Below are 218,021 nucleotides of genomic sequence, written 5' to 3'. Positions count from 1 at the left end.
ATTTATTCAGCAGACACTTCTCTCCAAAGCGACTTCCAACGGAGACTATGTAGTGTTATCAGTCCACACACCTTTTTCACCATGGTGACTTACACTGCTATATACACTACTTACACTGGGTCCATACATCAGTGGAACACTCACACTCTTTCTGTTACTCACACAACTTGAACAGCATGTCATTGTACTGTGGGAGGAAACCAGAGCACCTGGAGGAAACCCACAGAGACACAGGGAGAACACGCAAACTCCACACAGGCTGAGCAGGAATCGAACCCACATTCTCTCGCACCAGACAGCAGCGCTACTCGCTGTGTCACCGTGCCGCCCACTCGTTACTATACGAGGACCAGTGAAGACATTTATATCTTTACTGCTGTTCCTCAAATACAAGGCTTTAACGGAAGGTGTTGGGCTCCAGAGGTGCCCGAGGTTCAGAGCCAGTCCTTTGCTATTACATGATGTTCCTCACGGTGACCTGACTTCCCCCCATTAGTGTGGACAGCGGGCCTGTGGGGCCATGCTCTCGATGGGGTGATTCCATGGGTAACAGAGGTTAGCATGGATCGGCCTCCATCTACAGGGCGAAAACCGGAGCAGGCCGGAGCTGCTCTGTCCGCAGGGCAAGAAGAGAGGCGCTGCGCAACGGGGCCCGCGGTGCCTTCCCTTATTAAACGTCCAAGCAACATGACACTTAGAGAGGCACTTAAGTACACACCGAGTAATGCAGTGCAAATATTTGTTTTGCTCGCCATATCTTGGCGCTTTGTTAACAACGTGACTTCACCATCTTCGCAAGCGCGCTTCCCGCGACGCACCTATGCATTAGACTAATTATAGGACGGGCCGTACGCTTGTCGTCACCGCCGCAATTGCAGAGGCGAACCGCTCGGGAATGACGGGAAATTAAAAAGTACAAAACTCCTGCTTAACTTGCGCTGCCAAGCGCCATTCGTTTGGGGAATTGTTTTCCCAGTCCCTCCAGTCCTGGGGGTAAAATACGGTATCTGGTGAAAAACAAGAAGAAAGACCTGTCCCTTTAGGTGCTCTGTCCCCTTGTGACCCCCGTCACCGTTCAGGTGAGACTTCTCTTGTTGAAAAACAGACTCGATCGGCTCTTTTACTGGAAATTGTTCAAAGGTTACGTTTTTGGCCGATTCTTTTGCATCTGTTTTTCCGAGGGCAGAAAGGTTCTGCTTCGTAACCGATTTTTATGTAACGTACCACGAGAACACAGGACACGGGAGGAGAGCGACGGGGCGGAACAGACTCCAACGAGTCGATAAATCTGTCTTATCGGGGCGGCCGTCGGCTCGCTGCGATGCTCAGAATCGGCATCGCGAAGGGCTCTCGTGTATCAGGAGAGATGCGATGCGATCAGGTTTCTGAAACGTTGACCACTTTTTTTTTGGGGGGGGGGGAGGGGGGGTTGGAGAGACAAGTTAGAGAGCAAGAGAAATTCAGAGTTTATTTAGCTGCTGGTAAAGCACAGGTTCAATAAGGCAGTAATTATGGTAATTAATGGGATGAGGCATAAAGGACTCCATTCACACCCAGACCTGTGTCCCACGACCCAGGAATTCGAACCCCTCCAATCCCATGTGCTCCCTTTGATAACAGCGGATAGCCCCATCTGTCAACCCTCCTTGTCACATCTTCCCTTGAACTCCAAACGTGTCCAAAACACACAGAAGGCCGCGCGGAAGAATTCAGACGGCATCCCGAAGATGCTCTAAAAATAGCGCTCGTCCATCAGCGCCAGGGAACGCGCCGCAGCATCACGGTGGGACAAGCCTCGCTGCGTGTTATTTCCAAAAACACATCTCTCAAACTTTCTGGCCTTTTTGAAAATGGGGTGCGCAGAAGATGCCGCCAAGGCCGGTGTGCTTCCCCACAAAGAGGAAATCGAGATGAAGTTCACCGATTCCGAACTAAGGGTGACCTGATTCCCATACGGTCGCGGTTCACGTTGCTCTCTTTCTGCTTTCCGTGAATGAATGAATGAATGGGTGCCTTATTATTAATTTAAATTAAATTACATCTGCGTTAATTTTTACTGAAACCAGGGCACGGTGATCGAGCGCCAGGACATGCCCAGGTGCCGGGGCGGTGTTTCGGTAATCCTTTTTACCAGTTTGCTAAATTCCAGGGTTCTTACTGCAACAGGAGCGGCGAATGTGAGTTCGTATCATATACAGCTTAACAAATTGTAGGTCCCAAGACTGGTGTTTACAGCATCACTCGGCAACCCTGTACCAGGCAGCATGGTGGTTAAGGGTATAAAGGATTAACTTTGAAGTTGTTGGTTCAGGAGCCAGGAGGTCTGTTAATGAAACATTGTATGTATGGAATATTATCCATGTATATCAATGAGCGGCGCACCTTTGGACACACGCTAAGTAACATCCTAATTGGATGGCAATATATTAGCTTTCATTGCAGCTAATCTGGTTTTCAGGGTGTTCTATCACTAGCCAGCGGGTGGCGTAGTGGTTGCAGCTGCCTCCTTTCATTTGAAGGGCATAGGATCAAATCCCACCTGTTGTAGTTCCCCTTGAGCAAGGTACTTAACCTCAGTGACTTACATAAAAACAAAAAAAAAAAAAACAGCTGTATATATGGGTAAATAAGCAAGTGTAACAGCTTGCTTTGGAGACAAGTATCTGCTAAATGAATAAATGTAATTTAAAATTTGCAAGCGACAGAAGGCGTTCAGCTAGAGCACCGGGGCCTTTGATGATTTTTCTCTCATCAAGCCACTAAATCATTTACTCTGCGACGCACCCAAATTTTACCTTCTTAAGCCACAGGTGGAAGGTATTCGGAGATTTGTCATGCTGACCGTCAAACGTGACACTGTGCAAGTGATCGAAGAAGAGATGTTTGTTTAAGCGTGTCGGGCAAATTAAGGACCAGCCCAGTTGTCTGTAGATAAAATGCGTCTCGCGGACAAACCCGACAAACGGGAGCCGTCGGAACGACAAAGGACGGCCACGCTGACACACCTGGGCGCCTAGTTTTTTCGGGGAGGAACGTTCAAATTAGTTTCCACAGTTTCATAAAAGACTGGATGGGCTAAAACACGCATCAGCAGCTCGCGGGGAGGGAAACTCAAACATGTTGTCCTGGACCACGCCGGGGCCGACACTCTGAAGACTCCAAGGTGCTACCGATGAATAAATAAATAAATAAATAAATATACAAAACACACGAAAACCTCCTACAGCTGACCCATAGCGAAAAGGAGAGGGGGGAAAAATCACTTAAATGTGTGAAATGGCATCACTTTACAGGCCCCCATTCAAAGCATAATGCTGCTCTTCATTTGGAAGGAGCGACAGAGATTATGGACAATTTTTTGGCTAATAAGCCCCTCTGTTAAGGTTGGTGGCGCTCGCTGCCAAGAGCACTGTCTATAATCTGCAGTGATTGCCCAAGGGGTGGGTATTAATGCCTGCTTCTTGTCTAGAAAGCAATTAAATCAGGCATGAGAGACGGTTTCTCGGCTACTGGAACTCAAAAGCATGGCGAAAAAATGACCTGAGCCCAAATTACGGCCAGCCTTTTATCCGTAAAGAGGGAGCTGGGAAGTCAGCTGAGGGGGCACATTTGCTAATATACATATGCATGCCACGAAAAAAAAAGCTATTAGACAGAGCGCCGCGAACAGAGAGGTCTCTCAAACCGGGGCACTGCCTTTTCATTCAGTTTTTTTCCCCTCGCTCAGAACAAGTTCCTTTATTGCAGCTGTTAAATACAGCTGCTGGAATGGGGGGGGGACAAAGACAGTATTGTGGAGCCCCTTCGCTCCTGACGCACATCAGTCCGAATAACCCCCCACCCTATATCACGACAGTTCGCCCCCCCGCCGTAAGAGTTCTGCTTCTTATGCGTCTGCAGCGGCGTCACGTGGGTCCTCGCATCGCCTCTTGTTTGCCACAAGAAAGAGCTTATGAGGTCGCTTGGGATCCAGCTGCCAGGCCGAGGGTCGCGGAGGAACTGCGTGGCGATGCCGACATGCCGACAAAGAGACGACTCTCTCTGGTGCTATCGCCCATCTTTCCATTCCTTCTTTTTTCCCCTCCTTTTTTTAATCTAAGGCTCCATCTCGCAGCCTTGGGCATCTCCCTTTGAGTCCGCTGGTAGCACGAGATGACCGGGTCTTCACCCGATTCCATAAGCTACGGTCCCAAGACCAGTGATTCGATTTCAAGGGTCAAGCGGGAAAACAATGAACGTTTTAAAGCGGAGGAGTGGTGTCACATCAGCCTGAGGGAAAAGGGAGAGGCAGGTATGAAGGAGCAGAAGCGAAGCTGCCGGTGCACCTACATAGGTAGGTGTCCTCCCCAGCTCTTCGAGAGAAGACCTCAGGCACTAGTACCCTTCAGAAGATGGTATGTTCTGGCTGGCATAGGTTGTGACTCGTGTGTTGGGCGTGGTGCCACTCATCGTCATGAGGACGTCTTCTCTCCAGGCCATGTGAAGAACCGACTCCCTCCCATCGTCTGCGAGTCACAAGACTCGGGGTGTTGGGTTCCCGTTGGTAGAAGAGCCTTTCGGTTTTGACGCAACCAGCTATACACTCAGATTTACAACGCCAACCACCCCCATCCCATGTTCCTATTTATTTGTTTACCCATTCCTCAGTTAAACGTTGGCTTCATGAAGACCTCTCTTAACTCCCCATAATTTTGCCCATCAACAGACGCATTAGATTTACAGAGAAAAGTTTATATGACATGTATAGGTATTTTACATGAGGAGCCCCATTAAAAGCTCTTCTGCCGCGATGAAATTATTGTCCGCCGGGGTATACGTGCCCCCTCCTCCACTGCGGTAACTACCCGCCCTACTGTTCACCGTAACAGGTGGCCTCTCTTTGAGATTAATTTTACACCCGAACGGCCTCCACTATCGTGGACGTGAAACGGATGGGCGGTATTTCACGCGGGAGCGGTGCGACTGGGGAGGGGGGACACACACTCCTCCAGCCTGACGCATGAGTTTTACAGACCTGCCAAGAGACCCCCGCCCCCACTCCGCCCGCCGCATCTCGACGACGCATCTCGGCAACACCGACGGCAGATAAAAGTTTACTGCCCAAGGTAATATCTGGATTGCCGTTGCAGTTCGGTGCCGCTGGGAACAGAAAATGGCTTGTTACCCCACCCCTGGTAAACGCTGGTGTACATCCTTCTCTTGCCCGTTGTCCCCTGGTCGTTACGTGCTAATAAATTGATACGATAGAAATGGCCAACTATCAATTTATTTATTGGATAGCTCACGGTCAGAGTCTTATGAAGCAATTTATGAGGCAATCTGGGCATCTGACAGACACGGTACTTTGATCACAACCAGGGTTTTGTGGGACAATGTGATAATCAATCCCAAAAATGAGTCCACCGGTTAACTTGCTTAGCACACAGTTTTGTCCAGGGCCATAACCGTAACCGTGTTCGATCGCGGTTCAGATTTCCAAAGTTTCCCCTTAACAAGCTCACGTCAAACGTGTCATTTTGGGCAGCAGGCAATTGTGCTTTTTTATTATTGTTATTTTTCTTAGTATTATTATTATTTTACACTGTGTCAAACCGTGTCCATTTACTTTGACTCAAATTCGGGGCTTCTGGTGACGGCACATGACTGACGACTGATGGTCAACTGAGGGAGAGGCGACGCGGGTCTGCAAAGACGTCTCTAAAGCCAGACATTGTCCTGCAATCTGAAGCTGCTGGACGGTGCACCTTGTTGGAGCGTACGGCTCCGTGAGAAGAACACATAGATGAGGCCGGCGAGAGGAAGAAGATGAATTTGGAGCCGGTGGAGCAGCGGCACCTGAAAAGGCTTCAGGAGAGGTGTTTGTCCCGAATAGGCTGCAGACACTTTTCCCTGAAGGTCCTCGGGTTGCACTGCTGACGCATCCAGGTGAATCGCAAGACGAGCGCAGCAAATAAATAGTCCGGGATGCGATGAACTGCAGAAGATGACATTTTTGTGTAAATACCTACACGTCTCTTGCATTTTGCACCAAAGTCTTCTCACCCGATCAAGGAATCGTGCAAACCTTCTCGGTCGTCCTGTTTTCCACACCAAGCTCTTGCTTGATTCCCAGCAGCAAAGTACCGGCACCGGAAAGAATCCGTCTCCTGGTGTCGGTCGTCATGCGATCGCAAGCAAGCAAGGTTTCCTAAACCGGCTTATAAAACACAAGAGGATAGACGGGAGATAATCTCGAGCGTCAAATCATCACTTTCTTATAGACTTGGCCATTCATCCAGGTTTAAAGGCTATTTGCATGAAGACAAAGAGACATCCTGCTCCCATCTTGGCTGCGTAAGTACTGTGGGGGGGGGGGGGGGGGGGGAGGATATTTTGCTTGCAAATAAACCTGTTGTTCTATAGGGTGTGGTTGGATAATGTGTTGGCTAAACGAGAAGCCATTTGCTTCATACGCCTTTTCTAGCTCACTTCCCCCCCCCAGCCAGGAGCTCACGTCTCCCATCGAGGGTTTATAGATGGGTTCATCCGACTCTGCTTCACGTTGTTGGCCGTTTCAAAGTTCTAATTGCAGATGGGACATCCGGTTGCTCCTGCATTTGCCCCGTTCAGCTCATTCCGTAGCCTCTAAACTGATCTCACAGCCCCACGAACATCTACCCCAACACTGGAAACACAGGTTTTTTTTTTTTTTAGCCACTTTGGAGAGCAGAAACGCCTCTGATTGGTTTAGTACCACCAGAGGACCCAGAGCGGGGGTGGGGGTTTCCATTTAAGGTGGAAATATTTTCCCTCCAAAACCGGTCGTGCTGATCAACAAAACTCTTCCTGCGGCTGGGTCCATGTCCTCGGCAAATGGAAGTTGGGAGGAGACTCGGTTCTTCTGCACACCAGAGGGATGATCCGGCAGCTTCGCAGAGTAGAACATCCCTCAGGAGCCCAGCACTGTCTTTTCGAAGCCGTGCGGCAAACTCTATGGCCGGACCGCAACGACCGGACCGAACGTCTCTGTAAATATTCGGTGGCCGACAGTTCTCCCTCGCCAAACACGCCTGGGTCAGGAGAGGCCGCAACCTCCTGCATAACTACGCAGATCCTCCTTAAACCCCAGGCGGGTTTGGTGGGATCTTGTGGTGAGGGCTTCACCTCTGTGGGCCTGGGAATACCTCCAGCTCCCATCAGATGGCGACCCCACCACCCTCCCCCCCGCCTCCCCTCTAGTGGGGGGAGGAGGGCTCCTTCCCCATTTCAACGGCCGCCTCGCGCGCCACCGGGAATCCGCGCCGAAGCAGAGCGCATGGCTTCTTCGGCTGGAATGAGAAGCCGGGAAAGCGCGTGACGCGGGGTCTTCGGTGGGGACGGTGCGCGCACGGTGCGGAGGACGGGGATTTGCGCGCCGCTCCTCATGGAGGCTTGCAGGAAAGGCGTGTTGGAGGAGAGCCGCTTCATCGCTGGAGGGGGGAGGTGGGGGGGGGAGGATCGCACCCGGGCTCTTGGGAATCCGAGCGCTTTATTCAGCAGAAAAGCCCCTAGAACACGATACGCACCCGACGTGCGCGTCTTGGCACGAGGCGCGTCGCGCTCTTCTCCACGCACAGCACTTTTGTACGTGAAATTTGATTATGTTATTAGTCATTTCTGGAGGACTTCTTCGACCGTTCCGGGGGGGGGGGGGGGGGAGTAGCGTGTGTGTGTGTAATGTGTGAGTGTGTGAGTGGGGGGGTGTATGACACCATTTTTAAAATATTCAACCGCGGCGGAGGGGTCGCCACTTCTGGACACCGTCGTGCTGTTTTGCACGAGATCATGATTTGCATCGTTTTTAATACGCGCCGCTCCTCCAGAGATCCGAAGGCTCCGGACTGGGGTGACGGAAGAGGTGGGGGAGAGGGGGGGGTGGAGTGGCGGCGACCTCCAGCAGACACGGGAGCCACGTGCTGCCCGGCGGACACACACCGGCCGCGGGTTCGGCTGTTCTAACGCGTCTTTCACGTGTCGCCCACTTTCGAGGGACCGAGCGGACCGCGCGGAGACCAGCGGCTGAGGAGGAGGAGGATCGAGGCGCGCGCGGCGCCGAGAGAAACGCGCAGCGACGGAGCGGAGATTGTGCGGGACAAGGTGGGCCGAGGAGAGAGTTGTTGTTCTTCTTCTTCTTATTATTATTATTATTATTATTATTATTATTATTATTATTATGTAGAGAGCTCCGTGATTCCCGTCAGGACCCCGAGAGCTTCTTCTTCTTTTTTTACCTCCAGCATGCGCTCGGCCCACCTTGCCGGGGGAGGGCGACTCCAAGGCCGCTGCGTTCGCACTCGCTGCAGGCCCCCCGTAGCTCGAGCCGCACTTTTCTGGAAAGTTCTGATGAGAAATGACACGTGAGTTATTTTCAAAGAGCCGGTTTGCGCCTTTGCGCTGCAGTCATAACATGGTATTTTTTTTCCAAATAAACAAGCCTTTTCCGTCGATATTAATGGCTTAAAAGGCCCCCTTTGCGCGCAAATTTATGAGGGACGAATGAGACGTGCGGCACTTTGTAAAGTTTTTATACATACAGTGTCTGAATAATCGCGTTATGAAGGAAAACGAAAATAATATAGTGTCCGTTTCATTGGAAGTGACGCAGATTACGGTTGGTTTTTTTTTTACAATTGTCAGCAAAAGGTCGGTTTTATTTCTTTTTAGGGTGAGGGAAATCAAACACACGTGTTCAGTGCTAATTTTACTGTTAGATGTGGTTACGCTAAATGAGGAAATGTTACTATGACCTGAAATAGGGCCTCGACATGAAATATTGACGCCAAACCTGGCATTTTGTGCGCGCGGAGCTGCGCCGAAACACACACTTTGTAAAAACGTTCGTGTTTCACTCCACTTGTTCTTCTATTATTGTGAAATTGATCAAATCCGAGCTCCCGTGAATTATTAATATTGCACGAGCTCACAGTTTTTACATTTGTGGGTGAAACCAGTCCAGCTCTGCGTTCATCTCAACATCATCATCGTCGTTTCTGCCCTTTTGAAAAATAGAGACAAAAGTTTAATTACGTTACAATGTTGCAAAAAAAAAAAAAAATCGTCACTTTCGTATTTTGCTCCAAAATATTTAATACGTTTTTCGAACATGGTAAAGCACTGTGAAAATACTGGACTCCACGAGCCTGAATGAATTGGCAATTATTTGTCTTATGAAAGCACGTTCTGTTCTACGCAAAAACAAGAAAAATGTTGTTTGGAAATTAAGGACATTTTTAAACGGTATTTTACAATGTTTTTAAGACGTACAAATGCGGTTAGTACAATGTAATAACAGTAGTGTAATATATTATAATATAACAGATTTGAAAAACGGACAAAGGAGCAGCCAGTTGGAACTACTGTGCAGTTCTCGTGTGTTGTACTTTTAGAAAATAAAAATGTGTTTTAACACTGATGTAATACTGTAATTGTAATATTTTGTGCAGAGGCGTTAAACCTGTCTTTACGGGGTACGAACCACGTGTTTTATTTATTTATGTATTTGTTTTGTTTCTTGCAAAGGCGAACGAGTTTTGCCCGCGCAGTGTTTCCGTTGTACGTTTATCACGGTGAAAATCATGGGCAATTTTGCAGTGATTTCAGAACAGAACTCGCATATCCATGAAGAGCTGGGGCTCAGGAATGTTGAACCGGGGCGCCGCAAAAACTGAAACATGTTCAGAGGAACATAAACTTGTGTTGTTTATGTAATTAGTCTGTAATCATTATTTTTATGCATGTTTTGCTTACTGTAAATAATAATAAAATCGAAGCACTGGACGCACCGCGCAGCCCTCCAGCTGTGACTCATTTTTTTTTTTTTTCTTTAATTTTATTTTTTCGAGTTCTGGGGGTAGTGGGGTCTTGCGTGGGGGTCGGGGGGGGGGTCTCCAGACTGCGCCGCGCGACAGTCACATGATCTGCATGCGTGGACACTGTCTCTATTTTACACAGAGCAATAGCAGAAAAAAAACATATTTCTCTTGATATGTGCATCATTTATTAATGTATCATTTATAATTTATTTACCTCTCAATGTAAAAAAAAACGCAACCGACACGAACGTGTTAAACGCCCCGACGTGCAGTCTCGTGACCTGCGCCGCACCTTTTATTATAACATAAAATCAGTTGTTAAACCGTCCTACGGAATTTGTTTTGCAGCATTTTCAAAAGTGATATTTATTTATCACTACGTTGTCTTTTTATCCACTTTGTATGGACGTTTCCCGAAGTTTTGCGCTCGTGTTTTGTTCGGATTTTTGCGAGTTACATTCATTGTGGCTAAAATACAGCTACGTGTCAAAATCCACGGGAGGTTGAAGTTTTAAGTTCTGAGTGAATTTAAGGTCTTTCGGTTTGGGCATCGAAGTGTGAGCGGTACAGCACTGAGGACTTTTTAAAGGAATTCCCAAAACGACAGAAATTGTCTTTATTTTTTTTCCCCCTTTTTCCTATTCCTCAGGCTTTTTTGAAATAATAAATAGCAGATGTGAAGTTTAGATGCTGGTAAATTTATTCAAGATCATGAACCCGGGAGGGGACATTCAGCTTTATTGTGAATCCAAGCGACCCAAGTGGAGCTTTTCATCCCAACGCAATTCTGTTCCTGCAAAGCGCTTGAGAGGGAATAGAGGATTTTTACCGAGTCTTTACTCTGTTTTACACCCTTTTCGTTCGCATGAAAGAGCGCTGTTTTAAAGGAGACCATCGACTTTTCCTTGGACGAGGACCCGGTTGCGTCTCCTGCCCCACGTCCAGGGTCTCCAGGAGACCACCCGAGTCCACCTAGCGATGGACTCATTAATCTCAGCTCCGAACCCCCATCCCGTCCACATTTGCTACCATTTACCCCGAAAAAGCAACGCGCCTTTTAACCTCGAACTGCACAAAGTCTTTACCGTGTTTACACTGGCCTCTCCGGGTCTGAATGAGGACTCGACACGTGCGCATTTATTAAGATAATATTTGAACAGGCCGCAGATCTTTTGTCGGTAGATTATTATTTCTTCTGGAGTTACTGGACTCCATGCTCTGCTTCCCAAGTCAATGCAAATGGACTTGGGGTGTGTGTCTGTGTGTGTGTGTGTGTGGGGGGGGGGGCTATGACAGTATCAGCAGTAACAATAACAGCGGTGTTTACAGAAAACATGAAATGCATGTAAAATATGTGAGGTCCACGATGCGCGCTCGGAATAACGCGGTAAAGATTGATGATGATTGTGAGTTATTAAGAAAATATGAACATTCACTTTGCAGCGGGATGAAATACAGACGCGCTCAAGGACCTGCTGGTTTCCTCCACACTACAGGCCCATATTTTTGTAACACGGGGTTATATTCCTCCTGTGTTTTACCGTGCTGTGGCTCTGGGTCCGAGTCGTGTCTCCCGCTCATCCAGGCTGAACGCTCATAATATTACTAAATATATTTAGTGATTCGCAGGGATTTGCGCGCGGGTCGGGCTGTTTGATCAGCTCGCGTGATTCCGAGCCGAACAGGAACCGCCGCGTGGCTCTCGTCTCGTTGAGGGTATTGGCTTTTACTGTGTTTTTGTGGTAAATGGTCAAATCGCCATCGCTGTCCTTAAGAAAAGAGACACTGAAGGAAGGTGAACTTCCAGCCCACCGAGGCGACGGATTCGGTTCGGTTCGGTTCGCTCGCCTTTCGGAACCGCGCGCGCCTCTTATGTCAGCGCTGCTTTGTTCGCCGGTGCGCAAAACTGCGTCGCCCCTATTGAACCCGTTCCGATTTCCTCTTAAAGCTGTTGTTCCGCACGGGTCGCCAAACTCATCTGAGAAATGTGAGAAATAAAAAAAAATATTAATAATATTTTTAAAAAATCCAAGGTATGACAGGAAACCAAAGGAGCCCCTGCATACCATAAAATGTAATTATTTTCACTCTTTTGGCCGCATTGTCATGTAAATAAGTGTGAACCCCAACAGTTGCATCATGAATAATTGAAACAATTTGAAAAAGGTACAAAGACGGCCGTCTCGCGCCGCGGCCAACGTCCGGCAGCGGCGCGCGGCCCTTTGAAAGGGCTCGTGCGTCACGACACCAATTGTCGCCTCTTATTGTTCATCATTATTAAGGAGCATAATTTACTCGTGTTTGTGGCAAACAGTGCGGGTGGAGCTCAGGCCCACGTTTTACCGCGGTGTCCACACCGTGACACGGACTAAAACTGTGGGATTTTGGTGTCCAACCCGGAGCCGCACCTCCAGCTCGCCACGACCACACGGTACAGTCATTAATAAACTCAGTTAATTCGGATCCTTCCTTTCTCTCAATCTCTGCACTTCCCTCACCGCCACACCACGGCTCAAGTGAAATGTCCAAACGTCCAAATGTCCAAAAAGGAGAAGACAGCAGATCCGCACCCTGAGCAACAAAACACCCGCGTGGATCATTATAAATCATAAACCTATAAACCTTAAACCTTGTCCCATGTGCCCCGTGTCACCATGTCGGGGGTCCGCATTTACCGCATTTACCGCATGAAACACCGTGGACAGTGACAGGACCCGAGTTCTGTCCTCCGCCGCTGCACCATAAAAATGGGGTAAAAGGCACCACGAGACGCCTGAGAGCAGAATGAACAATTAAAGTCATTGCGTGGTTTCTGATCAATACTGTACACACCGGGTGTGTGACGTCACACTCGCATTAAAAATGAACGCAAATGAAACGAAGGAGCGTGTTCGCTGTTTATTATTGCATGACCCCATTCTTTACATATATGTTTACAGTGTTACATATATTCATTTTATTCCATTGTATTTTATATATATAAATTATAAGCACTGCTTTGTGTTATTTCTGAAAACCCTCTTTTTAATTATTTAATTTAATAAAAGTTTGCATTGTCAATGAGTTTTTCTTGTGCAATTTTAAAGAAGCATTTTTTTTTTTTTCATTATGTGGACCGTGAGCTTCTGCAGTGTGAAAATTGGTCGAACTCGATGAAATTGCTGAAAACAGGCTTTCAAGTTGGACGAACAACGTGCCGGAAACGCGAGCGCGAGGCGAAGGCGTTCCCACCAGATCGGGAGGCGCGCGAGCAAAGGTGGGGACGTCTTTCGTCCGTTTGCGTAAAAGTGTGTAAAATGATGTTCGAACTCCTCGGTGTCAGTGAGTCTGCGTGGGAGCGCGCACGAGAACAATAACGTGGTCATTCGGGGTCGGGATGGGGGTGGGTCGGAATGCCTGCACTTTCACTACATTCTCGTCATGTTCACTGACACTCGGCGTGTGTTCCGAGCGTCCGAAGCTTCTGGAAAAAGGACGCGGAATAAATACACTTTTGATGATGAGGGAAGGGGCACGTGGGGAACATGTCGATTCCCATTAGACTGGCCAGTCATTTTCAGTGTGTGTGTGTCTGAGGTAAGGGCAGGGTGTGTGTGTATGTGGGGGGGGGGGTGATCCCCCTCTAGGGCGTCTCACCTGCCCCCCTGTGGCCGCAGCTCAGCATTGGACGCTCATGTAAAACTGAAAGAAATAAAGCACAAAAAAAATTAAAAAATACTGCATTTTCATGTCCGTCTGCCCGGGAAGTCCAACACGGCCCAGTGGTTAAAGGCCCGCATTTTTCTTAACCAATAAAAGCGCACGACAGCTCGCGCGCGTGCGCGCGCCACGTCGGACCGTTCCTCGACGGGAGCGCGCGAGAGCCGACGGGAGCCCGGAGCGCGGGCGAGTTCCGAGGGGCTTCGTGAGAAGCAGGTGTGGCGGCGTCTCGAGTTACGTGGTTTCCATGGAAACGCGCTCGGCGTTCGTTCAGAGTGATTTACACAAAACGGTTTTTCCTGCGTAATTCCCAGCGGGGGCGAGAGCTCCGCTCCCGTTCCGAACGGGCCCCGGTGCGCGATTTATCATCATTTCTCTGTTATGATTCATAACTTTTTAAAAATGAAGCTGTGAAGGATGCAGTCGATGAAAAAAAGGAGAGAAATACAGGCAAAAGTTTTTTTTTTTTTTTTTTTTTTTTAATTAAATGTACAAGATGAACACATGATATTGAGGTCATATTGGGGGTGGAACAGCGAGTAGTGCTGCTGTCGCACAGTACCTAGGTGGTGCGAGAGGATATGGGCTCGATCCCTTTGCATGTTCTCCCCGTCTCTGCGTGGGTTTCCTCCCGGTGCTCTGGTTTCCTCCCACACTCCGAAGACATGCTGTTCATGACGTGTGTGTGAGTGATAGAGAGTGTGTGTTCCACTGATGTATGGATGAGTGACCCAATGTAAGTAGTGTATCTAGCAGTGTAAGTCACCATGGTGAATAAGGTGTGTGGGCTGATGACCCTACATACAGTTCATTGGAAGTCGCTTTGGAGAAAAGCGTCTGCTAAATAAATAAATGTAAATGTAATGATACTGGGGTGATGAACATGTTCTTCTGGTAAACGTTGCATCACTGGGGACTGAGCACTGTACCAAGTTTTAATACCTCATTTCACAGTATTTCACTAGGTGGGGCCTTCACGTATGAGATGTGAGTCGCTTTGGAGAAAAGCGTCCGCTAAATGAATAAATGGCAAAGATACAGTAACCCTAGTTATGTAGAGTTGTGTGTGTGTGTTACATCACATACCCTAACACATTTCTTTTGTGTCTTTATTGTATTAACTCAGGAAAGGTGACCCAGCACTTCTTCATAGTCTCCTCCTTTGCCTCCTGTAAAGACCTGCTATGTAACTACTGGGTAAACAACTGTAATCAATGTAATAATTTTACCGTTAACGCTGTAAGTCGCTGTGGAGAAAAGCATCAGCATAGAATATTAAGGTATTTACCCATTTATACAGCCAGGTTACTGGAGTAATTCAAGGTAAGTACTTCATCCAATGGTACTACAGCTGGAACTCAAACCTATAACTGTTGGGCCCAAAGGTAGAAGCTCTAACCACTACACTGCCAGCTGTCCCCTGATTCACAGCATCTTGAAACTTATATTTAAGACATTAAACACTGCAAAAGGAGCATCAGTTCAATCACCGATCATCTGCTCATCGATTGCGAAAACGTGCTTGTCGCTCAATAGCGCCGAAGGAGCCTCGGATGGAACCGGTTCTGGAAATGTTCGGAATGCGCTAGAACCGGCGCGTCTGGCGCCACACGGCACATATGTGTCACCGCAGTGTCAGGAACCCGCAGTAAACAGGCCCCCGAGGCTGAGCGGTCACCACAGAAGGCAGACGATCCACCTACTGCAGGACGGACACCTTCCGTACCACGCTTATACACCGATGCTAAAGTAATGTTCACATCAAGGGGGGCGTAAACAGTCCAATAAATTGTACCCACAAAGGGTGATCTTCTGAAGTCATATGCAAATCAGCTGGGGTGAGAATGCGGCGGTCGGTCGTCTGAAGGGATCCCAGCTCGTTTGTAAATTCTCCGACAAACAATTGATTTGCGAGATAATTAAGACATACTAATAAATAAGCAAATTGTTTACCGCGGTCGCCGCTTTCCCAATTATCTCTGGCTGATTTGTTACGTTCTAATTATATCAATCAAATTTACATTAGGAGGAGGGAAAAAGCCGAGTTGGAATGAGTCCGATTGTTCAAGTTGCCATGCGCTTGTCTTTCCGGAGGAAATGATTTCCCGCAGCTGTTAATTATTAGGAGAAACATGTAAACGGCGGCGGTTTATTAAAGGAATGACCAGACAGATGTGTTGTAAGCGAAAGACGTTTGGCTGTAACTCGCGGTGCGTTCGCCGTTCTTACTCTGGTAACTCTGCTAACTGTGGTAATGCTCAGTGCTCTTGCTTTGGTCTCCTGCTCGGACGTACAGGTCAAAATGTGCTTTTATGTTCGCTTGCCATCCGACCACACGCACCACACACACACACTCCGACACCTCGACCACTGTGGTTCATTTGGGGGTTGAAATCATGATTTTTAGAATTTCTTCATGAGCATCCTCTCTCATACCGATGGTGTAGCAGCGACATAAGTCGTCGCTGCAGCCTGGTGGTGGTGGTGGTGGGGTCATGGATGGGGTCACCTGACAAAGTACGACGTGGCCATACGGTCGGCCACGCTCACGTCGACCCTTACCGCAGTTACCACGCCAATTCGTCGTCCATAACAAACAAGCTGTACTTTAGGCACTGGAATGATGACAAGTTTCCCCATGTTCATCCGTTCATCGGTGCGCTGGCGATAACTAGTTGTAGAAAGCAGGGCCCTGGTGGTCCAGGGCCTATCCTGGCAGTGCAGACCCTGCATGGGGTGTCAGTCCATCGCAGGGCAATCACATACACTAAGAGCCGTTTAGAGTGACCGGTTCACCTGAAACACATCTTTGGCGTGTGGGAGGAAACCAGAGAACCCAGAGGAAACCCGTGTGAATGCAGGCCGAACATGCAAACGCCAAACAGACCGTGACCCGATTTGAACCCTGGTCCAGGAGCCACGAGGCCCCAGTGCTACCCGCTGTGCTGCCTCCCTGTGGTCATTACAGTGAGAATGACCGAGAGAAAGGAGAAGAAGAAGTTGCAGTTTAGAGACTCAGGTTTGCCCCCAATATCGCACCAAATGTTTTCTCGTGCACGCACACACACACAGAGACAATCTGTGCGCCCCACGCATGCAGCCTCTCCCTTGGTCGGTTGGTTAATGGTCCTCACCCCCTCCAGGCTCCCGGTGATGAGTACAGCTTCGGCTTCTCTGATAACTTTTCTTGGACCATTAGTTGGCCCTGACGACTTCCTATCCCAGCTCACATTCCCTTGATCCCCACCTCCGAGTAAAGTATGATTTTCAGATCCGAATATCATAATCCAGATGCGGCGGCGGCGGGGCCGATACCCACCCCCGCCAGGCCACAGCGTTCCCTCACCCGCTACGGCAGGACCGTGTTAACGAACGAACTGGAAGTGCGCACACTCTGAGCTCACCCGTGATCTCCGCCCGTCACTCACTCACTCACTCACTCACTCACTCACTCACTCACTCACACAGGTCAGGATAACTAACCGGTAAAAATAACTAGTCCCGCTGTCGGTGTGACGCATGTGACGGGATTGAGACGACGATGCAATGCAGCCAATGAAACAATTGAAACAATGTGTCCCTTTCTGCTTAACCAGCATCACCAGCCGCCAATAAAAAAGACAAATTAACATATTAGTAAAATGTGTGAATATTTAATCAAAGTTTCGAATATTCAATCAGCGTTATGAGTCCACGTTCGCTAAACCAGCTTGACGGAACGACACTTATGGACGTCTGGTAGAAGAACTTGAGGCTTTCCTCTCCTTCATAACTCTCCATGTAGTGAGCCATTTATAAAAAGGGCTGTCACATGATTGGCAGGTGATATTTTATGTAACCGTTACAAAACATAGGGGTTGTTTACTTTTGACGCCCAGGTGCGGTACAACGCTGCACCGCGTTACGTTTTAATGTCAGTAGAGTAGGACGTTGCGCTCGGAGCTCGTTAGGCCAATAGCCGTGGGAGGGGTCGGCGCCGCGTTTCCGGAAATCGCTCGACTGAGTCGGATGGGGGTCGAATTGGTGTGAATAACGCGCCGGAGGTCAGGCGGGTCGTTCGGATTTCTCAGCTCAGACAAACCGGGTACTGACATCAGCGATATGTCCACATTAGCCTAATTGAATAAATAATAAATAAGGCAAACGTATTATTTCAAAACGTTTCCACTTGCGAGGGGCCAAAAATGAAAAGTTTGCAGGTTCTCTGTGTTTTTGGCACCGATACGATGCGTGACCCCCTTACCCCCCATCCCTCGGAGATGCTGAATCCCTCAGAAACGGTCTCAAAGCGCATCTCTTTGAAAACGAATGTCCCATCTGCTCCTCAAATGTGCGTCACGTCATCTGCCGCCATCACGTTTTTTTATTTCCACTATGACTCAGTTTTGCAGACGTGTATTTTGAGCAACAACGGCGACGTCGCCCGAAGCGCAATAGTGGGGGTGCGTCCGAAACTCTTCGTCTGCCGCGAGACGCCCTTTCGTTTGAGTTTCTGTTCCAGAACAGGAACAATCACTAATGTCGCTGCAAAGGACCTTCTCGCTTAAGGGTCTCGCTTATTTTTTGTGGACGAGGGATGGAAATTTTGAAATTGGAGAAGAAGATCAGATGGAACTGGGGATGGAGAAAAAAACATCACGATTTTGCCAGTATCTGAAAAGTGTTAAGTCAGCCTGAGACAATCAGCCTGGACTCTTCAGCTCGATGGACTCTGGAAGCGGTCACGCGCCGGGCGTCTCCCAGACGTCCACAACAGAGCGTGGCCCTCAAACACGTGGGGCCCCTGGATCCTCAGGAGGCTGCAGGAAGCTGTATGGGATACATGACAGGTGGCTCAGATTCAGATATCAGTGGAGATACTGTAACTGTTATTCTCTGCCATCGAAAGTGGGCGCAAACACACACGCGCGCGCACACACACACACACACACACACTTTCTTGTTAGCGAACCTCCACACTCCAGATTGCATCCCAGCATCTTTGAAAGAGTCTGAGCTCAGACATTCCAGCCCTTGTGATGAAGAGCCTGCGTGTGACACTCCCTCCTGTAGGGGGCGCCTTGTCGAAGAGACGGAAGCCCTTCGCAACGCGGATTCGTTAAGGGTGCCGCCGAGAAGCACACGGGGACACCGGCGCCATCTGGCCCCACGCGCCACGGGCTGCTTGCCCCCCGACTCCAGGAGCTTCGCGAACCATTAGACGAGATCCTATTTGAGTGGCGCCGTTTTTATTTCCTCCCAAATGTGCGCTTATTGGTGTGTGGGGGTGAGGGGGTGGGGTGGGGTGGGGTGGGGTGGGGCCGGTCGGGAGAGGGTGTATGGGACGCGCCACCTCGGAACCGCTTTGTCATCCCTGGATGCGGCGATGCGGCCCACTCCGAAGCCGGGGGGATGAAACGCAGCCGAATCGGAGCGCGAGGAAAGACATTAATCAGCCCCCCCCCCCACACCAAACCCCCCACCCCCCCACTTCGTTTCTCTTTCTTTTCCTCTCATCTTCCGTCAGGCGGGAGAAGAAGCCCAGAAGGAACAGTTTTTATACATTTCTAATGCATTCTGAACGGCGTCCCACACTGGGCCCTGTTTAATCCCAGTACAAATGTTTTGACAGCAATAAAAATCATTTTAAAAAGATCAGCGGCAGGAAAGTCGACGGAGACCCTGAGCCTCTTGGCGCTTCTCTCTCTCTCTCTCTCACTCTCCTTCTCTCTCCCCCCCTCCACCCCTCTCTCTCTACCTCTCTTTCTATTCTCTCTTTCTCTCTCTCTCCCTCCCTCCATCTCCTCTCTCTCTCCCTCTCTCTCTCTCTCTCTGTAAGATGCCAGTGGGCATTTTTGAAGTGTTGGGGTCTACATGTATGTCCACTGCAATACCACCAGCTCCCAAACACACACACAGACACACACACGTTGACTCGTTGTGTTTTCACTGTTACTCTTCCACACGCTCATCAAACAGAACCCGAGTGAAACTCGAGTCGAGCGGCGCCTCCAGTCCAACTCCGACAGCAGAAAAGAACAGACCGCACTTTGACCACCCAAACCATCCGACTTCCAGTTTCCCCGTGAAGTTCAAGTTCGGTCCGCTCGGTGTGTGTCGGCGCCCCTCGGTACGACCCGCCCCCATTCCCAGAGGTCCCCCGTCCGGTGTGATCGCACCTCGACCGTACCTATCCTCGAGGTCACGTGGCGGCTAACGATCTGCGCTCCGGAGAGGAGGGCTGGGCCTCTGCGGCAGAGACCTCTGGACAGGCCCTGGACAGCTGTTCGCACCTGCAGCCTCACACATGAGTTGTAGAGGAACCAGGTGTTTGTTGGAACAGGGCTTCATCGGAGGGGTTAAGTATGGACCCGAACCTAGACCTTAAGTCTGGGCCTGAACCTGGACCCAGCTATAGAAAGTGACCGCTGAAAGTGACCACCTCATGGTGATTCTGGGTCCCGATCGGTCCACACAGCCTGTGCTGGAAGTACAGAGCCCCCAGAGTGTGTCACTGAGTGAGAGCACCTGTAGGAGTTACTAGGATGAACGAGATAAGTCGGGTCAAGCTGAATTCAACCCATGCTTTTTATGCTATGGAAGGTTACCGAGGCGGTTTGCGCAGGGAGAGCGAACGGGATTCGAACCCACGCTGCAGCGCCACCGTTAGCCCCCTCCCACCGGAATGGCTCGATGGGCAGAAACGGTTCGAAGACGGCAGCGGGGAGAGTTCGGTCAGCACTCGAACCCGCGCTGGACCTGCTCCTGGTCTGTCTCTCCGTTTTCTCCAAAACGGGGGAAGAGGAGGTGACAAAGGGGTGAATTACCGGGGGGGGTGTCTAGGTGGAATGGCGATGGGGGGGGCTGTTTAATCAGCACGCACTTAATTGGCTCCTGGACTCCCGGAGATTCTGCATTTCAATGAAACGGAGTGAGAGGCTCCATCGGCACCTTTTCTAATTAAAATGGTTATAAATCCCCAGCGCAGCGTCACACTGCATTAACTGAGCCTCTTTACGCGGGAAAAAGGGGGGAAAAAACCCGCTATAAAGAAGCGGAGTTTAACCCCTATGGGCCAGGTCTCTTTGTACGCGCACAAAGAGCCCCCCCCTTTATTTTTCTAAAACAAGATGGAGAGGGGCTGGGGGTGGAGACAGGGGGGCGAGCGCAACAATAGCTGGGCGTTCAATTAACAGACAACTACGGCTTAAGCCGTGGGGCTCGGAACCCCGCTGTCGCCGCGGCGACGGATGGACCCGCTGAAGAGTTACGCGGTGTCGGCGCGCGAGGGGCTGGCGAAGGGATGAGGTTCACGGAGGCGGCACGAAGGGGAGCCGTACGGGTGTTTGGGTGTGCGTATGGGGTCAGCGTGTGGGGCGGCGGTTAAGGTGCTGGCGCCGAAGGGATCGGGTCGTTGTCCCGTCTCCCGAAGAGAAAGGATGGGATTCAGAGCCGCCCTTGGGGAGAGGGACCGGTCTTTCACCCAGGGGTCCGATGTACCGCGGAGGTCCCGCAAGAGCTGGATGAGGGACGCGACCTGCGTGGACCAGATCCCATTCACCCCTGCGTGTACCTGGTTCACGGGCTCTTCGTTCAGGGTTGAAACCTACCATTGAACCCGGGGCCTCGAGAGCCCCAGTCTGCAGATGAGAGTCTGGCCCCTTCAGCGCGCCCTGACCGCAGGTGCATGACAGCCATGTGGTTGCGGGGTTCCAGAACCGTCCCAGAGACAGATAAACAAACAATAGGACGTCGGTTCTGTCCCAAGCAGCAAGTGGTGCTATTTGTGTCCATGAGAGGCTACAATTAGAGTTACAATCAAAGCGCCTGCTGTGCAAACAAGGGAAGCGCCGAGTGGCGGGAGGGAAGTCGCCGCAACGCCGCGTGGCTCCGTTCGGAGGGGACCGTAATGACGAGACCGTGAGCTCGGAGCGCACGCCCTGCCACTCGAGGCTTTTAATAAAGCGATCGGGTAATCGCAGCCCGGTCCGCTGCAAAGCATCATGGGCCACGCGGCGGTGCGCGCCAAAGAACACGGCGGCCCTTTGCGGTTCCGACCCATTTGCGTAACTCCCGGCGACGGGCGGCGGAGGTCGGCCCTGGAACACGTGATGATGACACATCCGCACACGGGGTCCACGTGGGAAGGAGCCGCTGCACGTCCCATGGGGCCACTAGGGGGCAGCGCAAGTCGAGAGGCTCCGGCCAGTGGAAGAAACAAGCAGACACAATAAGGAAACTGCTGTGGCATACAAGGCGAGGGTGTGTGTGTGTGTGTGTGTGTGTGTGTGTGTGTGTGTGTGTGTGTGTGTGTGTGTGGGGGGGGGGGCTTGAGCACAGCAAACAGGAACAGAGCAGGTAGGGGGGCTCCTTAGCCATCGTTTCCTCTCCAGAGGTGCCCATACATCATTCTCACGTATTCGGCCAATAGCGAACGGCGCTGAAATGATGACAACCAGGATTGATGGGGCTGGAGCTGCGTCAGGGTTGGGGGGGGGTGAGAAGATGGTCAAACCAGATGTCGAGCAGGAGGGAGGTCTGTACAAGGTCACAGTGATATCACCCTCATCCCATCCCTGTGATGCCAGACACGCCTCTTCCCCCCCTACACCCCGCGCAGTCGTGGAAGTGCTGTGTCGCTGCTATTCTGACCCACTCCAGCAGGTGGCGTAGCACTTAAGGAACTGGGACGGAAGTGAAGCCCAAGTCAGAGGGAGGCCCTGCCGTTGTACCCTTGAGAACACATCTGATACTCGAACCCACAACAGACAGTTTTGGAAGGTGCTGTCAGTGAAAGCAGTGTAACAACTGGAAAAGCTGGAAGGGCAACTCGAACACATGACCCCAGCTGGGAGGTGCCCCCTACCTCACTGCCGTGGCATCATCTGGGTTTTACTGCTCAAAATGCCTTTGGTGTCACTTCTCCTCTGGCTCCTCCTCCTACCTATGACTGCACGAGTCTTGAACCCAAAAACAACTTACGTCCAGCCAAAATAGGCGTCTCAGACAGCTCCATGTCCTCTTGCCAGTTAGGTCCCTTCTGGCCCCTGAGGAACACGTGGACCAAATGGCCCAGTGCCCAGGTCCAGCTGAGACTACAATTCCCAGAATCCCTCCCTGATTGTTACATCCCAATATGCAAGCAAATTTATTGGTCAAGTTCCTGTGAGTTAGTTTTACCCTGGTTGTAGTATTTTTCAAAGAGTAACCTGACACCTTGAAACACGCACAGATACATTAATTTATTTAGCTGACACTTTTTCCCTAAAGCAATGCTGGGTAACTTCACTGGAGCAATTTAGGGTTAGTAACTTGCTCGAGGATACTGCAGCTGGAGGTGGGATTCAAACCCACAACTTTTGGGTGCAAACACAGCAGCACTAACCACAATGCTACAGTGATGACCTGGGGTGATGTTGAGGCTGAGGACCACTTTCCATGATGGACAGAGTTTCTTCACAGTCCTTCTCCTTCCTCTAGAGAGTCCAGCCTCAGTTCCAGGATGGAACCGTAGTTCGTTCGTGCTGCTGGCATCACCTGTTGAAGCACCACTGCCCCGGAACACAACTGCAGAGAACTTCCGGCCGACTGGTAGAACATCTGGAGCAGCAACCTGCATACTCCCAAAGACCTGTTCCTTCTCGGAAAGTAGAGGCAACTCTGTTTCTTCTGGTAGAGTGTCCCGGTGGTTCAGCTCCGCTCCCGCATGTAGTCCAAGTTCACCCCACTCCCCAGGTATGCCCACATCCTACAGCTCCTCTCCATCAAGACTCATGGACCTTTAGAAATTCAGCATCACCTTCCAAGTGTTTCTCATTCATCATTTACAAGTTTTTATTAGCCACTTGTTTTTCTCAGGGTCATGGCAGTCTAGAGCCTATCCCAGCAACCCTGGTTGTAGGGGGACGCTGCAGATGAGGCATCGGTTCATTGCAGGTATAATAATATCACAGATTATATCACTCACTATATTTTATGCCATTAATTTATAGTATGTTTTGCTTCATTTTCCCACTTTTCCCCAGTTTTTTTTCCCCGTTTACGGTCCCAACGGTTGGGCAATGCCACCCGCCGCCACACAAACACACAGACACACACACACACACACACATACACACACACACTGTGTAGCCTCACATCAGGAGACAGATTGGCTGCGCTCTCCCCTGCGATGAAAGCAAACTTCCTCGTCTGATGTAATGTATGCGCAGGTCTGTCAGTTCATTGGCCGGTCACATGAAATGAGTGTAAAGGAACAGAGTCATAAATAAGCAAACTGTCTTGTGGAAACAGCGGAATGTGGAATGCATTATCCCCGTCCGTAAGTCGCGCAGCGAGGCCTTAAAACGAAGTTTCGCAGGCCTAGCGCACACGTGCCAGTCCGCCCCCTCCTGGCTACGTGTAAAACTGCAGCCCGACAACCCTGCCCAGGGGATGATGGGAATGACTAATAATGATGCCGTACAACAGGGCCTAATACACGCCCTGAATACCTTATGCACAATTTATTAATAATCATGTCTCTAGCCAGCAGGTGTTGCTCTCTGGGGTGAATTACAACGTTTCCGCCTCAACGAGTAGCGAAATGCAAGATAAAATATTCTAAAAAAAACCCAAAATAATGGGGGGAAGAAGTGTCAGTGAATTTTTAAATTCCTCCTCAAGGAATACCACGGTATCAGTACGTTATCGCGCATTTCCCTCTTATCAGCCGTGCTGGTGCCCAAAACGTGTGAAACTGGCAGGGAGCGTCACGTATTATAATGTCAGCGGCTTAGAGGGGCTTTTATCAGGATGTCCACTTGTGCTGCTGAATATGAACTGCACATGAACTGGAGCCCCGTGGACCGCAGCGGTGCAGCCGGAGGGGAACCTGTGGACCGAGCCAGGGCGACCGTCCCCCCGGGGCAAGGCAGAGCTTCACGAGAAGGTGCGGAACTGCGATGGAGAACATGTGCACTCCCTGCTTCGTGGTCCTGCCTCTCCGCCATGAGCCATGAGACGTGCAGCATCGGGATGCCCCTTGACGTGAGACGGGTCGTGACCCCTCTTTAGGTAAATAAAAGTGTGTGTGTGTGTGTGTGTGTGCGGCTCTCAGGTGTCCCACAGATTGCTCCTGGTGTCTGGGTCTCCCGAGGAATGTGTGTGGGGACGCCTGTGAGAGGACGCAAAGCATGAGACGCTACCGCAGGGTGACTAGATCTGGACTCCTTGCTCAAGGACACAGCCATGCGGTCCCACCCAGGGACCCAGATTCCCTGCGCTGCGTGTCTGGACAAGAGCGATTAGCGCCGCAATCGGGCCCTTAATTAGCTCGGCAGACGCTCTTCATCCGCAGCGAGTGGAAGAGCGTGGATTTGCGGACCTTTTGTTTGTCCGTTTAAAGCGCGCTCACCCAGAGGGGACCGGCGCCTCCAGCGGAACGTCGAACCCGAGTGCAGAACGGCGCTTCCTGGTGCAGCCGTGTGAAACGCGCAGGTGTGCCGGCGCGCTGATTACCTCCTCTGCGGCACCTCCTTGTATCTGTCCCATGGTATTACCGTGCCGCTGGTGATCCAAGGCTACAAAAGATCTGCATACTTTATTATTATTATTAATATCATTATTATTATTATTGTAGCACTTCTAACATGTTTTCACACTGAAACATTTGAAGGGTTTCCCAGGAGCCGAGGCTCTAAGCACCTTTTGCTCACACCTCAGGTCTTTAACCAGCACCTACCGCGGCTGCGAGCACCGATACGGCTCCTGTAGTTAGTGACCCTCGTACCCTTGTGTACCTGTCTGGGGGAGGTCAGTGGGGGGGGGGGGGGGTCTGAGTAGGCCCCTGCGATTGAGACAACACGCACGACCGTCGACCTCTGGAATTCGGGTTGCGCCGCTCCACCGTGCGCCCTGCCGTGGATTTTCAGGTGGCGGAAGCGCTCGAAGAGGGGGGGCGACCTCGGGTGCGAAGAGAGACAGCACCTGGGCCATGTATAATTCATTACACCGCCGCCCCCCCGCCACTGTGTCTCCTGGCTGAGTCATTTACAGAGACCATCCTGACAGAGCGATCTGCTTTTAGCGCTGCCTTTACCCACACACACACACACACACACACACGCTCGCACGGATAAGCTATAAACAGACATCTGTTAGGCATTTGTACAAAGAAATAATGCCTAATAATAAATAATGTGCACATTCGAAACTCATTTGCTTTCGCCCGGCGCAGCCTCGCCGAGGCTTCTGGGAGCAAAGGGTTTCGCAAATGACACGGCGGCGCATAAATAAGGGCCGTGGGGGAGGAGGAGGGGACGCCGTGAGTGACTCAAATTGAAATGGAAGATGATGTTTATTGGGCCGCTTATTTGTTCCAATGCGCCGGGCCTGTTGTCTCCTCCTGCGCGGGGCCGACGGGAGGGAGGCTCCCCAAACTGCCGCGCTGCCTCCTGCGACGGAGGTGCGATCACGCGTTTATCCGGGCGTTCTGCTGGGGGGGGGGGTCACCGGACTCCTGCTCTGGCACGTAGAGAGGCGGTGCGCCACCCGGTGGAGGCTTTCTGTAAGTCGCCAAACAAAGAGAAGATAACCATCGGCGCACCTGAGCGACCGCAGGCGTGTCACCCTTTCTTCTCTCTGGCGCTCGGCTCATTTCCGGCGACTCGGCCCCGCGGCCCCCACTTCGAATCGTTCTCGACACAATGCCCAGCCTCCGACAACAGCTCTACAGGAACTTTGTTTCTCCGCACGTAACGGCCGCAGCGTCCGGCTCCAGACGAAAACACCCCGACAGGACCGATGACAACAATCAACGGCTGTCACGGCACGGCCGCCGCGGCACACCTGCGGGGACATGTCGAGTTTACACACCTGTGCAAATCATAGCGAAAACCCAGCGGGGACAAGGGGTCACAAAAACACAGCCATCCCACTTGTGACAAACCCACACTTGCGGAGGAGGCGCTCGGAGCGCGACCTTGACGTTTCCCTGAAAAAGGCACGAGCAGATCAGACCTCGCTGTTTGTCAGGGGTCCCGGGTGCGAAGCAGGAGCAGGTGGGCGTGCGGGGATGCGTCTGGTCCGGCTTAACGGCATCGATTTAAATATTTTGAGAGGGCGAGCATTACGCCGAGTCAATTTGTTTACGTTCACGCTTCGCGACAAGGAGAACGCACACAAAGATGCCGTCTGAAACTGGTGGGGGCGGTTGCGGAGAGCGAGGGTGCGAGTGTGTTTTGCATCAAGACTTTGGCCCTGAGCACACGACCAACCGATCCCAGGCATTACCAGTTACCGCAGAGAGCAGCGAGGGCTCGGTCCAGCAGACCGCAGGAGTCGTGAACCAATCCCCCGCCGGTCACACAGCCCTGCGGCCTCGAGATCCCAACCCGGGAATTGAACCGTGCACCTTTGAGGCTGGTGACTGACACTGAAGTGAGCCCTCGAGATGGTCCTTCGTAGGACTGGCATTGTGTGTGTGTGTGTGTGAACGAAACGGCAGCCCCCGCGGGTTCCCTTAAGCTCCCTCATTGAAAGCGGAGCCACATCATCACCCAGTGGCTCTTGTCCTCACTAAAGGACGTTTGAATTTCTTTCCTGTCACTTTCGTAGTTCAGCCCATCATCCAGCTATTATATGGCAAATATTTCACTGGAGCTCAGTGTCTCCCTTGAAGGTACAACAGGAGTTTCTGCTTAACACTTCCACTTAAGGGGCTCTGTTTACAGCTGCTTGGAGGCACTGAAATGTTTCCAAACTCAGTTGCAGTACAAACAACCACACACACACACACACACACACACACACACACACACACACACACACACACACACACATCTACCGAAACCACTTGTCCCAGGCAGGGTCACAGCAAGCCAGAGCCTATCCAGCACCACAGGATGCAAGGCTGGACGGGAGGGGACACACCCAGGACAGGATGCCAGTCCAGCACAGGGTACCCCAAGTGGGACTCGAACCACAGACCCAGCCAAACCCACTGCACCATCACACCCCTCTTTGCAAACAACCAAATCACATTCATCGGACACTTTTCTCCAAATCAACTTACAGTTATTTACACACCTGGGAAATTTTACCGGTGCAATGTAAGGTAAGTACATTGTTTAAGTGTACTACAGCTGGAGGTGGGATTCAAACCTGCAGCCTTTAAGGACAGAGGGAGGAACCCCAACCACTATACCACCAGCTCTCCCAGTCACAGCAGTCACTAATTCACAATTATTCTCCAGTCTGATGCTTTTCTCCAAGGTGATTTACAGTGTGAGGTTTGTTCACTAAGCTACTTACACACTGATTTACCGTATTACACAGTAGGGTGATTCTACTGTGTCAGTTCAAGTGCCTTGATCGAGGGTCCTACAGAAGCAGGTGGGATTCGAACCCAAGTCCTTTGAGAAACACAACACCACCTACTGTCCCTGATTATTCCTAATGTGTCCACTTTTCCAGGCAGTCTGAGAATCACGGTAACAGGGTTTGGTAAAAGAGTGTAAAACACCAGACTAGCAGACGGCAGGGCGACACCTAGAGGGGCGGGGAACAGCACCGGTCGTGAATAAGCCCGTGACGAGCAGAAGAACCCGCCGGACCTCGATGGCTTCCTGAACATGTTACACACCCTCCTCCTTTACCTCAACCTTTACTGTGCCAAGTTTGCAGGTACACTGATTTACCCATTGATACAGCACGGTAATTCATACAGTTTCAGCTCCCGGTAAGTACCTTGATCAAGGGTACCACAGCATGAGGAGGGATTCAAACCCATGACAGGTGGTAGCTGTAACCACCGCGCCACCTGCTGTCCCTCTTTGTTACTCCCCGTCTCACTTCCGTCCCCGCTAACCTCCATGTGACCGTTTCTTCCCTGCAGTTGCTGTCCCTGTCCCTGTCCCTGGCTCATCACCCCCTCACATCTCTGTCCTCCTTCCCCTCCCTTCTTACCCCCCCCACCACGTCCTCAGCGGCGCGTGGTTCTCTTTACTCGGTAGCTGATTAGTTGCAGGTGGAGGGCCATGTGATTCCTATTTGCGTGGGACTTAAAGTGGCAAAATGAGAACCAAATGCGGCGGCGGAGGCCGCGGCCAAGGCAGGCAGCGCGCCCGAGGAGCAGCTCCTACCGCCACAGGAAGAACAGTTTAAAAAATCCACTTCGGATTTATTGGTTGGAAACGAAATAATCGCTTGAGCGGCAAATTGCTCGAACTGGGGACGCTCTTCTTAAAGGAGCCACGCGGGGAGAGCGCCACTTCTTTATTCTTGACGGCGGACACGCGGGGAGAACGCGCGAGGACGAGCGGGCCGCGCGGAAATGCCAAGGTCGTGTTTGGTAAGGGGTCTCGCTGGGGCGCGGGACTGAAGGAGCGTCGCCGGTCGGGCGGGACACGGTGGCCACAGGTGCGCCCAGGTGTGGAACAGCCCCAAACACCAGTAACCATGGCAACGTAGAGGACACCATATGAGCCCACAAGAGATCTCCACAGCTAAACGGGTCTTGCTGTCCAAGAGCAGAAGGGTTGGACGCTCTAGAGCATCTCCTACAAGGCGGGGCAGCCGGCGTCCGAACCCGACAGTTCGCAGCAGCTCGCGTGGCCCGGGAAAGTTTCCGGAACGATCTATTCCTTAGGATCTCAGCCGGAAAGGATAACCGAGTCCCCCCGTCTGACTGGTCGGCGCGGTCCCCGCGGTCCTCGACTAATTTCATAATGCCTAATTATGCGGTAATGGGCTGTGGACACAGGCGGCCGTGGGACGTGAGACCAGGTTCGGGATATGGCGCGAGGAAGGACTTCATCTGCCTTTGAGCCCCGCTGGCACGGCCCGCAGCCCGGGCATCGAAGCAGAGCAGCGCGCTAAACCCAGCGACTAAATATTTACAAATGCTTTTTTGTTTTTTTTTTTTTTCTCCTCCGTCTCTGTGTGGGTTTTGAACACAAACGTCCCTGGCAGAGCTTGAATAGGAGCACGGATGAAAGTCTCCATAATGAAAATAAATAGCAGCCCTTGTTTCTGCACTTCAAAAAAAGAGGGAAGAAGCAATCACAAAAGGAAGACTTTTCCTTTATTCCTCCCCGCGCAGCCCCCGCCTCTCTCACACACACACACACACACACACACACACACACACACACACACACCCCAACACTCCATGTACCTCCAAAACCCGGTGTCCAAAAGCCCCCTAACGGTGCGAGGCCCCCCCCCACGCTAACGCTGCCGGAACTGAAGGGGGGGGGACGGACGGATCAATCGAACCCTCGCATCTCTCCCTCCCTGAGAAGAAAAAGCTGCGCAGCTATAACTCAGGAAGAAAGTAGAAGGGGAAGATGAAGAAGAAGGAAAGCATCCTTTTGAAAGTCTATCCAGGCCCGAACGAGGAGCCCACAAAGGCACCCCTTGATCGGATTGGGGGGGGAGGACGGAGGAACAAAGGGGCGATTGTGCGAAAACCCCCCCGGCTTTCATGTGGATGTGCGCTGTCAGCGAGCGCCGGCCTCCAGTGTGTGTGTTCCGCTAACGCTAACGCTAATGCTAACGCTAACGCACACGGCTGCGACCTGGCGGCTGTGGAATATGCGCAAACGGGGTCAACCCCCCAGATGTGAAAACAAACAGGGTGCCCCCCCCAGCCCGCAAGCGCACCCGACACCTGTCAACAGGTTGGAGAAACGGTCGCGGCGCTCGAAACGTGCCGTAGGCCTAGCGCTCGTACGCGAAGGCCTGCGTCTCTCAGCGTGAGAAGTGCATTCCGGGACGAGGGCGCTCTCGAACCCGGCGCGTTTCTGGCCGGCGCCGCGGCTGAAGTGCGAACGATCCACGAGGGATGAGGGATGGATTTCGAGTCGGCATTACGCTCGCTGCTGTTTGAAGAGACGCTTCCTGTTTATCACAGTTTAATGCGCTTTTCTGTCATGTGCCCCGACGGGCCGGCCAAACAGCTGCCGTGCCGCGATCCATCAGAATTTTTCAGCCGCGCCAAGAGAGGGAGCGGCAGGGAGGCAGGAAGCCGCGTGGGAACGGCGAGGGTGGATTTCGGGGAAGAGGGAAAGGTGGACGCGTCGAGTCAGGAGGGCCAACGGGGTGCGGCACTGAGACGGGTGGCTGTTTAGATTTACGTTTATTTATTTAGCAGACGCTTTTCTCCAAAACGACTGCCAATGAACTCTATGTAGTGTTATCAGGTCACATACCTTATTCACCACGGTGACTTACACTGCTAGATACACTACTTACATCAGGTCACTCATCCATACATCAGTGGAACACACATTCTCTATCACTCACACACACATTTCACGAACAGCATGTCTTCGGAGTGTGGGAGGAAACCAGAGTACCCAGAGAGAACATGGAAACTGCACACAGCCTGAATGGGGATCGAGCCCACATCCTCTTGCACCAACCAGGCGCTGTGAAACAGCAACGCTACTCACTGGTAATTACAGCCGAAACAGTCGAGTCAACAGTACACACGCAACAAATACACACCTTACATAAGACATAAACAATGAAACACAACTAAGACAATGAAATGCAGCAAAACAACAAATAAACTCTTTCCTAGAACATTTATCGACAGTTTTAAGTAAAACACAGTAATACTCAGTAACACACCGAATAAGCACCTCATCACGATATTTATCCATCGTGCGCAGCATCCGTCAATAGTCACAATACAATAACTGCCACACATCAAAACTCAAGAAAAATCTAACAACTGCCCATCGTATAAAACATGTTTCAATAGTTACAACAAAAGACATCTGAGTTTGTTTCTTTTTAAGGACTTTTTTTTAACAGACTTTACCACAGTCACCACAACAGACATTTCTCAATAAAAATCATCAAATACCAAAAGTAACAATGGAGTCTCCTCGCGACATCCAGAAAATGATCATCCGCAACATTCGATAAATGAAACATGAAACCCAAACAAACATTACTTGTAATTTTAGTTAGCTATATATTAGCTTTATTGTTATTATTATTATTAATATTATTGTTATATATGGTATATACTTAGTTACATATTATATATACTACCTAATATATATAAATAGGGGGTGCGGTGGCGCAGTGGGTTGGACCGGGTCCTGCTCTCCGGTGGGTCTGGGGTTCGAGTCCCGCTAGGGGTGCCTTGCGACGGACTGGCGTCCCGTCCTGGGTGTGTCCCCTCCCCCTCCGGCCTTACGCCCTGTGTTGCCGGGTAGGTTCCGGTTCCCCGTGACCCCGTAAGGGACAAGCGGTTCAGAAAATGTGGTGTGTGTGTGTGTGTGTGTGTGTGTGTGTGTAACACACACACACACGTCCATGCACACTGTTGCAGTGTTCCGGAGCTTAACCTGGCAACACAGTGTACAAGGCTGGAGGGGGAGGGGACACACCCAGGATGGGGCGCCAGTCCATTGGAGGGCACCCCAAGTGGGACTTGAACCCCAGACCCACCAGGGAACAGGCCCTGGCCAAACCTGATGCACCACCGCACCCCCCCCAGTATATACAATATACAGTATAGTTATAGATTATGTATTTACGTATATTAGGGTGGCACAGTGGCACAGCAAGTAGCTCTGCTGTCTCATGGTCCCTGGTTGGTGCGAGAGGCTGTGGGTTCAATCCCCGCTCAGTCTATGTGGAGTTTGCATGTTCTCCCCATGTCCGCTTGGGTTTCCTCCTGCAGTCCAAAGACATGCTGTTCAGGTTCACCCAGAGTGTGTGAGTGACACAGAGAGAGTGTGTTCCACTGATGTATGGATGAGTGACTCAGTGCAAGTAGTGTATCTAGCAGTGTAAATCACCTTGGTGAATAAGGTGTGTGGGTTGATAACACTACATAGAATTCATGGGAAGTGGCTTCAGAGAAAAGTGTCTGCTGAATAAGTAAATGTAAATGTAGTCATAGTAGAACAGATATAGGTCAATGACATCTTGCAAGGGGTAACTGGGAATGCAGAATGGAGAGCTGGTGGTATGAGGGTGGGCGTTCCGAAAGATGGCTGGGTGAGCGAGGGGGCGGAGCCTAGGAATGAGCGAGTTTGAGTGACAGGGTGAGACATAGGGGTTTGCCAAACCGTCTCCTCTCTGCGGTTTGAAATGAGGTTAGCTGGAGTCCCTGTCATCGTGTGCCAGCGGGTAGGGCAGTACCGCAACCCCCACCCTCGTGATGCCTCCCCTCCCGGTAGCATGCTGCCTTGCTGTGGCTTTCCTGGTATTTCGAGGATACATATTCCGGGTCCGCTGGTGCGGGGGGTATTGCGATTGTGGTGCCAACCCCGGACTGCGTCCAGGAGCCCGAGGAACTGCCCCCGGGGTGAAATTCTTCAGCAGAGGGCAGTGACATCAAGGTGCGAAAGGGGCCGACACCACTAAGGGAGATGCTAGTGGAAGCTGCCGGAATGAGGGCATGACCATGGGCGTCCTTCCAACGGCACGACTACAGCCCCAGGGTCCTGAGCCCATGTGTCAACGGGAGACGGAGGCATCCGTGTCCGTGTGGAGGCCCTGCGTGGCTGCAGGGGGCGGTGGTAGCGGTACCACCAGGGGTGGTACTTTGCAGGCCGGAGGTTGGATCTTCACGTGGAACCCCGGTGCCGCCTCAACAGACCCTTTGGGTTCGTCCGCGCTCCGCTTGCCACCCAACGGAGTCCTGGGAGTCCCGTAGAACTTCCATTTCTGAAATAAAGGTAAATGTGCAGTAAACCGGGAACGATGGGAAGAGGCTGAAGACGACGCCCTGCTGCAACCCTGCGATCACCACCCCCCGCGAGCGATCCACCCGTCTTCATTCGGCCCAGTGCGGTGACAGTGATGGAGAGGCAAATATATCACGCTCCCTCCCGGCAACGCCACCTTCCCCACCCCTGCTTCTAACCACGGTACACCTGAAGCCACCCCCTTCCCCTTTCTTCCAAATGGACATTTCACCGAAGACTTGAGAGCACTTAGCGCGGACATTTTCCGGAAAATAACCACACAGTCTCATGTGAGGTCCAGCAAATGTCTCCTCTTCTTTTTCTTGGCGTGCTTTGGATCGCCAAGCTACAATTAAATTTGTCGTTTAAACCCCGTTTGTGCATTCTCGATTGTTCAAAACCCACAAGTCAACGTTGCGTGAAAGGCAGCGTCCCCGCCGGCCAACCTGCATCCTGCACAAAGCTGGCAGCTTGTTAAAGCGGAGCTTCCGGAAACATCCCTTGGAGACGGCGAGCCGCTGCACGTATTTGTCTATAATTCGGCGCGTGGAACCATCACCGAGTTCTCAGTTACCTCCAAGGGTCCAGCTCCTGGAGAGGCAGAACAAACATACCTGGGCCAGCAGGTGGCGTGGTGGTTAGAGCTGCTCCCTTCCACTCAACAGTCCCATTTTTGGCTTTCAGCTCCTGCTGCAGAACCTTCATTAAGGTACCCACCCTGAACTGGTACGGTAAAAATTACACTGCTGTATCAGTGGGTAAATCAGTGTAAGTAGCTCATAGTACAACCTGAAATTGTAGATCATGCAGGAGAGAAGCGACGAATGAATAAACGGTGAACAACAGGGAATGGATGCGGCTCCTTTCTGGGGGGCGTCGGGGGCAGAAGTACGGGGGGGTCTCACAGAGCAGGATTCTGGGAATTTCTGAGGTCCATCTGTTGCAGTGAGTCGTACGCAGTGAGACAAGGTGGTTTGTGGTGGGTGTGGTGGTACTGGTGGGGGGGGCTGGCCCAAACTATTCAGCCAATTTCCTCGCACTTTTTCACGACGGTGAGACATGGAATTATACGGAGAGCGACTGTCAGTTCTGGGGAATCCCACCCGACTCTCGGTCGCTCGTCCAGTTCGGAGAATTCCCGCAGCGGAGGTCAGATTATCAGCATTTCTTCTGAAAAAAAAATACCAGTCACATCCCAGATGAAAAATACCGTATGATTTCGGACTCATTTCGTACCGTCATGTTTTTTTCGTTCGTCGTCTCTGTCCCGGCCTACGCAGCCTTTCCCAGCGGCCTTTGCGCCTTTTTCGGACACTTTTCCATTTTTTTGTCTCCACGGTGTGCGTGACACACACAGGAAGCGTTTCCAAGATCGCTGCCCGCGTCTTTCACTGCAGAGCATCCAAACACCGTGCTGTCGGGTGGGTGGGATGGTCGTGTGACGTCACACACAAAGTGTTTGCCTGTAGACGGCCTGTGTTTCGTTGCAGGGTTAACACTTTGTTTACACTAGTGTTCGCTGTTTCCATGACGATGCAGAGGTCGATAAGTCAGATTCAGCTGGAAAACAACGAGACTGACACCACGGAGGGGGAAAAAACCGTGGGTGTGAGACATCAAGTGTGTGGATCCGTCCCAGATCATCTCGTACATTGCCATTAGGGGTTACGGTTAGGGGTTAGGGTTAGGGTTAGCGTTGTGATTATGGTTATGCTTATGGTTATACTTAGGCTTATGGCAAGAGTTAGGCTTATGGTTAGCATTACAGTTCTGGTTACGGTAAGGGTTGGGGTTGGGATTATACTTACGGTTATACTTGGGCTTATGGTTATGGTTAGGGGTTAGGGTTAGGGTTATGGTTACAATTAGGGTTAGGGTTATGAATTGGAAAGCCTCTTGTATGAAAACGGTTATAAGTTTTCATAAGCCGCTGTAGCGGGCGTTCATTACGCTGGACCGTGTTGTATAAGGAATGAGCGTGTAGTGGAAAGTGTTGGCACCAGACCTAGGCTTTGCATCATGGGTAATAGAGAGATAAGCTGAGGCCACAATGGTCGTGGAAGAAAAGGGGGAGAAGAGCAGATGTGCCTCCACTCTTACTCCCCCCCCAGCCTCCTCAGTCCCTGTGTGTGTGCGTGTGTGTGTGCGGCCACGACTGAGCCCTCGTTGTGCCTGAATGTGTGTTACCGTGATGTGAAAGTCTTGGGAATCGGCGGTTGTATTTTACCCAAACTACTGTTGTAAAAATACTCTGCTGTATAAATACTTTTGATGCTTTTAGAACAGGAAATATGTGTCTTTAAATGAATATTTTCTCAGACACTTTTGATGTTAAGCTCCTTACACAGATTTAACAATTTATACAGCAGGGTCATTTTTACTGTATCAGTTGAGGGTAAGTTCCTTGATCAAGGGGGCTGCAGCGGGAGGTGGGATTTGAACCTTGGAGTCCAGAGGCTGCAGCTCTAACTACTGCGCCAGCTGCTGCCAGGCGGTCGTCCGGACACCGGAACACCAGCACACGCAGACGGGACTCGGGATGCCGATGGTCGCTGGGACAGGTGGGACCGGTCAGTGTCCCGGTCAGCAGCCCCCCACCCCATCCTCCGCTACTCTGCAGCTCTGTGAGTCGATCCCTCTGTTGGTCACGATTTATGATCAGTTTTCCTTGATATTTCATGGCAATTTGGGCCGGTCCGACCGAGCCGGTCACGGTGGGGGCTGCGGTCCACAGCCGTCTGTCTGGAGGAATGAAATCACAGCCCTCCGGTGGAAACGGGAGGGGTGGGAAGGGGGTGAGGGTAGGGGTGGAGGGGGGAGGGCGTCCCTGCTGTTTATCTCACTGCTTCACACACCTGAACCCTGAGAACTGCTTTTCTTTCATGAATGCACAGATAACTCATACAGGGTGTCGCTGTGGCATGGAGGGTAGCGCTGGTGCCTCGCAGCTGCTGGGCTGTGGATTCAAGTCCAGTGCAATCTGTGTGGAGTGCGCGTGTTCTCCCTGTGTTTATGAGTTTCCTCCAGGTGCTCTGGTTTCCTCACACAGTTCAAAGACGTGTTTCAGGTGGATTGGTGACTCTAAATTCCCGTGTGTGTGTGATTGCCTTGTAATGGACTGGGGTTACTGTCTCACACCCTGTGTTTCCCGGATAGGCTCTGGATCACCATGACCCTGCACTGGACAGGTATTTATTGATGAAGGATGGATGTTGATTTGCTTATGGATCATAATGATAACAGTTGATGAGCGGTACTGTGTGTACGGACATGTTTTCACTCCCTCCGTACCTCGGTTTTCCAACCCATTCTAAGAAGGGTAAAACGCGTGAAAAACATGGTTGTTTTCCGCTTTTTACAGTGATCTGCGGTTATTGTTCATTACGGATCCTAAACTGGCACACGAATAACCTCCAGTTGTGTTTCGACGGGTCATTTAGATTTCGGACTCCTTTCCTCCACGTTCTTTTAGTAAAATGCATAACTTCCCCGAGCCCAGGGCGGGGTTGGAGAGGGGGGGGCACTCTTTGTGTGTTTTGAAGATCATGAACATAATTGGGGTTATTTTAAGCTCGGTGTTTATGCCGCCGCGGAGAGTGCGGTGAGAAAGAACGCGGCGCAGGAGGGGGACAAAGGTGGGCAATGTTTCCCTGCACAACACGGGACCCCTGTGGCCCCCAAGGGCTCGGGTTCAATGGGGAACCCTGTTCAGCGAGCAGGATAATGTGTAATTAAATGTGATTACTGGAGCAGCATTCTCCCCATGCGCGCGTGTGCGCGCGCACACACACACACACACACACACACACACACACACACACACACACACACGATATAATCATGCAGCGTGCCCCTTCAATGTGTCCCCATCCTTCTTCCCCCACTAGCCGCCCCACCCCCCAACCCTCGAACCAGGCTTCCTGTGCCTCCCCTGAGCTTCGGCCCCTTAGCTTCTGCCCCCGATGGGAACCACCCCCCCCCCCAGATCCACCCCCCTACAAAGGCTTCCTTTCATGCCCCGGTGCATTCCACCCACCCTGTTCTACCCCTGCCCTTTGCGGTGACCCCTGGGTTTCCCGTGCGGTGAAGGGTGACCCCCCCCCCCCCCCCGTGCAATTTAACCCCCCGCGACCCCACCCGAGTCGGCTCATCCTGGCCGGAACATCCCGTCCACGTCTCCTCGCTTCTTTCCCTTCCCCCCGGTCTGCTCACAATCTGCCCTCCACACCTTACTGCCCCACCCCTGGGCACGCGGTGCCCTCTGAAGCCCCCTCCTCGGGGATTAGGGGCAGAGAGCGGGGACCCTCCGGCCAATGAGGGCCAGCACCAACACAATGGACGGGCCTTTCCTGTCCTCCCCCATCGGCCGCGCCGACGCACCAAACCCCCATCCTCGGAGATCACAGACCTGCAAGGGCACTTGGGGTTATAACCCCTGCACCCACCCCCACCGCCACAACGCAGGCACTTCTGAGACCCCCCCTCTACAGACACAGCGCCCCGCTCTCCGCTTCCCTTCGCCTTCCTTCCCGTGCTCGGTTCCCCCGAGGGCTGCAACACCGTTTTACCTCGTTCCGGCAGCGGAGTGCAGCGACACAGCAGCAGACACACACACACCGGTGCCCATATTCTCCAACACTCGTAAATCCTTGAAACTGCACTTCAACAGGAAGACTTAGCATTGTTCCGATGTAATCGCGGCGGCCCAGTGTCTGGGAGCGCGAGCCCCCGGCCTAATTAAAAAAGGAATAATTGAACTGATGTTCACCAGGCGCTCGGAAGAGCCGCTTAATTCCGGGGACGTTAAAGGAGGATGTGATCGTTTCTCCTGAACGGGCGAATTAATAAAGGGCCTCATTTGTCCTTTAAGCTGGAGGTTCCCTCTTTGGCGTCTGCACGTTGCACGAAGGTGGACAAGACAGCATGTTAGTGGAGCAGTTTTATCCCAAGGGAAAACCGCGGTAAATTCCAGCGTTGGCACTAAGAGCGATGCAGATCCGAGAGAACGTGCTGCGGGTTGCGAGGATGGAAGGGTGGGACCGCGTATCATTCAGCCGTCGCTCCGGTCATCGATTGCCCTCAAGCTCGTCTTTGTCGACGGTACCAAATTACCGCCCAACAACAAACTGTAACTAACTAATAACTCATAACTGAGTAATAATAATCGTTATTATCACATTCAGCCTGTCAGCTGATGCTTTTCTCCAAATCAGCTTAGAGTGTTAAACTACATGCAATTATCTACCCCTTTACACAGCTGGATAACTTTTCACAAGCAATTGAGGGTAAGTACCTTACTCAAGGGTACTACAGCTGGAGGGGGATTCAAACCTACAACCTTCGGGTCCAAAGGCGGCAGCTCGAACTGCTGCGCTTCCCACTGCCCTAACCTGTCACCTTTGCCCAAGACAGCTTGTGAAGGGTTTGTATGGAAAAAAAACACTGATGTCTGTGCAGCAGGGTGTTCATAGTCAGTTTCACAAGAGGGGGATTTACATTTATTCACTCAGCTGACATGTCTCTCCAAAGCAACTTACAATATTAGTTTACCCACAATTATTTACCCAGCTGGGTAATTTTTAGTGGAACACAGTTAGGGTAAGTACCTTGCTCAAGAGCACTACGGCTGGAGGTGGGGCTTGAACCTGCAACCATTTGGGTCCAAAGGTAACAGCTCTAACCTACAGTACTACTACGCTGCCGGTTGTCCCTCACTGCTGTCCAACACACTTTTCTCCTAAGCGGCGTACATCTCGTAGAAAATACATGTTCATTTCATTAGGAGAAAGAGTCACTTAGATGCAGACCTGTGACTCTTAAGTGCAGTTAGTCTGTTTCTCCCCCTTATGAACCTTGTTCATCATACCAGTAGTTGTGTAAAAGCTTTATTTGAACTAAGGACCTTCTGATTGTAAAGTGATGGGCCTGATCACCATTCTACAGTGTAACTGATGCTTTTTCAGAACAGCCAACGCTCTATAAATAAAACAATCCTGTCCTAGATAATAAATATGAACTCATACATATGTGTCAACGTGTCAACGTGTCGCCGGCTGTCAAGTCGCGGTCCTGCAATTCCCCTCCAGGCCAGCGGGGGCAGCAGAGCAGCGCGGCTCAGCTGATTGGCTCGGACTCCGCGCGGTGGTTCGTCTTGCGTCCTGTCGACGTGTGGCTGCTCGCGCAGCTCTTCTTCCGCACTTCTTGGATACGTTCTCGGTGAAGCGCGACGGCGACCGGGCCGCGGAGAAAGGCGCTGTCCAGGTTGAATTTGAATTTTGTTTAGGGTGTGTCGTGTGCAGCGGTTCCCGATGGCGACACAGGGCCGTTTTCGGAGCGCTTTTCCTTGAGAATTTAATTAAAAAAAAAAAACAACACAGTACAGAGTAGTGTCAGCACCGCCGGTCTAGTTTCCGCACGTATGATGACGACCCGAGCGAGGGCTTCTCCCGAAATCATGATTTTCGTTGCAGGTCAGAGCGCTCGACAGAAATATTAGTTCACTGTGTTGACGGTGACTTTTGCTGCCACCCAGGTATCCAAAATTAATTAATTAGCTAATTCAGAGGCCGCACCGGAAGTGGGTCCGAGTACTTCCTGTTGAGGTTCTATGACAGAAGAGCTGTAGCCATGACGGTGTCCAACTGGGGGCTCATCATGAACGTGGTGAACAGCATTGTGGGGGTGAGCGTGCTCACCATGCCTTTCTGCTTCAAGCAGGTGAGTGTGACCGGACAGGTTCGCACACCCCCACCCCCATAGCACCCGCTTTGCGGTGCCCTTAACCATTGCGCCACCTGTCGGCCCCCCGCAGTGCGGCATCGTGCTGGGAACCCTGCTGCTCTTCTTCTGCTCGTGGATGACGCACCAGTCCTGCATGTTCCTCGTCCACTCGGCCAGCAGCACCAAGCGCAGAACCTACGCCGGTCTCGGTGAGGCCCTTTCCTCCATCTTTAACGTACCCAGCGCGACTGTGTTTGCACCACGTTTTCAACTCATCCGTCCCGGGAGGCGAGTCAAGGCTGCGAGGCACGAAGCGGCTTTTCTCATCAACCCGAGTTCCTCGTCACCATCTGAGCTGCACGTTACAATCCATATCCACTAATGGACATTAATATTGTAAACTAAGCTGCTAATTCACCAAATACAGTCAGATTTTGTGCTGGTACCACAGTATCTGTTCTAAAATAAGATAGTGTTTGTTAATGTGTCACCTGTTACACTTGTTTATGTTCAGTGCTGCTGCTATTACCGCTTCTTTTCTCATTATACAGAGAGATGCTCATACACATTGCTGTGAATAATTGTATTGAGTGTGGTACTTTTCACGTAAATGTTCCGCAGTGTGTAATTTTCTTTAAATTAAATATTTATATAATTTGCTAAATATTATCCGAATGCTCCCAGCGTCTCAAATTCCTTGTGCCGAAGTATATGTGTTGCGAGGCCACGTGCCGGGAGGGGTGTTATGCGGAAACCTACAATAGCGTTGCGTAAGGGATATGCAAATATTTCTTGCGCTTTCTGTGTGTATTTTTGTAGCGGCCCATGTGTTTATTTCCATGTGTTAAAGTACTTGTCCATTCGCAGCTTTTCACGCGTACGGGAAAGCAGGGAAAACGCTTGTGGAGACGAGGTGAGTTGTTTCCTAAACCTGTAATAAATCCCACGTGGAGCTGCAGATGGCATTGCGGTTAAGGTCTCTGCCTGCAGGAGCAGGGTTCGAATCCCTCCTCCTGTTCTAGTCCCCTTGATGAATGTTTTTACCCTGAACTAACGCAGTGAAAATGACCCCGCTGTATCAGTGGGTAAATCACTGTAAGTAGCTGACGTCACAAACGCAGCATTGAGAGCCAATACATATTAAATTCAACACATGTTAAATTATGCCAGATATGTCGTTGTGTGATGAAATGGGATGTGATCACGGTGTTGTGTGGAAACCACCTGTTCTCAGCATGATCGGGCTGATGCTGGGGACCTGCATCGCCTTCTACGTCGTCATCGCCGACCTGGGATCCAATTTCTTTGCGCAGCTTCTTGGCCTCCAGGTAGGTGCTCTAGCTGTGAATAATTAGACTTAATTTAACCCCGGAAACAAATGTTTTCTTATTTTTCAGTCATTATGTCTCCTTGACACCCCCTCAATCTCCCCAGGTGACGGGCAGTTTCCGCATCCTGCTGCTCATCGCGGTGTCCCTGTTCATCGTGCTCCCACTGAGTCTGCAGAGGAACATGATGTCGTCCATCCAGTCCTTCTCCGCCATGGCCCTCATGTTCTACACTCTCTTCATGTTCGTGGTGAGCTGCGCTGCTCCTTTTGCTGTGGCACTGTAGTTGCATGACCCACGGGAGAGGGGGCAGCAGGGCCAGCAGTTACACATGCAGCATCAGTGGACATCTGTGTAAGGTAAACTGTAAATGGTGCTTTGGTTAGAGCCATCACATCGCAATCAGGAGGACCTGGGTTTCAATCCCTGCCCTCACTGTGTTACCCTTGAGCAATGCGCTTACCTTGAATTGATACAGTAAAAATTACCCAGCTGTATAAATGGGGAATTAATAGATAACACTGTTTATGAACTGTGAGAAGAGGTTTTTAGTAGTAGATGTGACTGCAGTCCTACTGACTCTCCCACCCCTTAAGGGAGTACCCACACACACACACACACACACACACACACACACACACACACACACACACACAAACATGTACACACGCGCTCACAAAGGCACACGAAGTGTTGCACACACCTGTGCGTGCTGGTGTGCAGTATGAAGCCGCCAGATTGACATCTGATCGTGTGATTGGAGCTCCTTGTTTTCACTGTGCTCTGACCTTCCTGCTACCATGTAGGAGCAGTGAAGAGTCTTCAAAACCGCATGGCTCCACCTGTTAACGCTGCCCTGTCTGGTATTGCTATGGCAATGCCCCAGCGTGTATTCTCCTGGTCCGGTGCTGCCCAGGCTAAACCTGCCAGCTGCGATTTGGGCGGAACCCATGATGTGGGTCACACCCTTTGCCTTGGGTCTCTCGCTCTCCTCCGGGCCCATGCGCGTTTAGGCCTTTTAGAGCTACGTCAATTTATTTCACCTCTTCAGCTATTTGAACAAGTGTTGTCGCTAAAGATTGCAGCAGTACGTCCCTCCTTACCTGGGATTTGAGGCAGCAGCCTACCGGTTCAGTGTTCAGATTTTCAATCTCTACCACATGTTGATTGTAACGTCTGCAGAATCAACAGTCCGCTACGTCTGCTGGTCCCACTTCAGGTGCTCAAGCATTGAAAGCCCTTTTGTGACGTTCGTGAGTCAGGAGTTGGTAGGAGCAGCGAAGGGATTGGTGTCAGGTTAATGTGTTGCGTGTTTGCCGGCGCTATGAAACACGGGTAGAATGGATTGCGACACCAACACCGACGGCACCGGTCCCACATTGGCCCACTAACTCCTGGTCATGGCTGAAATCTTGCAACCAGCGGATTGATTTTCACTGATTTGAGATCTGCACGGCCTGCATCGCTCACACTTGACTGCCGGCCTTCCTCCGGGAGCCCCCGATCCTGGCCCGGACCCCTCATCCGGGCGGCTCCGGCCACTAACCCTCTTCGTGATGTGTTTCCACTCCTCTCCCTCTTCCCCTCCCCCCCAACCCACGCGCTCCTGCTGCGCTGCTGCCCCCCCTCTAGATAGTGTTGTCCTCTCTGCGTAACGGCTTTGTCAGTGGCTCGTGGGTGGAACACGCACACCTGTGGCGACTCTCGGGGGTCATTCAGTGCCTGCCCATTATCGCCACCACCTTCTGCTGCCATCCGTAAGTAAAACACAGGAGTGCCAGGTACGGCGTCAGCCGCCTGCTTCAACCCCCTCCTTCCACCGTGTCCGATCATGACCTCATGCTGTCGATTCCATCTGTGTGTGCGTGTGTGTGCGCGTGGGCTGCGTTGCCATTTGCATGGTGGGCCGAGGCTTGGAGCATCTCATCACCCCATCCTCCCGCGTGCATTGCGCCCCCAACCCACTTACACCCCCTTGGGTTGTGGGTTAGGGGTGAATCCGGAGGGTGGGGTGGTGGGAGGGAGGAAGGGAGAATCGGGTGGTTTCCTGCAGGAAATGCCATGTTAATTGAAACCACTGTGCACTGATCCAGTGATCACTCTCCTTCCCATGTCCTCCCATCTATACATGCCTCATTCTTTCTGCCATCTTTAAACCTCCGTACATCTGGTGTTCCTCTGGTTTCCCCGTGCCGGTACGTTGTTTGTTTGGTGTCGGGACTAAGCAGCCCCTAGGGGATACCGCACAAGGCCGGAAGTCTTTGGCACAAGGTCAAAGTCTCCTTGGTGCCTTTTCCACTCGCATCTCTCTTGGTTGGATTTGGCTTTTACGGGCTGCAGAGGGTTATTGTGGTGACAGTGGTACCCACTGCTTGTCAGTCAATCAGTAAGACAGGGTTCGATGTCCATACACCAGCTTGTGCAGGTTTAAACCATACTCACCAGAGTGGGCAGGGCTCTGGATTTATTAGCGTGGCTTTTTTCTGGGTCTTCTGTCTCCCCCTCCGGCCTGGCTTGGCCCCATGTCCACAGGGGCCTGTGCTGGTCTCCTGGGCTTGACCTGTGACCTTCCCACTCTCCCTCCCTTCCTCCCTCAAGCGCAGATGGTGCTGTCCTCTTTCAAACATGGCCTCCTCAGTGAGCAGTGGCTGCAGCGGGTCAGTTACGTGTGCTGGGACGGCGTCTTTCGCTGCATCCCTATCTGTGGCATGGCGTTCGCCTGTCAGTCGTAAGTACTGCATTCTTTCGTCTTCCTGCACCCGATTGGTGGCTCTGACAGTGGGTGTGTGGGAGGGGGCGGGGTGTGGCTGGATTCCGGCTGCGCTGCTGCAGCCCTCTCGCTAAGCTGATGAGCTTTCTTAGCCCTTCTGAAGCCCCGCCTCCCTCTTTGGGTTTCCCTTTGCTGGAGTCTCTCCCCTGTGGGTGTGGCTTGTCCATTCATTCCTTCTTCTGTTTCTTTTTTTAATATAAGCGCAGAGGTGTTGGCTGCTGAGCCGACCCATGTGGCTGTCCCACTTTCTCTGTCTATATCACCCCCTACTGGTGTGCTGTGATATTACAGGAGGTAGTCTAACAACCCCAGATACTATTACAGATGCTCCTCTACTCACGATGGGGTTACGTTTCAATAAACCCATCGTGAATGGAAAAAGAATAGAGTAGCTCACCTACTGAACATCCTAGCCTACTTTACCTTAATCGTGCTCAGAGCACTTACCATAGTCTACAGCAAATTTAAGCAGGAGACACACCTGGGTGTTTCATAGACATGATGGGATGCGAAAACACAAAATAAACGCTTTCAACACAGTTTCGGTTTACACTTGGGGTTGTTTACACTCGTTGGCGTGATTGCTACAGAGACTGCAGATCGCTGCCATCGCCCAGCATCTGGAGCGTATCATATCGCAAGCGTGGGAACAGATTGAAATTCAAAATTCGAAGTACGGATTCTACCGAATGCGTATCGCTGTCGTACCATCGTTACTTGGAAAAATCGTGAGTCGAACCATCGTAAGTAGAGGAGCATCTGTATGTGTGTGTGTTATTACTAATAGAAACAAGATCTGTCCCCAAAATAAAATGTCCTATTTTTCCCCTTTGCTAACTGGTTCAGTTTGAGCTTTTCACCTTATGCCCTCCCTCCCCCCTCAGTCTTTATTGACTCAGCCCCCGAACCCCAATACCAAGAGCGCAAGCAAAAGCCAGTAACGCGGAATCACTGCTTGTTGCCATGCTGTATCCTTCCTCCTCGGCAGAACCCAGCAGCCCGTTGGAGATGCAAACCACTGCTGTGGTTCAGGAGCACTAACTGTGGCTGGGTGGGGGTGGGGTGGATGGTGCCTCTTGACTAGGTTGACGCGTGACGGGCCTTTGACAGGTGTCGAGGGACCTAGTCGACCGACACCTTTCTGACTGATTACCAAGAGAAAGTTTATGTAGGTAGGCACACTGAGCTGTTGCAAAGCACTTACAGTATTTGTACGTTTCCCTTTGTATTTTATTTTACTCTTTGTGGTCTATAGTATTTTAAGTAATTGCCCCAGATTTTTGTTTTAAGTTTTACACAAGCGGGAGTTGACACCAAAGACAAGCTAGGAGCATGAGGTTGATGGAAGGAGAGAGAGCAAAAGGGGGAAAATTGGACTTGACGCACAGAGTGGGTGAATTGGAGTTTGTGTGACGGTGGGCAACGCCAGGGGTAGAAAGGTCCCCGCTTAGCCCACTGGAGGATGGCAGGGGAAATGACAGTGGGGATCTGCTTCTTCCTTCCAACATCTTCCCTTCTCTGTGACTGTCCACCTCCCTCTCCTTCATCCCGCTGTTCCTGCGTGCACCTCCAGTCCACCTTGGCCTGTGCTTGTGAGAGTCTCTTCATCGGTATGGAGTCCTTTTTTTGTGTGTGTGTGTGTGTGTGTGTGTCTCCTTTTTCGTTCTCCAGTGTAGCGATGTCTGGTTGAATTGTGGACTTTGACCCAATGTGATACTGGCTGGCATGTTGGAGGGTGGGCGGCGCTCTCACGCAATCTAGAATACTCTGGCTCCTCTGCTTATGTACTTTCACAGAGTTAGGTTTGCCTCTCACAAAAGGAGTATATAATACATTTTAAATAATTAAAATTTAATCATTTTAGAATGTGTTTTGTTTCATTACAATATTTTCTTAACTTTGAGCTACATTAAAATAATGCTAAATTAAAATATCTTGATTCCTTTTCACTGATTAATTCTGTAAACGATTTTCGTCTGGCTAGTGATTGCAAACACTTACCAGGCACAAGCTGTAGTCAAAGTGCAAGTGAGGTTGGTTACTGTGGTATCGCACCCATGTTCTTTTATTGCTGCTGTTTAGTGCCATCTGTTGGCTGGCAGAGTAAACGCAGGTTGAGTTTGTTACGCAGGGAGGATAAATTTTTAGAAAATAAGTGAAGTGCAGTAATAATAATACATAGAAATATAAAAAGTAGTGCTTCTGTGGAAAATAAACTGGTAAATGTTTATATCTCTGGAAATAGATTAGTGGTTATGGAACGTAAGAATGATGGGACCGTTACCATCGAGAGCTGCCATGTGCCGCAGAGTACAGTAAAGCAGGGCTGTGGGTTGTTTTTTCTGTGTGTATCTGTCAGGTGGTGGTGCGACTTGTGAGGAGGGTGTCGTCAACATGTGCTCAGTTCCAGTAAACACAGCTAAAATACTAACAAAGTGCAGACAGTCGGTGTTGCCGAGAGGTAAAAATCACAGCCATCGAGTGGCGCACGACTCGTAAGGCTCTCCGGCGGTCAGCGATGGAGGTGGGTGGCGCGCTCGGTATTCAGATGTGGTCCGGGAGCGAGTGCCGAGGGTTCGAACCCGCGTGCTGCGGACTGCGACCGGGGGAATTCTCTCAAAGCCGTTTCATTCCGTTCGGAATCCAGGGCCAGGAGCTCAATGGCTCCGCGTTGAATAAGCGCATTCAGGAACATTCTGGCAATTGTGCGAAGGCTGGTGGAAATAAGAGGGGCCGTTTTTGGGTTTTCCTCCGTTCTGTGGAGACGGGACAAAAACGGGCTGCCAAAGAACTTGACAAGGTTTTAAAATGCGCCTCGCGCTCGCCCCAGATATATGGCGGTTGTAAATTCCTCGGCCGGCGACTCACACTTTTGCGGATTACCTCGGTGACAGATGATGATTTCTGTCACTTTTTGTTTCCAAAAAATGGAATCATTTTATTATCGCCCAGCTCCCCTGACCTCCGCCCACTTGTGCTTTCCTTCTCGTCCCAAGAAAATTCACATTCGCCCCGACAAAGATTTTTCTTTTTCTGCGCACATATCTCATGGGAAAAAAATGTGGTTCTTAACCCTGCTGTAACTCTTGATGCTGCGAATAAAATGAGAATTGGCTGTTTTTACGAGGATCGCCTCTGGTGTCGCGGAGCTTTGTCGGGGGGTAGGGGAGGGGGGTCATTGTTCGTCCACATCAACCAGACATCAACTGAAAAGGCTAAGAACTAAATTAATTTTTTCTCAGTCTTTCGAGTTGTAGCTCAGTGCTTTTTTTTTTGTGTCCTGTTGTGCTGTTTGTTTTGTATTTCTCATTTTACAGTATAGATGAGGCAGTTTTTGCAGGATTTCTAAGTCTTTCCTAGTTGTTTTAGGGTTCGTGTGTGTGTGTGTGTGTGTGTGTGTGTGTGTGTGTGTGTGTGTGTGTGGGGTACTCACTGCTCCATTGTTGTCTGGCTCACAGGCAGGTCTTGCCCACCTACGACAGCCTAGATGAGCCCTCGGTCAAGAGGATGAGCACCATCTTCACATCCTCCCTCAATGTGGTCACCACCTTCTACATCACGGTCAGTAAGAGGTCCCACCTTTAATGTAGGGTTTTAATCTCTGCAGCACAGGAGTTATAGGTCTCCTGAACAATGAGCGATGCCGCCCACCCGCTCAACCTGAGGCTTTAAGGAGGTCTGAAAACTGCCAGCTGCCTTCGGGATGCGAACACAACGCTGTGTGGCGAACGTTCGCTTTTATTTTCGTTCGCCTTTATTCACCGAACAGGTGCTCCTCTCCGCAGTGGCGTACAGCTCAAAGAAAACAAAAGTGCATTTCACCAAACGGAGGTGGAGGTTTCATTTGCATAGTAGAAAAATAAGCAGAGGTGAAGATTATTTATATAAATAGTATAAAAATTAGCTTTTTTAAAATACAAATAGTGGAAAAAATAAGCAGCAGCTGATCTCAGCATTCCCCATCAATTCTATATGGCTGCTGCTCATTTTTATACTGTTTTTATACTATTTATATTACAAGTGAAGTGAAATAAATTTATGGGGGAGGTAGGAGATCTGCGGAAAAGTGAGTCTGAAAGGATGTGTTTTGAAACCCTTTATTGCAAAAGGGTGGTCGTTGCCATGACTTTCTTTGGATTAAAATGTGTTGGAGTTGAGGCGACTGCTGATCAATCGAGGTGCGATTTTCACACGCGTGGGTTCTGTACCCCCTCACGTGAACATGCAGACGTGCAGCATTAAATGACGTTTGGCTGCAGGCCTCGCTGAGCCCCCCACCGCCTGTTGCGTCCCCGGGTCTGAAACAGACCTGCTTTCGGCGCTTTCTGGAGCGGCAGGACCACAGCGGATCTGTCAGTTGCAGGATGCATCATTTTGAACGTAGCATTGGTAATTACCCAGCTGTACAAGAGGGCAAAATGCTGAGTTCGTATAGGTTTCTATGGTTGCACAAGTAACTAAAGCGATCCATATTTATAACTAACGGCAGTGATTTATACCTGAATTGCAGTCTTTGTCTTCCTGGCTGTAGGTGCAGCGGGATGGGAAGGCAACACCTGTCGGTGCTCCCTGCCCTCGTCCGTTGCGAACGAGGGATTGCAGGGCTGACGTTAGCTCACCGGTTATTCGCTCGCTGCCGTCACTAATGCTTCGTGCTGCTGTGTGAGGCACGAGAGCAAATAATCACAGGCTACGGGACGATTGTCTCGGGAGGCCCACGGATTGGCGGCATAAGGAGCAAGTCATTTTTTCCCCCTGGCTTCTGAAAAGGGAGCTGGAGCAGAGAACGCACGTGTGTGTGCATGCATGTGCTTTTTTTTTGGCTTTGTAGGAACATGCTCACAGAAGTAGTTTTATTAAATTTTGTTTACCAGATTTAAACAGATTTATGAGAAATTTCATGTTTGCTGCAAATAGCCTCACTTGAGTCCTCCAGGAGGACGACCACACATTATGCTGTGTGTCAGTCTGCCTCATTTTGGGAGGGGGAATGTAGTTTAGAGGCAGCTCCTTGCAATCGATACCTAACACACACTAGAGGGAATGACTGGGGCTGCATACAGTGGTGTCCCTCTCTGTCTTGCCCACCTAGTTGGAGTGTCCCTGCAGCTGTCCCTGCGCTATCGAATGTACTTGTGTCTCCAGTCCCTCCAGCAAGCAGCCCCCCCATGGAGCAGTAGGATGACAACATGTAGCCATATCTTAGATTTGCATCCATTCATTCATTGGATTTTTTTCTGCGAAGTGATTTATAATAAAATATTTAGTTTTACCCATTTGCACAGCAAGGTAATTTCGAGAAATGTGGGGCAGGAGGTGAGTTTTGAACCTGGAACCAGCGCCTCCAACCAGTTCGCTCCCCGTGCTGTGTAAATTCAGGAGGAATGCTGGGAGTCCGGGCGAGGGTTTGAATACCCACAAAAGCTCGGAGCTGTCAAACCCGGGAGGCCTTTCGTGCCGAACGCTGTTTGGAACCTGACTCTTAGGTCCTTTTGTGACGCATTGGTCGTGGTGACGTTCCAAGATCCCCCGTTACTTCTAGTGTAGCCAGCGGCCTCTACATTGTTGCGCCCGTTGAATCAATAAAATCCATAAAAGCTCCATTAATTCCGTTCAGTAGCTGTTTTCCCCCCCATCTCCTCCCTCCCTCCTGCTGTCCTTAAAGCCGCCGCACACGTCGGTCTGAAAGATCAAGGCTGAAGTGGGTCGCGAAGCCGAGGGACCTTGAGAAGCGGCGCCGTGTTTTCCGCATGCGACGCTTCCATTTATAACATCGCCTCACCGCGCTTTTTGTTTTGCCCGCTCAGCACAAGTTTGTTCCGACCACCTGAAAGGGGAAGAAAAATAAATTGTGCGGCGGCGTTGGACCGGTTTCTCCCTTTCGATCGAGGCCTCGGCTGTCGGGCGGAGGAATGGCTGCTTTTCGGGGGCAGCCTCCTGTTTTGGGTCCCGAACTGCCGACTCGACGGTCCCTCGCAGCGTGACGCAGCGGCTGCTCCGGGGTTTGATGAATGGAGTTAATAACTGCAGCAGAGCAGGAAGTCTCTCTTTCGTTCTCCCTCGCTCACCCCCCCACCTCTCTCTCCATGTGAACGTCCTCCACCCCCGAACTCAGGTCGGGTTCTTTGGGTACGTGAGCTTCACGCAGACCATCGAAGGCAACGTGCTGATGAACTTCCCCTCTAACTTGGTGACCGAGATGATCCGGGTGGGCTTCATGATGTCGGTGGCAGTGGGCTTCCCCATGATGATCCTGCCCTGCCGCCAAGCCATCAACACGATGCTCTTTGAGCAGCAGGTGAGCCCCTCCGTGTCGCATCCTAGCGCTACTGCGACCTGACACGTGCGCGGTGTTTATTTGATTTTCAGAAGCGGGTGAGGTGTCCCTTCATTAAGCAGAACCTCATTATCTTTCCATCGCCAATTTTCTGTTTTCTCAGTCCTCACTAAAATGCTGACTTGCAAAAAGTTTAGATTTATTTTTTTTATATTTCTCCCTGATGTGCTTTAATATTTCCCAGCAGGTGCAATAAAGTGATAATGCACCCCTCCTGATACACAGACACACACACACTCTCACTCCCACACTTTTTTCAGTGTAAAAATAGGCCATCGCGATTTGGATTTGTCCCACTTTCGGGGAGAGGCTTCCATTGGCTCGCGCTCCCCAAATTCCCCCGGCTCTCTTCTCCTGTGGTCCTTGTGCTAGTGTGTTGACCGTGCTTGTGCTTTGGACCTTGGAGCGAAACGCGGTGATGGCGTTCTTTACCCCCCCGTCTTTCTCCAGCTTCTCTCTTTTTTTCCTTCGCAATCCCCCTGTTTTTAAATCTTGTTTTTGTTTTTTTTCTTCTCATAGCAAAAGGACGGCACGTTTGCTGCCGGGGGCTACATGCCGCCCCTGCGCTTCAAAATGATCACCCTCTCCATTGTGTTTGGCACCATGCTGGGCGGCATCCTCATCCCCAACGGTGAGTCACAGTAGGGAGAGAAGCGCCGCAGCAATCGGCGAACAAAGAGCCCGTCCCACAGGCCCGGCTTTTCGGCGAGATCGGCGCCCCCTGCCGGTCCGCGATTGGCTGATGTCTTCCTGCTCGGACAACATGCTACGTTTTAGGCAGCGTGGATTCAGTAATCGCTTCCCGTTACACAGGTTAAATAATTTCACTCCTTGTTACTGCAATCCCTGCTTCTTTGCAGAGGTGCGGTTGTGCTGAGAGACAACACTCAGGTTTTCGTGCGTACTGAACAGTGGAGACAGGACCACTGGGGTTGGCCTCAAAGGAGTATTTTTTGGGAAATGAGACATAAATAAGTACGGCGCGTAAAGGAAAAGGCCTTTTCTGCGTTGACGCTGTTCCCCTTCAGTCCCGGCGTTAATTAAGAACTTGCCGGAAGAACGAGAGGCGCTAATAAAGGTGTGCGTTTCAGGGAGGCATGTTTTATTCATTGCGCGTCGTGTTTGTCCGTCGCCGCGGTTCTGTGTGCCGGGTCCAATTAGGCTAATAGAGCGGGGAAGGGAAGATTAACAGCGGCCAGCAGGCCGAGTTTCATCTCCCCCCAATGGCTGTGCTCCTCGCCAGACATCCCATTCGACAGATTCTCCTGCTCGCCAGCAGACGCTGCAGGGCATAAATTTGAGAGATACCATACGAGACGGCTCTGAGGATGAAAGATGGCTGTCCGACGCAGCGAAGGGCGGTGGGGGTGCGAGCGTGCGTGCGTGCGTGCGTGCATGTGCGCGCACGTTAGGGAATTGTTGGATGGAAAACAAACCCACACCCACCTGACCTGACCTGAAATAAAAACCTAAACCCGACAGGAACCCTTCTGTGTGTAAGAGGGCTGAATCAGAGTGAAACGTTTTCACCCCTAGTGTAATAACCCATGAATTATAGTTTACGTGTGGGAAACACACATTCCTGTAGCATGAGGAAAGATACAACATTGTACACTTTGTGGCTCATCTTGTCCCACCTCTCTACTGCATCAAGTAAAACCTGTGTGAAACTACCACTGCAGCACCCTGTTGTAGCGTGTTTCCATCCAGCGGCACCTTCCTCTCTTTGAGCCTGTTAATAGTGGTGGTATTATTATTAATAATAATAATAATAATAATAATAATAACTTCACAAGCTTTCCCACACGCATGTGTAGGAGGAATGTTTCTCTTTGTGTCACGATCCAGTGCATGTTTCTGTTCTCTCGTGCGTGTGTGTGAGCGAGTGAACACGTGTGACGCAGCGATGCTGTGTCTGTTGGGTCGTCCCCGGTGCACTGATGGTCACTTTGCCTGGCTTTTCAAGTGGAGACCATCCTGGGGTTGACTGGGGCCACCATGGGCAGCCTCATCTGCTTCATCTGTCCTGCCCTCATCTACAGAAAGATCCAGAAGAACAGCCTATCTGCGCAGGTACGGCACCCCCTCGTCCTTCCTTCCCTCGGCTTCCCGTCCTGCTGCACTTCTTTGTTTCGCTGAAACGCAGATCAGAGCTACGCTGTGGTGTCAGAAATCGGCCGCTTGGTGAGATCTGAGGCCGTTGGCCGAGTGCTGTTTAAAGCTCAGCGATCCTGTTGTACCGGAAGTGCAGGTGCGGTGTGGATGACCCACATGGGGGTGCCGGTACGTTTTGAGGTCCTTTGACTTGGTTAAGGGTCATGGCTTTGCAGCATTTCGCTCCTCTGGGAATTTATTTGGCACAGAGCTCGTCTCCCGCCGTGGAAACTGCAGACGGAGCCCCACCCGACGTTCCAGCAGCAGACGGAGATGGGCGCCCCGCTAGCCACTGTGGGGAGTTAAACCGGCAGATGGCGCCATGCTGAGCTCTGTGTTTGGAGAGGGAGTTGTGGGGGGGGGGTGGCGGCGCACAAGGCGCGTTTCGTTTTTCACAAGCCACTCGCTCTTATCCCGTTCGCCCGCTGGGCACCCTGGCAGGGAGAGGGGTACCCAGTTACGCTCATCGGTCGCGCTGCTGGAGGCCAAGGTAACTCGGGGGGGGGGGGGATTTGGAGAAGGAGCAGAGGATGTAATTACAGTGGATACTGGAGGGAGGGTGAATGGTCAGATGGGGCCTGTGACTGGCAACGTGATGGGATGCAGGACACGGTACTGTGACACATTTATTTCCACTCTGTCCCATACCAGCCAGCTTAGGGTGGGGATTCGGGACCCCCTGGGGCGGCTGTCCGTGGGGGGAGTGAGCTCATGGAGAACGCGGTAGGGGTGTCTTTCTGTCCTCCGAGGGCCTGCTGTGCACTTTCCATGAGTTTAGCTCTGCTTTTTTCCTCACTTGTGGATTCCTGAGAAATGCTCTTCTCGTGTGTGATGATGAAAACGGTTTGAAATGCTCTTCCCAGACGGGCCGACGGGATCGAGAGTGGGGTGGCAGGGGAGAGAGGGTGTTGTCCGATGTCTGAAGACAGGAAGCTCATACTTTACCTTCTTGCAGGCATTCACCTCCATGCTCAGGACCCAGATTGGACCGCTCGCAGACTTTACCCTGTCCACGTTTATATTTGCCCGTTTTAATAAGGAGGTGGGGGTGGCATTTGGAGAGGTATTATCTCTGAGTTGATGTAGTCAGAAACCCCCTCTCGCCCCAAAGCTTCGTGGGAAGATGGCCACATGTTTCCAGTGCCCTCGGAGGAAGTTGTGGGATTGGGCGGTTCGGGAGGGGGCACATGAAAGACTCGCCCTCCTCCGGGTTGTTTATCAGCGGTCCCCATGTGTGCGTTGCCTCGCTCCCCGCCCGGCGTGGCTGCTCTTTGTGAAATGGCCGTGGGCTCTTTGAAGTCACGCCTCAGCTACCACAGGGGAGGAACAGGGCAGCAGGGAGAGAGCGGGGGGGAGTGCTGGGGTGTCCCATTGAGGTTTGCCCACCTCTGGGAGGGGCAGTGAAGTCCCATTTTCTACCATATGAGTTTGTCTTCCCATCCACCACATATCACCCCTTCCTTCTCCACCAGTCTCGGTTCCTTCCCTCTCCCCAAACCCCCAGCCCCGGTCTTGCATGCTGCGTCGTCGTTCTCTGCATCCGAGCCCCCGGTACTAGATGCTGGTTGACTGGGTCAAAAGAAAAGTATGCCAGGAGGTGGTGTACTGGTTAGTGCATCACATTGCAGTTGCAGGATCGAGGCTCAAATCCCTGTTCCCGTTGTAGAACCCTTGATCAAGGTATTTACCTTGAATTGATCTAGTAAGAATTTCCCAGCTGCATTAATGGGTAGCTGTCTAGGTAGCTTAGTGTGCAGACCTCATAGGGAAAAAAGAGTCGCTGGGGAAAGAAAATCTGATAGGTAATAGCAATTTCAAAAAAGGACCGTGCACAACTTATAAACACAACTGCAGCTCTGGAAGTCTGACCATATTTCGATTTGTTTATAAATGTAACTACTACATCACAAGCCACGAATTATTAATAATAGACATCCGTTCTTGATTTATTCACTGATTAGTTTTTTTTTTTTTTTTAAAAAAGCAAGCTGAAGGTATAACGGATTAAAAAAAAAATCACTTTTATTCGTTCTGTTTTTTTCTAACCACTCATCCAGTGTAAGGTCTCAGTGTTCTTGGAATGAGGGTACGAGATATGCTGTGCCATGGTTGGAAAGCCAGCCCGTTGCTGGACTTATTAACTCAAAGCAATGTTAAAACCAACTACTTTAAAATTATTAAAAAAAATTTTGAATTGTCTTCACGGCCTCCTATTCAGTGTGTTGTTTTGCTTTATACACACAAGGCAGTACTGTGTTCCTCATGCTCATGACGTGCCACCGGAGACTAAAACAGCGGAGTACATAGAATGAGTAGGAAGACAGTGGAAGATGGCACTGGGAGGGCAAATTAAAAAGTGTTTCACCATAAAAACTGACTGCGTCTCTCTTTTGTGGCTGAAAACATGACAAAACTGGCCACAAGGGACGAAAAAAATAGCTCAATATTAGACACATACCTACATTTATTGTCTGGGTACTTAATGTAACAGTCTGAGATATAGCTATAACAAGTATTAAAAAAAATAAAAATTAAAATAAATTTAAATTAGTTAAAACTAATTTAAAATTACTGAAAATAAAAGTAAATAAAATACTCAATCAGTGTAGATTGAGTGCTGAACATATTTATAGGAAACATTCACTATGGATAACTGGGTCACGGAGGTCTTGTGCAAAACCAAGTTGATTTAATCCAATCTCATCCCTGCTGTGTCTGGGTGTGTTTTCATGTGCGCTAACAGGGTTTTGCCGTGAACGCAGGCGACGTTTGCTCTATAATGCGTTTTTGAAAATAGCAAGTGGGAGGGAAAAAAATGCAGTTAAAGGTAGCTAAACTAAAAATGTTTCTTTGAAAATTTGTTACTCGAACGTAACACGAGGGCCCAGTCTCTTAATATCCGCAAAGGCTCAGTGCTGCCTCCGATGGTCAGGATTTCAATTGCGGGAGATGTCAGGCAGTCTGGCAGCAGCCCATTCCTCCCTGCAGGATGAAGACTCCTTTGTACATTTGCTTTCGCTGTTTTCAGTACAGTAAACTGATAAAATATTACAGTATCTGCTCTTAACAATGTGGGTGTTGATTGAATCAACACAGGTTGGGATGTATAGCAGCTCCTTTCACGCTGTCTGTGTCCCTGTTCCCTCTGCAGCTGGTGCTGTGGGTCGGCCTGGGCATCCTGCTCATCAGCACCTTCACCACGCTGTCTATATCGGCCGGCCAGACCCTGAGGCGGCCGCCACCACCTGCCTTCGGTGCTCAGAACACCTTGGACAAGGTCGCCATAGAAAAGCAAGAACCCGCCAAGATCTCCGGTATTCCAGCAGCTTTTCCACTTTTTCCCCCATTCCATCGTGGTCAGTTGGCTGGTGTCGGGATGATGCGCCTGGTAGAACTTTGCAGAAGCTCCCCATCCACAGTTAGAGAGGGAGGCGGATGGCACGCTTTCAGCCAGGAGAAGAGAGCTTTGCGATCCAGATAATCGCCACTACCCCCCCCGTTGGCTGCGGCCGGCCGATGTCCTTCAGACCCGCTCAAGCACCGGTCTCGGATGGGCCGGGAGCAGCCAGAGCGGCTGCCAGCACCCTCCGCAAGGGAGGGAGAACACCGTATTTTAGAGCTCGGATTTGTCTTACTGGAGATGGGGGACATAAATCATTGTGTGCACGCGCGCGCGTGCGTGTGTGTTTGTACTTTAACAAACCTGGCTCAAGGACAATCCCCCCTGCTTTGCCCTGTCTCCCCTGAATGGCGTCGGCCATCTATCACCAAAAACACCCCGACTCCCACACCTGCTTCCTATTTATGCTGCTGCGGTGGAAGTAGCTGTGAGGAAACGTGTGTCGTGGCAAGTGTGTGTATATAGGCGTGAGAATGTGGGATGACATAAACGTGTGTTTCTGTGTGCGCACAGGTGTGTGTGAAGTGGGAATGAGTGATGGCATCCCCAAGTGACTGTGACACAAAGTGAAAGGCGGTGTGTGGGTGTCAAGTGTCTGTGCCTCTAGGTTCAGGTGGGGTGGGGGGGATTCCTTGAGCAGTGAGCACGCACGCACACACACACACACACACACACACACACACACACACACACACACACACACACACAGAGTAACAACACTGTGGCTGCCTTGGCAGACCACCCACTCCCCTCATCCCCGCCCCCTTCACGTGCCTCCCCTAATGGGAACCAGCTGAGGATCAGGCCCCTGGCAGCCGCCAGAAATATATAAATAAACAGCGTGGCGAGAATCAAGACGCAATCTGTTACCTGTCAGCGCAAAGCTAATTAAACGTTGTTTCGAATTAAGCGATAATTAGGGCAACAAAAGCGCGAGTCGCTGAAGCTTTTATAAACATGGCGCTGTCGCCGCCGGTGATAAAAGTTGACAGCGCTCCTGGTGGAGGTTCAAGAGGCGGCCCCCCGTGCCAGCTCCGCTCTCCAGTCTTTCCATGCTGGAATGTCAGTGTGGCGGGATCTGCGGGGGGCATCACACAATGTCAGGGTTTGTGACGTGCCTGAGGCAGTTGGCAAATGCCATCTTTTTTTTTTTTTAAATGCCTGTTTATTTAAAAATATGTCCATTATTGTCCAGTGTGGGGTCGTGGTGGTTCAGAGTCTATACTGGAAGCATGGGGTGTGAGGGAGGGTGGAGAGGACGGGACAGCAGTCCGTCACAGAGCGATCACATATTCATTAACCAACACACACACACAGTCACTAGTTCAGCTGAAATGCATGTCTTTGGACTGTGGGAGGAAACCAGAGCACCTGGAGGAAACCTGGGGCAAACATGCAAACTGTACGCGCACTGAGCTGGAGTCAGTCCCTCATCTTCCCCTAAGCCAACCATCGGGGAACGTGGAGATGTGCGTGCTCCAGTTTGGGGTCTCGTGGGGCTGAGGTCTGTGTTGAGGTTCTGTAGTTAATTCAGTGAAGAACATACAGGGAGCGTGTGTTGCTTTAACTCAGGCAAACACACCATAAATCTACATTGTCACGTGGAGACGTGTGTGTGTGTGTGTGTGTGTGTGTGTGTGTGTGTGTGTCTTTGGCAGAGTGTTACGCAGAGTATTGATTAGTGACGGAAGATATGGTTTTGTGTGAACGGTTCAGCTTGGATCAGCGCAACCCGGCATGTGTCCTGTCCTTGGGCTCACCAGGAGACTGCTGCCATCTAGAGGCCGAGCGTTTCTTTCGCCAAGTTCGGAACCACCACAGCACGGACTCGCTCATCTTGTGCTTCGTTAACTGCAGCTTTAATAACGGAATTCACAGTTGGGTGTCGGCTCACAGCCGCTCCTTCTGCTGCTCGTCAAAGTTCGTAACTGCACCGAAGGACCCTGCCTCGCATTTATGCATTTGGCAGGTGCTTTTCTCCAAAGCCATATCCAAAAGCTCCTCAACGACACATGAAGCTTTAAACGTAAACGCAAAATTGTTGACGCAGCACTTGTCCATCTGACACCATCATGGTGCTGGTTCACATCCCTCTAGTGCCCCCTATGGAAATGACATTCAAATTGCAAATACATAGATAATCATAACACATGGTGTTGGACTAATTTATGAAGCTATCAGGAGTGAAGTGACTTTGAAAAAGAAAGGTATGACACCCTTCTTGATTGCTGGAAGGAATTCAGCAGCTCTGAGGGAGAGAGGGGCACTCGTTCCACCACAGTGGATTCAAAATCCATGAATAATCAGATGAGATTGTTTCTTCTCCTGTGTATGTTCCCCCATCCCCCCAGTTGAGAACCCAGTAGTGGCAGAGCCAGCGGACCGCCAGGAGATACCAGATATCCCCGGGGAGGCGGGTCGGCCCCCACAGGGGGATCCTCCGGAACCACCCCAGATCATAGGGCCGGTGGAGATCCCCGGTCAGAAGAAGGGCGAGGAAGTACAGCTGGACCGACCTGACGCAGGTATTTGGTTGTGTTTGCACTCTGGACATCTTAACCAGAACAAATGTGACAACGGCAGAAAACTTTTTCTTTACTCTGGAGAATTAATGAGCTATGATGCGATTGGGACTGCCCCACCCCTCCCTGATTTGACAGGTGTAGCTGTGCCTGATGGGGAAGCCCACCGCCATGAGCCCCCCATCCCTCATGACAAAGTGGTTGTGGATGAGACAAAGGATAAGGAGGAGCTGGAACAGGAGGGGAAGCAGCCCGCAGCGAACTTGGGAGACTCTGAGCAGGGGGTGGGGCTGGCAAAAGAGGCGGGGCCAAAAGAAGGCCATGCTGAGGAGGCCCTCCTGCTGCCAGAGGCTAAGAGGGAACCTGTTGGGATACAAAGACAAGGCGACGGTGCCAACGCTGTTGAGAAGCCCGTGCACAATGTGCCGCCATACAAGGACCTTGAAAAAGTGCCAGCAGAGAAAGAGGTGCATGCTGGGAAGGGAGCTGCGCATGAAGGAGGCAAAGCAGAAGGAGAAGGAGCTCCGCTAGCAGATTCTGAGAAACGTGAGTGTGTATGTGCGCGCGCACAGCTTTAATTCTTCATCCCACAAAAGCTCCAGATCACAGGTGCGGTAAGTGGTGCCCATCGACCAGCGGTCAGGTCTTTAGCCGGGCGCTTACAGCTCAGTGTTGGGTTTGTTTCAGGAGATCCGCCTGCAGCCCCAGAACCCGAAGCTGAGCAGCGAGGACCGGTGGAGCACAAAGAGGAAAGGAGTCTGGACGCAAAGGAGGCTGATGTAGAGGACAAGATGGAGGGTGAGCTGGGAGGCTGGTAGCAGGAAAGGCTTTTGTGCCTAGGGTTCGACACTGAGGAGGAGGAGAGGGGTTGAGCAGATGATGTGGTTTGATCTAAGAGCTGGTGGAGGCTGCGGTGTTGCTGTGATCTCATTCCTGTCTGCTCTGGTCTCTGCAGAATTCGTGGCACTTTGTCATGGCACCCGGCACTCTAGCGTTTCTCTTTTCTCTCTCTCTCTCTCTCTCTCTCCCTCCCTCCCTCCCTCTCTCTGCCTGCTTTGCTCGGGACCCGCGCCACAGTGATTAAAAAGCTGGTCGCAGGTACGAACCTCTCTGTCCTGCTTTCTCGCTCACTGCTTTGATTAGCCTGGACTAGAGTTGAGCCCTAGTGGGATGAGCACTTTTCTCCGGCCTTATTTGTTTACATTACTAGTCGTTTGTCACTGTTGTTTTACCGGAAGTACTGCTGTGAAATAAAGTACCCAAAAGAGCGCACCCCACTGGTGCCCAAACTGAGCCTCGGAAACCCCACTGAAGTCCTGTATACTCAGCCCTCATGTAACAGGGTCTCATAGAATGAAAACCGCAGTAGCTTATGAAAAAATATACCATTTCTAATTATTTAATTCCCAACCAACCACCCCCTGAGGTACCTGCAGTGACAGCATTCCATGAGTTCAAAAGCTCTGTTAAATCAGTAAAAGGGGGCATTTTAAAACCAGGTAAAACATGCTGTTCTCAACATCTCCTGCAGAAAAGGAGCCTTTTAGTATCAATGTATTTTTCACTCACAAGAAAGCTGAGCGCTCACCAGTGAAGCACTTCGCGAAATGAGAACCAGTCAGTTAAAACCACAAGCTGTGCGGGAAAAAGTCAGATGTAAACAAAATGAAAAGATAACAAGAGACTTTTAAAAAAAAAACGGCGCTTTCCTCTCATAAGGGATTTCGCCATCAGACAAAAACTCCTTAGCCATTTCTTCAACTCATGCTGGCAGTCAACCCCCCACGACCCTTCCCGCACTGCACAAGTGCTTCTTTTTTAGGTGAAATGATTCATCCGAGATCCGATACCCTCATGAGAAATGATGGTGATTTCACGGAATGAATCAACCCTGTTACTAGAGGAATGGCTGTAAATAGACTCGGATGTTTCTAACATCACCCAACACTGGTTTGGACCTCCACTGAGCCAGGCTCCTGTGGAAAGGAGGTGGTCAGGTGATGGTAGAACATCTCTTGTGGGTTTGCAGGGCTGCAGTTTGCACCCCCCCCCCCCTTATCTTTTCCCAACCTTTGGCATGCAGTGCATCCCTCACATCTGCCTTTTGTGGACCCCGCAGAGGGCCAGCTGGACCATGCAGTGCTCCTGCAGGTGATCAAGGAGCAGCAGCAGCAGCAAAAGAGGCTGCTGGATCAGCAGGAGAAGCTCCTTGCTGTCATCCAGGAGCAGCACAAAGAGATCCACCAGAAGCAGGAGGGAGGAGACGAGCTGCCAAAGGAGATCCACCAGAAGCAGGAGGGAGGAGACGAGCTGCCGAAGGAGATCCACCAGAAGCAAGAGGGAGGAGATGAGCAGCACAAGGAGATCCACCAGAAGCAAGAGGGAGGAGACGAGCAGCACAAGGAGGAGATCTACCAGAAGGAGGAAGCGAAGGAGGAGCCACAGCGGCCAGCAGGTAATTCCGTCTTCCGCAGAGACACACACGCTCACCCCAGAGGTGGTCACACCACCCTCACTATCTTTGACTCTGGTCCCTCAGACAACCAGCCTGCAGCTGTCGCAAAGAAGGTCGTGCAGGAGGAGCACCTACACTCCATGGAGAAGGATGGGCAGCCCAGGGCCAAAGAGGTGCCTCCAGAAGTGGGGGGCCAGGAGCAACTAGCACAACTGGCCAATGAGCCTGACGTTCCTGAGAAGCCCATGAAGGATGGTGCCCCCCAGCCTAGAAGGGTGGAGGTCACCCTAGTCCCAGAGCTTCAGGGAGAGGGTCCCCACCATCGGGACCCTGTTAGGCTGGATCCAAACAAGGCAGAGGTGGCTGGAGGGAAAAGAGCAGAGGTAGGAGCACGAGGGATCCCCCGGGTGCAGAAGAGCAAGGCTAAAGAAGGGGCATTGGGCCAGGGACCCCTAGCAGACAGGGGGGAGAAGGAGGCGATGGAGCAGGAGAAGCTGGAAAGGCAGCGCAAGGAGCAGGAAGAAGAGATGAAGAGGCTGGAGGCATCCAAAAGAGAGCGTGCGGCGCAGGAGGCAGGAAAGGGGGCGGTGCCTCCCCAGGCAGTGGTCGACGCCCCAGACGGCGGCAGGCAGGGGCCCCAAGAGGGAGTCCTGGATAAGGAAGGAAAGCCGCTGAAGAAGAGCGGGAGGGACCTGAAGCAGAACGACCAGCTAAAGGCAGAAGAATTTCCCGAGGAAGGAGCCGCAGCGAACCCCCCTCCCCGCCACCTGGGGGCACCCTCCGATGAGCATGGCGACCCGGAGCCCGAACAGCTGGACCTGAAGAGGAGACGACGGGACGTGGGCACCCAGGGTGGGGGCGTCCCAGGGCTGGAGCCACTGCTGGAAATGGGGGGGCAGGATCTCCACGCTGCACTTGAGGGACAGCTCCTGGGGGGGGTGCTCGTCCACACCCGGCAGATCAAAGAGGCTCAGCAGTCAGAGAGAGAGAGATAATCCACAGAGGAGTGTGTCTCCCCCTCCTCAGCAACTTCTCATGTTCCGGAACTTCCATCGGTTGCACCCCCACCCAAGAGCCCCAGAAGGGGGGGGGTTCCTCCTCCTTCTCCCTGTCCCCCAGCTCAAATCTCTGTGGCTTTCAGAGACCCATCAAAGCCCCAGTGACCACTGAGCCATGATGGCACCCTCGTCAGTGTGGCACTGACATCTCTACTTGGAGGAGGACCCCATGGTCACGTCACCTTTGCTCTACCATGGAGATACCACACCACTGAGCTGTACCCCCCTGCACCGTGGTACTCTTTCAGACTCTTCATGGTCATCCTGCTCCCTGTAGAGTAAACTGACTTGTCAATGGACAGCTGATGAGCGGCACGTTTACCAGGTTCAGACCCTCCTTTGTACCGGAGTCTTGAAAGCCCTGCTTATTCACCTTTCCCCCAGAGCCGTGAGCCGCAGGCTTATCCTAATGAAGGCCACCTTCACCCTCAGGTTTCGTCGAGTCTGAAGGGTCACGGTCAGTGGGAAACCAGCCATCACCGGTTTCGGTTTCAACCAAACTGCTCATCGGGTGTTTGCGATTGCGATTTCTTTTTTTTTTCTTTTTTTTTTTGCTGTTAACGCCCAGGACCACAAGCTTCGGGAAACAAGCAATGTGTGTGATGTTTGTGGAAGCCGTAGGAAAACTGTGATACCTCCGTGCTCCTAGTTTAGTACTGTACTTTTTTTTTTTTTTTAAACTTGTCCAATGAGACACAAATGCACGGGGCCCCCGCTACCAGTGCAATCCAAGACCCTCTCGAGTGTGAGGTGTTGATCTCTAGACCTCCTGCAATGCTACATTCCACGTTCAATTATGAATGCTCTCCTTCCCACGTGTGCCTTATTCCACTTTTCTTACCCAGATTCCATGGATTTTCCGCTGCTTTGTGCCTGTTGAACTGTAGTAACATCATGGTAAACGTCTCATTTTAGTTTGGGTGTTACACCATGGTAGAAGGTAGGAAACCTGCTCCTGTCGACCTGGATGTACGTTCCCCTTAAATACAATACAGTAATATTGTCTGACATTTTTAATTTCTTTTTATTTTTTTTCCTTTTTTTTGTCACGTTCTATATCCGTTCTTGTGCAAGATGTGTGGTAAATGGTCTGTCTGTTGCTAGTAGTAGCAGGTTTACCATGCAACTGTGTTCACTGATACCAAATGAGCCTCTGCTTCACCACGAAAGACCAAATACAAACGCCGGAGCGTCACTGTCACAAAGCAATAGGTGAGCAGCTCCATACTCTTTGCTCAAGTGTCTTAAATGCTGCAAAACTGAAAATAATTTAAAAATAAAAGTCACAAATGCCGTTGACACTGTGGTTTTTCAGATATTTTCATACCTGTGGCTCCTGCTTATTTGATTAACTACACACTGAATTTTGTTCATCAGAAGTGTGAGAAGTACTAAAAATTTCTTTAAATACTGAAGGTTTATATTTATGTAGCAGGTGCTCTTCTCCACACTGATGTACTGAGTAACCAAAAGTACAACAGAGCAGCACCTTTGGATGAAGAGAAGTGGCTCTTAATGTGTTTTGACACTTTTCCTGAGGGACTCAGCCGTTCTGAGAGACAGGGGGAGCTCATTCCAGCACAGAGCCAAAAGTAAGAACCTGTGAATGGCTGACTATGGACCTCATGAGTGTAGCGCATTGTGAAGCATCAATAGAAATGGACAATAAAAGGCTGCAGTGAATTTTTTTTTTTTTGGGGGGTGCGGTGGCGCAGCGGGTTGGACCGGGTCCTGCTCTCCGGTGGGTCTGGGGTTCGAGTCCCGCTTGGGGTGCCTTGCGATGGACTGGCGTCCCGTCCTGGGTGTGTCCCCTCCCCCTCCGGCCTTACGCCCTGAGTTGCTGGGTTAGGCTCCGGTTCCCCGTGACCCCGTATGGGACAAGTGGTTCTGAAAGTGTGTGTGTGTGTGTGTGTGTGTGTGTGTGTGTGTTTTTTTTTCTAACCGTCCTGCATTTTGGAAGCCATCGTCACCGTAGTTCTAACAAGCCATTTGTATGAGAAACTCATCCCACCCGGCAGAGACGTGCGCTTTTATAGAGAAACTGGACTTTATAAATAAGAGTAACGGGGCCAGTTAACTACGTGCCTGACCGGCACCGCGGTCCAAAATCGTTACTGAGCTGTTTCGCAGCCTTTCCATCATTTCCATGTCGCTAACGAGGCACCGAGGTTGTCAGACGGGAGCTGCTAATGAGAACGCGCCGCTGAACGGCGACCTCAACCATGTGCGGTGCATTATATGCATGATCAGTTGAGCGGCAGCAGCGCAGCACGGTCCCGGCGCACGTTAATTAACCAAAGATTCATGTCTCCCTTTCAAGCCCCACAGCCCATCCGTCACTGCGCCTGTCCTCCTTGCGCCTGCTCTTCGTCCGCACAAAAAAACCAGCTGCCCTCTGCTTTGAATTACAGAAGAGGTGTCTTCCAAACCAGGGAACGTTTCCAACACACACACACGACTTCACCCGTTATTTTCACTTGGTAAATGAAACAAGATTGCACGCAGCTTTTTTTTTTTTTTTTTTTTTTATGAAAAGCACCCTAAAGATGTAACAACTATGCAGGATTTATTACACATCTGGACACAGGAGTAAAACTTGTGCATGAAGATCATGTCTGCATGAGTCGTAATCAATTCGTCCACCTTTGGGCAGCAATGCTGGTGCCGATCCTTCACGCGCCCCGGATCTCCGCTCGCGGCGCTTCCTGTCAGCTCTGGAAACAAAGGAAGTGCCTTCTGTCAAAAGTCCAGGCTGTCCTGTCATGTGGGGTTGGGGGGGGAGAATCAGAGTAACTCTTCCACCCAAATGGACTTTGGCTGAAATGGAGAACTACGTCACCGTCTTCTTCGCCTGCAGGGGGGGAGAGAGGAGGGAGTCCCACGTTTGTGGTCCAGAAACGCATCACGTGTATTCATTTAGCAGATGCTTTTCTCCAAAGCGACGTACATCTCATAGAAAATACAATGTGTTTATTACATTGGCAGAAAGACACTTATATGCAGACACGTGATCAAGTGGGTTCTTTCCACCGTATGAACCAATGTTCCTCACACGGGTAGCTGCATAAAGGTTTATCCGATCCGTTACGCCAAGAAAGCGTGCCGCGCACAGTGGGTCGCTGCAGCGGTCGACCCGTGTTCAGGTTACCACGTTGCTTATGGGCTCAGCTCCAATTCCACGTACCGACGACCCCGTGACCTTTCCGAGCTCTTTAGCCTGGTGCAGACCCAACGCTAAAGTCACCCGGACTAAGGCGTGGGCCGAGTGCAGGGTGCAGCGGTACGAAGGGGTCGACGCCTACGGCCCCCGACCCCCGAGGTTCCGGAGCCTCACCGCAGAGCGGAAACAGGCCTTGAGCGCCTCAAACTCTTTGGCGCACAGGTCCTTCCTCAGCTCCTTCCCGCTCCCCGCCGCCGCCGTTGCGCACACGCACTTCCCGTACTCTGCCGCCTGCGATAAATCAACACAGCAATCAATTCTGCCTGCTGGACGCGCTTCCGGTGAGCGCGCAAACCCCGCAGGTTGCAGGTTCCAGTCCCGCTTCCTGTTTAAAGTGCCCTCGAGTCCTTCGCTGTGAAATGAAGGAGCAGAAACAGTCAGCATTAAAAAAATATTGTAATTCACCTTTTATTAGGGTGAGCTAAGCAACCATTGAATAGTAGTAATAATAGTAGTTATTAATAAATCATAATATTAATTATATACTAAGCAAGCAGTACTGAGAGTCAGTAAAAAGAGGTAAATAACAGGTTATAAACACGAGATGCTGAGAGTTGTTGTAAACACAGGACCTGACTGTAGGCTACAGGTAAACAAACGGGTAAATGCTATTACGTACCGAAGGAGCGCGCAGGTGGCACACACAGCTAAGAAACGGGTTAGAAACGCGGGCAACAAGTGGTGCAAATACTAAATATTAATGAAATAAACATGAAGGAACTGTGAGTACTCTCCTGTACCTCTCCGGCGCAGGCCGCCAGCAGCTCTGGAAAGCGCCTCATCCGTTCCCGGCTTCGAGTCCACGCGTTTGTCCCTGACATCTTCACAAAGAACTAGCGAAGCGAGTAACTTTAACTGAGATAAAAGTCCCGTCGAATGTTAATACTCTGATAAACGCCCTCTTGACATGATTCTGATCAAGCGGTTTCTTCATCCTCCTTCCTCTCTCATGGGCGCCGCCATGATGGTTCCTAAAAAGCAAACCCGCCTCCAAAAAACAAAAATGCATCTTTCATTGGCTGAGGACCACGTCCGTAAAGCAACCGGAACTACTTTTCTGCTTTTTCATAGGCTGCTCTAAATGCTGACGTACTCTGACAGCCAGTAATCTCGAAGGATTCTGAACGTCCTCTCCTCTGGTTGGCTAACTTTTTGACACGCCCCCCACCCCCCCCACCCTCACTCTTGGAACATCAGCCGGTGCGGACGGGCGACGTGATGGCGACGCTCATGGAGCGCCTGGCTTTCCTTCAAAAAGTAGGTGCAGCGAGTGCTTGTCGCGTTAGTTTTCATACGGAGCGCGCAGTTTTCTGAGTAAAAACGCTCGTGCTCCACGAGAATTCTGTAGGCGCCGTTACGGATTCAGTCCGATGACCTTCCATGCTGATATTAATTAGTCTAGTGGTTGGTTGGAGCTCGTCTCCTTAACTTGGAGACTTTTTTTATGAACATGTGGGAAAAAACAACGTTTAAATAGCTTCTTCCCGACACAAATCTTTCGTTAGAGGTTGCTGCGGCTCCAACAGGTGGATATAGACCTGTCTTGACGCCCAGTGCAGTGGGCCACTCCTGCTTAACTTGATTCCTTTTCGTGTTCCGATCGATCACATCGATTCGATAGCGATTGATCGTTGTGCTTGTTTGACCCCCCCAGGTGCCCACTTTGATGAAGGCGACGTCAGACGACGACACCCCCTGCCCCGGTTACCTGTTCGAGGAAATCGGAAGTATCCTTCACCGTAGACGCTGTACTTTTTGAGTTATGAACACTAAAGTTATGAATATACCGAGATACGAACAGCCCCTCCCTCCAGTTTTATTAATTTGTTTTTCATTGCGCTTCCTTTGCTTGTCCATTTCCTATGATTTCTCTTTACGCCTCAGTTTAAAAACCCCGAAAATGCGCAGGTGTGTGGGACCGATGTCAGTGGTCAATAACAGGATGAGGAACGTTGCGGGTGGGATGGTGGATCGTCATCGAGTAGGAGTTCGCTGGGAGAATATTTTGTATAATTCCCGGTCGTTTAGAATTTGCTTTATGTTTTGGCGGCCTGGTGGCACAGCGAATAGTGCTGCTGTCTCAGCACCTGGGTGGTGCGAGAGGATGTGGGTTTGATCCCCACTCAGTCTGTGTGGAATGTGCATGTTGTTTTGCATGGGTTTCAGCTGGATGCTCTGGTTTCCTCCCACACTCCAAAGACATGCTGTTCAGGTTCCCCCATAGTGTGTGAGTGACAGAGAGAATATGTGTGTGTGTGTGTTCCACTGACGTATTTATGAGTGACCCAGTGTAAGTAGTGTATCTAGCAGTGTAAGTCACCGCGGTGAATAAGGTGTATGGGCCGGTAACACTCCATAGAGTTCACGGGAAGTTGCTTCGGAGAAAAGCGTCTGGTAAATAAATGTAAGTTAATATTCTATTTAAACGCATTGAAAAGTTTTTCTCTTTATTATAATTAATTCCAAGACACTTTGCAGAACATAGCCAGTGAATAAACTGAGGGACATCTGCGTTATTCACCTTTTATTGATCCTGACTTAAGGGCTGGAGGCGACTTTGGAGTTGCGAACAAAATGAGTTCCGAACAAACTTCGCTTCCCAGACACCAGAACTGTTGCGCGTATACATCATTACTTACAACGTACTACGGTAAACTGGGTGTAAACAGGGGTCGCGCTCTTCGTTCTACGACGCGACAGTGCAGGGGCGCACCTCCAGGGGGCGCCGCTCGGCTTTCTTGCGACCCCAGCGGTGACTCATGGCCCTGAGCGACGCGACAGAGATCTCCCATGAGTCAGCGGGCTGCTGCCAGTGTCTGCTGGAGTACCTGCTGGAGCGGCTGCAGTCGGACTCGTGCCACGTCAAGCTGAAGGTGAGCGAGGCTCCCGGCCGCGGGTGCGATCCTGGGGTGGGGGGTCTTCTGGGAAAGCGTCCCTGCCGTGCGCCCCCTGCAGCCGCTCCTCCGTCGTTTCAGGCGCTCAAGCTCCTGCAGCACCTGTGCGGCGTCGGCTCGCCTCCCTTCGTCACGGAGCTGCGGCGAAACGCCACCTTCATCCAGGAAGTGACAGGTGGGGGTGGGCGGCGGGGGGAGCGGCCGCATGTATAGCGGTTAAAGGCACTGGCTGGAAGGACGAGGTTGCTGGTTCAAGTCCCTGTAGGAGGCTCCCATGAGCAAAGCCCTTGAGCGGTGTAATGTCCGGCTGTATGAACCGGCAAAATGTGGGAACGTCAGTGAAATAAAATGTCAGAATATTGTAATTAAAATATCGCAAATCCAGCGTTACCACGGGTTCGATTCCCACTTTTCCTGTCTTGCTTCCCGCAGTCTTCAGCGGCCCCCCGGACCCTGTCCATGGCACCGCGTTGCACCAGAGGGTGCGAGCGGCTGCCCAGGTCAGTCTGTGTTTGTGTGTGCGTGTATGTTTCAGATGACTAGCTCAGCTTCCTGTGTGGTGCGTGTTTGTGTTGTTTATGTTCGTCATGTGGATCTGTGTCATTGTGTGTGTAGGAACACACGCACGCGCACCTCAGCGTGTCCTCTATCCCCCCAGGAACTGGCCAGTCAGCTGTTCACAGATACCATGTCGCCACTGCCACCGCTGTCCCCATGTGAGGTCGCTGTGCCCACCGTGGGTGAGCAAGCATCTCTCTCTCTCTCCCTCTCGCATGATTGGCTGCCGGTCACCTGACATGACGATACCCCTTGATGTGACGCCCTAACCCCAGGAGGAGGAGTGCGTGGCGTGACGTGTGACGTGTGACGCTCACACTGTTCGTTCTCCTCCACCTCCCAGGCATGGGCTCCGGGTCGGCCGCCCGCTCCGGGATGCAGGGCTTCGGCTACAGCCCCGGGAAGCAGGCCTCAGGTGCGCGGGTGCGAGGGACCCCGCCTTAGTTCTGCTTCTGTTTCACTTCGTGCTCCTGCACCCTCTGATCTGATGTGTCTGTCTAAAGAGAAGTGCCACATTTGCGTGCTGGTGTCATGAGACTTTGGGATCAATCCATCACTTCCCGTTTTCTCATAGGTGGAGGAATTCTGCACCGGATCCAGAAGGCCGCCGAGGTGGTGGCGAGCGCCGTGCTGCCCCCGACGGAGCACCCGGGCATACGTCTCCATGACAACCGGTACCGGGCGGTGACGGCGCCCTCGGTGGCGGTCGAAGTGGCGGTGCCGGCCTGCTCCTACAGCCTGCCGTCCCACGGGCTGAAAGGTGAGCAGGGGGAGGAGCCTTTGGGGATGCCTTGTCTGATTGGCTCAGGTGCAGAACAGGTGCATTAGTGTTATGAACAGGTGTTTCAGTGGTATGATTGCGGTATGACTGCGGTGGAAAGCTCTTGCGTGTCACTGAGAACGGTGAGCCGGGTGCCGTCCTGATCTCGTCCCGACCCGCCCGCAGCAGCTCACAGGTGCCCAGGCGTGGCGGGCGGCGGCTGGGAGGACAGCGACAGCGGCCACAGCTCCCGCGACTCCTCCCAGGAGAACGGCGACATCAGCCGGGCGTCGGTCGCCGGCAGCAGCAGGTCCGGGACGGGCAGCCGGGAGAGCGGCGACCTGTCGGAGCGGTGAGGGGGCGCGGCACAGCCCCGCTGGGTGCCCCGCTGCGGCTCGGGTGCGGACAACCTCTGACCTCGCTGCTTGTCCGCAGGGTGGAGGCCGTGCACCCGGGGGACTGCGGTCAGGAGGTGGCGGTCGTCGGCAGCCTCACCGAGGGCTCCAGAGTCTTCCTGAGCAGGGAGGAGACGCAGCGCTTCCTCAAAGAGTCGGTCCCGTTCTGCCGTCCATCGGCGTAGATGAGCTCGGCCGCTGTGCTCCCGATGCCATTTTCCCATCGTGCACTTGTTCTCTCCTCCAGGTGTGCCATACTGAACTGCGAGGTGGTGGTGGAGCTGCTGTGTGGTAAACTACATGAGCCCACACATACGGTGCAGATGGTGCGTTTCTTCTCCTTCCCTGTGGCTGTAAACAGAGCTGCTGTGCTGTAGCCCTACAGAGTTCATTTTCTCATGAGCAAACTGAATAATAATAATAATTATTATTATTATTCAATTATTATGAATCCGAGTAGCTGCACTACCATGTGTGACATGCTCTTTGTCCTCCGATCACTAGAGGGCGCTCTGTGCAATAGCATCCCTGATGTCCTCGGACCTGCTGTCTCTGGACCAGATCTATGCCAGTACCCACAAGCGCCTGGCTCAGCTGAGCGAGGGGACGCCGGGTCCCGTGGCCGACAAGGCCACAAAGGTGAGTTTGGCCAGGGATACGAGGCCAGTCCGTTAAGGGCTCCGCTCGAGAGCGACCGCTCGTTTTGACCACGTGTGGTATTACAGGGGCCGCTGCTTTTTAAAACCACAGTTACTTGTTTCGTGTGTCACATTATGTTGGATGCTGTTGTCTGAACGTGAAGTACGATCGTGATTTTTCCACAAGCGCCATTTCGCTCAACGGCCTCGCGGTCATCGCCGTCAGCAGAGTCACGTTCGCAACCGGCGCTGGAGCTCGAGCGCCGCAAACGGATGAGTTTCCCGGGATGTAAACGCACCTGTGATGAACTTAAGTGGGGAGCTGGGGGTGTTCCGGTGACGTTTCTCCATCGGATTATTTAAGCAAACGTGACGTTTGCCGAGAACAGTCGCCGTCAGTCAGAAAATTTACAGAAATTAACTAATTCAACGTGACGAATGTTGCGGAAATGACACCGTTCCTGACCTTTGGCCTACCTGTCATTTCAGATCCTCCGGCAGTTTGAGGCTCTGATGGGCGGGGCCAAACGGCAACCGCCCTCCTGTCACACGGCGCCTGGTCCTTCAGCTCGGGACTCACTCCCCACGCTCCCCGCAGCCTTTCTGCTGCCTGTGGCACCAACGGAAGGATCCGGTAACGAGAAGGGGGCACCGCGCTCAGACCCGCAGCTCTCGCTGACCCTCGGCCCCGCCTCCACCTCGACGCGGGGGCAGGATGGTGGGGATGTGGGCGGCGAAGGTGGGAGAAGAGCCATCGCAGACCCCTGTCGGGGGTCACAACAGCCTGACAGACGGATGGAGCCTCAGCCAGAGGCAGGACCAGCACCAGACCCCCCGGGGGGGAAGCTCTCCCTCTTCAGTGGTATGGACTTGGTGACGAGGGGCAAGCCTGCGCGTCCCCCAGTGGCAACCAGGGGGGGCGCAGAGACTGACAGCTCCAGGCCTGGCAGACAGCAGGTCTCCGCCTTCTCCTTCGTGAGCCTCTGAGTGGCCCGGAGCGCCTGTGTCACACTGCTGGACACGACACGCGGGTAGATCAGGGTCTCCGTTTTTTTTTTCTTTTATTTTTCCTGCCTTTTTGCACCGCAGGGAGGACTGGGATGGGAGACGGCATGCAGACACATCTGTCTGCAAAGGCTTACTCACCTGCAGCTCTTTATGTATTTTTCCATGTGGAGTCGGTCGAACCCGGGATCCTCCGCCTTACGGTGCCATCGCTGCCGTCCCTATAAAAAGCTTTGATTTTTATCAGGGAATAATTGAGGCCCGTTGCGTGAAACCATCAAGGTTTGAGGGGTTGGCAGGGCTTTGCTCACGGTTGGCTGATCAGCCTGACGCTGCTGCTCAGATTCTGACCCGTTGGGGTCAGAGGTCGCGAGGACAACGAGGACCACAGCAGCTGTGCTGATTGGTCCAAACCGTGAGCCGAGAGGTGGGAGACAGATCTACGTCACCGTGACGGACAATCCAGCCGAGCTGCATCGAGCTCTACGCGTTACGCCCCGATTCAGGGTGTTTGTGTCATACGTCGCCGTGGCAATGTCGAGACTTCCACCAAACCGAGCCCAGTTTCCGTTTTACAGACGCCGCTCTGAGTTGTGCACTTTTCATTTATTACATCTGTCTTCCACTTTTTTCTGGTCTCATGGTGTGTGTTACAGGTGTGCTTTGGTTGCCTGAGGACAGTCACTAATGCATTTTCTCTTCACTGTTACCTTGTCAACAGAAGATAATCAGCAGCAGTCACTTTTTGTGCAATTTTTTTTTATTTTTTTTTATAAATAAGGTATTAAATTACTTGCACAGGCAGCGAGTGGCAGGTGGAGCGAAGCAAAGGGGTGGAAAGTGACCTCTCAGGTACTGAATAAACACTCAGGAGGAATCCCACTGTGCAATAACACTATGCATGTCTCCAATAGGATGGACAGTGTTATATTTCAGTAATCAATATATGGCTTTAAGAGTGCAAACTGTGTGTCTGGTGCGTGTAAAAATAACACTGAACCGAATAGGACGGTTAATGGAGGGATAAAAATGCACTTGAATTATCAATTCATTTACCTGCTGTCTTTAAGGTGATTTACGGTGTGATGTTTTGAACACTAAAGTACACCGATTTACCCATTTGTACAGCTGGGAAACTTTTACTGTCACTTCAGTGTGAGTGATCATGGGACCAGACCAGGAGTCACAAGAAAGAAAAGATCCAAAATTTACAAACCAACAGTTTTATTTTCAAATGTAAGATGAATTTAAAAAAAAAAAAAAATCCCAGAATTCAATGTAGGCTAAAAGGTCATGTACAATTCTAAATACAAAACATGGTAATCAAATCCTGTCTTTATTCATTAACCCCCTCCCAAGTATAGAGAACACAGTGTCAGGGTAAGACAGCAGAGAGGCAGCACTGACCAGGGGGTGGAGCCTATGTGAGCACCATGTGAAAGGGGAGTGGTCACACGCAGAGCACTCGACTCTCGGCACTGGGGATTGGCTGGGCTCCATGGGGTGGCGAGGGATTGGTCAGTGCTTGGGGGCCAGCGACTGGCCGGTCAAAGGTGGGGGTCAGACCAAACAGCACACGGTCCCGGTCCCTGAAGCTGTACTACACGGTCATGGTCAACAAGACACACGCAAGAGCAGGGTTCAAGTCACGGAAGGATACTGGGAAAAGGAAGGACGTGGAGTCAAGACCCTAACTTCTCCAACTGTGCGCTGTGTTCATCTCGGTCCGCAGCAGGTCAACAAATACACCGCCCTGGATGTTGGTTTGGCCCTCCCAGCAGTCAGGGACTTGGTGGTCAACAGCCTTGTGTAAACATGGCGGACAGTGCAGAGCCCCCACCCCCCCGAGCATGACACTCGGACTCGTAACAACGATCCTAACCCCCACACCACATTTACCCCTCAAAGGGCATCAACATCTAGAGCGGTGAGACCGGTGGGACGGAGCTCTGTGTTCCAGGACCAAAGAATCGGCAGCTGACTGCAACGTGAACTCAGAATATTTTGCCTTCACACCGGGGTCAACCATACAGGGTGACCTGTGACCCTTTTTCTGTGACACGTTCTGGGCAGCCAATCGAACGATGGCGCGTCTCACTGTCCACACCGCTCCTCGTTAGAGCCAGCAAAGCGACTCCCGGCGTGACCCCCGCTGACTCCGCACTGCTATATTTAGACAGGAGCTTTAACACATGAAGCGCTGTGGTCAGGCAGTGGGGGGTGATATACCACCACTACCTCTTAGGTCTCTCTGCAGTTTCAGGACAACTCAAGAGGTTCCTGCTCTGCTCTGACAGGTCCCCCTCCACATTATTGCTATTTATATCAATCCCTCTTAGGGTCCTCCACGCCAAGGGAAGGGACTTGCACGGTCCCCTCCCCGAAGGGGTTGGACGTGGTTCCTGGGATGAAGTGGGAGGGGACCTGCGAATCCCAGCTCCAAACATGGAAGTTCTTTCTCCAAAAGAGGCTCAGTGTGCAGAGTTACAGGTGAGACTGACTGGGGCAGCTAGAGCGGAGTCACGTCCAGAGGGTGGACCAACCACACGACCTGCAGGACGTTCACAGCTTCCCAGTGAAGCTGATCGAGCGCGGTGTCGTAGTTTGTGCTGAAATGGGGCCCTGCTGTTAGACGTCTACAATAAGCTGGCGAGCGCGACGCCGACGGCTTTGGCAAGAAGTCTCGCAAGAGAAAGAGTAAGAGCCGCCCCTTGCGGGGGGTGGGGGTGGGGGTGGGGGCAAAGGAGCCGTCCGTTTGACCTCTGTCATCGCTCACGCGCAGGATTGACTCGAACCACAACACAACTGGTGGCCAGCTGTGCTGCCCAAGTCCACGTGTGCCTCCTACACCTCGACTCTAACCTCTGCAGTGAACACTGAACAGGGAGCAATCATTTTTATTAAAATTTTGTCATTATTGCAAATAATGGTTATATTTACTTTATTAGGATTAGCACCCAAGCCAAGATAACGTGCCTGTGAAACTGCAGTCCCCAACGAACGAACGGATGAGACGAGACAAGAAAACAAGGATGAGCCGGTAAATACTGGAAACAGGCTAAAGGTGCAGAATTGGAGACAGGAAGTTATGTGGCGCACAGGAAGTTGAGTTGAGCGAGTCTGAGGTACTCGGACATGCTCCTCTCTGAGCCGCTGGGTCGGAGCAGGGATCGAGGGTCATGTGGCGCCTGGCTGGCCCCGGGTCTGCAGGCTGTTGAAGTGCGCCTCCCGCAGGATGCGGTTGATGTGGTGGTAGGGTCCCGGGTTCACGAACGACTCCTCGGCGATGTGGGCGGAGCCAGCTGGACTGCAGGGTCCCTGTGTGGAGCAGTGTCCCCCGCTGTCTGTGGACTGGATGCTGCCACCGCTGGCACCGCTGCTGCCGCCGGCTGACTGCTCGGGGCTGCTGACCCCGCTGTCGCTGCTGGACGACTGCTCACAGGAAGAGAGAACAGAAACAGGGGCTTATAGGAGTGGCCCCCAGAGACGGTTAAGAAAAATCCACATTTTTAACTACTGACCAACAGGACATGACATTACATTTAGAAGACACTTTTCTCCAAAATAATTTCCAATAAACTCTATTTAGTATGATCAGCCCACAGACCTTATTCACCGTGGTGACTTACACTGCTAGATACACTGGGTCACTCATCCACACACACACACACACACACACACACACACACACGCTATGGGGGAACCTGAACAGCACATCTTTGGACTGTGGGAGGAAACCCACACAGGTAGAACACGCAAACTCCACACAGACTGAGTGGGGATCAAACCCACGCTCTCTCGCACCACCCAGGCGCTGTCAGACAGCCGCGCTACTCGCTGTGCCACCGTGATGTCATTAACGACCAGAACATTAGATGGTAACAGAAAAGTAACACACAACTTTCAAATGGATTCTTTGAGTGTTTGATTCGATAACCATTCCTGACTAAAGGTCATGCAAATGCAATTTATGTTTTTTTTTTTTTTATGTCCACAACCTCAACACACTAGTACTGCGTTTCCAATATTTTATTATCAAGAAGAAAATATGAGATGTTGGCCACATACGGTGCACTGAGGGGGGATTTTGGTCAACAGGGACGTCCTGCCCTCTCACCTCAGAGTCCCAGACATCACGACCAAACTCAGGGAAGATCGAGTGACCTCCTCCTGATCTCTTGGCCTGAGGAACAGTCTGGCTGTCTTCACTGCCACTGTTGCGCTTGCGTTTCCTAATAATAATAATAATAATAATAATAATTTTATTAATATTAAGAGCCCTTTTTCTATTTATACATAAGTGCAGAAATAAAACAGCAAAAGCACAACCAATGGCCATGAGACAACAATTATGCAAGTTAACCAATGGAAACTACGAAAAAAAAAAGCATACAAATGTACACAGGCACTCAGGGGTCTTTCGAACCCAGATCACTCATTTTAGTGCTCGGTGCTGGGCGGGACTCTCACCTGCTGTCTGTTAACATCTAAAAGGGCTGTCTTCCAGGTGCAGGGGGAAGATGAACACACCTCGCGTCTGAACCTGGTCCAGATCCGGTCCAAAACGTGCGGGAGGCTTCGAAGGCGCCGGGTGATCACGGTCTACTGGCGATCGGCCCTTTCCTCAGACTGGACTCCACGGACCCACATCACTGTTGAAGAGCCTTCAGATGGACAGAAAGGAGGACAAAGAGAAGAAGTTTACTGCTCCGTGTCCCATTTACTGTTTGTCCGTTCACCTCCCACATTTACATCACTTCACGTAGCCAACGCTTTTCTCCAGGAGGCTTGCAGTGTTAACGTACCCACAGTGATTCACCCATTTTTACAACTGGCACTGGTAAGTACCTTGCTCACGGGTACTACAGAGGAGGTGGGATTCGAACCTGCGACCTTTGGGTCCAAGGCAACAGCTCGAGCCCCACCCGAACACTGTGACTACTCCTACTGCTCCCACAGAGCCGGACACGTCCCCAGGCCCACAGCTGCTCTAGACTACAGGCAGGGTTCCACGGAGCAGGATGTTGGAAACGAGGTCAATTCATGTTAAAAGCACACGAACATGCAGGAAGAAGGCACGCGGTGCGAAGCGGAAGTGCCGGAACGAGAAGACCTCCCCGCGCGCGGCCGACGGAGACACACGCGAGCAAGACGGACAGACAGAGACAGAGAGCGACAGAGAGCGAGAGAGAGAGAGAGAGAGAGTGAGTCAGTGAAAGAAGAAGAAAAAAAGACACGTTTGTGCCACAGCACCTGGACGCAGGAGGAGAATGAAAACCGCGGACCCGGAACGAACGTGCTGCACACAAAAAAATGGTCTCGCGCCCCTCGCCGAACACAGTCTGAGTCTCTCACACTTCCCGGCGCGGCGCCTCACAAACCCATGGCGGCTAATCCGTCATAAAACGGCGAGTCACGCGCAAAATCATTTAGTCCGTAATCTTAAAGGCCTTCTCTGTTAACAGGAACCGAAAAAAAGACTTGTATCTGGCGAGAGGTGCTCCTGCCGGCTCCCACACCACGACGTGCCCAGTCTGTCGCCCCTCACCGTCTCCTCTTCCCAGCTGCTGCTGTTTACATGACGTCGCACATGCGCAGTGAGGACGGGCGACGGCGGGCCGAACAGGCGCGAGCTGGCCACCTACTCCGCAGCCGTCTTGTCTCTACAGGGAAAATTACTAGGCGCATGCGCCATAAAGGCTGCCGCTTACGGTCCGCACAGGCGTAACTCAGCCACCTATTACGCGTCCACATGAAAATGTTAGTACGCTTGCGCAGCGGTGTTAGGACCCACATTGCACATGCGCTGTAAGGATGGGCACCTAGACTGCACAGGCGTGAGCCGGCCACCTATTCTGTATACACCTGTACCTCATAGTAGAAACGACATTGTGTTTTTTAACAAACCAACAAAGAAAATCCTATATATATATTCATAGCACAGTTCTTTTATAAACGGGGAGTTGTTAAATTGTCCCTTGCGTAACGGTTGAGAATCAAAATAATCAGGCGCAATTTAAGCCTCCGTAGGGTCCTTAAATTAATGCGTGTTTGTTTTCTAATACCACTTCTGTGTAGGCAGTGTACCTGTAAGTGGGCTAAATTCGCTCAGTTAGTTTTACATCACTTCTCTAAACCGTGAACCTTATGTGACGAGCGAGTAATTTTATTAAAGCTTTACTAGCATGCTGCCAAGCACGTGCACGGTTAGCTGGTCTAGCAGCTTAAAAGTCTGATCATGATGAGCGTCTTCTCGAATATAAACAAGTCAAAGGTTAAACTGCTAAATGTGCTGTATTTCCTACAGTGTGATCAGGAGAGAAAAAAAAGTATGGTTTCAGGTGGGTAGCAGGCTTGAAATGTTTAACATTTTTGAATTTTAAATTGTAAACTTTTAAAATAAGTGTTTTTGTCACACATAAAATTCATCATGTACCTGTTTTATTCGTGACCTACAACTTTGATATTCTGATGGTGGGTTTAATTCCTAAACTTAACTAAATTCTTCCTGAATGTACGTTCAGTTTTTTTAAATAACTTTTTTTAAGTTTGCTTAATGCATGCTGTTTTACTGTTACAATGGAGATGTGAAAGTTTCTAGGACATATAGTGTTTTGAGAAAGGATAGATGGGGAATTTTGAATTTTAAAAAACAAACACAAAAATGGTATTATTTGTTTTCCATCGCTTCTGATACACTTAGTCAAGTGATAATAATATGAATCTTTGCTTTCAAGAAAGTTATTTGGCAGAAGGGGGGCACGGTGGCGCAGTGAGTGGGTCGGACTGGGTCCTGCTCTCCGGTGGGTCTGGGGTTCGAGTCCCGCTTGGGGTGCCTTGCGATGGACTGGCGTCCCGTCCTGGGTGTGTCCCCTCTCCCTCCAGCCTTACGCCCTTTTTTGCCGGGTAGGCTCCGGCTCCTTGCGATCCCCTATGGGACAAGGGGTTCGGATGGTGGGTGTGTATTTGGCAGAATGCAATACAGGACAAACAAGATGGCAGCTCAGTGCTTTATGTTTGTTTTCACTGTGTTTGTAAAGCAGACAAGGAGTCAGGGACTGGCCAGAGGGAGCTGTGTCCATTTTGTGGCAGGCCTTTCAAGAGGCTAAAAACTCACCTTCCTCACTGCAAAATGGCACCTGTTGCCAAGGCGACAAAAAGCTCGGTGGCCCCTTCGGAGTCACGCAGCCCTGTCCTTGAACACGCTGCTTCGGAGAGGAGGACGACAGCAGTGATGCCGGAGGGGTTTTCAAATACAGACTTGACAGGAACGGTGACTTCCCCTGCCGTGAAGAAAAAGAGCACACGTCTCTCGGTGAAGACTGTGGTACCAAAGGTAAGCCCAAACAAAAACATCACACCGAAAAATCTCCCAAAATTTGACCTTTCTAGTGGTCCACCTAAGGTCAAACCCAAGGTACAGGAGCAGGAGATGATGAAAACGGAAGAGTCAGATAAAAGCAGTCGACCTGGAGGTGGCAGGGAGGTGGTGTCTGCACAAAAGGGAAGGGGGTCAGCGTCCCTAAAAACGGACATCCACAGTGGGACCGCGGACAAGGTGAGAAGCCGCGAAAGTACAAAGAAAGGGCAGCGCAAGCGGAAGGCTCCGGATACGGAGATGCAGCAGACGTGCATGCCGTTTGGTCCTTTGAACGAGGATGGTGCTGTGACGCAGAAGTTGTTACTTGGGTCACTGTCATCAAATGGTAAGGCAGAAGGAGCTGGGAGGGAACTCCGTGCTCAAGAAATGGCCAACAGCAGGTCAGCTCCCGCTGAATGCCACATTTGGGGCCATAAGGGGACCAAGACGGATGTGTGGGATCATATTAAAAACGGTTTAACTGGCAAGAGCTGCAGACGTCTTCTCACGGCTGATCTGAGCGAAGCTGCCCTCGGGGTTGGACCCGCTTTCCAAGAAGTGGAACCTCAAAGTTCCCCGATTCTGGTCAACCAGGCCGGGCTTTTGTCCAAGCAAAGACCCGAGAACTTGTTTCCTAGAGCCAACGATGGCTCTGCCCCCTGCCACAACCCCGCAGGTGCGCTGTGGGAGCCGTGCGGGCGAGGGAGCCGTGTTGCTGGCCTGGAGTGGACACCGGAGTTGGCTACCTCCTACCGCGGTATAGGCTTCTCCATGCTTCCCTTGTGGTGCCCCACCGAGCACGTGCAGAGAAAGCCTCCGCCAGTGCAGCCAATTGCACGACAGGTTCAAGGTACAGCATGTGGAATTGTGGCTCGTTAGATTTCTAGATTGGGCGTTGGCCCACATTTGAGATGACACAGGCAGAACACCTTCCCCGATCCACCGATTCGGGCCTCGCTTGACCTGCAAAGAGTTTGGTCAACGCCACGGCTGAGACCAAACAACACACCCACCTGCACTCCAGTGACCCGGCCAGTGCTTGCGTTCAGGTGTTTGTCAGTGCTGCGAGGTGTTCTGTGATGCAAGATGGCTCAAATTATTCCTCTAACTTCAGGTGCCAGACAAGACTGTTCAGTGGCTACAATCCTAACCTCACCTGCCATTGAAAAATCCCCACTGCTTTTCAGTTTTTCAGTACCCATGGTAATCTTGCTTTGTGGAATACCTCCCACCATTGAAAGGCACTCTGCTTTTACAAACACAGTACCTTTTTTTTTGCTGGAATTTCCTTACGTTTGTGGCCCGGTGTAGTATTTCAGCAGTTGTTTTCCTCAACTCTGTGCACATTGTGAGTCATTTAAAAACAGCTGGCCGGGCTGCTTTATGCTAACAGAGCGACTTACCGACTTTTACCGCACATTCTGTAGTTTTGTGTTAAGACACTAATAAACTGCTCTTGTTCTGCAGTGCTCAGGTTTATTCTAACAAACTCACAGGTCCAGTTTTGCTCTGCTACACGTAGCTTGATGCTAACAGACTGTGTGTGCGTGTGTGTAGGTAGTGTGACTGAGCGAGCTCTCTTGGAGCTCAGGCTTGCGGAGCTGCCAACGTGGCTGATGTCACGACCCCTACCTACCCCCCGACAGGGCGTGGCATTGCTCCGGAAAGGTGAGTTTGTCCCCTCGATAATGATGATCGTCTGTCATTGTCACTTTGACTGTTTAGTTGGGCAGCACCTGTCAGTTTGGTTCAGTTTGTGGTTGCACTGAGGGTTTTACCTTGTTAAATTTGAAAAAAATTTAAAAGTAATCTTCTTCTACTGTATCAGCCACCATGTATTAAGTACCCTGGTCTTATTGTGCCTTTGGGTTGTGATGTTTCACTGTCAGACTTGTAACCTTGCTGGGTGTGGTGCGGCTCTTCTCCTAGCAGGATGGCAGTGGTACCACAGTAAGTACGTCGATGTCCGGAGAGGGGCCATCGGCGGGGTGGCCATGCTGCTGGCTGGCTGCTGCGTCCTGAGTTACCTGTGGAGTTACCCCGACTTCAGTGAGTACGGCTTGACTAGTGACCAACTTTTTACTTTTGACACGTTTTTTCAAACGCTGCTCAGGTTTGGAAATTAACGTTTGATTCTCCTTTCTTTTGGTAGAACATGAGCGCTGGAGAAAGTACCACTGAAGAGCTGGATCTCGCAGGAGCTGCTCGCCGACCGGGGAAGGAATCCCTCTGGGTTTGGACTTCGTGGTGGGAGGGCATCTTGATCATGTGCCTGCTAGTGTCATTCCATTTATTTAATCTTTACATGCATTGTTTGTTTATTAAATAGAAAATATGAAATGTCAGATCATTGGACTAAGAAAATGGTATTCCACAATTTGAGTTTACCCCGAAAATTCTCAGTAAAATAAAAGATGATTGGACCTGTATTTCTGTGCACCTTTCTTTTCTATTTGAAGTGTTTTACTGCACTTGAATTCTGATTCCTGCTGCTAAGCTCATGATGTGAAATGCAACAGGGCCAACTTGACTGTAAATATGAAAGAAAGAAATTAGAAGTTTACATTTCGACAGATCCCTCCAGCCCATTTGAACCACATCACAATGAATAATTTGCTATCAGCATCACCAGGGACCCTTCACATTTTTTGAGTTATTTAATTGATGAAGTACCTTATGAACTGAATATGCACCTGCTGTCTGGGGAACAAATATATGGAATAATTATCTTTGGGAATGAAGTGTTTTTTGAGTGTTAAGTAACATACTGGAGGGAAGTGGGAGGTGTTAAAAACAGAAAGTGCTCACATTCTCTGGCAAATTCATTGTTAAAATTTCTGCAGCGGGAGGGACAGCAGTCCAACAGCAGTAGAGCAGATCTGTAAAGGGTCACTGTTGTTTAACCATTGATTTGTTGAATAAGCTTTAGCTGCAGCAACCATGTGAATGACTTCAGAAGCAATGGTGTGTGTGTGTGTGTGTTCTGGCCACAGGATGGATAAAAGCAGCGTGGGGAGTGAAAGCCCAGGCGTTAATATTTCATACTGCTTTTGTGTTTACACACGACCTGTTCCGTAGCCTCGTGGGTAAACAGTCGGCTCCTGTCACCCTGGGAGAACTGGCTCAGTCACACCCCAGGCTGTAAAACTGAAACCCGGATTTGGACTCAGAGGGACAGTACTGTCCGTCACTTCACATATCATATTTACCGTTTTCATGCACTCGACGAACGGGTTCAAACACTGCTGGTGTCAGAAATATTCTCACTTTGTCTCGATCCTGCGCAGGAGCTGTGTCAGGCACCCCTTCGTCCATCACCTTCCATGATCCAGCATCCTTTCGGGTAGCATGACAGCATCACAGGAAAGGGCACCGACCATGTAGCGATGCAGTCCAGACTGGGCTCTGTCCTGAAATCCAAAAAGATTAATAACAGAAAAAAAAATATTAACAGTACTGACAACAGAGTGTGTGTTTCTTTCTTTACTAATACACTTGCTGGTTGTTTTTTTAAAGGGGGGTCGAAATTTGCGGATCTATAAATAAAGTTTATTAAGATAATTTAAAAATGGTCAGTGATGCTTGAAAAAGGTTCCCCGGTTTTCTCATTATTTCAAATCTGCATTAGCAATATTAGAATTTACTGTGCATATGCAGACCGCGCTCGAGACGCGCTCAGGCTGCATAAGCCTTCAGAACCCGGAAGTGGCTCATCCTGGATCCTGGTTGCGAGGCGGGGCAGTGGGAGGGGTCAGGAGTGACGTTGTGGGGCGGTGGGAGGAGTCACTGGGCTAGTAAGGAGCGGCGGGAGGGGCTGTGGGCGTGGTTATGCGGGAAAGTGGGCGTGGTTACCGGGAGGTGTGGCCGAGGGAGGCGCTGTGGGAGGGGCCGGGAGGGGCGATGCAGGGGGGCGGGGCGGCTGTGGGAGGTGGATGAGGAGCGCAGAGGAGGAGAGGAGAGATTAGGGCGCCTCGACACAGCGGTCCCTGGAAGCAGAAGAAGACACAATGGGCTCCTCCGACTCCAAGCTGAACTTCAGGAAAGCCGTGATCCAGCTCACCACCAGGACACAGGTTCGTCTCCCGTCATTTGCACAACTTTATTAATAGTAGTGATAATAATGATCACCTTTTAGCAGCAGCGCTGTGACTACATGCGTTGTGAGAGATAAGCACCAGATGGCTGAGCTCCACCAGCCAGGGGGGTAATGGAGGATGTTTTTTTAAAAAAAATAAATAAATAAAAATAGTATTTAAACCGCCATTTTTACTGTATCATTTGGTCATTCAAATACATTCAGTAATGCACCGTTTCCATGGCAATGGATGGTAACGATAATAAAATAACTGTCCGCAGTCAGACGTGATAACATGTCCACTGATGAATTCACGCACATCTCCGGTCCTTATTTAATTAGAACATGCGTTCAAATCGGAGCGTTTCTTGTAAGATTTGTGTTATTGTAAATTATGAGGTTGTTCCTGGCAGTGGCAGTTGTCAGTCTATATTAATATTTGCCTCGATAATAAACGCATTATTAATTTATAGTAATACATCGATGCTCTTTTGAATTCCTAGCTGGATTCGTAGTGTCAGTATCGCCTGTTTTTACGATTGATTATTAATTTTATTTGAAAAGGTTATATAATTAAACCTGGACAGCAGGTGAAGTCATTTTAAGGTGGATCAGAGGAGACTGTATCACAGTAACGCCAATGTTGACGTTATTGGACTTGGAAACACACCTACGGGAGCTCTGTGTTTAGAGATTGACCTTTTTTGTCACGAAATTATTTTGTTTTGAGGGTTATCGGAGCCCATTTGTGCTGGTTCGAGGTGGACCGATGACGTGTTTCAGTGACTAGCCGCTTCCCCGCCGTTGCAGCTTTTTAAGGTGGACCGGCAGAGATACGGGCCGCGCTGCGCGGACACGGAGGACAGAAACATTTTCATGAACACATCAATAGTCCGAGACACGTATTCGCTTTGATTAAAATCCCTTAGGATGACTTGTAATCAGTTTGACCTGGAAGGTGTGCAGTAATATTATGTGGGAGTTTCTTTGATGGGTTATAAAGAATTTACACTTGTTTTAATGTGGTATTACTAGCGGGACATTTTTGTATCTGCATCTCACATTTAACAAAAGGAGCTTTTTTCCCACAAATGTTATTGACATCAGGATTAAAGAAAACTTTGTCAGATTACTGTATGTCCTTTCCCAACAAGACGTGCAAATATAACCCTACTGTCCAAGTTAGTCCTCATGTCCCCAGTTGTCGTGTCCCCTTGGAAACCTCTTCTCCAACCACCCCCCCCAGCCTGTGGAGGCCACGGACGATGCCTTCTGGGACCAGTTCTGGGCCGACACGACCATCTCGGTCCAGGACGTCTTCGCGCTGGTGCCGGCGGCAGAGATCCGGGCCGTCCGAGAGGAATCCCCCTCCAACCTGGCAACCCTCTGCTACAAGGTGCTGTTTCCTCCACAGTCGGCGATGGCTCAAGGCACAAGAGCTGATGTACGGGGAGGTTCCATGAAACTGAGATGCAGACAGAAAAAAGTGTTGCAAGGGAACTGGACCCAAGGTTTGAAATCCAACGTGGAAACAGCTGTTAGACCTGGGAATCGTGGTTTGTAGCTGGACATGCTGCAGTCAAAGGCTAGAATTTGAAGGAATGGAGAAATATGTACGATGACGGTGAATTTAAATGCTCCGTGTGTGTTTTGCAACATAAAAAAAACCCCCAATAAAACAAGCAGGTATATTTGAAACGGTTGGCTGGTTTCTAGCCACCCGAGCCGATGAAACGCCGAGCGGGTCCCTTCTGTGGCGCGCGGTGAGCGTCGGAAACGTCTCGTCACGTGTGTGCAGAAGCAGAGCGCCTCAGAGGAGTGATGTGCGTGTGTTTTTGCATGTCCTGTGCGTGTTTGTGTGTGCGATCCCAAGGAGGGTGTAGGAGGGCAGTGCTGGGGGGGTTGGGGCAGGGAGCCAACATCCAGCGCGGGCCGAGACAGGAAAAGGGCTGGTGCGGCCCCGCTTCCCGGATCGCCCTATCAGTGGGAGCAGCAGAAGGGTTCTGGGAAAACGGATGGATAAATCTCAAAGCAGGGGGGGGGTCTGCTTTCTAGATGCCACGATCCTTCAGCTGGGGGCTCCGTTCAAACAGGCTCCCCCCGCTTTCGGAAAGAAGGCGCCGACTGTCCCGTGGCGACCGAGCGGTCGTTTAATTTCGATTTCCTCCGTGAGCGGCGTTTCCTGTCACGGGAGTGCCAGCGGCGAGGAAAAGCACTGGCTTTTCAGGGCTTATTGTCGCCACATTGCTTCTAATCGCTGCTGGGCCCCCGAGAGGTCAAGGGTCATGTGTCTGCAGCAGATGGCCCGTTGTGATTCGCTGTAATTTGACCCACGTGTTTTCTCAGTGTGAGAAACAGAAACACTGCTGGTTTTGAATAAGAAGTGGTGAAATCCTGTCCTTACTGCTTTTAGTGTGTGTGTGTGTGTGTGTGTGTGTGTGTATATATATATATATATATGCGCCTGGTCCTCCAGGCTGAAACTCACAAGCCGCTGTCCCTCTCCCAGGCGGTGGAGAAGTTGGTCCAGGGGGCAGATTCAGGCTGTGCCTCGGACAAGGAGAGGCAGATTGTTCTGAACTGCACCCGGCTGCTCACGCGCATCCTGCCCTACATCTTCGAGGACCCCGACTGGAGGGGCTTCTTCTGGTCCACGGTGCCTGGCGCCGGACGGGCAGGGGTAAGTGCAGGCAGTGTGTCCGTGGGCCTGGCTAGCAGTGTGTGTTTGTGTGTTTCATTTTTTATCCTATCGGCTGCTATTAAAGATCACCATGTGTTAAATCCAGGTTGGCGGCACCTGGTACAGAAAACGCCCAAAATCTCTGGTCCCTCTCGGTTCGGATCCTATCCTGCATTGACTGTGCCTCTTTGTACCTTTGTGTGATTCGTGTGTCGTTCCATCTGGCGTTTCCATACTTTTTCTGTTGTAGGAACACGATGCTCCGGGTTCGCGATCGCTGGTCTTTGCCAACTCGGTGTTCGGATTCCACCTGTGCGCTTGGCAGACACTCCTAGGTACTAAAAGTGGGGAAAGGAGTGTCTGCTAAACACGCACTCGGGATGGAAAGGTGCAGCGGGCGCAATAAACTCGAGGCAAACATCGATGTGATAACAGCATCCGCGCTGTGGTGCTGGAGCCCACAGATAAAACATAGACGCACACCCGGTCACAGGAACAAAGCTAGAAGTGCATAGTGAACATAGAAAAAACACCTTCCAGGAGATGAATAAAAGGTCAACGAATGAGTAGTAGCATTCTGTGTAACCCGCTCACACTTACTCGGTCTCTTACTGTCAATAAGCACTTGTCCACTGCAGCATTGTGATGGTCCAGAGTCTATCCATCCCAACGTGGTGACAGGGGGACCTGTGCTGATACACACTAAAGTGCTTAAGGGCGTCCGCCCCTCCATTATCAATAACACTTTGTCCAGTTCAGCATCCAAGTGTCCCAGAGTCTACCCTAAAAAGATTGGGTAAGAGGCTGTTCACACCCTATGCTGGACACCAGGCTGTCTCATATACGCACAGCACAGACAACTGAGTCGCCAGTCCACCTGGAACACATGTCTTTGGACTGTAGGAGGAAACCCATCTAAACATGCAAACTCCATACAGCAGTAAGCATTCCACTTCAATAAAATGCACTGGTATGTTTTTCTGATAAATTCTTGGCTATATTTTAAATGATGTGGAAATGAGTGCCTTATTTCCTATGCCCAGTGTGTAAAATTCCTCTGCGCTGCAGGCTTTTACAAGGTCTGCTGCAGGGCAAGCGTTTGTTTGAGTAGAGCTGTGTCGTGTTCAGTCGACGAGGGTGCAGCTGTCCCTTCTGCGTCGCAACCAGCCTTTACGAGGAATCCGTACAGAGTTTCACACCTCTTTTCTGGTGTCACATGACTTTCAGAACTTGACAAAAAACAAATACAAACCCGGGCACCAGCATTAGGACTCGAGCCCTCGGGTAACCGTGTTTTGCAGCACTTTTCCTGATGTCACGGTTTAAATTTTATTATTGTAAGAGTTCAGCATTTTTGTCACATTTTTGATGTTGGAAGCCTTTCTGGATGACTATGATGATAGCGATGATCACAGTAAAAATGAAAAGGGGGGGGGGGGGGAAATAGTAAAACAAGTTAATGCAGAAAAATGAGAAAATGAGCACACAAAGGCAGTACCAAACAATTGGGTCTTAAGCTTGGATTTAAAGGAGCTCAGAGAAGGAGAATCTCTGTTTTTGGGAGTTGCACAGTTTGGGAGATTTCCCCACAGTATCTAGGTTGAGCTTTGGGATATGCTGTCATATGTGGTGGCAGATTCATAAATGCACGTTACCACTGCTGTGGTGACGGATGCCTGGAAACTGGCTCATGTGCATTTTACGACTGATTAAGCAGTAGAGCGATGGCGATAAGCTGCTGATAAGGTGCTTGCCGTGGAATCCCAGTGGAACCTGTGCGTGTAGGAGGCTCCTTTCGCTTACACAATAATGGATCAGTTTCCTTTTGGGTTAGATTATACCGAATCACTGAGTCTGGAGGTGTTAGGACTACTTTATATTATTTTGTCATTTTTAACCGTTGTGTAAACTTGTGGGCCAGCCCCATCGCAGGTGTAGTCGAGCAGGTCTTTTCCCAAAGGCAGCCGGTCCGAGAGCCCCACGCGGAAGTGACGCCAGTCATGGGAAAGGCACGCCGCGCTTTTGTGTGTACCCAAGCCCTGCTGTGTTTGAGGTAGCTAACCAAACAACTCTATCAGATGCCCTCGCTGTGCGGGGACAACGCCGCTTAAACAGGGATCTCGTCGAGTGCGGTGGCCCTTGTTCCTTCGCGTCGATGCGTTTGTTTTTGCCACAGTCGAATTCACCTGCTGGAAGTGTTGTTGGGCGGTGGTTCGCAGAGCACAGTGAGCCATTGTACAGCATCGGTGTGTCCTGCTTGGTCTCGGATGGCATGGGGCTTTAGAATGGAACGGCAGCAACAAGTGCCCCCTTTGTCCAGACACAGTGTTCTTCTGTGAGAGCAGATTGGCCCGTGAGATCCTTCTGGAAAAGGGTTACCTTCTCAGGGATTGCAAAACAGCTCGAGCGCTCGGCTTTCGCGAAGGGGAGATATCGGAGGGTTGCCGAATGTGCAGGGGCTCTTCTCTTCAATGAGTGCCGATGGAGGGATGGTGCCTGTGTGGGATGCAGAAGCCCGAGGATGGCCCAGCATGCACTAGATAAGACTGTCTGTTCCAGGCGAGCCTGGGCTGACCTGGCTTTGCTTCAGGTTGGTGAACAGGCCCCCCCCCTCTCCAAGTATCACTTCTGTGACCAGCATGATTTCAGCATCCCAGCCCCACCCCTACCGCTCTACAATGAGAAGATATGGGTTTCTGGTTGCACACTGGGTCCTCTTGACCAAATGGGCTGGAACAGCTAGTGTCAGTCCCCACTGCCCATTTTCTCATCGCCTCTACTGCGTCAGATGCACCTTTGTGTTCCAACACACCTGATACTCCTCCCTCCAAGCCGCTGTGATTGGAGGAGTACGAGGGTCACCTTTAATTAAAGTGTGGTGGCAAAACAAGCGCTGCTCTGGCAAGGGGGTGCAGAGGAAACGAGGTGCTGCTTTGGAGCAAAACGGCGATTCTGTGTCATTATTCCACATTTGTTTGCCATGGATCTGCTTACCTGGCCATCTAACCAAGACCTTCAAATCCACCCTGTACTGTTCTACTGAAACTGCACATCTTTCCAACTTTACAGGGCAAGAGTTGTACAAATTTTAAAGAGCATTATTCTGATTACTGCCCGTGATCAATGGTCCCCGTAAGCTGTGCGCTTGTGCACATGGTCCGTTAACCGAAGTCCACATAAAGCACCAGTTTTACATAACAGACAATTTAAACTGACTTGTATATAAGCATAACTTCTATCACACCTGCATATACTTATTGTCTTTGTCTTCCTGTTCTCACTAGTGTTACTTTTCGCTCTTGTAATTTATATTATGTTAGATCATTTGTCTTCATTGTCATGGCATGCATATGAATAAAAGTATTACACAAATATAGTTTATTGCGTACATGGCCTCGTAGAAATTTTTGGGAGCGTTGTCTGTGACATCTGGAAATCAGGGGTGAGGAGACACCTTATTTAAGCCTGAGATGAAAGCAGCATCCCATGAGTTATGTGTCAGTCATTGTTTGTTTGAGCATCTACTTTGTCACCCCCAACAGGTGGATGAGGGCGATGATGATGGCGCAAGACCCCTTGCGGAATCGCTGCTCCTGGCTGTTGCCGATCTGCTTTTCTGTCCTGACTTCACAGTGCAGAGCCACAAGAAGGGCAGCCCAGTGAGTAACCCACCATTCCCTCAATGCTCATCATCATCGGTTTGTGTCGAGTCAATGGAATCATGTGGGGCCACCGCTGGTGCTGCAAATAGTCACAACAGTGCTACTGTCTGTGAAACTGGAAGATGAGTCGTTGCACTACGTTGATGTGAAAGTGGAGCATCGAGCATGGATGCTCAAGGTGAAGGACCTCTATGTGCGTCATCCCTGACATCCTGACACGGAACCGAGGTGTTAATGACAATCCCAGGTGCCATCGTGGAGTGGATCTGTTGTGAGCTTCTAGCTAGGAAGGCAAAAAAACGCCAGCTGCCCAAGGCCTTATGGTATTCTTCTGAGTAGAGGATGCAGGATGAGTGGTGGTACGAGGGGGAAAAGAGATGCGGAGGTGGAAAACATCCTGGAGGTGTGTTAGATCGTGTCACAGGGCTGTGTGCTCGCCAAACTCTCCGGTCGTTAAGGTGAAAGTTGCTTGGTGTTTTCCAACAGCCACGTAGACATCTGTTTTTAGACTGTATTTTAAGCAAACCAGTGTGCGGAAGAGAACTTGGGCTTTTGTGTGTGTCCTCAGTCCCCTCCCCTTGCTCTGCCTTGAGGGCTTTTATTTTCCCCAGTTACTGTTTGTAGAATATTAACCCGCGTAGAACAAATGTGTACCTGGTCAGGTGTATGGCTGCTTGGCTTCATTATTTCTGTTGTTGTTGTTCATTGATATTTTGTTGCTTAGCTGATACATTGTTCTATAGCAAGTTACAGTAGGATCCATGTTACCCCAAAATACTCCAGTAAAATATTCTGATGTATAAGTATCTTGTTTACCGAGGCCTTAAGGTTGCAGATCCATAAGCTTGTCCATAAGCCTTCTTCCAAGATGGTCCTCCACCTTAGGATCCCACAATCAGCCCCCACAGCTTCAGACTCTGAGTCATGAACTATTAATAATGTCTGATAAAGCCATAACACTTGATAGACTGCAGGTTTTTGCCTTGTTTGGTGAGGGGTAGAGGAGGTAAAGTGGGTGTTACTATCTATGCCATGTGCCCTATGGACTTATTCCAACCCGTTAAGTTGATTGCCTATTGAGGCATCATGGCATGAAAACCACTGGAGAAAGGGACAACGACAGATGCCATTGAACACCACGGGGAGTGTTAAGGACACCCCGACAGTATTGGTGATCTCCTTCTACCATGTGGAATTGGTGCATAAACACACTACTTCAGAGGAGAGACATCACCTTCTCATGGCAGCTGTGGACTGATGATCGCATGATGCAGAAGGTTCCACCATTCCCTGGTGGTATTGGTGGTCACGTGACCTACCCAGGCACTCTTGGTGGCCTATGGTCACGTGGTTTCTCTTGCAGGACACCGCTGAGGACATACAGTCCATTGACAGCTGTGAGTACATCTGGGAAGCTGGGGTGGGCTTTGCTCAATCCCCACCGCTCAACTACATCCATGACCTCAACAGGTGAGCCAAACAGCAGGAGACTTGGTGGTTAAGGAACTGGTTGCAAACTCAACTTCTAGGATGACTCTATCCGTATGAGTACGGATTAAACAATTCCATGTGAAGGAGTTGGATGGTGGTCTCTGTCGTCACCCTTTCTTGATGGGCGGTAACTCTTATATCTCCTCTTGTCTTGACTCCTCTACCTTGTTCAGGACTGAACTGCTAAAGCTGCTGCTAACCTGCTTTTCTGAGGCCATGTACCTGCCGCCTGCATCTGACAGCAACATCCTCAACCCTTGGGTGACCTTCTTCTGTTCCACAGAAAACAGGTGAGACGTACGCCCGACACAAGTTCAGAGACTTACTCTGCGGTTCCTAGTAGCCTGCTCACAAACAACTGGCTCTCTGACCCTCAGGCACGCCCTGCCCCTCTTCACCTCGCTGCTCAACGTGGTGTGTGCCTACGACCCGGTTGGCTACGGCATCCCTTACAATCACCTGCTCTTTTCTGACTACCGGGAGCAGTTGGTGGAGCAGGCTGTGCAGATCCTCATCGTCACTTTGGAGCACGAGGGAGGAGCCGCCGCCACCAACTCCCTGGACCCCTCGGCTTCGCCCTCTGGCCTGGATGAGCCAGAAGTGAGATCCATGGAGCGCTTCACAAATGGGCGTGGCTTCTGCATTGTAATGGTGATAGACTGCAGTTCAATAAAAATTGTCTCTTTCAGCCGGCAGGTCCAGACAACCTCTTTGTCAACTATCTGTCCAGAATCCACAGAGAGGAGGTGAGATGACCTGACCCTTATACATCTATGATGCCTCCCCATCATTAAAAATGTGATATTATTACATATCATCTTGGAGGCCTTTCACCATGTTTGTAGTGCTGCTGAATGACATCTACCACCAATTTCTCCTGCTGTATAGGATTTCTCCTTCATCCTGAAAGGTCTGGCCCGTCTCCTGAACAACCCCCTGATGCAGACGTACCTGCCCAACTCTACCAAGAAAATCCAGTTCCACCAGGAGCTGCTGGTGCTCTTCTGGAAGCTGTGTGACTTCAATAAAGTACGGGAACTAACTTGGGGTTCTGTGCTGCTTGATCCTCTCCAACTTCCTGTGGCTCAGTTGACTGAAATGATCTTCATGCTGTGTTTCAGAAATTCCTGTTCTTCGTGCTGAAGAGCAGTGATGTACTGGACATCCTGGTACCCATCCTGTACTACCTGAATGATGCTCGTGCTGACCAGTGTGAGTGAGGGGGCGGGGTTTAAAACTTTTATTTTTGCATGTGTGCATGTTATTCATGAAGGACAAAGTTTCACTAGTTTAACACGTGTGTGCATCTCTGCAGCTCGAGTGGGTCTCATGCATATTGGTGTCTTCATTCTACTGCTGCTCAGCGGTGAGCGCAATTTTGGCGTGCGGCTCAACAAGCCCTACACGGTTCGAGTGCCAATGGACATTCCCGTCTTCACTGGCACCCATGCTGACTTGCTCATTGTGGTGGGTATCTCACAGGCAAATGGAACTACAAGTCCCAGCATGCACTTGTGAGTCCCAGCTTTCTGAGATACCATAATTGTCTCAAATCTGTGCTCTCAAGGTTTTCCACAAGATCATTACCAGCGGACACCAGCGTCTGCAGCCGCTGTTCGACTGTCTGCTCACAATTGTGGTGAATGGTGAGAAAAGAACACATGTACGTACCGCCTATTGGCTGGAGGTGTGCATTACACAGCCTCACCTGACCTTGCTTTATCAACAGTGTCACCCTATCTGAAGAGCTTGTCCATGGTTGCGGCCAACAAACTCCTTCACCTCCTGGAGGCCTTCTCCACCACCTGGTTCCTGTTCTCTGCCTCACAGAACCACCATCTGGTCTTCTTCCTGCTGGAGGTCTTCAACAACATCATCCAATACCAGTTCGACGGTAAGCCTCAGTCACCCTGGCCCACAGGCAGCAGATGCAGAAAGCCTGACCTCTTGTCAGTCATCTGAGCGATGACATGCTGGGCTCGCGGTGTCCCTCCCTTCCAGGCAACTGCAACCTGGTTTACGCCATCATCCGCAAACGCAACGTGTTCCACCAGCTGGCCAACCTACCGTCAGACCCTGTGTCCATCCAGAAGGCTCTGCAGAGGAAGAAGAAGTCGCCAGATGCTATCTCGCGTACCAACTCCCAGGAAACAGTGTCCATGGAGGGCTCCAGACCGGCTGTGCCGGCTGAACCCGGCACACTGAAGGCCAGCCTGGCTGCCACCCCAGGTACAGAGCTTGGACCAATGGGCAGGCCATTCTTCACCCTATATCAGTTCCATAACCAACTAGCTATGTTCTGCATGAGTTGTCCTACTGGTTATCTGAAGGTGACAGGTTGTTGTTTGACCGCTGTAAGAGAAGGAGGTGTTTCCGTTTGTTTCCGTGCTACCTGGTTCTTTGATGTCGGTCAGATCACGGATGATTTCGCTGCGTGCAACACGGACACGATTCTGATATGATCCTTACCTGGATTTTTTTTGTCTTTTTTCCCCATTACCTGTTTTTGGAGATTTAACAATGTGTTTGATCCCTCAATCTAACTTCCCCTTCAGGTATCGATAAGCTGACTGAGAAGTCCCAGGTTTCTGAGGATGGAACAATGGTCTCAGTCCAGCAGGTGGACTCCCCTCAGACCCAGTCAGAGCAGAGTGGTGTTGGCGGAGCCAGCGACACCGAGTCCAATTCGGGAAGGGATAATGAGGTAGTGGCCACGGAGCTAGGAGCGTCTTTACTTCTGAGACCGTGTGTGACTGTGCTGCTGTGTGTGTGGATCTATAGTTGATGGTCCCATCTCTGTGCTCTCCCTCTTCCCAGGATGTCTTCTACACGGAGGCTGAGACGGCACGAAAACGCCTAACCAGTGTGTCCTCAACTACCTGTTGGACCCCCACACCGGAGTGGGTGAGCTTCTCCACCCAGCAGACTGTGTAAAGTTCCTAGAAGTTGAGACTCCTCCACTCAGCTTTTTTTGGCTTTCTACCTGTGATGAAGAGAATGTCAAATTCATGGGTTTTCCTCTGGCTTGTTGTGGTATCTCCTCCTTTGTAGAAAACAAATGTTGACTTGATTACTGCTCCCTCCAGAAATGAGCACACAACTTGGTGTCCCAAGATGCAGGGAAATGGTTAGAGATGGAGAATTCACAGGTGGTCTGTCCTTGGAGAGTAACCAAGCCGTCCTCCCCGGTAGGTGCTCTCCTGGAAAACCAAGCTCCCGCTGCAAACCATCATGCGGCTGCTGCAGGTGTTGGTCCCTCAGGTGGAGAAGATCTGCATTGACAAGTAAGATGTTCACTCAGGTGAGATGTTCCCTCAGGTCTGTGAATCTGGCCCTCACCCTCACCCTTCATCTCCCTCAGGGGTCTGACCGACGAGTCGGAGATCCTGAAATTCCTCCAGCACGGGACCCTGGTGGGTCTCCTGCCGGTGCCACACCCCATCCTGATCCGGAAGTACCAGGCCAACGCTGGCACCGCCATGTGGTTCCGCACATACATGTGGGGCGTGGTCTACCTGCGGTGAGTGTGACTTCAGGATGTGTTGCGCCATCAGTACGTTGAGTCACCTACTCTGTTTATATAATCTCCCCGATCCATTTGATGTAGGAAGTGTTGGTTGTAGCTCATTACAAAGTACTGAGCGTTTGGAATGCAAGCCATCGTATCCTTGAGGAGGACCATTGACGTCCACGCCGATGTAATGTAATATAGTGTAGAATCTACCCATTAATCTGCATACAATGCCTCTTTGTGTTACAAACAGTGGTGCTATTTTCTTTCCTATTTCATAGAATTTTCTGGCTTGTTTTCAATCATTTCTGTTTGTTGGTAGAGTGCATCCAAAGAGACTAGGAGTGTAGGACCGCCTTAATTCCATTCACTTCCACAGTGTTTAAACCCTTCAGTGTCTTCTCTTCCTCAGCGTTCATGATCAATACCAAGATGAGATGTTACACATCTTATGGGATGAATTGGTCAACAATCAGAACGGAATAAGAGCTTGTAGAGAATTCCACCCCCCCATTTTCAATTAGTTTTAATTTTAATGTGGTTTGAACCTAATGAAATTGTTAGGAGAACCAGACAGTGTAGTGGTTAGAGCTGCCACCTTGCATGCAAACGACCCCGGTTTGAATCTCCCTATAGCTGTACAGGCCTTGATCTCTATACTTACAATGAAATGATACAGTAAAAATTACCGTGCTCTGTGAATATGTAAATAATTATAAGTTGCTTTAGAAAAAAGAATCAGCTAAAAGTATTAATATAAATATTAGAATTAAGTTCTATTTTATTATAGTTTTGAGGGTTCTACAGTATCTAATCCTGTAAATTAAAACGAGGGGCATCTGTGCTATGAAGCTCTTATTGATTGTGACTCAATTCTAAAAGTAACTTTGGAGTTACAAACAAAATGAGTTACAAACGGACCTCTGCTCCCAGTTTTGTTTGCAAGTGGAGGAGTCGATGTGTATATATTAGTCCTGAGTCGCTGTGTTAGAGCGCAGAGCTCTGTGAAGTACTTAATGACCGCTTCTCTTGTGTGTCCTTGGTGTAGAAACGTGGACCCCCCGATCTGGTACGACACAGACGTCCGTCTCTTCGAGATCCAGCGAGTGTAGACGGAGTAACGGAAGGCGGGCTGTACGCAGACAGGACTGGGCTGTATCCCCGTCCCATCTGTCCCCAACCCTGCCCCTCCAGCCCCTACTGTCATCACTCCCACTGTCCTGGAAGAGGAGGGAAGAGAAGAGGTGACCAGGAACAGGCCTGTCGTCACTTTGCAAGGGACCCGTGCTCCTCGCTCTGCCTCGTTTCCATTTGTTGTCCTTAAGTTGGCGAGGACACCAGGGTCGCCCCCACTTTCACCCACGACTCGGTCACGGTAACCAGGACCATCAGCAGGTTCCTTCCCCCTATTCAGGTTGCAGAGCAGAAGTTATCAGTAGTACAGGTAAAACACCTCCAGGTGATACGCCTCCACACTGGTGTTTAGCGAAGTTGCATTTCCCCCGTTGTAGATGTAAAATAAAGACATCTAAGAACACACCACTAATACGCCACGAAATGAGTGAGCCGGTGTTACTCCACGATGAGAGTAATGGAAGCACGGGGAGCCTCCTTCCTTTTTCCTTTTTTAATAAGGTTTTTTAATTTTTAATTTGCATGCAGTTATGAATGTGTAGGATCAACACTGTCCACCAGTGGGGGGCGCTCTGCATGTCACTATCACCGACAAACCACATGGCCAGTTGTAGAAAGGTTTGAACAAAGACTTTTATTTATTTATTTTTTTTTCCCCCTGCGTTTACCTTTTTCCCCATCACTGTAGGCGATTTCTGTCGGACTTGCCCCCCCCCCACCCCCTGCCTCCCAAGCTGTCATCCCCTGCTTTTGTGCTTACTGTGGCTATTTCCTCTTCACTCCTGCATTGTATTTTCTATCGTTTGCTTTAAAATGTGACTTTATGGTACAAGACAAGCTGAGATACGGAGCTTGATCGCTCTCCTGATCGAAAGACATTTGGAAAAAGGGGGCTGGACGCACCTTGCTGCTGGAAATATGAATTTTCACAGTTGTCAGTGACTGACAGGTGAGGGGTGTGTCTAGTGAGCTCGTCGCACGATTGGACGAGGCTCTGATTGACAGGAGGGTGTGTCCTGCAGGGGCGAGATGCCACAGTGTTGCGCTGTGATTTAATAATAATGCCGGTACATCAGTGTTGCTTCTCTGGCCCAAATTAATATGTGTATACAGAATGAAAATATGAATATACTTTGTGTGACTATTTTTCTCTCAAAGACATGTAGAATATATTATAAAATTCTTTATAAATGAATAGCTGAACAAAGTTTAAAAAAAAAAAAAGGAAAAAAAAAAACCCAAAACCTTGCGTGTTCTTGTTTTTAAGGACAGTGGAGGGGTGTGGGGCCAATAACACAAGTGCCAATTCCCAAATGGATGGGGGTGAGAATGTGGGCGGGGCCTGGGATGGTGCTGGGGGTCTGGGAATGATGAAACAAAAGCCTCCACCACACTTATTCTTACTTTACTATATCAATGTGTTGTTCTTAATACACTTTTGATCTAAAGTGCAACGTACAACTAAGTAACAAGAAAAGTCTTTTATGCAAAAATTCTTTTTGTTTTTTTTTTTTTTTTTGGACAATTACCAATGATCAGCTAATTCAACGCAAGCCTGCAACAAGTACACCTATTTTTTTTTTTTTTTTAAATTTTTAAAAATTTATTTTTGATTTGCAATTCTCCACTCTTATTTTGTTGTGCCTGAGGGACATGTTTCTCCCCCAGATGTTGTTCCCAGTAGCTGTTCTTCCATGGGACTGAGGTGTCCTCAGGGCCACAGAATCCTGTTGATGGTGTGAAAGGTAAAAACTGGTGTTACCAGAATATCTGTTCCTCATTTTTCCTCATGAGGTTGTAAGAGCTGAAGCACCTCCCCTCCCGTTCACGCTGAGACGAGCAGCTCCATCAGCGCGCTGACGGAGTGCATCCTGTAGAAGACCACCAATGGTTGGCCCAGGTTGACCAGGATGAACCAGGCCTGGAAACCGTAAAACTGCTTCCCCAGCCCGTTCTCGAACTGGGGGTGGGCACCGAATGCAGGGATGACCCACAGCTGCAGGGTTTGGGGGGGTTAGGAGGGACAAAAGACATCACACCTTAAGGTTCCATTTTGCCCTAGAATTAAAAAGCATCTGCTTCCAAAAATTTTAACCTTGCTGAATGTACAGGAATAAGTACGAAGTGAAATCTGACAGCATGATAGTGAGGATCACTGCACACTGGTTCCTCCAGTTATCAAATTATTTTTCTGATGATTCAAAAATTTTCCGATTTAATCAGCAATTTTCATCCATCTGGTTTGTGGCAGAAGGGGATGCATACTGGGTTTACCCTCCGAACCAGCAGGTGGCAGTAAAGAGAATTTGAGTTGTGGGACCAGCTTCCCAACAGTGTTTAAAGCTTGTATCTAGTTGCTTTAACGCTGCACCTGGTTATTGTATTAATTACTCAACATTCAGCATCAAATACCATTTGATTTTTGTCATTTATATTTCCTCACTTGTCCTCTATCAGTAAACGCAGCTGCGACTCGGGGTCGTGGCAGTCTGGAGCCTATCCCAGGAGCACTTTGTGCAATGCTAAGGAGGGAACACTCTGGATGGGACTGCTTTCTAGGGTGATTTAAAATAGTTTAAAAAAATGTTACAATAGAAAGTCTCACAATAAAAAAAAAAAAAGTATTTTATACAGTCATTGCCTGGTTAAGCTCAGGATTAGGGACCAAATCACTGCCAGTGACATTGCCTGCCTATATTGATGATGGTACATTAATGGTATATTATAGCTACATCTGAGACTTTTGCAGGACCTCAACCTTGAATAAATCGAGGGATGCCTGTATTATCAGCCTCTCCTTGACGATGACTTATGGGTAAATGTGGCTTTGGAGTTACGAGCAGAATGAGTCATGACCTGATTTCCTGTCCCGGTTGTGTTTGTAAGTGGAGAAGCCAGCGCTCATCCAGATCCTTAGGGAACCCACCATGATATTGGCCAGGATGAGGAAGGCACAGATCTCCTGAATGGCTCTCTTGGTCCAGGTGTTCTTGTGGGGCGTTCCTCCGTCCACCGTTGGTGATGTCGGCTCCTTGTTTTCATTCAGCGCAGCATGTTCTCCAGACCCATCAGTTGCCTGCACGGTGGTCACCTTCTTCTGCTTTGGGGCAACACAGGCACTCGTTCATCTCTGTTTTGTCTTTCTCTTCCTTAAGAAGGTCCATAACTTCTATATCGGAGAAACCTCACAGAAGCGGAACTTATCGCCCCGCATGTTGCGATCAATGTTTCGGTCCTTGACGACGTGCTGTTATTGCACAACGCAAACTCCCCAGCACTTATTTGCCTTGCAATTTTTCATATTGCAAATTGTGACATGTAATGTATTTGTACTGGTGCAACCGAGGTGAAGCGCTTTTGTTCCATCAGCCAAGCCAGGAATCCAGCACAGCTTCTCAGACTTGATGTACCGGGCCTAGAACTTTCCATGCTGGCAAAACAAAACCAGCTGGACAAGGTTATACAAACACCGAATTAAGGGGGAAAACGGAGATACTCGCCTTGAAAATGGAGCTTCCGAGGCGCCTTTTCCCCGCCGCACACTTCAGGCTAGGGTGTCGGTGAAGCCCCTCGATGATGAAGATGTTCTGGAAGACCAGCTCCAGCAGGCAGATGGCGGAGTAGGCCAGGTCCAGGCTTCCCAGGAGGTTTCTGGACCTCACTGCCATGGCGGCCACCAGGGAGAAGTAGGAGAGCGAGAGCTGCCCGAGGGCAGCCGCCACTAGCAGGAGCACATCTAGGCTCCGTGTCGGGTTGCATCCCGCCTCCCGAGCCCTCTTCTCCAGCTCGTAAACAACCATGCCGGCAAAAGAGCACGTAGCCATGGCCGGCAGGACGGCCAGATGGTAGCCGTAGAAGAGGAGGAAGGCATCGCTGTGACGAGCACTGCCTACCCAGACCTGGTAGAGGATGAAGGTGATCACGCCCACCAGCAGGACCAATAACCCCACCAGTGGTCCCAGCAGGATGCCGCCGTGGTGAACGATGCGCAGCGTGAGCTTCTGGTTGTGCTGTATGTGGGATCCAGGCCCCACGTGGCGGCCCACGTTCTTCCACATGACGTACAACATGCAGCCTGCCATGAGGTAGTATTCAATGTTGAAGGGGTAGAGCACCTCGAAGCCCTTGCGGAAAACCCGGCACGCCGCGTACGCACCGCACCAGCACTGGGGCAAGCCGTTGGTTCCTGGCAGCAGAGACAGAATAGGACGCGAACATGTGGTGCGAGTTACAAGTTTGGTTCTCAGCCAATGTGATGAGTGACCTCCCTCTGCCCCTCAGCAGTGCTGAATCCCTCCCGGCGTTCAGGAAGAAGCGTGCCGATGCGCGCACCGTCATCCGAGTCCTCGGCATCGGTGCCGTTCTCCGGAAAGGAGAAGTTGCCCTCGCGGTTCTCCCTCTCCAGCGCGATCTCCATGTGAACAGTGTCTTCGGTCACAGCGCTGAGCCACAGCAGGATGTCCGAGCACAGGATCAGCATCAGGCCAGACCTGAGAGACCACACACACACACACACACCTCATTAAGATGCTCCCACTCAAACACTCCATGCCTGATAGCAGCAGCTGAAAGATCACATGCTGAAGTCATGTGAATGAAACGGGGATTGATGTGAGGACGAATGACGTCACCTGGTCAGCACCTTGTGCTTGTGGATGCAGTCCTTGGAGTGAGCCCACAGCAGGTAGGTCTGATCCAGCAGAGGGAAACAACAGTGTGAGGTTCGCACACTACACTACTTACACCGATTTACCTGTTTATGCAGCAAGGTAGTTGTTACTGTATCAGTTCAGGGGAAGTGCCTTGATTGAGAAAGCAGAGGATTCGAACCCGGGTCAAACCCCGGGTTTCCAAATGGAAGACGACGGCTCTAGGACTTCACTACCTGCCGCTACTGTTAACTGTACGTGTGTGTAGTTAGTCGTGTCTCATCTTCAAATCTGGACCCCTGAGTGATGCTGGGAGTTGAGATCTAAATACTGCTTCGTTACTTCTCAGATTCATGGGTTTGTATCCCGTTTTCTTCGACTACCAACGTTTTACTGCAGCTCAGCTGCTCCTGCTGAGAAACACGGGATTGCGCTCGGTGCTGTGGAGTTGGAGTCGGAAGCAATTATTGGGTTCCTGGTGTCGGAGTCGAAGGTTTTGTGTACCGACTCCACAGCCCTGCTTGCTCTGCACAGGTGTGTGAGACGGGGTCAGGATCCCTGCTGCGGGACCCTGCAGCCCAAAGCTCTCCTGCTGTCATGCAGCCACATATTTTACCATCACGGTCCACTAAACAGTCGCTTGAGGGTGAGGGGTGGCTGATTTTGTAGTGGGTAGAGCTGCTGTATCAGGATCTGAAGGTCATGGGTTCAAATCCCACCCCCTGCCCTCGAGCAAGGTACTTCCTCTGAATTGCTTCAGGGAAATTAGCCAGCTGTATAAAGGGGTAAATCAGTGCAAGTGGATTAACACTGTGCTGCTTTGGATAAAAGTGTGAGCTGAATTTACTTTATTTCCAGATAATGTAAATGACATTAAACACTTTTTATTCAACTGTTACTGTCGCATCAGTCTTAGGGCGAAATAAGCAAATATTGCGTAATATTTATTTCATTGCAGTTTCAAATCCTTAGACCCAACGACTGAATTTTTGCTCATTGTGCGTTGAAAAGGAGGGGCAGGTTTCAGACGCAAGTCGAGGCCATCAGGCGGGTTCGAGCAGGCAACTGGAGTCACGGCGTTTGCTTCTGGTTTTGTTTATTTAAGATGTGTGTGTTTATTTTATGCGTGGAGAGTGTGTGTGAGTGTGAGTGTGAGAAACGAGAGATGGCCCGTCCCGGAACCAAACCCCACCTGCAGTCCCAAGAAGGGCGCCTCGAGGAAGGGCAGCAGGACTTTGGTGAGGGGTCTGCATTCTGCCATCATGGCGAAGTAGCCCATCCTGAAGATGTGCAGCAGCAGGCTGAAGGCCCCGAAGATCATGAGCACCACTGTCACGGGGGGGTGAGGATATGATTAGAGAAGTTTCCAGAATGGCAAACCTGAAGCTACCACCAGTGACTGGGAGTGAGAGCATCACCTTCAAGACCGTATGCTTTAGCTGCAGATCCCATCATTGACCCCAAAAAGTCCCTTCAAGGTGGTAGGTTTTCCTAAAGCCACGTTCACTGAAGCCGTTACTGATTGGGGGGCAGATGTGCTGCAGAAGGTTGAAGACCTTTGGGCTTTCCTTCATCCATCAACCCATAAACAACACAGTTGTCTTGGAATCACCGTGACCCCGTGTGCAAATGATGTCAGAGCCTGCTGTCCCCACACGGAGGTCTGCGCTTGTGTGTGGAAGTGCGGTCGGCGGTTACCTGTGACGGTCGTGCCCCCGGCGTGGTGGTCCGTGTGGGGCGGGGGGCCCGGTTGCCTCCGAGCCCAGAGCAGGTACCACAACATCCAGAGCACGCTGAGTCCCATGAGCACGAGGATGAAGATCTGGGGCTCCTGGTGCAGCAGCCCCTGCCGACTGAAGGCCCCCGCGGCCACCAGGGCGGCTCCGAGCATGACCACGTTGAGCCCCAGCAGGCCGGAGAGCAGGCGCCTCCCCGTGGGGACCCACGCCGATGTGAGCTCCGACTCCAGTTGGGATACCTGGAGATGCTCCTCAGCCCCAGCGGTGGTGTCTTCCTGGGCACCCGACAAACACCCTCCAGCGTCTTTAGCCTCCTCCTGCTCTGCGCTATGGAGAACAGCTCGCATTTCCGCAGTCATTCTCTTCTCCTCGTCCCCGTTTTTTCCCCTATATTCTCTCCGCCGTCTCCGTCCCTCTCGCTCTGGGTTCTCCGGACCCCTCGCCGTCGTCCCTCCTCAGCTGGACGTGAGTGCTGCGACGCGGTGGTGCGGTGTGTGTGTTTAACACAGGCGGAGGCACAGCCCCCTCCTGACTCACGGCTCGGCCTCCCGGTCCACCCGGAGGCCGTGCGAAGGGGGCGTGGCTCGGTGACCCGGGCTATCTGGAAAGAAACTCGAGAGACGGGAACTGGTACGAACTCCCCCCTCGGGCGCTCCGTTTACACTCCCGTCTCGTGTTTGCACGACTTAGCGTGTTGAGTCCGTTCCAACATGCGTGTCACTTCATAGATTCGCTGCCCCGCTGCTGACCTCTGATTCTAGTGCGCTGGCGGCTGCCGCGAGGCGGGCGAGTCCCGTCCGGGAACACGTCTGTAGAAGGGACGCAGCGTTTGATTAGCACGTCCGTTTCCGCAGAGCCCATCTACCGCAGTAAATTACCTTACCGAGGCCGGTGCACGCCCCCCCGGGTCAAAGGCCCCAAACCTCTGAGATTTTGGTCCCGAAGCCAAACCCTTTGACATGCATCATGCTCTTGCCCTTCGTATAATCAGACTTGTTTTTGAGCCTCTTAAAATTGTCCCGCAGCAGAACAGCAGATAATCGCTCATGCACCGTAGTTCACGGAGCCACACATGTGCCATGTGGGACGGGAGTTAACTAGCGTTCAGCCCTGCTGTGAATTACTATAAACTTAATAAAAATAAGAAATTATAAGTGGTTATGAATTGGGAGGGGGCGCAGTGGCGGAGCAGGTTTGGCAGGGTCCTGCTCTCGTGTGGGTCTGGGGTTCAAGTCCCGCTTGAGGTGCCTCGTGATGGACCGGCATCCCGTCCTGGGTGTGTCCCCTCCCCCTACGGCCTTACACCCTGTGTTGCTGGGTTAGGCTCTGGTTCACTGTAACCCCACTTGGGACAAGCGGTTTCAGACTGTGTGAGTGTGTGTGTTATGAATTTTCAGTCATCAAAGCGGCAGAGTAAGGAGGTGAAGGTATGTGAGAAAAAGACCGTTTACGTTCTTCCAAGAGGTTTTCTCAACCCAAGGCCCGAGCAGGAGGTCGCTGGATTCAGGCGGGCAGCTTCTCGAACCTGGTGCCACAATACGTGGAGCTGCTCCACACCTACAGGACGCCAGGCTGCTGAGACCCAGTTTCTGCCCCATTGACAGCCGGGGCTGACCGCTCTCCAGGAGTGCGGCTCCGGGTGCGAGTCTGCTCAGGGAGAGCATTTCCGTGGCTCATTTGAGCAGCTAATGCTGCCAGTGTGAGTCTTTCCTCAGTCGAGAGCCCAGAGAGAGCGAGTTCTGAACGAAAGGTTGGAACGTCCCGCTCTGCCACATGTCAAACAGCCCATTTGCGTACAAGTATGATTTTTCATCATCATTTGGCTGCGGTTCCTATTACCTCAACCGCCAGCTGCTCCCACCCCATCCCCCCCATATGCACGCACGTGCACACACACAAAATCAAATTGCTCTTCCTCCTCTGCTTGGAGTCTAATGATAGAGAGCAAATTAAAGGGAAAGGTCATTCACTGGGGGTTAGGGAGGGGGTTAATAAGTTTACACACACACACACCGTCCCCCCCTCTTGCTTGTTTCCCTTCTCCAGTCTGGACTGGATCTCCTCTGAATCTACCGACCATCTCCACTATTATAGGCACAATGGGAGCCGTTATGAACATCTGTCCGTTTCCCCTTTTCATCAGGATTGTACCTCGTTTTCCCCTCCTGCTATGAAAGAACAAGCAGGGTGCAAGCAGTCCCCAGCTTATGAACGAGTTCCGTTCCTCACTGTCTTCAAGTCAAATTTGTATGTAAGTCGGAACAATTCGCTACAGTTTGTATCTAATGTCAGTTAATTGTTTTAGTGTATAGTGTACCCTTCTATACATAAACATTATGGAAACACCTCTGGAGACACTAAAACATCTTTTACATAATAATGATAAATGTTACTACAGTTTATAATAGAGGAGAGTGTGTGTGTAGGTATAAAAAACATTATAGAAACTTTCATGTTCTCTTTTCCGGTGTTTGTTGGTGTTTCACCTTTTTCCGACTGCTTTATTATTTTGGCTTCAGTTTCCGTCGTGCTCATTTTCCTTTTCTTTGATGCATCACCATCACTTGCATCACGTTTACACTTTGGTACCATGGCGACGAGGGTAAAAACAAAAAAATTAAAGCCAAATACAGTAACACACACAAGACACTTAACAGCAACGTGGTCCATGTCATACTGAGCGGGCAGGAGACTGAGGTGTGTGGAGACCCAGTTACGGGATCTTTAATGTCGCTACACAAGGGAGCAGGTGAGATTCGCGGTCGGGGACAGGCGCGGGTCGGTCGATGCGCAAACGAAGGTCTTGGGGAGAATCCGATGTCATAGGCAAGGAGATGACGCAAGCGTCGGGAGCCGTGGACGTCAGGAGCGGGAACGAGGAGAACAAGAGACTTGGAATGATGGATAGCTTGTCCTGGGGTCACGCGCGAGTGCTGGAGAAACAAGTTTCTCAAATGAGATTCTGCAACCAGGGTGTGCGGGTGCGGCTTCTTTACACCCCGCTGCTCTGATTTCAGGCAGGCGTGACCGTTCGGAGCGAGGTTGTGGGTATGGCAGTCTGACCGGAAAGAGTCAAGTCTTTGTCTTTCCTCGGGCCAACAACCCACTGTAGATGCGCTATGTTTTGAAGTGCCCGTTTGTTCTTACAAACCATTGTATGTAACTCGAATGGTTGTTCGTAACTACAGGTTGTATGTAAGTCAGATGTTCGTAACCGAGGGACTGCCTATATATCGAGATAAGCCCTGGGGAGCGCTAGATGGGGCACCCGGTGGTCGACTTCAGGTAAAGCCGTAAACGCTGTATTTGATACCCCTCTGAACATAAAGGGCTCTCAGCCAAGTGTGTAAACTGGACCAGATTTACCCTGTCAGTACCCTTTCCTCAAAAGAGGGGTAAAAACCAACTACATTTGTTTAACTACCTCTTTTGTCCAAAGCAACTTAGAGTTGTAGCCTAGTGGTTTGAGCTACTGCTTTTAGAGCTGAAGGTTGCAGGTTTGATCCCCCCTCTGGCTGTAGTACCCTTGCACAACATACTTAGCCCCAGTGAAACTACCCTGTTGCCTGAGTCACTGTAACAACACTGGAGCAAAGCATCAGGTAAATGTAAACTTGAACTGTTAAGGTACTGACAATTATTTACCCCTTTCAACAGCTGGGTAATTTCACTAGAGCACTTTAGGGTAGGTACAAGTGGGTGTGTAACTCTGTCCTCTGCACAAAAACAGCCTGGATCACTTAGTGTAAAACACCCTGTCCGGGTCCCTCGTTAGTAGAGGTGTAGCGTTGCGTTGCGGTGCGGTCACACCCCACCCCCACAACCGCCATTCAATCCCGCACAGAAACAGGAGAGGCGACATTGTTCTTGCCCAGGAAGTAAGGTCACGTTCCGGGGCAATAAGTCGCCGTTTGTCCGAAGGCTTTGGAGTCGCTCCTTTACCTATTGATTTGCAGGGTCAAGTGTGAAGGAGGAGAGTTCCCACCCCCCCCCCCATGGAGAATCTGATAGCCCTTTACAATGCCCCACCCTCCGATAGCACACACCTTTTCTATGGACCTGGGACCCCCCCCAGTGGCCCTCTTTCCTCCTTAGCAGGGAAGATGAAGCATCTCGAACCCTAGGGAGCACCATGAGTTTGACAGCAGTGACACCAGGGAAATAAACCATCACGTACATTACTTTGTCACCTCTCGGCCTTTGGGATCAGACCTAATACAGCACTAGAGATTTTAGGTGGGGGCAGCAGAACCTTAGTGCTGGACTGCTGTGGCGGGGGGGGGTGGAATGACCACGGTATTCGCAGGGGAAAACTCCCTAGTAGGACTATTTGATTTTGGACAGCCTGCGGAGCCTAACGCACAGAGGTTCGAGGGACTTATTTTAGTCTTTTTAACCGCAGATAGCCCAGTTGCATTACTTCTTGGCACAAATTCATACCGTGTCCGAACCTACCTTACAGTCCCCCCCCCCTTCGCCATTGAACTGCAGCATTCGTACGCCTGGCCCTTGCTTTCAGCAAAACAGGAACCGGAGGGAAATTACGTGGATGTTAATTAAAACTAGAAATTCAGAACTTGCACAGTCACTCTAATGACATTCAGACTTTGTGATAAACTAGACAGGGGTTTAAGCTCCTTCAGTTTGAGTAATGAAGAGCTCAGCCTGACAAACGGCTCTGAGTCACTGACTTAATTCACCATCTTTAATAATACATAACTGCTGCCTTACAGCCGCACACAGTCGAAGATCATAGCTGGCACATTATATTAATATATTTTTAAATCACTGCATTATATTGCTTTGAGACTTGCTGAGGAATACAAGACTTATTTTTCACATTTGAAAAAGCCCTTTGAAAACCATGACCTCAGTTAATAAAAGGTTTCGGTGTAAAAATGTTTCACCGCACATGACTTATAAATATGGAAAAACTGCATGGGGGGTGTCATGTGGCCTTCAGTCCTCCAATCGTAGAGGCCGAAGCCCCCCCCCCACCGTTCATGCTGAGATGAGCAGCTCCATCAGTGCACTCACAGAGTGCATCCTGTAGAAGACCAGCAGGGGTTGGCCTAGGTTGACCAGGATGAACCAAGCCCGGAAACCATAGAACTGTTTCCCCAGCCCATTCTGGAAATGCGGGTGGGCGCCGAAGGCAGGGATGACCCACAGCTGCAGTGTTGCAGAGAGGGGGAAAGAAAAAAAACATGGTGATTACCTTATACATTCTTCACTGGTACACCATTACCATCTTGAGTTAAATGCCAAGAAAACCCACCATAACATTGGCCAAGATGAGGAAAGCACAGATCTCCTGAAGGGCTCTTTTGCTCCATGTCTTCTTGGAGGCCTTCTCCCTGTTCACAGGTGATGTTGCCTCTTTGCCTTTACTTAGCACCCCATCTTCTGCAGGTCCTTCCATCACCTCCATCTCTGAGATCATTTTCTTCTTCAGCCTTGACTTTGAACAGAGAATCTTTTAGACGTCTTGCGCCATGTCCCTTTTATACAGTGGTGACTTACAATTAGGTCTGTATTTCATATGATATTCCACAACTCATGCACTGGAACCAGCAGTGGACACCCTTTGGTTGGACTTCACTGTATGATGTTCTACTACTGGTATTGTGGGGGCCAGCACCGGATGTCATTTAATTGGGATCTTGATATCAATCCATCTTGCACTATCTATGGCAACAAGGCTTTAAGAAGAAATTACTGTGTTCTTTGAGAAAGTTGAGGTTCCTTCTCCCATATTGCTATGGCTGGCTGGATACCTACAGGGCTGCAGGTGGAATCAAGCAAGCAATGCTCTCCAAGTGTCTTATGGTGAAGGCCAACAAGGACTGCAGTTTGCAAATTGGACACCCTGCGTGTTGGCGTTTACCCCGCCTCCCCCGAGTGTGTGTTTCAGTTGGGTCACTGGCCATGACTGAACGGGATATAAAGGGATGAACTGAAAGCAAACAATGAGAACGTCTTACCAGCCACCTGTTCCCCTTGGCACGCTTGCGCTTTGGGTGTCGGTGGAGCCCGTCGATGATGAACATGTTCTGGAAGACCAGCTCCACCAGGCAGGCAATGGAGTAGGCAAGCTCCATGCTTCCCTGGAGATCGCTGGACCCCACTGCCATGGCAGCCACCAAGCAAAAGTAGGAGAGCAAGAGCCGACCAACAGCAGCTGTCAGCAAAAGGAGCACATCCAGGCTACGCGTTGGGTTGTGTCCCAATTCCCGAGCCCTCTTCTCCAGCTCGTAGATGACTATGCCAACCAGACAGCATATGGACATGACCGGCATCACAGCCAGATGGTAGCCGTAGAAGAGGAGGAAGGCCTCGCTGCGACGGTCACTGCCTACCCAGATCTGGTACAGGATGAAGGTAGCCACACCCACCAGGAGAACCAGCAGCCCTGCCAGTGGTCCCAACAGGATGCCACTGCGGCGCAGGAGGCGCAGCGTGAGCTTCTGGTTGCGCTCTGCGTGGGATCTGGGCCCCACGTGGCGGCCCACGTTCTTCCACATGACATACAGCATGCAACCTGCCATGAGGTAGTACTCCATGTTGAAGGGGTAGAGCACCTCGAAGCCCTTGCGGAAAACCCGGCACGCCGTGGACGGGCTGCACCAGCACTGGCCCACGTCATCAGGCTCTGAAACCAAATGTACATGTTAAATAGCGATTCCAACGTGGATCTGTGGACGTGTCCAGAAAACAATTCTGCCCACGTCAGACCAGATGGGCCTGTAGATCTTCAGGTGGGGTCTAGTGAACATCAGGATAGAGCAGACAGCATAATTCCTCCACTTAAACTGAAAGAACCACCAGATTAAAATGGCTCTGTGTGAGCTGGCTGCAGATGGAAGCCCCAGCAGATACTCTACCACTATTATGTAGAAAAATGCCCTGGGTTAAAAGGGCTGAGAGAGACTGTCTTTGCTCAGCTGATACTTGGTATCCATGCTATTATTTATCTTTTCTCAGAACTTCCTTTTTTTGGCTACGGGCTCTTTTTCCAGTCAGTGAGTTCAAGGATCAGGCTGTAAGAAGGAGCTTCACTTGTGCTTTTCTCACCATAGAGAGAGTGAGAAACAAGGTTTTCTTGAAAGATACAATACTGGAAAAGCAGCAATTATGGAAAATTGCTGAGATGAGAAGAGGAAAACAAAAACTCCTAGCCACAGAGAAGAGGAAAATATACCCCCGGAGGTCCAAGAACCACTGTATGCCCACCCTTCCAGTGCATTCTAATGTGGTGACAGAGGACCTGCACTGATAATAGAAGGTATTTGAAGTGCTTGAGAGCATAAATCCATAATCAATAATAATATACCCAAAATGGTCCAAATCATATTCTGGAAGCAGTGGGTATGAGGCTGGTGGGGAGACCAGTCCATCACAGGGCTCTCTCTCTCTCTCTCTCTCTCTCACACACACACACACACACACACACACACGGCAATTTAGAGTCACCAATACACATGAAAACATATCTTTGGATTGTGAGAGGAAACCAGAGCACCTGAAGAAAACCCATTTGAAGATGGGGAGAACATGTGAACACCACACAGAGTTTCAAACCCATATCCAAAGCCAGAGCACAGGTGCTGTGAGGCACACAAATGGAAACCACGGTGTTAGGTGATAGTGACATGTTGATGAGCGCACCCTTGTCTGGGTCCTCGGCATCATTTTCTGGAGAGGAGAAGTTCTGGTTCTCCCTCTCCAGCTCGATCTCCATGTGAACAGTGTCTTCGGTCACAGCGCTGAGCCACAGCAGGAGGTCTGAGCACAGGATCAGCATCAGGCCAGACCTGAGAGACCGACCCCACACACACCACTCTCATTAAGACGCTCCCACTCAAACACTCCATGTCTGATAGCAGCAGCTGAAAGATCACATGCTGAAGTCATGCGAATGAAACGGGGATTGATGTGAGGATGAATGACATCACCTGGTCAGCACCTTGTGCTTGTGGATGCAGTCCTTGGAGTGAGCCCACAGCAGGTAGGTCTGATCAAGCAGAGGGAAACACGTGAGACGCCAAACAACCGCAACATGCGAACAGCAGTAAAAATACGGTGCCATGTGACTGCAGCAAAACAGTTCTGACACGCCCCTTCTAACATGTGGCGAGTACAACAGCGGGTGTCAGGTGACTCCTATGAGGAATTTGAAGCTGCATGTGGAGTTTTTGCCAACTATACAGCAATGAAGCTAAAATCCAATCATGGTACTGTACACTGATTAATTTCTGCAACAGCAAATAGCACTTTAAATTCTTCCTGTACTTGAGTGTTGTGCTGTGATTCCTTTTGACAAAAACCCCACCACCATACACTTTGCCACTTCAAAGATCCAGGGTGAACTGAATTTCTCAGGTTCAAGCAGGCAACTGGAGTCACAGCATCCTCTTGTGATTTTTGTTTGCGATGCATGCATTTATTCTACGAGCGTGTGAGAAACAGGGAACGGGTCGTCCCAGGACCAAACCCCACCTGCAACCCCAGGAAGACCAACTCGACGAAGGGCAGCAGGACTTTGGCGAGGGGCTTGCAGGGCGCCATCATGGCAAAATAGCCCATCCTGAAGATGTGCAGCACCAGGCTGAAGGCTGAGAAGATCACGAGTACCACTGCCATGGGGGGGGGGGGGGGGGTGAGGATGAGATAGCATTTATTATTCATAAATCTGACACCATTCTCCCTGGCAACTTACAATGCGAAGTTTGTTCACCACAATACTTACACTGATTAACACATTTACGCAGCAGGGTAACTTTTACCGCATCAATTCAGAGTAAGTGCCTTGCTCAAGGAGGACACTGCAGCAGGAGGCTGGAATTTGATGATAGAGGTTTGTCCCCACCCTACTAGCCACCTGCTGCTGCCCCGAGTTAGAAAGTGTTCGAACCCACATGGTTAATAGCAGAAAACCAGTTCTCATTAACAACCACTGATCATGTTGCTATGGCAACAACACAAACAAGTCAGTCAAACAAGCAGCTAAAGAATTCTATTGTGTAGTACATCATAGAAATGACAAAAAAAAAAAAAAAAAAAAAAAAAAAAAAAAAAATCCATGTTTTCCACTAATCAGTAGTTAAATAACTGCATACCATCATTCATATGCTTTGGTCAGGTTGTAGTTTAATCCTTGTCAAAATAAAAAAAGTGTTTCATACTTGAGCTGTCAAACACAGGGAATATTTTACAGGGACACACCTGCAAGAATTAAATATTACAATGCATCTTTCTCAGCATCAGTTCAGTTTAATGTAACTGAAACATTCTCAATGAGTCGTCGTCTAACGGGTTCAGCTAAACATGGTTTTAATTGTGTAATTTTTTTTTTTTTCCCCCAGCAAGTTAAGTTATAAGGCCAATTAATCTTGTCTGTCAGGACCTTGATCAGACTGAGGAGGTGTGCTGGGCAGAGCTTCAGAAAGCCATATGTTGGTCCCCTTAAACAGGGCTGGAAAAAACCAAACTAAAATCTAAAAAAAAAACTTGGATATCAATGTTTGATATGGACATGAATTTTAATAAAGAACCACCTGCACCTTTATCACAAATTCACACCTCCTCTGGTACTGAATTAACAACCCATTTGGTGTCAAAGGTAGACAGACTGGGTTTATTCACTTCCACACAGCTGGAGTCCCGCATCCCCATCCAGGGGGTCGGCGGTTACCTGTGACAGTCATGCCCCCGGCGTGGTGGTCCTTGTCGGGGGGGCGGCCAGGCTGCCTCCGAGCCCAGAGCAGGTACCACAACATCCAGAGCACGCCGAGTCCCATCAGCACGAGGATGAAGATCTGGGGCTCCTGGTGCAGCAGCCCCTGCCGATTGAAGGCCCCCGCGGCCACCAGGGCGGCTCCGAGCATGACCACGTTGAGCCCCAGCAGGCCGGAGAGCAGCCGTCTCCCTTCGGGGATCCATTCTTCAGGGCTCGCTTCAGCGGCGGCGTCATCCGTGGCATCGGAGAAACCCTGAACGCAATCGTCAACCTCCTCGTCCGCCTCGCTGAGCGCATCCTGGTCCGAGCCGTCGGCCACCACCTCCTCACTGTTCTGGTGCAAAGCTTTCATTTTGCCGTTTGCTCCTTTCCTCGATATCCTTCCTTTTCTCACGCTCCCTTTGCTTCCTGCCGTAGGAACTTCTCACACCGTTCTCTCGTCCTCATGCTTTTATCTCGCTCACCCCCACCCCCTCTCCCTAGCTGTCCTCCCAGGGTGAAGAAACAATAAGTGGGCAGGTAGTCCAGACCTCCCTGTCCCTCCCAAGTCTCAGGCTACGTGAGCGTGGCCCTCAGACAACTTCACCCTGAGCATCGGAACGATTTCCCAGGTCGCTGTTTAGAGCAGCAGGGCACGGAGCCCACGAAAGAGCGAGAGATCGATCACACGCCACGGTTTCATTACCCCTCCAGTCCTCGCTTTTCGCAGGAATCTTCCTTCTCACATGTCCATAAATTTGTCAAGACTTGCAGCACCTGTGGGCGTCCACGAGGCGGGGGGCTTCCGCTGTGCACGGAGGCGGCCTGCAGTAAAACAGGTTCTCCAGCTTCCCTTATACAACTACAAGGCACAATGGCAGGCAAATAAGTTCCTCTCAAAACATTCCTAACCAATCAGCTTGCGGAGGAGTCACCCAACACTTGCCTGTGTTTTTCCCTGTTTCGCCATATAGAACACAGTAATATACCACCCTCAACTACACACATTCTCCACCCAGTCTCACCCACACTAATACTCCACCTTTTTAAAAGATTAAGATGTCTGGTATTGCGTAGTAAGCGATGGAGTAATGAGTCTCATGGAGCAAGTGAGGGCAGAACCCAGCCTGGATCTGAACCACAGCCCAAACCAAGACAGGGACCACTGGCCTGGGTCAGGCTTTTAAGAGGCAGGAACACGTGTTTCAGTCATCATACAACATCACATGTTTGGTTCAGTCACAGGACCCAACAGCAGACTGAGAGAACAGGAGCTGTAGCCTCAGTTCCTCTCGTGATCCAGAACCACGAAGCTGCAGCTGGTTTAAACCTGTTGATCTTGGAGAAGATAAACATGAGAGCATCAAACCCAAACCTGCTTGACAAGGAGACATAATCCATCTCTAGCTATCTGGATTAGAGCTGGTGGGACAAGAATGTTCCAGATGATCCAGGTGCAAGTTGGTCAAACAGATCATTTCAACTGATCAGCTACAGCTGGAACATCTGGAGCTCATCTAAGAGGCACTAAGTGCTCACTGCATGGGCACACAAAAGTTACTCTGTTGCCCACTAACTGGGTCATTTCAGGTGTTCTGGTGACCAAACTTTCATAAACCTGTATTTTCTGTAGAAGAAATCTTTTTTTTTTCTTTTTCTCCAAACTGTTAATTAGATCAGAAAAGTATGAGTTGAGACCAACTAGTTGTTTCCTAATCAAAACATCCTACTCTGACCATCATTAATTTATTAACAATTACATTTACTTGACACTTTTATCCAAAGCCACTTACACTGTTGAGATACTTAAGGCTACTAACCCATTTGTACAGCTGGGTAATTTTACTGGAGTAATTAAGGGTAAGTACCTTGCTCAGGGGTACTAGAGCTGGAGGTGGGATTCGAAACGGAAACCTTCGGATTCAAAGGCAGCTGTTGTAACCAATATTAGTTATGATCGTGACAGATAATATAATAATTATTCTCATTATTAATGATATTATTATTATTATTACTCATTAATGAGTTCAGGCTACCCTTTGATGACCTCACAAAAGTGTTTTGAGCAAAAACGTTGACCGCCGGCTGCGGGTTCGAGTCTCATCAGCGCTGTTCCTATTTGAGGATAAAGTGAAAAAATAATAATTATAATAATTTTTGCCCATTACACGTGTCTTTGTATTTTGCAGGAAGATCAAAGAGTTTGTTTTTTTTTTCTTCACACAGATCAAAGACGCCCACAGAAACGCGTCTCCCGAGGACTTTGATTCAGGCGGCTCGTTTGTAAAGTTTTTGAATCCGAAATCCAAGGTTCCAAAAAATGCAAGTTTGCGTTTAAACTGGTCAAATGTGTATTTAATTTTTTTAGCAATAATAATAATAAAAAAGTTACGCGGAACATTGTAAAAGATGGTCACTGCACGCGCTACCGCCGCGCTCCGTCGTGTTTGTACCTCAATGTACACTGTTTACTGAGCTCGAGTCCGCGAGCGGTAACTTGGATACTCGAGTCTGATCAAAGTATGGATTTAGACGCGGCCTGATCGCTCGGACCCCCGACCGGGGTTGGGGGGGTCCAGGGTGTGTTTCTCTCGCAGACCACTCCCAGTTTTATGACGACTCCCCGGCTCTATCAAGCCCCCACCCGCCCCCCGGTGGCGGAGGAGGGACACGCGCGCAGCGCGCGCGGCGCCACTTACCATGTCCGCCGACAGGTACCACCGGGCGGCCCGGGACGGATACGTGTCCCCTCTGAAGGAGGCCACCCGCAGAGATCTGAACCGCGCCGACGAGGACGGGATGACCCCCACGATGTGGGCCGCCCACCACGGCAGCGTGGACGCGCTGCGCATCATCGTGGCCAGGGGGTGAGTGGGTCCGTGGATCGCGGGAGCGCTCCGCCGCGACTGAACACCGCGCGTGGTCCCATCATCATTATTATTATTATTATTATTATTATTATTATTATTATTATTATTATTATTATTATTATAATGATTTGTGGACAGAGTTTATATAAGGCCGGTGTAACTGAAATAGCTTGTCTGTGATTTTTTTTTTCTTTTTTTTTTTGGACGCGACACACAACGGTGCTTTAATAATTTATATTCTGATCAATATCAATCGGTCAATGTAATAAATGATAAATGATCGACTTTTTTATGAGGAAAAATTGCATAAATTGAAAATCGGATCTTGTACGAACACGTAGAGTATAATTCTGCTAATATTACATTACAATAGAAAGTGGAGCCTGGGGGGGGCAACTGGTGGTTTTGCACGGAGAAAATCTGAATGAAAATAAAAATGGTAAAATTCAGGAAGGGGGGGGGTGAGTAACACACAGAGACAGTGGGTCTCATAGTGGGGTGCACAGTGGGCAAAACCTCTTAAAATATAAAAATAAAGTGCCAAAAAGCCTGTGGAGCGCAAAAAAAAGACTAAAATCACTTCCAGTCTTGGTTAATTGTATGACAAATAATATTTATGAGAATAATTTATGTAGAATATTTACTGTACATATACAAATGATTGTTGAGAATTCTATATCTGTGTGTGTGTGTGTGTGTGTGTGTGTGTATATATTTAGACACAAGTGCTGTACATTCCTAAGGGCCACTTACTGGTCATCCCAGCTGCAGCAGATACAGAGAAGAAGGTGCCATACAGCAATAAAACCTGAATGCGACCGTTAGATGAGGTTGAGGGGGGGCCCTGTGGTGACTAAAATATTTCTTTAGAAATAATTGTCAATATAAAGCTGTGCTGTTGAAGTGTAATAATAAGTTGCTGCTGTTTCTCTCTTTCAGTCGAGCTTCCGGTCTGAATCAAATGGGGCTTCAGTGATTGTCTCATTCATTCATTAATTCATTCATTCATATATACATATTTAACCTGAACTGTGCGATTTCCCTCATTGCTGACAGATACCCGCCCCCCCACCCCCACCCCACGCCATGTCTTCCCCAGCCCTTTAGCACCACATGAGTTATGATCCATCAATGAGTTCCAATCTCCATTAACTCCTCCTCCAGCTGCCCTTTCCTTGGACACCACATGACTTCTCCTCCTCTGCTTGAATTTTAATAGCCTGAAATAAATTAAAGAGAAAGGTCACGGAGGTGGTGGATGGTCAGCCCCCCCCCGCCCCCAAATACGATCCTTTGTCTGTTTCGCATCTTTTTTCTTGACTGGATCTCCTCTGAACGTCCTCACCACGTTCTCTGTCTCTAATGGACATGTTCACAAGTGATATTAACATCCGTCCACACTGATCCATCAGTGCTCACCGACACACCTTCTTTTCACACCAGTTCCACACACGCTGTGCTTTTAGCTCCGCGAGACCGGTCAGCCGCGCAGACAGGATTGCTTATGATATATGGACTCCATACATTTTAAAATACCGTCAATGTTTCGGATTTACGTACAATGCGTTGCTAAGAAAGGAAGGAATAAGAGGAATAAGAAATCTGTGGATAAATAAAAGTCCATAATTTCTTCAGTAACTATTTTCGTTACTGTGAGAGGTGTCGTTTGTTTCGGTTCTGACTGAACCCAGCGCTCGTTGGTGGTTGGGAGGGTCTTGAAACAGCCTCCTGCTGAGACTGATATGGACACTGGTACCGTTTTATGACGATATCCAATATGCCTCAGGGTTAAAAGTCACCTTGCCCTCCTGCTATGATTGAACAGCTGGAACATCTCCAGGGACATAATTTATAGCCATGTTTAATTCAATCACAGGTGTCGCGTGAAGTTCGAGAGGAACCCAACAGGCCCTCAGGTGGGTGTGTAACTCTGTCCTCTGCGCAAACACAGCCTGGATCACTTAGTGTAAAACACCATGTCTGGGTCCCTAATTAGCAGAGGTGCAGCACCCCACCCCACCCCACCCCACCCCACCCCACCCTCCCGCCCTCACAACGGCCGCCATTCAATCCCGCACGGAAACAGGAGAGACGACATTGTTCGGGCCGAGGAAGTAAGGTCACGTTCCGGGGCGATAAGTCTCCGTTTGTCCGAAGGCTTTGGAGTTGCTCCTTTACGTATTGACTTGCAGGGTCAAGTGTGGAGGAGGAGAGTTCCCACCTCCCCGGTGGAGAATCTGATAGCTCGTTTACAATGCCCCACCCTGCGATAGCGCACGCCTTTTTCTATTGCCCCCGGACCCCCCACAATGGCGCTCTTTCCTCCTTAGCAGAGGGAAGGATAGCATGACCACGGGTTCGGCTCCGCGATTCACGACACCAGGCGCAAGTCAGCAATGAACTCGCTGTTCTTATTCAGTCCGAAGTGGGATGAGGCCAGTAGGTGGCGTAGTGGTTAAAGTTGCTGCCTTTGGAAGGTGAAGGTTTGAATCCTGCCGTGTAGGAAATTATTCTTGTCACTGCTTTTTTTTTTTTTATTTGCAGAATCCCTCTAGTATGGAAATGAGGATAGGACTTTTGTAATGACGGGCTTTTGTGGAAATTAATGACGTTCCCTGTTTGAACCGCTGCCGTCCGGCAAACGGTTCAGGACAATAAAATCCCGCACCTGTAGACTGAGGAACAGCTTCCCTCCCAGAGCTGTGGCCTCCATCACACCCCTCCCTGCCCAGCCGGAGAAAACTGATCACAAAAGCCAGCTGCTGCCTCCATTTCTCCCCGACATCCACCCCCCCACAAGGCTGCTAAGGGCTGAGGACTCCAAAGTTTCAATCAAATTCTTCTTTTTCTTTCTTTCTTTCTTTCTTTCTTTCTTTCAAGTGTTCTTTCTGCTGCTGTTCTTCTGAGGGTTGCCACACAAAATTTCATTGTATTGCATTCAGTGACAAAGTATCATCTTATCTTATCTTATCTTATCTTTTTGTTTTTTATCTTATCTATCTTTTAATGATGATGGTTGTTGGGATTGTTTCATTGTGAAATGTCTTTTGTGGAGATGTACTGTGTATCTCGTGAGTTTTTAATACTTTAATAAGTTTAATAAAGTTGGAAAATAAGCAGTGAACAATGTTGCCTGTCAGTTGAACACAGTGTTGTTGTTGTTGGTCGATGAATCTTCTCATCACAGTTCCCATTACCCCCCATATCTACCTCTCCCCTCAGGGGTGACCCCGACAAGTGTGACCTCTGGGGAAACGCGCCGCTCCACCTGGCAGCTGCCAATGGCCACCTCAACTGTATCTCCTTCCTGGTGTCCTTTGGAGCCAACGTGTGGTGCCTGGACAATGAGTACCACACACCACTGAACGCCGCCGCCGCCCACAGCCGCATGGACTGCGTGCGCTACCTTGACTCGGTGGCAACGAGGCAGATGGTGCTCAACCCCAAGCTGGTGGTGAAACTGAAGGAACGGGCAATGCAGGCCGCCCAGCGCCGCATCCAGGAGTGCTTGAAGGTGCAGCGTAAGCAGCTCCGGAGACAGGAGCGCCGTGGCCACCAGAGGGAGTTCAAGAGTAATGACGTTGTTGGCATCTCCAGTTACGCAAGATGTGGAACCCTGAGCCACTTTGGCGTTTCCACCACCAACATCTCCTTCTCCCAGGTCAGTTACCACACCAGCATCATTTGTTATTTTTAATTTGCATGTATCTGTTTTGTTTTGTTTCTGTAGCTGGAAACCCACTTGTTGACCACTCTTGAGTGTTGTTGACCTCTGTTGACCTGTCTTGACTGGTTTTGAGTTCTGTTGACCATTCTTGGCTGCTTTTGACCTCTTTTGACTACTCTTAACCACTTTTAGCCACTGTTGACCTGTCTTGACTGGTTTTAAATTCTGTTGACCTGTTCTGACTGCTGCTGACAACTGTGGAACTCTGTTAATCATTCTTCACTACTGTTGATTAAAGTTAAGCTCTGTGTGTGTGTTTGTGACGTACCCTAAGGCTACACTGCACTCTACTACCAAGAGCAAGACCAAAATCCAGAAGAAGTTGGAGAGAAAGAAGCAGGCAGACGGGAGCTTCCTTGTGTCAGAGGACGGGCGCCGCAGTGTGCGCTCACTGTCGGGCCTGCAGCTGGGTCGCGACGTCATGTTCCTCAAGCAGGGTACCTATGCGGGCACCAGAGAGACACCCTCACACCTCAGCATTCGCAACATGTTCCCCTTCGGTAACGATGCCATCTCACGTGCCATGAGCGACCCGGGGCTACACGGGGTCGACCTCACTGGCTCGGAGGCCAGCGCCGACTCGGGTCACGAGTCGCTTTTCAAACGGCCAGGCCTGGGTACCGTGGTGTTCCGACGCAGCTACGCTAGGGCTGGGGACGGCACGGGGGATAGCTTGTCAACGCAACTCTGGGGCCTGCAGAGATCTTCCAGCCTGGACAGAAGTATTAGCAGCCTGCAGGAGCATGATCTGTGGGAGGTGCCCTGGGACGAGGCAGACCTGGATGACGATGATGATAATGATAACTATGTTACGCCCAAGACTGCTCCGCTGGAAGCCTTCCTCGCTGCACACGGCACTAGCGAGCTCCTTACTATGCTCTGTGGTGAGAAGATCGACCTGGAGGCTCTGCTGCTGTGCTCCGACAGTGACCTCGAGGGCATCGACGTCCCACTGGGGCCCCGCAGGAAGATCCTGGAGGCTTGCAGGCGCAGGAAGGAGACCCTGGAAGCTCCAGGTGGCATCCAGGACACACACCTGTGAGTGCCAACTGCGTGAGTGTTTTCTGTGTGGGTTCACAGCACATCTTCTCGTCTTCTGCTTTGTCAGAATTCACTCCTGTGGTCTTTTAGGGTTTGGGGACACGAGACTCCCGTTTACTCACATGTCACACTTTTCTCCAAAGTGACATAAAATTACGTACCCATTTATACAGCTGGGTAAATTTACTGGAGCAATTTAGGGTAAGTACCTTGCTCCAGGGTACTACAGCTAGAGGTGGGAGTTCAACCTGCAACCCGGGGGTCCAAAAGCAGCAGCTGTAACCACTAAACTACCAGCTGCCGCATGCCAATGAATTTTGACAGTGTTTATGTTCCCAATTGCTGAAATAATGGTCCGAGTACAAGAGGCATTGAAAACAAGTCATAATACAGCCTTTCCTCACAAAACAGGTCACATTACCATTATTTCCTGTGCGATGAAAACACGTCAACTAAAAATAATTACAATTCCAGGTTAAAAAGTATTTTTATGCATTACAATGTTTGCGTTGGCATGTTTTGTAATATTTGTAAAAAAATTGTTTCTGTCTTGTATTTTAATTCTGTATTTTCATTCATTCATTTATTCATTCATTCACCCATGAGTGGCAGCACAGTGGCACAGCAGGTAGCGCTGCTGTCTCACAGTGACTGGATGGTGCGAGAGGACATGGGTTTGATCCCTGCTCAGTCTGTGTGGAGTTTGCATGTTGTTTTGTGTGGGTTTCCTCCAGATGCTCTGGTTTCCTCCCCCACAGTCCAAAGATGTGCTGTTCAGGTTCCCCATAGTGTGTGAGTGACACAGAGAGAGTGTGTGTGTTCCACTGTATGGATGAGTGACCCAGTGTAAGTAGTGTATCTAGCAGCGTAAATCACCCCGGTGAATAAGGTGTGTGGACTGATAGTAACACTACATAGAGTTCATTTGAAGTCACTTTGGAGAAAAGCGTCTGTTAAATAAATAAATGTAAGTGATCAGTAAGAGCTTATTAATAACTGGAGGCCATGTGGAAAGCGCAGGGTGCACCCTACACAGAGACACTGTCATCCTTTGGCTCATGGCTGCTCCACTAAATAATAAACCTGTTATATGAAAAAAGGGGTATGACGTTTTTTTTTAAAAAAAAAAATACCGGTGCAATTACAAAGTTGCTGGATGCTAGTGGACGCTAGTGGACGCTGGTGGACAGTGGTGGACAATGGTGGACAGTGGTTCCACCTGGTGGTCAGATGTTGAATAACATCGTTAGTCTGTTGGACCACGGTATGACAGGTGACTTGGCCAAGATTTCGACATAGATTGAAATGACATTTACACATGTAAATAAGATTGAAATATGTTGTAAACTCTATGTGAATATGACACAAACTGTAAAATCTGCATTTTAGATGCAGCACCATGTTCTAAACCCCCTCCCGTAAATTCTGCAGATGTTCTGCATCCTCAGCTCATTTGCATGCCGAGGGACATGCTCCTCCCCCCTCTGCCCATGATGACCAACCGCGTTCAGGACTTGATGGATGATGAAAAAGCCTCGGTTCCAGTGACAGTGACCTACGACCTGCTGTTCTTCTGCTTTCATTTGCAGGTAGTGCCTGACTGTGATGTAAGATGATCTGTGGAGTCAGGAAGGGGGTCCAGGAGCACCTCCTGGTGGCCTCATATGTCTTCAATGCAGCTGGATTATAGAGCCTTTTTGGCAGCTCAGATCCCCCCACGTGCAGGCGGACATGCTTATGGATTATGGTGGAACAAGGAGTGGGTGCGGAGTGTGTTGCCATGATGATGGTCCAAACAATTCAGTCTCCAGCCACCCACTTCTGATGTATTTAACCAGGTGTGGCTGATGCTCATGGTGCTGTAGCACATCCTTACCGATGTCCCCCCCACCAGCCCCAAAGGACACTCAGCCACATCCTCGTCCTCCTTTTCTCACCATGTTGTTCACAGCTCGTCTCTTTGTCTCACCCTCACCCTCGATCAAGGTATTTACCCCTAATGGACACTGAATAGAGTAAAAGTGACCGTGCCATATAAATGGATGAATCACTGTAAGTAGACTGATGTTGTGAGGCACTGGGGGAAACGGTCAGACAGGTGTAAATATGAGGTAAACGGGTCAGTCGGTCCTCTGTGGTCATGTGCTGCTGGGTCAGGGAGGCTGACGACCTTTGACCTGCTCTGATGTGTGTGTTGCTGCTTATTTGCATTCGCTGCTGTTGTCCCACGTGTCACATGTAGCTCAGGCAGGCAGCGGTGCGCCCCCGTTTCCCTTCCCCACGGAAACGCAGCTGCAGTCGTCTTGTGTTTTTGTACAAAAAGCCTTGCAAGGTGTAACAAGTGCTCTGTGTGCATACGTGTGTGTGTGTACCTGTGTTTAGTGCACCTTAATGGTAAATTTCATGTCACGGAAAGGAGGTCGGTGTGTAATTTGTTACCGCAAATGAATTAAATTGTTGGAAGCAGCAGAAACGACTGGTTATTACTTGTGTTTGTGCGCCGAGATCTCTCTTCCCTGATTGGTCAGAGGCAGAGACCCCCCCCACCTCCACCCGACTGAAGTGGCCCAGGGTCCGAAGGGGCGCTCACATGCCTCTCCTAACATCCCCACGATGTTTTCCATTTGGCACAAAGTCAAGATCCCCCCCTTCACCCCCCAGTAACGAAAGGAAACTGCTGTGTGCGAAGGAGCCGAGCCCCCCTCTCCGCCCCACCCATTTCTAGGCCTCCTGCCTAGGAGAGGGAAGGACAGGGGGCGGGGGTTCAGGCAAGGGGGGCGGGGGGTGGGATATGCAGTATTCATAAGGAGCACAGAGAGAGAGAGCAGCTCAGCTGTTGCCTCCACAGAGCAGGACTGCAGCAGCATCCCTGAGTGAGTGTGAGCGCATGTGTGTGTGACAGCGTCGTTCTGCTCGGACCAACGGTGCCAGTTGGGCTCCTGCACCCCCACGAGTGGCCAGTGGGGGGGGCACTTCATCTCCTCCATCCCCAAGCACACCGAGGGGGGCCACCGGTCCGCACCGCACCTCCCAGAGCGGCGTGGCACGTTGCGTCGCAGCGCCAGCAGCATGCAGGACGTTCCGGAAGAGTGGCGGGAGGTGGACGCAGACCCCCGGCGGGAGGGGGGCCCGATGCCCTTGGAGCGCGAGTCCCTCATGATGGAGCTGAGGCGGAGGGTCCAGAGGACGGTGCGGGAGAGCAGCTGGTGGGAGACGAGGGGGGTGGACTGCGCCATCCTGACCGCCGCCTTCGCCTGTCTGCCTGCAGGTAGGACACACCTGTGCTCCCTGCCCTCTGCTGGGGGGGCTGCAGCTGGCACACTCCATAGGTGCACCTCGACCGTCACAAGGCTGCGGAGTGATATACTGCGTGCCCTTGGGGGGGTGGGAGATTATTTACTTCTGCTGTCGGATGAAACACACACACACACACACACACACACACATTTTCCGAACCGCTTGTCCCATGCGGGGTCACGGGGAACCGGAGCCTACCCGGCAACACGGGGCGTAAGGCCGGAGGGGGAGGGGACACACCCAGGACGGGACGCCAGTCCGTCGCAAGGCACCCCAAGCGGGACTCGAACCCCAGACCCACTGGAGAGCAGGACCCGGTCCAACCCACTGTGCCACCGCACCCCCTACCCGGATGAAACAGTTGTGTGTTAATATTGATGAGACATATTAATACTCTTTATATTAATACTAGTGATGCCCTCTTGCTCCAGAGCTCCTCACTGGGGGGGGGGGATGTGTTAAAGCATCTGTTTGCCCCCCATACCCCGAGAGTCTCTCGGGAGATGGCGGGGAATGCGGTGCACCCCCTCCCCCCATGTGGAGGCTTATCGAACGCTGGGAGTCAGGAGTGTTTGAGTGGGAAAGTGTGGATTCCTCGCACCTGGGGGGGGTCGTCATTGTAGCCCTCCTTGCCCCCCCAGGACGTCCCATGCGCTCCTTCATTCCAAACGTGGTCAGAGCTCCGTTTCAGTAGGTTTAAAAAAACCAGGAAAATTTCAGAGACCCCCCCACCCCCCAACTCGCACCGTGCTCCTGGTTGTCACGGTGATCAACCAGCAAGCTGTGTGTGTGACAGTGTGTGTGTGCGTGATAGTGTGTGGTAGAAAAGGAAGCTTTGAAAGGAAGAGCGTAAGTGCTCCCTGCTGGAAAGGGGGGCCTCACACTTCGATACCGTGTTAAACTCCCTCGGCTCTGTTTCGCTTCACGTTCCATTATGACCGTAAATTTCAAGCACTCGCCCACAGCGTTACTTGCCGGCGGATTCGGAGCAGCCAGTGAACGCTGCGGTCACTTCGACAGGACCGCTGGAAAAAAAACACTCTGAAGCTCTTTGGCTTCCATGGTGCAGAATTTACCTTCTCTCCATCCAGTTTTACACTGTTTTTAAACTGTGTTTCTGAGCTCTCTGTCAATGAAATTCATCTGATCCCATAAGTCGGTCTTGGAATCACATGGTCATGTTGCTTTACTCTGTGTTCAAAACCATTGATTCCTAGCTGAGTTTGAATGTTGTACCTCTTCTGACCACCCCCCCAACCTCATTCTGCTAACCCGTCATTGTGTTCCTCCCCCCTTCTGCCCTCCCTAACCTAACCACACCTCTCACCCCTGTCCATCACAGCTTTCCTGCTGCTGCGCTCCTCTCAAGTGCTGTGGTTCACCTTGGGGCTGCTGCTCATGGGGACGGCACACGCGGTCATCACGGTCAAAGGAGCTCATCTGGCGAGTCACGGAGCCCTGAGCGAGTCCCGGGCCTGGGGGGACGTGTGGGCTATCTTCTTCATCGAGGTGAGGGGGGTTCCATAAAAACAAAGCAAAACAAAAACTCATGACCGTGATCCCCTGGAAGGTCCAGCACAACCCATCTCACGAGGAACCTGGTAAATAACTTACAGCTCCAAGTTCACTTAATGCTTGAGGCCCGTTTCTGTCAGCTAGACCCCATCAATCTGGACCGTTTGTAACCTCATTTAAACCATTGTGGTCCAGAGCATCAAAGACCAAAGACGGTCCGTGTGGTTCGCGTTCACAGACTTCCTCACCTGGGCAGTGTCGCAGGTTCGACTCCTAATTGAGTCCTTTCAGCTGTACCTCAGAGTGATAAGCTGTACCTTATTTACTCAGTTTTGTACTCACTGAATGATGCTTTTCTTAGAATCACCATCAGTTTCCCTGATCCAGCAGCACATGACCACAGAAGGACCAGCTGAACCATTTATATCACTATATTTACACCTTGCTGACCCTTTTCCCCGAAGTAACTCACTATGTTAAGCCACTTACACTGATTTACCTATTTACACTGCAAAGTAATTGTTATTGTATCACTTCAGGGTAAGTGCCTTGATCAGGATGTTCTACTGCAGGAGGTGGGATTCGAACCCAGGTCCTTTGAGTGGAAAACAGCATCTCTAACCACTGCACCCCCAGTGGCCCCAAAATACATATTCAGACATGATTGATTTATGACTAATCTTCGGTTGGGCTCAGCGGAACGTTAATGACACAGTTATGACACCCGGAGGAGGAGGACGACTGTCTTTCAGCCCACTAACAAGTGGTTCAACTCAGGAGGTCAATGACCGTTCCATCCAGGCGTTTCGACCGCAGGGTTCAGGCAGGGGGCTGTGTTACTGGACCACTTGTCTCATTGGACCGCTCGGCCGTCGCTGCCAACCTATAGGGTGTCCCTCACCTCCAGCTGCCCCTAGACGTCCTCTTTCCATGTGGGCCAAGGTTATCAAAAGGGTACCAAGGGTCACGGATACAAGACAAACACTCGCAGGTTCGAATCCCACCTCCCGCTGTAGTGTCCTTGATCGAGGTGCTTGCTCATGACGGATACGGTAAAAATGATCCTGTTGTGCAAATGGGCAAATCAGTGGAAGCAGCGTAATGGCGGAAGCCGCTTTAGAGAAGTACATCAACTCAGCGAATAAATTAGTAAATGTGAATATGCTGGATCACAGAAGGGTGTTGAAAACGGTTATGTTCGGGTCTCGATCTTACGCTCCATTGCTGAGTTGAGGTTGAAGCTCTTTGGAGTGCATTTTACCACATTGTTCACCTATGAGGTGCTACGTGAGGGACGGCAGCACTCAGAGAGGGATCAGTGAGCGAGAGATGTGTACTCATCCTCGAGCTGTGGGATCAGTCCCCGTGTCCCATCCCCCTGTCCAGGTATGCGGCTCCTTCACGGCGAGGGCTGGGGTCCAGGCCCACGTGAAGATGCACCATGCGCACACCAACATCATCGGCCTGGGTGACTCCAGCACGTGGCGCGTGCCCTTCCTGCCCCGGGGCGTGTACCTGTTCCTCGCACCCCTGGCCGTGCCCATCATCACCCCCCTGGTGGCGTTAGGTACCTGCTCATTAATTTACATTTTGTAGCAATGCACTTGTTTTGCCACTATTTACCATTATTATTTACCAAGTGTGTATTTATTTTAAAATAAAAAAACAGCAAAATTCATTTTCATCATTTCTTTCAGTGGTCGTTCAGGGTTCAGGGTCCCGAACCCTTGACCGCACTGCCCCCCCCCCCGCCCATCCCCCCGTCTATTCCTCCAGATTCAGCGTGCCATTGAGAGAGCCCTTCCACAACAGACATTCAGAAACTAGAGGAAAGAATGCATATTTTCGACTCCTCATATTATGAAGGACTGAGTTACAAACTTTTAAAGTTATGAACATTTTCTGGTTCATTTATTTTTACCGGCATTTTCTTCACTCATCTAATACCTGTAGCACAGTGACTGTTACCCGTGTTTATGGTCCTGGTCGACAGACCGCACTAAAGAGCACACAAAAAGGATAGGAGAACATGGGACCGCCATAATTCAACTCGCTTCCACGGTGTTTACAGCTCGCTGATCAATGAAAAGATGTGGAACTTTGCACACAGTTCTGGAACGAATCACTGAACAATCAGCGTTGGAAAGACGTGTGTGGAGACAATGTGTTTTTATTTTATATATTTACATTTAGCTTTTATATCGCTCAAAGTTAATAAAAATACCAAAAGTCTTGCAAATTATTTATTATAGCCATATCTGTGATGTTCACAGAACTTAACCTGTAAATAAACTGAGGGATGTCCGTATCATTATGTCATGATACATAATAATAATTATTTACTGCCTTTTATAAAGTTTGATTTGACTTATGAACTATTTGAGTTGTGAAAACGCTTCCGGTTCCGGTCGTGTTCGTAAGTTGAGGAGCCGGTGTGTCGCCGTCACCCTTCTCCTCTGTGTCTGTGTGTGTTTGTGGCTCTATCTGAATGCGCTGACCTTGTCCTCTGGTGTTCCGGCAGCCCAGCTCAGGGGTCAGTCCCCGGCCTACGCCGTTCGGACCGTACTTCTGGTCGCCCTGGGCTGGTACTCGCACTACTGGCTGCTGCTACACGTCTCCGGGTTCCGGTCAGCGGGCAGCGCTGTGCTCTGCATGCTGGCGTGCAGAGCCATGTTCTCCCTGCCCTACATCCACGTCAACATCTTCCAGGTAGGTGGGAGAAGGGTCAGAGGTCACATTTGCTCACACACGCAAACGCAGCTATGTCAGTGTTCAGTTTGTTCACCTGGATGTGCGGTTGCAGTAAAGAAATCAGGATGGCTCACGGTTCTCTTCTGGTTCCCTCATGGTCGTATCACGGTTGCGTAAAGGTCGTGTTATGGTGATAACAGCCCCTTATTGTGATTTCTGAGCCCATGTGTTACCTGCTGTGCTTTGACTGATTTTACGAGGCTGTCGGGGTCCGGCCGATGGGACGGAGAGTGAGGTGTGGTCCATCCCAGTTTTTACAGTTATTTTACTGTGCTTAGTGGATCGGGAAACAGGTTTTGTCTGAGAGGAGCCCGGGGCAAATTTTTCTGCGGTCTTTTTTGTTCATATTTGCATTGTTCCTCACAGTGTTTCCCGCACTGCGGTCGGGCTGCGGACAGGGAGCTCCGAGTGGGAAAGACGTGGGTCTGGTGGTTCTCAGCCTTAGCTTCATACTGAACTCCATTGTGCATTGTGTGGATATCTGTGTGTGTGTGTGTGTGTGTGTGTGTGTGTGTGTGTGTGTGTGTGTGTGTTTGCTTCTCTGAAAAGTTGGATTAAAATGTCTCCCTTGATCTGAAAACATGTGGGACGTTGTTCACAGTAGGAATCTCAGCCAGGAAGGAATGAGGCCCACCCTGTCTACAGGAGTGTGTGTGTGTGTGTGTGTGTGTGTGTGTGTCTACAGCTGTCCTTGTGTGTACGTGTGTGTCCTTATCTATTGCTGCTGGCCACCCAAAATCAGCGACACAGATGCTCCAGTAACCCTTTCTCTGTGGTCACATGGTGCGGACCACCTACCGAGGCATTAAGGTCGCCATGGCAACCAGCGTGCATCTGTGTATGAGTAAAAGGGAGTTAAAAAGAAATTGTGATCGTAATTTGTGCGCTTTGTTCTGTATGTATATGTGTGTTCATATGTGCAGAAGTCCCCAACTGTGAGCGCGCACGCGCACACACACGGACACACTCAGGAACACGTGGTTTGGAAACCACCTCTTGCTGACCCATGTGATTTCCTGTGTTTCATCCCATGTCCACCTCCGGCCCACCCCAGCACATCGGTCTGGCCATGTTCTCCCCGAACCGCCGACCCAAGCGCATCTACCAGATGACCCACGGCGTGCTGAACCTGCCCCGGAACCCGCTGCTAGACTGGACGTTCGGCCACTCGCTCATCAGCTGCCATGTGGAGCACCACCTCTTCCCCTCCCTGTCTGACCACATGTGTCTGAAGGTAGGAGACCCCCTGCAGAGGAGTCCCGCTGACACACGGCTCACGCAGTGTCACCGCAGAAGGGGTTGGAGGCAGGCAAATCCGCACGTAGCCGCGAGTCGCGTGACCTCGTCGGATTTCGGCCTTTCAGTGACCTGTGACCATAATCTCTGAGTTGTACTTTGGCACAAATGATCTTAGTGGGACGTGTTTGATCTCCTCACTTTCAGTCATTGTTCATTTAGCTCTAGTTGGTGCCGCTGAGTGGAATGTGTGTGACCTGGTCCAGTGCTCCAGTGCCCCAGTGCCGCGTTGGCTCTTGGTCCCATGACCGCGCTTAACCGGGGTTAGACCCGGTGAGGTTTTGCTGATCCGAAGGGTTCAGAGGAGCCCGACGCCCCATAAAAAGACAGCTTTCCCACAGCGTTGGTCGAGTCCCTCCGGGTGTTTAATAAAGCAGAGTACAGATGTGTAGCTTCCTGTTGCCCAGCAACTGAACGCATCTTCGTCTTGTCATACCTGGGATTTTCTGAATGGAAAGTGGACCATCCTGGAGTCCAACCGGACCTGTTTCAGTTCGGTGCCCCGGACTCATTGTTTTCACTGTTCCCTTTGATTGCTGGGTTTGACAACCCCACCCCCACCCTGGGGGGGCTTGTCTCTCTCTCATTTCCTCTCTTCCTCCAGGTGAAGCCCATTGTCTCCAAATATCTGAAGGAGAAAGAGCTTCCCTACCAGGAGGACGCCTACCTGTCGCGCCTGCGCCTCTTCTTCCACAAGTACCAGGAGCTGATGGTGTTTGCACCCCCCATCACAGAGCTTGTGGGGGTGCAGTAATGTTGGGGGCGCGGGGGTGTACTCAACTGCTCACCCTGTCGCTGTAGTTCCGACTGACTTGAAGACACTCCGGACCAGGATGTGAGCGCTGACCGCTGGACCCTTGGCCTTCGGTGCGAGAGTTGACGTCCTTGATGCTGAGCTCCCTTCAGTTGTCTGATGCGAGCGGATTCGTTTCGCTCAACCCCCAGGGGTGATGGGTGTGTTGGAAATGGTGCTGTAATCCTGCACAACACCGCATATTTACCACAGTGCAAAACCCATTTTCTGGACCTACATCGAATGTCCATGATGTTTCATGTCCACCATGAAACAGGTATTTAATGAGAAGCAGTCTTTCTCATGTGATATAATAGCTGTGTGATGATCAATTTTCCACACACACACACACACACACACACACACACAGGTCCTCGGTTTATGATGGGTTCCGTTCTGATGACCTTATTACCATCGGAAGTCAACTTTGTCTTAAATCGCAAACGTTCTTATATTGCATTATATAAACCATAAATAATTAACATGCAAGAATCCTACATTATATAACAGGGCTCTGTTATATTTTTTCCGTTAATTTCACACATCTTTCATGTTAAAATAACACTAATATAGAATAGTAATAATATAATTACAGTATAGCGTTTTGATTATACTTTCGTGTGGAATTATTTTCACTTTCTAAGTCCCTATTTTTTCAGCACCCCCAAGACACTCACTTTTTCGCTCACTGACCATTTTAAATCAAAGGTAACTTTTGCACCATGGACCAGAGAGCATGTCAAGTCTGATGACTCGTGTGGAATTTTGCTTTTGCCCCTTCGGAGTTTACTTCGTACCAGCCGTAGGCCGTGATTATGGACCCTGAGGGCCGAAGGACTAGGGTACAGGGCAGGGACTAGAGCACATCCTGGAATCCAAAGTGTTCTCCTGGACCACCAGGCCGAACCCATGTCCACGTCAGCAGGCTCTTTGCTTGCAGCGGCCAGTTTGAGGAAGCTCTTCCAAGTTGTCCAGCTGCAAGTGGACCTCATCTGGTTTATTATCTTATCAGCTCCGCCCACTGAAGAATTGAAGACACAGCTTTGGACGCTGGAAACGGGGCCAGAAAGACAACGTACGCTGGAATTTGCCGTCTCCAAGCACTGTTGACTCTGCGTAGTCAGCAACCACGTAGTCGCACAAAAAGAGCCTGAAAATGAACTTTGGCCTATGGATCTGGACAGTTTACGGGATCGTTAACAGTGACACTAGATCTGAATGTGTAGAAACCAATAAAAATACAACTAATTGTCTAATTGCGCCATGTATACGAAAGGCCACAAAATTACTACTAGTTTATTAAACAATTAATCTGAAAATATATATGACCAACTCATCTTCAAAGGATCATGCAAATGAACAAACTGAATAAAATGTAAATGTACCTTTTGCTGTACTGTTCTTATTATATAGGCTGCAGTAGGCTGTGGGGCAAATGCATAGATCAGTTCTGAGGAGCAGACTTGTGAACTGAACTGAGTTCTTGATGAGTCATTTCAGACAGTTCAATCAAACTTTTTTAACCTAATTAATAAAAATTCTGTTTTACTTAAATTTAAATAGTCTCCAAGAGGCAGAGTGGTAGATTTGTAAAAGATGAGGAATCGTGGAGAGCAGTGCTGTGGAGTCGGAAGCAACTATTGGGTTACTGGAGTCGGTAAAAATGTACTAACTCCGACTAAATGTACCATATATGCTGGCGTATAAGTCAAACCCCAAAAATTAGAGGTGTAATATAGGTTTAGGTCTATATTTGCTGGATAAGTCGACTGCCAAAATAACATGCAACTTTTGGCCAGTGCTGTGGACTCGGAGTCGGAAGCAATTATTGGGTTACTGGGGTTGGAGTCGAAGGTTTTGTGTACCGACTCCACAGCCCTGCTGAAGAGTCACACAGATAAAGCTGTTTCGAAATGTATCTGTTGTTATGGGGAAAAAAGTCGAGTCTGAGTAGGGAGCCCTGTGGGACGCCTCACATCACTGTATCATTTACACAGATGATACTGACCAAGATCAGCTGGTTCGGTACAGTTTTAAATCAGGAGAACATGGCCAGAGACACTAGTTGAGTCCCGTATCAATACTTTATGATTAGTGGTGACAGAGCTTTTGTTTGTAGTTTAAAGATGATGACATCTAAGATAACTGGATCAGATACAGTTAGCAGTGTGAAGAAACAGACATGGGATTTAATTATGTGCTTACTGGATTCAGCCTGTATATCAAAATCGCTCAGTGCACCAAGATGGTCAATACTCACCTCCACATACAAACGAAATAAACGTGGTAAACTGACGCATTCAACTTAAATTGACATCCAGGTAAACTGAAAGTAAGAGCCAGGATGCATCTCCACAAGGTGGCAGCACCGTGCACTGGACTCTCAACCACTTTCGAGACCAAGGTACTCACACAGGTCACTTCCATAATGCAATGGGCAAGAGAAAATGTCAAAACGTCCAACTTGTTCCTGAATGTTTGTTAAAAAAAGATGAGTGATTGTTTGTCTATTTTTGTACAAATTAGAAAGGGAAACCGCACTTTGCTCCTTGCTCAAGACACGATTGGCTCCGCTGGACTCTTTGAACTCTGTCTGACTTCAGCGGCGTTACTCAGTGGCGCTCGTTGTGACACCGACCACACAACTCCTCAGGTTCTGAGCACACAGAACTGGACCAAAAAGGAATCACAAAGGGAAATTTGCTTTGCCCGGTGGCGTTCGGAACAACACTCCCCCGGTGCGGCAGTCACCCCGCCCTGCTCTTCCTGCCTGGGGAGGGTTTCTCAGCGGGGGAGGGACCAGACGGGTGAGTGAAGGGCGAACACAGCAGCACACACTCGCGAGCTGAAGCCTGCCGCTCCACGCCGCTCCGCTCACAGCGAGGGAAGGAAGAGGACGAGAATCGTGGAAGACATGGCCAACACAGACATGGACACGGACATGGACAGCAGGCTCCCGCAACCCCAGGCTCAGCCTGGAACCTCAGAGCCTGATCTAAGCTCCGAGCCCCCAGGGAAACCTGTCAGTGAACCCTCTCAGGGGGGTCGCGGGGGTGATGGGGACCTCTGCCCCTCGTGCAACAGTGCGAAGGGGCCAAAAGGCCAAGTGAACGGCACCCTGGGGGACGCGGAGCTGGAGCCACCCAGGAGCAAGAGCGGAAAGGAGGAGAGGGCAGCTCAGGATGCCGGGGGTTTGAAAGGAGCGCAGATGCAAGACGGCGCAGTGGACACCCAGGAAGAGGAGGAAAAGGTGCTGGGGCTGAACGATGTGGCGTGCGACGCGTGCATCGACAGACCCCGGCAGGCCCTCAAGTCCTGCCTCACCTGCCTGGTGTCGTACTGCGGCAGCCACCTGAGGCCCCACCTGGAGAACGTCCGCTTTCAGAGCCACCGCCTGGTGGAACCGCTGCGGGACGTTGAGTCACGCGTGTGCGAGGGTCACGGCCAGCCGCTGAGACTGTACTGCTGCACCGACGGCTGCTGCATGTGTTGCAAGTGCCTGGAGGAGGGGCACTGGGGGCACGAGGTGACCCCCGTGGAGGAGGCACGACTCACGATCGAGGTACTCGCACGTGCTGCCGCACACATGGAGGCAAACGTGCCAAACGCGCTCGCTGACGCAGACAAGCACACGCAAGCCAGCACGCGGGACGAGTCGGGTCACTGGTGCCACATGTGATGTCAGGGCTCTTCCGCCGTTTTTGGCCAATCGGTGGCGCGGACGGGTCTGAGGGCCACGTGTGTGGAAATCTCAGCAGGCAACGTTCTGCAAATTAGCGAAAAATTATATTTACGTTCATTTATTCATTTTAATAAAGTAGTACAACGCAAATTCTTTTATCATACTTTATTTAGGTGCAGATTCAGCAGCATCCGTAGTATTTAAAGCAGGTACAGAACGTATTAATATCTATATAAATGCTCCTGCAGGACACTTTTTATGTGAAACAGCAACACACTGGACACTTGATGAGCATCATTCACTCATCTGACACTTTTCTTCAAAGCAACTTACAATGTTAAGCTACTTACACTAATTTACCCATTTATACAGCTGGGTAATTTACTGGAGTAATTAAGGGTAGGTACCTTGCTCAAGAGTACTACAGCTGGAGGGGGGATTTGAACCTGTAACCTTCAGGTCCAAAGGCACCAGCACTAACCACTAAATTACCAGCTAACCCGTACCGGTGAGTTACGACAGTGTTTGTCCTCCTGATTGCCGAAATAATGTTCTAACTGTTACGCTACCAGCTCCCCCTCTGTTGATTTACTTACTTTATGAATTGAATCGTATTTCACCAGATAAAAAAATTACAGCGTATGTAGTAAAACGATTTGTAAGCAGGGTGCGATTGTGGAAATTCTGGAAGTTTCCTCCGTTTGTCTCTCCTCTCTAAGCCGCTTTCAAATGAGCTCAGCTGAGAGGTAGTGGCTTCCTCTTCCGTAGCCTCATTATCTAGAGAAGAAAAACATTTACGCATTCCAGAAGACACTGCGAAAGGAGCTGAGGAGCGTGAGCACATGAGAGGGACAGGAACACACATTAGCTCCTGTCCCCTGGGAGGACAGGCCAGCTCACGTGTGTGTGTGTGTGTGCGTCAGGGCCGGATGGCGCTGGGGGCTCCTCCTCTTACTGTCATCGTTTAGTCTCAGATCGTCATGACACTTGAACAGTACGGGGAACGTGAGCCCTGCTTTACCGCCGGACCGGACGGCCTCTGTCGCAACTCGTTGTCAGGAAGCACCGACTGGTCGGACTCATCCGAGACGGGCAGCAACAGCCCGAGTGCGTGAACGCGGTACGGAGCTCTCTGAGAGAACGCTGAAGTGAAGATCAGCCTGCAAAAAAATTTAAAACAAATCGTTAACATTGCACACAAACTCATACACGCGGGTTTTGGGGCCTCCCTTTACACATGCGGTGAAGGACTTTGACTTGTAACTGCCGTAGTACACTGAATTGCTCTGTATTGCCCTACATAACCCCTTACTGCCCTGTATTATCCTGAGTTACACTTTAGTACCCTATATAACCCTGCAGTACATTGAATTACCCTGTACGGCCCTGTATTACCCTGCGTTACCATGTAGTACCCTGAATTAGCCTGTATTGCCCAATAGTACCCCGTATAACCATTTACTACCTGGTGACCTCCTCTCCTTGTGTCCACAGAGGGAGCTGAAAGAGAAGCAGAGCGAGATGGAGAGAACCTCGAAGGCTGCAGAGAAGGCCATCCAGAAACTGCACAGTAACACGGCCTCCATCGAGGTCAGCTCTCCACACACACGACTGGTCGCTCTGCTGTCACACACTTGACCGCATTGTCAATCATATGGTCGGTCACGCGGTCAGCGTCACCCCACTCACCTTCAAAAGGTCACACGTGGTCATCAAAGACTTGAACCGTTAACTATCCTTGTATAGGCAGTTATCTGGCGAAGGCCTAAAAGTGCACCTTTGTTTACCCTGTTCACAAAGCCCTTTACCATGTGATCTCGGTCATATTTACCGTGCACAGGCCTTTCAAAACGGTGACTTTATCGCCACACCTACAGCTGAGGTGAACGCCTGTGCGGCACTTAACAGCTTTTCCGCTGTGAACATGTGTGGTCATGACCCCATGGGCATGACAGTTCACATCCTGAATGTTTTAACACCTGAAACTTCTACTCCCTTTATCAGACATTTTTCTCCAAAGCAACTGACAATTATTTACCCATTCATACAGCTGGGTAATTTTACAGGAGCAATTTACTGTAAGTACCTTATTCAAGGGTCTTATAGCTGGAGGTGAGATTCAAACGTGCAACTTTTGGGTTCGTTTAAAATTTATTCCTACATTGATCAAGAGAGACTTCAGTACTTTTTACTTAACATTTGAAATGAAGCAATTCAACACTGTTTTTGTGGGGGAGGGGTATCTCAAGTACAGTATTTACATCTTCATGTTTTTTACTGGACACAAAACCTACAGAATTAAATTAGTTCAAGGTGGAACCCAACCAAACACACACAGTAAACGTCCTCCACTAAAACTGATTGAGGTCCACATTATATCAGTATATCTGGAGAGTGTGTGAAGGTCCATCGCTGGATTTTTGCAGGCAAACCCCTTTGGGTTCTGCCGAGTGTTTCGGTGTCCCGAGACCCAAGTACCGCCCTCAGAGTGCTACAGGAAGGGTAAGCACTTGATGGGCTCCTCCACCGCTGTCCCACTGCTCACTCTCTCCTCCTCCTCACCGTGTTCCCCAAGAGCTCCGTGCTGGATGTGAGAGGCGTCATCCGCCAGCAGTTCGCCGAGCTCCAGGCCGCAGTGGACAAGGCCCAGAGGGAGGTGATGGAGATCCTGGAGGGCGAAGCCCAGCAGGCGGCCAAGCAGGCCGAGAGCATCCGGACGCACCTGGAGTACAGGTGCGCCGAGTTGCGGAGGGCGCAGGCCCACGCGGAGAAGCTCTTCAAGAGCAAGAACGACGTCGACTTCCTGCAGGTACTGCTCGTCTCCGCACAAGAGAGAGTTTGGGCTCGAAACTCATGTGGAAATGTGGCAAAATCTGAGTATCCAGGATATTTACCATACTGATAATTTCTGTCAACATGTCTAAGGTGAAACAGGAATGTAAACAGCTCTGCGGAGCTTCTTTGTCTCTTCGTCCTTTGGGAGACACTTCTGAGGGACTACTTTGGGAGCACACACTTTGAAAGCACAAGGACTTGAACCCAAAGCCTTCCAGCCAAAAGTATATGTTTATTTATCTTTTTTCTCCAAATTGACTGTCAGGGTTTTGTTATTTACCCTGATTTACCCATTTACAAAGTAGGGTAATTTTTACTCTATCAACTCAGGGCAAGTGCCTTGCTTGAAGGAACTACAGCAGGAGGTGGGCTTCAAACCTGAACCTGGGTCCTTCCAGCACAAGGCAGCTCGAACCACTAGGCCTCCTGTGGCGGCGCCTCTCTAAATCATTAACCTCTAAGTACCCTGATGGAATGTGTGTACCCTGAAGCTGCAATAAACCGCTTAAGAAATACCTAAGAATTTTGTGAGAACCCATTTGTGATGTATGACAAGGGGCTGCTTATCACTTAGACAAGCCCCCACGTGGTGGAACCAGAGCCAACAGCGCGAGGCTGATACTACGATCAGCACGCTGAACCAGTTCTGGCTGAAACCAGTTCTGCCACATGCTCCTTCAGCAATCAGAGCTGATTATATGTGGTGTTTGTGTCAAAGGTACATCCACAGTACTTGAGTAAGTTCAGCCAGGAACTGCAGACGTGTGGTTTACTTTGGGTCCGGGCGCTCTTGTCTTCCGGCGAGGTATATTCCGGAAACGTTTCCGCTTAACCTCCCTTTAATGAAGGTCTCAGTATGAAAACACTTGGAATGCAGTCCTTTGCCGTGATCCAAGGTGTAAAAGTCCATGAGCTGCATTGTCTTACATCCAACACAACGCAGTCCTGAGGGGTGCTTTCACTTAGCCACACGCTCTTGGCAGTAAGTAAACGTAGGATGGAAGATTATTCAAAGTGCTGCAGACTTATTTGCTTCAACGTAGGGGTGACAAACTGAGATAGGTACTACCTGCTGTGTCCAAGCTCTGATGACAATGTGCCGCTTGGCCTCAGGACTACTCTCAATGGAAGAAGGACGCCGAGGACGTCTCCCTGCCCGGGGTCTACATTGGACTGACGGACCGCCTCCCATCCTTCAGCCGTGTGGTCAAGGACTCAACCCGTGAGCTCTGCCAGAGGCTGCCGTCCATCTACAGGGACAAGCTGAAGGAGACCTGCAAGAGTGGTGGGCACACACGCAGGGTGTGGTGGGGGAGGGTGGTGATGCCGGTTAACAAAGGGAGTCGGCATTAGGACGGAGACCGAACATGACTCAGTGTATCTTCAACATGTCAAAAGCAACGAACATGTTCCCACCTGTGTAGCAAACCAGGGTGGGGTACAAGTATGTGAGGGCGCTACAAAGCTCAAACTTACCCTGTTGCCAGGGAAATGAAACCACACACACACACACAGAGCTCCGCCAGAGATCAGGGAATGCTGTAGCCAAGAGTGAATCGTGTGCAAAGTATGACTTGGTTTTAAAGAATCCGAACCCATGGTGACGCATGATTACAGGTCAGGGATGAAGATAGTTACAGTGACACCCATGTAAGGTACAGCAAAACAAAAAAGATGTGTAATTTTACTCCCGAAACTCATTAAATCTAATTGAAATCATCAACGTTCTCCTCCCTTCAGAAAAAATGGGGATAAAAACAACGGTGCGGACACTCATAACGGCGAACCGCTTCTCTGTGCCCGACCCCAAGGCTCGGAAGGACTTCCTCAAGTGTAAGCATGTGCTTCAGTGGAGGTTGACTGTCTTCCTCCCCTCATGAAATTCTTTCAAGAATCCGATGCTGTGATGAAGTCTGATCACTTACAAAGTAGTTTGACCAACTAACTATAATTACTGTTTCTTTGACCCCCTTTGTATGGATCCTGCTCGTGGCCTGCAGACGCCATCCCGCTCAGCTTTGATGAGAAAACTGTTCACAAGTATCTGCGACTGACCAACGACAAACAGAAGGTGACCAACACGACTCCGTGGCAGCACAGCTACCAAGACATGCCAGAGCGCTTCGAGCACTGGCGACAGGCACTGACCGTTGAGAGCTTCTACCTGGGCCGCCATTACTTCGAGGTGGACGTGAAAGGGGAGGATGCATACGTGGGCCTCACCTACAAGAGCATCGACCGCAAGGGCACAGAGAGCAGTAGCTGCATTGCAGGAAACGACTTCTCCTGGTGTCTGCATTGTAACGGTACTGGCTTCTCTGCCTGGCATGGTGACGCTGAAACGCCCCTGAAGGTGGACAAGTTCACTCGGCTCGGTGTCTACGTGGACTTTGCCAGACACCGGTTGGCCTTCTTTGGCGTGGCCGAAACCATGACACTCCTGTTTGAGTACCAGGCTGAGTTCCTGGAGCCTCTCTATCCAGCCATCTGGCTCCCCAAGAGGGAGAACGCAATAGAGCTTGCAGTGCCTGGAGATGCCCTGCCACAACCAGACCCTTCACCTCAATCTAAAGCCTCCATAGCCTTGGCCCAACCAAACCCTTCACCTCTATCCACCACTTCTTCAGTCTTGCCCCAGGAAAATCCTTCTCCTCCTTCTGAAGCCTCCACAGCCCTTGCCCAGCTAGACCCTTCACCTCCATCCACCAATTCCTCAGCCTTGCCCCAGGCAAATTCTCCTCCTCCTTCTGAAGCCTCCACAGCCCTGGTCCCACCAGATCCTTCACCTCCTTCTGAAGCCTCCATAGCCCTGGCACAGCCAGACCCTTCACCTCCATTCACCACTTCCTCAATCTTGCCCCAACCAGATCTTTTGCCTCCTTCTAAAGCCTCCACAGCCCTGGCCCAACTAGATCCTTCACCTCCATCCACCACTTCCTCAGCCTTGCCGCAAGCAAATCCTCCACCTGCTCCTAAAACTTAAAACAGCCTTGCCTCAGCCAAACTCTTTACTACCTTCCACCACCTCCAGTTCTACACTTTAATCTTACCCAAAAGGGTGAGAAGTGAACCTCCTGTACTACAAATTGGATGGAGGTCATTTGACAGATGGACTGTAACAGCAACTCCTGCACTCATTTACATTAGTTACTCCAGTGGTACATGGTTAGTATTTGTATTGTTCTTTCTAAACTTAGTAATAGCATAATGTATTACTCAGACCTATGAAATAAAAAATAATTCTGAGAATCCCTGCAGAGTGTGAGCCACAGCTGCGTGTTCATTTACTCCATCTGTCCACCTTCAGAGAATCCACCTGTGCAAACTGACACACATTGAGGAATATCTATCATATGCAGAGACAGAAGTATTAGGATTCCACATGTCAGAGGATTCAGTTTAACAATGTAGGCTTTTACAGACACATGTATATAAGAAACTACATTTCAGAAGAAATATCACATTGTTTTCAGACTGAATAAACATAATCATACCTTCATGAAAAATAACTTGGAAAATAAAAACAGCACACAACAGAGCAAAATTAAAATATGAGTAAAGAATTCTGCTTTGTCAAAATGGGATTTGCCAGAAAGTGTGACAGAATTAAACCAATTTAAATAAATAAATAAATAAATAAATAAATAAATAAGTTAGGAGAAACGTCATCAAAGGGGAGTAAGTGGTGAGATCAGTTACAGGATACTTGTCAGATTATGTGGCATTAAGGTTTACTTTTTAAGATGTTTACCATTCATGGAATGAGCCATTTAGTCATCATAAAGTAAACTGATGACTTGACAGTTTTTTCCACTTCACCTGATTTCTAAAACGACTGAATAAATCGTTTATGGAACCCTAAATGTGTATGAAGTTTTATTCCCAGTTTCTTAAAAAAAATATATATATATATATATATATATATATAACGTACAAACCATAAAGTACGTTTCTGCTGTATAATTTGCAGGAGTTACTGGCAGAAATTAGCCAACATACAGAAGAAATAACAATACAGAAAACCTCTTTGGGGTCCTAATACAAATGTCGCACAATTTATGCGTCGACGCTAAAGCCCGACTGTAAATATATTAGTGTATTGGAAAATAGTAAGAATTAAATTATAAGGAAAAATCACAAGTCTTCTTACACGATGCATCTTAAATATTTTTATGGATTAAAATAGACAAATAATTTGTGTAATGATAAGATACGATGGTATTTTTAAAGATGTAATTAGTTCGTTACTATGGGGTCCTTCAGGCACGTAAAGGGCACCTTTGTTTGCTTACACGTTACCAGGAAGTGTAAGTACTGGCCTCAAAATGATGAGACAAGTAAGTTAGAGATGTGTTTTTTTGTTTTAAATACGTGCATAGGGGGGTGTGAGAGTTTCTTTGTTTCTAGTTAATGTTAATTCTGTACTTTACTGTCAATGACAAAATAAAAAAAAAAAATACGAAGCGGTCTGATAAACCCTTAACTTGAAATTATAACTCTGCCACTCACTGCACTGCTGCAGTTTTGTTGCATAAAAAGTACTTGCTGTTCTTTAAAAAGAATTGTCACTACTTTGTCACTGATATATTCACCATGGTGTGTCCTGTTGCGTGTTTTTAGGAGCGTGTCTTATCAGAATGAGCAGTTTGTATGTTCACGAAAAGCTTTTAGAATTATTGGGGTTGCAGTGTGTTTCCTGGAGAAAATTCACATGACCCTACAAGCTGTTACCTAAAAAAGATTAAAGTTAATCTTCTTAATATTTCAGGAGTATTATAAGAATTTTAATACTTTATTTCTTTGAATTCTGTTCTTTTGATCTCTTTCATCGCTCCCTCATGACAGTCTATACTCTCTCTAGAGACTCAGCAAAGTGACAAACTGTACAACCTGTGGTATGAAAACTGCTCTTGTATACAGTTCCACCACCATGAAGAATAAACTTTTTTCTTTTTCCTTTGTCTTTTTTCTTGACTGAGCCCGACCACTAGAACGGACAGTTTCCTCTGCCGAATGTTGTGTCCGTCTCGCTTGACCTTGCGTTCTTATATCCCAATCTGAAGAATTTTCCTTAGTGTCATGTCCTGGATGTAATCACCATGTTTACAGTTGCGTTTATCCTCTGGCAGGACTTGAACGATGATGACGTATCTCTGTTTGACGCGGAAGAGGATGCAGGCAGAACGTCGAAGAAGTCCAAAATCGAGTGAGTTTGACCATCGCTGGAAAGCCTGTACTCTATCCAGCTCTTGAGTATCAGCTGTAGACTTATTTGTTCATTTAGCTGACATTTTTGTCCAAGGGGACTTACCTTCACATGCAAACCAAAAATTGTATGTAAAATTATGTACCTGTTTATACAGATTGGAAAAAAAAATTACTGGGGCAATTTAGAGGAAGTACCATGTTTTAGGGGTGGAATTTTCATCCTGGTCCTTGAAGTACAGTAGTGGAACAGCAAGTAACTCTGCTGTCTCACAGTGCCTGGGTGGTGCGAGAGGATGTGGGTTCGATGCCCGCTCAGTCAGCGTGGAGTTTGCATGTTCTCCCCGTGTCTGCATGGGTTTCCTGTGGGTGCTCTGGTTTCCTCCCACAGTCCAAAGACATGCTGTTCAGGTTCCCCCATAGTGTGTGTGTTCCACTGATGTATGGATGAGTGAGCCAGTGTAAGTAGTGTATCTAGCAGTGTAAGTCACCATGGCGAATAAGGTATGTGGGCTGATAACACTACATAGAGTTCATTGGAAGTTGCTTTGGACAAAAGCATCTACTGAATAAATAAATCACTTTATTGTGTATAGCGTAGATTTATATTTCTTCATTTAATAGAGCATTGTACAACTCGGCAAAAGTTCGCGGTAGATGCCATAGAGAAACATACAGAACCACAATTCTCAAAGTACAATCAGTTTGCCTAATGTCAAACCGCCATACTTTACATGGGTGACTGCGTACAGAATTGGTAGATTACAAATATTTTTGGTCACAGCGACATACAGGATATGGTAACAACACAGAGTAACATCAGAACTGTAACTGCAAGCATAAATAAAGGAAAGCAAACTACAAGTCAGTTGTCCAAAGTATGAACCCATGAGTCGTCATTCAGATCAGTTTGATTGATGGTAGCAGCTTCTGCCTTTGGTTGCAGGTTCGAATCCTACCTCCAGCTGTAGTACCCTTGAGCTAGGTACTTGCCCCAGATTGCTCCAGTGAAAATTACACAGCTGTATAAATGGGTAAATAGTTGTAGGGAGCGTCACATATTGTTGGTGACTTTACACTGTAAGTCACTTTGGAGAAATTGTCTGCTAAATGAATAAATGTAAGTTATTAAGAATAAATAAATAAAACTGACGACTTTAAAAGATGTGTGAAACTGTGAACAGACAATCTAAATTTAGCATATTTCAGCCTATTATGAAACTGAAACCTATAATTATATTAACATCCTAATTGTGAATTTGAAGAGTACACATTATAAAACAGGTAACCTTGCATTACTATCCGCATATAGAATTGGTAGGGAATAGATGGGTATTTGTGACAAATGACCTAATGTAAATTTACAGAGTGGATAGGAGATCTGGAGAGAAATGAGTCTTGACACAGATGTGTTTGAGACCCTTCATGAATCTTGAAAATGATTTGATGGTGAAGAGCTTCAGGGCATCGTTCACCTGCATGACCCCTGTATGTGTGTTTCCAGGCACCCTCTGGCCAGCTTTTTCCACCTGTTCTTTCGCGTCAGCGCCATCATTGTGTACCTGGTTTGTGAACGGCTGAGCACCTTCATCGCTGGCATGGTTACCATCATCCTCCTTTTGTCATGTGACTTTTGGACTGTCAAGGTGAGCATTACAAAGGACTGCAGTTTTTTCAAGTTTTTTTGGACGGTCAGTTTAGCTGTCAGGATGGAGATGTTGTACCAGGAAGGTTTTTCATTGTGTATGTAACGTCTAAGTATGTGTGCGGTGTATTTGCATTGTCTTTATTCTCTGCAGCTCTGCCAGATGTTTTTTCTCTAAAGACTTGAATAATGTTTTAGTGCACATTCCTCTTTGTGTGAGAAGTTACCTTTTTTGGGACTAGGTGAGATGAATATTCCCTGTGGTCCACATTTATTTAGAACATCACTGGACGGCTGATGGTGGGCCTGAGGTGGTGGAACCAAGTAGATGATGATGGGAAGAGTCACTGGGTGTTTGAGTCCAGAAAAGTAGGTCACATTCCAGCACTCTTGTTGACTGTGATGTGATAAAAGCCATACTCCACACTGATACTGGTGTCACTTCGGGGTCGGCACTGACTTTGGAGCATATCTTGATATTTTCACACTTGTGTGATGCACAGAAAGGAGACCAGTCAACACTTGTTTGGCTTAGGACATTTTTTTTGGTTTGTAATGCAAACTGAACAACTTCTTGACTTGTAGCCTTTACATAGACTGTGCTGTGAACTTTGAGAACTTTATTTTTAATTCAGGGACCTGGAAAGAAGCTCCCCTCTGACTCAGAGTCCCGGATCTTCTGGCTGGGCCTCATAGTGTGTCCTATCATCTGGGTCATCTTCATCTTCAGTGCGCTCTTCTCTTTTAGCATCAAATGGCTGGTGTGTGTAAAGTATTACCCTAATGCCTTGCTACCTGTGTTTGTGTTCTTGGAGATTACCATGTAGAAATGTGAGGGCTTATTTGGGTGGTAGGTGATATGGGATTGAAAATGAGCTATAATTCCTGTACAGTTAACCCAGGTGTCCAGCTAATGCAACTTGTTGGAATTTGTCGTAACGTGTAAGATCCAGTAACTCAATTCCCCCTTTTCCGGGTGCGACCCTGCCTGTTGACAGCCCATAGTCATCATGGGCGTGGTTCTCCAGGGAGCAAACCTCTATGGCTACATACGCTGCAAGGTGGGCAGCAGGAGCAATCTGAAAAGCATGGCCACCAGTTACTTTGGACGTCAGTTCTTCAAACAGGTACACAGCTGTTTTTTTTTTTTTTGGCAAGCTAAGCTGGACACTTACATGTGTATATTGTATGTATTACACTTCTATAAAGAAATTCTAATATATGAGCATTAATAAAACATTAAATCTGACTGAGCAATTGTTGTAACAACACACACTTGGGACCACCATCTTCCCACGACAGTTTCATTAATGTCTATTGCATTCATACAGAACATGTACCACATTAATTACTGAGAGCGATGTTAATTTGACTTTTTTTTATTTCTCTTCCTACAGGCAATGGCTAAACAAGAAGAATCTTAGAGTCAAGAGAAAGAATGAATGTGTTAGCGTTGATGCCCTGTATGGGATTTTTCTTGTACATTAATGTAAAAAAAAAAAAACAGGAATTATTTGTAACTTCTTTATTAAGAGAAAGTGATGTATTTTTTTCATGCGATAATGAGTTCTTCGGATGCTACGTTAAAACCTTGTGAACCACAATATAGTTTTCTGTGATGATCCCAAACTAACTCTTCTGTTCTTGATTTTTTTTTTCCTTCATTGTTTCAGAACATATTTTTTCAGTTCTACTGAATATTATAGTAAACTATGTTTTTGTACATACTTCCGTACATGTTACAACTACATTCTGGTAGATCTTTATGAATATTTATATAAATAAAGACGGATCGCTTGTTCCGTGTTTTTTATGTATTTCCTAGCTGATAATACTGCTGTTTCTTTTTCTGTGGTTACAGGAGTGAACAGTGGGTGTCTAATCTGCTTTTCAACAGTTATAGGAAGCCCTGCGTAAACAAGGCATCAAAAAATTGGTAAAACTCATGGTTGTTCCTCTCCACGGAAATCTTTAGTAAAAGGCGAAAGATTTATACGAGCTGAAGAGAAACATGAGTGAACTAATGATCTTCCTGAGTGCCGCGAGCCGCAGTCGCCGCACTGCACTTCCCCATTAGAGGTGCGGGGTCACGCAGCACTTTGTTTCATACACAATCACGGATATAAACAATAAAAATAATTATACACAACTCGAGACTTGTGTTTTAGTAGAAATGTAGTCCTTAATGAACCAAAATGGCTTGTTTCTATGTGTCTGTGGGCCGCAATGTACAATGGGAGACATATATGCAAATACGGACGGTAATGCGACTGCGCATGTCCGTGCTCACCGCATTGTAGGGGGCGCTGTTCACAGGACCCGTCGAATGAATGAATGAATTAATCAAATTTTGTAAATTCCAGAGGAAGGTTCACTGTGGTGGCTCCAAGCATGCAGTGTGCTATATACGTACACAAGCGGGAAAAGTAACCAAACATATAATATTTGAGAAATAAGCTCGCAAGGGAAAAAGGAAGTAAATGTAAAAAACGTGAGTTATCAGACTTACATTTAGTTCACAACAGACAATTAGTTCAAGGAGTGTTTATTGTTATTTCTCCATATAGCTCGTATACAGAGATACAAAATGTCGTTTCTCCGGAGACTACAGTCCAACACAGCAGTACGCAGGACTACGTAAAATACAAATATACAACAATGTATGATGACTACAAGACAAGAAACACGACGCTCAGAACAAAGAAACAAGACAATGAAAATCAACGTAGTGTAACCTAATATATCAAGATTGTAGGTGCGCTGAAAACAAACACCCCCCTAGAACTACCAATGTACTACATACAATGCTAGAAAAATTTCTAATGAACAATAACACAGATATTTCTATATTTTCACCAGTAAAGCAGCCCCGCGTAAAACAGGGCATCAAAAAATTGGTAGAACTCATAGTTGTTCCTCTCCACGGAAACCTTTAGTAAAAGGCGAAAGATTTATACGAGCTGAAGAAAAACATGAGTGAACTAACGACCTTCCTGAGTGCCGCGAGCCGCAGTCGCCGCACTGCACTTCCCCATTAGAGGTGCGGGAACACACTGCACTTTGTTTCACACACGGACACGGATATAAACAATAAAAATAATTATATACAACAAGAAGCTTGTGTTTCAGTAGAAATACAGTCCTTAATGAACCAGAAGGACATGTTTCTATGTGTCTGTGGGTCGCAATGTACAATGGGAGAAATATATGCAAATACGGACGGTAATGCGACTGCGCATGTTCGTGTTCACCGCATTGTAGGGGGGCGCTGTTCACAGGACCCGTCGAATGAATTAATTAATTATATTCAGTTCACAACAGAGAGTTCAAGTGGTGTTTATTGTCATTCCCCCCTGCAGCTCGTATACAGTAGAACAAAAAGTCGTTTCTCCGGAGAATATAATCCCACACAGAACAGAATACAGGGCTACATAAAACGCAAATGTACAAGTGTATGACAACTATAAGACAGAAAACACGACGCTAAAAACAAATAAATGAGGCAATAAAACGACATAATACTACCGCATACATAAAAAAAATAATGATGTGTAACTTCAACACTGATGGAGTACATACGCTCATATAAGAAACAACAGCGTAATTAACCAAAATTTAAAAGATTGTTCTATAGTTTCACCAGGAAAACAGCCCCACATAAAGTAGGGCATCAAAAAATTAGTTGAAACTCATAGTTGTTCCTCTCCACGGAAATCTTTAGTAAAAGGCGAAAGATTTATACGATCTGAAGAGAAACATGAGTGAACTGAAACGTAACGCGAGCGGCGGGAAGCGCACTCGTCGACCGCACAGTCCGGCCCGCGGTTGCACGGAGGTACCGCAATGAGTCACATGTTGACCAAACTGTTTTCGCCCGCACAATCCGTTACACACCTTTCACTTGTGTCTTAAAGGGCTCTTAAGGCACTAATCGCAAAATCAAATTGGTTCCTTCATTCTTCACGGTAAAATCCGCAGAGCACGACGGGAATTTATGCAAATTTTGAAGCGAGACATTAGACGATTCTAAGAAAGAGAATTTAATGCCCGGACCAAGCCCTGTCTGACTACAGTCAAAGGTGTGTAACTTTTAAAATGTACAGTATTTAATATCAAGCAGTAAAGAGCATATATTAAAAGAGAGATTAAGTCGTGCGCTGTGAAGAAAGTGGCGCATGCGCAGTTGCAGGGGCGGTGATGTCAAATCGTTCTCGTTTTGTGGAGTAAAATGGAATAAAATCCGTGAATAAAATATAAAAAAGGCATAATTTTGATACCTAGTACTTTGGCAGGGGTCAGCATTTATTAGTCTAATTGTAGTTTTTAAATGAAAAGCGCCTTGAGGCAAAAGCCTGTTTTAAATTAAAGGGTCAGTTGTGGCGTCCGTGCCTAGTGTGTTACTCTGTTTTCTTCACAGACAACCCGTTAAGTGCACAGCGCCGACCTGCGGACAATGGCGGTATAAACATTACTGATGCGAGATCAAGTAAAAAACTTAAAACGAAGTTATTACAACATTGTAACGCTTGACGTCAAAAAAAGCATTTTTACGAAGTTTCAGGTATAAATAAATCCGACGACTGAAGCGGGCAGTTTTCAGTCTGCGTAGTTTTAAACTTTTAATGTTTAAATGTCCATTATGAGTCCATCCAGGCCACAACAAAAATGGCGCCCGAACATGACCGGCGTGGATCGGAAGCGGAAGAGTGGCTCGGTTCACAAGACTTCCTGTGGTTTCGTTCTGGGCTGGGTCCGTGTTGAGGCTTTGTAGGGAAGAGATACATTGTAACTGTTCGGATTGTCAAAGAAAGTATCGCGGAGTCGGCGGCGAACGGCAGGATGATCCCGACTGAGGACGCGTCCGCCAGGAAGCGGGAGATTGAGGAGAAGCTGAAGCAGGTGAGCGCAGGAAAATAAAAGAAAAGGAAAAAAAAGAGAAGAAGAGAGAGGGAGGGGAAAAAGAAATACACTCTGGATTAGCTCTCGTCGTGTGTGTGTGTGTGTGTGTGTGTGTGTGTGTGTGTGTGTGTGTGTGTGTGTGTGTGCGTGCGCGTGCGCGCGCACCTGCACCTGCCTGCCTGCATTGTATTCTATTAAATTTACCCCTTTTCTCAGAGACAGCATTTCCCTCCAGCCAAATCTTGTTTCTCTTTACGCTGCTAACAAATATAAATGGTCGTTATTAAATGGTGCTATTATTTCCCATGTTCTCTAAGGACTTGTGAGGAAATACTGTCAGCATGCGGTACTCTGTCATGTGAGGGAGGTGGCGAAGCTAAGGCTTTGACAGGACTCCTCTCTCAGCTCTGACACATCCAGATGTTTCCTCAGTTGTGCAGCTGGTTTATTGGTGTAAATGTGTCTTTACGTTTCGCGCACCATCGCACGGCCCCTGTCACGAAAATCTTTCATTTACCTGTAGGAGCAAGACACCCTGTCATTCATACGGGACAACCTAGAGAAGAGCAACCAGCTGACCAAAGGCATGGTAAGACAACCTGGGTGCCTCAAACACACTCCTGGTCCTTCATTCCAGATGGACTTTCGTCCCAGTTTCTGCCCTAAAGAGCTTCATCACACTGAGCGCAGTGTCACAGTACAGCGGAAAAGTCTGGTGCAAAAGGTTTAATACTGTTGATCTGAATTGATCAGCAGTATTACTCTCCCGCATTGAGAGGAGCCAGTTGAGGTGGTTCGGGGATCTGGTAAGGATGCCCCCTGGGCACCTCCCTTTGGAGGTATATCAGGCACGGCCAAGTGGGACGAGGCCCCGAGGTCTGCCCAGGGCCCGCTGGAGAGATTATATCTCCCAGTTGGCCCCGGAGCAGCTGGGGATCCCCCAGGTTGAGCTGGAGGAAGTCGTGAGGGACAGGGACGTCTGGGCTTCTCTGCTCTCCTTATTGCCAACGCGGCCAAGAAAATGGATGGATGGATGAATTGATTTCCCATTTTCTTAACTTGTGGTCAGATTTATTTCCCATTTAACTAGTGCACCTGTCTGAATGTTCGTTTTGCTGCAGAGATCAGGTGCGTTAATTTGTCTGTTGACTTGAATCAGTGGGATGGGATGTCCCGTGGTACACGTGAAAGCCTCATGCTGAGCTCTGCCCGCTCAATCCAGGTGTCGATCCTGTCGTCGTTCGAGACACGGCTGGTGCACCTCGAGGAGCGCATCATCCCCGTGCACAAGCAGACGGAGAACCTGCAGAGGCTGCAGGAGAATGTGGACAAGACCCTGTCCTGCCTGGATCACGTCATCAGCTACTACCACGTGGCCAAGGAGACTGACAAGATCATCAAAGAGGGGTAAGAACCGGTGGGGACGAGGGTCTGCGACCCAGCTCTTGCCCGGGTTGATTCCCGTTCCTGAGGAGCTTCAATGTGTAAGCGGATGATGGCAAAACATAGCTAGGGTCAGGTGACCTGGATACGTGTTTTACTTATCAACCATATATGTTTTCCACTAGCCAGAGAAGGATTAAAATCCTCTGCTGGATTCTGTCATTAAACCCATCAGCTTTTTTGAATGCAGTATAATTGAAACTCCTACGATGTTTGCATTGTATGTTGATGATCATCCAGCAGGTATTGTCATCGCTGGGTGATCTGTGGCATCTGTGTGTATTTGTATGTGCTTCAGACCTGCTGGCCGTCTGGACGAGTACCTGGCCTGCATTGCAAAGATCCAGAAAGCGGTGGAGTACTTCCAGGACAACAATCCTGACAGCCCAGAGCTGAACACAGTGGTATACAAGCATCTCCTTAATCCTTTACTCTTTAAATAGCTGCAGGACAGTCGGTGGTCTTATCGGTGTCTCTTTCTTTCCTCCTGTGAATCCAACCTACGTATCAGTTTGATGATGTCACTTCATTGCCTTTATTTTTTGCAGATGTTTTTCTCCAAAGTAACATATAACTCAGAGTAAACAAAAGTGCATTTCACCAACAGTTCAAGAGACACCAGTACCACCAATTGAAGGGATTACAGACTTTTCTGATGTACAACAGTATTATGGTGCAGATGGGGCATCAGGAAAGAATCAGGTCCAAAAGAGATGTGTTTTGAGACCTTCCTTAAATGTTGAAAGGGATTTGGCAGTTTCGAGGGACAAACGGAGATCATTCCACCCCGTTGGGGCCAAAACTGAGGACCGTGAGACTTTTGATTTTGGAATTCTTGTTAATGGGACCACGGAGCAGCCAGAGGTAGAGGAGTGTAGTGGCCTTGCTGTGGTGTAGCAAGTGATCAGGTCCTGTAGGTATCAGGGTGGAGATCCATTGATGGTGTTGCAAGCTGTAACCGAGTCTCGAATTTGATACAGTTGTGCCAGAACAGGGGTCGTTGTGTCTACGCCTTTGAATAGTTTTTCTAAATAAACCAAGTCAGTGTCTCCGTCTTACATGGGTATTCAGAATCGCTGAGTTTAGTTACACCGACAATATTAGGAGGATACTGAACGCGCCGAAAACCAGTTTTTTTAAACTAACACTAAAAGACTGGAGTTTTCTACGTGTCTTCATGGGTTTTGGTCTGACTGTAAATTTGAGCAGCAGGGTGGGTATGAATAGATCAGCCAGTTAGTCAATTGATCAGTAGCTCGAACATTAATTTCTTATTTTTAAGATGACCTTTGTGACTCATTGGAACAACGCATTTCACTGTCGTAGTATAATGGAGTGACATGTAGACACTGTTGCTCATTGTCTCCATCTTTGCCTCAGAGACAGAGCAGGAACCTGAGAATCGCGTATTTTGTCCCACACCGTGCTCAGTATTGTACCGTCGCTCATTTGCACTCCTGTCCAGAAAGCGCGCTTCGAGAAGGGGAAGGAGCTGCTGGAAGCAGAGTTTCGGAGTCTGCTCACACGCTACAGCAAGCCGGTTCCGCCCATCCTGATCCTGGATGCCATTGGCGTGGATGACGACCTGGAAGTGCAGGAGGAAGTCACGCTGGAGCATCTTCCCGAGGCCGTGCTCCAGGACATCATCTGCATCGCTGGCTGGCTGGTGGAATACGGCCGCAACCAGGGTGCGTCCCCACGCCCTGCCTCATATCCGGGCTACGATTCCACGCTTTGATGTGTCAGAATAGCTCTGGTGCTGTTTCTCTTCCCGATGTTGGCGACTTCTGTAGATTTACTCCATTGCTCTTCCGATGACTGCAGATGTTGTGGCCCTTGGTCGTCCTTCTAACCTTCCCTTTTCCCGCAGACTTCATGAACGTGTACTACCAGATCCGTTCCAGCCAGCTGGACCGCTCCATCAAAGGCCTGAAGGAGCACTTCCGCAAAAGCAGCAGCTCCTCCGGGGTCCTCTACTCTCCCGCTGTCCAGAACAAGCGCAAGGACACTCCCACCAAGAAGCCGCCAAAGAGACCAGGTAAGAGAGAGACCGTCCGTCCGTCTGTCCCCCCCCACTCTAGAGACCCAGCCCCCAGACAGCCCAGTTACGCATAGCGGCCATTCGCATCTCACAATGCTCCACACAACGCTAAATCAACGTTTGACACTGAATCGCAGCACAAATGGCCTGTTGCATACTTAAAGTCCATCATGATTCGTAAAAGTCAAATTGGCTGCAAGCTCATGGCTCCCTGTGGTTTAATAGGGTAGAGTCTCGGTGAGTTTCCTCGCATCACCCCCCCTCCCCGCCCCCTCCCTTCGTTCACTTTGATTAACCTGTTATCCCTTCTCTTTTGTTTTTGTGCCGGTTGCAATGATGGCAGTGTACATCCCAGGTAAAGACTCGCTGTCAGTTTGCCAACACGCCCATCGCTTGCTTGTGTTTTATTTGGCGCCGTCTTTCACCGCTGCTCCTATCCATCCTGCAGCCAGGAGAGCGCCGGAGGCTCAACTGCGTAGAAAAGCGCAATTACAACACAAGAAGTCAGTAGAGCAGAAAATCCCATAAGTAAATGAACCACATACTCCTTAGTCAGGAGTACTAGAGCAGCGCCTTAATCTCAGCTCCGCAGCATTAGGTGCTTTCGTTTGCTCTGTGTTTAGTGCCTCCGCAGCCTCTGTGTGCCAGACAGATGGACAGCGAATCACTGCACGCCACCTGCACCTGAGATTGACATGTTATGCAAGTGTGAGCAAATCAGTCATCGGTTCGCTTCCTCATCCCACGGTGGCACCCGGCGGAGTGATACCAGCGTGGTCTCCGTCCGCAAGGAGTGATTGGTCTGGTGGCTTTGCTGTCGCGCCCAATTGCCGTTCAGCTCCTCCGTCCCTCCGTGACTGTGGAAGGATGTTACTCGCCAGCACTGAACTTACTATGTTTCGCTTTACTAAGGAATTTCAAACCCTTTGCGACCCGATTTCCTCACGGAGGCAAATTCCGAACTCGGAACAGAAACCAGCAGACTGCAGGGCTCACGAGCGCTCTAAAGACCACGCAGATTGCCGCAGTAAGATTTGATTAGCGCTTTAAAAAGCAGTTAATTATTACCGTCGGCTAAGATGCAGATGCCGTAACTGTGCGGTGGGAGTCCGCACGCTCCGTGAACGTGCAGGGCACCGCAGGCACGAGCGGTTGCCTGACAGGTGAACGTGCTGTGAGGTTTAACTTTACGAATGCTGAATTATCACTCACATTGTGACGAAGCTCCTGTCAATGACTAACTGCCTAAACAGCTATGATGATGATGATGATGATGATGACGACGACGCGAGTGTAACTGCCATGTGTTGTGTATGTGGATGAATAACCTGTACTTTGTGTGTTCACTCTACCTGCTGTCGGAGTGTGTCCTGGCGCTCCAGGCCTCGGCTCTGCTGCGCTGTGCCTTGCTGCGCTTGTCTCATGTGGCTGTGTTGCGTTGCGGCACTAGGCTCTGGTCTTCACGGACCTCTCTCTCCACAGCACCGCGCTGTTTGGTGGGGGGATGTGGTGGCATTGGTGGTTCAATACTCACTTTCTAGCCTTTCCTCTCCTCCTTTTATTATTATTATTATTATTATTATTATTATTACTATCATTATTATTATTATCATCATTATTATTATTATTTTATCTTCTATCTGCCTCCCTCTCTCTCCTGCTGGGCTGTCCCCCTTCCTGGCACCCCCTCCCTCTCTTTTTTTCCCGTGGGAACAGGGACGATCCGTAAGGCTCAGAACCTACTGAAACAGTACTCTCAGCATGGGCTGGATGGGAAAAAGGGGGGCTCTAACCTGTCTCCTTTGGAAGGTAACGCATCCCTGTCTTCTCTCGGTGTCGTTCCCGTGCCGCTGGTGTTGTTGTTCCTCAGGGGGTTTTGTTCTGAGTGCAGCCCGTCCGTCTGGACGGAGACCCGGACATCAGGAACCAACCGGAGTCACAGATGCTTTGTGGAAGGAGCCAGGAAATATTTACATTTGTGTCTTTAACAGATGCCTGTAAATGAAGTGACTGGTGTGTGGTTCAGTTTTACCTTAGGGTTAGGGTTAAGTGAAGGTTCAGTAAATGCCATAGTTGGTAACACAGGGCTTTTTGACCATGATGCGACCTGCCCTGGAAATTGTTCTTTGAAGACTTGGAGAATTTGAATGTCTCTTGATGTGGGAATAACTGGACAGAAAACGGCGACGCGTGAAATTTCCACGAAGGAACAAGTGTGCAGAGATTTATAAAGCGAGGCAGCTGCACACTGCCATTCTAGAGCCGAAGCGTTGAGGGTAAAAGTAGTTTGAAGAAACCCCAGCAAGATCCAGAGCTTCTGTGACTTTCTCTATGACTTTCTCCCGACGGTTGGTTCCTGTAACCCGGCTGAATGAGGTGAAACACACACGCGCACGCACACACACACACGCTGCCTCCTACCGCGGGTTCCCTCTGCTTCCGCTGCTGGGTGCCTGGTGGCCGGTATGTGTCTGTAGGCGATCGCATCCCAGGTCGACCTTTCGGCCCAGGCGTTGGCGCGACAGGACTAACGGCCAATAACGCCAAATCCTCAACCATTAGGTCACGATCACGACCTGCGGGTCAAACACCTCACTGACGTCCTGAACGAGAAGCACGGGGTGACTGCAGGTGAGTACCGTGGAGGCAGAGGGAGACTGGGTGACCCAGGGAATTCTGGGTAGCGCATCCCGTGGTGCTGCAGAGGAATCTCTACAGTTAGCCACGACACTTGACCTTTGGAGAAGGTTCAGATTTGTCAACACACTTTTCTGTAAGAAACGCTGGTAAAAATGTGCCAGTCTGCGTTACTGGAACAAAGTTTTACCCAGCTTTACCGCGTTTCGGGACTCTCCCTGTCCGCAAAGCCTTTCTTGTCTATTTGCAATCTTTTTTTTTTTTTTTTTTTTTTTTTCTTTTCCTGAATTTCACATGAGATACAGAATGCAAGTGAGACTATGTTTATGGCCTCCATGTGTTCAGGAAGCTAAATTATAACTTTTACTGCTACTACAACCACGTTTGTCTTTTGAAGATGTTTTAATGATTCAGAAACCCAGCTGCACAAGAAGCACAATTTCCTTGCCTGTAATTTTGATGAGATTTTAAACGCATCTATTTATTGGTTTCATTTTTTGGCACGTGCCCTCAGAGGGCTCTTTACTGTATACGGCGCACATATGATGCCACGCATTATAAACGTTTATGTTGTTCTTGAATCAGAACGAGTTTATACTGGATTGACTTGACCATGTGCTGAGAGGGCTCCCAGTGAGCACCGTTGCAGTGCATGGTAAGCGCGGTAAATGATGGTAACCTCATCTCCGTACGTCCTTCGCTGGCCTCGCAGGGAAGGATGACATGCTGGACATCGAGATCGACTCCTACATCCACTGCATCAGCGCCTTCGTGAAGCTCGCCCAGAGCGAGTACTCTCTGCTGACCGAGATCATCCCCGAGCACCACCAAAAGAAGACCTTCGACTCCCTCATCCAGGTCGGGCGACGACAGCAATTCACCTACTCGACCAGAACCTTCTGCCGTGTCAAAGCTTTCGTGGATTTGCGTGTTTCCTAACTAATTAAAAAAAGTTGAAGTTAGCGTATAGGTGGGTTCGCTAGTTTCAGAAGAGCTGGTCCTTGTGAGGGACAGTAAGTCCATTCAGGCGGTGAAGGACACATCATAGTGGGGTTGAGCACAGGTAGCGAGGCCGCTGCTGGTGCCAGTCTTGTGTCTCTGTGGTGCCCGTCCCCACACAGGAGGCTCTGGACAACCTGATGCTGGAGGGCGAGAGCATCGTTTCGGCCGCCAGACGCGCCATCATGCGGCACGACTACTCGGCCGTCCTCACCATCTTCCCCATCCTGCGGCACCTGAAGCAAACCAAGCCGGAGTTCGACAGCACGCTGCAGGTGTGGGCGCGTTGAGTGCGGTGAGGCTTTGGGGGGCGGTGGCACCACCTGTCTGTGTGGAAGACTGCGGTGCAACATGTAGAGGTTTGAGAAGGAGGTGAAAGGAAATGGGTGATGAGCTGATGAATGGAAAATGTCCCCCCTTCAGCCGCGGGTATAGGAGCCACTTGTGTTGTGTTACTGCGCTGCTTTTGTGACTAATTAGGGAGGGTACAAAGCCCAGATTAATCTATGTAAAAGTTGTTGTTGTTTGCTCTTACACTGGCCGTGTGTACTTCATATAGTATATTTACATTTATTCATTTAGCTGACACTTCTCCACTGACAATGTTAAGATTACATTTATTACAGTTACAGGCTTACAATTCTTTACCCATTTATACGGCTGGGCAATTTTACTGGAGTAATTCATGGTAAGTACCTTGCTCAGGAGTACTACAGCCAGAGGTGGGATCAACCCTGTGACCTTTGGATCCAAAGGCAGTAACCCTCACCCTACACAACCAACGGTCCCATTTTGGTCCCACATTGCAGTATATGTATTAGTAGTGATGTTTAGTTGCTGATCACAAGCTTTTATCCAGAGTTGAACAGAACAAAAAATGTTCCCGAAGGTATTAATGTGAGAAACAAAAGCTATGCAAATAAAGTATCTTCGGGGCAACAATCAACCTTCTGTTGATGCACATTTTGCGTTGTTCTTGGAGATGTACATTGGAGAAGCTAAACGAATGAGTGTAAACTAGCGAGTGTTGGGTGTTGCTCCCAGTCTGTGCATTATCCTCAAACCCATATTATTGGCAGAAAGTTAATGCTAACATGGTGTCATCAGGGCACTGCAGCCAGCACGAAGAACAAGCTTCCCGCGTTGATCACCTCCATGGAGACCATCGGAGCCAAAGCCCTCGAAGAGTTCGCCGACAGCATCAAGGTGAGAACGCGACTCCTGCGTTGCCTGGGATTGGGATAACGTCATGCTTCGGATTAAGATTTATTTCATTGTTTAAACATTTTAAGGTGCAGCACAACAGAGTGGTACAGTGAATAATTTGCTTATAATTCAGTTTGTGTAGCTTAGTGTTGCTGTTTCGCTAAAAAGAAGGTGTTGAGGTGACAACAGCAGATGATGTTACACAAGCACGACATGTCGGAATTCAGATTTGTGACCTCAAGCCCAAGCGGACGTGTTTGTTACGAACTGCTGTAGGACCCTTAACAGAAAAGCCATATGTCCGTTTTGACGCCTTTTTACCTCCTGGGGACAGAATGACCCGGACAAGGAGTACAACATGCCAAAGGATGGAACGGTTCACGAGCTGACCAGCAATGTAAGTCCTGTCTCTTTTTACTGCTGGCTAGAAATGTGACTGATGAATCCTGTCTGTTCATGGTCCAAGAGCGTGTTTTGCTAGATCACTGAAGATGAAGAACAGTTTTTTGCATTGTGGCAGCACGTCTCATTTTCTTTATAACTCATCTGCAGAGACGGTCCCGGTTACATTTGTGCATGTTGACCGTGTGTCGTGTGTGCGATTCATGCGATGTTGCTGTGCACCCCCGCAGGCCATCCTCTTCCTGCAGCAGTTGCTGGACTTCCAGGAAACAGCAGGGGCCATGCTGGCATCCCAAGGTAGGGGAGCGGTGAGCATGAAGCACCAACACGTTCTCAAGCTGCGGTCTTGCATCGGAGACCAGGCTTAATGCTGAGCGTCCTTTAGCCCAGGTGGTATTTACTACCATCTTTCTTGTGGTGTTGCAGTGCCCAGTAACATTGGACATGCTCAGCAGACTCTTCGTGATATCAGTAGCACTGATAATGTAGCAGAAACCTGTATTTGTATAGGAATGTTTCTTGTAATGGTAGGTATGGGATGCATGTGACATCGACAACCACAGAAGAGTGTTGGAAGTGGGATATGTGTTGCATTGGCTGCTCCAGAAAAGTATTAGCAGTGGGGTCCATGCAGTGTTGACTACTCCGGAAAAGTGATAGCAATGGGATGCGTGTAGCCGGAGCTACCCTAGATACATACCTTAATCAGTGCATAAGAATATTGATTGAATGGCCATAAAGTGTACTGCATGGTTATTCAGCATTTTAACAGTTGAAGATGATTACAAGGCCATCCTGTGAGCACCCAGCTCCCCCACGCTTGGCGCATCTATGGTACACACACTGCTGTTTGTCTGTGCAGAAGTTACAGGCCATTCCATTGCCATAGTGAGGAGAAAAAAATGTCCCCATCATTCCAGACTGAAGTCCCATGAATGTCTGTTCACCACCACCCCGACTCCCCCTCCAGTAGGATCCATCTTTTTTTTCTTTCTTTCTTTCCACTTCCCTTCCTCAGTTTGCCATGTGGGCTCCTTTGTGCCTGTACTGTCACTTGTGGCCACTAGGGGAGCCCTCTGGTACACAGCAGACATTCAGGTTATTGAACCTGCTTTATCTGCTTTGTGGGGGGTGGGGGAGGTAGGAGGCCCAGCTAAAAGGCTGGATCTTTAACCAAGGGATTGTAGGTTGAGGTCTGTGAATGGGTCACACTCCTAGTGTTAGACAGTTCCTCCTCTTTACCTTATGGCTGACCCATCTACCCCCTGCTCTGGCTGGCCACACCTCCTCTACCCCCTTGCCTTTTCTGCCCCCTTGCTTCAGCTGTCTGCCTCTGATGGGTGTGCTTACCGTGTACTAACAATACTTTTTAACCTGTTGCACTTTGCCTCTCTTTCTCTCTCACCCCCCACCCCCTTTTCTCTCTTCTTGCACTTGTGCTTCTGCCTTGTAGTCCTTGGGGATACTTACAATATACCTTTAGACCCCCGAGGTAAGCAGAGACCGACACCCCCCCGCCCCTTTGACCGATGAAGGGGGTGAAATTTCTGTTGGACAGTTTGGAATTTTATCCCACTGAATAATTTACTCCAATATACCATGTTTCAGTGTCCTGCTTTACTTCCACTTTCCCCATCAGAAGACACTTAACATTTCTGTTATAACACATGAAGTGCCCCTCCTACCCAGCAGACCAGCTTCACTGCACCTTCAGGTCTCACTCAGCAATTTTAATTAAGTGACATCTGTGGAGGTGAATAATTACCACTATGGTCTTTTTAACACCCTTCCTCCCCCAGAGACCAGCTCTTCCGCCAGCAGCTACAGTTCTGAATTCAGCCGAAGACTTCTGAGCACCTACATCTGTAAGTGTCGCACCATCAAACTTACTGATCGTTCAGGTTTGAGCCTTATGAAAGAAATATACAAAAAAATGAATAAACCACCTACAATGTAGAGACTGATAAAGCCTTTTGTGTACTCTGCACTCTGGTCTTTCGATAGCTTTACTACGGTATCTTTCTGCTGCGCTGTACTGTACTGGTCAGCTGTGCATTCAGTATCCAGAAGCTGCTTTGCTTTTGTGACCTTAAGGAGCTCCTTCGCTATGAGACCGACTTCTCAGGATGACCAGTTATTTCAGGATGAGCCACAGAGTGTGAATGACTTTCATGACTGATGTCAGACTTCTTCCGGTTGCTTCTCAGGCAAGGTGCTGGGGAACCTGCAGCTGAACCTGCTCAGCAAGTCCAAGGTGTATGAAGACCCTGCCTTGAGTGCCATCTTCCTCCACAATAACTACAACTACACCCTGAAGTCCCTGGAGAAGTAGGTGCCTCTGTGTTTTGAGGTCAGCATGTTGAATGCTTGTGCATGGAGAGACCATCCTGTCCGTGATGATGTCCACCGTAACGCAGTCCTTCAGCAGCACCTCCCTTTGTGCAGGAGGATGGTCTAAACTCAGAACCGCTTATGGGCTCGTTACGGAAAAGCTGACCACGTTACCACTATCGACAGGAGCTGAGTTGCAGTCCTAGAACCATTACATGGAGGCACAGCCATGCAGATGATGTTTCCCAGAAACCACCATCTGCGCCCATGCTGATGCTCAGTGACTCACAAACTGTCAATGTTCCTGCGCTCACACGCTCGCTCTGTGCACTCCTGCAGGTCCGAGTTGATCCAGCTCGTGGCCGTCACACAGAAAAAGCCAGAAAATGTGTATCGGGAGCTGATTGAGAGAGAGATTCAGACGTATCAGCGGAGGTGAGACAAGAGCTCTGGTTCTGGAACGGAAAGGCTTTAGGGCACATTAGATACAGGGCACATAATGGGGATGTGGACTGGATCTGCACTCAAACCTCCTCAGCTCTCCTGTCCTGTCCTGTCCTGTTCAGCTGGCTTCGGGTCACAGAGTATCTGACAGACCGGAATATGCCCCCCTTTCAGCAAGGCGCCAAGGTGGGACAGTCTTTCTGATGATCACATCAAGCACATTGGGAAAGTGGCATTTTACCCAGAAAGACTTTGATAAACATGTACTTTTAATGTTTATTCCAGCTGAAAGATAAAGAGCGGCAGATGATCAAAGATAAGTTCAAGGTAAGCAGACAAAGAGCTGCTCGCAAGGTGAGGAGCTGTCGAATCTACTGGTTTGTGGGAACAGGAAGACACGGAGTCAGGATTTCTAGGTCCAGTGGTCCTTATTCTGGAACTCATATGTTGGGTGGAGTGTCTCTCAGTCCAGGGCAAGTCCCTTTTTGCTGTCCAGCAGGGGTTTTAAACAGGGGAGTCACGGCAACTAGGTCTATGTGCTATGGTGGCATGGTTACCAGCAAGGAAAGCAGGTGTAAGTGTTGGTGTGTGATGTTCCATTTATGGTAATGCTGATGTTGTGTTCCTTCCTGTCTGTGTGTGATGTGTGTATGCGTTGTCCTTTGTACGCTCCATGAGTGGCACTCACCAGTGAATTTGCTTTCACCCCAGCGAGCCACTGTTTTCATTCTGACTTCCTGCTGCACCCAAGCGTTGGTCTCATGCTCATTCCTACAGCAGAAGTGAATTTTGACAGTCTTCTACGTGCCTCCAGGGTTTTAATGATGGGCTCGAGGAGCTGTGCAAGATCCAGAAGGGGTGGGCCATTCCGGACAAGGAGCAGCGTGACGCCATTCGCCAGGCCCAGAAGAAGGTGGTGTCCCAGGCTTACAGAGACTTTCTGAGCAGGTGAGGAGATCCGAGATGCCCGCTGGCATTCTGACCTGGAATGGATGCTTTCTGGAGAACTGTAGTGTCCCCGTTAAGTTCATACCACGCAGTTGAAAATGGGGCGGGGCAATTGTCGCTCAAGCACTGTGTCCCCCCACAGGTATGCCAACATCTCATTCACCAAAAACCCAGAGAAGTACAACAAGTACAGGCCAGAGCAGGTCGAGGAGATGATCGAGAAGCTGTTTGATACTTCGGCCTGAGACCTTCTCCTTGTCGGGCTTCCCCCAAGTTCCCGCACACACACCTGTCTCCGCATTATTTGTCTTGTGCCTGGTGGCTTTGCCACTTGGGAAGCACTCTTTCCCCCCCCCGTTTTTGTATAAATATTTATGTATTATTCACACTCTGCTTGAGACTGTGATCCAATAAATAACTGAACACTAAGTGTTGCTGCATCAGTCCATCTTCCAAAGATTATTTCACATCTTCAAGGCTTCTCTTTGTGTCCATTATCCTCCATCCACTGTTAGCAGAGCTCCTCCAGGAAAGTCATCTGGTGATTCAATGGCATTATCATGAAAACGCTTGCCGTGTGTGTGTGTGTGTCTGTGGCTTGGGTTTTTGGGTTTCTGGTCTACAATAGCCTACAAATACATTTGATCATTTTACCCAAGCCAAGTTCTCTGGTACTTAGAGGCAGCAAATGATGTGTGCAGATGTTGCGCAAACACCGCAGCCACGTGTGGAAGCCTAAATGGGCGTTTCAGAAGAAACGGCTGCTCATCAGTTTTAGCCGCTTCAAAAAAGTCAGTATTCACTTGGGAAGACCTGGTCAACGTGCCCGGGCTGTTGTCGACACGCTTTGTTTTTTCCCGTGCGACCTGCTCGGTTCTGGATAGAGAAAGACACTTTTCACTCCACTTGTTTTTGGGTGAATTATTCTCATTCCACCTTAAATTGCAGTTCGTCAAAAAGCCCCTCACTAATCACATCTTCAGAGAGTTTTGATCTATATATGACAATATTTCTTGTTACGGTCTGTATAGATGCGCTGGCACAGTGAGTAGCACTGCTGTGTCACAGCACCTGTGTGGTGCAAGAGGATATGGGTTTGATCCCTGCTCAGTGTGTGTGGAGTTTGCATGTTCCCCCTGTGCCTGTGTAGGTTTTCTCTGGGTGCTCTGGTTTCCTCCCACAGTCCAGAGACATATGCTGTTCAGGTTCCCCCATAGTGTGTGAGTGACAGAGTGTGTTCCACTGATGTATGGATGAGTGACCCAGTGTAAGTAGTGTATCTAGCAGTGTAAGTCACCGCAGTGAATAAGGTGTGTGGGCTCATAACACTACATGGAGTTCATTGGAAGTCGCTTTGGAGAAAAGTGTCTGCTAAGTGAATAAATGTAAACTGAATAGTTTTACTGTGAAATAACTTCCTTTCTAAAGTACAGTTTCTGAGCGTGTGTGTAAGATGTGTCTCCACCCAAATCTCTCCTGTTGGTGTAATGTGCTCTTTGTATTCTTATCGCAGATGGAGAAAAGCATCTGCTAAATGAATGTGTTTAAAAAAAAAAAAGAGGTATAGTACACAGTAAATTCAGGGTAACTAGTCAGAGGTAACAAAGTTAAAGTCAGGAATGACAGCTGAAAATACAGAATATGACATCATTTACACCACAGACTGGTCATCATCTGGGTCATGTTTTTGAAAGCCGATTTTACGTAGGCCAGGTTGGGATGTGGACCTTGGCAGGACTTGACAGGAGAAACGTTTGTTTTAAACGTTGCCTGGTGGCCGACGTGTTGGGGGAATGAAAAGAGCAGAATAATGTGTTCTCCTTCATGTTGATAAACTGTCTCATTCCAGGACTGCATATTAAAAAGGGGCTCAGTAAATGAAAAACTAAACTGCCATAAGAATGAATAATTCAGAAATAATTAGTGAAACAAGTAATACAGGCCAGTTGGTAGCACAGGGGTCAGCGCTACTGCGTTTTGATCCAAAGGTTGCAGGTTTGATCGCCGCCTCTGGCTGTAGTACCCTTGAGCAAGGTACTTACCCTGAATTACTCCAGTAAAATGACCCAGCTGTATAAATGGGTAAATAATTGTAACCTTAACATTGTAAGTCACTTTGGAGAAAAGTGACAGCTAAATGAATAAATGGAAGTAATTCATATTTTACATACAGACATATATAAAATATATTTTATATGTGTATCATACAGTATATAATATAAATAGTCTGAAACCGCTTGTGGCAAACTGGAGCCTAACCCAGCAACACAGGGTGCAAGGGGACACACCCAGGATGAGACACCAGTCCACTGCAAGGCACCCCAAGTGGGACTCGAACCCCAGACCCACCAAAGAGCAGGCACAGGCTAAACCTGCTGCGCCACTGCACCCCACAATATAAATATATTAAACAATTAAATATGAACAGCCTTTGTACGCCTACATATACGCCAGTGGATGAACACGTGACCCAGAAGGTCAAACACAGGATCCAATGTAGGATTTAGTGAAATTATCAAGGTAGCCAATATCTTCCAGGGTAGGACAGAGCTTTAGTAGGATGAAAAGTGAGTTGAAGTCAAGTTTCTAAATGTTCATATATGCTAGTAGATGGTCTGGAACATGTTATAATGCAGGTGAGGTAGTTCCCTGAAGATCAGACCTTCATTGACTGCAGGCCTTCCTGGACCTCCTCCCCGTTCTGCTCGTCCCTCAGCCTGCGCTGTGTCGGAGGGGGTAGACGATTTTTCATAAATTCGATAAAAATCCCAAAAAAACTGGAGACAGAGGGATTACGAGAAAAGAAAAAAAAGATTTTCAGCACCGAATGCAAGCGGACGACTATGGACTATGAACCGCTCACCGAAGGGAAAACGTCACACTGCGCAACACACACACCGCTTTTACACCACAGGTGCTCCATGTTTTTTCTTCATCATGTCAAGCAGCTGTTTTCATGCACATCGAGCCCATACTGGGAAAATAATAACCGTCCCTAAAGAGAAGATCTGGTGCGGGGATGTAGAGAGGCACAGTGTGTGCGTTAACCGCTTTATACACACAAGTCCTCGGAAACAGCAATAGTGTCACATCACAGTGCTGGTTGGTTCCCCAAACTTGTCAGAGAGGTGTGAAGCTCTGATTCCCAGCACACGAAAACCATTCTGCAACAACAACAACAAAGAAAGAATTCATGGTGAAAATAAGACAGACGACTGTTTTGATTTATTTCCCATTGGACGCGGGTCCCAGTGTGTTGCGGTGCTCAGTTTAGCCAAGACGGGTTCTCCAAAATCCCCTCTTACCTTCTACAGTGCACATTGTGCCGCTAAAGCGGGAATTGGGCTGTGCTCTGGGTCAGACAAGACATCCAAACACACGCACACGCGCGCACAGCCAGTGTGTTATCATCTCCCGAGACTCTCGACGGTGCTGGACTGTTAGGTACCCACTCATTTCTGTATCAAAAGTGTGTCACAGTTTAACGTCTCGCAAAGTAGGATTTTTGGAAGCCGTTCATTGGAACAACTGTTGATGCATTAATGCAAATATAGATGCATTTTGCTACAGTGAACATTAAGTACTGCAGTTTGCTACTTGCCTGGTACAATACAGTACAGTACAGTACAGTACAGTACCCTGAAGTAACCTGCAGCTACAACCCAGGAATCTTTCAACAAAACAAGCAGCTGAAATTAACTGATACTTTGGGAGTCATTCCCTTGCAATGAAAAGTATATTTTCTACATTTATTTATCAGACACTTCCAATGAACTCTATGTAGTGTTATGAGCCCACACACCTTATTCACCATGGTGACTTACACTGCTAGATACACTACTTACATTGGGTCACTCATCCATACATCAGTGGAACACACACACACACACTCTCTCTCTGTCACTCACACACTATGCGTAAACCTGAACAGCATGTCTTTGGACTGTGTGAGCAAACCAGAGCACCCAGAGGAAACATGCAAACTTTACACAGATTGAGTGGGGATCAAACCCACATCCTCTCATGCCACCCAGGCGCTGCAGAACAGCGGCACCACTCGCTGTGCTACCCGTACACTTGTTCTAAGACAAGTTGGCTTCTGCCTTCCATACGCCCCGTTTTCCACTCATCATTACTGCTTATTTAAGAGTCGGGTCCCTGCTGGACTAATGGCTCAGTGTTTGCACTCATCTCATCGCTGGCCATCTGACAGCAGAAAACAGAGAAGGGTGTTTGTTTGAATCAGAGGAACTTCTTTTCCGCCCTGCTGCCATTTCCTCTGACATCCCTGGACACGCTGTCCTCTTTGAGGGTCACTCTTCCGTCCCCAGGAGACGGACACATTTTATTTTGTAGTTCCACTGAAAAAAGGCTTTCATCTCCAAGGCATTTATGCAAAAAAGACCCATATAAGGAATTATTGTTGAACTCATATGAATCCACACATCGGGGCATTAAGTTGCCATGGAAATGCTACCTTGTCCCTCTGCAGTAACCATACGCACCCCCTCCCCCGACTGTCAACATTACAGTGTGACATCACCGATATTTTCCCATCGATTTTCCCCCACCTTCCTTAGAAATTATACCTCCCGCCACAAGGATCAGGTAATATCTACTGTCACAACAGCCTTGACTCTCATAGCATAGGGCCTCGCGGTAAAGGAATAGTCCACATACTTGTAAAACTGAGGGGACGTCTTGACACAAAGCTCTGCAGGAATTATTTAGACAGACCGATGAGTTTGACATTAACAGACGAGGGACAGCAGAACCGTGCAGAACCTTTCCTTAACCACGGACCTGAGCTTCTGCCACTTTGCTCGGGCGCTTTGCTTTCCAAACGTCACGAGGATAATCATAGCTTGGAAAGTGGCCGAGGGCCTCGTTAGTCCATAACAGCAGCTCACGCTTGGCAGCACTGACCAGCTGTAATGTGCATTGACTTCAGCGACAGAACATTATCAGTAAAGTCATACGTCGAAAGGAAATAAGGATAAAAAGTGTCAATTAGTTGGCAATGTCACTGAGAAGATGGCACGGTGTCACAGCGAGTAGCGCTGCTGTCTCACAGCGCCTGGGTGGTGCAAGAGGATGTGGGTTTGATCCCTGCTCAGTCTGTGTGGAGTTTGCATGTGATCTGGGTGCTCTGGTTTCCTCCCACACTCCCATGACATGCTGCTTGGGTTCCCCCATAGTGTGTGTGTTCCACTGATGTATGGATGAGTGACCCAGTGTAAGTAGTGTATCTAGCAGTGTAAGTCACTGCGGTATAAGGTGTGTGGGCTGATAAAACCACAGAGTTCATTGGAAGTTGCTTTGGAGAAAAGCATCTGCTAAATAAATACATGTAATATGAAAATGTACAGATGTTTGGGAAAAAGTCTTCCAAGGTACTTGATGATAATATCCAACGATTTAAAAATAAACTGAGTCACTGTGGGTACTCAAAGGTTGTCAAGATCAGTGCACTGATTTAGTTACAAAGTTTATTGTTCATCTGGATATGGATACGACGTCGTAACTGGTAACACACCCTGAAGAAGGCGTCTTGTTGAAACGCATCTGAAACTAATTGAAACATTTGTTTCTCCAGTCTCGAGTGTGCACTCTAGTCCTTTTTTCCAGCTTATCTGGATTTGAACCATTTACCAAATGATCTAAAGAAACTTCCAAAGTACCTGTAGAAGAACGGAAGCCACGTTGTTCAAACAGCTTCTCATCTTGGAGTGGAGCTTCTCGATAAGCAGACGGCGGAGACGCGCTCATCCAGGGCTTCGGGTTCAAAGCAACAGTCTCGCGCTGGTTTGCTTTCAGAATTATTTTATGATTGCAACAAACAGTCGAAACAGAACAGCGAACACACGCACAAAAAAAAAGTCCTCATTTTGCAATAAAACGTACAGTATTAAAATTCCGTGAATCGAATTTAGTGGCACCGCACAAATATTCTTTTGAAAATAAAAGGAAGGATTTTTTTGCATTAATGAAACACATAGAGTTAAAAAAGGATTTACTGTGTATGATCAGTGGAAATTGGGAAATAACACTTCAAAAAAGAGAATTTCTAAAGCTATTGAGAGGTCTTCCAAATATTCAAGACAGTGTTAATGTTGCACTGCATAGCAAAAATAATCTTATCTAAGAGAAATTAAAAGGAACTTTGAGTTAGAATCCCATTTTACATTTATCTGACACTTCCCTCCGAAGCAACTCACACTGTTAAGGTTACAATTATTTACCCATTTATTCAGCTGGGTAATTTTTACTGGAGCAACTGATGGTAAGGACCTTGCTCAAGGGTACTACAGCTGGAGGTGGGGCTTAAACCTGCGACCTTTTGGTTGAACAGCAGCAGCTCTAACCACTACGCAACCAGCTGACACCAATTTTACACTCTCAAAATACATTAGTTGTAATATATGAATTGCATTTCATGATCAGATTATTTCAATGGCATCATTAGTTTTATAAATGACCTTGCGAAGCAGGACCGCAAATCGCGTCACTGGATGTTAGCGTGTTCGGAGCTCGGCGTCTCTCGGAAGAAACCGCAGAGTCCTGGCGCTCTGTCACAGAGCGGCTAAATGAGCTTCAAATTACCTTGTTTTACTTCCACTCGTGCACTTCTACGCCGTTTGGGTGAGAGTCCCTCTGCTGATGCCAGGGAACAGAAGGGTTTTGAAAGGCCCACCTTCCAGGGAGCACTGCTGAGAAAGCACACGTGTGACAAACTGCAGGGAAAGTGTGACAAGAACGCCACGAGGGGATGAGTTGAATGTGTGACGGACAGAAATACCCCAAGAGTTACGCAACGCAACGGACGCCGCGTTCACAGAAGCGGACGCTTTTCAAGCACACGCCGATCACGAGACCCTAGGTCACGGTAAAGGTCAAAAGGGTGCTTGTCGTTCCCGTGCGACTGCCCTCGTCCTCTCTACCGCACCGTTTGGTGTCAGCGGCCCCCCGCTCGGCCTCATAGATCTGGGACACCTCGGTGGACGCCACCTCCGCTGTACTTACGGTGGGGGCTGCCGGTGCCACCTGCACCCTGCCAAGAGCCGTCTCGCGCAGCAGCGTGCAGCCGAAGGCCTTGCGGAAGCCCTTGCGGAAGTGCTTCGACACCAGGGCGTAGACGATGGGGTTGAGGCAGGAGTTGGCGTAGGCCACCAGGTGGGAGAGGATGCGAAGCGCGTAGGTGGTCTGGTTGAGCGGAAAGTGGCCGAACCACATGCACATGATGACCAGGTGATGAGGCAGCCAGCACAGGCAGAAGAGCGCCGCCACAATGATTATCATCTTGGTGACCTTGCGCTTGGCTCGCCGGGACTCAGACGCGCCCTCCAGGGGGTCCACCGCCCTCCACAGGTGCCGGATGGTGCGGGCGTAGGTGAGGCCGAGGACGAAAACGGGCACCAGGTACCCGAAGAGGAACGTGCAGACGTCCATCGCCTGGCGCTCCCGAGGACCCCAGACTGGGATGCACACCACGCTGCCGTTGAGGTCCATCTGCTGGTAGTAGCTGAGGTACGGGCCGGAGAAGACCAGCGACAAGCCCCACAGGCAGCAGATGGAGGCCAGAGCGTTTCTGGGCGTCCGAAGCTCCCTGGACCGGAGGGGGTACCGGATCGCCAGGTACCTGGAGCACAGGATGCAAGTCGCACTCTTAAAACCCACGGTTAGAGTAAAAGCGCGAGAAACCGAACACGAAGGACACGTTGTGTGTAACAAGGGCTAAATGACTACGTGCAGGACATCATAATTACTAAGCACATATCGTGGATTTATTGCCCGCATCGGTTCATTCAAGTTATACTGTATAGAGTAATTTCCAGATTTGGAAAAATTTCAATCGACCAGCACACTTACTCAGTTACTTGCATTCCCTTATCTGACATGTACCTCCCTCCGAAAGAGAGAAAATTCAATTCAAATGTAAAATACAATTGAAGACAGACTGATTAGTGTTATTATTGACTGAGTAATTAATTCATTTACCGGACACTTTTCTCCAATGCGACGTATAAATTTAGGTTTGCATACGAAGCTTCTTGCACTGATTTACCCATTCGTTCTGCTGAGTGTTTTTTACTGGAGTACTTCAGGGTGAATACCTTGCTCACGTGCGCTTGCGGTTATTCGGAGCCCAGTTTCAAGCCGGTAAGTTGTGAGTAACCACCACGCCGCCTGCTGTGCTGTCGGTGACAACGACACTAATCTTAATCATTAAGGGGGGGGGGGAATCTTTGCTCTTCGACTTTCCGCTGTTGCCGTTTTTCTCTTCTGCCCCCCCCGCCCCCGCAACCGTGTCCTCTCGCGCTCCGCCTCACCTGTCCAGCGACACGGTCGCGAGCGTGAAGACGCTCGCGTACATGGTGAGGAAGATGAAGAAGTGCACGGCCCTGCAGAGGAAGGAGCCGAACACCCACTGCTCCAGGGTGTAGATGGTGGCCTGGAAGGGCACGCAGAACACGATGAAGCAGAGGTCCGCCACGCAGAGGTTCAGGATGAACAGGTTCGTGGTCTTCTTCTTCGCGTTCATCTGGCCGCTCCTCAGCAGCACCGCCAGCACGAGGCCGTTGCCCACGGTCCCCACCAGGAAGATGAGCGTGAACGCCAGGGAGACGAGCACCGTCTCCGGGCTCCAGCTCCGAGAGGTGCGGTTCTGCTGAAGCGCATCCATGATGATCTCCTCCTCCTTGAAGGCTTCAGCCTCGCAGATGTCCTTCCGTCCCGCGCACAGCCATCGAAAGTCACGCGTCAAGCGGCAGGACGCGAACCCAGCGAAAGGCACGTGGGCGCCCACGTTTGCGGAGACTTCGAGTCGAAGAAGCGTGCGCGCGCCGCCGTGGGCGCTCCGCGTGCTGGGAGCGCGCGCCAGCTGCAGCCGGAAAACTGCCGGGAGTGCAGTTGTTGTGGGAATACCGTAGCGTTTAGTATGTTAAAAGCTGCACTCCGTCCAGTGCCCGATGTTAATATATCATCATGTTTACACTGGCTGTACCTTGTTATTTATAGAGCGCGCTGGACCCCCCCCCCCCCTTTTTCGTTTCTCCCTCCTGAGGTCAATTTCAATTCAATTCAGTTCAATTCAATTCAATTCAATTCAATTCAATTTTATACAGCGCTCTTCTCACCCAGTGACACAGCGCAAGGCATAAGGCAAAGAAATACAACAAAGAAAACACGTTGACTACAGGCTAGAGTAATACATTATCAACGCTTTTATAAAGCTATGAGTATGCCTACTAGCCACGGAGGAAAGGAACAGAAAACTCCCAACTGAAAGTTAAGGGAGAAAAAAAACTCTGGGGTCCAGTTTGACAGTCAGTGCCTCCTACATTAAATAGGACTTATAATTAACGGTAAAAAATGTACTAATCGATCCTGGTGAATTGTGAGCAGGTCAAACGAAAATGATCAGGCAGGTTAAATCCTCATGAGTCATGACATAATGCATTTGCGGACACAGCTCCGTAATGACGCGAGGGCAACGTTTTGACTAGTATAATCTGGAATTTATTGCTTTTACAAGAGTTACCAACCAAATAACGTCGACTTGAAAAATGTCCCCAGACGACTGCTGCAGAAATATTGTTATCTGCAATCTTAGGGAGATAAACAGAGGCAAGGATTTCATCTGCATAATCGCGCTTCCCTGAACGCCTCGTGTGTGCAGAAAAAGACGACGAAAACAACGACAAGAAACTCCTGCAGTACAGAGAAATATAAGCTCACAAACTCAAGAAGCACGAGCGCATGGGGTAAGACTTTACTCGTCAGTGTGGCACGATAACCGAAAATGTCATTTACCGGTGCAGAAAACGTGCAAAAGTCACAGTTAAACATGTGCCTGGCGGTGACGTCATCAGTGAAATTCACCCGGGAAAATTCGACGGCCCAGCTGGCACGCGCCACATTGCCGCGTACGGCCGTACCTGAGAGAGGCCGCCGAGGTTCGTGAAAATACGTTATTTCTCTTTAATTTTCCAGTTTAATGTCATTAAAAGCTACGGGTCTATTGCTCATACTAATGGTTATATTTTTGTTTGCAGTTGTATGTAAACTTGTGTAAAACTCGCATTTTTTTCTGCTGATTTTTTGTTCTCCTCAGACTCAGTGACAGGCAGAATGAGGCAGGGATACTAATCAAGTCCTGTGACACTGCGTGGCAGTTTTAAAGCTGTGCCATAAACAAGGTATGTGGGAAAAATTGTTGAGAATTATCGTTTTTTTTTTTTTTGGGTTGTACTTATCATAATGCGTTATGTTTGTCTTTTCCGTCCGTGTTCCCCGGCTTACGACCATTTAGGCGAGACTGAAAAAAGTTATCTAAGAGTAGCTGGGTCAAGGAGGTCCTTCAGTTCAGCATAATTAATCCTCTTGTCATTATTATACAAGTATATAGGAAAATTCTATATCTGCAATGCTCCCGTTGTGATTTCATACACAAACACATTCATACACAAACACAGAATATATTGTATGTCAAAATTCAAGAAAAAGCACAATGTCAATAAAATACAGATAGATTACAGAATAATTAGTAGCAGCAAAAGGTTCAATTAAGGAGTCAGACAAAACAATACAAAAGCAGCACTGTGGAACCAAAAGAGCAGAACAGTTAGTGAAATACAATGGATCAATAAACAGTGATTTGAAGTAGTGCATACAGTTTGTAGGAAACATTGCTGGGAGAATATAGAGCAGATGGGTGATCAAAGTGTAGATTCAAACAATTTATTCTTATGACAAGCTTGGGAAAGATACTGTTTCCTGTTTTGCTTCTATAAACTTGTATGGATTGCTGAAATTAAAGCAATTTAATCGTTCATTATGTATATACTCAACTGAATTCAATTTATTTTTATAGAGCGTTCTTCTCATGCAATGACACAGAACGCTTGAACACAGGCATAAGGCAAAGAAACAAATACATTAGACAAAGAAATACAGAAGACTGTTGACTACAGACTAGCATAATACAAATGCTTTTATAAAGCTATAAGTATGCCTCCTGGCCAAGGAACAAAAACTCCCAACTGAATGTCGAGGAAGAATAAACCAATGGGGGTCCAGAGTGCCAGTAGCTCCCCACCCCTCCTGGGCATTCTAGATTAAATAAGAATTCTAAGACAGTTTACAGGTAATAATAGCATTGTTTCTGTATGGTAGCTTGATATCCGTGTTTTTATTTTTAATAATACTTTTTTTATTAATCTGTGACATCTGTTTGAAACTTTCTTCCTGCTGTTGGCTGCTGTCAGTGAACTACAGCCAGCTGCAAGGTTTGCCTTCCTAAGACCTTAGAGGGCTGCAGTGGGAATTTGGTGGCACTCCACATCTTGGCCCTGTTACCTTATAAAGTAAAGACCAAAGACGACAGACAGTGTGGAGCAATAGGGCCTTTTTTCTTCTTCCAATACGTGGTGGCACTGATTTATCTTGAATCTCTATACAGCAGTTTACATAAAATGGGGTAGTGGAGACATGCAGCCCACTGGTAGAAATCATACACTTAAAAAAACCCATTTGTTCCAGGTAAATGGAAGAATTGAAAAATGCACAAGCACACTGTAAAGGTTCAACTGTGGCCCAATTTGGACGGCCCAGGTATGAAAATCATGTTACTGAAATAAAATGTTCTATGTTTCTCCAATACACATACCTCTTTACATTGAAAAACAAAGAAAACACAAAATTTTGGTCTTCCTCTACTGTTTCAGTGTCACTATAATTGTGAAGTGGTTATGCAAGAGTGTGTTGAAATTATGCATTCAGGCCAGTTTAGAAATTTACTGTATATTTTAACTTCTTTATCGAAAATTGGCCCACCTACACAAAGTACACTTGTGTGAAGCACTGTTTTGTAAGTGAGGCAAGTGTTCAGACACAAAGAGCATTCCTTCTGACATATTGACAACTTGGAGGCCTCTGTTTAGGTTTCAGAACTCACCATGCTAGTTGTAGATTAAGCATGTTTACATTCTTAAAGGATTGTTAGATTGGGAACAAAGCTTGGCGGTGCACAGTGTATTCATACATACACAAGCACCACTGTTTCCATGAGAGTGAGGCATAGGTTCCTAGTTTAGTTTGACTGAACAGTTACTTAAGAACTGCAGCATTCAACTTGCAAAAGAAAATCCCTTTGTACATTTGCCACTAAAAAGTTTTTTTTTTTGTATACAGGAGAGAATTGTCAGAGAGCAATTGCAATAGTTTAATTCTCAGACATTATATTTAACTAGGAATGCCTATACGGGCAGCATGGTTGCACAGTGAGTAGTGCTGCTTTCTCACAGCGGCTGAGTGATGCAGGAGGATGTGGGTTTGATCCTTGCTCAATCCGTGTGCAGTTTGCTTGTTCTATGGGTACTATGGTTTCCTCCTACCGTCTGAAAACATGTTGTTTAGGTTCACCCATAGTTCGTGAGTGACAGAGTGTGTTCCACTGATGTATGCATGAGTGACCCATTGTAAGTAGTGTATCTAGCAGTGTAAGTCACCTTGGTGAATGAAGTGTGTGGGCTGGTAACACTACATAGAGTTTGTTGGAAGTTGCTTTGGAGAAAAAGTGTCTGCTAAATGAATAAATGTGTTGTTTTATCACCAAGAGTCACATTTCTTAAAGAATGAGCGCTGAAGTGAAAATTTTCCTTTAAATTATGAACACTTTCACTCTTTGAACCACAGAGGGCAGCATCACAATGGTAAATAAAAATCTATGTGCCGAGACCTCATTATTCTGTATTCAGTTTTGAACTGTATCCAGCTCATTGTTGCGCATGGCTGATGTGTCCACACAGTGCATCCAGGGACAGGAGCATTTTCCAAACATTACTGTCTATTCTTGTTAATTTTGAGTTTTCTTAGAGATGGCAATGCTTTGATGGTTGGAAGTCGCACTCATATTGTAAATGCTATGTTTTTCCACAGATTAATGGTAATTCTCAACATTTGAAGTCATTTTAGTTAGAAATATACCTAATTTTCATGCCATGTTCACAATCATTTCACTGGCTTTCTTTGTTTATTTCAGGGGTATGGGTATTATTTAGTCCTTCTACTTTAAGTTTCGTTGCTGTTGATTTTAAAATTATACTTTAGTGTTTTGAATGTGTCTGTGTGAAAAAGTCACTACTTTAGGTGTGAAAAAAAAATCCATGTTTATTTCTATTTATTTATGATTCTTGGAAGTAGATATGTTTCAATTAAAATGGCATGATGCCAATACATTTTAGTGTTACTTTACTTGAAAATATAAAATTGCAAGTAGTTTTGTTGGTTCCCAAAGGGCTTATACTTTAGTAACATTGATTAGGGAGTCTACTGTGACTGCCTCAGTAATGCATCTAGCTCTATAAATATTCAAACCTATAAGCTGCATTTGATAAGCAATAGAATAATATTCCATACAATAATACACACACACACACACACATTTTCAGAACCGCCTGTCCCATACGGGGTCGCGGGGAACCGGAGCTTACCCGGCAACACAGGGCGTAAGGCCGGAGGGGGAGGGGACACACCCAGAACGGGACGCTAGTCCTTCGCAAGGCACCCCAAGCGGGACTCGAACCCCAGACCCACCGGAGAGCAGGACCAGGTCCAACCCACTGCTCCACCATACCCCCATCCATCCAATAATAATTACAATAAAAGGTGAATAACTAATTACCTGGGACTTCAACTGGCTATGTCTGGGTAGCAGCACCCTACCAGTTCCCCAGTCTTAACTCTATTCCATATCTTCACTGTCAATGCTGTCCTATCCCATCTTTTGAGGCAAAACACACAGTGGCATTTATGAAATCAGGGTTCCTGTTCAAACTGAATTTCCATTATCAACACTACTTCCTCATATGAGCTTGTTGTTGAATTTGAACTTTCTGCACAGTTTAGACAGATGCTGGTGTTCTGTGATGAGTGGATTCTTAGATTTTTTTGATTGCATGGAGCAAGTTATGCCACCAGTTACTCTAAATTAGAGTCTCAGTACCCACTAAATGGCATCCTCTGGTGGTTACTAGTGGAAGGTCATTTCAATAAAGATTTAATTATTTTGGCAAAGGGGGTGCGGTGGCGCAGTGGGTTGGACCACAGTCCTGCTGTCCGGTGGGTCTGGGGTTCGAGTCCCGCTTGGGGTGTCTTGCGACAGACTGGCGTCCTGTCCTGGGTGTGTCCCCTCCCCCTCCGGCCTTACGCCCTGTGTTGCCGGGTAGGCTCCGGTTCCCCGTGACCCCGTATGGGACAAGCGGTTCTGAAGATGTATGTATGTATGTATTTTGGCAAACTTCACAGAATAATATATATTTTTTGGAATGCTAATATGAATGAACAGATTGTATGTCAGTAGATTTATATTTTCATAAAACTCAAAATTGTTTACATTAGAATTGTTGAGGATTAGTGAGGCTTGGGAAATTCTGAATCAGTGATTGTCTTTAGCCCCAGAAGCAGAGTTTCTTGTGAGCCAAATTTGCTGGGCCATTTGTAATGACATTAACAATTGTGCCCAAAAAATGAAAGGACACCATATGCAACTTCCTTTCTAGGTTTTCACTGTCAGGAGATTAGGAGATCAAAGCAACTTCTCCAAGTATGCAGTTGATTGTACTGACAGATTCACACCGGCCACATGTGGAAATATTTTTATATCCTATCAGATTAAATCATTAGTGTGTGGGTGGGAAGGAGGTGGGGTTGTGGATGTGGCAGCTTCATGTAGGGCAAGCGTAACAAATAAACTTCCAGAAGGACTCCCACAGTCAATTCTAGACAACTACTGTATGCCTTGAGCGATCCCTCTGCCAATTTAAATTTTAATGTCTATTAGTTTTATTTAAAAATATAGCAATCAGTGGGACAGCTACTACCAGAAGAAAAAAGGTTACTTTTGTTTACCATGTAGAGGCACTCCTTGGATTACGAATGAGTTTCATGTCCTCAGTCTGTCTTTAAGTCAGATTTTGATGTTAAGTTGGAACAGTTAGGTATGGTGGGTATCTAACGTCAGTTTGTCAAATGTTTGTCTTAGTATATAGTATATCGCGGTGTACCTTTCTATAAATAAAAACATTAAAGAAGCACTTCTGGATACACTAAAACATCATTAATATAACAATACAGTAATGATAATAATACAACGTAATGATAATATAATAATAATAAATGTAATTACAGTTTTTATAATAGAGAGACATAGAAAGAGATAATAGTAAATGTTAGTACTGCCATGATGAACAGAGGACACAGAGGAGGCTGGATTGTTTATTCAGAAAAAAAGGACTAGACGTGTTCTCGTGGTTGGGGATGGGTGAATGGTCGATCGATCAGTGAATTGAACAGAGGCGAGAATCTGAAATCGTGGTCGAGGGGCAAGGCGGGTGGTCATTATCAAAGAGACATGGAACTGGACTGGGGAATGATGAGGGACAGGACTTGGAAGAGCAAAGCGAGGTAGGCTTGAGAACACAGAGGGGATGGTTGTGTCCAGTGAGATTCCGCAACTGGGAAGAGGTTGAGAAGTGTCTTTTATGACTGAGTGCTCTGATGGAACTTTATCGACTTCAAAAAGGCCTTTGACAGTATCCATTGAGACTCGTTGTGGGTGATCCTCCGGGTCTATGGCGTCCCAGAAGCCTTCGTCACCGTCTTTAAGGATCTGTATCTTAACTCCTCATGCTGCGTAAGGAACGATGGAGGGCACACAGCTTTTTTCGAGATCACTACCGGTATCCGCCAGGGCTGCATCCTTTCACCGATCCTCTTTCTCGTTGCCCTTGGCTTCATCATGAAAAAGGCAACTGCGTACGTTTAAGCAGGCATCCCTTGGACGGCTCAAGATCGCTTGACAGATCTAGATTTTGTCGACAACGTGGCCCTGCTCGTCAAAGACGAAACCCAGCTCCAAAACGCAACCGAGAGACTCAGCCATGAAGCCGGTAAGATCGGCCTGCGTATCAGCTCAGAAAAATCGAAGATCATGAAGAACGGACCCGTAGGCGTGCCAGCCAACATCACCATTGACGCGACACGGCTGGAGACAGTGGAGAAATTCACCTACTTGGGGAGCATTGTTCGCCATGATGGTGACGCCGAGACCGATGTCCGGTGCCGGATCGGGAAAGCTTCGGCCATGTTCCGTCGCCTCCAGCACATCTGGACGTCAGCTTCAATCTCCCTCAAGATTAACTTATGACTATACGCCTCCATTGTCGTCCCGACCGCAATCTACGCATGCGAAACTTGGAAGCTAACGGCGAGCACTGTTCGCAGGATAAACGCATTCCACCAACGATGTCTCCGGCAGATTCTCAAGATCCGGTACATCGACCGCATTACCAACGAAGAAGTCTTGTGCCGGGGAAATTCCAGCAGCCTTCAAGTTACAATCGCACAAGGACGACTCAGGCTAGCTGGGCATATTCTACGAATGCAACAACATTGCGTTCCCCGGGTTGCAATGCACTGGTGCCCCCCGGGGGCCAGGCGTGACCGGGGCCGTCCCCGCACCACCCGGCGTCGAACCTTCATCAACAATCTTAAGTTCGCTGGCGTATCCTGGAACGAAGCTGAAGCACTGGCAGAGGACCGGAAGCGGTGGAGAGACCTCGTCGCCCGATGTGCCCAACAGCACAGGAGGATCTAAGACTAAGACTAAGAAGCTCTGATGGAAGCTGCTGGTTGAGGTGTGGGGCGCGGTCGTGACAACTACAGTTTTATAATGGAGAGAGAGTATTTCTGCACGCACACATGCAAAACATTAAAGAAACTTTAATGTTTGCTTTTCCAATGTTGGTGTTTTACCTTTTTCTGATCGCTTTATTATTTCCATTTTAGTTTCAGTCGTGATCGTTTTCGTTTTTTTGGATGTATTACCATCACTTGCATCACATTTATGCTTTGATGCCATGGTTAGGAGGGTACAAACAAAAAAATTAAAGCTGAATACAGTAACGCACACGAGACACTGTCAACAGCAATGTGGACCAACTGAAAAGAAAGAAGTCTTTGTCTTACCTTGGGCTCGTGCGCTGACAAACAGCTGTAGACGAGCAATGTTTTGATACGGGTTGCAAAGTAGCCCCTGTTTGTTATTACAAACCATTGTATGTAGCTCAAATTTTGAATATAATAGACAAATGTGTTTCTCAAAATGTGTATCAAGTCATGTGTATCCTGTACCTGTTATCTAATCCAATCTCATGGAATAAGACAGCAGTGAATGTTTGAATTGTAAACTGGCTTTTAGAGATGGAACAATATGTCACCATACATATCTCTCAAAGTGTTCTGCATGTTTGGAGGCTTTCCTTTGAAAGACTGTAACTGCCATCCTTACTTCATTGTTGCATGCATCTCCAGCAAATATTCGCACTTGTTGCATCAGGTCACATGCACGTTCAATACGCGGTAGATAATGTCAGTGTTTGTGTGAAAACTGCTCAGAGAGTGTTTCATTATAAACCTTTACCCGTTTAAAAAAGCTCTGTCAGTGAATCCTGCTGTTTGGTTTTCATATTGCTCTGTAGTTTTTTCATGATTTTTTTTGGAATTATCAAAAGCAATATCTTGTGAAGCACGCTATATATCGTGAGCATGCAGGGAGAAAAAAATTATATGGAAAGGTGGAATGAATGAAGCGTCTCAATGCATCTGGAAGTGATCGTTCCAGATTGGATCCTCAAGCTTTTTTGTCATTTGTCTTGACTTCAAATAGTTTAGATGCTCCTCGAGTTGAGGTCAATGGGTCAAGTGGTGGTGCATGCAGGTGCTTTGCAGAATTAGCAGGGTTTGATGGGGGGCTTGGTGTTGCAGCAAAGAGAGTTTGAGGGCGGCGAGAGTGGAAAAGAGCCAAGCCCTGCAGGAAGGCCACAAGCTACAGTGTGGTCACGCAAACTGCGTGTGGTTTGGCTGCTCCTTGGCAATACCTCTCACTTTCCGCGCCCCAGACTCTGTCTGAAGGCTACCCGATACGACCAGCTCCAGCTCCACCCCTGACCGCACACACGAATGGTTTGAATAAAAGCCTGCATGACTGTGCCACAGCTTTTACACTGAATCCAGAGGAGTGATAGTTTACTTAGCCTAAATACCCTCGATTAGGAGAACTGAAACATTGTTTTTATGTGGTGGAAACTCAAGGACCTGCTGGCCGGGTGTAGTACCCTCTTACGGAAAGGACATATGGCAGAGTTTCGTCATACAGAAAGCCACACTGTCTGGTCTGATGGGGGGAAAAACACAGAAACATTATAAAAATCAAAACATAATTCATGGAGAAGGCGCACGCGACATAGCTTCCGAAATGGCTGGGAAAAGACACATCCGACCACAAGTGCTCCGTCTGATTCGGGGCTGGTATGCAAAGTGATGTCACATTTTTCCCTTCATGTGCTAACAAAGTCTCAGATGTGATTGTGCAATCAGTGTCAAACAATGGTCACCATCTAAAGCTATTGTAAGGATGACATTCAAAATTAAATTTAGCCAGATATACTTTTTCCATGAAAAGATTATGAAGAACTGAATGATCATTAGAAACCTGCACTTTCTTTTTAGTTATTCAACTTCTGAACAATGATTTGTTTGAATGGGTGTCTGGGGCTCTGACCAAATCTGCTTGTGATAGTGTTCCATTGTTGTATGACATTGTCATTTATTTAATGCTAGTATTTGGTGATTTTGCTTTTTTCGGATCTAAAACAAAAACTCTTTTTTATGGCTAAAAATATAGTTTGACAGTGGGGGTAGGAATCACAAAATCGAATGAGCTGTTGGAATTGTATTCATGTTGCCACACTGTGATTGTTCGAAAGATATGGCTGTGTTCCATTAAAGAGTTAATAGACTGCACTTAGTACAGCTGTGCAGTACACTAAGGGCTAACATTGACGGGGACATGGTGGATGTTGTTAAAAGGTCTGAGTCTGCCTTCTGTCTGCCCCAGCTGCAGATGGCCTAGGCTAGGACCCATTTTCTCCCAATCAAGGTGATTGCAGGTCTTAAGTCCAGCCGGTCGTCCTTTGAACCTCCGCCGCCATGCGCCTGGGGAACCATGCACTTGGCAGGCCCCGTTCTTGCCGTGCAAATGTTCTCTTGCATGGATATCAACCACCGAGATTAAAGGCGAGCTAGGGCTGGCCCTTATCTGTCTTGGGTGCTGGTGGCATGAAGGGGGGTTTGGTGTGGGGACTTACTTGCATGAGAGGCTTTTCTGTTTATTACTTGGCCCCCTCGGTGCTTGTGGAGTGTTGGATGGTTGGACAAGTACCTAAACCCGGCTGACATCTTAATAGGGCCCAAACCAAAGTACTGTAAATTGACACAGGCTAAAATGACTCAGAGGTCTTGGGGCTTCACCAAAGAGTGCGGAGGTGGTGGGGAGGCAGGTGGTGTGTGGGGGGTTTGTTGATGATGTATTAAATACGAGAGGGAACAAGAAAGAGAGAAAACTAGGCCTCCAGCGATTTTTGTAGCAGAGCTGCATTCTCACGCTAACATGACGTTAAAGACTCTCATTTACATACTTCCAGTCCGGCTGCACATTCATCACAGGTCAAGGATTCCCAGAGGCCCATAGGGTGTGGTTGTAGGCAAGGAAAACTGGTTTCATTCTCTCCAAAAGAGAGAGGTTGTAGGGGTGGTAAGGGAGGGGGTATTGATTAGCATTCACTTTGTACTGTAACAGTAACCTTTGCCTTATGAAATGTCTGATGGTTCTGCTACTCCAGTCAAAAATATAAAGGAACATCTTCAGGAATATGGTATTAACTAAAATTGTTACTGTTGCTTAAACTTTTATGGCAGGTTGAAATTTGGCTAATTGCTTTCAAACAATTTTTCTCCCTTTTACTAACCATTTCCTAGAAAAATAAAACTCCAGTCAGAAATTTATAGTTATTGATATATGACAGTAGATAATGATGAGGGGAAGTACTGAGAATAGAGTAATCATCGAGAGGGAAAGTACCTTTTATGAAGTGGCTAATATCTAATATTTTGGTGAAATCCCAAAAAATCCCATATAATTACTTTAGTTTCTAGGGATCAACTGACTGCAAGCTGGTGGGCCAGTGGTTAAGAACTTTGGCTTCAGAATGCAAGCTTGTCTTTTTAAGCTACAGAAAGACCCTGTTGTTTGATATTATGGCAATTCATTGTAAAACACACACACACATTTTCAGAACCACTTGTCCCTTACGGGGTCACGATGAACCGGAGCCTACCCAGCAACACAGGGCGTAAGGCCGGAGGGGGAGGGGACACACCCAGGACGGGACGCCAGTCCATCGCAAGGCACCCCAAGCGGGACTCGAACCCCAGACCCACCGGAGAGCAGGACTGCGGTCCAACCCACTGCGCCACCGCGCCACCGCGCCCCCCCATTGTAAAACATACATAATAAAAAAAACTCAAAACACAATCCCAAAATATCACCTTAATTAACTGCAGCAGATCATGCAAGTGGCCTGTGACAGCGAATAAGAAACCAAGTGGCCTGAGTTGTTTGTATCACATGGGCAAAAGGAGAATGTGGAGGCAGAGTACATTTGTATTGCATTGGTAAAGGCCCATATTTTGAAGTAACTACCACAACTCCAAAACCAGCTACAAAGATGAACTGCAGTTAGAACAATTAGGTTTGCAAAGTCTCACATTAATACAGAATTTAAACAACACCTTTCTGATCTATTCTCCACAAAAACTATATGTCGTGAGCTATTATAAAGCTGGTATGTATGACAAGACTGCCATTTGGAAACTACTTGTATGCTAGGCCGACATACAAAATGTAAAATTGAGCACAAAAACTGGTAAAATATTAATATAGGTTGTTATCTTTTATTTCTTTTATACCGTCCTAGCAGGTTTATATTGGATGAGAACTAAAGGTTACTTTCAACCCACAGTTTGTTACCATCTGTTAAATATGGGGGCAGACCTATAATGGTATTCCCTTTAATGCTGTGGAGCAAGGAGTATGGTGCCATTTTAGGCATTCAGGTGCATTCATGATTTTTAAAGATATCAAGATGGTAAAAACATGAACATGCTCCAGACTGGTTTCATGACCAATAAGATAGGACGAAGTCAAATGCCTAATACTGTATGCCTAGTATGACCTCACCAGGCTAAAATATTAGTAAATTAGTCTTTTAATAGACAGCGAGAAGCAGATTCTTACCTCCTGTATCTCTTGAATAACTGGGGCCTTTCTGTATTGAAGAATTGTCCATTATCCCACTGTACAGACTTCATCAGTTTGTATAATTCATTTATAAGAAGAATGGAAGCTGTTATGAAAGCAAAGTGTGGTCCTAGCTCTTACTGGTGTTACTGGTATTTTTCATTTTCTTTCATGTCTTTCATTCATCCCCTATGTATATAGCATTTTATGCAGAGCAGTTTCATAAATTCACATGTTAAATACCAAGACCAATGCAATACAGTCCACATGTGCACATGCAATTACATACCATGTATTCTTGAATTCAGCTGGTCTTTGAGCTCACCTGCCTCTTGGCCACTTATTTCATTAGGTTGCTTGGCTTAGTGAGGTAAGCAAGGTATACTGTGTGCAGATGCAAATGGCGCACTTTGTTCCTCAGGTCATCTACTGCATGGCTGAAAGAATTAATTTTGGGTATACATATACAGTATGTTTAATATATTTATTTTCTGTCATACTACTTATTTATCAAATTTGACCTAAGATGCTCTAATTAGACACATGTGTACCTTACTAAACTAGTAAGTTCTGATTTAAATGAAGCCCACACTTCAACATTTACTCTTTCCCTCTTGGCCAATTAACTTATAAAGTGGAACTGTTTGGCGTACCTTGGTAAGCCTTTTTTTATAAGTACTGTTTCTAGGAAAGACTTTCTTCTGTAACGACTTAATAAGAAACTAATGGAAATCTCGTTTTAAAGCCCTCTCAATCATTCTTCTCCCCCTGAAAGAATTACCATAAAAAGGAAAAAATTGAAAACGTCCAAAAAGTAATGATTCCCTCCACCACCCCTCCGCCATACCACCACCACTACTCCACAATAAGCCCAAATGTGAGTCGCCTGTAGTTGCTGGCTGTGAGAAGGTGACTCAGGGAGGAAAAGGCAGTGGATGGAACATTGTGGAGGTGGTTGTAGTGGGGAGAGAGATGTGGGGGGAAAATTAACACAATATCGCCCCACCTCGGGAACCGTCGACTCCCAAAACTTACTGACTTTACAGCCGGAGGCGAGGACGCTGTTAGCATGGGGGCTGTTCTGGTTCCATTTACATAGGGAAAGAATGGCTCACCAAAATGGCACCCAGAGAGAGGACTGATGGGGATCACCTCTGCCACAACTTTACATTCTGGTTGTGGATTTATTATGTGTTTCCATATGTATAAGGCTTTTCTTAAAGTACAGAAAGCCAGGGATCACTGTCAATCAAACCACTCTATCTCCAGTGGTGCTGTAGCAGTGCCTCATTGTTGTGCTAATGTGACATTCTCATGCCACCCATTTACATATGTATAAACCAGGTGGATGAACAATTAATGGCTTTTCTAGTGGTCCAGAAATGGGTTATGTTTGTTTTACACGCGTGTAGTACATTATTAACACCTTACCTTGCCATATGATGTTACGATGTTGCATATTCGATTGTTAAGACTTCACTGATATTTTTCCTACATTTATTGTGAGTGAAGTTATTGCTACTTTATCCCTCTATCCCTACTATTAAAATGTAATAGTCAGCTGATTTTTATTATTGTGTTTTAAATGTTCTTTTACAAACAGTTGGTTACAGATTAATCAGAACTTCTTAAAATTCTTTGCAGTCTCAACTCCTAACATTAATAAAAATCCATTTTAATATTGAAAGTTCTTAATCATATTTTAGAAACCTGCATAGACAGAGGATATGTTTTTCCAATGATACTGAACCTATCATCTTGGCTATGAAGTAATTATGTGAGAAATGTGATAAATTGTTTCTTGAAGAATTTGACCATAAAAGTAAAAATGGGAAATTGTTTAAATTTAACTCCATTAACAATGATCTCTGATTTTTTGCAAACATCATAGTGAGTTAAATATGAACATTCCTTCATATACTATTTACAGCTTCTTTTCAGTTTCCAGTTGTTCTCTTTCTTATTGTTTTATTATACATGGAAACAGACTGACAACTGCCAGCCAAAGAAAACTGTAACCCCTTGCATTGCATAACCCATTAATGCCCTTGAAACCACTATACGAATATGTCATTGCATAGATATGATGTCTTTGGTGTAACATTTACTTTCTTTAAATTTCATTTAGTAAGTGCTTTTGTTCAGAACAACTTCATTTTAAGAGCATGTGTACACACTAGGTGGAATAAACCAAACTCTGAGGTCATAAAATGCATGTAAAACCATGGTAATAACTATGCATTTTGTACAGTCTTATTCCTTATAACACACTATGGTATAATCAACCAAACAAAAGTGAATGAAATTCATATATCTAGACGACAGAGGTCGGGTCCTTTCTGCACTGTACCCTTAGTCAAAGGGACAACCATAAGTCGTAGGCTGCAGAGATATTGAAGTTGTGTAGGATTTGAGATGAGTCTGTATGTTGCATGGAACTGTGTCCCTCCCAGCTTGTACTTATAATTTTGATCTTAATGCAGACCTACATTGGAAGCTGGTATAAAGAGACCAATGCTTAGACCTGGGTATGTTTTGGTGGCATCAGGAGCGATCCCAGAGTGATCCCTACTGCCATGCCATTGTTGCTGACTTCCTACACATACAATTATGACCATTAAAGCTCATCCAAAGTGCTATAATGGTCAGCTGGAATGGTCATAATGGCATGTGGAGTCAGCAGCAGTGATATGGCAGTAGTTCAAAAGACAGATTACAATAACTTAGAGCTGATACACGAAGGCAAATGTAAAGTGCAGAAAGTATAAAAGCTCTAAAGGGCGTGTACCTGAAGGGTGAAGGTCAAAGTCCCTGAACAAGTTCTGCTGTTGTACCTGTGACCATGGTACTTGACCCTAATTGCTTCAGTGAAGTACCTAAGGGTATGAATGGAAGGATATTCAGTCACATTAGATGAAAAAACAGCTAAGCACTTTTGTGCTATGTGTAACACAAGGTACGCTGCTGATGTTAGTGTTGCTTATTGATGTATCGGTGAACAAAAAACAAACCAAAAAATCCTGTGACTACTTTTAAATATTTGGTGCTCTCCTTTACATTAACAACTATCTTATATGCTAACATCACAAATTCTGTGGAAGAGTAACTTTTAGTTTTCTATTTTCAGAAGAATGGTTTGTCTAAAAGAGCCAGACGCACAGGTCACAGGTGAATATCCCTAGTCCCAAATCTCCCCTCCTGGCTCCCCACTTGTCTGGCTTCCCTCCTTCCCCCCTACTTTTGAGTCTGGGGTTCACAGACCCACCCGAGGCAGACAGAGTTTCCATCGTTGATGAGATTTGCAGACATGGGGAGAGAGGGGGAGAGGAAACGGACTAGTATTTATAGAAACAGGAGGAATGTGAAGCCCTAATTGTGCTTAGTCTATTGCCGACTGTGTAATCTGTTCACGATTACACCTCTGTTTTTGACAATGCTTTGCTAACAGGCAAAAGAAGGAGGAGAGAGATGGATTGTGACTGGAACAGATGCACCGCTTTCTTCTCCTTGTTTTGTCTAATTTTTTTAAATCAAAGAATCAATTCTGTATTCCACAGATAATTTGGATAGTCATGTAGCCCATAAAATCAAAACAATGGCAAGTGAGGAAGATCCATGACTGAGCAAACCAAGAAAAAAAAGATGGAAACACTGACTCTCAAGAAGGTTGTTATGTTAAATTTTAAACCAAGAACCTTCAGAGTCTTTGTTATTTGACACCTATAAAACACAGTAAATATCACAATACATATAATAAAAATGCTTTGGAAGCAATTTATATAAGATTGTTTAGTTATGATCCAATGTATCAGAAAATATCAAAGTAGATCACAATGAATTGAATATAAGTTAACTTATTTATAACTGAGACTACACACACACACACACACACACACACACACACACACACACACACACACACAGTCTGAAACTGCTTGTTGCAAGCAGGGTCGTGGCGAACCAGAGCCTAACCCGGCAACACAGGGTGTAAGGCTGGAGGGGTAGGGGACATACCCAGGAAGGGACACCAGTCCGCCGTGAGGTACCTCAAGCAGGACTCAAACCCCAGACCCGCCAGAGAGTGGGACCCCCCCCCCTTATAATTGATAATAATACAGCACTAATAAAATTTAACTCTATTCCTTAAAAGCAGTTTCTGCCAACCACTTAACACTAGGTATAAAATAAAATATTGGTTAAATATAAAAATATTGATAAAATGGCAGAAAACACACAAGAAAGACAAAATTATAGAATAATTTAAAAAAATATTTTCAAAGCTGTTTTAAAAAATGATTAATTCAAAATTTACTTGATTTCACTTTTGTTTGCTTAAAAAAGATAATTTTAGGAAATGTATCATCCTTAAATTTATCCTTAGCTATATTACAGTGTTTTGCTTCTATGAACACCTAAGAGTTTTGAACTTGCTATACTTAGATGCACAGGTATTACACATAAGGCAATGAGTCAAGGGTTCTGTTCTGCTTCTTGGAATTACCATTTACAAAAACTGGTGGCAAAAAGCAAACACCAGCAGTGAATCCCTCTCCTTTCCATGCTCTTTGATAATGGCGGTTTCCTTCTGGTTCTTATGTAGATAGTTTGTGCTGTTAAGGTAAAAGCCTGTATTTTTTCATTCTGGAAGTTGTAAATTAGCAGCATAACTAACGAAATGCAAAGTGATGCACAAAGTAAAAAGAGATTGTTAATGGTTACATATTATAACTTCAATGAACCAAACCTGTTATCTGTACACCTCGGTGAATTAGCCCTTGTGTTTTCAGAACATCCAAAAATAAATATGACCTGACAAGCATTATTATTCATTATTTTTCTTTATTCAAAAGGCTTCTCATATATTTTTAAAAGGAATAATTTAAAACAAATGTTGACCATATTTTTATAGGATGAAATGATTGTGTAGTAATTTTTAATGATTTCTTTTTCTGCAATTTTTTCCCTGATTTCTTAGGGGCCGTCTCAGCCTGGGGTGCCAGGAGTGGTGGAGATCGGTCAGGTTAAAAAAACTAGCCATTTTGTCTGGGTACAAGGGCCAGTGCTCTTGGAGGGCACAGCGGGGGGGAGGTTGGGGGGGTCTCCTAGAAGCTATAAAAATCACAACCGATCTAGACAACTCTGCTATTGGTCGGCTGATTCCCACCATCTTGCGGCTACTCTGGTGACTCATGATCAGATGTCTCTTTGTTGGTGCGCTGATTGGCTTGAAGTGGCAAGTTGGCCAGCATCGAAAGCGAACAGCAGGCGATGGCAGATTTAATTTTTTTCCAATTACTTATCCCTATGGGTTCTTCAGAATTTTTTTGGTTCAAGTCAGACTCTGTCCTGTAGGCCAGTTATATTATGGTGTAAGAATGTTCTTCTGGCCCTAACACAGGCTCGCAATGTTGTTATTACTCTTATATTTTGCATGTTTGCAATTCGTTTTGATTTGGCCCTTATTATGATGGCTGTAGCACATTTCAGTACATCATTTTGGGGTGGAGCAGTTATGATAAACCTGACAAGATGACTTTCCAAGCAGTTAGACCCACTGCTATTACAACTCTGTCAAAATCTTTTTGTTTAGAGGAACTGCTCTGCAGTTCACTAGTACTTCATTTCTATCACTTGACTGCTGCTTTGGAATAATTAGCCTATAGTATTAGAAACCTAAACATGTTCAATTCAAAAATCAAGAGCAACTTGAAAAAGTCCTTCTGAAATACCAGCTTTGAAGTCTTCTGTGCACTTGAGAAAGACTTATTCTTTTCAGCAGAACTCCCTTTCCCTAAAGGCTTAATTTGCAAAACTAGTAAGGAGACATCCGAAGTGGTTCTTTCAACAACTTTTCCTTTGCCCAGAAGTCTTTTAATTTACTAAATACATCCAAGTTCCTAGACACAGTCATTCCAAGGGAGATGTAAGGTGGAACATGTCTAATGTGCTTTAACTTTATAACTTCAAGCTAAATGATACTAAATCTCTGGTAGTTCTAAAACACTTTGGTAGTTCTAAAGATAGCTAATCCTTAGTCATGAATAAAAAAATCACAAAAAAATGTATCCAAAATTTAACCATTCAGACTTAAGGTTTTTAACCTTTAAAATTATGATCATCATGAGATTGTCATCATGAAATTAGAAAATATGTAAGAAAAATTCTAAATATAAAATAAAGGATGCCACAGTGGTACAGAGGGGGAACATGGTGGTGTGGCGGGTTCAGCCGATGCCCGCTGTGTAGTGGGCCTGAGGTTCGAGCCCTGCTTGGGGTACCCTGTGATGGACTGGCATCTCACCCTGGGTGTGTCCTTTCTCCCTTCAGCCTTGCTCCCTGTGTTGCCGGATAAGGCTCCGGCTCGCCATGACCCCGCTTGGGACAAGCAGTTGTTGAAAGTGGTACAGCAAGTAGCGTTACTGGCTCATAGCATCTGAGTGGTGCGAGAGTACATGGGTTCCATCCTCCCCCACTTTGTGTGAGGTTTGCATGTTCCCACTGTGTCTGTGTGGGTGTGCTCTGGTTTTTTCCCACAGTCCAAAGCTATGCTGTTAGGTGAATTGGTGACTCCAAAAAGTCACCTGTAATGTGAGTGATAGAGAGAAAGTGTTTTCACTGCTGTATGGATGAGTGACTCATTGTAAGTAGTCTATCTAGCAGTGTAAGTCACTGTGGCTGAATCAGGTATGAGCTGATACTACCACACTGTTCATTGGAAGTCGCTTTGGAAAAAAGCATCTGCTAAATGAATACATGTAAAATAAAGGATTGTTTGAAGAAAGAAAGCAAAGAAAATGTTATGTTCACAGCTGTGTCCATTTTTTCTCTTTTTCGTTTCCCAACCATTTACATGGATTTGGAGTGACACACGTCCATTAGTGTCAATCCATTAGAGCTGTATGTGATTTGCTAAACCACAAAGGTGGGATATCCCTAAAGTTCAAAAGTGACTTCCTGGAGACCATTTGGAATAATAAAACTGTTCTGGCTCTCTTCCTGTTTGCATGCTCACAGTTTGATATTTTTGCTGTTTTCTTTGTTTGTGTCACTTCTATTCTGCTTGTACACCCGTTCAGTTGTTTGTTTTCTTTCTTTAGATGGTACAAATTTAGTGTAGACAGAGAGGTGGTTGAAGACTTTGTTTTGGGTTTTGACCCCATTTTTGTTTTCTAAGCTTTAAGTTATAAAGTTGCATGTCTTAAAGGGTTAGGTTAGTTTGGTCTTTTCTTTATTTGTGAATCTCCTTTGCATTCTGTTCACTTTTGTAAGGTGTTCTTGTTGACTCTATTTTGTTCGCTTTGATTATTCACTTTTTCACAGGAACATTAAACACACACTCCTGTTTGTGCACTGTTGTCCTGTCATTTCATGACCCATAACTTGGTGCAAAACTTTATGTTGGACCCTTCTACACTCATAGGCAACCTTGGGGTTGTAAAAAAAAATGGTGAATAACTTGAGGAAGATTATGTAGTCACATGACCTGTTGTGTAAGAACAAGGGACAGCAATACAGTGCTGCAGTCTACCCATTTCTTTGATATTATTTTCTAATTCTATACATAGAAGTAACCTTGTTTAATGTTTAGGGGAAGTGCTGTGTAGGGAAATTAAGAATAATTTTTCTTAGCAGTTTCGGATGTCTTCAGTCAGTCAAAAAATAGATATGTATTTGGTCAGTCTCCTGCAACAAACTTATGTAAAATGACGATATACTAACCAGGAAATGTGTATGTACCTTTTGTTAACCTGAATTATCCAATTTCCAAAATAGGCAGGTTTAAAATAGCAATGATGGACTTATAAAAATTATAAAGTGATGCATTAGATTTAGAAGTCGTGAGACAGAAAAAAGGCACAAGGACTGAACTAATTTCAGTTTGATTTAATTTTGAGCAGTCTTTGTTGTTACAGGAACTCGTTACCTCTGGTGATTGGTTTCTTACAGTTGGAAGCTAGTGACAGTTTTTAATACATGTTAGACATTACTTTTCTGATTTCCCTTTGGAACTGCTGTTGTTCAGTGGTGTTGCAGTAAAAGAAAGAACCTTGGGGAGCTGTTAACGCTCAATCCACCTATCACTTTTGTTCATATACCTGGTGAGTTGATTTACACAGACTCTTCAAAGAGGGCATTGTATTATTGTATTTTCCATTTTTTACAATATTAAATGGTTTCTCCATCCAGCTTACTCACAGCAGAGCAGTGCTACCTTAAGTGACCTTGCAAGTCTGTGATATTAATGATTCAAGGTTGGCCTTGTGGACACGTTGCTGTAACTTTTTCACATTTAATCAGCTTGTATCCACAGGTAGGTTGTAGTGGAAATGACTCATTTGAAAGTGTGAGCTCCTACTGTTATTAAAAGCCTCCTTTGCCAGTTGGGCTTCTGCTTGCATAGAAATCAAGTTGAGAGTGTATAGGTTTGGTTGCTCATTTAAGTCTTAGAAAGAACACATGAAAATCCTGTATTATACACAAATATGTAGTATGGAATGCCTAGTACCATGTTAATTTCTGTATTTGAAACTGAAGGGAATTTTAGTACTAACTGTCATGTTTGAACACAAGGAATGAACGAAGTCGTCAGACCCAATTTCAGGTGTTTAATTATAGCGTGGAAACCAAAGGGGCAGGCTGAGGTGAAGTCAAAACACGCAAAGGTCACTGAGGAGCAGACATAGGAACAAGGAGAAAACCAGAGTCGAAAAACGATCCGTAGGGTACAAGGAAAGAACAGGGAAACAGGAAATGGGACAACCGGGGAACAAGGAGTCGAGGAGCACAGTGAGTTGTTGCTAGGGCTGAGGTTGCTGGAGTGAGGTTCTGCGATCCAGTGCGTCTGAGCAGCCCTTTGATGCCGCATCACTCCGATGCGCTGTAGGTGCACTCGTCCCATCCAGTGTTGTGACTCTAACTACTGTTATTGGAAATTTCAGTTTTCACCAGTTGTCATAGTTCCTTTTGCATTCCTTGAAGCAAAGTCATCTCTGTTGATACTTATTTGGAATTTAAAATTATCTCAAGTCATTCTCTTATTTACATTTATTCGTTTAACAGATGCTTTTCTCCAAAGCAATTTAGAATGAATACTGTGTAGTATTAAAAAGTATAAAAAGTAAAGCAACTTGATCCTAACTTTGATTCACATATACACCTTTTTTCCTTCATTTCTCTCTAAAGTACTTGTAAGGCTTTTAAACATTACAAAGTGTTTCTTCTGGCTGAAATTCTGAAATTGGCAGACAGATTCTTTAAAAAAAAAAACATTAAAAAATCAGGCTGACACGTAGTCAGTTACTTTTATACTGGGCTGATATCTTGGTAAACTTGCAAAATAAAAATGGCTGCAGTTCTAAATCACTTCAAAGGAAGGTGCCATTGGAATGTCACACAAGCGGCCAATGAACAGTGCCCAGATTCTCTAATTTATCATTAAACTAGAAACGGACAACAGCAGCACATTCTCAAGGCGCAAGCTTTGGGTAAATGCCTTTCTGATCTTAACGGAATGAATACACTTTTATGCTCAGAGTTTTAAAGCACTGAAGAGATCCAGTGTGTGAAGTGAAGATATTATTCTAACTCCTGCCATAAAAAGACTGAAGCTGCCTGTACTTCATCCATCGCTATCCTTGCTAGGAATGGCAGAAGTACAGACACAGAACTTCAGGCACATTTTTCCTGCCACAAATGACACTATCACAGTCTATGCATGTGACGTTTAATGTACTTGTAAAGAGGTGACTGGCTAAATGCCAGCGGTTTTCAGTTGTTTTTCTATTTTTGAAAACTAGAAACAACAAGTAGAGAACATGGGATTTTGAAAATCAGGATTTGTTCAAGAAATCCAAACTGTCCACATTGTGCAGCTTCACATCTACATCAATAAACAAACAAACTGGAGAAACAAACATGTGAATGCAGACTGATTTTTCGTATTTCACTGGCCATTGGTTGGACACCGCAGGATACCTGCCCTGTCCCACACAAATACACAAACACATGCGTGTGTGCACAACCACTCAAAGCCCCTGATTATTCAATGGCTGCTGTTTTTCCTTGTGGATGTGGGGTGATCACAGCAAGCACCCCTGCCAGCTTCCCAATTCTGGCTCAAACAGCTCACAAGCCAACCTCCAGTTTCTGTTGATACAGTTGCCTGCCCTGCGGCAGGACAACACACTCCCCAAGGAGGGGGTCTGATGAGTTGTTGATGGGGTCCCCAGCATTGGCTGGCCTCCTGGTTCCCTCTTCAGGCCTGTGTATTGCAGTGTTGTTTAACTGTCAACTCTGACCAGCTCCCAGTGTACCCTACTTTGTTGTATGGGTCTGGTCCCCATGTAATTTTACTTTTCCTGTTTTGTTGGGAATATATTCCTGATCAGGTTCACAAACCCAGTTCTATTTGATGTTTTACTGGGACATCTACATTTCTGCTTCCCCAACTGCTTGTCCAGCTTAACTGAAATGCAAAAGCAGTGTTCCTATGGTATCTGGTTGTCTGAGTTTCTTGTTGGTGACAGTTTTTCACATTACACACAGTCACAATTTGGTCCCCTTTTTGGATTGCTGGCATAAAAATCTGCTTCATTTAAGGTGCTTTCTACATGACACAGTCTTTATACATGGAAGTTTACTACCATTTTTCACTGAAGCAGGAAAGACAGCAGGGACAGACAACAAGACCACCCTTACATTATTCTTGCTTGTTTCCGAGATGCGCAAGATACTTCCCCTCCGACCACCCCACTCGGAAAACATGAATCACTTGATCACTTAAAATCTGGTTTGAAAATCAGATCAAATTCAGTATGGGTTTTTTTATGGTTTTGCTTAGGAATTCTGTATATTTCCAGTTGGAAAAGAGATACTTTTCTCTGTTAGTTTATTCAAGGTTTTAACTTGACTCAGAGGGGGTGAGGTTGGGGTAAAAAAGTATGCAAATGCCTGGATATTGCTTTAAATTGAAGCACTTATGTTCAGCGTAGTGAACTCTGTACTGATTCTAGAAGTGAGTTGACGACAAGACTATGTACCGTGAACAACAAGAAACAAGGAAAATTTGTCCATACTGAGTTATACAAGCATAATGAGTACATTAAAAAGCTTTTGATAATATTACTCACCAGTCTATTTGTCTGATTTCACTGTAGAGTAAATCTTTGCTTCATTAGTCTCCATGATAGAGTACCATCCCAAAACTGAACTGTTAACGTAATGGAGAGAAACAGTTAAGTTCTCTTAAAACATCAAGTGGCTGATAGACATTTGTATATAATTTTGCGCAAGGTAAGGCTTTTGATAAATAATTGTTAAATTTGCTATTTCTTATTTATAGGAACCTTTGTTCTGGAAAGTTGTTTAAAAGGGTGTCGATGATGCTAAATCTTGAAAAATTACAGTAGCAGTGCATTTTGATCCTCCAACTTTATACATAATATAGATTCAGTAATTTTTGTAGGGCTGAAAATGCTATTTATTGGCTGAGAAACAAAATTTTAACCTGCGTCTGTTTCTCCCAGTTTGACACAAAACAAAAATAGCTTGAATCTTACTATTACGCGAATGCTTCATGTGTAAACAAGTGTTTGTGTTTGTTTTTCCCACCTTTTTTCTTTCCTTCGCTAGTACTACTAATGATGTTAACTAATATTTCTGTCACCTCAAAAGACACTGGGTGGTTCTGTGTGTGCTTGTGGACAACATGAATCATGTTTCTGATACGTAGTGTGATCCAATGCAGTAAAATCTTTTCCTTGCAGATTTATTAAAAACAGCATCTTGAACAAATAATACAAAAAAGTTTCCTATATCACTGAGCATTGTCATACACCACCCTGCCTCTTGGAATCACGGAAAAAAACAGATGTTCCTCTTGTGTTTTCCATATGTTTGTCAAAAGCAATTTCATATTTCACTTGACTGGATATTGATCGACTCAATTAAAACTTTACTCCTGGCCATTTTGACATTGATTCGGAGTGACTGATGTTGATCATGAGCTGCAGCTTTGTATGATCCCTGTAAAGGGTATGTTATCTTATTTCCTCCACGCCTACTTGTGCTACAGTTATCACCCATATGACTCCAGTTCCTGTCTCTTCCTGCACTCCAAACACCACCCCAGGCACTGCACCCAGAGTTACCGCCTAAGTGTGTGTTAACACTGCCCTTACTGAGTTCTGAATTACACAGTGAATGGCAGCTTTGCTATTTTTTGTCTGTTTAGATTTAGATTTTTGTATTTAAATATGATTTTTTGCCAGCATAGTATAAAGTGTTGCTTAATGTAGTTAACTGACACCATTTAATTTGTGTGCAGTTGTATGATACTGTTGCATTCTTTTTTGAGGCTTTGGCAGTCTTCCTGCTAATTTCCAGAATGTTCATGAATGATTGTATTGGTGATGTCGTGGAGATAAGAATGTGTGGTGTGCAACAATTCAAGGGCCTGTCCAAAGGATGTGCAAAATACAGGCAGTGTAAAGTGGCTGTCACCCACAAAACCGGACTTTGGACTGTGTCAGTCCTGTACATATTTGCGAAATGTGAAGGATCCACGTAGCCACAGCTCTTTTGGCTGACAACTTCTGGGCACTATTGGCAGTTCTCAGTGACAGGTGCAACTCTGTAGAGAACTGGAAAAGTTACTGTTGCTGCAGTGCTTCCATTTCACTGTAGATGACCTGTTTCTTAGATGTCTGTACAACAGCTCCAGCTTCAGCAGAAGTATATGATATCCAACAGTATCCTGCTCCATAAGAATGGGTAATACACACACACACACATTTTCAGAACCGCTTGTCCCATACGGGGTCACGGGGAACCGGAGCCTACCCGGCAACACAGGGCGTAAGGCCAGAGGAGGAGGGGACACACCCAGGATGGGACGCCAGTCCATCGCAAGGCACCCCAAGCGGGACTCGAACCCCAGACCCACCAGAGAGCAGGACCGTGGTCCAACCCACTGCGCCACCGCGCCCCCCGAATGGGTAATAATGTATTATTATTATAATAATATAATATATATGGGGGCACTGTGGCGCAGTGGGTTGGACTGGGTCCTGCTCTCCAGTGGGTCTGGGGTTCGAGTCCCGCTTGGGGTGCCTTGCGGCGGACTGACGTCCTGTCCTGAGTGTGTCCCCTCCCCCTCTGGCCTTATGTCCTGTGTTGTTCAGAAAATGTGTCTGTGTAATATAACATATATATATATATATCATCTGAAACTGCTTGTCCTATGCTTAACACACCCAGGATGGGATGCTAGTCTGCTGCAAGGAACCCCAAGCAGGACTTGAATCCCAGACCCACTGGAGAGCAGGACCTGGTGAAAGCCACTGTGCCCCCCCCCCATATATATCATTATTATGATAATATACTGTAATTATTGTGCTATTATAATGTAGTAATGCTCCAGGGTGGCATGGTGGCACAGCGAGTAGCGCTGCTGTTTCACAGCGCCTGGGTGGTATGAGAGGACGTGAGTTTGATCCCTGCTCAGTCTGTGTGGAATTTGCATGCTCTCCCTGTTGTCTGCATGGGTTTTCTCTGGGTGCTCTGGTTTCCTCCTGCAGTCCAAAGACATGCTGTTCAGGTTCCCCCATAGTGTGTGAGTGACAGAGAGTGTGTTCCACTGATGTATGGATGAGTGACCTGATGTAAGTAGTGTATCTAGCAGTGTAAGTCACCTTGGTGAATAAGGTGTGTGGGCTGATAACACTACATAGTATCTGTTGGAAGTTGTTTTGGAGAAAAGTGTCTGCTAAATAAATAAATGTAATGTTTCTGTATTTACTTTGGGGCAATCCATTGTTACACATTTGTAACTGAATGTGTAGGAGCTGTAGTCAGAATCTCTAATCTGACGTGTTGCGTAACGTGCATCGAACTTTGAAGTAGATTTCTGGATTAGTTCCTAAAGTCTGTGTTACATCCACAGCCAAGTCTTCATTTCGTGTCCACTCTCCCCTTCACAATGCGTGTGGATAGACACGAAAACAGTAGTACTTATTTTTTTCCACAGGCAAATGTTTCCCACGACAACATTGCACAAGTTATACATGTGAAATAGAAATGAGTCTGGCAAAATTTGCAGTTTGTAGCTTTTCCATAGAAAACAAATAATGCCATTGTGAAAGTCCACCCTGAATTTGTTGACTCACAGAAAGAAAACTTTTAGGATCAGAACATAAGTGTTGAGAGGAGGCCACCCAGTCTGGTTGGAAGGTCTTCTTGCGGGAGCATGTTATCTAATGTTGTCATGACTGATTCTAAAGATTTAGAACTTACTGCAAAGCCAGCCACCTTCCTTGTATTCACTGTCTTTCCTTATCCACTTGTTCAAGTCTGGATCACAGTTGTCCAGAGTCTATCCTGGAAGCCCAGATCACAAGGCCAAGCAGGGTACATGGAAAGGAAATTAGTTCCATACAGGTTGGCCATGCATACACTTCAGGCAATTTAGAATCTGCAATTCAGCTGAAACACGTATCATTATACTATGGGAAGAAACCAGATCCCCCTGAGGAAGCCCACAGAGATACAAGGAGAACATGCAAAGTCCACACAGACCAAGCTAGATTCAAACCTATGCTCAAACAGCCTGAGAGGCAGCAGTCTACTGTATCACTGTGCCACCTGTTTCCCTCATTTTATTGGTCCATGTGACAAACACAGCTGTATTTCCCTGGCCTCACTTTGACCACTCTTTTTGAGAATTCCTTTTATGTCTGTGAGAAAAAAATTTCAGGTCTTTTTTGATGGCAGTTTTACAATGAACAACTGTTTTCCTAATTTGAAACTGCGCTGGCTGCAATGATTGAAGGCATGTGTTTCACACAAACTATATGAACAACATTGCCAATAATCTTGCTAAAGTAACAATAACTGCCTTGAAAATAATAATTTTTTAAAAAATATTTTAGTTTTGAAACCCTTACTGGATATATTAATTTGGTCACTCGTTTCCTGCGTTTACATCTACATTTCTTCATCAAGGAGATGCTTTTCTCCAAAAAGAAGTCAAGTCAATAGATTTTGTGAGGCTTTACCAACATAAATTAGCGTGTTGGATTGCTGAATAAGTGAAAGAATGGTGTTCCCACAAAAACATGGCCACTTCTTCATGTTTATCTTATATGCAGAAGCATTTCTGATGACATTACCTGTAACCCTATTTGCATGTTACCGGGTAGGCTCCGGTTCCCCGCGACCCTGTATGGGACAAGCGGTTCTGAAAATGTGTGTGTGAAATGCATATAATGTCATTTTTGTAGATACTGTATCTATGTAATCATATGTATTTTCATTTGTTTGCTTAGTGTGTGTGTGTGTATATACAGGTATATGTACAGCATATGTATATAAACTAGATTAAATACTGTCAAAACAGCTTAGCACTAAATAAATTAGAATTTATCTCAGCACTGAACCATGTCTTTATACTATTCCCTCTTGCTGAGATGAAGTCATATTTTTTGGGAACATAATCATCTTTGGAGACAATGAGCTGCATGTGATTTCATGTGCAAAATGAAATGGGAGTAGGCCAATCACAGCTTTCCGAAAACAGTCTGACACTTACCTTTGCCAATCACTGAGTTTGGAGTCAGCCTCTCACTTGCTGTGTTATTTCCTAACAAGCTCTAAGTTACAGTTAGCCACCGCCTGTGCTTTCCTGCACTTGATAACAATCACCCTTTAATCAAAAATTAGCATGTATCAAAAGACAAAAGTAGGTTACTCACTGCCGGCAATTTAAAACTTTCCTGAGCTGTGGTCTCACTGCTGCAATAATGTCTGAGGGCTATCAGTGTGTACCAGTTTTTCCAGTTTTTCACCGTGAGACTAATGATGTAACCCACAAAGTTTATGACACTCTTTTTAATCTCCTTAGAATTTGTACTGTATTTCCCCTGCTCAAATATGTCAGCCAGATTTAGTGTGTAAAGTCTTTCTAAGGCAGAAAAAATGGTGAAGAATACACTTTGACACTTCTTCAGAGTGGGTAATATGTTTCACATTCAATTCAGAGAAACAGGTTTAGGAATCTCACCACTGAACATGCAGTTAAGGCATAGGCATTCATGGTGGCAATGAATGAATATAGAAGTTAAAAATCTCTGTGCAGACAGTCACTGTGTCTGCTCATACTGTGTCTTGCCTACCTGAGCATGACATCATGGAACATCTTTAGTTTAGGCAGCTGGACTTCCCATATGGAAGAGCCCCATTAAGTTGTTGTGTTGTGGAATAACAAAAGGCATAACCATGGAAATAGGTGAAAGGGAGACATTATTAAACATGAGGTGGTCTTTAAATCAAAGAGGACACACCATGCCAGACATGACTAGGACTTTCAGGGGATGTGTAGAGGTAGCAAGCAACTGAAAGAGAGGATCAGGAGGAGCGACTTTAACTGTCATTTCTGACTGTTAACTACCAATTTGGATGTTTATGGAACTATGGGTCCAGTATGGTAAAAATGTGATAACCATCACTTGCCCTATTACTGGAGAGGGATATAAATGATCCCATGTAGAGATTGAGGAGATAACTGTTTTTCTTCAGCAGAAAAAGCAAGAAGTGATTTTTACTTGTAAATTGGCTATATTTAGCTCTGTCACGATGGGAAGTTGACCAACAAACCTCCAGTACCCCATATGCAGTACCCAGTACCCCTGATATCTACCATGATGGGGCTAAAATAAAACTGCACACAACCAAAGTGGTTGCAACCTGAGGTATATTAGTTGGGTGCTGGAAATTAAAGTAAATTCATGGAGTAAAAATGTTTGGTGTGCATAATCCAGGATTTGTTATCATTGTAGACTAAAATTTCAGTGTTTTGATAGCAAACAACGAGTACACTTTTAACCAAGTAATACACACTCTAGATTTTCATTTCTGTTTTCACTTTTTCAGATGATTCTTTGTAACATCAATGTAATATTAATATAATTAAATGTAACATTAACAGATAATCAGTGCATGTTTGACATTAAAATTGTCATTGTCTCAGATGTTTTGATTATGAACAACTGCAAAATACCTTGTATGCTCTGAAGTATACAGGATCACAGAAAATTGTGTATGTTTGCTCCTTGGAGAGTGAATGTGCAAGTTTGTAATATGATCTCCTACAGTAGGCAGGGTAGTAGCTCAGGAACTGGCCTGCAAACATATTCTAACTTCAAGTGTCTGGAGTGGCACTACTGTCCACTTGAGCAATGTGCATAACCTGACTTGCCTGAGATAAATATTCAGCTATATAAATGAGTACACAAAAATTATATGGGATGTATGTTGCTTGGGGGGGGGGTGCGGTGGCGTGGTAGGTTGGACCACAGTCCTGCTCTCCGGTGGGTCCAGGGTTCAAGTCCCGCTTGGGGTGCCCTGCGACGGACTGGCGTCCCATCCTGGGTGTGTCCCCTCTCCCTCCGGCCTTACGCCCTGTGTTACTGGATAGGCTCCGGTTCCTCGCGACCCCGTATGGGACACGCGGTTCTGAAAATGTGTGTGTGTGTGTGTGTGTGTGTGTGTGTATGTTGCTTGGATAAAATTGTGAGTTAAGCAACTAAGTAAATAACTAATGATAGTAAAAATCAACATATATGTATATATTCTTTAGGAACAACTGGCAGGTTTTGACTCCCTCTCGAACCACACTGTCTCTAGAACATCCCTCATGATTCAGCTGGGCCCCATTTGTGTGCTTTTTCTCATCATATTATAGTTTTTAATCATAAATGTTTCCTTTTCAGCTTATGTTAATTTCTGGAAATACATGGTGAAAGCCACAAATACTTCAGAAGTGTTTGTGTGCAACGTGATTTAGGGCACATAGAAAAACTAGATTCTGGGGTTAACATGCGCTACAAAAGATGGTGTCAGACTTTCCTGGAATATCACAAATAAATCAGGTAATGTGCCTGTCTGGAAAGAGGCAGTTGTCTCATTCACCACTTTTAACAAGAAAAACGTGAAATGCAGTGTTGAACTACACCGTTCCTTTCTGGTTTCACTTTTTCCTGAAGCAACCCATCTCAATATGTCCGTTAGCAATTCTCCACTAGTGCTTTAAATGTCCAGCTGTGTGCACCAGTTCCTAATCAGCTGAACACGTACTGCTCCAAATGCCACAAAACTATCTCAAAAGATGCAATAGAAATGTATGTCAGAGAGTTAATAATATTCTGTAGATCCCAACACCAGCATAAGCTTGCACTTGGCACATTCTGAACTCATTGTTAACTTTTTGCCAGTTCTTTAAGTGTTCCCAAACACCATGTGAGAAGCTGAGTTAGCCACCAAAACCAATGGTAAGCCAGGGAACTCGAGGACATGTGGACAGTTAGAGATCATCATTAAAGCCCAATAGTTTTTGAACTCATTATAAAAGGAGCAGCTAAAGTTGTTGTGGGAAAGTGCGATTTTCTCTCAATTCTCGTGTCAGACCTTAAGCACTCAGCTGTATTTTTATCTCTGGCAGGACACAAAGGTTCTTTATCATTGTTATCAGAGATGGTTTAATGACGAATTTCAGATGTGAGGGATTAGCACAGGTGAATGACAGTGGTCCTTGCATGCAGATGTGTCTCAGAGCGGTTATTGAGAGGACGTGACCTGCAGTCTGGAGTCTTTGCAATTGGAAGCTCACTGGTTTGTCGTGCAGCGTTGATGTTTGGATAGAGAAAATTTAAATGGAGTGTGATTTTTGGAAGACTAGAATTCTTGGACAACGACTGTGTTTTCATTTGCGAATGGTATCACTTTGGCAAATTAGTGTTTTTTCTCCTGTAAGAACTGGGGGTATTATGTCATTTTCTTTTCATAGCACTCTTCCGTGCTTCGGTACGCTTGACCGCACAACGCAATGCTGTAATACAAATGGATCTTATCAATTCTGAGGTCAGGTTGCTACGGGAATTTATGTAAAGAAAAGGCCTGAGCTGGAACCCAAAACAGGCCCGTTTAATCCATCCCTCGCCCCTGGGTTCTGTCGACAGCTTCTCAAATCCCACTGCACGCATTGGGGTAGGACATACGGTTCATGCATACTGCTGCCGTGCAGTGCTGCTTCAGGGAAAAACAAAGTGGACGGTGAAAGCAGGCAGGGTGGCTGACTGTTGGCAGCATCACTTTCCACAGCTCATGTGGCACTATTAAGTACTTCAGTGGAGCAACCTTCCGCACTGGACATGGAACACTCATGCAAATCCCAGAAGAGGAAACTAAGCTCCAGCTGACCAGTCTCTTGGGGAAGACAGAGATGACGGCAAAACTGAAAACAATGTAAGCATACATAACCGCAACCTTGTGGGCTGTAGCTTGACATCGCCATTAGAACAAGAGTAGCTGGTTTCCTTTCTGTTTTTTTTTCAGTGTGCCTTAAGAGTGCCTCAAGCAAACTACATGTTCTTAAACTTTTCTACGTCTCAAGAAAAAATAGGATTATTCAAAAAGTCCAACATTGTTTGCGTGCGTTTAAATTAAATTCATTATGCTGTGACACAGCATCAAGGGAGAAACCTTTCCCACAAAGCACTTGCAGACATCCCATTGGTCTAACCGGCTGCCAGAACACGAAAGCGAGGGACAAAACATCAAAGACAGGGTCCAGTACAGTTCCAGTCATTCACATGGAAATAGCATTGTGGCAAATACCACACAGACTACAGGACAGAACGTCCCTTGTCTGACGCTGTGCTGTTCTGCACCGTAATTTTGTTTTGTTTAATACTTGAGGAAAGGGTCTTAGCTTTAATCGCTAGGTAAAGAATGTGTAGTCCTGTAAGTAAGGCAAGCTACCATGCCTCAGGCCACTGCTAAGCAAATAAATAATCTTAGACTGGTCTCATGTTAGACAAATGAGTGCTCAGTGAAGATGTGGCAATGACTAGCAAACCTGTTTATTTGTATACTGTTTGTACCTGTTTGTTGGTCAAACAAGTAGACACAGGTGCAACATACGTTCTGGAATAATGTGCACCGGTGTTAAGCCTGATCCAGGACAGTGATTCACTGTAAGTTGCCTTGCCATTTCTTTTTTTTATTTTTACTAGAAAGCTCTGTGCAACTCAAAAAAAACTCATTTCTGTTCTGTTTATATACATGGCATGGGCTGGCAAAAGAAAAACCCAGCACCCACCAAGATGACATTGCGCTGCATGTTAAACTTACCTCATTTTCACTCCAGGTCCACCTGTGCTGAGCCCACATCACAGCAGCCCGTGAGAGAAGTCATTTGTGTTTTCAAACGCTTTTACATTTTAGTGTTCTTGGTGACTGTGGACTCAGCCAGGGTAAACAAAAATATACATTTTCATTGAAGGGCCTATTCAACCTTTTCAAACTTGGATGTTTTGGTGGAAAAGTAATACTTGAACCGCAATTTAAAAAAGAGAAAATTCCAAGAATTATTTCCATTGCACAGACAAGCATTAAGTATTTTTCCGATAATACTCTGGGTTAATACTGTGACTCTGCTGTTATGAGAAGTACGATGAATCAGGATTTTGTGTAGGTCTGCAGGACCATTAATATTTTCTTCTACCCCTTCCCATCGAGGCAGGTAGACACACATTCCAAAATCTACTCACTGGAGCTGTCCTAGTCTCTTGTGCCACTAACATGCAATGAGTGATTCAATATAACTGGGCGATGTTGTAAGCCAGTATAGGGGTGGCTATGCAATGCAGTGCTGCCCCTGATCAATAAGGGGTTTCAAACAACAGCACCGTGACCACCTGTGAAAGCATGTGGCCTATGACCTTACTGACTGAAATTCCACTTCCTGCTCTACTTGTTTTGGAGATTTCAGCGGTGTCCTCTCAGAGCTGTGATGCTGGGGGGCTGGGGGGAAAGGGCTGGGGTGCTCAAGAGCTTGAAGCGTGGGGATGTGGGGGGGAGCAGCTGTGATAACACTTCTGTGATGGACACATTGTGAAATAGTCCCAACATCAGACCTCTGCTCACCTGGTGGTTCAGGCACAGGTTGACAGAAGGGTCAATGAGCCAAATTGGCCTGAAGGTACTGAAACGTTGTTCAGTATTTTTGTTTCCAGTGCAAAATCACTGATAAGCTGATGATATTGCCAATATCTGAATTAATTTACTAATCAATAAAAAATCATGCTTTTGTTATACTTTTTATAAACAGGAGTCAATAACAACTGGAAACGGTTTCTCTAATACAACTTGTTCATGTGAAAATCACATTCACCATTTAGGTCTGGCTGAGAGTTTTCTCAAAAATGCGGAGCTTTGTGCAGTGAGGCTGCAACATGAATCTTCAGTGACTCGAGAAAATTTGAATGAATGTCCCTTCAGCATTCAATTTAATTCAGTTTATTTTTGTATAGCACCCTTTTCTATGCTTAACCAAAGTTCAAGATAATTTTTCTTATGGCAATTCCAACAATTTGCAAAGGGGATGCTGCAAGTAGTGCTGCATGTCCAGGTTCTAATTACAGGAAAAGTAGCTGGTAACGAAAGAGGTTGCAATGAGAAAATAACTTGCTGAAAAATTATTTTGTCTGCCTTTGTGGTCACTGTAGTAAGTGAGCCATAGTCGCTTACTGAGCTGAATTGTGTTTTGGGTTTTCAGTTCGCTGCCTGATGCCTTAATGTGAAAGCTGATCGCACTGTTCTGTAGCTCTAGGGACAAAGTCAAATCAGGCCACCGAACACAGAGAGTGGGTTATGTGAGGGACATACTCTATACAATGTAACAGGATGTGCCTCTTCCAGCGCAGTCATCCAAAGGTTCTTGCATCCTCCTGTCTCCTTGGACACACACTTTAAGAGTCCACTACTGGGGATACTGAGCTTAGTTTTCTAACATTTTTGCCACAGATCCATTTGGATCGCAGCTTGCATATAGTGTGGTGGCTGAAAGTTCTCACAATCCTATTTAGGGGTTAATTCTTATTAGAATTTGTGGTTTGCCAGCAGTGGGACTTGTATTAACCACACCTTGAATGACAAGGTGAAATGAGTGATGATTTTGGAGTAAAGGTTTAGTCCAGATACCAAAAAGAGTATTGGACACGTTTTATTCTGGTTGGAACTCATTGGCAGTGCATACTTTTCATGCCTTGACTGAGGATAAAACTAGAGATGCTAGCGAACACAAGTGTGTTATCCACTGTGTCACAGGCCAGTGATCGGACTGGTCAGTGGTCAGTGGACGAATGGCTAATGGCTATCAGCACTTGTGGTCCATCAGCAATCGAGCTGGCATTGAACACACCTGAAATGACATGGTAGAATGCAAATTTTCCAGTCTTGGTGTGGTGTAATGCTAGTTAGGGGCACCTGATTTGCCTCAGACTTTACTGATGTTTTCCCTACTACACTTCTAAAATCACAGTTTAATAATGTCAACAGGTATGGAAAGATCACCCCTCCCAGCCCCACTAAATACCAGAATTAGGCCATGCATGTAGAGGAATTGTGAGTACCTGGAAAAAATTATACAGTCTAAATATATGTGATCTATTTTTAACTCCAGCGTGAAATGTGTTTTAACAGAGGCTCTCGGGGTTTTTTCAATGCTCAGTGCGCCGTGTAATTAGTGTGTAATTAGTGTGTATGGTTAACTAATTCCCAGCTGGACGTTTTAAACACTTTCCACTGATGCATGCCCCCTTAGTGAGTCCAAGCAGGATGGACCCAGACTGCCACAAACATGGAAAATACATTTCAGTCCACAGTTCAGAACTATTTGTCAGAGACACTACCATCTCGACAATGGACAGAAAATTAACCCCAGTGGCCCTCCAAGAATCACCTTCGCACACATTTGTTATCCTACCATCACAGGAACAGCAGAACATCCAAAACCAGCACCGAGCTGTGTTTTTTGTTTTGAATCTTTTGGATTCAGACCAACTGCATAGACAACAGTGTCATAGAGGTTTCTAAAATTGTGGGGCTGTGATGCAGAGCTCCCCGGATTTTGGAATGGTGTTATCTGTGCCTCTAAAGAAGCCTGACTCGGGTGATGGAAAAATCAGACCTGTGACACACAGCGTGTGTGTGTGTGTGTGTGTGTGTGTGTGTGTGTGTGTGTGTCTGTGTGTGTGTGCATGGTGTGTGAGTGCGTGTGCACAAGGCATCTGGATCTGATCAGCAGCCACATGGTCTGTGGCTATGCAGGGCACTTGAAGATGAGAAAACTTTCACACCAGATGAAGAAGCTTTTAGAATCTGACTTCAGCTCACGAACCACACAGTACGGAAACCAAGAGAGACCCAACACTGTGAAATGATAGGAACATGCCAAAGTATGTCAATTAACTTTTTTTTTTTTTTTACTTTGAAAAGCTTTCCCTTCTGGCAAGGTTACATATTTCTCAGTCAAAGAGAATATTAATAAGTAATATTGTTTTGCTGAGAAACTAAAGCAGTCAGTAAAGGCACTAGGAAGGAAATTCTTGCAGAATTTGTCTTTAGAGAGACTCCATCACAGATATGCGGTTTAGGGCAACACAAACATCATAGGTGGAGTTTTACAAAGTGTGTAACGAACAGGGTAAAACACTAGTAATCAAAGTTAATACGTATTAGAGGCACAGCTGGTGCAGAGGATCTTGTGACTTCTTTGCATGTTATCATACAGTGCAGATGGGAACATGGCAACAACATGTCTCTACATTCACACGTGGCACTGTACACACACCTACTGAAACCTGTGTTGTTTCCTGCATCAGGCTGTGTCATTCTACATTCCAGTTGTTTATTTTTGTATTTATTTAAAGTGTCTTCTGCATGGTCTTCATGCTGCCCTTTGTAGACCAGGATATTGACGAGATAATCAGTGATAATCCAGCAGTATTGATGCGTAATTGCTGTTCACAAAAACCGAATGTGTTTCTCCATAGCTTCCTGTGTAGCAGGTAAGCGAATGCTGTGGTTCCAAGTCCTCCTTAGGCTGGAGTTCCTTTATAGAAGCCAAAACTGTGCAAATTTAGGTTCCTTTCATTGTGACTTGCATTGGCAAGGCCTGGGAAGGGCAGGATATAACGGCAGGTACAAAACAACTGGCAGTCATTCTGATTGAGTCTGCTGCATACAGTGCAGCTTCAGAACACAATAATTCATTATTTACAATGCAGACATTCATGCTTATAACAATTTATGATTTCTATAGCTGGATGTTTACCAAAGGCTGAGTCTTTTGCTTGCTTCCTGGGATTTGAACCTGCAACATACAGGACATACTTCTGACCTCCCACACACTCTTACACACCACTCCACAATTCCAGCAACACTCATACCTCCAAATCAAAACAATGGGTAAGCCTTGCCCAAACTCTGATGGCACAAGAAATCAGAAACAATACATGCATATACAATGGTCATCGAGATCAGAATGGGTAAGGCATAGGATGTTCTAATCCCCTCTCAGATGATTCTGATTATTTTCAAAACTTAAGTGAAAGACTGAATGGAAACTATGTGCATTCCAGGGTAGCTGGCGGGAGAGCATGACTCTAATGAAATGAGGTACACTTACATACATCAAAGAGGCTTTTTTTTCCACTGGGTGTCATAGGATCTCGTTGAGTGGTCAGCATAAACAACTCAACTTCTTCCACCCATTCCTTCCTGTCTCTTTTGTGCCCTCCATTTCACCCATTATCTCTATAGTAGATCCAGGGCGAACTTACTTGTCCTCCACTTCCATTCCGTTCATTTTTGCCTTGACCTCTCTGCCCTTTGGCCCGTTTCTAACCCTGGCCTTGTGTCTCTCTTCCAAAAACGTCTTGCCTTTCTCCCCGCCACCTCAGTCCATCCACCACCCCAGTTCGTCCCCAGCCAGGCGCTCATTATGCTCACCCACCAGAATGTGGAACAGCTCCACTTCATGCAAGGAGAAACCGCGAGTGTTGTTCTAGCTGGAGTGCACCCAGAGAACTGCTGTGCTGGTGAGTGGCTCCAGTTTGCACTCTGACAAAAAAGCAGTGACTGCTCTACTGCTCTACCGTCTGTTCCCAGGCTACTCCTGCATGTCAGTTACATTCCCGTCACATGGAAATGCTGGGTGGCCAAAACTTGAGTCTAAAGTATAATGTAAATGACACAGATGATTTATGTGTTACCACATGGGTATATTGTCTGTGCTTTAAAAGACATGTGATGAAAATTACTTGGTGCATCAGAACATGGATGGTAGCCAACGGGATTAGTTCAAGTGACAAGTGGTTCAAATTAAACCAACCCAAAGCTGTGAGCCCCCACTGCCATACCTGCCTCCACAAAAGTTCGAGACAAAGGTCCAGGCAGTGATGGCTAACTGCTTTTCCTGGATCAGGTTTGTCCAGGTCACAGGCAGTTCGTTTTCTGCTCAGGCCGAACAACGCTGGGCTGCGTTGACTGCAGACCATAAAAACTAGATCCAGACGCCTCTTGGTATCAGGCAGGAATTGAAGTGCTCTAGCCAGGAAGCAGAAGCCGGCATTCATCTCGGCAGAAGCTCACTGCCTGATCCCTAGAGTCTCGTCATTCAGAGATCCTGCCCTGCTCCTGTGGTATGTGCTTCTCCTTATGGGAGGCAGCGTTTGCTAATGTACTACTTGGATTTCTTGGTATGACTGACACTGCTGTGGATGCTTTACTGGATGTATGCATGTTCCTGTGTAATCCATGGGTTCCTGTCAATCTTGATACATATTTGCAGATGTATGCATTCTTTTTATTTGACTTTGCTTAAATTTAGTTCATCTGAGAAGGGCAGATTGTTCAGTGTTTTTTTTCAGAACATTAAACTGGACACCATAAATATAATTAATATATCGTGACATTGCCTTGCTGAAAAAAAAACACATAAACATAATAAGCCAACCTTGCACTCTATTATTATTACAAGAAATATTTTTATCCATTTTCATTAGGCTTTTTATTCATGTGGTGACTGCACCGTTTAAGTATTTGCTGCTGGGTTCTTATTATGCCAAGAAATACATAATAATGAGAGCACAGAGACAAAGTAGCAACCTTTCATAAAATAAAAGTAGCTAATATTAATGTTTAAAGAATGCATTGACTAATGGCCACACATTGTAAGAAAGAATTCAAAATTCTCAAAAAGTTTCAAATTAATATAAATAACCATTTATTTATTTATTTATTTATTTATTTATTTTTCAGTTTGTTTCTTGAGAAGGTGTCATTTCCCATTTAGTGACTAAATAAACAGATCTGTGCTGATTTTCACCAATAAATGACTTCAATATTAAAATACAATGAGAGTCCCAAATTGATTTGATGAATGAAATGTTCATAATTAGTGAGAAGCTGGATACTTGTCTGCCAGAACGGAAGGCAAGGAATCAATTATAGTGTACCCAAGTTAATATTCTCTGTCTAAATTATTGTCTGCAGCCTAACAAGAAACACGGCTAAACAAGTTCTGTCTAATGAGAGGAACTCATTCGCCCGATCCACGGCACTCTGCTGCTTTGTTCTCGTCGGCAAGATTTACTGTCTGGTCGCAAGTTCAAAGCATGGCAATAAATTCTTCAATCACAAAAGGGACATGAGGAGTGAACTGCTTGCTTGTTATGAGCTGAACCGCTTTTTATTGTCTGGGATTAATAAGACAAACTCTGGATCTGTCTCAAAGTGAGCCCTCGACAGCTCACCACTTCACTCAGCATCCCATGAAAATCATGTAATAATCTATTTCTCAAAAGGTGACATCCTTAATTCCTTTTGGACCTCACATACTAGCCCAAAGAACTTTGAAAAAGTTGCCAAGAACATAGTCCCATGTAACTGGCTGGACAAGTTGAAAACTGTTACATCCTTCGAGGCACACTATGTTTTTCTGACTAGTCAGATGTTTTTATCAAATGCAGTCACTGACTCGGATTATCTGAAACCCTCTTGATACGTTGCTTCTGACGTCACAGTGTCACCAGTGACACACGAGCAACGTGCAGTCTCCCAGCAGTCACATTTACCAGTCACAGTCTGGTTCTTCAGTAGTACTAGGTTACATGCTTATAAGTAATAGAATTGTTTAAAACATGTTGGCCAGGAAGGTTCATCATTATGTTTGGCTGCATTTCATCGGTCCCTGCAATTGTTATTACTCGTGTCAGTACGTTGATGTTCGAAGGGTCGGATTAACTGGAAAACCTGAGATGAATTTCTTTTTTAAACAAATTATTTTATTACATTTAATATTGCACAAGCAAAATAAAAGTCGGTTTATGACAGAATACACTCAGGCTTGGATGAAACCAAGCGACTGTGTGAAAAAAGTAATGGAAAATATTAGCAAAATGGAAAATATTGCAGGTACTTGGAATCTGATGGATATTGTAGTGTTACACTACGTTCTTCTTTTGCGATGACCAGCCTTCCAGCGAAAAATAAAATGGCTCACTCTCTCATGGGGTGAGAAATGTTTGCCTAATGATTTGGTCTGGCATGGGCATGAGCACAGGGGGCTGAACGCACTCCACACTTGTCTGAAGCCCACAGGGCGAACCTGACACCGGGATTTGATGGACTGAGGTAGTCCTTGTCCATGGACTGATGGAAAAAAGCGTATGGATGCAGCATTAGGGCATTAAATTTGCATCATGTCACTTAGAGAACACCAAACTTCCAATCCCTTTCCCAACATGGCTACCATCTGGGACTGCTAGACAGAGAGAAATAGAGGCAAGGGAGGCTGTAATTACCTGCAGCTGCTGTGCTTAGTTGGGGGTACAAATCTGTAACCACATCAGAAATTATCCATAAAATTTACAGCTTAGGAGAACGATGCGTGTGGCTTCTTAACACTTTTTAACCTGAGAAGGCTTTTTTGTAAACCATCCCTTCACAGACCCAGCTGATACTAGGTCATGTTGTGTCTTTTAAATACAAGGAGTAGGAAAAACAAGAGAAACACAAGAGAAATAAGACACGTTAAAAAAATCTCATAATAACCCTAGTATGTTTTTAGTCTTTTTTCTGCCATGGCCATGTTCCTGATGTACTCTTAGATGCTCCTTGTTTCATCCTGGATAGTGGCTCTGACACTCACTAACCCTCAGCCCCCTTCTTTTCACTTATTGTACAGTGTCAGGGTGCTGGACTTTGGTTGAAACCCTCCTCACCTTGGGAGGAGTTTTTGTGTCTTAGCATCTCTGGCCAATTATTATTCCAGCTGGGTACCTGATGACTGGTAGAGCCTACCTCCCTGATTCAAATTGGACTTGGAGTCTTATTACTACCATTGAGCTGGCTTCTCAGGACCCACCTTACTCACTGGAGGTATTTGGTTGTGGCTGACCTCCTTGCTGCCTCATCATGGTTCCCATTGACCTGCAGGATACCTAGGTACTTGTAGCATACAGCTTGATGTCATCCATGTAGAGGTGTGGTGGCTTATGGTTACTCCACTTCTGAACTTGTATCCATATCCATATCCACATCTTTCAGGCCTATGTAGAACAGCACATCACCTTGGTATATGCCACACTTGATGGTCACTTGTGGAACGGCCTTCGAGTTGGCTTCTAGTGTTGTTTGCCAGAGCCACGTTGAGTTCTTGAAGAAGGCTATCAACCCATAGCTCATCCTTTGACCCTCTGCTGTTGTTTCCAATGCCCTTCATGTACTCACCTTTTATCACACCCTTCTGCACCTCTGTTAGCCAGCTAACATCACTCCAGCTTTCCTTGATCTTGCCCTCCAGCCTTCTTCTTCATGGGGGCACTCCTTGCATTTTGCAACCTTAAAGCCCAGCATCTCCAGGATTACTGTTGCAGTGACATATACAAACTCAATAGTTTCTGTGATGATGGTAGTGGGGATAGTGAGCAGAGATGTGTGCTGTGCTCTCTTCTATCAGGGATCACCCTTCATTTCCATGCTGCTGAGTATGATGGCCATTCCAATGGAACCTCTTCATCTCCAGCTATGATAGTAGCATCCTTCTATTGATGTTTAAGCATTGAGCTACCAGGTGCTCTTGCTCATGTTCCAAGGTAGACTTGTGTATAGCATTTTGAGTCTATGTCTGGTGACTCTTAATGGAGACTCACCCTGACTGTCTCCTGCACCAAAGTCAGTGACACTACCTCTAGGCCACTCAGCTGCTATGTATGCAATGACATTACATATGTGTACACACGTATGTATGTATGTATGTATGTATGTATGTATGTATGTATGTATGTAAGTGTATATATATATATATTCAGACTTGATTCTGCATGTAGCCTATCAATCAATATAATGAGCCAGAATGACTTCAAGGGAAAGTTATGAGAACCAGGCAAAATACAAGTCCCAAAATATTTATAAATATGTTTGTTTGAAAAGCCAGCGGCTGTTAAAAACGGCTGCCAAGTCTTGGAACCTTTCACACATCTGAGATCAATAAATGCGTCTGTCCTTCCATTTACCTGTCTGTCAGCTTACACAAACATGTGGTTCTGAGCTACTGTATTTGGGGTGCCAGCAGCAGAGTGCAGGGGCCTGCGAACTGCAACGTCTTTGTGGAAAAATGGGTCCATTAGATAAGCAAAGGAGTGACATGAGCTCAGAAGTCTTGTGCTTTCAGACAGTTTGTTTTCTCACTCTTTTTGACAGGATGGTGTGGGGTCCAGTGGAGTGGCACTTTAGAATCTGTGGTTGGGAATATTTTTTTTGACTCTCATCAAAGTTGAAGGCACTACTGAGTTGAATCTCATGCAGTAAAGCAGATCTAAATGCAAATAATGATGCTTGTCCATTAAGGTCCCTGTAAAAGCATGACATTGCTGTAAGAGAGGGAGATACTCGGGGAGGTTTCATTGCTGTTGTTATCACAGGTGGAGATGGGAATGGGAATGGATGCTTGTCTCCCGGCTGACACAGCTGTGGGGCCCATCACCTCAGCTGGAGGGGCTGATCTTTTCCATGGGTCTTCTTTTATAACTGTTCTGCCCAAGCTGTGGGTCCCACAACACTGACCCCGACTCAGAGACTCCAAAGCCCTGCTCTGAGAGTGGGATGCTGTTGTGGTGCATTTCATACAACTGGGAAAGACAACTGCAGTTTGAATGAAGAAGCTCTTTTGTGCTTTTGCTCCACTAGTCCCACCCACCTCAGAAGGATGGTACATTTGCCCTTTATCCTGTCCTGTGGCTCTGGGAAGAACAAATATTCACAAGGTTCCCTCCTAGAATTTGCGCAAATATCTCAAGAGATTTGGCTACAGCAAGGTGTGGTTCCCAGAACAAGACATCTTGGACACATCTAACATGTAGTTTAAACACTGAGTTAGTTATTACTGATGGTACCCATAAATGGCACCTTACTTCTAAAGGGTTCATAACCATAAGTAATCTTTTTGTGTGACAAATCTGAGATGGAAAGCATGCTGTATCTTTCTTAGTGTCCTTTGAGATGCATACTTTATTCACTAGCTATTAGTCCTGGAGCTTCTTCATGGGGATAGAATTTGTATGTTCTGGAACACTGACCAACCAGCCTTGCCATAACCATCAGAATAAATAGTGTAATGTGAGGTCTGTACATCAGCATTTTTTATCTAAAAATGATGCAAAAATAAAAAGATAGCTTCTCTCTGTCCAGAACATAAAAATATTTACAGATTTTCATATGTGTGTGTCTGCATAGATGTATAAATCTCTATTTTCTGGGAAACACAGAAACTTTTGTGGAAAAATTGAAAAAAAGAGTCATGACACTTAGCACTGGAAAAAGTTCAGGCCTGGGATGATTTTGGATAATCCTAAATGAAACATGGCCAAGACAAAAAGGGACGTCAACCTATGCCGATACCAGTCCATTTTTTCACAGGATATGGGAAGTATGAGGAGATGGCACCAACAGGGCTAAACGTACAAGGGCAAGAGATGGCTGGATCTACAGACAAGGATAGAGACAAATACAAGTGAGAATTAGACAACACAAATGTGTTTTTTTCACCTTATTATTTACAGAATAAACATAGCAAATTTTGCAAGTTCATTATTTGATCTTTATTTTGCATAGATCTTTTGTGTGATATTTCATATATATGACTATTCTCCATTATATGTTTACTTATCTTACTTACTTTCACTAAGATTTGAGCACCCAGATGTAAAGTGCTCATCGGTTACTAGGTACATTTACATACATGTACATTTATTCATTTAGCAGATGCTTTTCTCCAAAGTGACATACATCTCATAGAAAATACAATGTGTTCATTGCATTAGCAGAAAGGGACATAGTTGCAGATGTGTGATTCTTAACTACAGTTAGTTTGTTTCTTTCCACCATATTCACCACATTATATTTCCACCACAGAGCTGAGCGTGTTGAACTGAAAAAACCACAGAAAACCACTGGACAGATTTGAAGTCAGCAGTCTAGATTTCTTGCTTATTGTAAAATTTGGGTTATTTGTCAAAAGACATGGGGTCTGCATGAGCATTTTACATAAGGCTCTGAAAACTTGTCATTTTGTCGGTGACCAGTTTAGGTTGCATACCCTTGTGCTTTGTCATAATCAGTAAATACCCAGCTTACTAATGCTTATTGAAAACGTGGGAGTTCAGTGAGGATGCTGCCTTGGGCCCAGGTCCATGTACCTTTCCTCGAAAGCTGACTCCCTCAGCCACAGCCCTCTCACCCTCCCCTCTTAGCAAAACAGCCACACAGAGGTCATACTGGGACAGAACCATTGATCCCACACCCTGTTCCTGCTTCCTCTGTGTTGTGGAGACAGTTTTAATAATAGAGAATTTGTCACTGCTGGGACATCTACTGTAGAGACCTATACAGGCCCAATACGTCTCCCTTTCAACAAACCTTTTATTACTTTTCCTCCCTGTACTGTCTGCATGTGTGTGTGTGTGCAAAGGTGGGCAAATGCATACTTTTACCATCTTCCCTCATCACTTGAATTTGACTCCATGCTCTGCTGTAAGGCTTCCAGAAGTAAAGCAATCAAGGATTTAGGTTTTCTAGACTTTTTTCTCTCTTCTTAAGGCAGGCATTTTCAGCAAGCTCAGTTTCCAAAGTAAGACAATAGGTAATGGAAATATGTCTATTTAATGTAGCACTCAGCCTGCTGCGACCGAAACAGAAAATTAATAATGATGAATGAATATATTATTGTGTTTTGTTCAATAACTGAACTATGTTTTAAAAGTGTAAATGCGCCACATTTAAATGCTCATAATCTTGATTTCCAGCATTAACCATCCATCTCTAGCTGATCACTTGAGGCCCATTCAGCCCATGGGATGTTGATCTGTTGAGGGATCTGTTGAATATTGCTGATATAGCCCGCTAAGAATATTCACAGTTTGTAAATGAAGTAACTTACCACTACAGTTGTGAAAAAAAAATCACTGTCATTGAGCTTCAGACTTCACCACAGAGGAGTGGAAAGCATGGAAAATTCCAAAGGCTGGAAGCACTTACAGCACCCTGTTCAAAAAAGCCCTTTCCTCCGCTGCTTCTAACTACAAATAAACTCCATCAAATTTTCCAAAGCCATGCTGAAGCAAGGAGAGAAAAGGACAAAGACAGAATTCTATTTCCTTTTTATATTTCCGGTACATTTATTTACTTTTTTCCCTCTAAAAATCTACATCCTTAACTTCTGTTGATTAATGCATTTGAACAGTATAAGGTACCTGTATCTGTGGAAGGAAGCTTACTCACTAAAATATTAGCTGCTGATGTAGCATGGCATGTGATAGTCATGTGATGGCAGCGCATTTCCTTTGGCTGTTCATATGAATTATAGTATAAATCCTTGCAAACCATTTTTCTGAGTATGGGATATTCTAGTACAAGTGCACACTATGACCTGAGATTTGCAAAACAGGTTTCACTGAGATGTGGTGTTGCTGGAGAACTTGAGCCACAGCAGAAAAGTAGAATGCAGCTGTGTGATTTTTTTTAAACTTATAATGAATGTTTTTATATCACTGTGCGTCCTTTTGTTACATTCATACTGGTTCCCAGAAAAACACACGCAAACAAAACTGCATTTGAAGTCTGCGATTACCTTAGATTTTTGTGCCCTGAAGGTGACACTTGAAACTGAACAACACAGGAAAAATGAGACGAGTTGTGGTTTGAGCTAAGCCACTTGCGTGTGTGTTGGTGTGTTTGTGCGTGTGTTTGGGCAAATGCATGTCTTTGTCCACTTTCCTCGTCTTCTCAAATTTCCTTTAATTAACCCTTGTTCCTGGATTGCCCCCCGTCATTGCTCCCTCGGGAACTCGTCTGGCAGCAAGAGCTTTGCGCCCCTCAGGTTCCACACCACCTCCCCACCGCCAGTGAGAGCGGTGGCCAAGGCCAACAGAACCAGTCGGTGTGGCTTTAGAGAAAAACGTAGGAATCTTCCTGGCACACATGGAATCATGCAGTCAGTTTGCTCTAAATAAGACCTGAGCTCCAGTTCTTTGTTGCAAAGTCAACCAGGACTGTTGGTAAGGAACATGCTATTTAGGAAGTCCTAATAGAAACATTTCTTCATAGTTTTATGGACTTTGTTTATGTTGTTTGGCAATTCTTGCTTGACCTTTGACCTGAAGCGCATACTTCTTTACACAGTGCCTGATCTACTAGGCCAGTCTCTGCAATAGGATAGGTTCGTGGTTTAACACGTGTCCCTTATTTTGGAAGACGAGCTGGCTGACACATCTTGTGTCCAACGGGAACCAGTTAAACTTTGTCACATGGTTACACACAGCATAAAGACAGTCAGACCTGATTTGATATGCAGTCTGAGATTCAGACTGAGTACTTTTATTGGCTTAGTCCCATGGGAGCCATTTTCACTCCCCTGTAATGAATGCCAGTTGAGGAGTAGAGAACAGAGAGCACCAGCCAATAGTTTGAGTACTCTGCAACTTGGGCAGTACTTGTATGGGATGAACTGAACACAAGAGTGAAAGAAAAACAACCAAAGTGGCCTATATCTCTAGAAACTGGTGTAGAAGGGCTGGGAAGACATGAAGGGTGATTTCCTGCTGAAACTTGTGAACAACAACTAGTTTCCACTGAGTGTACTCAAACTTTTGATTGCTGCTTTTGATTGCAGGTACTTTGGGGATTAATTGAATTGACTCATGTCATTTGCGTTCAAGTTCTTGTATAAAAAAATTTTTTGTACACAAATTCCTTCATATGGCAGCGCTCAAATTCTGCCCTTCTTGGCCTACCCAGGTGCTGAACCCAAAAACACACCACCTTGGGGGGGCATTACAGGTCCCTTGAAAAATCACTGTACCCGGGATTCCATCGAGGACAGAGTACCGCGATATTCTCTTGTAGCACCACCCTCTGTTAACCTGACTGTGAGGGCGGTGTCCTGGTTTCTGTTCTACATTTCCGTTTACATTTATTTAGCAGACGCTTTTCTCCAAAGCGACGTACGTCTCAGAGAATATACAAATTTGTGCATTACATTAGAAGAAAGAGATATAGCTGCAGACATGTGATTCTTAAGCAAACCTAGTTTGTTAGTTTCCACTTGATGCACTGATGTTCATCGCTCGCATTGGTGCATAAAACACAGGATAGATGAATCCTGATAGCCTTCTTACAAGATTTTTTTTTAATAAGCTACACAAACATTTCTAAAGACTAAAATGTTATAACCCAACACACAAATCGTTTTGTAACAGAATTAACACCCAATTTATTAATTAACAAAAATTTTGTAAAGAGAAAACACCAAATAAGTATTCACCCTAATGGATTGTGTTGTTCAGTACACAAAGGTTAACCCAAAGTCCGTTCAGCAAATTACTGAAATAAATTCAAACAAATAAAACATTAACAAAATAAAAGGTTTCACAGCAAGTACTTAAGTATTAGAAACAGAAAGTAACATCACAGTTATACTCTCACACAAAACATAGAGTCTAGAAGTTTCTTAGAGAATCTACCCACTCTCAAAACAAAATTACACTGGTATACATAATACGCCGGAGTATTTTAACTATATATTAAACGCCCCTATGTTGCAGGCCTGATCAAAGATTGAGCACGTCGACACCAAAAATAAAATGACTGCTTCACTCTCCTGAGCAAGAGAAAAAACCCAGCAGTTTACCTTGTCTGCTATCTATGCAACAACCAGGAAAATTCAGGATTGTCGAATTGCGTTTCAGGAGCATGTCAGAACTCCAGCGAGGCCCAAGGAACTTTGTTAGTTCACCGTTAGCACGAAGCGCTGTCGGGTTCTCCTTCTCCGTGGCCACTGGACGTGACTGGTTGAAACCCTGAGTTTTCTAAAACAATTTGGGTCGTTGGACACCAGTACAAAATGGAAACATATCTCCATCAACTGTCCAAACAGAATACACTGCCCATTATTACACAATCAAAATAAAACAATATTTTCTCTCTTTGGTTGCTTTTGGAGCAACCAGAAAATATGAACTCCCCAGCGTTCTTCCAACGTTTTTTCTCTTTTCTTTCTGGGGTCTCGCTCTCATTTGTGCTGAACCTTGTAGTCCCAAATTGCGTCACAACACTTTACCACGAACAACGTGCAGGCTGCTCACAAAACACTCACTCCCTTCTCCTCACACCTCGGACACTCTGAGAACACACCCTTCTTCCAGCAGCATCTCGAAGCCCCTCCGCACTGTGTTCCATCCCTCCTGTCTCTAATTTGTTTCCCTCAACCCAAAATCCAATCATCTTGCAATAAATACTAGACTGACAATTTCACTCACAGGTTATAACTGTTGTAGCATGTGTTGGCACAGTCTCAAACAAACTGTGTGTTGAAATCATGAAACTTTTTGTAAACCCTCAAAAAATAAATGAACAAACTAGTAGCACTACGGGGCTGCACTCTTTTGATATTAAATACATCAGAAGTTTGGTTTGCATGCTGACTCAACCTCCCCAACTGCATTTACTTTTACATTTACTCATTTAACAGACGGTTTTTTCTTAAGCGACTTAAAACAAGTAGAATGAGGCCAAGTGCAGACTGGTGAATTTTCCCCGTAAGAGTTTAGCATGATTTACGACTTTATGCCGTTAATTATTTCCTCTAGTTTTTTTTCATTCACTATCAGCATGTTTGTTTTGACATATTTTAGTATACAATACAGCAATAAAGTATTATAATTTTAATCATTTATTCACTCAAATGTTTCCCATGGAGATCAGTCAGCATTGCCCTGGCAACAGTAACCTGTCAGTAAGTGTCATGGTACTGTTGACCTTGTATAAAGTACTTAAAAATAAAAGCTCACCAACTTTGCTTACGTAAGGGAATACACCACTTTGGTTTTGATTCCTGAACCTTCATAATTCCCTCAAGAAGCACTCCTCATAATTCATTGTTTTCCTTCTCCAGGCATCCTTCTTCCAATAGAGTCATGTATCAATTTTTGCTGCTTACACACTTTGGCCAGTCACATAGCTGCAGTTAGCTGCTAAACAGCACTCCAGACATGAGCCACTCAGTGAAAGCAGTCGTTCTAAAAACTACTAAAGGTCACAGAAGTATCACTTAGCCCTCAAGGAAGAAGAATCTACCTGTAGCACAGATCAAGACTGATCAGGTGCCTTCTATCTCTGTCGTCTCATTGAACCACTCATCATAATGGAAGCCTTTGTTTGCTAAGACAGCAAAATTTTACCCTGATTTATTCAAGAAGCTTTGTTCCACTTTTTTGTTTTTTTTCCTGTATTATTTTACACTGATAATAATGACTTAAGGTAATTTTCCACCCAGAAGAGCCTCGAGATAAACGAATTCAAGAGAGGTGAATCACTTTGTCCTGCTCTATGTGCTCTAACTGTATGAGTTACCCGCTTGACTCGCTCTAAAAGCTTCACTGGAAACGTAGCACGCTTGGAGCAAAACGCTGTTCACCCTGTTCCACCCACAGCCCTTTAGGCGCCTGGTTGACCATACGTGTCTCTGTGATCAATGAGGGAACGAGAACTCCAGGCTTCAAACCGACCCAAGGGAACACAGGTTGTGTTCCTTGCTCCTCCTCACCACAGATTTCGAGTGCGGCAATTCAAACACTGCAAAGCGGGTTTCTTCTGTAGGGTTCACTGCAATTTTCCAGTACGTCACTGGGGAGAACTGAACTTTGTGATGTGTGATTTTTGCTACAAATTACCTCTTTGATGCCAAAGCTGTCCACACAACCTCATGAATCCAGCGTAAGTCTGTTTCTTTCTTTGGATGACATTTTCTGATGAGGACAAAGCTTTACCCACAAAAACACTGGCTCGGAAGGTTCTTAAGGATCCTTTGCATAAATCCCAAACCCTACTTTGCAGTTGGCAGGGAACCATGTTTCCTCTGAATGGGGGTTCTGGGATACTTTAGCAATGTCATAATGCTTCACAAAGCCCAACATAATGTTGGGCTTT

At 47.6% G+C, this 218,021-nt stretch overlaps 14 protein-coding genes, 1 long non-coding RNA gene and 3 other non-coding genes across 39 annotated transcripts; 10 read left to right on the top strand and 8 right to left on the bottom strand.

Annotated features, from left to right (window-relative positions):
- Window positions 1–6,705: 6,705 nt before the first annotated feature.
- Window positions 6,706–9,800, top strand: LOC114910163 (uncharacterized). The gene is made up of 3 exons (XR_003797539.1): window positions 6,706–7,602; window positions 8,008–8,115; window positions 8,256–9,800. It is a non-coding gene; the product is annotated as an uncharacterized LOC114910163 (long non-coding RNA).
- A 29,558-nt stretch (window positions 9,801–39,358) lies between these two features.
- Window positions 39,359–63,233, top strand: slc38a10 (solute carrier family 38 member 10). Of its 3 annotated transcripts, XM_018736426.2 has the most exons (18): window positions 39,359–39,463; window positions 39,735–39,919; window positions 40,014–40,131; window positions 40,790–40,835; window positions 41,157–41,250; window positions 41,357–41,500; window positions 43,854–43,978; window positions 47,479–47,581; window positions 50,136–50,318; window positions 50,877–50,988; window positions 52,324–52,430; window positions 55,663–55,825; window positions 58,263–58,436; window positions 58,572–58,979; window positions 59,121–59,231; window positions 59,511–59,531; window positions 60,553–60,888; window positions 60,973–63,233. In XM_018736426.2, exons 2-18 carry the CDS (start codon window positions 39,830–39,832, stop codon window positions 61,881–61,883), a joined length of 3,246 nt encoding a protein of 1,081 aa, XP_018591942.2. In that variant the 5' UTR covers window positions 39,359–39,463; window positions 39,735–39,829; the 3' UTR covers window positions 61,884–63,233. The 3 variants fall into 3 exon arrangements, with proteins under 3 accessions (XP_018591942.2, XP_018591941.2, XP_018591943.2); XM_018736425.2 differs by lacking the exon at window positions 43,854–43,978 and adding an exon at window positions 42,883–43,007 and having other exon boundaries at window positions 39,359–39,919; XM_018736427.2 differs by lacking the exon at window positions 59,511–59,531 and having other exon boundaries at window positions 39,359–39,919.
- Window positions 63,234–64,487: 1,254 nt separating this feature from the next.
- ndufaf8 (NADH:ubiquinone oxidoreductase complex assembly factor 8) lies at window positions 64,488–66,125 on the bottom strand. Its single transcript, XM_018736319.2, has 3 exons — window positions 65,907–66,125; window positions 65,281–65,397; window positions 64,488–64,797 (listed from the first exon to the last, which is right to left on the bottom strand). The coding sequence occupies exons 1-3, from the start codon at window positions 65,985–65,987 to the stop codon at window positions 64,777–64,779; spliced, it is 219 nt and encodes a 72-aa protein (XP_018591835.1). The 5' UTR covers window positions 65,988–66,125; the 3' UTR covers window positions 64,488–64,776.
- Window positions 66,126–66,356: 231 nt separating this feature from the next.
- Window positions 66,357–72,578, top strand: tepsin (TEPSIN adaptor related protein complex 4 accessory protein). Of its 2 annotated transcripts, none has more exons than XM_029250542.1 (13): window positions 66,357–66,423; window positions 66,821–66,893; window positions 67,948–68,039; window positions 68,142–68,235; window positions 68,493–68,560; window positions 68,719–68,800; window positions 68,962–69,033; window positions 69,193–69,378; window positions 69,568–69,730; window positions 69,814–69,927; window positions 70,021–70,099; window positions 70,278–70,412; window positions 70,901–72,578. In XM_029250542.1, the coding sequence occupies exons 1-13, from the start codon at window positions 66,385–66,387 to the stop codon at window positions 71,396–71,398; spliced, it is 1,695 nt and encodes a 564-aa protein (XP_029106375.1). In that variant the 5' UTR covers window positions 66,357–66,384; the 3' UTR covers window positions 71,399–72,578. The 2 variants fall into 2 exon arrangements, with proteins under 2 accessions (XP_029106375.1, XP_029106374.1); XM_029250541.1 differs by having other exon boundaries at window positions 69,565–69,730.
- Window positions 72,579–72,687: 109 nt separating this feature from the next.
- si:dkey-21c1.1 (protein FAM104A-like) lies at window positions 72,688–77,107 on the bottom strand. Of its 2 annotated transcripts, none has more exons than XM_018736260.2 (4): window positions 76,670–77,107; window positions 75,887–76,080; window positions 75,534–75,648; window positions 72,688–74,848 (listed from the first exon to the last, which is right to left on the bottom strand). In XM_018736260.2, exons 2-4 carry the CDS (start codon window positions 75,901–75,903, stop codon window positions 74,594–74,596), a joined length of 387 nt encoding a protein of 128 aa, XP_018591776.2. In that variant the 5' UTR covers window positions 75,904–76,080; window positions 76,670–77,107; the 3' UTR covers window positions 72,688–74,593. The 2 variants fall into 2 exon arrangements, with proteins under 2 accessions (XP_018591776.2, XP_029106376.1); XM_029250543.1 differs by having other exon boundaries at window positions 76,965–77,107.
- Window positions 77,108–77,471: 364 nt separating this feature from the next.
- Window positions 77,472–81,205, top strand: LOC108924762 (uncharacterized). Of its 5 annotated transcripts, none has more exons than XR_001965328.1 (5): window positions 77,472–77,757; window positions 78,460–78,752; window positions 80,334–80,444; window positions 80,706–80,825; window positions 80,929–81,205. XR_001965328.1 is itself a non-coding variant. In XM_018736312.1 (5 exons), exons 1-5 carry the CDS (start codon window positions 77,704–77,706, stop codon window positions 80,955–80,957), a joined length of 1,476 nt encoding a protein of 491 aa, XP_018591828.1. In that variant the 5' UTR covers window positions 77,472–77,703; the 3' UTR covers window positions 80,958–81,205. The 5 variants fall into 5 exon arrangements, 4 of the variants coding, with proteins under 4 accessions (XP_018591828.1, XP_018591826.1, XP_018591827.1 ...); XM_018736312.1 differs by having other exon boundaries at window positions 78,465–79,626; XM_018736310.1 differs by having other exon boundaries at window positions 78,460–79,626.
- A 1,526-nt stretch (window positions 81,206–82,731) lies between these two features.
- Window positions 82,732–96,531, top strand: hid1b (HID1 domain containing b). Its single transcript, XM_018736232.2, has 19 exons — window positions 82,732–82,849; window positions 84,098–84,247; window positions 85,361–85,531; window positions 89,074–89,190; window positions 90,557–90,663; window positions 90,858–90,974; window positions 91,062–91,284; window positions 91,374–91,430; window positions 91,573–91,713; window positions 91,806–91,896; window positions 92,000–92,151; window positions 92,252–92,330; window positions 92,414–92,578; window positions 92,686–92,913; window positions 93,240–93,388; window positions 93,502–93,588; window positions 93,877–93,968; window positions 94,046–94,204; window positions 95,244–96,531. The coding sequence occupies exons 1-19, from the start codon at window positions 82,784–82,786 to the stop codon at window positions 95,305–95,307; spliced, it is 2,415 nt and encodes an 804-aa protein (XP_018591748.1). The 5' UTR covers window positions 82,732–82,783; the 3' UTR covers window positions 95,308–96,531.
- A 455-nt stretch (window positions 96,532–96,986) lies between these two features.
- Window positions 96,987–102,190, bottom strand: LOC108924714 (proton channel OTOP3-like). Its single transcript, XM_029250649.1, has 7 exons — window positions 101,677–102,190; window positions 101,171–101,307; window positions 99,961–100,019; window positions 99,662–99,819; window positions 98,830–99,515; window positions 98,256–98,429; window positions 96,987–97,325 (listed from the first exon to the last, which is right to left on the bottom strand). The coding sequence occupies exons 1-7, from the start codon at window positions 102,074–102,076 to the stop codon at window positions 97,155–97,157; spliced, it is 1,785 nt and encodes a 594-aa protein (XP_029106482.1). The 5' UTR covers window positions 102,077–102,190; the 3' UTR covers window positions 96,987–97,154.
- Window positions 102,191–106,422: 4,232 nt separating this feature from the next.
- Window positions 106,423–112,484, bottom strand: LOC108924769 (proton channel OTOP3-like). Of its 2 annotated transcripts, XM_018736321.2 has the most exons (7): window positions 111,412–112,470; window positions 110,217–110,353; window positions 109,673–109,731; window positions 109,386–109,531; window positions 107,702–108,369; window positions 106,996–107,178; window positions 106,423–106,889 (listed from the first exon to the last, which is right to left on the bottom strand). In XM_018736321.2, exons 1-7 carry the CDS (start codon window positions 111,806–111,808, stop codon window positions 106,719–106,721), a joined length of 1,761 nt encoding a protein of 586 aa, XP_018591837.2. In that variant the 5' UTR covers window positions 111,809–112,470; the 3' UTR covers window positions 106,423–106,718. The 2 variants fall into 2 exon arrangements, with proteins under 2 accessions (XP_018591837.2, XP_029106391.1); XM_029250558.1 differs by lacking the exon at window positions 106,423–106,889 and having other exon boundaries at window positions 107,018–107,173; window positions 111,412–112,484.
- A 1,651-nt stretch (window positions 112,485–114,135) lies between these two features.
- ush1gb (Usher syndrome 1Gb (autosomal recessive)) lies at window positions 114,136–119,074 on the top strand. Its single transcript, XM_018736262.1, has 3 exons — window positions 114,136–114,302; window positions 117,528–117,966; window positions 118,307–119,074. The coding sequence occupies exons 1-3, from the start codon at window positions 114,136–114,138 to the stop codon at window positions 119,072–119,074; spliced, it is 1,374 nt and encodes a 457-aa protein (XP_018591778.1).
- A 2,900-nt stretch (window positions 119,075–121,974) lies between these two features.
- Window positions 121,975–130,052, top strand: fads6 (fatty acid desaturase 6). Its single transcript, XM_018736328.2, has 6 exons — window positions 121,975–122,341; window positions 123,713–123,879; window positions 125,272–125,452; window positions 126,407–126,594; window positions 127,691–127,870; window positions 128,537–130,052. Exons 1-6 carry the CDS (start codon window positions 122,143–122,145, stop codon window positions 128,684–128,686), a joined length of 1,065 nt encoding a protein of 354 aa, XP_018591844.1. The 5' UTR covers window positions 121,975–122,142; the 3' UTR covers window positions 128,687–130,052.
- A 1,304-nt stretch (window positions 130,053–131,356) lies between these two features.
- Window positions 131,357–138,652, top strand: LOC108924684 (tripartite motif-containing protein 16-like). The gene is made up of 6 exons (XM_018736224.2): window positions 131,357–132,287; window positions 133,902–133,997; window positions 134,983–135,216; window positions 136,356–136,527; window positions 136,983–137,075; window positions 137,243–138,652. The coding sequence occupies exons 1-6, from the start codon at window positions 131,640–131,642 to the stop codon at window positions 138,223–138,225; spliced, it is 2,226 nt and encodes a 741-aa protein (XP_018591740.1). The 5' UTR covers window positions 131,357–131,639; the 3' UTR covers window positions 138,226–138,652.
- An 863-nt stretch (window positions 138,653–139,515) lies between these two features.
- On the top strand, window positions 139,516–143,596 carry tvp23b (trans-golgi network vesicle protein 23 homolog B (S. cerevisiae)). The gene is made up of 7 exons (XM_029250583.1): window positions 139,516–139,579; window positions 140,372–140,448; window positions 141,952–142,093; window positions 142,372–142,461; window positions 142,728–142,853; window positions 143,091–143,219; window positions 143,490–143,596. Exons 1-7 carry the CDS (start codon window positions 139,568–139,570, stop codon window positions 143,514–143,516), a joined length of 603 nt encoding a protein of 200 aa, XP_029106416.1. The 5' UTR covers window positions 139,516–139,567; the 3' UTR covers window positions 143,517–143,596.
- Window positions 143,597–143,997: 401 nt separating this feature from the next.
- Window positions 143,998–144,111, bottom strand: LOC114910284 (U5 spliceosomal RNA). The gene has a single exon (XR_003797587.1). It is a non-coding gene; the product is annotated as a U5 spliceosomal RNA (small nuclear RNA).
- Window positions 144,112–144,957: 846 nt separating this feature from the next.
- On the bottom strand, window positions 144,958–145,072 carry LOC114910290 (U5 spliceosomal RNA). The gene has a single exon (XR_003797592.1). It is a non-coding gene; the product is annotated as a U5 spliceosomal RNA (small nuclear RNA).
- Window positions 145,073–145,741: 669 nt separating this feature from the next.
- On the bottom strand, window positions 145,742–145,857 carry LOC114910281 (U5 spliceosomal RNA). The gene has a single exon (XR_003797584.1). It is a non-coding gene; the product is annotated as a U5 spliceosomal RNA (small nuclear RNA).
- A 751-nt stretch (window positions 145,858–146,608) lies between these two features.
- On the top strand, window positions 146,609–159,862 carry exoc7 (exocyst complex component 7). 13 transcript variants are annotated; one of them, XM_018736457.2, is made up of 22 exons: window positions 146,609–146,991; window positions 147,515–147,580; window positions 148,214–148,398; window positions 148,733–148,838; window positions 149,900–150,122; window positions 150,305–150,472; window positions 150,819–150,830; window positions 152,192–152,284; window positions 153,038–153,106; window positions 153,825–153,970; window positions 154,234–154,386; window positions 155,219–155,317; window positions 155,652–155,714; window positions 155,950–156,016; window positions 157,173–157,211; window positions 157,519–157,584; window positions 157,927–158,047; window positions 158,390–158,485; window positions 158,617–158,680; window positions 158,780–158,821; window positions 159,309–159,442; window positions 159,585–159,862. In XM_018736457.2, the coding sequence occupies exons 1-22, from the start codon at window positions 146,932–146,934 to the stop codon at window positions 159,685–159,687; spliced, it is 2,175 nt and encodes a 724-aa protein (XP_018591973.1). In that variant the 5' UTR covers window positions 146,609–146,931; the 3' UTR covers window positions 159,688–159,862. The 13 variants fall into 13 exon arrangements, with proteins under 13 accessions (XP_018591973.1, XP_018591974.1, XP_018591980.1 ...); XM_018736458.2 differs by lacking the exon at window positions 150,819–150,830; XM_018736464.2 differs by lacking the exon at window positions 152,192–152,284 and having other exon boundaries at window positions 146,611–146,991.
- Window positions 159,863–166,318: 6,456 nt separating this feature from the next.
- On the bottom strand, window positions 166,319–168,125 carry LOC108924717 (galanin receptor type 2). Its single transcript, XM_029250101.1, has 2 exons — window positions 167,773–168,125; window positions 166,319–167,081 (listed from the first exon to the last, which is right to left on the bottom strand). The coding sequence occupies exons 1-2, from the start codon at window positions 168,123–168,125 to the stop codon at window positions 166,319–166,321; spliced, it is 1,116 nt and encodes a 371-aa protein (XP_029105934.1).
- Window positions 168,126–218,021: the final 49,896 nt, after the last annotated feature.

Source organism: Scleropages formosus, chromosome 3, assembly GCF_900964775.1.
Source record: "Scleropages formosus chromosome 3, fSclFor1.1, whole genome shotgun sequence".
NCBI classification, from domain to species: domain Eukaryota; kingdom Metazoa; phylum Chordata; class Actinopteri; order Osteoglossiformes; family Osteoglossidae; genus Scleropages; species Scleropages formosus.
The sequence above is the reverse complement of the archived record's forward strand: the minus strand, read 5'-3'. Positions and strand labels throughout refer to the sequence as shown.

Bases quoted from the DNA above. Each gene is read 5' to 3' on its own strand.
- slc38a10 (XM_018736426.2), top strand. From the start codon at position 39,830: ATGACGGTGTCCAACTGGGGGCTCATCATGAACGTGGTGAACAGCATT. The intron at 41,251-41,356 runs GTAGGTGCTCTA...CAATCTCCCCAG, and splicing joins CGCAGCTTCTTGGCCTCCAG to GTGACGGGCAGTTTCCGCAT. The intron at 58,437-58,571 runs GTATTTGGTTGT...CTGATTTGACAG, and splicing joins GCTGGACCGACCTGACGCAG to GTGTAGCTGTGCCTGATGGG.
- ndufaf8 (XM_018736319.2), bottom strand. From the start codon at position 65,987: ATGTCAGGGACAAACGCGTGGACTCGAAGCCGGGAACGGATGAGGCGC. The intron at 65,398-65,906 runs GTACAGGAGAGT...GATTTATCGCAG, and splicing joins TGGCGGCCTGCGCCGGAGAG to GCGGCAGAGTACGGGAAGTG. The intron at 64,798-65,280 runs GTGAGGCTCCGG...CCCCCCCTGCAG, and splicing joins AGGCCTGTTTCCGCTCTGCG to GCGAAGAAGACGGTGACGTA.
- tepsin (XM_029250541.1), top strand. From the start codon at position 66,385: ATGGCGACGCTCATGGAGCGCCTGGCTTTCCTTCAAAAA. The intron at 68,561-68,718 runs GTCAGTCTGTGT...CTATCCCCCCAG, and splicing joins GGGTGCGAGCGGCTGCCCAG to GAACTGGCCAGTCAGCTGTT. The intron at 68,801-68,961 runs GTGAGCAAGCAT...TCCACCTCCCAG, and splicing joins GGTCGCTGTGCCCACCGTGG to GCATGGGCTCCGGGTCGGCC.
- si:dkey-21c1.1 (XM_018736260.2), bottom strand. The intron at 74,849-75,533 runs GTGAGAGGGCAG...TCCTGTGAGCAG, and splicing joins GTGATGTCTGGGACTCTGAG to TCGTCCAGCAGCGACAGCGG.
- LOC108924762 (XM_018736309.1), top strand. From the start codon at position 77,655: ATGATGAGCGTCTTCTCGAATATAAACAAGTCAAAGGTTAAACTGCTA. The intron at 77,758-78,456 runs GTGGGTAGCAGG...GTGTTTGTAAAG, and splicing joins AAAAAAAAGTATGGTTTCAG to CAGACAAGGAGTCAGGGACT. The intron at 79,627-80,333 runs GTACAGCATGTG...GCGTGTGTGTAG, and splicing joins AATTGCACGACAGGTTCAAG to GTAGTGTGACTGAGCGAGCT.
- hid1b (XM_018736232.2), top strand. From the start codon at position 82,784: ATGGGCTCCTCCGACTCCAAGCTGAACTTCAGGAAAGCCGTGATCCAG. The intron at 89,191-90,556 runs GTGAGTAACCCA...TTTCTCTTGCAG, and splicing joins GCCACAAGAAGGGCAGCCCA to GACACCGCTGAGGACATACA. The intron at 91,897-91,999 runs GTGAGTGAGGGG...GCATCTCTGCAG, and splicing joins TGATGCTCGTGCTGACCAGT to CTCGAGTGGGTCTCATGCAT.
- LOC108924714 (XM_029250649.1), bottom strand. From the start codon at position 102,076: ATGACTGCGGAAATGCGAGCTGTTCTCCATAGCGCAGAGCAGGAGGAG. The intron at 99,820-99,960 runs GTGACGTCATTC...GTGGTCTCTCAG, and splicing joins AAGCACAAGGTGCTGACCAG to GTCTGGCCTGATGCTGATCC. The intron at 97,326-98,255 runs GTGGGTTCCCTA...CAAACCCTGCAG, and splicing joins TCATCCTGGCCAATATCATG to CTGTGGGTCATCCCTGCATT.
- LOC108924769 (XM_018736321.2), bottom strand. From the start codon at position 111,808: ATGAAAGCTTTGCACCAGAACAGTGAGGAGGTGGTGGCCGACGGCTCG. The intron at 110,354-111,411 runs GTAACCGCCGAC...CCCCCATGGCAG, and splicing joins CGGGGGCATGACTGTCACAG to TGGTACTCGTGATCTTCTCA. The intron at 106,890-106,995 runs GTGGGTTTTCTT...GCAACACTGCAG, and splicing joins TCATCTTGGCCAATGTTATG to CTGTGGGTCATCCCTGCCTT.
- ush1gb (XM_018736262.1), top strand. From the start codon at position 114,136: ATGTCCGCCGACAGGTACCACCGGGCGGCCCGGGACGGATACGTGTCC. The intron at 114,303-117,527 runs GTGAGTGGGTCC...CTCTCCCCTCAG, and splicing joins CGCATCATCGTGGCCAGGGG to GGGTGACCCCGACAAGTGTG. The intron at 117,967-118,306 runs GTCAGTTACCAC...ACGTACCCTAAG, and splicing joins CCAACATCTCCTTCTCCCAG to GCTACACTGCACTCTACTAC.
- fads6 (XM_018736328.2), top strand. From the start codon at position 122,143: ATGCAGGACGTTCCGGAAGAGTGGCGGGAGGTGGACGCAGACCCCCGG. The intron at 122,342-123,712 runs GTAGGACACACC...TGTCCATCACAG, and splicing joins CTTCGCCTGTCTGCCTGCAG to CTTTCCTGCTGCTGCGCTCC. The intron at 123,880-125,271 runs GTGAGGGGGGTT...CCCCCTGTCCAG, and splicing joins GGGCTATCTTCTTCATCGAG to GTATGCGGCTCCTTCACGGC.
- LOC108924684 (XM_018736224.2), top strand. From the start codon at position 131,640: ATGGCCAACACAGACATGGACACGGACATGGACAGCAGGCTCCCGCAA. The intron at 133,998-134,982 runs GTCAGCTCTCCA...GTGTTCCCCAAG, and splicing joins GTAACACGGCCTCCATCGAG to AGCTCCGTGCTGGATGTGAG. The intron at 136,528-136,982 runs GTGGGCACACAC...TCCTCCCTTCAG, and splicing joins GAAGGAGACCTGCAAGAGTG to AAAAAATGGGGATAAAAACA.
- tvp23b (XM_029250583.1), top strand. The intron at 142,854-143,090 runs GTGTGTGTAAAG...GCCTGTTGACAG, and splicing joins CTTTTAGCATCAAATGGCTG to CCCATAGTCATCATGGGCGT. The intron at 143,220-143,489 runs GTACACAGCTGT...CTCTTCCTACAG, and splicing joins GACGTCAGTTCTTCAAACAG to GCAATGGCTAAACAAGAAGA.
- exoc7 (XM_018736457.2), top strand. From the start codon at position 146,932: ATGATCCCGACTGAGGACGCGTCCGCCAGGAAGCGGGAGATTGAGGAG. The intron at 150,123-150,304 runs GTGCGTCCCCAC...CTTTTCCCGCAG, and splicing joins GGAATACGGCCGCAACCAGG to ACTTCATGAACGTGTACTAC. The intron at 152,285-153,037 runs GTAACGCATCCC...CTCAACCATTAG, and splicing joins TAACCTGTCTCCTTTGGAAG to GTCACGATCACGACCTGCGG.
- LOC108924717 (XM_029250101.1), bottom strand. From the start codon at position 168,125: ATGGATGCGCTTCAGCAGAACCGCACCTCTCGGAGCTGGAGCCCGGAG. The intron at 167,082-167,772 runs GTGAGGCGGAGC...CCTGTGCTCCAG, and splicing joins GCGACCGTGTCGCTGGACAG to GTACCTGGCGATCCGGTACC.